General features: G+C 45.1%; 5 protein-coding genes, 1 non-coding gene and 1 pseudogene across 11 annotated transcripts; 5 read left to right on the plus strand and 2 right to left on the minus strand.

The window, feature by feature from the left end:
• Positions 1-10,075: 10,075 nt before the first annotated feature.
• Positions 10,076-135,084, plus strand: GAB2 (GRB2 associated binding protein 2). Its single transcript, XM_063305937.1, has 10 exons — positions 10,076-10,547; positions 81,403-81,703; positions 122,271-122,511; positions 123,294-123,877; positions 126,179-126,273; positions 127,075-127,357; positions 129,173-129,263; positions 130,992-131,094; positions 132,151-132,276; positions 134,886-135,084. Exons 1-10 carry the CDS (start codon positions 10,461-10,463, stop codon positions 135,027-135,029), a joined length of 2,055 nt encoding a protein of 684 aa, XP_063162007.1. The 5' UTR covers positions 10,076-10,460; the 3' UTR covers positions 135,030-135,084.
• A 13,477-nt stretch (positions 135,085-148,561) lies between these two features.
• On the minus strand, positions 148,562-175,909 carry USP35 (ubiquitin specific peptidase 35). 3 transcript variants are annotated; one of them, XM_063305939.1, is made up of 11 exons: positions 175,804-175,909; positions 164,971-165,717; positions 162,110-162,242; positions 159,953-160,082; positions 157,594-157,695; positions 156,466-156,624; positions 156,011-156,204; positions 153,584-153,677; positions 151,335-151,441; positions 149,730-150,939; positions 148,562-149,566 (listed from the first exon to the last, which is right to left on the minus strand). In XM_063305939.1, exons 2-11 carry the CDS (start codon positions 165,689-165,691, stop codon positions 149,396-149,398), a joined length of 3,021 nt encoding a protein of 1,006 aa, XP_063162009.1. In that variant the 5' UTR covers positions 165,692-165,717; positions 175,804-175,909; the 3' UTR covers positions 148,562-149,395. The 3 variants fall into 3 exon arrangements, with proteins under 3 accessions (XP_063162009.1, XP_063162008.1, XP_063162010.1); XM_063305938.1 differs by having other exon boundaries at positions 148,562-149,634; XM_063305940.1 differs by lacking the exon at positions 148,562-149,566 and having other exon boundaries at positions 149,729-149,853; positions 149,956-150,939.
• A 1,064-nt stretch (positions 175,910-176,973) lies between these two features.
• KCTD21 (potassium channel tetramerization domain containing 21) lies at positions 176,974-188,427 on the plus strand. The gene is made up of 3 exons (XM_063305942.1): positions 176,974-177,072; positions 178,424-178,510; positions 187,037-188,427. Exon 3 carries the CDS (start codon positions 187,056-187,058, stop codon positions 187,836-187,838), a length of 783 nt encoding a protein of 260 aa, XP_063162012.1. The 5' UTR covers positions 176,974-177,072; positions 178,424-178,510; positions 187,037-187,055; the 3' UTR covers positions 187,839-188,427.
• A 3,729-nt stretch (positions 188,428-192,156) lies between these two features.
• ALG8 (ALG8 alpha-1,3-glucosyltransferase) lies at positions 192,157-213,139 on the plus strand. 3 transcript variants are annotated; one of them, XM_063305943.1, is made up of 13 exons: positions 192,157-192,285; positions 194,347-194,425; positions 198,210-198,403; positions 200,679-200,788; positions 201,010-201,077; positions 202,629-202,755; positions 203,794-203,897; positions 205,073-205,193; positions 207,896-208,035; positions 209,423-209,562; positions 210,249-210,346; positions 211,366-211,438; positions 212,251-213,139. In XM_063305943.1, exons 1-13 carry the CDS (start codon positions 192,191-192,193, stop codon positions 212,477-212,479), a joined length of 1,578 nt encoding a protein of 525 aa, XP_063162013.1. In that variant the 5' UTR covers positions 192,157-192,190; the 3' UTR covers positions 212,480-213,139. The 3 variants fall into 3 exon arrangements, with proteins under 3 accessions (XP_063162013.1, XP_063162014.1, XP_063162015.1); XM_063305944.1 differs by having other exon boundaries at positions 192,172-192,285; positions 194,358-194,425; XM_063305945.1 differs by lacking the exons at positions 192,157-192,285; positions 194,347-194,425 and having other exon boundaries at positions 198,256-198,407.
• LOC134499418 (small Cajal body-specific RNA 3) lies at positions 195,384-195,520 on the plus strand. Its single transcript, XR_010068139.1, has one exon. It is a non-coding gene; the product is annotated as a small Cajal body-specific RNA 3 (non-coding RNA).
• Positions 213,140-220,504: 7,365 nt separating the features above from the next.
• On the plus strand, positions 220,505-223,207 carry NDUFC2 (NADH:ubiquinone oxidoreductase subunit C2). 2 transcript variants are annotated; one of them, XM_063305964.1, is made up of 3 exons: positions 220,505-220,711; positions 222,024-222,167; positions 223,002-223,207. In XM_063305964.1, the coding sequence occupies exons 1-3, from the start codon at positions 220,564-220,566 to the stop codon at positions 223,004-223,006; spliced, it is 297 nt and encodes a 98-aa protein (XP_063162034.1). In that variant the 5' UTR covers positions 220,505-220,563; the 3' UTR covers positions 223,007-223,207. The 2 variants fall into 2 exon arrangements, with proteins under 2 accessions (XP_063162034.1, XP_063162033.1); XM_063305963.1 differs by having other exon boundaries at positions 220,516-220,711; positions 223,023-223,207.
• A 23,101-nt stretch (positions 223,208-246,308) lies between these two features.
• Positions 246,309-246,913, minus strand: LOC134498411 (thyroid hormone-inducible hepatic protein-like; annotated as a pseudogene).
• Between the last annotated feature and the right edge of the window lie 19,564 nt (positions 246,914-266,477).

Consider the following 266,477-nt stretch of genomic DNA (forward strand, 5'->3'; position numbering starts at 1 on the left):
TCAAGATGATGGTACCAAGAACAGCCTCCCTTGCCCCTTGGCTGCTTGCAGTTTGCTCCAACAGATGGCTGCACATAGCTGTCCTTGGCTGATCTTGAAAAGGCTGAAAAGGTTTGGAACTGGTTCTACATGGATAGGAGACAACCAGGAAATCCTCTAGCTACAGTCTAGACTGGGAAGTTGAGAAGAACCTGGGAGGAGCCCATGGCAAGCCACTTCCTTATTGATGCCTAGAAAATTACATGTTCACCCAGAGTTGAGCTTGGCTCAAGGGAGACTAATTAAATTGTAAAGCTGAATGTTGTGTGAATCCAGCATGTTGTGAGATTATAGTGTGTGATCCAGGCTGTTATATCAAGCCATAATATGCTTTCCTTGTCTGGGTATAGTGTGATCTAGGAATACAGTATTTGCATGTTGTTAAACCAGTTTAGGGTTAAGACTGTTGTTAACCTAGTTTATAAGTAGCTCTTCTGGATGTGGCTCTCAATTCATGGTGGGTGGGTAAGCTTGAGTTACAACCCAACAGCCCTGTCCAGAGGCATAAATAAGGAGATGTGGTCTGGAATAGAGACTTGGCAAAAGATTCAGTAAACCTAGAAGAGGCCCAAATCTGATTTTTTTTTCCAATAATATAGAGCTTCTTTATAAGGGGTATAAAATTGATGTGATGGTTGTGTGGATCATTGTTTGTAATACAGTAGTAATAAAGTAAAGTAGATGTGGTGGAGTAAATCAGAAGCAGGCAACTACTGTTGAATTACAGCTCCTAGCATACCTCTCCATTGGCTTTATTGAGTGAGGCTTCTAGAAAACGTAGCTCACCAAATCTGGAATGTGATAGGTCAGTGTTTCTCAACCATGGCAACTTTAAGACATGCAGACCTCAACTCCCAGAATTCCCCAGCCAGTGTGCAGGCTGGGGAATTTTGGGAGTTGAAGTCCACAGTTGAGAAACACTGCCATAGGTGGTCTATGAGTGAGTTTCTGTACTCCAAAAATCAACTGCTTCTCTATATGCAGTGTTAAAAAGATCTGTCCCATCAAAGCCAGTCATGGGATGTTAAGCTTGTGCTCAGTAGAATTTAGAAATGGATCCCTTTGACCCAAGGAAGCCCAGAAATATGGAAAAACACCCCCCATTCGTTTGTCTTTACCATATTATGCCAACTGAGCCCTGGAATTCATTGCAAGCTTTTTAATGCTACATGTGCAAAGGCACACTGCAATTGCCCCATAAGAGGGGAAAATACTCTTAAGTATGCTCAGAGGTACTTTGCTGGGCTATATACAGAACACGTTGGAGGTTGCTGATCACAGGCAGATACACCGCGTAATAATACATACATAGGTAAAGGTAAAGGTTTCCCTTGACGTAAAGTCCAGTCGAGTCCGACTCTAGGGGGCGGTGCTCATCTCCGTTTCAAAGCCTTGGAGCCGGCGTTGTCCATAGGACACTTCCGGGTCATGTGGCCAGCATGACTCACGGAACGCCGTTACCTTCCCGCCGAAGCGGTACCTATTGATCTACTCACATTTGCATGTTTTCGAACTGCTAGGTGAGCAGGAGCTGGGATTAACAACGGGAGCTCACCCCGCCGCGCGGTTTTGAACCGCCGACCTTCCGATCGGCAGTTCAGCGGTTTAACCTGCAGCCCCACCGCGTCCCTAATACATACATAGACTGTCCCAATTTTCCAACCAAAACTTGAGGACTCAGGATAGCTGGGAGCTTTCAAATATATTACAGGACAACTCTTGAGTTTCCAATCATTAGTTTTGCTGACTGAGAATTCTGAGTGGACGTTACTTCATCAAGAAAGCTAACTTTGAGCTTCCCCATTATTTCAAATCTAGTTGTCCCCAAAATGTCACAGAGAAGAAATGACTAAATGGAGACAAATCAGAAGTTCATGCATAACCATATGCATGAACTAGGAGTAATTCTCAATGAATATGATGAGATGCAATGCAGGCTTGTGCTGTGAAGAAAACCAGCATGCGTTACTGAATACACTCAAATATAATTCTTGAGGGAGACTTTCGGCCCTGTCTGCTTTTGAGGCAGTGGTACCTGGCATGTCACTAAGATGGATTGATTGGTTATGTGCCATCAAGTCATTGTTGACTCTTAGCAACCACATTGCCAGGATGATCTGTCCCCAACCTGTCCTTCAGATCTTCCAACAGGGCATCCATTGCCACTGTAACCAAGTCCCTCCACCTTGCTGCTGGTCCTCCCCTTCTTCTCTTTCCTCCCACCTTTCCCAGGACCAGAGCCTTCTCCAGAGAGCTGGGTCTTCACATCGTGTGTCTGAACTACTGTAGAATAATTTGAGCCTGGTCATTTGTGCCTCAAGGGAGAACTCTTGAGTTGATTTGTTCATTGATCCATTGGCTTGTTTTCTTGGCTGTCTGTGGTCTTCTCAAAGGCCAGATCTTAGCATGTGCACCTTTGCTGTCTATAGCAGTACGGCTCTTCAAAACCCAAGAGAGGTTTCAAAGCAGGAAATAAAAATGAGATTAGGGACATCAGTGAAAAACTAAGGAATTTAGTGTTCTGTAGAGAATCAGTTTAATTTTTGTCCTGTCTTCAGACAAATTGGTAAAGGTATGCCTCAAGATTTTCAATCTAATTGGGAATTTTTAAAAAAAGTAGTATAGTTTATAGCGTATAATATAGCTGCTGGAAGGAAGAAGAGAGCAGTGTTTTTCAACCGTGGCCATTTCAAGATGTGTGGGATCCCGGAATTCCCCAGCCAGCACTGGCTTAGAGTGGTATCTGCATTTAACGTTCTGCTGTAGTTTCTCTGATGTTTGATTCTCCTAGAAAAGAAGCTTCTGCCATCCTTCCTGGTTCTCTGGAGCATTTGGGGGGAATCTCTTTCCAAGATGTTTTCAAGCTTACTTTAACCTGGAGATGAGAGAAGGTGCTACTGTTGACGCTCTTTCCTGATGTAAACCTTTCCATTGCTCTGAAGCTTTCCTTCCCCTATTTCTGACCCAGCTGAAAGAGTAATAGGAGCAGCTAAATTCCCTTGGGATTTATTAGCAGCATGAGACCAGGGGAGGCTGGAGAGAAACTTGGGTGATGAAGAACCAGACGTTCACATGTAGAGAGTTATTGGCAGTTGGATAGTATCCAAATTTAGATGATGATGATGATCATCATCATCATCATCATCATCATTACCAACACCTTGGCCTCAGGTGGGTGCCATAAAGCTACACTCTGGGTGAGAATTTCTCTGCAGTTCTCTTCTAAATAATTTTTGGGGAAGAAGGAACTGGGAGCTGTTCTCTGCAACTGGGAACTGTTCTCTGCACAGCACGGATTCTGTCTCGGCTCAGTTGCCTGTGTGCACCGATACCAAAAGAACGACATCATCTCATGATGCCATTGTGGGTGGTGGTGCTTGACTCATGGGTGACACAACACCTGTGAGCAGATGAGGGCTTATTTTTCTCAGCCAGCAGCCAGGGACGTTAAGGAACTCTGATGTTGCTTCACCATCTCCCTTTCCTCCTTTGCATTAGGAAGGTGAGGCCAGGCAATGTTCGTGAGACTTTTCAAGTAGGAGGGGATTTTGGCAAGCGAGGGATCGTATGTAACAGTATAGTCAAGGAGAGAGGAAAACCTCCACGCTTTTGTAATGAGGTGGTGCCTGGCAATGCCTGTAAACATTTGGGTAATACCTCCATTCATTCTTTCCTGATGAGGAAAAATGCTGCTAAGGTCACTGTCATTTCCAAGGCATGTTTTTCTGCCTTTGTTGTGAGAGGACGTGGGGGGGGTGTGAGAGAGAGGGGGGGGATTCCCAATTTCATGCAAAAAGTTGTTAGAGGTCTTATATTCCACTCCCCACATTTTCCCCAAGAGCATAACTGGGCCAAAGTCCCCCCAGGGAGCTTTTGTAGACAAGGAGGGACTAGAATCTGTGTCTCCTTATTCCTGGTCCAGCAACTTCTCCACCAGACCACACTGGCTCATGGGCTGAGAGGGAGAGGCTGGCCCAAAGTCCTCCAAGAAGCTTCCATGGCTGAGTGGGGACTAGAATCTGTGTCTCCTTATTCCTGGTCCAGCATCTTCTCCACCAGACCACACTGGCTCATGGGCTGAGAGGGAGAGGCTGGCCCAAAGTCCTCCAAGAGCTTCCATGGTTGAAGGGGATCTAGAATTTGGGTCTTCCCACTCCTAGTCCAGCACCTTCACTAGCTCTTGAGCTGGGAAAGAGGGACTGGCCCAGAGCCTCCGTGATTGAGAGGGGACTAGACTCTGGCTCTTCCTATTCCTGGTCCAACACCTTGGAACTACTACATCACACTGGCTCTCTGAACCTGTCCTACAAAGCTAAGCAGGATGGGCCTGCTTAGTATTGGAAGGACACCACCAGGAAGCAGTGAGGCAAGACTGAGGAGTCAGAAAATGGCAATGGCAGTGGAAAACCCGCATCTGAGGTGTTGCCAAGAAAACAGTATAGATGTATCTGTTACCTTGCTGCCTGCTGCTGAGAACAAGATGTCTTGTCTTTAGCTCTACAGATCTTGCTGCCTAGGGTGGAAATGTTCTTAAATAATTGGGAAGAAAAGAAGTGGAGTGCAATTCAGTCATTATAATTTAATAATTCAGAATGGTTATTTATTGATGAGATGGCGCTAAATCTTAGTGCGGCTGTTGAGTGCTGTTGCATCGAAATGGCTTTAGGCAAGAAATGAGCTACCATACCTGGCCTGCAAAGATCTAGATCGCCACTAGAGGGCAGCAAAAGGTGAGTAGCTTCTGTATATCTCTGCTGCTCTCTAGTGGCAATCTAGATCTTTGCATGCCAGGCACAATTGCTCTCTGCAAGAATGAATTGTTTGTCCAACTAGGCCAGCAGCCTTTTCTAAGGAAGTTGGCCTGTGGGATGATTCCATCACCTTTCTGACCTGGAAGCCTGAGGCACTGAGAAGGAAGCTGAAGGTTCTGCAAAATATGTGTCACCTCAAAGAATGATGGCTGTGGCTGCCAAAACTTCTCCAAAATTGGCTCTCGGGGTACAAGGTTTTCATGCAACAGAAAAGGAACATTATCAGATTGTGTTACCTGCATTTTATTTAATTTAAATTTAAATGACATTGAGTCAGGGTTCGGACCTGGTCCCGCCAACTTTTTAGGGTGAAGCCGTAAGCCATAGACCTAGTATGGAGGAAAAAGGTTGACCAGCTTTGTTCTCTTGCCTTGTAGACAACTGTTCTTTTGTTGATTAATTTTTTTTTCAAGGTACTCAAGCCACGCTGCTTGTTTCCTTGCTTCCACTGACCGCAGACGTGGGAGAACAAACGTTCATTATAATTGAAAAAGCAGTAACTTTTTTTCAGAACCTCTGAAAAGTACTGTCTTTTATTTTGTGGTTTAGACAAACCAACCTTGTAAGGTAGGCACGTGCTGATATTTCCTCTTCTGCCTTCCCTGCTTTGCACATCCAGGTTTGGGATCAAGGGAAAGGCGCTTCCCTGTGGTGCCTAATTTGCTCTGGATTTGCACAAAGAGCCTCTTCAGCCTCATGCATTGGAATTATGGACATAGCTTTGATTTTACTGGTACAGACAGACAGACAGGCAGATAAGACTCTGTTGCAGCTACCCCAAACCAGATACCTCCAGATGTGTTGGATTACAAGCTCCATTGCTCTCAGTCAACCGGATGGGAATTTCAGCTCAAGATACTTAGATAATTTCAGATTTCAAAAAGCTCTTATTCATCCCATCTTCCCCTAAATATCTCAGGATGGTCTAAATCAGCGTTTCTCAAACTTGACAACTTTAAGACGTGTGGACTTCAACTCCCAGCTGGCTGGGGAATTCTGGGAGTCGAAGTCCACATATCTCAAAGTTGCCAAGTTTGAGAAACATTGGTCTAATTTTTTTTTCCTTCCTCACTCCCTCAAGTTATTCTCCCAATAACCCCATAAGGTAGTTAAGCTGACAGATGATGAGTAGTAAACTTAATGCTTCCTAGGAATCCAAACCAGATTTCCTTGGTTCTTGGAAATCTAGTTTACAAACAATTGTTGCAAATGGTTCAGCTAAGATGATGGAAGAACTCTGACCCAAGTTAACTGTTTGCTGTAATCTATGCTGAAAGATGTGCACAAAACACGCATGAGCCTTCGTTACAAAATGCGCAGTAGGCCAACAGGCTGATCCAACCTTTCCCCAACATGGGCCCCCCAGATCTCTTTAAACCCAACACAAATTGGCAAATTGGGGACAGTGTTTAGAATTAGCGTTCTGCCGCTATATTGATATCCATAGGAGAATACAGGTAGTCCTCGTTTAGCAACCACAATAGGGTCTGGCAACTTGGTTGTTAAGCAAAGTGGTCACTAAGTGAAACCGCAACTCTGCTTATCCTACTTCAGCCTTCCTTTGCTTTGCAGACCTGAGAAGGTTATAATGCGAGGATTGGTTGTAAAGTTACTTTTTCATCACCGTTGTAACTGTGAGTAGTCACTAAACAAGGCAGTCGCTTAACGAGGACTACCTGGGTAGTCCCAAGGTTAAGAATGCCAGTTTACGGATGACCCGTAGTTAAGAGCGGAGCCTACTGTAGCAAAATTCAAGTTAAATACACAATGATTTGCGTTTAATACACAATGGTTTGAGTTAATTACACAATACTACTTATACAGTATTATACAATAATACTGTTCCAGCGTGTACCCATATTAGTTAGACCTTTACAAAAGCTGCCCGAAGTGGGCAGGAATGCCCTAGCGGTACACAGACACTCCGAGTGCATGACCGTGTCTACCTCCATACCAAATGTCTGGGTGCCTGTGTGATTTCTTGATAATTAAGAAATCCTGCAGCTGACTCCAGTTCAGGAAGTGACACTGTGGGGATAGAGAAGCTGGGGGTAAGAGACAGCATTTGAACTTCTTTGCCAGACGCCGTGAGTTGTAATTTGTGGCAGGGAGTGCAGTGGGAAAGCACTTGGAACCGGGTTTCTCAACCTTAGCAAATTTAAGACGTGGACTTCAACTCCCATGCTGGCTAGGGAATTCTGGGAGTTGAAGTCCACATGAAGTTGCCAAGTTTGAGAAACACTGACTTGGAAGAATGACCCCTAATTTAGCACCCTGCCCCCAGCCACCCCCTCCTGTTCTGTGTTAGCAGCCATGATCAGCAAGAAGCGCAGGTAATTCCTCAATGGGTCAGTGATGGAAAAACTGCCCTCCCACGCCTCTGTCTTGTCCTCGTATTTTATTTTACAAGTTTTTGAATTGTTTTTTAAAAAATAATTGTATTGCACTGTTAGAAATAGTGAAAACAACACACAGAAACAAAGGAAAGGCAATAATCGACACCCTTCCAACCAACTGATTAGCTATTAAAACAAAGGGAAGATTAAGAAATGGAATAAATGAGGGGAAAAAACCCTTAAAAATTAACATACCCACTTGCTATAAATCACCTAAATATATCACACGTTCGTTGAATCATTTAAGAACCTATCGAATCATGCGTAGACATTTATCTCCGCTTCCTTTCTTCCATGCCAAAAGGAGATGTTGGCTACTGTAACAAGCTCTACATGAGGCTGCCCTTGAAGAGTATCCAGAAGCTTCAGTTGGTTCAAAATGCAGCAGCCCACGTGGTTTTGTGCAAGTCCAGATTTGCACATGTGTCACCTCTCCTATGGGAGTTGCGTTGGTTGCCAGTTTGCTTCTGGGTCCAATTCAAGGTGCTGGTTATCACCCTTAAAGCCCTATATGGCTGTGGGCCTGGTTATTTCAAGGACTGCCTTTCCCCAGTTACATCTGCCTGACCCACCAGATCAGGGAGGTGGGGTATATTACAGGTCCCCCCCATTAAGGAGGTCCATCTAGTGGGACCAAGAAGAAGGGCCTTCTCCGTGGTGGCTCCCTCCCCATGGAGCATCATCCCCACAGAGGTAAGACCGGCCCCCACCGTAATACTCTTCCGAAAGGCCCCGAAGACGTGGTTTTGCCAGCGGGCCTGGGGATCCCAGGTTGATGGGGAGCCCATCAAGTGGTTTGTGTGAATTGAATTGTTGCTGCCAGGGGGTGGGGAGTGTCGTGGGTTTTGCTTTTGAGGTTTTTACTTTTGTAAGCTGCCTGCATCACCATGAGGGAGTTGGGCGGCCATATCAATCAAATAAATAAATCTATGCCCTGTTATTGTAAGGTGTTGTCATAATGATCAGTCAGGCTGGACTTGCGATTAAAGGTGTTTTGGGTCTACCCTCTGTCATGGAAGCTGCCTGGGTGACTTGGGGCCACTCTCTTGAAACCCAACCTTCAGTCTAAAGCAGGGTTTCTCAACCTTAGCAACTTTAAGACAGGTGGACTTCAACTCCCAGAATCCTCCAGAATTCTGGGAGTTGAAGTCCACCTGTCTTTAAGTTGCCAAGGTTGAGAAACACTGGTCTAAAGTAATGCCATTGTGGAGAAAATCCAGTTAAGGGCACAGTAAGTCCCAACAAATATGTGATTTGTTCAGTAGGTCTGTATAGAAAAGGCACTGGAAGTAGTTTGGAGAAAATCTATTGTCTCCAGTGCTTCTAGGCCTAAGCAACTGGGAACCTTTAGCAGCGCTTGGTAAAACTACCTAGCTAAGCAGGATCAGCTCTGGTTACTGTTTGGATGAGAGACCACCAGCAGCAAAAGCTGGGTTAGGAAAAAGAAGGTTGCTTGTTTTGCCAGGAAAATGATGCAAATGTAGTCGGCAAGTTTCAAGCCTGATGCAAAGGCGTGCTGGTTACTATTTTGGGTTGGCTCTTGGTCATTTGAGCACGGGCACCTTGTTTGTTTGAAAAGTGCCATTTTTGGACTAGACAGCTGCTCTCAAGTTTCGCTGGGGATTTTAATTGCCATGGGTTTCTTTTTAAATACATTTATGCATAGCCTTTTTCTGCAGCCTTGAGAGAAAAGATTAAGGTTTCTGAAGACATCAGTGGGTGGCCCTTCCTCCAAATTTAATCCTGGAAACTAGGATTTCTGTTCCTCCCCCTCTCAATCCATTTTGTCCTTTAATTCCCCCATAAAATGAGAAATCATAAAGCTGTGGAAGTGAGGACGTTTTGCTGGTGGGCTGCAAACACTGGGCTCACCCACTCCGGGGTCTGCAAGGCTGTATGTGTGGTGGCCCCTTTCTGCCTTTGCCTGCCTGCCCACCATTCAATTTTGGCCACCTATTTTCTCTCTCCCTCTCAATTTATCTGAGAGAGCCAGGTTGTGTGGTGTCCTGGTTAAGGCACCAGGCTAGAAACCGGGAGACCGTGAGTTCTAGTCCCACCTTAGACACAAAGCCTGCTGTGTAACCTTGGGCCAGTCACTTTCTCAGCCCTAAAAAGGAGGCAATGGCAAACCACTTCTGAAAAACCTTGCCAAGAAACCTGCAGGGACTTCTCCAGGCAGACTCTGAGAATTGGACACGATTGACCGGAGTATCTATCTTATCGATCTCCTGCCCAACCCCAACTGACTGCAGTTTTTAATGGGGTGGGGGTGGGGTGCATCCCTGAACCCAAATGACTCAGCTAACCTTCCGAGACTCTCGGAGCCAGGGGTTTATACTAGGGTCCCCCCAAGGCTTAAACCCTCCCCTGAAGCGACCGGCCCCATGGCTGCGGGCTCCGAACCCCATCCTCGAAGTCACCCTCTTCCAGCGCCGCAGGTTGGCTCGGCGCACACGCGTGCAGAATCCCCCCCCCCAAGCGAATTTCGGGTGCGTTCCTCCAACCCGGTTGTGTGAACTCGGCCGAGCGCGACGCCAGAAGGAGGCACTAGCCCAGCCCACACCGAAGGAGAGCCGCCTCGGGCCCCGGGGGGGCGGGTACGGGGGGAAGGGTCCGGATTTTGCGGGGGGGCCCCCCGGCAAGGCGGGACTGCGGCGGGCGGGCGAGCGAGCGAGGCCGCCGGAGGAGTCCGCCGCCCGCCCCAAACAATGCCTCCGGCCAGCCAGCTCGCCGCCTCCCTGCAAGTCAGCGGGGAGGCGTGGTGTGGCCGGGCGGGGTGGCGGGGGGGGGGCGCCGGAGGAGCCCGCGCGCCGGCGGCGTCTCGCTTCCCGGGGAAGTGCGCGGCCGAGCCGAGTTGGCGGAGCGATCCGGCCGCGCTCCCCCTGGCCGGAGGACAGCAGGAGGAGGAGGAGGGAGCGCGCCCTCGCCGGGGCTGGGAGACCACCGCGGCCGGCCAGCCAGCCGGTGGAGCGGCCGGCGGGAAGCCCGGAGGAGGATGGAGGCGGCGGCGCCCCGGGCAGGCGGACGGCCGGGCGCGGGCGATGGAGAGCGGCGCTGACTGCGGAGGTCGCCTCGGGAGCGGAGCGCGGCGAAGACTGGCCCCCTCGGCGGCGCGCAGCCCCCAGTCCCGGGCGAGCTCGGATGCGGCTCCGGGTGGCCGGCCCCCGCGCAGCGAACCCCCACGGCTGGCCGGCCCACGGCGGCCGCCCCCAGGATGAGCGGCGGCGGCGGCGGCGGCGGCGAAGTGGTCTGCTCCGGCTGGCTCCGCAAATCGCCGCCGGAGAAGAAGTTGAGGCGCTACGTAAGTCCGAGGGCTGGTCCGGGCGCAGGAGCGGGGGCTTTCGGCGGGGAGCGGCGCCCCCCCAGTCTCGGCCCCCGCTGGGCTCGCGCCCCCCCGCCCGGCTTGCCCCGAGTTCCCGGGCGGGGGTCGGAAGCGATCCGGGAAACGGCAGGCGGGCGGGCGGCTGGCTGCCCCGCCGCCTCGATCCACCTGCCCGCTCCTTCCCGGCTGTGCTTAGCCCCGCCGGCTGCAGCCGAGGGCGAGAAGGGAGGCCGGGCTGGCCCCCTTCCCTCCGCCGGCCCTTCGCCGGCGCGACCCCCGGCCAGCCCAGCCTCCCCACCCCCGGTCGGCCGCGGTTCTTCGCCGACTGGGCTCGGCCCGGCCCGGCCCGGAAGGGCCCCGAGGCAGGTCCGGGCTGGGGGCGAGCAGAGCAGGTGCGGCCGCGCGGGCTGCCCTGCGGGGGATGGGGCGGCTGCCGGCGCGGGTCCGGGGCTGCGATCGCTTCTCTCCCTCCCCCCCGCGGCTTGTTCTCCGGTTCGTCCCGGGCGGTGGCGGAAAGGCTCAGCCCCGCCGCGGACCCCGCGCCCCCCCCGCGTCTGGCCGTCTGGATGAGCGGGGGGGGGCGTCCCTTTCAGCGGACCTGGTTTGCTCCTCCGTCGCAAAGAGGCGCGGATCCGGATCGGGCGGCGCGGGAGCCCGGCGCTGGCCGAGAGGAGGACGCCTGCCTCGGGGGTTGCTGCCGTCCGCTAGCCCCGCGGGCTGGGCTGGGCTGGGCTGGCCGGGTGCCCCTCCCCGCCCGGGGCTGGGGAAGGGTGGCGGCGGCGGCGGCGGCGACTCGCGCCCCTTCCCGGCCCCGCCGGAGCGACTCCGGCGCGGCAGGTCGGGCAGCGGGGCGGAGCCGCGCGGGGCGGCGGTGCAGACGGCCGCCGCCCGCGTCCTGGGCGGAGCGGGGCTCTCCCCTTCCCGCGGCGGGGTGCGCCCGGCGGCGGCTGCAGGTGGCGGCGGCGGCCGGGTCGGGCCGCTGTCCCCTGCCTGCCGCCGCCTGCCCCCTAGCGGCGCCGGTGGGCGGGCGGCCGCTCGGCCCCGCCGCGGCGACCGCTGACCTTTCGGGAGACCGGGGCGGGGTTCCCACGACCTCGCGGGTCGTCCGGCCGGGAAGGGCCGTGCGGCGGCTGGGCTGGGCTGGGCTGGGCTGGGCTGGGCCGGGCCGGCCGCTTCCACCCTTGGGTCGGCTTAGCCTGAGCGGCGCGAACCCGGAAAGGCGGTTAGTTAACTGGCTAAGCGGGTTCGGCGTGTGGTGCACCTGCGCTGGGGAGAGGCCCTGGGGCGGAACGCGCCTCCCTGGGACCGCCTCCTGATGGGGAAGCGGGTTGCCTGCCGAAGTTATTGTTGAACTGCGGGATTTGGCTGCCGAGAGCGAAAAGCATCAGATGGATCCTGGACGTGGAGATCCGCCCTCCCAGTTTCGCCGACCTGTAGAGCAGTGGTTCTCCACCTCGGGGAGTTTAAGCCAGCAGAGCTGGGAGTTCTGGGAATTGAAGTCCACACATCTTAAACTCCCCGAGGTGAAGAACCACTGCTATAGAGGAATGGGATGGGGGGGGTCAAAAAAGCCCAAGAGCCCCAGCCTGCCATCAAAGCCCTGCACCCTTTTTTATGTGCATTGCAGGGTGCAAGGCTTTGATTAAACAGTTGTGGCTACCATTTTGACCGTTTTGACTTCCTTTGCATTTTCACTTCCTGCTCCTTTGGTCAAATCAAAGTATAAATGCTGTTGAGTCTCTAACTCAGAAAGCAACATCCATAAAATTCCATTGCTGTTGGCTCAAAAGTGGGGGGTGGACAGGTTTTTATATTGTGGATTTTAATTTTCTAAGCTGCCGGGAGTCACTGTGTGTGAGTTGGGCGGCCATATAAATTTGTCTAATAAATAAATAAAAGTAAGTGATAAAAAAATGACATCTCTTTGGAGCTGAGCTTGGAGACTAAAGCGTGTGGTTTACTTGACAAGAGTAGGAATGATTTCTCATGATTGGGGATGAGTTTTTTTTTTCCCAAGTTCCCAGTCTACCCCACAACCAACCCTGGCATTTCCTGGTGGTCTCATCTCCTTTCTGCTGAGAGAGGTACCTTACCTTTAAGCGAGGCACCAGCTGGGCAATCCTTCTAACTCAACATGCTTCCCTAGAGAAGACTTCTATAAAGTAGTGGGGGCTTGGCCAGGAACACTTGTCCTCCAGAAATTTTGTACGACACCTCCCCTTCTCTCTGGCCATTGGCTATGCTGGCTGTGGCCGATGGGAGCTGAAGTCCAACATTTCTGGAAGGCACCCTGCCTAAACCTTGATCTGTGCAAAAGCATAAAGCCATGTCTTAGGGGCTCACCTAAGTGTGTGTGGCATCTGTTTTCTTTTGAGCAACTGTGTGAAGGAGTCTGTGCCCATATCTGTAGCTTGTCTGCAGGAAAATTTGAGCGGGGCCTCTATTTCCAACCCCTGGCCACTAAGCAGAAATTCAACAGGTAAAGTTTGCTCCATAATGGAACAGTCATTGTCACTGCTGATTACTTGGCTGGATCTGTCTTTGGGTGGGACGTGCTCCAAACGGATCCAGAATGACAGGGATTTGAGAGAAGAAAGGACTGAATTTCAGATGCAATGGCATGTACTGTAATAAAAACTCAGCATAATTGCAAAAGGTGTGACAGGCATGTGTCTTACCAGTAACAGGTTGTTTGGGGGTCCAGCCACATTCTGCAAAATATTAACCAGTTCGTGTGTTGCTGTGCAAAATGTATCTGTGTTGGGTTCACGTTCCCCTTCTTGTTATAAAAAATCCAAGGAGCTCTGCCAAGTCTCTGTTGTAGAACCCCTAATATTAGAGATAACAAGTCCAGAAACATTTGTTTGTTTGTTTTTCAAACTTCATCACTGCCCATCTCACTCAAAGTGTAACTCTGGGCGGCTTACAATAAAACTACAACTAAATACAAATTAAAATACAATAAAAGCAGTATTTCTTAAATGTAAATATAAAATATAAAATCCAAGATGGAGATATTAAAAGTTCTTAATTTAAATTCATGTAATTCACAGGGGCCTCTTTAGGGCTCTAACCACCCCCAGGATTGATTTATGTGAATAACAATCCTATGCAGGTCGGTTCGGACAAACACCCCATTGCGTTCAGTGGGACGCATCATCGTCCGCAGTTTTTGCAGCCCAAATGAGGTATTATGAATCAGCAAACCCTGACTTTGGTCTGGCAAGTTTCTCCTGCCAGGGGTGAAGTGATGGATGTGGCTTGGCTGCTATTAGTCAGAATGCGTGGACGTTGGGACTGTGCGTTCCTAATGCAGGGAGAATCCAGATTTGATGCTCAGCGGCTCTGAAATATCCTTGTTCAATTATAATGAACTTTAAGTAAGAGCCGGGTGGAGGGCTGGGGTAACCTCCTTGCAACGAAATGAGAAGGTTGATATGTTGGCATACAAAATTCAGCACCATGTGAAGAAAGCAGAAAGGGAAATATTTTTCCGCCTTACTGCAAGAATGTCCTCCTTGGCTTTCTTCTGGGTGCGCCAGAAACATCTTGGGAGCCACTTAGGACCTGCTGAACACTTTTTGTCTTTGAAACCAGGCGAATAGGACATCATAGCGTGTCGGCTGACCTTGCTGCAGCTGATGTGCTGTAGTCACAATGCTTGGATCCAAAGCTGGCAGCATTTGAATATTGCTTCTCCTTGAGCCGGTGAACAAATGTTATTTTCCCGCTGCTGGAGAGCAGTCTTGGGTATAAACAGCGGAGGGGGGGAAATTAAATGTCTTGGCTCTAGCAATAGCCTTGCAAACTGTTCAGCGAGGGCTGACCAGACAGGCTGGAATCTAGCAGAATTTTGTGGGCTGGGGAGAGAGCAGCTGCGTCTGGCCTGCGGATGATAATGATGGTCATGATGATGATTTATTTTTATGGACCACCCAGGCCTTAAAGACCCTTGGCCATCTATAGATAAGATACATAAGAAATACAGGGAACTAGAAGTATGCAAATAAAAAGTCTAAAAACTAATGGAAAAGAGAGGATAAAGATAAATGAAACCAAATCGTAACCAAACCAAGATGGGGTCAAATGGAAAATTTCTGTTTTATGCAGCTTCCAGAAGGCAGTGGGGGTGTGGCTGGGTGGGAGACAACTGGATGTCTGCTGGGAATGCCATTCCAAAGAATCGGCGCAGCTTCTGACATTTTATCATGCTTGGTGAATGTGTAAAAAAGCTAGGAAATTTTGGATGCAAATACATGCACTGATTCAGAGGATTTTAAAGATGAGTATACAGTCGAGACCAGAGGTCTTTCTTTTGGGATTGATGGACAAACAGTTGGAAAAATGTCATGGAACTTTATTTTTGTACATGGTAACTACAGTGAGATTGTTGCATGCGCAAAGATGGAAATATTCGGCATTGCCCGCAATGGAGGAATGGTTGGTGAAGATGATGGAACTTGCTGAGATGGCCCAATTGACTTCTTTGATTTGAGAAAAGACAATATCTACGTTTATTACTGACTGGAAACCCCTTACGGACTTTTTGCAGAAAACAAAAAAAAGTGAACTTATGGTTTACGGTTTGGATGATTAGACAGGATAAATTATAGCAAGAAGGGAATCAAATCGTAACCTTAGAGTAAGAGGTAAATTTATAATTGTACTTATAACTGGTATAAAGAAGATCAGAAGCCACTTCTTTGTATCTTTTTTTTTTTTAATTCAAGCAAAAAAAGTTTGTTTTTTTTCTTTTTTAGGCAAAAAAAGTCCATAAGGGTTTTCCAGTCACCAATAAATGTAGATATTGTCTTTCCTCTAATCAAACAAGTCAGTTTATTAATTTATTTAATTGAGCATATAAATAAATCACTTTTGATGGATTGCCATCAGGTTGGTACCAGCGCTTTCCGGCCACAGAGATTGATTTTCTCCAGGAACGATAGCTTGAATATAAATATATCTTTCCTTTTTTTTTATTTTTCAGATAGTAAAGGTGGTTGGGCTGGGAGCCCATCCAGCTGAGCATTGCCAGCTGTAACGATAGTAGCTCGATAGAGGGCTGCCTGAATTTTAGGCACTGGGTGCACGAAATAGGAGACCTCAGTGGTCCTTTTCTCCAAATGGGTATGTAAGGATTTGGACAGTGGGGCAGAAGAGCCCTCGGGTACTCCAAGATGAGAAAGATACTTGGAGGGGCAAGAGGGCATGGACCCCTTATTTGGGGCAGCACCGCCTCTTTGGCAAAAGTAGGACCATGTGAACGGCTGGACCATAACTGCGGTCTTACAGCAAGCATCGCCAGGGAACGCCGGTTGTGTAATTGCAGAGTTCCCAATCTTGACATTTGGGATCTCCAGCCTTTTCAAGCTAACGAGCACATTAGAAGGGTGAGAGTCTGTTGCGGGGGCTTCCACAAAATGGCTGCGGTGGGGGCCTGTCGGTTCAAATGGTGGTGATGGTCGCTTGGCTTGGCCAGAAAACAGAGGTGCTGCCCTATCCTCTTCTTTAACCCCAGATGCCCTTACTCTGACCATCGTCCAAGATCCGTGGACTCACATCCTAGCAAAGCACTGATTTATGGTCACCTCAGCTTCTATCTCTAAGAATTCCTCAAGGCAATTTCTAAGCCCCAGAAACGGTCTTGCCGATATAAACAAGGCTGGGAGGGTGCCATCTGCTCCTCTAATTTTGTTTAAAATTAAGATAATCTTCGAAGCATTTAAAAAGCCAATCTGCGAAGGAGTCTGGTAACTATCAAAGGATGTGTCTGTGGCACGTTCGGGCCCAAAAGAGACTCAGGCTCAAAGGATATTCCAGGGTAATATAAAAGGATGGATGTGTCATGTTGTAGTAATCCATAGCAAACAAGAAAAGCAGCTGAAAATAGTCGGCTTGTCAGTGACTTAATATGGAGGCCTGTTTTATCTTGCATGTAGCTGTGGCAGATTGAGCACTATATTTGTCACAATTATCCCTTAAGACACTTAACTCTTCCCCAGTCTGTTTACATTTTGTTAAGCACATCACACCCACGAGGAGCATTGCTTGTCGTACTGATTGAGTCCCAAGCTGATATGGTTTGGCATAAAAAATAAAGGTCTTGAATTGACCTTTGCTCTGGACAACTTCATGGGCATCTCCTTGTAGTTTTCTTAACAGCAATAGCGTTTGCTGTCAAATTCTTTCAGAATGGCTTTTTTTCCCATCTAGAATTGGGGTTTCCTTGTGGCCCCCTTTCCAAGGACTAACCAGGAAGAGCGAGCACAGTTCGAAAACGATTGGGAAGAAGTGCTTTGGACAGCCTACAAGGACAGCACCTCTGCTCTCATTAAAGACGTCATTGCATTAAGTGTGGGGTTAACCTGAATGAGTGCAGGTCTGCCACACTTAACTCCCAATTTTTTTGATCCACGCATAGCCCTGCTAACTAGGTACAGGTAGTCCCTGACTTACAACCGTCCATTTAACGATGGTTTGAAGTTACGATGGCCTCGGGAAAAGTGCTTTACGACCTACACTTGCACTTAACGACCGTCGCACCACCCCCACAGTCACATGGTTGCAATTCAGGCGCTTGGCAACTGGCTTGCATTTACGACTGGTTGCAGCATCCTGCAGTCACATGATTGTGATTTGTGACCTTTTTTGCCAGTTTCCGGCAAAAAACGTCCATTGGGGAAGCTGGATTCACTTAACAACCACCGTAAAAATGGTTATAAAATTGGGTCCCGTCACATGTGACTTGACTTATGACCACAACAACTTATGATGGAAATTCCGGTCCCAACTGTGGTCTTAAGTCGAGGACTACCTGTACAACGTTGCTGAGCTGTTTCATTCACATCAGCCTGTAGTCGGTCTTGCAACCATACAAAGTGACTTGCCATCACCTTTTTCCAAGATTATTTTTTTCCAACCTCTACCATCTTGAGTTTTTCTGGCAGTTTTCCATCCAAATACTAACCAGGTTTCATCCTGCTTAGTTTTTCTGAGAGAAGACCTTACTTTCTCTGCCACTGACTAAGCACCTACAGATTTCAGCTCCCATTTTCCAGATTTTCCTTTAGGCTCATTAGCTCCTTGGGGGCAAAACAGGATTGTCATAGCTTTGGAAAGAGAAGCATTTCAAGAGGGGGTGAAATTTGTTCCACCTTACGAGCATCTTGCATTAAAGTTAAACATCCAGTGGGGGTGGTAAGCATTGATTTATTTTTGAATGGGCCATTAAGTAACATGAAAAGGTGCGCTGATCCTTTAAATTAGATTTAGACTTCTTTTTTATCCCACCTTTATTACTTTTATAAGTAACTCAAGGTGGCGAACATACCTAATGCTCTTTCCTCCTCCTATTTTCCCCACAACAACAACCCTGTGAGGTGAGTTGGGCTGAGAGGGAGGGACTGGCCCAAAGTCACCCAGCCTTTCCTTTTGCTGTGCGTGTGGCCGGGGTCCCATATTGCACTGGACTGCAATGTGGTTATTTGGCTTTAGTGCAGAATGGGCTTAGGGTTTGTAAGTCACAATTTATGGCTTAGCATGATAGGCAAGAGGTTAGTGGGGAAGGTGATGAACTAGCAATCAGGAGACCATGATTTCTAGCCCTGCAAGCTGGTGGGGGACCGTGGGCCAGTCCCTCTTTCTCAGCCCAGGAAGAACATTTTCAGGAATGCTGCCAAGAAGACTGCATGGGGATCCCTGTGTAGCCCCCAAGAGCTGAGACTAACTCCAAAAGCATTTTAAAATAAAAACTTGAGTTCAGATAAGTTGTGGTTTGTTTAATTCAACAAACCCTGCCTGGGTGTCCTATCCAAATGGTTGAAAAGTCCAAAGTATAAAAAGACTTCCTGTTCAGTTGGGAGGTGAGCTGGAATTCATCAGATGGAGAGAAATCAGCCTGAAGGAAGAGATCCGTTGATGAATGAATGGATCCACCGGTAGTGAATTGTGGGAAGAGAGGCTGGTAGCAGCTTTTCCAACGAACAAAGTTATTAAAAGGCAGAAGCTTTCGTGAGCCGCTGATCAGTTCATCAGACGCCTGGGGTGGCCAGTGCATCTGATGCATGTCTGCTGCATTTGATGCATCTGATGAAGTCAGTTGCAGCTCAACCCAGCTTCTGCCTTTTAATAAAATTGGGTGGTCAGAAAAGTTGCTGCCAGTCTCCTGATTTCTTGCATAATGGAGGCACTGAATACATGAAGTGACCTTAATTTTCAAGCATGAATAAAATTAAAGAAGTGCTATTCTTATCCAGATGTCTCTAGATCAGTGTTTCTCAACCTTGGCAGCTTGAAGAAGCATGGACTTCAACTCCCAGAATTCTCTAGCCAGCCATCCTGGCTAGGGAATTCTGGGAGTTGAAGTCCATGCATCTTTAAGTTGCCATGGTTGAGAAACACTGATCTAGATCTATCTGTCATCCATCCATCCATCCATCCAGGCAAATTACTTTTCTCCTCCTGTTCTTTAGTTGCAGGAATTTTTGCAGAAAAAAATTTTCCTTCCTCCTTTACCTCTTGCCACACACCCCTTCTCTTTTATCCTTCGATCTCTCCACCCTTACCGCCTTCTCCCTCCTTTTGATCAAGCGCTCTTGCCCCAAAGGTGTGGCAGTCTGCAACCACAACAAACTAAAACATGTTATGAGTGTGTTTGGATACCGTTCTCATTAGTGCTTGTTGTTTAATGCCTCATGAGTAGTTTTGAAAATGGGAAGGGCTGATCCCTAAAAAGGAGTGGCGGGGGGGATCAATTAGCAACTGGAAACCAGAAAGGCAGGCTTGCTTTTCCAATCGGTGTTCAAAACGTGAGTTTTGTGTATGCACCCGTGCTTTTGCAGTCATGGTTGGAAGAGGTTTGTGTGTTTTACAGACACTGAAGGGGTGGTCATACTTTAGAATGGGCCTCATCAAGCAGAGGGTCTAGGATAACAGGTTACAGAAAGGGAGAAAGGCGGGGGGGAAATGGCTTTGCTTCCTCTAGGATTGTATTTTTCAAATTTTAGTCCTTCTCCAGGGCTGGAAAATAAGGGTGGAAGAACTCAAACGGGCCTTGCAGGATTGGACCAAATTTGACAGCCTATCGTAGTGTTTCTCAACCTTGGCAACTTAAAGATGGGTGGACTTCAGCTCCCAGAATTCCTCAGCCAGCATGCTGGCCAGGGAATTCTGGGAGCTGAAGTCCACCCATCTTCAAGCTGCCAAGGTTGAGAAACGCTGGCCTGTTGAATTCCCCCAACCTTTCTTAGAGAAGTTAACCAACTGCATCTGTAACCAGTTGGCCTATCCCAGCTGTGTGCTCTTTCCAACTGTGTGAGCTTTGGAGCACTTTTGATTTTTATTTATTAGGGAGGCATGCAGGCTGTTGTGTAAAATTGCATGATGGTGCAAGTGTCTGAAATGTTCCGCCTTTCAAAAAGATGATCATCCTCCAGATATGTGGATTTCAACACCCGCCAGATACGTGGATTTCTAAACATCTGGAAGGTCATTTTGGGGAAGAATGATCTAATGTTATCTCAAGGATGTGGCAAATCCCCTCTTCTCAAGCTTTGCTTAGAGCCAGGGGTGAGGACCAGTTAGTTTGCCATGCATCTTGGGGTAAAGACAACTAATTTGGAGTATTTCAGGAAAGGATCTATTACAGGCATTGTCTGTTCTCCTGATACGTTCAACCCAAAGGGGGTTATATTCTATAAGTGAATATGGGATTGATTTGATCTGGATGTTTGCTTAAAACTTTGCTAAGGCTTCAAGGAAGATTAATATTATCTGCTGGTAGACAGGCTCTAAATGTTTTAAATAAATTTTTAAAAAAGAAAGAAAACGTTGGAACACCTCCAATCCCCAGTTACCTTTCCCTGTTTGTCGAAACAGCTTGATTGACTGCTGTGTAAATATTTTGCCAAAGATAGATAGGGTTATGGGGAGGAAAAAGGCTTTCTTTTGGCTACCACCCAAGGTAAAAGTGTCAGATATTTGCATGAGTGGGTTTTCTAGCCTAAGCAGCTCACATGGCAGAATCTGTTTTAATGTTTTGGAATCTGAAAGAGACATTTGGTTGGGCATGAGACCACAATATTTAAATTTCCCTAGTTGTATCTTTTCCTGCTTAGCTTAGTAACCCATTTGCAGAGACCAATAGTAAATATTTAGCTAAAGACATGGAGGAGTAACAGTTGTCCCCACTTGTGCAGGTCACAACTCCTGGAGAGGATATGCGTGTTGCAAATTGCTCAAAGTGAAAGAACGTTACAAAAATAAGTGCAAGTTAGCAGCCAAAAACACAAACCAAGAATCGAAAAATCTTGGTTTAAATCTCACTGTGGCCATGAAATGTTGAAGGCCTCAGCCAAACTATTATCTCACAGTTTTGGTGCTGCAGGATGGGAGAAGAAGTTGTCTGGCCAGCTTCGTTGAATGATCTAAAGATGTTTGATTAAAGAAAGCATGTAAATCTTTTTGAACATTGGAAAGCTGTTCAGTGAGTAACAACGACAACAATGTTGTGGGGGTAAGCTGAGGCCAGGGTTCCAGCTTTTTTGGCATCCAAAAGCACATGTCTCTTTTTTTAGAAAGCGTGGTTGCACATCCTGACAAAATGGTTGCTGTGGTTGGTCTTCACCCCATAGAAAGTCATCCCATGTTAGGTCTGAGGTGAAAGGCACGCTTCTCTGAACCCACAGTTTTCTGCTTTACCCCATGTCCAATTTCAAAGAAAGGTAGGCTAGTTTTCCAAAAGTGTTCAGTTGTTTGTTTGTTTGCAAAAATAGGAAGATTTTCCCCAAAGCAGAGACAAAAACTGCTTGCTTTGCATTGGCAAGATACAAACATCATGTTGCCTCTCTTTAGATTGCCACCCATGGGCGCACAGCTATGCATTTTGTACAGCCATCAGACACACAGACCCTCCTTCCCACACACCCTAACCCCAGAGTCTACAAACCAAGATTTCAGAGCTGCTGGCTTCGCCAACACCTGAGCCATTACCACGTGTACCTTTTACAACGTGTAAGTGAAGCCGCAAGGTCATATTAGGGAATACACAGAAAGTAATCCGAGAAGCTACATGCAGTGGATTTCATTTAATTACATTTGAGTGAAATTCAGTCCAATTTAATTTTTGCCCTGGCCTCGCGTACATCTTTGTTCACCGTTTTTCAAAAGTGGCCGTCGGTTCACGGCGTAAAGAAAAAGCGTGGCCCTCCGCTTGGAAGAAACGGCTCCATCCAGACCTCTCTCAGTGGCAAAACAGCCCATGTGAGCTAGAGGATCCTAAGAATTGCAACTTATAAACACATCTGGCGGAGCACCAGGTTGGGAAAGCTGTTAATAACTAAATGCTGTGGATTGGCAAGGTCTGTATGTCCATTCCAGATGTTTTGCCAGGTGCACAGTTTAACTCCAGGGCCGTAGCTGCAACCCACAGGTCACTTGTGAAAGAACTCGAGTGGGAGTATTTAGCACTGGAGGGAAAAAAAAAAAAAGGATGATGTGCTGCAGCTGTTAATCCTGACATCACATCCTGGATCCTTGACCTGTGAAACAATGTGCTTTTTGATTTCAATATCAATCTGTGCTCTTCCCATCGGCAATTCAAATCCAATGCTCTGTGCAGTAGGCAGAGGAACCAGGGAGGGACAGGAGAGGGGGGAGAAGCTGAAAAAGCTGTAGCATAATCAAACAGAGGATGCAGAAAACCATGTTTTCCCTGCTGACTTCCTGCAGATTGGGGTGCTTTTTAGGAGCATAATGTTAAGTTGCTGCCAAGAAGCTGTTCAGAAACATGTTTTGGAAGAAAGCAGGAACATAGGAAAATGTCAGTTATGCCTCAACTGATTCCTATTGTATCCCATCATGAAAGATAAATTTTAGATTTTTTTTTCCTTTTTAAATGTGCATTATGTGGGAAAAGGCCCCAGGAAAACTGGAACCTTGGGAATTTTTAAAATCCACATGATGTTTCTTAGGAGATCACTCCCCCAGAGTGAGATTATTATGCCTGCTGGGAGAAAGGAGTGCAGATCTTAGAAATCAGGGTTACAATAGATACTCTTGATGCCCACAAACACCACAGCGCCTACCCTGCTGTACAGTTAATTATACAATTGAAATTCTGTGATACAGGGCACATAGTATCTTTGGGAAATGGGGAAGCTTTTAATCAAGAAAGGAATAAAATCCAGATTGTCCTCCTGTTCTTGTTGTTGTTGCTTTACAATATGAAACCTTATTGGCTGTCCCTGGCTCATAAACTGGCTTTAGCCAGAATAGCTTAAAGGTGTAAAATTCTGCATCCCTGGACAGACCAGTGTTCACACAGAGACAAGCCATAAATGCTTGTGCAGAAGGTTTGGCTCTACAGTTTTATGGGCCTCGGGTACAATCAGATTGATGGCATTAACTTTGGATTCTGTTTCTGAAAAGGCACAGGATTGCAAATCTGTCTCTCTGCGACCGCTGAGAAGCAGTGTGTAAAAATGTGGCAGCTTTAAAGCAGGCAGAAAGGTGCGGTGTTTGCCTTTGCACGTGTTCTGCCTCACTTTGGGAGATCAAAACTGTAGATGCGCGTAGCCCTTGGGGAAGCCAGCCCAAGATAAAGTCTTCTCAGTAGGGCGTCTCATTTTTGGAATCTTCTCCCAAAAGTCCATTTTCTTTGTTGGTTTGTTTTGTGAATTGGCTGGTTTCAATCCACTTTTCATTATACTGCTTTTGTTACATGGCAGTGCCTCACAGGTGCCCAGAAATGTTTTAATGCTACTCTTCGTGGGTTTTATGTTTTTAATTTTTAAAAAATGCCTTTCTATTTCGCCTCATGCATTGAAGACACAGGTTGTTTTAGAGCTGCAGTACTGCGGGAAGAGTAAAGGTGGACAAAAATCTCTAGTATTCCCCAAAGTCTGTTTGCAAATATGCACGTCTGTACTGTATGCGTAACTGCACCGTTATTTTTCAGATGCTGAATTCTGCAACCAGATCTATTGAGGGATTTGTGCTGCTGTAAGTCTAGCTGCCCGTTTGCACACTGGGTTAGGGGAAGGACAGACTGCTTGTCCTTAAATGTCCTTATAGGACAGGAGGACCGCAAAGGAAGATAAATCATAGATGGTTGGTGCTGAGCGTGGCCCGCCAAGAGTATGCATCCCGGGGCCCACAGCTGGGTGATCTATTGCAGGGGGCTGAAAATCAAATGTGTTTGATGGCGTTGGGCGTGCCAGCGAAGCACATCTTAATGAGCCTTGGTGCAGCGGGCTGCATCAGATCACCTTGTGGCTCAAGAGCAAGATTTTCGCGGAGCTGGGTAGCAATTTTGGCTGCTCTTGAAATTAATAGATTTTGACCTTGGCTCCAGGGTAGGAAGCTGGTTTGACTGCGGAAGGTGCAGGCCAGCCCTGTTCGGATTGTGGAGAACTACTTGCATTCCATGCAGGCTTGATACTGGAACAGAGAATATCTTCCTCAGTCAACACCTGATCGGTCTCTCTCATTGAACCAGATCCCCATTTTAACTTCTGACAAGCTTCAGTTCCCACCCTGCATGCCTTCAGGTGGGTTGAAATCTCTGGGAACTCTGCAGTATTTCTGAATATCTGGAGGGGACTAGGTTGGTGGATCCTGGGGCTGCAGGTCACCATGTGAAAGGGATTAATTTTGCTGGTATCTAAAGAAGCAGCATGGCGGTGGCAAACCAATAATCAAGAATCTGGGTTTTTTAAAGAGTAAACCTCATGGAATGCCATTCCACCCTAGATATCTGAAAGAGAGGGAAATAGATAATTATCCCCTAAGCAGGGTTTTGCAAAGGGTCACAATAAGCAGGTAGTTACCACTGTCTTCACCTCCTACATTTCATTCCCCCCCCCCCACACTCCAGTGCCTCCTTTCTCCTTCTTGCACCACCTGAGACGCATGGAAATGGATTCCTCTTTCAGAATAACATGTCATCATTTGATGGAATGGGCATATATCCAGGAAAGCGTATCATAGCCTGTCAACTTTCTCTAGGCTGACGCAGAGGATCAAAAAGGGGGTTGGCAGTCATGTGGAAAACTTGCCCAGTTTGCAGCGTGATTCTACCCAGCAATGGCAGCTGGTTTTCTTGGAGAACTAATTGGTAAGGAAGCCGTAGAACCATCCGGCATCTGAACTGTGTAGCAAGAAACCTTATTTGGAAAGAAAAAAATGGCAGTTCCTGGGGCTGCTTCATAGCCCTGAAAGCTTTGATAACCTCAAAACAATGCACGGATTATTTGCTCTCCCTTGCATAAGATGCTGGAGCAGCAGTGGTCATTTTACTTTTTAATCTATTTATTCTTCTTCTTACGAGCCTCCCTCCCCCACCAAGGAACATCCACTCTGCACTCAGCAGCATCTCAGGCAAATCAATAAAAGGCTTTTGGGCTGGTTGCTTGGGAAGAAGGGAGGGGAGGGGCGCCCTGCATTTTCTAAGCTTGCTTTTAATCTGCCTCCCAAGAGTTTTTCAGAGGTGCATTTTGGAACTGCCCCCTGTAAACCTTAGTGTCGCTCCCAAGCCCCCTTCAGAAATTGCTACCACCTTGCAGGGTTTAAGAACAGAAAAAGAATTCAGTAGGGGAGGAATATTCATGCGTGCCCTGTTCGGTTGATGTCATTAAATGTCATTTAATTGCAAAAGAAACCAAATTGGGTTTTCCCCACTCACAACCTTGCCCTGGCTCTGCCCCTCTGTGGTTTGGGGGGCTGCCACTCAAAGCCAAATGTAGCATCAGCCTTAAAAAATTGGGCATCCCTTATATAGGGCCACCGAAAGCACCTTGAACCCTGTTCATTGAGCAAACTACGCCTTAGCTGTTGAGGCAAAGGAACCAAGGATGTGCTAAGGGTGCACAGCTTGTTGCAATTTTGCCCCAAGTGGTGTGTTTTCCTCCATCAGGTTATTAGTGATTAGCTAACCCTTTATAGCCAGCCTTTCTCAACATTTTGACCCTGGAGGAACCCTTGAAATATTTTTCAGGCCTCAGGGAACCCCCGCACATTCAGGCTCAAATATAGGCTGGAAGTTGCAAAATTATTACAGTCATTTCATGGGTAGGCCTGTATGTATGCATTCACAGTGTTCTTAAACTAAAAATAAAGAATGACACTTTTTTCTTTCATGTGAAGTTGCTGGAATTTGAAATAATTTTTTCAATAAATGCTGGGTGGGAGGATTCTGGGAGTTGAAGTCCACCCATCTTAAAGGGGCTGATGTTGAGAAACACTGGGATAGATTATAGAAAGAAGAGAGTCACGTTGTAACTATAGAGTGAGAGGTAAATTTATAATTGTGCTTATAACTGCTGTAAAGAAGATCGGAAGCCACTTCTTTGTAACTTTTTTCTTTTCTATTTTTCTTTCTTTCCTTTCTTGCAGCTTTCTCTTCGATTTCTTTCTTCTCTGTTTTCTAACTTTGTTGTTGTTTATTCGTTTAGTCGCTTCCGACTCTTCGTGACTTCATGGACCAGCCCACGCCAGAGCTTCCTGTCGGTCGTCAACACCCCCAGCTCCCCCAGGGACGAGTCCGTCACCTCTAGAATATCATCCATCCACCTTGCCCTTGGTCGGCCCCTCTTCCTTTTGCCCTCCACTCTCCCTAGCATCAGCATCTTCTCCAGGGTGTCCTGTCTTCTCATTATGTGGCCAAAGTATTTCAGTTTTGCCTTTAATATCATTCCCTCAAGTGAGCAGTCTGGCTTTATTTCCTGGAGGATGGACTGGTTTGATCTTCTTGCAGTCCAAGGCACTCTCAGAATTTTCCTCCAACACCACAGTTCCAAAGCATCGATCTTCCTTCGCTCAGCCTTCCTTATGGTCCAGCTCTCGCAGCCATATGTTACTACGGGGAACACCGTTGCTTTAACTATGCGGCCCTTTGTTGTCAGTGTGAGGTCTCTGCTCTTAACTATTTTATCGAGATTTGTCATTGCTCTTCTCCCAAGGATTAAGCGTCTTCTGATTTCCTGACTGCAGTCAGCACCTGCAGTAATCTTTGCACCTAGAAATACAAAGTCTTTCACTGCCTCTACATTTTCTCCCTCTATCTGCCAGTTATCAGTCAAGCTGGTTGCCATAATTTGGTTTTTTTGAGGTTTAGCTGCAAGCCAGCTTTTGCACTTTCTTCTTTCACCTTCATCATAAGGCTCCTCAGTTCCTCTTCGCTTTCAGCCATCAAAGTGGTATCATCTGCATATCTGAGATTGTTAATGTTTCTTCCAGCGATTTTAACTCCAGCCTTGGATTCCTCAAGCCCAGCATGTCGCATGATGTGTTCTGCGTACAAGTTGAATAGGTAGGGTGAGAGTATACAGCCCTGCCGTACTCCTTTCCCAATCTTAAACCAGTCCGTTGTTCCGTGGTCTGTTCTTACTGTTGCTACTTGGTTGTTATACAGATTCTTCAGGAGGCAGACAAGATGACTTGGTATCCCCATACCACTAAGAACTTGCCACAATTTGTTATGGTCCACACAGTCAAAGGCTTTAGAATAGTCAATAAAACAGAAACAGATGTTTTTCTGAAACTCCCTGGCTTTTTCCATTATCCAGCGGATATTGGCAATTTGGTCCCTAGTTCCTCTGCCTTTTCTAAACCCAGCTTGTACTTCTGGCAATTCTCGCTCCATGAATTGCTAAAGCCGTCTCTTAGGTTGTTGGAAGAGAGAGTTTGTTATGCAGAGTGAGTTGTCTTGGCAAAATTCTATCAGCCTGCGTCCTGCTTCGTTTTGTTCTCCCAGGCCATGCTTACCTGTAATTCCAGGTGTCATTTGACTGCCCACCTTAGCATTCCAGTCTCCTGTGATGAAAATAACATCTCTTTTAGGCGTGTTGTCCAGTAGGTGCTGCAGATCCTCATAGAACTGCTCTACTTCAGCTTCTTCAGCATCTGTGGTTGGGGCGTATATTTGGATCACTGTGATGTTAGATGGCTTGCCCTGAATTCGAATTGAGATAGTTCTATCGTTTTTTGGATTGTATCCAAGCACTGCTTTAGCCACTTTACTATTAATTATGAAGGCTACTCCATTTCTTCTGTGGTCCTCTTGTCCACAGTAGTAGATCTGGTGGTCATTTGATGTGAAGTGGCGCATTCCAGTCCATTTCAGTTCACTGACGCCCAGAATGTCTATCTTTAATCTTGACATCTCACCAATAACCACATCCAATTTGCCCTGGCTCATAGATCTTACATTCCAGGTTCCAATGGTGTGTTGATCCTTAGAACATCGGATTCGCCGTTCACCACCAGCACCGTCGGCCGCTAGCCGTCCTTTCGGCTTTGAGCTAGCTGCGTCATCACGTCTGGGGCTAGTTGAGCTCATCCTCTGTTCCTCCCCAGTAGCATTTTGACCATCTTCCGACCTGGGGGTCTCATCTTCCGACGGTATACCGACATATCTCTGGTTGTACTGATCCATTTAGTTTTCACGGCAAGAATACTGGGGTGGGTTGCCATTACCTTCCCCAGGGATTGCATTTAGTCTGACCTCTCTGTCATGACCTTCCCGTCTTGGGTGGCCCTTCACGGTTTAGCTCATGGCATCATTGAGGTGCTCAAGCTCCAGCACCACGACAAGGTAACGATCCTTTGCTGAAGTTTCTAACTTTATATTAGTTTTTATCTTTAAAAATGTATGTATGTATGTACAAGCTCTGGCATGGGCTGGTCCATGAAGTCATGAAGAGTCGGAAGCGACTAGACTAGACAAATAAACAACAACAAAACATATACATATATAAGATTATTGGGGATTAGCTCTTTCCTCAAGCAGACAGGTGGGCGAAATGTGATTGCAACTTGAAGGGAGATTTGCAATTGCTTTGGATGCTCTAACATTAGTGGTCTCTGGAGTCCTTTGGTGCTCTCTGAGCCTGGTTGTTTTCTTGCAGATGTTTCATTGCCAGATTAGGCAGCATCTTCATTGCGAAAGATGAAAGAAAGTTTCATACTGAAGATATTGCCTAGTCTGGCAATGAATGTCTGCAAGAAAACAACGAGGCTCAGAGAGAACCAAGGACTCCACAGTTCAACCCTGAGCTACAGAGATTCTCTTCGATTGGTATTAGTGGTCTCTGTTTTTATGTATGTATAAAGGTGACTTCCAAGTCAGTCTTGATCCCTGGTGATGCCTGGACAAGTCCCTGCCATTTTCTCAGCACCTTTTTTGGAAGTGGTTAGTGCTTCCTGGGCTGAGCAAGAGGAACCGGCCCAACATCACCCAGATGGCTTCATGCCCAAGGCAGGACTGGAATCAATGATCTCCCAGTTTCTAGCCTGGTGCTTTAACCACTATACCAAAGTGCTTCTTCCAGGTGCTATTATCTGCTGAAAATATGGGTGTAGATCTGTGTGCATGTGCATGTATAAGTATATAATATAAATAATAAATTTGTGGCTTTGAGTCTGTCTTGACTTCTGAAGACTTCCTGGACAGAGCATTTTGGGAAGTGGTTGGTTCTTCCTGGGCTGAGAGAGGGGGGGACCGTCCCAAATTCCCCCAGCTGGCTTTGTACCCAAGGCAGGACTAGAACTCACCATCTCCTGGTTTTTAGCGTGGTGCCCTTAACCACTGCACCGAACTGTCTCTGGTGCCTGTATACTTGTATGTCTACTGCTCCCTGGTTCAGCCTTCCCCAGGCGAGGTATGGGCAAGTTAATAGGAAAATATTTGCTTAAGATGGAAAATGGGAAGATTGCCACTGAATGTCACGCATAAATATCAAAGCTGTGCTAGTTGCTCCTTCCAAAGTCACCAAAGTCGCTCCTTCGACACTCGCCTCTTAGCGGCCTCAGGAGTGACCTCTCGTATTCTTTCCCAGAGCTATAAATACCACTTCCTAGGATGACTGAAAAGCATAAACACCGGTGTTTCTTGCAAGGCCTTTCCTTGGGAGATCTTTCCTGAGTGTCTGTTTTGTCTCACCAAGCCTGCGGGTGATGCAAACTAAAAGGCATCTGTTGTTGCTGCGTGTTTCGGCCTTTCGGAAACGGTCACTGGAAAGGAAGGAATCAATTTGAGAAGGAGTAAATGGTGTAACAGCACAGCATACCGCCTGGCCTGGCCTTCCCTGCCAGCTCTATCTCCATAAGGGGAAATGGATAAAGCAATTGGGATTCAGAGTGATTTTAATCTACTTTCTTTCTCTAAATCCAGCTCAGAGCAGTTAGGAACATGTGTGTACCACGGAAGGATAGGCTACTTAGCCCCAATTAAGGATGCCTACAATGCGGTTTAATGCAATTTTGATAATGTGCTTTGAATAAAACCACATGTCTCTCTTTATGAGCCCATGCCAAGAGAATGGATGTGACTTGTGACTGATGCATGGAAGGGTTCCAGGCGTTGCCGCCAACATGCCCATTTGGGGAGGGAGAAAACAGAAAACTTTTCTCCTCCCCTCTCAAGGTCTTTGTTCCAGTGGGTTCAACCACCCCAGAAAACAATGGTACACAATACAACAATTGCATAGACTTATTGAATCACAGCTTGTCCTTTTAAGGCATGTCTCAGTTCCAGCACAGCTTAGCAGAGGTTCACATCAGCACCATTTTTCCCAGCTTAATATAAGGAGGGAGGTTATCTAAACCAGTAATAAATTAATCATTAATTTATCTAATAAACTAATGCATTAGTAATAAATTAATAATAAACAATCGGATAGTTCAGAAAAGTTACCTTGAAGCTCTGGAAAGATTTCCCAGTGTAGAAAAAGATAAAGAGTCCATTAGCACCTTTTCAGACTAACACATTTAAATCGTCACAGTGCCTTTTATTAAATGAATTTTTTTTTAAAATTTGAAAAAGTGCTAACAGACATCGGATTTTGGGTTACTGCAGACTCATGCGCAGTGACCCCTGTGTAGAAAAGGTAGTAAGAGAAGTAGCAGGGGAAAAATAGCAATTAAAATAGTAAGTTATAAAATAGAGAAGCATTTATGTTCTACATGCGAAGTTATGCAGAGAAAGGTGCACCAAATTCCTTTTCATCTCCTATTTTATAGGAGATGGTGTCCATCAATCTTGGCATGGAATATTGTTTCGGTTTAAGAACAAACTAGGGAAGGGTCTCTTCCTTCTTAGTCAAGGAAGTTGACCGAGTCAACTTGGCTAGCTTTTGATATTTTTATTCATCAGTCATCCTTTGATCTTCACTTGGTCTTTGGCACACAACTGTTTTAGTCCACCTAGCATGCGACTGGATTCCCTCTCTCTCTCTCATTTGTCCCCGCCCATCTCCTCCCATCGGGGGACTCTGGGCGGTTTGCAATAATCAATTAAAACAACAGTCATAAAATATATAGTATAAAATTACAATAATAAATAATATAAATAAGAGTAAAGATAAAAAGTCCAAGTGGTGAAAGAATCTAAAACAGTCCAAGTGTGGGAGGAGTGGTCTATAGCAGCCATCCCCACGTAGATCTGTTCCCCTCTCCACCCCAAGCGAGGCGGCAGAACCAGGTCTTCAGATTCCTCCAAAAGGCCAGGATTGACGGGGCCAATCACCTCCGGGGGCAGCATGTTTCACAGGGCGGGAGCTACTGCAGAGAAGGCCCGCCTCCTGGACCCCGCCAAATGAAGTTGTCTTAGAGACGGGGTCTGCAACATGCCCTCTCTGCACGATCGGGTGGGACGGGCTGATGTAATGGGGAAGAGGTGGTCCCTCGGGTAGCCTGGCCCCATGCCATGTAGGGCTTTAAAGGTGGTAACCAACACCTTGAATTGGACCTAGAAGCAAATTGGGACCCAGTGCAGCTCGCACAGCAAAGTTGTTATATGCGCCCTTCTAGGGGCACCAAAGTTAGCCCGCATGGCTGCATTCTGGACCAGCTGTAGCTTCTGGATACTCTTCAAGGGTAGCCTCATGTAGATTGCAATAGTTTATATGGGAGATAACAAGGGCATGAGTGACCGAAGGGCTTCCTAATCCAGGAAGGGGCATAAATGGCACACAACACAAAGTTGCGCAAAGGCCCTCCTGGCCACGGCTGCCACCTGCTCTTTGAGCAGGAGCCATGAGTCCAGGAGGACCCCCAGATTACGCACCGGGTCTGTCTGGGGCAGTGCGACCCCATCCAGAACTAAAGATGACAAAGTCCCGGATACGGAGGAACCATTAACCCACAGCCACTCCGTCTTACCAGGGTTCAGCTGAAGCCTGTTGTTCCCCATCCAGGCCCCCACAGCCTCCAGGCACCTGGAGAGGGCAGTCACAGCATCACTTACCTCACCTGGGATGGAGATATACAGTTGAGTATCATCAGCATACTGATGATACCTCATCCCATGGTGACGGATGATCTCACCCAGCAGTTTCATGTAGATGTTGAATAGGAGAGGAGAGGAGAGAGGACCGAGCCCTGTGGCACCCCACAAAGAAGGGGCCGTGGGGCCAATCTCTCCCCCCCATCACCACCGACTGGGACTGGCCCTGGAGGAAGGAGGTGAACCAGCGCAGAACCACGCCACCCACTCCCAACTCCCTGAGCCCCCCCAAAAGGATACCATGGTCGATGATATCGAAAGCCGCTGAGAAGTCCAAGAGAGCCAGGATGGATGCACTACCCCCATCCCGCTCCCGCCAGAGATCATCCATAAGTGCAACCAATGAAGTTTCTGTCCCATAACCGGGCCTGAAACCTGATTTTCATGCACCTGTGTGCTCAGATGGATTGTATGGACTCAGACCAAATACCCATCATACAGTTCATTAAGCTCAGTACAGTATCCATCACAATCACTAGAAAAAGTTTACTTGCTGGGCAAGCCTGTAGGAGGTTAGACCCCTCGCTTCATCACCCTTCCCATCATTTATCTTTATTTGTTACGCTTAATTGATTTTATTGTAATTTCTTTGATTGTTGTGAGCCACCCAGAGCTATTGAGTCAGGTGACACACCAGTTTCATAAATAATAATAGTTGTTGTTGTTACTACTACGTTAGGTTTCTCTTTGGAGTCCTTGGTGCTCTCTGAGCTTGGTTGTTGGCTTGCAGACGTGTCATTATCTGACTCGGTAACATCATCAGCGCGAGGGAGGGTGGGCTTTGCTCCCTGCTTATATCCAGCAGCTTGCCCTGCCAGTGTTGGTGGGGTGTGGTTTTCTCCTAGGTAGTTCCGTGATTAGGGTATGGTTTTCTGCCTGATTGTCTGGTGTTAATCCCTGCTTATCTGGGTGCAGGCTTCTGAAGAGGATGCGTTCTGGCCTTTTTGTTTCCTTCTTAACTTTTTTATTATCTCTTTTGAATGGGGTGTAAATGTGGTTTATCTCTATGGGTCTATTGATGGCTGACTTGTCCAAATGCCAAGCTTCCAGGAATTCCCTAGTGTTTTTTGGATTTAGCTTGGTCTAGGATGCTCACATGTGGGACGCGGTGGCGCTGCGGGTTAAACCGCTGCGCTGCTGAGCTTGCCGATCGGAAGGTTGGCGGTTCGAATCCGCGCGACGGGGTGAGCTCCCGTTGCTAGTCCCAGCTCCTGCTCACCTAGCAGTTCGAAAACATGCAAATGTGAGTAGATCAATAGGTACCGCTTCGGCGGGAAGGTGACGGCGTTCCGTGTAGCCATGCCGGCCACATGACCACGGACGGGTCTACGGACAACGCCGGCTCTAACGGCTTAGAAACGGAGATGAGCACCGCCCCCTAGAGTCGGACACGACTGGACTTTACGTCAAGGGAAACCTTTACCTTTACCTTTACTAGGATGCTCACAGTTTCCCAGTTGAAACTGTAGTTGAGTCTGTCCATGTGTTGTGAAATTAAGGAGTTCTCATCGTGTCTTCTGACTGCTAGTTGATGTTCATGGATGCGGTCTGCTGGTCTTACGCTGTAGGTCATGGAGAAAATCAATCTGTGTGCTTGATAAGACTTGATACCAACTTAATGGCATGTAATCAGTGGTAGATACAGTAGGCAGCTCACCAGGGCAAAGCATAGGGATCACTCAATGGCTGTAGCAAAGGGTTTTCACAAGTACCCCACGCCCGTTACTGAGCATTAGGGATGTGCAAAGGTTGTCCTCCTGGAGCAGAATGTCCCAAGAAATTCTAGAAGATCCATTCCTGTTGGCCGATGTTGAATCTCTTCCTGGACCATGCATTCCAGGAACATATCAGCAATTTCTAGAAATTAATCCTGTGACGCAGAACCAGTTTGTGGGGTTCCAGATAAATTTGACACATCCCTCCTGGGCACAGTTGAAGTGTTGGCATGGCTAACCATGGTTGATCTCAGTAAAAATACAGTAAGCAGCGTAAGCCTGGTTACTCCTTGGAAAGAAGACCACCTGAATCCTCAGGTCCATCGGAAAACACCCCAGAAGGCAATGACAAGCCCCTTTTTTCACATTGCCAAGAGAACTACCAAGATGGGCCCAAGAAGTCATCAAGAGCCATGCACAATGTAACAATATTTACCATTTGTATAGAACCGTGAAGCCTTAAATGGTTTAGAACCCAAGGGGTGGACTCAGTTACAGTGGTGATGTGGCAGTGTTGGAAGACCTGAAGGACAAGGCTAGGGGAAGATCACCATGGAGAAAATCTATCTATGTGGTCACTAAGAGTTGACACCAACATGATGGCATCTAATCAAGCAATCAGTCAGTGCAAAGACCCAGGCCTCTGGAGAAGTCTATAAGGCTGGGAAAGGTGGAAGGAAAGAGGAGGAGGAGGATAGACTCAGCTACAGTGGTGGTGGGACACCACTGGAAGACCTGAAAGACCAGGTTAGGGACACATAGTCATGGAGAAAATCTGTGTGGTTACTAAGAGTCAACACCGAATGGATGGCACATAATCAATCTAAAATATTAAGGCTTCATCAGCAGGAGAGGGACTTGCAGGGAGCCCCATAATTAAAGATTGATTTTGGCTGCTGCTGCTGCTCTCTGGGGATGGAATACCTTTGGCACTCAATCCTCTCCTTTTTTCGAAGAGCTGCTGAGAAACCGTTTTTCCAACCCGGCCTTTAATTGTTAATTCATGCTGCCACTTTAAAGGACATCCGTTAGAAATGTTCACGGGGTGGTGCATTGCAGAGTTTTTATCATTAGCTGCCTTGAGTATGCAGATGGACTAGAAAGGTGACCTACAGATCAAAAGCAAGTCCTGTTGTATGGTTTAAGGCAGTGTTTCTCAAGCTTGGCAACTTGGAGATGTCTGGACTTCAACTCCCAGAATTCCCCAGCCAGCAGAATTCTGGGACTTGAAGTCCAGACATCTTCAAGTTGCCAAGCTTGAGAAACACTGGTTTAAGGAAATACGGAAACTGCCAAGAGTCTACACTAGTGTTTCTCAACCTTGCACCTTTCAGATGTGTGAACTTCAACTCCCAGAATCCCCCAGCCAGCAGGGTTATGCAGGAGAGCACTCCTTGCCACATCACCCAGGACAATTTACGACACCCTTTGGCTAGAAGGCAACTAATGAGGTTGCATCTCACCACCCTTCTCAGTCCCTCCCCCCCCCCCGTTCTTTTTTACCACCTTCGATTTGCATAATCTCCAACTCTCCTAAACCCCCAAAGAAGCAACATTTGGCTGCAAACATTCAGCGTTAGAACCTTTTAAAAATGCCTTTAAAAACAGCCCATGTGGAGCTGAAAGGCTTTCTTGGAAAGACAGCTGATGCCCAGAAATTGGCATTTGCTCTGCAGCTTCCTGTTAACGTTTTAACTTGTTGCAATTCACTCTCCCCGGAGCTGCCCTTGAAAAGCATCCAGAAGCTTCAACTGGTCCAGCGTACAGCTGTTTGAGTGGAGATGGGAGTTGCAACATTCCCCCACGCTAACACCCGTCTTTTGAAAGCTGTCCTGGATGCAGGTTGGCTTCCAGGTGCAATTTTTTTGCAAAGATACGGTGAGTGATTTCCAGTTTGGTTTGCCCCCAGCCCACTCCTAGTCCACCCCTTTATCCAGATCACAACAAGTGCACACGCTGTTCAGTTCAGCGTGCCAAAACAGAGCTTGATGTTTATCTATTAAACCTCAAAAAACATTAAAAAGATTAACTGGCAAAAACAGGAGGAAAAGCCAGCAAAAATAGGGAAAGAGAGAGAAACGTGAACTACAGGCAAGAATTTACGTTATTTAATAAATTTCTAGCTCTAATCTATCAGAAGACACAGAACTTCCCAGAGCCACTGAAAGCTGTCCTGTGGGTTAGCATGGAGAGTGTTTATATGTAGAACTGCAGCACAACAGAGATGAGAGAGCCAGCACCTTGAATTGGACCCGGAAGCGAATCAGCAACCAGGGCAACCAAATAGCGGTTTTTGGGGTCTCAACCACGGTTACACAAAAACTAGACTTAGAAGAGGGGAGGGGAGGGGAGGAGAGGATTGGAGAGACCTGTGAATTGGTGTGATGCTTTGGATCTGAAGGCAAATGCATGTTTCAAAGAACTCCTGAAATGGGTGCTTCAACCCTACAGCTCAGGAGATTAAGCCTGAGTTTGAAGGACCAATGTTCTAATTTTGTCAACGTCCCCTTTGTCCTCTCTGCCCCCCCCCCCAATCTCTCTTTTTCCTCTCTCTCACGCACAGAAAATCCCCCTGTTTGTTCTGTAGCCCTGTCAGAGGAAACATGGATGAATTTATGGGGATTTCCTCCTGTAACAGGCTGGGGGGAGGGGATTCCCCTGAACCAGCCCAGTTCCTCATCTGAAATCTTAGATGAAAGAAAGGCAAGAGGGGCAGGTTAGCAACATCTGCTCGGAAGGTGGGAGCAGGAGATGCATCTCAGCATGCTGTATCCTCCCCCACCCCCGTGAATCTTCCAAAGCATCATAACCAACCTCCTCCCCCATGAAAGGTTTACAGCATAGCTCCAAGCTGGTGGAGAAAATTAAAAGGGGACACAAAGGGGCATTTCTGATAGACCACCCAAAAACCCCACTGGAGAAGAAAAGCACTCCAGAGGAACCAACACTGCTACAGTGGAGAAGATGGAATGGTCTGATAGGGGAAAGTTGCTGACTTCCCAATGTAGCTAACAACCCTGGGATCTCCTGGTGGTCTCCTGTCCCAAGTACTAACCAGGTCCAACCCTTCTTTGCTCTTTTAAGATCAGGCAAGGTTGCCTAGATGCTGCCAATGAGCACCGTATGTCATTGCAGGCTTTCTGTCTATGGGTAAAGGGAAAAACGATAGCTAAAAATAAGTAATCAAGCCCACCGCAATTACATTTAGCTTTAATTACCTGTAAAACATATGTCTGTCTCTGCAATTTAAAACATCACTGAATGTCAGTATGCAAAAGACAGGAGAAAAGTCAACCCTTAACAGCTAGGCGATGAATAAAATTGAGGTTTTAGAAGCAACTCATGTTGTAGGTTTAGGTCCTGATGCTCAAAACGTAGGCAGAGTTTGCTCCTCTAAGTAATATTAGGATCAAAAAATACCTGTACAGAATTGATCTATTATAATGTAATCTAAAAACCATGCATTTAGTTCAAAGAACTTGCTGCAATGGAGTATGACCCATCTGATGGACAACACATGGGTCAGGTTAAATAGCTCTTGTAGGTCCAGTGAAATTACTTTATAGCAGTGTTTCTTACCCCTGGGAACTTTAAGATGTGTGGACATGCTGGCTGGGGAATTCTGGGAGTTGAAGTCCACACATCTTAGAGTGGCTAAGGTTGAAAGACACTGGGGTAGTGGTAAAAGTATCAAACGAGGAGCTGAGGGACCCAGCTTCAGGTCCCTCCTATGCTGTGGAAACTCGCTTGATGACTTTGGGCCTCTCTCCCCCCACTCTCAAATCAATCTAGCCTACTTCACAGGGTTGTGGTTGTGGAAAAGTGGAAGGAGGGGGCATTATGTGTGCCTGGAGCTCCTGAAGGAAAGGCAGGAGATTTATCTAAGAAATAGAGAGCCAGTGTGGGGAGCGATGGACGGGTTGGCCTGGCACCAAGGAGACGGGTTCAAGTTCCCATTCAGCCATGCAGGCGAGAGGCCTGGATGACTTTGGACCAGCTGCATTCTCTGCACCTAACCCCCCTCACAGGTTCATTGGGGGGAAATTCTGTTCTTAACTCAGTTACTGGGAATTCCTCCACAAATCATTGCTAAACCTGCCCACCTGACCTTGGCCACAGTGTTTGCAGCTTTCTAGGAATGAGGATTTATTCCCCAATCAGCCCCGTCTTGCCTTTTTCCACAAGGACAAAAAGCTCCCGTTGACGGTTGTCTCTAACAACACTTTCAACTCTTCGACGTAGCGCTCCATTTAGCCCGACGGGGGAGAAAGAAGCCATGAGGTCCAGCTGCAGGACGGATCGATGCAATGCACTTAAACCAGCACAATGGGGACGTCCCCTCCGCGATAGGATTAAACACCTGTAGCGAACCGGAACTCCTGGTACTTTTGACATTTACTCCACTCCTGGAGTCCCTGCGCTCAGTTCTGTAATGCCCATGGCACGCTCTCCGTTGCTGTCCTTTCACTTACTCATTTACAGTTCTCATAGGCCATCCGTTCCTTTTTTTCAAATAGTAATTTTATTAAGGATTACAATTCAAAAGATAAAAACTAATGCAAACTAAGAAAAAGAAAAGAAAAAGAAAAAATAGAAAGTGCAGAAGAAAAAGAAGGAGAAGAGGAGGAGGAGGAAAGGAAAGGAAAGGAAAGGAAAGGAGAGTTCTAAAATAGGCCATCAGTGGCAAACACAGGCAGTTTGCAAACAAAATTCATAAGAACAGGAAACATTAAAATATCGCCCCCCGAGTTCTCCTTCTTCTTCTGAAATATGAATACATCCTGATGCCTGAACCAAGCCTTTATATGCTACCCCACAACAGGTTCAGAAATCCAGTTCACAAACCGTAAAGGGTAAGATTCCTTGTTTACCCGACCGTACTTTGGCCATTCAGGCAGATTCTCTTTTGGTGTCCCTCAAAGTCCCTCGAACGTTCTCACCAAAGGTGCAATTAACAACAACAAATGTTGAATTTTGTTCTAGGTGAAATGGTGGTGGCAACTTTAATGCACCATATTGACATTTTTTAAAAATGATTTTTACTGAAACTTTTAAAAAGAAGATAAAAACTAATGCAAACTGATATAAAGGAAGGAAGGAAATAAAGGAAGGAGGGAAACACCATATTGAAATTTTTCACCCCTCCGAACTTGGCGACTCGGTCTGGCCATGTGGAAAGGCAGGACCCGCTCCCCTTTTTGCCCCCCCAAAACACCCCATTTATTTCCATTTAATTTTAACCTCCTCAGCCAGCAAAGTTGAAGTTGGTTTGGCGTGCAGGAAAAAAAAACCCTTCCAGGCATGGTTCCATTTATTGGAGGAGCTTTCTAATTAAATAATGACCTCGGGGAGATGCAAAAAGAGAGAGAAAGCAGCTGAAACGGAGAACGTGTCAGGTCTCATTCACAAGCTTTGAGTTCCTTGGGGAGAAATCAGAGTCAATTAGCTAATTGGTTTTGGGAGGTGGCCTGGCCGTGATTTGGAGAGGAAATGTCTCTTTTACTGTGTGCCGTGAAGGGTGTGCTCAGACAATTTGCACTTGTGACAGCTGAAAGCCCCCTCCGCCTGCCCCGTTTAAACTTTAATGCTTAACGTCTGTAATAATTGCAGATGAGAAATCCATTGTGGCAAAGGAGGGAAAGTTAGGAAAATGTCAGGAAAACTCTCAAATGGTGTCAGACACAAAATATTTATCAATTAGCCACCTCCTATTGCCACCTACATGCTGGACGCTTTCAATGGCAAGTTTTCTTAGGTACTTTGCATCTATGCTTGTTTAATTTGTTATGCTTGATGTCTTCTTGCAGTGGGTGGGGGGAGGGGAAATGGAGCCTTTATGCATCATAGCAGATTGCCATGTATGCAACATAATATATATGCTGTATATATAATTATGCAAAGACCCAGCTCTCTGGAGAAGGCTGTAATGCTGGGAAAGGTGGAAGGAAAGGAAAGATGACAAGCAACAAGGTGGAGGGACGTAGTTACAGTGGCGATGGGTGCTCTGTTGAAAGACCAGGTTAGAGACAGATCATCCTGGAAAAAAATCTATGTGGTCTCTAAGAGTCGACACAGACTTGATGGCATGTAATCAATCAATCAATCACAGCGTCTGGACTCAACTTAAACTTTCCTGGTTGGAATCCTTGGGCCAATGAAAGGAAACAGAGTACAGAATTACATTGCAAGAGATTTTAAAATGATGTCCTCTGTGCACTGGCAGTGGTCGTCTCTTGGCTTGAGGTGAGGTGTCAGCAACGTGGTGATGACACCTAGTTATTCATTGCCACCTTGGGCCAAGCTGGTGGTGCGGTGGAGACCCTGAAGATTAAAAACAAGCTTAGATTAAACCTGTCCAAGACAGAGTTGTTGTTTGTCAATAAACAACCTGGAACCCTGGTAATATTGATCCTGGTAGGTCATGCTGGATGGGGTCATGCTCCCAGTGAAAGAAGTGGTCCATGACTTGGGGGTCCTTCTGGACTCCTGGATCTTATTCAAGCAGCAAGTAGAAGCTGTGGCCAGGGAGACCTTCACCTGTTCAGGCTGGTGCACCAGTCATAACTCTACTACCAACTGGGACTGATGCCCTGATCAGCACTTGCTTGGACAACTGTAACATGGTCTATCTGGGGTGGACTTAGGAGACAACCTGGAAGTTGCTGGTGCCAAATGCAACAGTAGAGTTGCTGGAGGACATCCCTACCAGCATACAATAATTATACTAGTAGCCAGTGGTCTTCTGGGCCCAGTCAAAATACCAGTCACCCATATTGAAATTGTCCACCCAGCCTGGTCACTGAGGACCTCCTGAGAGTCCCCTTTCCCTGCAAGAGATATAGAGTGTAGACCAGAAGACAGTTTTTCCATCATAGGCCCTACTTTATGAAGTTTTGTCCCTCTGCTTTTTTTTTCAGCAAAGTTTTATTCATTGTCCCTTCAGCCCAGGCTGACTGGGAGCACTCTTTTTGGATAATGCAGTGAGCTTCTTTTGATATGTATGTTGTATGTTTTTATTTCTTATGTTCTTTGCTGTCCAGAGTCTATCAAGATTGGCTGTATGTTTTCTTAAATAAATTCATAAAATCATAAAGTAAAACTGCCTGATATCAAAAGGCACATATTATTTGTGTGTTTTTTAAAGGCTGCCTTTATCTAAAAAAAAAAAAAAGATAATTATTAGAAACACAGAATGGAATTCTCTTAAATTTCTCCCCCATCACTCTTTCCATCTCTATCTGTAGATATAATAGTGATGCTTTAGAGCTTCCTGGATCTGATGAAATGTGTTGTGACCCCAAAGCCTATGTCAGAATAAATTTGTTAGTCTTCTAAACTGCTGTAAAAGCCTTCATTCTCTTAACTCGCCTGTTCTCTGTGTGAAAGTTAAGATGTGTCTAGCCCAGTGTTTCTCAACCTCAGCAACTTTAAGATGTCTGGACTTCAACTCCCAGAATCCCCCAGCCAGCATGTTGGCTAGGGGAATTTTGGGAGTTGAAGTCCGCACAATTTAATGTTGCTGAGGTTGAGCAACATTGACCTAAAGCACAGGGGGAAACAATCCATGAATAAACTGAGCTGGCTGGGGAATTCTGGTAGTTGAAGTCCAGACATCTTAAAGTTGCTGAGGTTGAGAAACACTGGTCCAGATGATTTGTAGAAAGAAGAAAACATTTCAAACCTAGGCTATATTTTGGGGGTGAGATATGAGTGATAACTAATCACTATCGCCAGCCACACAGACTTCAGTCTTTTACCCTTCAAATATATATGACTGTAATTTCCACCTGGGCCAGGATGGGTCATGGAGTCCAACCTGTATGTGAACAAGTTTGGATTATACCTTCCATATATAACGCAAGAGTAGAATCAGTGGTACCTCCTCCTTCCCTCCTCCCCATCTCTTGCCTCCGCCAGGAAACGTAACACTTTCGTTCTATGGGGGAGGAAGCAGTTCCTCTTCCCATCAGGATGTTCACCTTTTAAAGCAGCTGTAAAGTTGTGTGTGGTTGTGTGTATGTGTGGTTCCCCCCTCTCCCCACTCAAGCTGTTGCAAGGGGAAAACAAGTGGCAAGCCATAGTATTCTTTTCTGCACCAAGCCACGTGTTGCGTGTTTTTCACTTTTCCCTTATGCACCGGATAAAAATCAGCAGCGCAGTCAATTTATTCTTATGTGGCTGACGTTCACGTGGCTTTTAAGTTAGAAGAACCACTAAAGTATCAGTTTTATCCCTTTTTCTACTGTTAAGCCTCATATTACACTCCATAGTGGTTTTTTCCCCTCCCACTTCAGCTATATTAAAAAAAAAATACAGGCACCCACTGTTAAGCCCAGCTTACTCCTGAATGACATGCCACGTTCGTGGCAGAGAAATGGAAGTGGTCTGCCATTAAAACATAAAGTGAATTGTTGGATTTGGGGGGGGGGGGCACATGAGTTTGGAGGTGCAATGTGGGCCTGGAGCTGTACCGGTAGTCCTGCTTAACAACCACAATTGGGACTGGAATTTCAGATGCTAACAGAAGTGGTCATTAAGTGAATCTGACCCAATTTTATGTCCTTTTTTCCAGTGGTCATTAAGCAAACCCCATGGTTATTAAGTGAATCACGCAGTTCCCCATTGATTTTGCTTGCCAGAAGCTGGCTGGGAAGGTTGAAAATGGTGATTTATTTATCTATCTATCTATCTATCAAATTTGTCACCACCCATCTCCTCCCTCCAAAGGGACCCACGTGGCCATGGGACGCTGTGGCAATAAATGCGAACTGGTTGCTAAGTGCCCAAATTATGATCACGTGACTGGGGGGACATTGCAAAGGTTGTGTGAGGACCGGTCATAAGTCGATTTTTTCAGCACCGTCTTAAGTCCAAACTGTCACTAAACGAATGGTTGTTAAATGGGGACTACTGTAGGTTGCGATCTCTAGCTCTGAAAGTATATTTTTTAAAAGTGTCAGGCTGTACCCCAATCCGGAATTAGCCCCAAGGTGAATTCACAAGAAAACCAAGAACTTCAGATAAATCAAGTTTTACTCAAGAAAGGAAAAAAGCTGTCCTGAAGAATGTTAGCAGCTGCTGTGATTCAAGCACATCCCTTAATATAGAAATAACGTTCAACCCCTTCTGCATGTATTTTTATTTCCCACCTGCCATAACAGACTCCTTGTCTCCTCCTTTTGAGTGGGCTGCCCAAACTCCATCTGTCTTTCATATTTGTGACACTCAGATTTGCTACCGTTCGTTTTGACCATGCGAGAACAAACCTTCAAAAAAGGGTTTGGTTTTGCCCTCGGGCGCAATGCAAGGGAGGCAATATTGCACAAAGCGCCAAACAAGAGTAAGAAGGAATCAGTTCCCAAAATTAAGAGCAGGAAATGAGAAACAGAGAAAAGGAAAGGAGATTAGAATGATTTTACACCAGCATCTTCCACTATAGGTAGTTCTCGCTTAACAACCGCAACTGGGACTGGAATTTTGGTTGCTAAGCAAAGCAGTCATTAAGCAAATCCAATCCGATTTTACGGCCTTTTTTTTTTTTTTTTTGTGGTGGTGGTGAAGCAGATCACGCAGTTCCCCATTGATTTTGCTTGCCAGAAGCTGGCCGAGAAGGTTGAAAATGGCAATCATGCGACAATGGGATGCTGCAATGGTCATAAATGCGAACCAGTTGCCAAGCGCCCACATTTTTATCACATGACAGCAGGGACGCTGCGATGGTCGTAAGTGTGAGGACCAGTCGTAAGTCGCTTTTTCCAGCACTATCGTAAGTCCGAACTGTCACTAAACAGATGGTTGTTAAATGAGGACTACCTGTATATCTTTCTATCTATGCCAAATATCCTGGCTTCCACTGGGCCCTTATGCTAATTCACTCCTTGATTTTTGTTTTTAAACTGTTTTTTTTAGGGACATCATCAGTTCTGCTCAGCCACAACTTTCTCAACTCTTCTCTTCCTCTGGATGAGTTCATTCTGTATATTTATTTGGTGCTTCGGTTGTTCTTCAATCTCTCCGTGTGACCCGATCCCTCAATGAACATAAGTTGTGCTGTGTTAGTCTGTGGTGAGCAAAAATCAGAAAGAATCTAGTGGAACCTTTTAAGACCAACAATTTTATTTTAAGGCATGAGCTTTCATGAGATGCAGCTTAAAGTAAAATTGTCGGTCTTAAAAAGTGCCACCAGATTCTCTGATTTCTTTCACTGATAACTCCCTTCAGTTGTGTTCATTCAGCACCCATTCATTCTGACACACACATTTTTAAGCACTTTATTCCCACTGCATTCGACTCACTTTTTCTTCTTACAGACCCAATTCTTATATAACAAAGTGAGCAGGAACATGGTGTTACACTCAGTCAATTGTGTCTTTTTTTCTTTTTTTTTTTACAACTGTCCATTCCTCAGAACAGATGCCAAATTTCCCACGGTGGTTCTACCAGAATGTGCATGCCTTTAAATTTCTCCATCCACTTTCCCATCTTTAGTAAATATTCTACCAGGGTACACAAATGTCAGATTTTCCTTATTTTCCCTGCTCTCTGTTGCGCTGTTGATAATAATCACAGGATTCCTAGTTTAAAAAAAATTATACCAAATTAACACAGCCATCCGATGGGTTCTCAAGTAAAAAGAGGAACAACAAATGATTTGTTTCTCTGGCTTTTCCAATTTGTAGCAACGTCATAAGGCTTTTTCATACTTGGGCAAAATGTTTTCCTCTCTGGTCTAGCCCTTGACCGGGATGCTGTTTGTAGGCTTTAAGGCAGAAAAATTTATTTTCCAAGGCTGGGTATCTCCTCCTCTTGAGTACAAGATAGCAAAGATTACATTTTCAGCCACAGTGCAGAAATCGGAAAACCTGATATCAGCTGAATGTTTTCTCTTGACAAATGATAAAGGGGAGATTGGATCATTGTTTTCAAGCATCTGCAATACTGTCATGTGGATGGAGAGGATGTGAAAGCAGGAATTTGGACTAGGTGATATTTGAGAACCCTTCCAGCTTGAAGATGCTGTAGTTTGTGTTGTGTTGTGCTGATAGAAGGCATGGGTTTGGTGTCTCTCCCATCATAACAAGGATATGAGGATGGAGAGAGACTGATCTTTGTTTGGACTTTAGTGGTGGTAAATGAGTCCAGTTAAAACCCCCAGTTCTAGCATAATTGCTTGTTTCATGATGTCAGATGTAGTTGTCAATTAAGCACTGACAATCAGGAACTTGGGGAGGGGAATCAAAAGAATCAAGATGGTGTCCACAACTGTGTGATTAAAACCCCGCCCCTTCTTAATGTGCACATTAAAAGGGGCAGGGTGTCAATCGCACAACACTGACTGCCATCTTGCCTTATTTTGACCCCCACCCCAACAAAATCCCTGCCAACTATTGTTTCTGAGATGTGAAGAAGAACACAAGAATCTTCCAGAATAGATACTGGTCTTAGCTGAACAAGGCATGTGATAAGACTGTTCATCCTTGACCCAGCCTTCCCTTGATACACTTTTAACTCCCTGGAAGTGAGTTTAAAAATCTGAGCATTTGCTTGCGCCTCTCCGGAGGCACAAATGAAATTTGCTGACCTTTGTTTCATTAAAAAAAAGAGGGAGAGAAAATGCAAACCAGGAGTCTGGAAGAAGGAAAACCTATGGTTTAAATGGAAAGCGGTTCTCCCATGTCAGTATTAAATGGCATGAAATCAGATTTGATCGATGATGGAGATGGATTAAGTGAAGAAAGACAAACCTGGTTCCTAAGTGTGATGGTATGTGGGAAAGACCTTGGGAGACAGGACGAAGAGATGCTACCTAGAGAATGGTCAGATAAGAGACAGCTGAGCCCGTAGCTGGATAGTGGGTGAGGCAAGAGGCTCAGAAGGGACCCTCCCTAGTTTCTTGGGCTGTAAAGGAGACAGTGGGAGAACTGTACTTTCAGACTTGCAGGATTGATGTCAGCCTTACCAGGTAGACCAGACAGGAAACACATCCAGATAAGCTAATTCTACTTTATTGTAAAGCTAAACTAACAGAATCTTGCCTAGTCTAAAAGCACAATTCCCCCACCATCTCCTTTACAGCTCAAAAACTAGGGAGGGTCCCTTCTGAGCCTCCTGTCCATCCCACTATCCAGCTGCGGGCTATGCTGTCCTATATCTGACCATTCTCTAGGTAGCGTCTCTTTACTCCGTCTCCCAAGGTCTTTCCCACATACCATCACACTTAGGAACCAGGTTTGTCTTTCTTCACCTCAATCCATCTCCATCATCTATGTCACATACCATTACACCAAGTCTTTGTAACTGAATTGAACAACTTTCCAAAGAACGATGGGGGACAAGACAAATCGGAGTTCTCCAGAGAATTCCCTTCATCAGCCAAAGGCCATTAGATTTAAACCCATACAAAACTCTCTTTAGATCTAGCTGTGGTTTACTTAGCTGAAGTTTCATTCCAACTTCAAGCTTTGGTTTATGAAGATGGCTTGCTCCAAGAAACCATAGTTACCCTAGCTTGTACAGTTGGTTGGGGGTTATTTATCCCAAGGTTTGTGAATCATGATTTAAGGCTTAGTATTGTGTGTGAACCAGGGCCCTACATATTCTTAAACCATGGTTTATCGCAGTGCATGATCACCTGAGTTTTTAAATTAATATTCCTGCTACTGTGATCGTTGGGGTTAAAATGCAAAGATAGTTTTAATTTAGGAGTAGATGTTATCTTAAAGGCTTCCTGAAGCCCTTCCCAATGCTTTATAGGTACAGCCCTCAGAGCTGTTCTAATATTCGCCTTCAAAGTGTAATGTTCAGCTTTTTAAAATGATGTAGTGATTAGATTAGATTAGATTAAATATGGTATTAACTATTAAATTAGATCATATTAACAGTTAGAGCTGTATAGTGTTTTCTTTTCATCTTTAAAAGGTGCTTTGGAACCTGACTGGAACATCCTTTTGCAACTCATTAAAGCAGCTTTTCCTTTGGATTAACGATCAAATCCCAGTCCTAAAAACTATTAATTTCTGGTGATAAATGTAAATTTAATTTTGGGGCTTGGTTCTTCTCATTCCTTTGTTCTGGCTGCAATATTTTTTGCACTGCTAAAACTTGGTGTACCAGTACATGCATTGCCTGCCTACCCCCCAAAAGATAATCCAGCCTTGTTTAAATGATTAAACTCAAAAGCGTGGGTCTTAATGCTCTAAATAGACAAAGAAAGAATGGATCTGAATGCTCCCATTCTACTCCTAAAACCAGTCTGGGGGCTGAGAGAAGAGGCTACAAACCATAAATCGGAAATTAATAGAATTATTCCTGAACCAGGCCATGGCATTTACAAGTTTTAAAAGCTACAGGTCCCTATCAGAACTTGTAGAGAAAATTAAAGCCATGTTGGGGGGGAGGTGGCTGTTTTCAAATTGCTTTATATTTGTTGCAGCTAAATAGAAAACATGCAGGACATTCTCTAGCATAATGAAGTGTTTCTTAGGGTGGCTTAATAAATTTGATGTATAGGCTCTTAAAACGCTGAGATGTGAGTTCAGAGCAAAAGCTGTTTATTAGAGCTCCCTTCCCTGCAGTTTAATTAAGACAAATTTGCAGAAGGGGAACTGGAGGGTTGCTGCGATCCAAGGATTTACCTGCTAATCTTGCAGAAAAAGTTTGCAAAATACCAAAACAAAACCAGGAGGAGATTTATGCCTTGAAAGCTTCGTAATGTTGCAGTTAAGGTTGACACCCCTGCAGTTTTACTTTTAGTAAATCCTGTTGGAGACAGTGGGGTTTACTTTTAAAGAGAAGGCACCGTGGAATTGGACTGCATAGCGCAGAGGCTGAAGAAGATCTGGGAAGATCCGGGTGGCGTAGTGGGCTAAGAAACCACTCCTGGTTCCCATTCTTCCTTAGCAGGCAAGCCGGCTGGATGACTTGGGGCCAGTCATTTTCTCTCAAAACAACCACCTTGCAGGGATGTTGTTGGGGAAAATAGAAGGAGGGAACATTATGTAAGCTGGGATATAAATCAATTATAAATTCAATTCCTGGCATCTTGATTTAAAAGAATAGAACAGACCAGGCTCAGCTGTTCTTGTCTGAGCTCAGAAGCTAAGCAGGGTCAAACTTGGTTAATATGTGGATGGGAAGCCACCAAGAAATCCCAGGTTTGTAGGCCAGGCTGGAAAGCCAAGAAACGTCTGCAGTAGCAAACTCCTTTAATATTACTATAAAATAAAGAAGCACATTCCGGTATACATGTCCCCAGCTCAACTCAAGGCCACTTTTATCTTTAGCAGATGCTGGGGTAAATATCCACCTCCAATGCAGGAAATTTGCTGTTGGTGCTGCTAGGTAAATCAAGGCGAAGTGAGCAAATAATCAGAGCTTGGGGTGTGTAGGTTAATTTTTGCAGCTTTCAGGATAAATCCTCATAAGCTCTCGGCATTCACCTTCTGATAGCTTCAAATTCTCTCAGCTGTTAAATAGGACAGCCGATACTAAATTCGATGCAGGCCCTTTCATAAATCCAGTGAAATGCTAATGATGAAGTATTAAATAGAATTGGTGACTAATGCAGGTAAAAAATAGTGTGCAGGGAATATAGTACTTTAGGAAGTTGTAAGTTTTATTTCCTGCAGCCGGGGGTTCACAAAGTCAAGAGGGTGACTGTAAGCAAAGCCACTATTTTGACCTTTTTTTTTGCACACCAACCCACCCACACAACACTTCTGTTCCTCATATGCCTGGAGTATAAACAATCACAGTAAATTTGTTAGTCTTTAAGACATTTCTCCTGCAAAAGACGAATGAATTTTCCCTCTGGATCTAGACAAGGGTGAATTTGTAGGAGTTCCAGTTTTTCACTGGAAGAATGCTATGCCATAAGTACTTAGCTTAAGAATATTCTTAATTAGACTTCTCCTGCAGACCATTGTCTGGAGTATACTCCATTCTGCTTCAAGTAGAAAAGTGGGACAAACATATGGTGTTATGTGGGAACTGTAACCATGGAACAGCATGGAGGGAACTCAGTCTACATCAGAATTTCTTCAGCAACTTTAAGATGTGTGGACTTCAATTCCCAGAATTCCCCAGCCAGCAAAATGCTGGCTGGGGAATTCTAGGAGCTGAAGTCCAAACATCTTAAAGTTGCTAAGGTTGAGAAACACTGGTCTACGTCAGTGTTTTCACAGGCCAGTGTTTATTTCTTCAAAATGCTTTCCAGATTAACAATGAGGGTTTTTTTTCCTATCTCCTTTTTTGTAGCATGTTATATTTATCCATTTTTTTTTTTTTGGTAGAAAGCGTGCACTCACCCTGTCCAATTATAGATCAACTCAATCTGCTGACAAACCATATCCAAACACATTCAGCAGTTGAGCTGGAAGAAAACCAAAAAGCATTAAGATTGTGAGAAGAAAGCCTGGTCTTTTTTTTCCCCTTTGTTTCTTTTTATTTATTGAATACAAAAACAAACAGAAACAAATAGAGTTATGAAGAAAGAGAGAAAAAAAAACCCAAAAACATACAGGGCATATATTCGCACCTACCTGTGTGTATATAAAAATTCTACATAAGCATTATAACCAGTAGCTGTATTTCATTGTAATCATTCATACGGAAGTACGTTGATAATTGACTCATTTGTAGGTTGCTAATAACATCAACTCTGTGGTGCATGGAGTAATGGAGTCCATATATTTATCTTTCCACACTGAAGAATATGTCTTTTGGCAGTAAGTGGCACATGGAAAATCCACTTTCTTTATCCAGATGTCAATTTCCAGGCGTTAGGTGTATAGTTCAAAAGAATAAGAACACCTGAGAATATTAGCCCTTGTCTCAGAATTAATACATATGATCACTTCCTCTCCAAATGAACCATTGTAGGATTATAGGATACTCTGTGTGTGTGTGTGTGTGTGTAGCATGTCTACCTCTTTTCATCACAGCCTCCCCAATACTTCCAGATCCCCCTCTCCCTGTCTTTGATTATGTGCCATCAAGTCATTGTTGACTCCTACTGATCATATAGATCAAATCAAATCTTTATTACAGTCATAGACCAACATAAACCACCTAGATAGATTTCCTCCATGATGATCTGTCCCCACCCTGGTCCTTCAGCTCTTCCAGTGGTGCACTCATCACCACTATGACTGAGTCCCTCCACTTTGCTGCTTGTTGTCCCCTTCTTCTCTTTCCTTCCACCTTTCCCCCCCTTGATCTCCTTTAATTGGTATTTGGAGGCATGCTGCCCACAACCTGGAGATCATGTGGAGTCTTCAAGTCTAATCATTCACAAAAGGTTGTCCTTCCTGAGTGTAAAGCCAAGCAATTCAGTGGTCATCGCCACCTGTTGTGGGAAAGAAGTCCACAGGTCCATTTTGTGGTGCCTGGAGAACTTTTTTTGGTTTATCTATCCTAAATCTCCTTCTAATCGTCATCATGGGATGACCCAGGTGATAGTGTTTGGAAAAAGGAGGAAATGCTATCCATTTTCTCCATGTTGGGCATAATTGTATACGCCTCGATCATATCCCTATTCAATTGCCTTTTGCCAAAGCTAGAGTATTCCAGAATCTAACTTTTTCTCACAAGGAAGATGGTTACCAGCGAGCTTCTGAGTGAAATTCAAGGTCCTTCATGGCACAGGGCCTGGTTCCTTGAGGGACTGCTTCTCTCATAATTTTGGCCAGCTCCTTAAGGTCTGACAGGGTGGGCACGATTCAGGTCCCACCCGGTAAGCAGTGTCATCTGATGGGACCTAGGCAGTTCATGTTCTCTGTTGTAGGACCTGTTCTTGGAGTAGCATCCCTGCCAAGGTGTGTGTGTGTGTGGCTCATTTGGCACACCACCCAACTCATAACAACTCTGTGCAGCTTGGAAACCAATTAAGAACAATCATAAAAATGTAATGCGTCTCAGCACAAAACAAATCGGCAGCTGAGGACAGCAGTGGATTTATAATTATGCCCTCTAGACATGGACTCACGCTGGCCTTGTGCCCAAGAGAACGGCCAGCTCTTCAGAGACTTACAAAAGGACAGTAGGACGGGGGCATCCGAATCTCAGGGGGCAAACTGTCCCCCAGAACTGGTTCAGATTGCCCTGACCCTGCCAACTTTTAAATGATTTCTCAAGACCTGTTTCCCCACCACCACCACCAAATCTGGGATAGATTAGGATGTGTCCATCTGGTGTGCAGAGTTGGTTCTGGTTAGAGTATTGAATGTCTGCTCCTCCCTGTAATATTTGCTCTTATGTTACTTTTTGCTTTAATTTTAAATGTGGGGCTTGTTTTTGAATGTGTACACCGTCGGAGTCAGTGTTGAGCAGGGTGGCATTATAAATCTAAATTATAAATAAAATAAATAAGCCTGGTGAATTGCAGATGTGTTGAGAACTCTACTCACTTGGCCTCCAGATGTGCTGGGGCTTCAAATAAGAGAATTTCTAGGCATGATTTGAAATTTTCTGGATTATAGATCCAACAATTCTGGAAGGCATCCATCAGATTGGAGGGAAGATTGGTATTTCCAGCAGTTTCTTCTCTGAACTTAATTTCGGTTCTGGGATGTGGAGGATGGCCTCCAGATTTTGCTCAGATATGAGCTCAACAATGCTAAGTTAGGACTTGTTTTAACTGTAGTTTGTTGAACAAGCTATAATGGCCATCAGTTATGGTTTAGGAACTCTCACTGGCTTCATGGTACATGCTCTAGCAAAACATGGGCTGCTGGGTTTTGACATCACATGTTATGTGAACCTAACCATTCTTGCTTGAAAACTATGGTCATGTGAACATAGCCACTTGTAGCTTAGCCAACAAACCATGGCTTAAATCTTGCATCAAACCATGGCGTAAGAGTGCCTTAATAGCCTCCTAATTCTGCCACATCCCCATGATGTTGCCTCCATCTTGTCCTCAGTTCTTGACTGAGGATGGCTTAAGTAGTTGTTCAGGGTTTAAGTAGATTAAGTAGCTGTTCCAGATAATACTTTTCCCTTAAGCCAGCAATAACCCAGAGCAGTTTCAAGGTGTGTAAAATCAGACACAGTTCACTGCCTACCCTGCACTATCCTGATTGGCTAATGACATTCAGAAAGGGAGACTGCATGAGAACCAGAGGTTTAACCAATCACTTTGCTTAACACGCCCTGCGCACATGAAATCAGGACGCTGCAATTCAGCAACAAGCCAGAACAAAAACTGATGCAGGATATGGATAGCAACAGGAACAATCAGTTCAAGGATGGGTGGGTTGCCCTTAGGTTTACAAGTGGGAGAAGGACATTCGTGTGACACGTGGATCCTTGGATTCTGACTCTTGGCTTTTTAAGATTTTTAACTTCCTGGGAGTCGGTTGATGAGAACATAGGTAGTTTAATGTGGCATGGCTACAGTCACTGTGCCATGAATGTGGATCTATTTGCCGACATCCACAACATCTGGAAATTATGGAGCCTTTCACCTACCTTCAGCGATGGGTATAGAGGATACTTAATGTTACTTTAAAAAATAAACACCTTTTCAGCTTGTGCAGATGATTTTCTGAACATTCCCTGCAGCATTGTTTTATTTTATATTTTTTATTTTTGAAATAACTTTATTAGGTTTTTTTAAAAATAAAGAGATCAAATCTAACAAGTACTAACAACTAAGATAGAGAATAGAAGAGTGAAAAAAGTAAAGAATGAAAAAGAAAACCAAGTCAAAAGTGCAGAAAGAAAAAGAAATACAAAAAGGAACGACTTCTGACTTTAGGTTTCTTCCCATAATTATTTGGACTGAATGCTCTTTCCCATCCAGGAGAGTGGGAGGTGGGAAAAAATAATTCAACATCCTCAGACAGTTTTAATTAAATGGGTCTCCTTTCAGCATGCAGACTCCTGTAAGGTTTTTTTTAAAACTTGTTTTGTTTTTTCTTCTGTGTACAGAGTTATATTTAAAAATAAATAAATAAACGCTGTTGGGAAGGATTCTGTCCACCCCCATCATATTTATTTTGGCCAGCAGTGGCATTCCATATTTCTTGAAAAGTCCCATAAACCTTAAAAATCCAGCAAAAACATAGTAGTTGCTAAGTTACCATTTGGGCTGCCTGTAGTTTTCTTCCTTGAGTGAAGAGACTGTTCAAGATCACAGAGAATACATTCAAGGTCATTTAAGATTAAGTAGCCCTGAACTTCCTTTTACTTTATTATTGTCTCACTCCAAAGATAGAGTGTTAAGCTCTTTTTTTTCCTGCTTCCAGACTAAAAAAAATTAAGTCTCCTTTAAGTCAAGCTCAACTCGCAGTTTTCTTAGCCATTATGCAAATGTGGTTTGCCCCTGCTGTTTTCTGATTGTTTTTCAGCTTTTCAGTTTAGCTCACATCTGTAGGATTTCCTGGTTGTCTCCTATCCAAGTGCTAATCAAATCCAAACCTACTTCCAAGCCCAGAGTTCTTCGGGTCTTGTAAACCTATTGTGGGTGAGAAGGTTGTTATGTGGGCCTGAGGCATTGAACTTTTTCATTTTACACAGGGAGGCTGGATAATGAATCCATCCACTGTCTGGGTTTGCACTATAGATTGGGCGAGGAATAAACCCGAGACCGTCTGCTGGCAAGCTCTCTTCTGTTGTGCAGGATGACCTTCAGTAGGGCCTTGTTGGTCATCCAGGTTGAACAGGCAGAATCTAGATACCCAGACCCCAAAACATATACAACTGGGACCAGAATTTTGGTTGCTAAGCGATACAGTCATTAAGCGAATCTGACCTAAGTTTACAACCATTTTTGCAGTGGTCGTTAAGTGAGCCATGTGGTCATTAAGTGAATCACACAGTTCCCCATTGATTTTGCTTGCCAGATGCTGGCCAGGAAGATTGAAAATGGCAATCACATGACCACGGGGTGCTGCGATGTTCATAAATGCAAGGATGGGCCCCAAGTCATTTTTTTCAACGCTGTCTTAAGTCCGAGCTGTCGCTAAATGAATGGTCGTTAAGCGAAGACTGCCTGTAAGGCTTAGCAGGCAGCAACCAACCCCCTGAATTGTGCTCAGAAACATACCAGTGGCTTCTGAAGCTCCCACAGCAACAGCGCAATGGTGCAAAACAGACTTCCCAGTAGGCATGCAAGTTGCATTTTAGACTAGATGAAGTTTCTGGGTAGTCTTCAAGGGCAGTCCCATGCGAAGAGAATTAGAGAAATCCCTTCCCCTTAGTAAAAAATAATTTAAAAATCAGATTTGGGTGCTGCCCTGGGGCGCTTTGCCCAGACTCCCCCCCCCACCGCATCTAACACAACACAGCCAAAGTTGTTGATTTTAATTGATCTGTACGGCTACCCAACGCACCATAGCAACTCTGGGCAGCTAACAGCACATAAAAACCACCAACAGACCAACATCGAACAACAATAAACAAATTATACTCAGTAATAAATCCACAGTATATATACCCAAATGGTTGCCTTGGGCAATATCCCAAGAGCAATGAAAATCACATTTCATGGGATCAAACTAACCCCTTGAAACCCTGCCCCCACCATCCCATTCCCAGGAAGACAACCAGGCCTTTGATGCCTTCCAAAAAGCTTTTCAACAAGAGTTCGTTTTTTCACAACTCCAAATACAACAGGTAGAAGCCAGGATGTGGCATGACAATTACGTGCCTACAAAGCAACATATGCAATGCAGGGGAAACCAAGCAAGCTGGCCCCAGATCTTTGTTGAGATGATGGCTTGTCTGAAATGGGTCGCCCTAAATTGAATGAATGGTCCTTGATTTTGTGATGATGAAACTGGACCATTATGTGGGAACAACAGCCTGTTGTAAATTTGTACCAAATAAGGCCCGTTTCCTGGTATATTGTGGGTGCAAGTTGAACAAATATAATTATTAATCCTCGACTGATTTGCTTCTGTTCTTCTTGAGGCCAAATATTCAATTTCATCATAAGAAACAGCAATATTTATAACCTGAGAGGGCTCAGGGTATTTGCAGTCTAAGCCAGAGTTCTTTTCAAACCCGCAAACTATTAATACGCTGGCAGCAAACTGCAAATGTCAGAATGTAGACTTTTTCTTTCCACAAACCCAGGGGGATAATATTATGGTTAGGTGATTTGGCGGGGAGGGAAAAAGAACTTGCCAAGCAAAGGTGGAAGAGTCAGGCAAAAAACTTCGTGAAGGCAGGATGAGAAATTGGGGTATTTCTGCAAATCAGGGTGAATCAGGTCTAAAGTAGCCCACTGCAGATGGTCAGATTCAATACATCGGATTGGCTTCTGAGAGTAGGGCTGGTATTCATCAGGTATACCCCTCCCAGGCAAAAATAAAAGACATAAACCTAAATTTAACTAAGAGCAGTTTTGCATCACATTTTGTCTGTGGTTTCATATCTGTTTACCCGTGGTTTATTCAATGGATCCAATATTCTAGGCTCACCCAGGATGCCAGCCTGTACATTTTTATTTATTTATATGCCACTCAGTCCATCAAGGCTGAAGCAGCTTACAGAGGGGAATTAACATTGAAATTTTAGAAATCATAAATCGTAACAGAAACAAAATTACAGCCCCCAAACTGCTGCGACATGAAGATCCATAGCAGGAGGGTAGCCCTCTTTAACTGTCTATTCCAAAGATTGCTGTAAGTCAATGTTTCTCAGCCATGGCAACTTGAAGATGTGTGGACTTCAATTCCCAGAATTCCCCAGCCAGCATGGCTGGCTGGGGAATTCTGGGAGTTGAAGTCCACTCATCTTCAAGTTGCCACGGTTGAGAAACACTTGTAAGTGGTTTGTGATTCTCTGCAACTTAGTTGGCAATATGAGACTTAATTGTGGTGCAACACAAGAATGACAATCAGTTTTAACCTGTTACTGAATATGAAGCAAAAATCCCATTCACGATTTAGTAGTGAAGTTGTGATTGATCCTGTAGGGAGAAAGAATCTGGATTATTCTTTGTTACAGGCTCTTTGGGAGCAATTCCCTGATTTACCATCACAGAGCAGATAGAATTATTTTTGCTGGTAGTCTCAAAGTTTCACAGAGCTACCTACCATGTACCAGAGGAACAAATTATTGATTGCTGAAACCTATCAGCTATCCTAACTGCCAGTGCCAGCTCCTAGACACCGTTCCCAGCCTTTTTTCATTTTGCCAGATGTATGGTGCCCATTTCACACAGTAATGCTTTCTGTGGAAGTAGTTTTGGCTTTTTTTTTTAAAATGCCACCAAGATTCGAAGCTCCTTAGGAGAATTAGCTGAAGGACTTGCTGCAGGTAGAGGCTGCACAGAATATACAAAAATAGAATCAGTCTCTCTCTGGTGGTAGCATCCAAAATCAATATTGAATAATGACCAGGCACTGATCTAATCTGCAGCAGGAAAATCTGCCAGGGCTGCTTTAGCCCTCTCATTGTTTGGATGTGTTTTGTTTTGTTTTTTTTAAATTTGGGTTTAGGAGCAAATAAATAAATACATTTATTAACATATTACATCAGCTCTCTTCAGTCATCGTTGGGATGTATTTTTTGGTTTGTGTTAGGAGCAAATAAATTAATACACTTACATATTGCACCAGTTTATTCTTGTCAGTCGTGATTTGGATGTATTTCTTGATTTGGTTTAGGAGCAAATAACTAAAGATGCTTATTAACTTATCACAGCAGCTCACATCACTCATTGTTTGGATGTATTTTTTGGTTTAAATTTGGGAGCAAACGGACAAATACATTTACATATTGTAGTAGTTGGCTGTTGTCACTCACTGAGCTCTGGTAGGAAAGATGGGATACAAATATTACAAAAAAATAAAGACCCCCCCATCTTTAGAGTTAACCAACCTTAGCACATTGTGTGAAGGCAGGGGCTGAACCTGCATCTGACTTGGTTAAGTATGTTGTGTGTGTGTGTGTGTGTGTTTTTTTAATCATATGGCACAGCAGTTCAGTGTTCATGCTGCTTTTTCTTGCTGGGAAATCCTCATGAGGTCCAGCAGCCAGATGTGTAGACTATTTAGCCGTGATGAGTCACGTTGCCCGGGGTGCACTTAGCAGGGCTAATTCCAAACCATGTTTAATGTATCCTGCAAATGAAATGACTGTCGAGGGCTTGTGTATGTTGACACACCCCGACATGTGGGGTGTCCTGAGCCCTTAGAGCGGGTCTGATGTGTAAAAAATGCATTTGTATTGAAAAATGGTCCTCTTCTGCAAATGTTCCTGCAGATGTTTTCAAACATTTCTCTTTCTCTCCCATTCTTTGAAGCGGGAAGAAAAGACACAGAAAGGGACATTTGCAAGGAGAGCTGGAACATTTAGGAATGAACAATTGCCATTTTCTTGATTCCTGATCCTTATTTGTCAATACAGCTAGTCCTTGACTTACGACCACAATTGGGATTGGAATTTTGGTTGCTAAGTGATGCAGTCATTAAGTGAGGCATCACATGACCGTGCCCAATTTTATGACCTCTTTGTCATGGTTGTTAAGTGAATCATGTGGCTATTAAGCAAATCTGGCTTCCCCCATTGATTTTGCATGTTGAAAGCCAGCTGGGAAGGTCACAAATGATCACGTGACCCCAGTATGCTGCAACTGTCTAAGCACATGCTGGTTGCCAAGTGCCTGAATTTTGGTCATGTGACTGCTGGGATGCTGCGATGGTTGTAAGTGCGAGAACCGGTCACAAGTCATAGCGCTGTTGTAACTTTGAACGGTTGCTAAACGAATGGCCGTAATTCAAGGACTAACTGTAATACTCCCTGCTATGTTTGGTTTAATGAGCAAAATAATGGTATGGAAAGAATCTTGCCGTGTTATGTAGCCCTTCTGTCATGTTAATGAACTTTAGGATTTTAGACATTTGTTTTTCAGCTTCTTAGATTCCGCTTTGCAGAAGTGTTTTTTCTGGGAGGTGTGACCTCAAAGAGGACGGATATGAGATCATCACTGTATCTCTCCCTGCCAGACCAGATTTGTTCATGGCGGTGTTAATTTTCCTCTCCTAGTTCCAGGGGGGTGCAGCGCTAAAGCTGTTTTCCACCCAAGGAAGTGATAGCTAATGCTCTTAGACTTTGCTGTGGGACAACATAATCCACCCAAGAATGCACTGCTTTTTATACATTTGCCTGGAGATGGTGATGATGATGATGATGATTTGTGTTTCCCTAGTCCCCTTGTGCTAAATTCCCTCTCCAGTTTATAGTTCACAATCCAGAGTTCAACTTTTCTTAACTTTCTAGACCTTATGATTTTGAACCAGATCTTGAGGACAGAGCTTCCTAGTCTTTACACTTGCTTCTCTCTGACCGGTCACTCCTTCGTTGTGTATTAATGAAAACGTCCAAGTGATGGGACCTGGAGGAACCAGAAAAATGCCTGGAATATGGAAGTAACAAAATCATTTATGTGCTGTTTGTTTGTTGACTTTTCCTGTGGTGTGGCATGTTATGTGAAGCCAACTGGGATAATTTATTCCAGTGACAAAACTTTGCAGTAGTTTGCAGGTGAAGAATGCTTGATGCCGCTTGCTACAACTCCGTTGAAAATTACAATGCTATAAGAGATTCAGGGGGCACTTTGAGAGAGTCATATCCAAGGCGAACCCTAACTCCAGGGTTGCTGATTATACAACCCTGCCTTAAACCACATATTGCTGGGCAAATAGTCCACATTTCTTATTCATCAACATGCTTTTAGTTAGTTTGTTAGATTTCATCAAATCAGGCTCAGCTCCTGTATGGACTGAAGTCCAGTATCTCAACATGTCTCCAGTGATAATCTATTTCAAGTTCTCAAGTGATCTTCCCTGATATGGTCCATCCACCTTATCCATTGCTTTCCCTTTCATCTTTGTTCAACCTTCAAGCTCAGATGTGTTCCTCACAACCATCTCAAATTCAAAATTTGAAGGCATCTATCTTCTTTCTCTCTTTTTCTGTGTCCAGCTTTTATAGCCATGCATTACTACTGGAAGGACTTAGTCTTATCTATGTTTGAGTAAAACGTGGCCTCTTCCTTCATGATCTTGGCTAACTTTGTCATTGACTTCCTCTTTAGCATTAACCTTCTCTACCTCTTCAGAATACTGTCCATCTTTATCTATTCTTGATCCCAAGAAAGCAAAATTATCATGGTTACCATAGTCACAATCAACAGCACCTTTGTCAGTTAGCCCCCAACTTGTGTTCTCCACATATGCTGGGACTCCCTAAATTTTCAGCCACTACTGTCTGTGCTGGCTGAGGATTATGGGAGTTGGTCCGACAGGCGGGAAGGGCAGTGAGTTAGGGACGGAAGCCCTTGGACATGTTTTAAGCCTTAGTCTGTTGCTTAATACACTTCAAAATGGATTTAGAACCCATGTTGGTATTTGATACTGAAACTTTTGTGGATAGGAGTCATGAGAATAATGGGGATCAGAGAATCATAGAATTGTGGGCTGAACAGCTCCACAAAGATCATTTAGACCAACTTTCTGCAACCTTGGTTCCACCTTTGAGAGGTAACTGTGCAACCTGTTCTTAAAAACTTCCAGGGATGGGGAACTTAAAACCTCTGTAGGCAGATTGATCCTCTGTTGGAGAGATCTTTTGTTGTTGTTTATTCGTTTAGTCGCTTCCGATTCTTCATGACTTCATGGACCAGCCCATGCCAGAGCTTCCTGTCGGTCGTCAACACCCCCAGCTCCCCCAGGGACGAGTCCGTCACCTCTAGGATATCATCCATCCATCTTGCCCTTGGTCGGCCCCTCTTCCTTTTGCCCTCCACTCTCCCTACCATCAGCATCTTCTCCAGGGTGTCCTGTCTTCTCATGATGTGGCCAAAGTATTTCAGTTTGGCCTTTCATATCATTCCCTCCAGTGAGCAGTCTGGCTTTATTTCCTGGAGGATGGACTGGTTGGATCTTCTTGCAGTCCAAGGCACTCTCAGGATTCTCCTCCAACACCACAGTTCAAAAGCATCGATCTTCCTTCGCTCAGCCTTCCTTATGGTCCAGCTCTCGCAGCCATATGTTACTACAGGGAACACCATTGCTTTAGCTATGCGGGCCTTTGTTGTCAGTGTGAGGTCTCTGCTCTTAACTATTTTATCGAGATTGGTCATTGCTCTTCTCCCAAGGATTAAGCGTCTTCTGATTTCCTGACTGCAGTCAGCATCTGCAGTAATCTTACTGCAGAGAGATCTTACCAACAACTTTTTCCTTATATTTAAGTAACATCTCAGTGAATGCAACTTGTACCTGTAAATTTCCACTTCTGTGGCCGTGGAAAATAGTTCCCAAGCATCTTGACCACACAGAGACATTTATCCAGACCTTTCTATGCTAGACTTTTCTATGCCACAGCCATTTGCGTTAAAGCTGGTTTGGTAGCTGGACGATATTGCAGTAGACAAATCACAGCCTTATCCAGGATCCCCATTTTTCCTCTTCCTCTCAAATTGCTTTTCCTCCCCAACTGATGCTCGCCACAGTCTTCTCTTCATTCTTCGAGGGTTCTCCGCAGTTATTGGTAACCCCCTCGTATGCTTGAAGAGGGCCATAGGACCTCCATAACGGTCTCTCCTTGCAAAGTAAGTTCTATTTCTCTAGGATCGAACATTAGGGTCTGTGATAAGCCATCTCCTGCTGCTTTCTCCGTACTTAATTGTTGTCTCCAAACAGATTTCAACATCATTCTCCCTCCCCATCCCCAGCCAGCCGATGGATTTCCCCATGATGTGTTTCTTCCAACATCAGCAGCTCCCTTGCAGTTGTGCTTCTTGGAAACTTGCTGTAGCCGTTCCCCGTTCTGACAGTTGGCTGGATATCTTGATTTCCCACTCCCCTGTGTTAATCTCCTGCTAGCACCTCATCTCCTCGGAGAGTGTACGTTCCCCCCCACCCCCGTTTTTTTCCTGCAGAAAACACCCCAGCCAATGATGTCACCAGCCCTTGAATTTTTTCCATCTTGCAGCTTGGCCAGCGACTGATTTCTGTACAATCCTCACAAGGCCCGTCTGGCGAAACATTACGTCCTCCGTAGCCTAGATGGGAAAACACTGGCGGCCGACCAGGCCCAGATTCAAAGATCTCTGCGTGCGTAACCAGAGTTTATCCTGACCTTTGCGGACCAAGCTGGGATGCTTGTATACCAGATGGCCAAGTTTGGAACTGAAGACTGGTACTTAGACATGGTCTGAAAAATAGAAGCTTCTCTCTGAAAGGAAATCCAGAGCAGGATTAGTGCAAAAGAAAGGAGGAGAATTTAGTGGGCTTTGCTGGTCTGGGTGGTTGTAAAATGAAGTTCAGACAGAGGCTGTGTTCCCAAAATTTGCTTAGATAGGTCAGGGAAAGACTTAGAGCACTGTTTCCCAACCTTGGCAGCTTGAAGATGTGTGGACTTCAACTCCCAGAAGTTGAAGACTTCTGTGAGTTGAAGTCCACACATCTTCAAGCTGCCAAGATTAAGAAACACTGATCCAGGGACTGTATTAGCACAAGAGGCTAAATTTTATTATTGTTAACATTGTTTTTTGATGTTAACAATAATTTGTGGCTTAGCATGCATTGTTCTCCTAGTTCATTGGTCGAATGATGGTTCTGTCTCCAATGCAAGTCCAGAAAATGGGATTAATTTAGAAACCAGGTTAAATTAATTTAGAAACCAGGTACTGCATGAATGTGGCCATTGTGTATTCATCTAAGGCAGGAATGGACAACCTGAATTCTAATTTTATAAGTAGAGGCCATGAATTCAGAAAGAGATGGCTTGACTCAGACAGACCAGTGAGGTCGATTGGATTCCCAGAACAATTTGATAATTTGATTCCCAGAATATTTTTCTTTAAAAAAGCCCAAGCAGAAGATGGCAAAAAAAAAAAAGTTGCATTAATTATTTCTTGTTGGCAAAAAAAAAGAGCAACAGGTTGCAGTGGGTCTGTTCTTGGTAGGCAGTTGGCAATTACCAGCAGAAAACAAGCCAGCTAAGCTGACTGGCCTTTTTTTGCTGGCAAGCAGAAAATAAGATGTGCTTTCACAGCATCGGAGCATGTGTGGTGATATCACCCTATAAGCCCTGCCCTGCAGTGACACCACAAAGCAGGTAGGTAACCAAGAGGCTTAGGTGGTGATGTCACAGCAGGATGGCATTGGCCATACCATCTCCCATTTTTCTGCAGACTCTCCTGGCTCCACCAGTTTATAGCATTGGTCCCATCCACCACTTGCACCAGCCTGTGTCCCTTTGACATATAGCATAACCCCAAGAGGTTACAGATAGCCCTCAACTTACGATCATTCATTTAACGACAGTCCAAAGTTACAATGGCCACAAAATGGTGCTTTACAGCCTGTAAAACACTTCTGAGTGTCGCAAAACATCACACCACCACCGCCCATGGACACATGATCACATTTCAGGCGCTTGGCAACTGGCTTGCATTTACAATGGTTGCAGTGTCCCGTGGTCACATGATTGCATTTTGCGACCTTTTTTTGCTGTTTTCTGGCTAAAAACACCCACTGGGAAAGCTGGATTTGCTTAACAACTGCTGTAAAAATGGTCGTAAAATTGGATCTGGTCATGTGGTGACTTGACTTATGACTGCAATGACTTACAATGGAAATTCCAGTCCCAGTTGTGGTCCTAAGTTGTGGACTACCTGTATTCCTATAGGAATGCGACCCTCAAGTGAACAGAAATTGCTTTCTCTTTTAAAAGGGCCATTGTTTCCATTTCATAGCCCTCATTTAAATATTCAGAGCAATATGAGTTAACATATTTAACACTGAACAACAGATAGAAAGAGGAGGAACATAGGGACATATTTTGGGAATATGGGAGACACCCCATTAATTCCAATGTCAGCAGGGATTCACATTTTGGACTGGGACCGAGTCCTGCTCAGACATGGGCTTCACTGCCCCTGTTCACATGATGTTCTTCACTGCATCAAGAGTGGAAGGCCACTGTGATATGTGAACCCTCTTCAGTAACTCAGTTACTTAACCTTGACGGCTGTTCCACAGAAGGCTAGTTTCAGGCCTAAATTAATCCGCCATAAATTAATCCACTGTGGTCAATTGTGTCATGCCAACTTAACTGCCCATTTCTGCTTGTGAAGTAGAGAGGCCTTGTAAAAACAGCCATCCACTAATTTCTTCCTTCTGCAATCCCACAGAAGAGCAAGAGGCAGAAAAGGTTGGGGAGGTGCATAAGATTCTGGCCACAACCCCAAATGCACTTACTGTCCCCTTTTTAGGAGAGATGGGCGGTGATAGAAATTTGATAAATAAACAAACAAACAAACAAACAAATTTGCAAGACTCTGTCAATGTAGCTTTACAATAAAGTAGAATTAGCTTATCTGATCATGTTTCCTGTCTGGTCTACCTGATAAGGCTGACATCAAACTTGCAAGTCTGAAAGTCCAGTTCTCCACCCCTTCTCCTTTGCAGCCCGAGAACTTAGGGAGGGTCCCTTCTGAGCTCTTCCCCCACCCACTATCCAGCTGCAGGCTAAGCCCTCTCTTATCTGACCACCTCACAGGACTAATGGCCACAACCTGAGATTCCAGACCTGTGTGTTGTCCTCAGAGGTTTCAGAGGAAGCATCCACAGCACCCTGAAAAGTTGCAGGTGAATTGAAGTTCTGCAAAAGAGGCAATGAAATCCACGTGACCGAGTCCATGCACGTTAACTGGACTGAGTCATTGATGGGGCAGTCTATAACTATGGCAAATCAAAAAGTGAGATGAGATTCAGCGGCTTGTAATTCAGCCGCTGATGGTCTTGGGTTGTATGAATCTGGCCATCTCATTCATCCTTCAGACGATTTTTGGTTTGGCCACCTCCCATGATCCTGCTGTCTTTTGTTCACATCAGTTTAGGGTTCCATGTGTCATGGACACCCCACTATGGATTAGTTGTCCTAATTGTCAGTTGAAGTCCACACATCCAAAGTTGCCAAGTTTGAAAAAAGCTGAATTAAGGCATCTTTCCAACAGAATGAACCAAATTCATTATCTCCATCTCAAAACCTTCTTTTCCCTCCCATCTTTTCATTTGGACCCTTTCCATGTCCAGAGTTATTGCTCAGAAGGTCATGTTTACATATCTTGGTATTTTGCTTTCCCCTATTTATTGTTTTCCTCCTTCCCCCCCACCCCCCCTTCCCACTCCCGATGAACCCATTGATCCCTTCCTCCCCTGCCTTGCATAATCGCATAAATATTTAAGAAGCAAAAGCCAGCTCTCACCTTCATGCATTATTCAGCAGAACATCCTTGCTCTTTAATGCGCCAAAGGCAAGTGGCCAGCTACGTTAGAAGGCGCCCCTTTTGCTGACACCATGGAGCGCAGGGTCAGATGTGCCAAAGAAAAGAGGAAGGGAGAGCATTTGTCCAAGGGGCAAATCTGAAAAGCCATCACCCCATCCGTCAGCCATTCGAGGTAATCCAGACAAGAAACTATAACCATAAGTACTAATGCTACCTTTATTGTGAGGTTACCTTAACAGCATCTTGCAAGTCTGAAAGTACAATTGCCCCCCCATCTCCTTTACAGCCTGAGAAACTAGGGAGGGTCCCTTCTGGGCCTCTTGCCCCACCCATTATGCAGCTGCGGGCTAAGCCGCCTCTTATCTAACCATTCCATAGTCAGCATCTCTGGGCCCAGTCCCCCAAGGCCTTTCCCACATACCATCACTCCCTCTGAGATGCTTCCCATGCCCCCATTCCCTCTGTGGGCTGAGAGGTCTTATCTGACTATTGCTTTGGGCATGCTGTTCCTCCTCCTGTCTCTCAAGGATATTCCCACAGACCATTTAAAAAAGAGCCTTTTTTTTTAAATAATTGAGTTTCAGCAAAGTCATGGAGGCATGCAATGGAAAACGTTGCATTGGGGCCATCATTAGGTGGAAGCAGGAAAAACCCTTTGACACAGCAAGGTAATCTTTGCCATGTTCTATCTAGTCCTTCAGATAACTCTCATGGGAACATGATTTTGGATCTCACTTCCTGACTTCCCATGGCACCTCAACATCCCTGCGCTTTGCTTGAGGAGAGAGGTGCATCCTGTGAAAAATGGCATGCAGTACAAAGAAAGCGAGAAGCGTTGATTGTGGCTAAGAACATGGCAGAAAAAGATGTTGCCAGAACATCATGAGGAATGCTGCCATCTCCTCACTCACACCCATCTACTGAGCATATGTTGGAAGATCGGCAGCCAGCGCACGTAGAATTCATATGTGGAGAACTAATGCATGAATGGAAGAGTCTGCACCCTTAATCTAGGTTTAGCATCATGAGTCTGTGCCCAGCTATCCAAGGACTTAAAGTTCTGAGGCACAGTCAACCCTTGATTTTACAGATCTAAATTCACTGGGCTTCAGATGCCATGGACTAAGTCCGAGTTTGGATCTTGCCTCAACAATGGACAAAGTCCGCTGTTTGGTGGATCATTCTGGACAAGATTCCTACAGTCTGTATCCACTATGGACATTTTCTGCATGCAGAAAATTCCATTGGCTCTTTATTGGAGATTCAGCTCTAATGGACATTGTCACTGGAGATGGTTTTGTTGTTGTTTATTCGTTTAGTCGCTTCCGACTCTTCGTGACTTCATGGACCAGCCCACGCCAGAGCTTCCTGTCGGTCGTCAACACCCCCAGCTCCCCCAGGGACGAGTCCGTCACCTCTAGAATATCATCCATCCATCTTGCCCTTGGTCGGCCCCTCTTCCTTTTGCCTTCCACTCTCCCTAGCATCAGCATCTTCTCCAGGGTACTGGAGATGGTACGGAATCTAAAACTGGTACGAAATGTGGCAGTCAGACTATCGATAGGACATCAGGACAACTACTGGCAACTATTGATAGGACAACTATTGATAGGACATCATAGCCAATGTAGACTAACATTGATTTTACAGTGGCTTCTGAGCCAGATTCAGAGTGCCAGTTTATGCTGAAAGCCCTAGCATAAAGCATGGCACCAGGATACATCAGGCACCACCTTGTGAAACTTGGATCTGCCTGCCTCACCTGAACATCTGGAAACTGGCTGGATGCAGTTCCCCCCTCCCCTCTCCCATTGCGATATGCATGGGCTTGTACATTGTGCCTGTATATTTCATAGGCAGCAGACTTTCTCAGTCCCCATGCAGTATGCTTCCCAAGGTATATTGGCTTCACCCCTTCTTGATTTTAGCCCCTTTAAAGTATAACGCATTTGACTTCTGGGGTGTGGGGGAAGAATGGTTTATGTTTTGGATTTTTAATTTCCCCGCCAGTGAAACTGATTTTGGGGTTTTGGCTCAGCCTGCTTTTTTGAGTGCAACCTTAGACAAGCTTTGGCCCCAGAATTTCCACTATTTCTGGCTGAGAATGATTATGCAACTTATTGGAAGGGAGATGAATTGAGAAGCCTCAGCTAGGCTTTAAGGCAAGCCTAAACACCCCCTGGCCCCCAGATGTTTTGCAACTGTAATTCCCATCAGCCAGTGTCATTATCAGCAGTGGTCAGGGGCAATGGAAGATCTGATCAAACAATATAAGAAGGATTAGAGTTTGCCTGTCACTACTATGAAGTTACTAAAGAGCATAATGCATCTGATTTATTTATGGGATGGCTGTGCTGCATTTAATTCGAGAGCTCAAGCATGTCTTCCTGTTTTCCTCCAAACCGTGTAAGGAAGATTGGGCTGAGACCAGTCCAGCTGAGTCCATCCTGGGTCTCCCCACTCCTGGTCCAGCACCTTCACCACTACCCTACATTTGCTTTGGGGATGAGTGGGAGGGACTGGCCCCAAATCCCCCCACCCCGCAGCAAGCTGAAGAAGGACTAAAATCTGGGTTTCCCAGGGCCAGACCAACCAGCCCCTTTGCCACCACGTCATTTACTTCTGATAGATGAGAGTGTTCTTTGTATATAGAAAGCTTGCATGCTGGTTCCATTTTCCTAGCACTTATTTCTACAGGCTACTTCTTTTATCTCCAAGAATCCTGGAGCACAAGGGATCATCAGGCACAAGTTTCCAGCCCCTTTCCTCCAAAACAGCATAGCCTGCGAAATAGCATCCGTTACTTCATTCTTCAGATCATGTGCTCCAGCTTTGAAGCAGAGAGAACAAGCCAAGCTGGTGTGGAGTTCTTGCAAACCGGTGACGTCCTCGCCCATGTGGGCCTCTTATCTTATGCATGTGGTTATGACTACAATCACTTGACTTCCATATGTTCTCCTTCCTTTTTTTTTTTTAAAAACCAGGCACTCTTCGTAATCTTTTTAATCACCTTCTTTTCTGTTCACCTCATCAAGTTCCCTTTAATGTAGAACTCTCGGCAGCCGCAGTCACAAGGAAGCTGAACATTTTTTTCACAGAAGGACTTTCAAAGCAGAAGAGTTCCACTCTGTCCCTGTATCATGGTGGAGCATTAAAACTTCCAGTCTGGCAGATAACTCCCAGAGCGGAGAATTGAAATGGTGCCCTTCTGAGGTTATGTCACTGGGCTTTCTCTGAAGGATTTGAATTGGGCATTCAGCCTCCACGGATGGTCTTCTCTTCTTGTCTGGCCTGTTTTGCATATCATTTGCAGAGATCAACAGAATCAGGCTTCCATTCGTACCTTCCTGGACCACCGTTTGGAATTTGAACTGTAGTTTTTCAGGTTTCTCAGGCGAGCAGGTACATCCCAAAATGAGGATGCAATTTTTCCCCCATTTTTAAGAACTAGAACATTGGTTGCATGACCTGCTCTTCTCTGCCCCCATTCTGCTATACTTGATCAGCTCTGGCCTATTTATTTATTTCTAAATTTTTATATATTGCCCTTCCAAACCATGCTTTCCCATTATGGCTTAGGAGACATTTTTTAACAAGAGGGAACGTAAGGGCGAGCATTGAAAAGCATGCTCAGCTCTGTGACCAGATGAGAGGGGGACTTAGCATGGAGCAATCAGCAGCATTCTGAGCCACAAGCCAATTTCCTGTCTCCTAGGGATGCATTGCAGGAATTTCTCTCTCTTTCTCTCTCACCAGCATTTTGCCACATCAGGCCCATTTTCAAACTCAATCTTTCTTGTACTAGCATCTTCCCCCATGCTGTTCAATTTGTAGAGAGTTTCTCATGCTGATCAACAGTCCCAAGCCTCTTTCCATCGTTTCTTTGCAATATTCCACTGGGTGTTTGTTGTTTCTGAATAAAAATAGGTGACGGGTAACAGTCATAATTCTAAGCCACGACAGCACAGAAATTGTGTCAGTTTTAAGCTCCGTTGCAATATAAGGGTTAACGCTAAAAGATCCCCACCCTACTGAAAATGTGAGAACATCTCCAAGACTACGTTAATAATCACAAACACCCCTTCCCAAAATGTGGCATTCAGTCTCACTGTGGATGGAGATGGAAGGCTGATTCACTATCACTAACAAGATGGGAAGTATCAGATAGGACTCCATTTGTGGGGGGGCTGTAAAGCTTCCCTGTCTAGGTTAATAATCACAGTCTATTCAGCTGGGAAGCTTAGCTTGAAAGCGTCATTTTGTTCTACCAGATCTGGTTCTCAGTCCAATTTAAAATATTTACAAGGTCTGTCCCACCATTTGGTGAGCAGTGGTCAAGCAGACAGTGTGTTAAGGCCCACTCCTTACCAATCCATTGTTCGGAATAGCTAATTTATTGCACTTCCAGTACATGGATCTTTTGAGCATCTTGGTGCTGTCTATAATGGTATGTGGGAATGATCTTGGGAGACATGTGGAAGAACTGCAGACTAGACAAAGGTGGATAAGAGGCAGCTTAGCCCGCAGAAGGAATGGGGGTATGGCAAACATCTCAGAAGGGATGCTTCCTAGTTTCTGGGGCTGTAGAAGAGATGGGGGAGAAGTGTACCTTGAGATGTGCAAGATTGATGTCAGCCTTGTGAGGTAATCCAGAAGTACCAGCTCTAACTTTATTGTAAGGTTACATTAACAGAATCTTGAAAGTCTGAAAATACATCTCTCCCCTGTTGCCTTAACAGCCCAAGAAACTAGGGAGGGTCCCTTCTAAGACATTTGCCACGTGCCCATTCCTTCTGCAGGCTCAGCTGCCTCTTATCCGCCATTGTCTTACCTGTGACTCTTCCTCTTGTCTCCCAGGGTCATTCCCACATACCATTGCACTGTCTGGGCTACTCTAGAGTGACAGATAGCACAGCCATCCTCAAGTTGACTGCAGAGAGGAAAGATCTGGTGGAGAAGGAATGTTCGTATTGTCTTCCTCTTCCAGTGGCGATCCCACATCTGTTTAGGACAGATGTTCTTGCCACTGCTGAACATTTTAGATAGGCTTGACAGGATTTTTAAAGTTAGTCACCCCCCCAGCCACCTTCTGCAAATTCTCCTTTCCATTTTATGCCAGCAGGAGAGCAGTAAAAAAGATTATTGGTCATTGAACAAGATGAGTCCTCTCCTTTCCATCTCTTGAACTGGCTCATGTGCATCGCTGCCACCATGCTTCCCATGTGCCACAGTTCTGGGGTGTGGCTATCACATCCAGCTTGGTTGGAAGCAAACAAATCCACCTGCAGGGTAAAATATAACGTTGGATAAAAAGGGGCTTTGGCTGTGTAAACAGATGTTCAGTAGGAAGCAAATGTATTTACTTTGCATTAGAAGGATAGGCGGAGCATGGCTGACGATGCTCCTTCAAGCAAGAAATTGCTGGTTCTTTGCAAGCTGTGTGAAGTTCTGTATGATTTTTAGAGCTGGAGGAGGCTCAGCGGAGGGTTAAAATTAAAATGATGCAGAAGCTTCTTTGGTGTAGGGAAAAGAGGCACCATAAAGGTTGGCACACTCATAAAAATGTGTACAGCTTTCAAGGTGGTTCCAAAGGATTCTTTTGTCACACCAGGGCATGTCAAACTGTGGAAGGAGGGAGAGATGGCTGCTCATCTGGAGGGCTTTGAAAGAGGGTTTGATCAATTCATGGCAAAGAACTTCTGGTCTTAATAGTTGTTGCGCTAAATGTTGGAGACTCTCAATCCGTTGCTGGTAAATATAGGTGAAGGTGTGCAGTTGTGCCTGTGTTATCCTTTGCTTGCATTTCTGGGTCCCCTGATAGGTTGTATTTCCCAGCTACCCCATCTAGCTGGGGGAGATTGGCCTAGGCTTGTGAGAAACTCCATCTGACTTCTATTTTTATTTACAGTGTCAATAAACCTTGGCATGTGTTCTTAGACACATATATCCATACAGACTTGTGCTAGTTGACCAAAAAGCTGCTGTGATGGCTCCAGCCTGTCATGAAACACTCATTTAGCCCCTAGGGATCTTCCCCACCCATTGTGGGGAAGGTGAGCATACACCCAGATCAAGCAGTGGAATGGAGCTACCCAGCATTTTGATTTTCCAAGAATATTTCTGAGACTTAGGTTCATGGTCTCTTTAGGGCCAAAACATAATTATCCATGGGGAGGGGGGCAAGAGTGAGGAAGGAGCTACACGCACCACATAAGGCTGTGCAAATGATGTGATGCAATGCAAATCAAGATGCAATTAATTCAATAGTGTAATTTGTGCAATGACAACAGGACACCCGGGGAGTCACTGTGATGTCATTGTGGTCCTATATTATGGATCTCTCTGGCTACAGTGCCCATACGTCCTTTATTACAAAGGACAGTCCTTTATTTCTGAAAGCTATCCTTAGACTGATTTCTTTTTCAAAAAGTCCCTTTTGCCATTTCTTTTGGTCATTCCACTTTTACCGTACAAAGGGTACCACTTGATGCACAGTCTTTCCCATTCATGTGAAAAATATGGAAATTGAATTGCCTTTTAGAAATAAATTTACATCTACTGTTTGATTTTAGATATTTTTATAAGAATAGGCATTCTGGTAAAGTTTTTCTGGGTTTTGCTCTTGAATTTTCCTTTACGAAGCAAAGTTACCAACATAAACAGCTAACCAGTTTTATTCTTAGGAACCTCTTTCAGATTTGCCCCTTCTTTTAGTCTGTCCTTTATTTTTTCCAAGAAAATATGGCCCAACAATGCTCTTGAAAATAAAGTTGCTAAAGATTGGCATTTTGCTTGCCACCATGCCAACTTCCTTAAAATAAATGAATGAATGAATGAATGAATGAATGAATGAATGAATGAATGAATGAATGAATGAACCAGGTCTCTTAAGCAGCCTAGGTGGGTGCTAAAAGATGGTTTGCCTATTATTGGAAACCAAATTACTGCTAATATGCCATTGTGGAAAAATATCTAAAATGCATTTTCACAAGGGCACCGTATTTCGCTAGGGAGAAACGTGTCCGAAAAGGACATTGAATTCCCGTTCACTTGGAGATCAGAGAACAATAAAGTCTACTCCACTTTTATGCCCTCCCCCGTCCATGTCATTCTCTGTCAAGAAAGACAGAGCTTCATTTTTTTCCAGCAAAATGGCTGTATGTCTAAATTTGGCTCTTCTATTAGAAGACATGTCAAAGGGGAAATTGCATTTGCTCCCTCCTAAATTGAAGTCGGCAATCCAGCTTGTGTTTTGTTTTTCCTTGCGGAACGAATGGCTGCTAAGATCGGATCTGTAGTTAATCTATCGGCGAATGCACAGCTGGACGGATGTTCAGCGTAAAGTTAATTAGGTTGCAAATCTTGGCGTGACAAGGCAAAAGGAAGTTTCAGGAAAACTGCATCGAAGAGGAAATGTGTCCTTCTCTTTTTTTGTGTTGGAATCACCTTACTTCCATTCTTTTAAAGCTGCCCTCCTAAGCATATTTGGTAGGATGAAAGCTCCATGAAAGCTGATTTATTTCCACATAGGTATACAGAATTTAGAGATGCGATCTCTGGTTCTTGTCATTCCCAACTAGTTTCTAGTTGCAAGATCAGATCAAATTGTTCTTACCCCAAATTGTTCTTGAAGGGTGTCAGCCAAGAATGTTGGATCATCTCATCTGTGGCTTGTCTTCAGCATTGGCAGTTGTAGTTGGGGGTAAACTGCTTTGGAACATGGAGGCTTTCATAAAAGGAAGCATAGCTGAGTTTTATCAAAAACTGCCCTTCCACAAACTGCTCCTTCATCAGTGTATGTTGCAGAAATTTGCAGTCTCATGTGAAAAGACCAGGCTCTTATGCTTGTCCTGAATTTGTGCACAGAAATGTGGCTGGATTCACACAACATACTTACACTGGTTTGTTGATGTATTAATTTTCTGGGTTTGCACAGTACCTTGAACCATAAACAGCCCAAATGCACTGGGTTTGGACTAGATAGTAAACTAGAAACAATCTAACCAAGTTTAACAATAACTAAGTTTCATATGTTCAACAAATGCAGCTGTTACGTCTTTACCTGATCTGGTTAATAAGCATGTTGTATGAACACAGCTAATGAGCAGAAGAATTTTCCCCTGCCTCATGTAATGCTGAAAATCAGGGTTTTGACAGGAAGCTGATTAAAAGGGTAAGGAAATATTTCCTTGTATAAAGCACGGTTGAATTATGGAAGTCAATGCTACATGACATTTTGGTGACCTTTAACTTGGAGGGTTTGAAAGGATGTTTAGACAAATTTAAGGAGGAAAAGTCCTGAAAACTCTAATTTTTTTTGGTCTGGTGAGCACATTTGGAACTTGAATGATGTAGTGGTAGCTGTTCTCAAAAAATTCCTGCCTCATATTTGTAGTCAAGCTCATAGCATCATGTACCAGAATGCAAAGTGTTGATATTGGTTTGTACCATGCCTCCATAAAATGTGGTTTTAGGACTCTTATATTTTGCAAATGATTTGCATAAGGGTTGCACAAATTTGGAGGGCCACCAGATAGCAGCAAAGAGATATGTGTAACCTTTTGCTGCCATCTACTGGTCATTTAAAGCCAGTTTGGTGTAGCGGTTAAGGCATCAGGCTAGAAACCGGGAGACCTGAGTTCTAGTCCTGCTTAGGCACAAAGCCGGTTGGGTGACCTTGGGCCAGTCACTCTTCCTCAGCCCTAGGAAGCAGGCAAGGCAAGCCACTACTGAAATCTTGCCAAGAAAACTTCAGGGACTAGTCCAGGCAGTTGTCAGGAGTGAAGACTGACTCGAAGCCATTATATAGAGTGGTATATAATTATGGCAACTCAGATCTGGTAGCTGTGGCTTTAGATCTTGCACAAACCGGGCGCCTCTCATTAAAACACCTCTGTCCTTTTTCAGGCTTCTGGGTGACGATGCAGCGACTTCAAGAGTTGCGTTAACTGTACCGAGCTGAATCTTTAAGAATGGCCACATAGATTTGGAATTGCAGACAGCCCTGCTTGCTGTCAGCCCAGCTTAACTTTTCTTCGTTCTTTTACTTTTCCAAGTAGAGAGGCCAACTTCCAAAGAAACTGGATTGTAGCCACCAGCTATTTTTAGTTTCTCAAAATGCCTTTGGGGGTTAGATGGGGTCTAGAGGCATTCTTGTAAATAAAGATGATACTTGACAATAGCTCTATTCTTTTTGGCAGATTTGTTTCCTGTTTCCCCCCCCACCAATTTTAGAAGGTTATTGATATTAAAATACAGTGCAAGATATGTGTGGTATATTGCTGCCCCTGGCCAAAACTGCACATCCCTTCATCCCTCCCCCCCCCCATGTACCTGCACACAGACACGTAGACCCATCTCAGAGTAAGTCAGCACGAGGAATCGGGTATTGCTGCCAGCGTATTAACTAGTTTAGGAATAGAGTGGGTATTGAGAGCTAACCCAGCATATATCTAGCTGGACGTGGCCTTAATTCAGATCAGGCTGTGCGCTATTGCAATTCCTGGCTCAGTGCATCTGGACTGTCTCCCCTCTCCAACAGCTGTGCATAGAAAAGCTGCATGCTGTGTCACACACACAGGGAAAAAGAAGTCACACCAGCTTGCAAAAAAGCAAATGCAGTGTCAGGCTTGGCCATGCTTTGAAGAAGCACTTGATGAATGGTTTGAGCCCCAGTTAACTTGCTGGTTGTTTGCCAAGCAGTCCAGCTTGCCATCCCCAACCTTCCTTCCTTCCTTCCTTCCTCCCTCCCCCTCCCTCTTTCCCTCCCTCTGTCCTTCCTTCTTTCCCCTCCCTCCCTTCCTTCCCCCTCCCTTCCACCCTCCTCTCTCCCTCCCTCCTTCCCCCTCCCTTCCTCCCTTCCTCCCTCCCTCCTTCGCCCTTCGCCCTTGCTTGCTTGCAAGAACAAAGCCTTTAAATTAATTGAAACTTACTGATGTTGCAAAACGGTGACCCAGGCAATGTCCTCCTTGGGTGACCTGTGCGCAGCCCTCAAAGCCAATTAGTTTGTTTTTCTAGTCTCCAAGGGCTGAAGGGCCTGCTAAACTGGAAAATCCAAAACACATTAAAGAAGATGACAATGGCCCACATCATCCATGCTGGTGCCAAGAAAATTGTTAGGTGTTTCTGTGAAGTCACCAGCGGTTGCATTGACCTGAAGGTGGCTTCTAGCCATCCTGTTAAGGACCAGAGGCCTTGGCTTATCACACACATGTTTGGTTTAGCCACATGGAGGCATCTCCAGAGGGGAGGTGTTAAAAAAAAAAATCAAGATGACAGCTGAAAAATCAAGATGAAAGCCACCTTTTTGAAGCCCTGCCCCCTTTTAATGTAGGCAAAAACGGGTGGAGCTTCTAACACACGGTTGCAGCCAATATCTTGACTTTTTTGACCCCCCAGGAATTCCCCTGGGCCAAGGCCTTTTTAAATCCCCTTTACTTTTTGTAACATTAACTGAGCCCTTCCTCTGTATGCTTTTGCACAGCTATGTTTGTGTGTGTGTGGTTTTGATTTTGTTGAATTTCTCTTCCAGGCCCTCTGTTTCTGTTCATGCTAGGACAGTGTTTCCCAACTTCGTTTTTTCGATTTGTTCTTCTTTTATTAACTGAGTTCACAAACTGAACAAAAAGAAAGAAAATGGAGTAATCAGTACAGTACACCAAGTTATAAAAATAAGGAGAACAGCCTAAAGAAACCTTTAAAAAGAATATATGCAGGGCATATTTTCTCAGACATGTATACATACTGTATGTAAAGATTCTACATAAGCATTTCCCAACTGGCCTGGAAGAGAAGTGAAACAGCAGCAGCAGCAGCAATAAAAGCAACAATAAGTATAATATCCTATTTAATCCCCTTTATATATGCTGTGAGATATTATACTGTTACCCCTATTACGATTTTCTCCAAAGTCTTAGCACAACACAACATCTTCTGGTGGCACATTTGTTCCATGTACCCATGTGGATTAGCTCTTTGCACGCTTAGCATCTGGAGTCCAAACCTGGATAAGTGGTTTCCTCTGGCCTGCTCCAGAGAGAATGGCTGGGTTCACAAAGCACACCAAACACCTTCCGAGTCTAGTGTGTTGTGTGAATCCAGTCCAGGGGGTCAGCTTGTGGCTCTGTATGTCACACAATTCAGAAAACTGTTTGAATTAGCTAAACCATTAATAAATAAACCAAGGATAACAGTGTTTAGTGTATGCTAAAAATGGCTAGCTTACATTTGGTTCACAAAAAATTTCATTGGTGATATAACTGTCATATAAAAGAAAAAAATGGAAGCCACTGAAGTTTCACAAATAAAGTTGGCCAGTCCAGGACAGAAATCTCAAAAGGCAAACCTGCTTTAAGCCTTTTAGTCATTGTATTTCTTCCTCTGTTCCAGGCATAAGGAAACATTGTTTTCATTGGCATTGCTAACACAGATGCTGGCTGGGTGTTTTAAGCATTATATTCCCAACACTGGAAGCTCCATTTTTGGAAGGGATGGCCCAGGTCAGCATTTCTCCATGTGGTGTCCTGGGTGGGTTGGATGATAACCCCCATTATCCCTGGACTTATGCCTTGCTCTGTCTTCCTCAAAGCTCTGATAGAAACCAGAAAAATCATATTTCTTAATTCATTCTGGACTCAGAAGTCAAGGAGAATTTACACCTTGCTCTGTCTTCTTCAAAGCTCTGGTAGAAACAAGAAAAATTGTATTTCTTAATTCTTTCTGGACTCAGAGGTCAAAGAGAATTTATGTCTTGCTCTGTCTTCTTCAAAGCTCTGGTAGAAACCAGCAAAATCATATTTCTTCATTCATTCTGGACTCGGAGGTCAAGGAGAATTTATGCCTTCCTCTGTCTTCTTCAAAGCTGTGGTAGAAACCAGCAAATCATATTTCTTATTTCTTAACTTTGTGGTTTCTTAGGGCAAAGAGATGGCTTGGTCCATTCAGGGTGGGATTACTCTCCAGAAAATAAATCCTACCCCTTCCCTTCATGGAAGATTTCTCAGTCCTGGCTCCATCAGTTAATGCAGGGGTGAGCAATTCTCATAATGTAAAAGCTCCCCCAACACTGTTGCATTTTGTGCCTCTGAAAAAATTAACAATTTTGGTGGCCTGTTTGGTTAAAATTAGAGGTTGGATGGATAAGCATGAGGTCTCCCACTTTCCACCTTTAATTTTCCCCTGGACACTGATTTGGGTCTGCTTTTCAGATATTACCTGCTTATTTTATAGCAGTGTTTCTCAACCTTGGCAACTTGAAGATGTGTGGCTGGCTGGGGAATTCTGGGAGTTGAAGTCCACACATCTTCAAGTTGCCAAGGTTGAGAAACACTGTTTTAGAGCATGGCCATTGCACAATTATTTAAGCACTGTTTGATCCCTACTTGAATTGTCCTTTAGGGGATGCCTTTAACTAAGTGTTGTTATTAAGGATTGTTGAGAAGCACTTTGGAATCCATGGGAAGAGAAATGTAGCACACAAATCTTGCAAACGGATTGGAAGACACGTAAATGGAAGTGCACGAGAAATGCTTGGAAGCGAGGGGGTGGCAGGGAACCAAGGCAAGTGTTTAAACCCATCCGTACCAGACAAGCTGATCTTTGGGGTTAGAGACCCTCCAAGTTACATGTCTGGCCCCAGATGGAGGAAGATTCCCAAATGGGCTGCCTTGATCGCCTGAAGAAGAGGCAGGGTTAAAAATTTAATAAATAGAAAGGAAGACAGTTATGTGCTCAAGAAGTGCACAGATCCCATCCACACTTCTGTGACAGCCCATGATTAAAGACTAGGGTTCTTTCATGCTTTTAAAATTCTAACTCCAGTCCCTGCTGTCTCTTTCTGGCAGCCAAGCTGAGATGGATTTGACACGTACATGTGCTTCTTGGCAGAGAGGTGCACAATCCGAAGAGCAGACCTTAAAGCCAGCATCCCACGGCTTGCTCTTTCCCACATACAGAACAGATGCTTGCTCAAGATAGGAAGATAGTGAGGGCTGCAGGACATTGGGAGGGTTGCAAATGGCTTACATGGAGCAAAACTAGAAAGTTTGGAAAGGTCCCCAGCTGTTGGCATCTGGGCTGGCAAAGTTGCCCTTGACAAAGTCTTGGCGCATGGCAACTTTGAGCCACCTCTAGGGCCTGTGCCGCAGTGTCTTTTCCACCCACCCCTTGCCAAGTAACTTGGAGGCAACGTTTAAATTTTCCGCAGTGCTGTGGATCAATGATGATCAAGGGCAATGAGGGAAATTTGAAGAGGAAACTCACATTCAAATTTCACAGAAAGATTCAGGAGACAATGCCAAGGCCCCTTTGAGCCGGCTCCAACAGGGGTAGAGCATCAGTGTTTATTTGCTAAATTATAGCAAGGAGGGATGTGATAATGAATGGCTTGGCAGGAGGGCTAAGATGCTTGATAAAAGGAAGTGTTTCTTCAGCCCTGCATAATTAAACTTCGGAATTGGCTGGCATCAAACGCAATGGCCGCCAATTTAAGACGGTTTTTAAAGGGAACTGGACAGATTCAAGGAGGGTCAGTCTCCCAGTTGCCTCTAATCATGATGGCCATTTATTATCTTTGGAATCACAGGCAATATTCCTTAAATGTGAACTGTCAATAAGAAATAGTGGAAGAGAAAGATAGTTCTTTATCCATGCTTGGGATTTCTTGAACGCAGCCACTGGGTGATACAGAGTGCTGGATCGAATCATCGCTTAGCTTAATCCATCAGCCCCTTTTTTCTCAAGAACATGCTGGCTGAATCCTGAGATGGTGAAAGAAACTTGAATCACTTCTGACTGCAGATAGATGCCTTTTCTAAATTACTCCTTGGCATAAACACTGTCTTGCTAGGGTTTTGTTTTAATATTTAGCACAACTTTTAAAAAATCTCGCATCACTTCTTCCTTATTGGTGTGGTTTTCTACCTGCAGGATAATAGGAGGAATGTTGTGTTAGTCTATGGTGGCAAAAAATTGGGTCTGGTAGCACCTTTTCCGGCTAACAAATCTAACTAATCCCTCACTTGGGGTGTTAACAGTGGGAGTGTCCATTTGGACCCCATAGAACTCTTGGAAGTTAAGTTTCTAGTCCATGTGGTTTGCGAAGTATGTGAAGTATGTCTGGGATATGGTCAAAAGTCATCTTAGAGTTCTGTAATCTGGTGGATGTTTAAAAGTTGCAGAACTGAACTCTGTAATTGGTCTCTTCACTTTAGAATCTACTTCTCCATTTCTACAAGCGCTCCAAAGCGTGTTTACTTAATATGTTCCACCTGCCCCTTTAATTCCCACTATATCAACATTAGTATAGTCTGCCTTGACCAACTTGGAAAGCAGTTGTAGAATACAAACATGCTAAATAAATGTTTCTCCAGACTGAGCTTTGGCAAACCTGCTTACTCAGCCCTTTGTCATCTAGGATCAGAGCGTACTGACTATACTCATAAATCACAGTTCTGCATTCATTGCCCATTCAAGGTTATTTCCAGTAAGTTCAAGATCTTTCCAAGAGATTTTGTTCAGGCAGGCAGAAAATTATCTATGAATATGATGCAAGACTTGTTTGTGGCAATAAGGCTTTTTGTAGAAAAGAATTGCTTAGTGAACTGGGCCCCGGGTTTCAGATCTTCTCATCTCCCATTTTGTCACCCTTCCTAAAAGCCAAAATATCATGATCAACAGGGCTTATTATCTTGCAGAAATCTAACAGAAGAGAAGGACAAATCCATAACTCCAACTAGCATAAACTAGAGCGGTACTTTGAATTTTTCAGAAGTGCTTCAGATCTTGTGTGAGCACGGCACCTCCCAGCTATTTCTGAAAGCAACCATTTTATGTTAATTTTTAGCTTTCCTTGCAAGTCTAAAAAAAGATGGGGCTGCTTTAATGAGTCAGCTCATGAAAACAGCTATTTCTGAAAGCAGCTATGTCTTTTATTTTATTTTATTTTAGCTTTCCCTGTGAGTCTAAAAAAAGATGGGGCTGTTTTCATGAGTTGACTCATTAAATCAGCCCCATCTCTTTGTTTAAGCTCATGATGTGGAAGTCTGAAAAAAAGATGGGTCTGTATTAATTAATAGCAAGTCCAAAGTGCCTTTTCTGAATCATTTCCAGGCACGCACAGCTCTCCTATAAACCCATAATGTGTTTTGACAATTCACGCTTTATTAGGAAACACAAATGAATTAACATGCATCTCTTGACACATTTTAGCCAACAGGCTTCGAAACAAGTCCTCTGGATGTTTATCTCCTGCTGTGATTTATTTGTCTCTGAAATTGCAATTGATGAGGCTGTTTTATCCTCTCCTCTGCTGAAGAACAAATGACACAGACTGTGTTGATTTGTCACCTGTATTTCTTGGATTTGCAATGATATGTTGAACTTCGGAATTAGCCACTGGAGAAGAACACTAATGACAGGAGGAAGCATCTGCTCTCCCCACTTCCCCCTTCTCATTTAGTGAAAGAGATTCTGCTTTTGAGATCGCTCTCCATGGAGAAGAAAAAGTGGGAGAAAATTTGTGTGTAGCACTCTGGCCCTGTTTGTTAGTTGATTTATTGATTTATGAGGTTTATAAGCCACCCCAATCTGTATGTGCCTCTGGGCAGCATCCGGAATATGACAATTAAAAACAAAACAAAACAAAAAGCGACATCATCCAAAAAGAAAGCCCAGAAAAAAAATTTCCACCATCATTTGACACACCAACATTGGACACACAACATCAAAGCGCAAAGTGGCGTACAGGTAGTCCTCACTTAATGACCACAATCGGGGCCAGAATTTTGGTTGCAAAGCACCCAATTTTATTTTATTTTTTTTACAGCAGTTGTTAAGCGAATCACCACAGGCATTAAACAAATCATGTGGTCATCAAGCTAATCACACAGTCCCCATTGATTTTGCTTGCCAGTAGCCAGCGGGGAAGGTCAAAAATGGCAATCAAGGTACCACTGGTTACCAAGCACCCAAATTGTGATCATGTGACTGTGGGGATGCTATGATGGTCGTAAGTGTGAGGACCGGCCATAAGTCAGTTTTTCTGACACCATTGTAAGTCTGAATTGTCACCATCTGAACCAAATGAATGGTTGTTAAGTGAGGACTACCTGTGTTGACAATGTTGGAGGCAAAGACAAGCTTAAAAAAGGAGAGGGGTTCCATCCCACTTTATAAGCTTATGCAAATGAGAGGGGATGGGATTGGGCACAGCTGTCAGAGGTTTCATTGGATGCTGACAATAGCAATATAGTGCACCATGTATCAGTGATGCTGTTAGGGCGTAACTATGAGAGAATGGAGCAGGACTACAAATATAATGAGGCTTTTAAAACAGCAAAGAGGCAGGATTCCATGAACATAGCTTTCTTTCTTACAGAGTTACTTTCTTCGGCCTTGCTCCCTTCCCAGTATCTTTTCCCTGTTTATCATCATTCCTTGGCCTTCTAAATGTTTTTATGGCACAGCTACAGTTTTAGTTTCCTGGGAAAGTGCACTTGTGAAGGGGGCAGTTGCCTAATTTGATGCCATGTAGCTGGGCCAGTAGTTTGTCTTCCCTGGGAAGATGTATTTGGGTTAGGGGTCTTAGCTGGGCCCCTAAAATGCATCCCACAAGGGGTCTGTCGCCCACTCAGACCCAAGGCCTGGAGAGAGCTGGATTTTAAAGGTTTGTTCAAATATGGCCAGGGTGGGGGCCATACGAGTCTCGGGGGTTGCTGTCAGAGGGTTGATGCAGTGATGGAGAAGCCCTGCTTCCTGGGTCCCACCAGGTGACATCGTTTAATTGATGGGACCCAGAACATGCCGAGCCTTTCAGATCATATTTTGGGTGGCCAAGTCAATACGTGAATTTCCTTGTTCAGTGATCTGCAGCCTCTCTGACTTCCCAGGCTACGGTTAAAGTAACTTTTTTCATTGGGCTTTTTTTTGATGGCAAAGCTTGGACATCCAGGTCATCTTAGCAGGGTGCAAAGATGTGACACATAAAATGACACAAACAGATGCATGCAGTGGTGTTCATGGGGGGTTCAAAACAGGCAAGATGCCAGTGGAGGTGGCAGCAGGATGGATCAGTGTGTGTGGATCAGTCTCTCATGTGCACACAAAGGAGTGGGGTTACACTGCTATGACTGCCCTCTTGCCTGTTTTGACCGACCCCCTCTTCCTCTGGACGCCACTGGGGACTTGCTCTGCCTCCTCCAACAATAACACAAGGTCGGTGGCATTGCTGAGAGAAATTTGAAAGGAGTTCTCAAGCATCCTACACATAAGAGGAGAGTTGGGCACCAGCCATAACAAACTTGCTTGCTCTGAACAGAGAAGATCCCCAGTTTGTTTGTTTGTTTATTGACTTGACTAAACTTTGATTTGACTTAGATATGGTTGGCTTTTATGTCCAACTCTGTTCAAATTCAGTCCTTAAAGGCTGCAATCAAGAAGATTTGGGCATTCTGGCAATTCTAGCCTAAGTAACTGATGGCCAGCAAGCTAAGGTAGTCACTGATCTCAGCTAAGAAGGGCCATTTGGACCAGACTAAGGCGGCGTCTTCGGTTTCTAAGAATTAAAACGATTTCTTTCTCCGTGTCCTCTAGGCATGGAAGAAACGATGGTTTATCCTTCGCAGTGGCCGGATGAGTGGAGATCCAGATGTCTTAGAATACTACAAAAACAATCACTCCAAGAAGCCTCTGCGGGTGATCAACCTCAACTTTTGTGAACAAGTGGACGCTGGCTTGACCTTCAACAAGAAGGAGCTTCAGGATAGTTACGTCTTCGATATCAAGACCAGTGAAAGGACCTTCTACCTTGTTGCTGAAACAGAGGAGGACATGAACAAATGGGTGCGCAGTATTTGTCAAATCTGTGGGTTCAACCAGTCTGAAGACCACTCAGGTAAGGTCCAAGTTTCACACTAGGGGCATACAAAAATTTGGAGCAGAGAAGGGCGACAGATTAGGAAGCAGATTACAGAGGGAAGAAGGTTGTCCGTCAGAGTGAAAAATTAGAAATGCTTCTTCTGAGATGCGAAGGTTCTCAAGAAAAGATTGGACAACCATTTTCAAAGATGGTATGAGGATTCCTGCCTTGGGCTTGGACAGGGGGTTGGACTAGAAGACCTCCAAGGTCCCTTCCAACCCTGTGATTCTGTGATTCTGATTCAGAATGTGGTGTGTTTCAGCATGTTTGGATGGTCTTCTGCAGAAACAGGCAGCTTTCTTTGCACTGTGGGCTGTAGCACACTTCCCCAACCCACTATCAGAATGAAATGTTTAGTCCAGATGTTGGGGCCTTGGACAGTTTTAAAGGTGGGGATGAGAATAAAAGTCCTTTGGAGAGCAAACGGCTTCAATTCTTACATTTGCAAACTTGCTCAAAGAACCAAAACCACATGATACAAATTCCACCATTTTGCTACTGAATTTTAACTACACAATTCACACTTTTTCTAGTTTTGGGACACAGGGGCAGGAGATGGGGTGAGATTGTCTCCCAGAGGCCTCCTGTTCCTATGCTTACTCTATGTTTGTTTCCTTGTCCTTCTACCCCTCGCCTCAATTCCACTATTGAAATTTGGTCATTTTGCCTCCAAATTCTAGCAGGGCAATCTCAGAACATGGCAGAGATGCTGATGCAATGCTTTATGTGACCACTCCTGGTACCTGATCCTCAGATTTCCTTACTAAACATCCATAATTTTTCTCCTTATGGAAAGATACTCATAGAAATATTATTTGTGTTAATTTGTTCCAAGGGTTTAGTCAGGGAAATGGAGGTGAAGACAAAGATTAGCACACTCCAGATGGGCTAGTGTACAATCCCTATCATCATCAGGTGTGTTTGATTATAACTTCAACTTGGACTATAATTATAACTATAAGCTACAATGACCTGAGACAATTGTGCCCTTGAAACAGGAGCAACTGTGATCCAAACTATTGAGGGAAGTGTTTCTCAACCTTGGCAACTTTAAGATGTGTGGAGATAACTCCCAGAATTCTCCAGCCAGCGTCTTAAAGCTGCCAAGTTTGAGAAACACTGATTTAGAGGGCCCCAAACTGGTTGTTCGAGACCAGCGTTTCTCAACCTTAGCAACTTTAAGCTGTGTGGACTTCAGCTTCCAGAATTCTGGGAGTTGAAGTCCACACAGCTTAAAGTTGCTAAGGTTGAGAAACACTGCTTTGGTCTGTAAATGCTGTAGTATTTCAAATTTGTTCCAAGTTAATCTTCAGGATATACTAAGTTTCATGTATAATAAAGTGGGCAACATGTTGTATGTGGAGCTGCGTGTGAAACAAGTTTGAAAACTAGTATTAGTGCAAATCATAGTTGCCTGATATGTAACTAGTTGACTGGAGTCTGCAGTCTGGAGTGAAAAATGAGTATCTTCATGGCTTCTGGTTGGTTTCTAAGTCCAGTTCAAAGTGCTGGTTTTGACCTTGAAAGCCCGACACTGGAGTTGATGATCACATTTAATGTTTCATTATGGTCAAGAATCACAGGGGATTTTAAAGTAAAGTAGGACAAGCTTGGACTGGGGACACGGTGGTGCTGTAGGTCAGGGACGCGGTGGCGCTGCGGGTTAAACCGCTGAGCTGCTGAGCTTGCCGATCAGAAGGTCGGCGGTTCGAATCCACGTGACGGGGTGAGCTCCCGTTGCTAGTCCCGGCTCCTGCCAACCTAGCAGTTCGAAAACATGCCAATGTGAGTAGATTAATAGGTACCGCTTAGTCATGCCAGCCACATGACCACGGAACGGTCTACGGACAAACGCCGGCTCTTCGGCTTTGAAACGGAGATGAGCACCACCCCCTAGAGTCGGACACCACTGGACTTAATGTCAAGGGAAACCTTTACCTTTACCTAGGACAAGCTTGGATTTTTTGATTTTCTTTCATATGTTTTTAGGGAAAGTGTGGATTATTCTCTAAAGTATGTTGAGCCCATTTTAGGGTTTACACATAGGTATCAGCAGCAAACCAAGATAATATATAAATAATGACACACACCATGTACTGTCATGACAGACCCCACCTGTGTGCACTGGCATCCCCACATTTGATGCAAGTATGTCAGTTATGGGTTTTGCATCATAGTATCATGATGCATTTTTCAGTGCTCCCTTCTGCTATCGGCACTTGTGGATTTACGCTCTACAGTATTTTGTTTCCATAATCCATATGGAAATGTATTCATATCATATACCATATACCGTATATTCCAATAACATTTCTTTCTGCAGTATGCAGCATTTTTGCGTGAATGTTGGGTTCACCTAAATGTTGGCTTGGGAATGGATGAAACTTTTTTATGGTTGACAACCAGCAACATTACTCATAAGATCAATAGAAAATAAAAGCAGTGATTGATTGATTGATTGATTGATTCATTCATTCATTCATTCATTCATTCAGTGCCATCAAGTCAGTGTTGACTTTTACAACCACATAAATAGATTTTCTTCAGGATGATCGACAGGCCTTTTGGGTCTTCCAATGGTGCACTATTCATTGTAATCAAATCCATTTACCTAGCTGCTGGTCATCCTCTTCTTCTCTTTCTTTTTACCTTTCCCAACATCAGAGCCTTCTTCAGAGATCTGGGTCTTCACATAATATGTCTGAAGTTGGATCTATTGAGCCTGGTCATTTGTGCCTCAAGTGAGAACTCTGGGTTGATTCGTTTAATGATCCACCTGTTTGTTTTCTTGGTTCACCACAATATTCTCAGGAGACTTCTCAAACACCAAAGTTCAAAAGTATCAATACTCTTTCTATCCTGCTTCTTCAAAATCCAACATTCACTCCCATAGAATGTCACAGGGAAAATCATTGCCTGCATGACTCTGATCTTTGTAGGCTTAGACACATCCCAGCATCTGAATAACTTTTCCAAGGCCTTCATTGCTATTTTACCAACTACTAGTCTGTGGTGTGTTTCTTAACTCTTTGTTCCTTTACTGTTGATTGATTATGATTACGTGCCATCCAGTCTGTTCTGGGTAACCATATAGATAGACTCCTCCAGAATGATCTGTCCCCAGTCTGGCCTGTTAGGACTTCTAAATGAGCATCGATTGTCCCTGGAATCAAACCCATCCACCTTATGGCTAGTTAACCTCTTCTTCTGTTTCCTTCTACCTTCCCAGCATTATGGACTTCTCAAGACAGCTAGATATTTGCCTAATGTCCAAAGCATGAGAATTATACAAATACAGGTAATCCTCAACTTACAACCACAATTGGGACCAACTCTAACCGCCCAGAGTCACCTGAAGTGAGAAGGGCAGTGACGAAATTTGAAATATAAATAAATAAAATAAAATAAACTTCCATCGTAAGTCATTGCGGTTGTACATCAAGTCACCACATGACTGGACCTGATTTTATGACAATTTTTACGACAATTGTTAAGCAAATCACGGGTTGTTAAGCAAATCACCATGGTCAGTAAGCAAATACAGCTTCCCCAATGGGTGTTTTTTGGAAGAAAATGGCAAAACACTACGCAAAGCACAATCATGTGACTGCAGGATGCTGCAACTGGTTGTAAATGCAAGCCAGTTGCTAAGCGCCCAAAATGTGATCATGTGACCACAGTGGGCTGCAATGTTTTGTAACACCCAGAAGTGCTTTACAGACCGTAAAGCACCCATTCCGAGGCTGCCATAACTTTGAACCATTGTTAAACGAACTGTCATAGGTCGAGGACTACCTGTAACATATCATATGTAACCAAATTCAATAATTTTATAGTAATATAAATAGGAATGTAATTCTTCTCTCATGTTGGGCTTTCCAACGTGCTGCTGCCTAAAATTTTGGTTGGGTGGTTTCTGATAGTAGAAAGAAGATATAACAACAGCCTGGATGAATTGATTTTTAAAAATGAAATTATATTACTGTTCCTGGCCACCTCATCCTAGCAGTGTGCTAAGACATGACTAGCTGTTCTCAAATACACCTGAACTGTTTGATTGTGTCCATTCCTGATAGGGATTCTTATAGAAATGCCCTCCAGCAAGGCAGGGGGTGGTATAATTAAAATGTGCCTGAGAGAAAGCTCTGAGAAAGCTCAGTAATTTCAAGATAGTGAGATAGTTAGCCAGCTCCAAGCTAATATTCCACCTCCAGGTCATTTGGAAACTAGATTTAAATCACTTTGCAATTCTCTATCTATGATTCATTGTTTCTCTGACTTGTTCATATTTCATTGTTAGCAGGAGTTCAGATGAAAAAATTGCTTTGGACCATTTTTTTGCCTGGCTTTGACTTTAATTCTAAAGAATTTTGACTATCTTGGTAAGGAAACATGGATGTTAAATTGCTGGAAATTAAAATTATTATGGATATGTTACTGCTTAATTCTCATCACTTGCTGTGCTAAGAGGAAGCTAAAATCAATCAATCTGTCTATCAAAATTACCGATCAATCTTTATTTCAGTTGTAGGCTGGTATGAAATACATAAAATTACAACCGTTCCAGGAATACGTGTGGTGTTTAGATTAATGTATTAATAACAAAGTTATATGGATTATTAACATGGAATTGTAAAACTTACAACACTGAAATCTAGCTGTAAGATGTGTACTTGCTATTGATATTAAACCTGCCGAGACTAAGATGTGGTGGTTCAGTATAAACGATATTGTAAAACAAAACAGCTTAATTAAATGAAATAAAGCAAAAATAGACAAAAAGAGTCAGCAAATCAAACCATCTAGGCTGTATCGTCAGCTTCTCACAGATTTCGTAATTTAAGAAATTCATTGGTTCCATAAGTGGGATACAGGAATAAAAATAACAAAATTATAGGGATTACTAACCCAGAACTGTAAAACATTAACATTAAGATCTAACTGTAAGAATAGTTAGGCTACAAAGACTAAGATGTGGTAATACAACAGAGAAGATAAAACAAAGTAGCATAAAATAAATAAAAACAAAAAATTGTCTAAAAGTAATCAGCAGATCAGACAATCTACATGTAGTCTTCACTTAACAACCATTTGTTTAATGACAGTTCAGATTTACGATGGTGCTGGGAAAAAATTACTTACAACCGGTCCTCACACTTACGACCATCACAGCATATTTCTCCCTGGTCACATGGTCTCAGTTTGGGCACTTGGCAACTGGTTTGCATTTATGACTGTCGCAGCGTCCCATGGTCACATGATCATCATTTTTTACCTTCCTGGCCAGCTTCTGGCAAGCAAAATCAATGGGGAACTGCGTGATTCGCTTAACGACCACATGGTTTGCTTAACACCTGCAGTGATTTGCTTAACAGTCACTGCAAAAAAGGTCATAACATCGGGTCGGATTTGCTTAATGACCACTTTGCTTAGCAACTGAAATTCTGGTCCCAATGGTGGTCATTAAGCTGACATTGCTAAGATAGATCTTTGATCTGATTTGAAGAGATATCTTCCCACTCTTGTTACTGGCCAAGGTGGTCGCATCCTGTGATGCACACTAGGATGGTGTGAGGTCATGCTCTGTGTTTGATTTGCAACACCCTTGCCAAAAGAGTGTCTACCCTGGGTGGGGCCGTCATTTCTTAAGAATCCCGCTGCTCATGTTTTCCCATTCCTAGCTGGCAAGCATCCAGCTGAAGTTCCTGGTCTGTTTTGCTAAACCATACTTCACGATGCCGCAAGGGTTGGCTTTAGTACTCTTTCTTGGATCTGATGTGGAATCCAGCCCTACCCATTCCAAGTTATGTTTAAAATAAATACTTCCCAGGGCACAAGTGCATTGTTCGGAATGCTGGAGCAGAAATGACCTTTGAGTCAAATGTTGGAAACATTTCGGCACTGCCATGGTTACTTCCATCATCAGATCTTAAAAAAAAAATCAAAATGTGAACTGCACAGTTGGGGGGGAAGGGAAAGCTCTCTTTGCAGTGGTAATGCTTGTCCGATTCTTCTTCCTAACCTATAAAAGTCCCTTGCTTTCCAACACTCATCTTTTAAACATTTAGGATCTGCAGGACACTTGAGTGTGAAGAGGTAAGAATTCATTTGCCCTCAAAGGAAGGTCCTCCCTTATCTTTAATTGGCTTCAGAGAATGTTTGGGATGTAACGTAGTGTTTTTATGCACCTTAAAGAGCTGAATACCAAAGCGCAGGTAGGATCGAAAAGTTTAGGTTGAGCATAAGATATCACATAGAGCACTGAGACAATCAGTCCTATTAATTTAAGGTTTTGGAGGATTCCGTTTCAAAAGGGGATCTTCTGCTGGCTTCTTAAATAGGTGCAGCTTTTAGTGTCAGGAAAGGTCTTCTGAAAGTAAGCTGGACTCTCATTCCTTATGCAGAATGGATTTGGGGTGAAGAAAGGAGGCCTGGAAAGATGAGTGTGTCTGGAAGAGAACCAAACAAAGTGTGTGTGGGTGTGTGCATGGGCACATGGGTGGCTGAGTGACACACTGTTCTGATCCTGGGGCACAGTGAGCTTTAGTAGGAACACAGCAGCCTTCAGAAGCAAAGGTTAGTGCTGTTCTACCACAGAAACTGCTCTGATGATTGTTGAGTGGCTACACAAGTTAACTTTTAACTCCTGGAGATTCCCTTGACTCTTCTGAGAAAGAACAACGGGGTGGAGGGGTGGGTGGAGGCCACACTTACTTTCAGACAGGGGTTATTAAGCTTTCTTTGAAGGCTTAAAACATGAACGTGGGAAAACCGGAGTAGATGGACACCTTTGCTTCAATGCTGGAGGCAAGATTCAAGGAAGACAGAGTCATGTATGGAAATCTAGAGGTGACCTTGGGGAAGGTATGAGTCAGCAGTTGAGAAGGCCCTTAGAGCAGCATCCACACAATCCAGAAATTAAAGCAAGCAGGAGGAAGAAACGCAGAATAATCCTGCTTTGATTTAGTTTAGTATAAGATGGGAAATTTGGAGAGTCTGGTGTCAGCCCTTTGAAGTATGCCAGGTCAAGGAACTGGCATCATAGGGACTCCAGGAAAGCTGCATTATTGTTCTAGGGTATAGTAACAGAATCTTGAAAACCTTCAAAACATTTTTTTCACATTGAAAAGGCAAAGGCCAAAGCCATGAACCACCTCATATGTTTTTGAAAATCACTGGATTTTTGGAAGGGAAGATGTGCATGTTTGCCAAAATTTGTTCCTGCTCATATTGTCCCACCATGGACCTTCTGGACTCTTCCCGACTAGATCCGGTCAAATTTCCTCACACTCCTAATGACAATAGTTCTAGAGTTAGGTGCTGATGCAGAGCGTTGATGTGATACCAGCTTGAAATGGCAGATCCTCGCCGAAGCCTCCATCACGGGCAGAGAGCATTAGCATCCCCTGTGGCATTTGCTTGCAACAGTTTGCCGAAGCCTCCCGCCTTTACAGGCCGGAAAGCATTACATCTTGCAGCAGACCCCAAGTGCTTCCTTGCCATTGTGCTCAACACACTCCGGTTTCCCTTCCTGGCTCAGCCTCCTTGCAGCTTCATGCCTTCTCAGAGTAAATTGTCACAGGGCCCAGGCAGGGGGGACGAGCAGGGGAGGGGAGGGAAAAGATCAGACAATGAACCTAACTTTGAGGCTGGTTCTTTGCCAAGGCTGATTTGGATGGCTCTGGGCATGGGCTTTGAAAGAAGAACCACAACATCCCAGCTGAAGCCAAATAAATGTGAAAAGATGGGCGTGGGATTTTAAGGAGCAGAGCAAGGGGCGGATCTGTGGGGATCTGCAGCTGGAAAGTGCAAATTCACTTTGCCCCACATTTATTCATTAGTGACATTTATGACAAAAGCAAACAGCAACAAAAAATTCTCCCACTGCATCACCAGGCTAGGAAGCTGGGTTCTCCACAGCGTGGGAGGTCAAGATGGCCACAGTGCCAATTGGGATGGAAGGCTCACCCCCTTTTATATAAAAGAGGGGGGAGAGTGTGGGTGCCATCTTTTTGGACTCCCCCTCCCCATGGACCTCCCTGCCAGGAAATATTTGATTGCTTGAATTCTGGCCTGTCTGCCTGCCTGTCACAGAATCGTGAAGGACGCAGAAGAGACATTCACACACAGCCCTGCTTATGGGTGGGGGCGGTAACCCTGTCCTAGTGCTAAAATAAGTAGACTTGAGCTTGTGCATTTCATTATCAAGAATGTGGACTGGAGAATGTCGGGCTGGTGGGTTACATCTGCATTTCTTCTTTTCCTTCCCCTCGTGCGTTGCTATGAATTTTCAGTTTAGATGGCCAAACTGGGCTTTCTTAGCCAACTTCCAGCTGTGTCTGTCTCCATTCAGTGAACATTATTTTGCTTCTAAAGACAAGGACAGGACAGGATGATTTTTTCCCCCTGATGTTCTCTGAGATGCATAGCTCATTAGCAGTTGGGAATCTGTATCAGTGTTTCTCAACCTCAACAATTTTAAGATGTGTGGACTTCAACTCCCAGAATTCCCTAGCCAGCATGCTTAAAGTTGAGAAACACTAATCTATATCTTGCAGTCCTATTGACGCTTATGCTACAGCAGGGTTAGAATTGCATTCTAGGTAACATCCTAGCAGAGCTGACCCTTTCCACATGCATTGGACTGTAATTTGCATCATCAGCAAACCACATATGTTTATGGAGTTGAATTCTGGGAGTTGAAGTCCACAGATCTAACCCACTTAGTTCAGCTTTGGTCCACTGGAAGTCTACAATCCTGGACTTCAAGGGTGATGATTGCCTTACCCACAACCTGTATTTCAGGCCTGCTTGCAAGGATGCAAGAGATAGTGAACAACCCTCCATATTAGTAGCCATGAAGAATCTGATCTTCTGTGAACCTGGCCAGATCATCAGGAACTTCTACACTACAGACCAGTGAAGTTGATTGACATAACTTGATTCCCAGATTTAAAAAAAAAAAAAAAGTCCAAGGCAAGGGCAGAAAAAAGTAAAATCAGTGGTGAAAGAACCAGCCTTTTCACAGTTATTTGGCTTCAGCTGGGATGTTGTGGTTCTTCGTTCAAAGCCCATGCCCAGAGCCATCCAAATCAGCCTTGGCAAAGAACCAGCACAATAAATGGTGCTTTAACTCTCCCTTGCTTGCAAAAAACAGACCATCAACACTAGGACCTTACCTGTTGCTAGCAGAAAACAAGTTGGCTGGACTGCTGTCCTGTTTTTTGCTGGCAAGCAAGGAATGAGAAGTGCTTTGACAGCCTCTGAGCATCTGCAGTGATGTCACCCCACAAGTGATGGCATCATGAAGCAGGCAGGTAAAGAGGAGAGGTCTGTGCAGTGAAGTCACTGAGGTGTGGGACTTGCTATAACTGTCTCGCTTTATTGCAGACACCTTGCTGAACCTTGGGAAACATCCACATTGGCTGTCCTGACCACAGCTATTCCAGTTTAACTATATGCTGTGCAGTATTTCAATCTCCTGCCTATAGTCTGAAAGGATGATCTTGAGTTGTAACTTGAAGAGAGAGGGTGCAAAGATCTCTCTCTCTACTTTATGCATGGTTTTCTGTCCTACACCTCTATCATACCCCCCATTTTCTTCCTTCCTTCCAAGCTAGAAAGCCCCAGTTGCTTAATGCTGCATCAGACGGTTTACCAATCCACAGTCCAGAGCAGCAAGGCTGGCTGGGGAATTCTGGGAGTTGAAGTCCACACATCTTAAACTTGCCAGGGTTGAGAAACACTGGTCCAGAAGGTTGAAATTATGTTTTCCAATCAGGAATGTAATAGCACTTCTAACCAGATTGTGGGATTCCTGAACTCTGTATCATGCCAACCACTGTGCAAAATAGGATGCAGTCACTCCATGGGCAATGTTTTAATCTTTCATACCTTTGACCTGAGGTTTCCTGAGACTCAAGCAGAAAGTTATTTTAAGAATCCTGTGCTGTCTGGCTTTCACTTTTAAAGCATAAACAATTTCAAGAGAAGGAATGCATTTGAGACAAAGCACTTACTAATGCATGATTGACCGTGCCCTGTTCTTCTCAGTTATTTCTGTCAAAGTGCAGGCTAAAAACATGGTGATTTCTCCTGTAACCACCTCTGAGTACATTCTACATCTAGCAGGTTTATGGCAATCTCTATGGAGGGCAAAATCCATTTTTTTGTCTCCATCATGTATAGTTCAAGTGCATATTATTTCTCAATGAGAGGATTCTAGTTTAGATATAATTTTATTTACCTTTATATGATACTAGACAACCCATGACCCATTGGGTCATCATTTCAGAGGTATTACCTTACCTGAACAGAGAAAGAGAATGATCACGGATGGGCAAAAAAGCAATGGGAGTAGGAGTAACTTCCAACTTCCTTCCGGCTTCCCCATAGACTTTCCTTGTCGGAAGCTGGCAGGGAGCATTGGAACTTACTTCGTCAAATTTCAATCCCGCAGGAGTGATGGGTCCCAGATTTTGGATGCATTTTGTAAGTTAGCCCATCTGAGGTACCTTGGCTCAAAAATTGTTGCCCTGTGATGCACTGTTTCACCCAATTGAAGGTTACAAACAGACAAGCAGACACAAGGGTTTTAGTAGTATGTAGATATTCTGCTTTAGATATAAAATAAGTAGCAGGCTAGAAACCAGGAGGCTGTGAGTTCTAGTTCCACCTTAGACATGAAAGCCAGCTGGGTGACTTTGGGCCAGTCCCTCTCTCTCAGCCCAAGAGCCAATCAGGCATGGTAAGAGAGTTCTAGTCCCACCTTAGGCCTGAAGCCAGCTGGGTGCCCTTGGGCCAGTCCCTCCCTCTCAGCCCAAGAGCCAATCAGGCGTGGTAGGAGAGTTCTAGTCCCGCCTTAGGCATGAAAGCCGGCTGGGTGACCTTGGGCCAGTCCCTCCCTCTCAGCCCAACTCACCTCACAGGGTTGTTGTTGTGGGGAAAATAGGAGGAGGAAGGAGCATTAGGTATGTTCCCCACCTTGAGTTATTTATAAAAATAATAAAGGCAGGATAAAAAAATTTAAAAAATAATATTCTGGTTCATATAGCACTCATACCCCAGTGTTCTGTCAGAGAATTAAGGGAAGACTGAGGGCAAAAGGAAGAACCTCTGAGATCATCTTGACAAATCTCATAAGGTTTAGGCATCTCATAGCCCGCCCACGTGCCTCCCAACAGTGCCAGGGGGAAGGTAACAAAGTTGTTCGGCCGTGGTCAGGCCCCACTCAAGCCCTGGGTCTGGCTCCAGGACCCACATGTAAAGAAGAATTCAGGGAAACCAGAAGAGATTCAGAGGAGGGCAGTGAGGATGATGGGGACTGGAAATTAAGTCCTAAGAAGAGAGACTAAGGGAACTTGGAACACTGAGCCTTAGAGACTGAAATTGATGGGAAATATGATGACGCTCTTCAGATATTGGATGGTATATGGAAGAAGGTCAAGACCTGTTCTCTTTCGTTCCAGAACACAGGGCGTGGAGGAATGGATTTCAGTTACCATTGGTGGTCTTCTTACCAATAATTAACCAGGCTGAACCCTGTTTAGTTTTTTCAAGTTCACTCAAAGTCAAAGGCCAATTTCAACCTCATATTAGGGGGAAAGCTTCCTATTAAGCCATCTGGTTCTTCTTCATCACGTGTCTTCAAGCAGAGGCTGGATAAACAGTTTGTCAGGGATGTTTTAATTCAGGATCCTGTACCGAGCAGAGAACTTGCTCTCAGTGAGCTCAGTCCACTGGTCACGGTACACCAGGATGTTGCTTTGAGTTCTGGACACCACTTCGTAGGAAGGACAGATCGGATCATGTCCAGAGGACAGCAAACAAAATGATCAGGGGTCTGGAATGAAAAACTTAGGAAGAACAAATCGTTGGAGGCTGTGGGAATATTTAACCTGGAGAAGATTGCAGGGAGACTTGATAGCTGTCTTTAGGTATCTGAATGGCTGTCATGTAGAAGATGGGGCACAATTGCTTAGAGTTGCTCTTCAAAGCTGGAGAAGAAACAAGGGGTTTAAATTACAAGGGAGTAGATTTTGGTTGGACATCAGGAAGAATTTCATAATGGTAAGAGCTATTCAATGGTCCAACAGAGTGTCTCAGGAGGTAATGGATTATCTTTTGCTGGAGATTTTCAAGCCAGACCCTCTCTTAAGGCTGTTGTAGTAGTAGATTCCTGCACTGGGCAGAGGGCAGAATAGATGATTCCCCAAGTTCCTCCGCAATCTCGACATTCCCTCATTCTATGAATGTCTGCTACCACTTCTAAGATTTTTTTTTTTACTAGAAATCTGCAGATAACAAAAGATAGCATCGTTGGCTTCCACCTCATGTTATCTAGACCACCAATGACGGAGGACTTTTACCACCCTTTTACAAGGGACTTGGGTTGGACCTCTTTCTCATTCCATCAATCAAACCATTAGAAATCAAGATGCCTTAAAAAAATTCAATGAGATTCTAGGTTTGGGGGATCTAGCTAGAACTTGAAGGTCCACCATCTTGGCCTGAGCGGGTGGTTTGATTCATGAACACAGTACTAGAATGAAGTACATCTGAGCTCTCTTACTGGGGCTGATGCTGGCTTGCGCACCCCTTTATTTTTAACTGAAAAGTTTGCTTGGGTCAAATTTGCATGCGTTCTAGTGACTTGGATATGTCCATGTTGTTTTCTTGGTAATAACTGAGTCACTGTTTTCCATTCCCTTCTTCCACTCCTAGTCTAGCCTACAGTCTTGGACTCTCTGGTGGTCTTCTTACCAATAATTAACCAGGCTGAACCCTGTTTAGTTTTTTCAAGTTCACTCAAAGTCAGCTAGCTACTGCTTGATCTCTGATAGCCTGCCCCATTTTGTTATTTATTTATTTATTATTCATATTTCTATTACCACCCATCTCCCCCACAAAGAGGGGGACTCTTTTAAGCCACAATCTCTTTTTTTGCATCAAGAAGGGGCACTCACCAGTCCTTTTTATATAGCAAATACTTTCCATCGCAAAGGAGAGTAATGCTTAATTGGAGTGGCAATATTGTACATAATATTGGAAAGTCACTTGTATCCTGGGCCCAGTAGTGGAATGAAGCAAGGGGATTTACTCGGGGTGGTTCATCAGAAAATAGAAAGTCATTGGAGTATATCCCGTAAAACATCAACAAATAAAAGATTAAGCAGGAAGCCAGCATCAGCTGCCAATCTGCATGGCAACTTGCCTGAAATAGATTACAGCCCTGTTCCCGTCACATGTTTGAGGGCTTCCCAGTACCTTCATTTGGCTGTGATGGTCAAGAGGAGATTGACCAGATGTGTATTTGGTCTGATCCAGGAAGCAGTTTCGTATGTTAATGTGTCGGGGCTGAGGAGACCCAGGTTCAAGTCTGCTTGAGCACAGCGTGGTCATGGGGACTTGACGTTTTCCAAGCCCAAACCTACTTCGCAGGTTTGTTGTTACAAGAGGCGGTGGTGGTAGGGATAGCTATGAACCTAATGTAGAAAAAAAATAATATAGCTGGGTGCTGCACCCTAATATATAATGGTGGTGGGCAAGTTTGGGCACCCAACAATCACATGTGGTGAGAAGGAGATGGTTGCAGAAGGAGAAGGTTGCAGCCCATACGTGACTCACAGTATGGTTAGACACACAGGCAGAGGAAGAAGAGAGATGTATGCATAGAAGAAAGGTAGAGATGCTCTTGAATATGATGATGATGATGATGATGATGATGATGATGATGATGATGATTTAATTGTATGGCATAGCAGTTCAGTGTTCATGCTGCTTTTACTTGCTGGGAAATCCTTATGAAGTCCAGCAGCCGGGTGTGTAGACTATTTAGCTGTGACAAGTCATGTTGCCCGGGGTGCACCATGAGGAGGCTAGTCTACATTGCACCGAGTTTGGCTGAGAGAGAGGGACTGGCCCAAGGTCACCCAGCCAGCTTTCACGCCTAAGGCGGGACTAGAACTCTCCTACTGAGCCTGACTGGCTCTTGGGCTGAGAGAGAGGGACTGGCCCAAGGTCACCCAGCCGGCTTTCATGCCTAAGGCAGGACTAGAACTCACAGACTCCTGGTTTCTAGCCCAGCACCTTAACCACTAGACCAAACTGGCTCTATTATTATTATTATTATTATTATTATTATTATTATTATTATTATTTTCCCAATCTTGTCTATGGCTCTGGATTTCCAAGTTCTAACTCAGCTTGACCCTGCTTAGCTTCTGAGCTCATATTTACCTGAAAGAAAGAATAATACATTCCCGAAATAATTTTCTTTAATAATGAGAGGTCATCTTAGGTCACCTGAGAATACAATAATGGCTGCAGAGCAATTATTTTGCTGTTGACTGTTCCCTTTGGGTGGTGTGGGGATCACTTTAAAATGAGGATAATCTTCCTTTTGGGTAAAAAACAGTAATGGAGCGAGGGGTATGCAAGTGCTTCCCACCTCCCAAGAGAAACAGGCAGCGATGTGGAGGTTTAAATCTTTTTTCCCTGAGCGTGGTGGATTTTTCTAAAGCTGGGGTTGCCCCAGTGTGAACCCAGCTTTCAGGGTCTCTTCCTGTTGATTAATCCTTTCCAGAAGCCTGAAAGACAGGTGCCTTGTGAGCTCAGAGGAGTACAATATTGTCTGCATGGAGGGTGCAGCGGAATAATTTTTCTCTACCTTCCTCCCTGTTGGTAGTGGCAGGAAATATTTTCGGTGTGCAGCTGTCCAGATGTGTTTGACATGGTGAGAAAAACAACTGAGGGAGTGTGCCTGAGCAGAGGAGGAGTTGAGGAGAGGAACAGCTCATCTAACTGAATTTTCTCGTGATCTTCCAAAGCAGTAGAAAAGATTGTGCAACTTTGCAAAGATTTTCTTTGGCTCATTTGCCCAGGCTAACTTGCATGGAAGATAGAAGTTTTCTCTGCTAGGAAATTCACCACCGGTGATGGACTTAGTAATCCTGCTGGTTCTCAGGAAGGAGGGAGCAAATAAAGAACTGAAGTTTGGCTGGATTGATTCTTCGTCATTCTTGGGCTGGGCTGACCCCACCCAACAAGAGCATTGCCTGAAAGAGGAGAGGTTGACCCATAACATTATTTTCCAATGACTTCCTTTCTCCCCAAGTAGTTTGGGGAGCACAGGGAGGTCTTCATTTCCATGATTTCAAGCTCCCGCTCTTTCAAACTCTCCTCTTTGCAGGGATCAGCTGCTTTGAACACTGAGAAGGTCAAAAGCACCAGCCAAGGTGCAGGGATGGCCAGGGAAAGGATGGAGACAGGCACAGGTCAAGCTCAGAACTCCAGAGAGGAACATCTTGGAGAAGCAGCAGCTTCAAAGTCTGCATGGATGACTAACAAGGGCAAATTTACGGGTTTTGCATTTTTATCAGGCTTGGCCAGTCCAGATTTCTCACTGCTTGCCATTCATAAGGAGCAATGAGGTAAACAGCCCTTCAGCCTCCTGGGTTAACAGGATGTTCTGCAGTTGGAGTATGCATAGATCTTGGCTGTTCACCAGGAATGATCCTAATCTAGGATCTGGCCACTTTCAGCCTCAGCCTGATCTTGTTTGATGGCATGTGGCATCACTCAAGGGCACACTCTTGCATGAATATACATGAGCTTGGATGAATGCCTGAATATCTTGCTCCCCCCAAACCTGAACATCTTGTTCCCCCCCCCCCAGTCTCCTGGAATCTTGCAAGATGATGATGACTTGCAGGTCAAGTGGCCTCTTTGGTGGGTGTCCAGCCCCCAACATTGCTGATCCACAGTTTCTCCCTTGAGGGTTCTTAATTCAGAGTTTTTCAGATATCCAGCTGGAGGCAGAATTGTTGGCCAGCTGAAAGTCCCCAAACCAGGCCATAATTCCTACTCCCTTTCCCTGGATGTGTTCAGGCAAAACCTAGACAGCCCTCTGTCAAGGATTTTCAAATTTGGATTCCTGCACTGAGCAGGGATTTGCACTCAGTGACGGATCCGTGGCCCCCTTTGAATTCAGGATTCTGTAATTCAGCAAATCAGCGCAGTCATGCTAGATGTTGTCCAAGAAGCCCGTGCTGCGTTTCTGGAATCCCTCTTTTTATCTTCTTTTTATTTTATCTATTTTATTTGAACTGGTGAAAAATGGTTGGTGGGGGAACATAGGGATTTAAAAGTGTTTCTTGCATGCATTGCCAGAAAGAGAGAATCCAAATAGGGCCCGTTTCTGCTCCAAAGGGGAGGAATAGTACTGTGATTTGGCCTTTTCAGAAGACAGAGGGTGATGTCCTTTCATCCGCCTTACTAAAAGCTTCCCGCAGAAACAATCTAAGGGGGAAGGCTCGCATTTATAAATCAAGTGAAAGCATTCCATGGCTGTGTTCCTTTTATCGCAGTCCAGATTGCATCTTTGGCCAAAGTTTGAGTTGCAGCTTTCTGTCAGACCGATACAGATGTTTTTGTACCGACTGAGTTCCACCCCTACCCCCCCCTCCAGTAATTGCAAACAGAGCTAAGATTCCATCTGGAGATGTTTTCTCCTGAAAGGGACTTTCCCTCTCGCAGTAAAAGCTGCACTAAAACCGCCATTTGTAAGAGTGAATTGCAGATTTATCCAGCTGGTGTTCTGCTCCCTTAACCTATAAAATGAAGCTTTCTCATTTTTACCATTGTGCTTGGGGTAAAGGCAGGAGTTAGATCAGAAGCACCCACAGGGCGGTTGTACAAAAGGGCCAGAGATTCCATCAGGACGCCACAGACACCATCTTGACTTTTTTGACACATGCACCCCCTCCATGGACTCTGGTGGGTTATATTTATACAGTACCCAGCGTCTCTCCCATTATTTTCTTCCTGAAATTAACAAACAAAAATAAAAATGAGACGACAATGATGTTAAAAGAAAAAAGAGGATGTAATAATGATGGCAATGAATTAAAACTTCTTAAAAAGGAAGTTGAAAGAGATCTATGTAATATTAATATACAACTGGCCTGGTTCTTTCACACGTTATTAAATCTGGACCATAGAAAACATATCAGTCTGTCTTCTCATTTCTGCAATAGAAAGATTCTTTCAAAAACTGACAACCCATCTCATGAAGCCTCCTTTTGACATCCAGCGTGTTGATTTCTTTCCACCAGCACAGGATGATTCTCTCAAAAAAGTTGATGCCTGTTAATCAAATGTGTTAGTTGGAAAGGCACAACAGAGCAAAGCTGGAAAATGGGGAACAAAAACTAATGAAATCCCAGAATATTATAGGGGTGAAAGTGTGCCTAATTTGTGTAATTGACTTGTAATTGAAAAGCCAGGCAGTTCATCATTACCAGGTTGTTGATTTTGGTGTGAACCTTGCAGAAATGTGTGGGGGTGTTACATCTTCTCAGCATGGCACCTGTCTCACCTGTCGTGATGCTATTTTCCTTCAAGAATCTGTCAGGGTCCCCACCCCACCCCACTGCTGCTGTCATAGATCCTTTAAGCTGCTGTGGCTTGCATGTGCCAAGAGGAGCATGTTTCAAAATTGTGGCACTATTGCTTTTTCTTCTGGGATGCTGCTGTGGGAAAGTGTGAACTATTTATATAAGCAGGCTCAATCAATCTGGGAATTTTCCATATCTGTTTTGCAGATTGCCCACCTTGCCCAAGAGTGCCTTTGTTTGTTTGTGCATCAGCCACTTTCCTCTAAATCAGTGTTTTCCAAACTTGGGAACTTTAAGACGTGTGGACCAACTCCCAGAATTCCCCAGCCAGCATGGCTGGCTGGGGAATTCTGGGAGTTGAAGTCCACACGTCTTAAAGTTCCCAAGTTTGGAAAACACTGTTCTAAATGAACAGGGTGGGGGTGTGCCTTTAAAAGAAGTAGAGCAAGTTTGTTCTGCTCCAAGCAGTTTTTCAGCACATCTGTCCCCTGAACAGTATACTCATAAAGAGTTTTCTTTAAGCCAGTAAAAAAGGATTGGGACTTTGAGAACTATATCAGTCACAGATCCTTACTTTCTTAAATTAAATCTGTTGCTTTGACTCCCTTCAGCAGCTGCAGATCCCTTCCACATTTTCCACTAATTTGCGCAATTTTTAAGATCAGAGCAGAGACACAAATCATCTTCTTGACTTAACGCCAACTGCTGAGTTTACGTCCTTTTTTAATGTAACGCCTGCATCTCACCACTGAGCTGTGGACTTTCCCTTACATAGAATGACAAGGGCATCAGATGATGGAATCACTGCAGCATGTTTGGGTTTGTTGAGCTTTGATATCACCCACCGGCACAAATTCCTTTGGAATTCAGGTAGTCCTCGCTTAACGACCATTCATTTAGTGACAGTTCAGACTTACGACAGTGCTGGGAAAACTGCCTTGTGATCGGTCCTCACACTTAGGGCTGTCACAGTGTCCCTGCAGTCACATGATCACAATTTGGGCGCTTGGCAACTGGTTCACATTTACTACTGTTGCAGCGTCCTGCGGTCATATGATCTCCATTTTTGACCTTCCCAGCCAGCTTCCGGCAAGCAGAATCATTGGGGAACTGCATGATTTGCTTAATGACCACGTGGTTAGCTTAATGACTGCCATGATTTGCTCAATGACTGCTGCAAAAAAGTTATAAAATCGGGTCAGATTCGTTTAATGACCACTTAACTTAGCAACCAAAATTCCCATCCCAATTGTGGTTGTTAAGTGAGGACTTCCTGTAGTTGCTTAGAACAGCAAGTTTCAACAAGTGTAGCTTTCAGGACACAAACACCTGAATTCTCTATTCTTCATAATTATTAAAAGTGTAGAACATCTTCTCCAGCTGGAGGTTCTTCATATGTGGACATCAGTGTCCCTAATTCTTAATCAAAGATGTTAGTTTGTTGTGCTTGAGTACTGCCAAACCTGTCACTCATAGCAGTTTGCAATAAGATGTTGAAGATCAGCATATCTGTAAAAGACCAGGCTGTAGAAGACTGATGTAAATATTTGGTCTTCTGCAGTTGACCATTGTAGTCAACAGTCATGATCACCAATGTTGGCCTTTTCCACTCTGATACCAAACGCTGTGCAAAAAAAATTTCTTGAATGGTTTCCATTGATCTCTTTCAGTGTGATGAAAAACAGTTTGCTTTAAAAGCGCATTTCAAAAGAGAAGAGAATTGTGGGGAATTATTCCTGGGTAGTGTGATCTTCTTGCACTTCTTTAGGGCTGTGCATGCAAGACTGCCTGTGCACAAGAGGACAGCAAGAACAAAGCCCTTATCTGCTATTTGTGAAAACAGTGCGTCTTTTTTCAGACATTTATGCAAGCCTGAAAGGCTGTTTTAAGGAGTCATCTTATGGAAGTTAATGCAACCCAGCTTTATTTTAGCTAGGCTCATTCAGGAGCTGAAATGTTTTTTCCTGAATTATTTTTGAAGAGTGCATGCCCCTATTACAGGTAGTCCTCACTTAATGACCACAATTAGGATCAGAATTTTGGTCATTAAGCGAACCTGACCCGATTTTACGACTGTTTCTGCAGTGGTCATTAAGCAAACCACCATGGTTGTTAAGCAAATCATGTGGTCGTTAAATGAATCATGCAGTTCCCCATTGATTTTGCTTTCCAGAAGCTGCCAGGAAGGTAGAAAATGACGATCATGTAACCATGGGACGCTGTGACGATCATAAATGTGAACTGGTTGCCAAGCGCCCAAATCGTGTTCATGTGACTGCAGGGAGGCTGTGACTGTCATAAGTGTGCAGACCGGTTGTAAGTCGATTTTTCCAGCACAGTCATAAGTCCAAACCATCACTAAACAAATAGTTGTTAAGTGAGGACTACCTGTAGTCAGTCACAAGCTAAGAGATCGATGTGTTTATGGGAATAACTTTTCTTTCATTGCCACATTTCTCTCTCCAGAAATTTGCAGATTCCCCAGTTTCCAACCCTTAAATTCCAAGGACAGCCATCCTGCAGAAACTTCTTCCCTCTGGAGCTCTTTCAGATTGAAAAGCCACACAAAAAATCCCAGTGGTACCCCCCTCTTCGGCCACCACAGGCTCAAAAATACCACCTAGAGAAATTCAAAAGAAATTCTCAAGCACCCTGAGAATAAGGTCGAAAACCAGAAACCTCTTTCGCAAGGGAAGGGAAGGACGTTTTCAATAAAGAGACGGCTGTCCTGCATTAACTTATTTATGTGAAATGGCACAGGCAAGCGAGTGCTCTTCCACTGAGCCACGCTGGTGTCCTGCACAGAGAGCTCATGACGCAAGTTGTTCGTGTTCAGATTGTGATCGGGGGAAAGATAGGGCTGGCACTTGCGATGAAAACAACAATGGCTCACATTTTGCAGCACTGCCCAATGTGCCTTGTTCATTTGTTCATTTGGGTGAGGTGTCCTAGAGGTGCTCAAAACCTCTTCTTGTTTCCCAGAGTCCATAGCTGTCTCCAGGTTTTGGGGTGAGAAATTGGTATTCCTCAGACAGTTTGTGAAGTGGGAAAGGGGGTTCACTGCGGAGAAGTGACCACGTTCAGCCACCAAGCTACAAGGTCTTTTTTATCTTGAAATGCCCTTCAAGCTCATAAACTAATACCAGTGCTGTCTGAAAGAAATCAGTCCTGCAACAAGGGATAGAAACAATTGAAATATTTCTTTGCCCTTTTCCTGAAGATCGTCAAAGTCAAGAAAATGTTATCTCCCAGTCTAATCCAAGATATATAGCTGGCAGAGGTATTAATTAAAGCAAAGAAATGGTTATGTTGGACGGAGGCATTTAATCATCATCAGCTTCCCTGCTGTGTGCTTTGTCGTTAAGCAAAGATTATCTTTTGATTAACAAGGGTGGCAACCTTGCCTCCTCTTGCTAGTCTGTTTTCTTCTGAGTCAGCCTGGCAAAATTTCCTTGGCTGTTGTTAGGGCAAGAATGAGGCTTTTGAGACTTTCACAATACTCAGAAAGCTCCATGGGATCAGACCTGGTTAATAATTGGGATGGGAGACCTCTAGGAGATCTCTAGGCAATAGACTAGCCTGGGAAGTTGAAAAACATCCTGGAATATGACTGACATATGACAGTCATAGGATGGTGGCCATATTAAAAAAAATTGAATAAATAAAATAAATTCTGTTTGTTGTCAAGAAACTCCAGGAGGATGGCCATATAGCCATAAGACGTTGAGCTTGACTTAAAGGAGGCTTAATCTTAAATCACATCATTCACCATTGCTGGGAGCTGCAGTTACCAGCAAACAGAGAGATGCAAGCTTCCTGCCCCAGTCTTAGGGTCAAGCTAGATATAAAGGGAGGAGGGCCGAGTGGTTCTGCGATTTGGATCGATCCCACAGTGCAACAGGAAGTGTGTGCAAGCATTTATCACTGTTTTAAATCTAAGTCTCTCCCTTCCCCAAAATTGCTGCAAGCCACAGAGGAAGGAACTTGCTACTGAAGGATTTTTCAACATCATAATTTATTCCAGCCTTTGCTAACAGGGTGACATCCAGGCATCTGAATTTTATCTCATTAGCCCTATTCAGCAGTACCATGCTGGCTGAGGTTTATGAAAATTGTAGTCCAGCCAGTTGGGAAGTGGACTGGGAAAGGCTAACTTTGGGGACTTAGGTTAGGCTGTGTGGAGATATGCATGTCTAAATGACCTGCCATGTATCAAACATTTGGTTTGCAAATGATTCCGGTGCAGATTAACAAAAAAGACATCATCTGCTCATGCAACATTCTCTGCATGAAGCTACACATTCGTTGTGGGTATGTTGAACTTCCATAATTTTAATTAATTGCTACTGAAGAAATTTTTTACAGAATGAAAACAATACAAATTTAAAAAAAAGGAAAGTAAAGAAAAGAAAAGTGATAAGTGAATAAGGAAGATGAGAGAAAGAGAAAGAGAGAGAGAAAAATAAATAAATGAACGGCTTCTATCTTCTTTACAGCAGTTATAAACGCATTTATATTTTATCCTCTCTCTGTAAGATTACATCATAGCTCCCTTCTTTCCATATTCCACCCTTTCTAATCACCTGACCCATAAATCACATTCATTTTTTTCCATTTTCAGCAAACAGTCCATAAAGGGTTTCCAGCTGTTGTCTTTTCCCTGATCAAGCAAATCAATTTTGCCATTTCTGCAAATTCTGTCATCTTCACTAACCATTCCTCCCTTGTGGGTCTGTTGAACTTCCATATTTATGTGTCTTTCCAAATACACATGCCCACGCTCACATACACATAGGTGATGATGTACGTAGTCATATATGTAATGTATTCTTCCCTAAAATGTAACTTTCCCAAATTTCTTGGCCTTTTTCTCTTTTTACATCCAACTTCTTGTAAATGCTTCATTTGCTCCTGGATGGGGTTCCTGGAGACTTTTCAACCAAGTGTTTCTTACAACGGTTGGGCCAAATTTCCACTTTCTTTGCACTGTTTCTTTTTCCCACCAGATTTCCAGCATCGCATTGTCAGCTCAGCTGCTTGATGCTGCGTGCACGGGCCAGCAGAAATGGCAGGCTAAGGGGCATCATCAAATAATGGCATAGGGCCTTGCGACTTGAGAGACCGCCCATCTCCCATAGTATCTGCCAGTCCAATTCAATCTGGCAGGGTTGGCACACTGGGTTCCTTTGATTAATCCATACCATCTATCAGGATCCTGGAAGTGGGCCTCCTCCATCACACCACCTCTCCTCCAGGATGAGGTTGCCCCCCAAGAGCCAAACGGTCCCCTTCTTGCTGGTGTTTCAAAGGGTCTTGAAGACCTCACCCAAACCTTTGGTGAGGGTAAGCAAACCCCCCTTGGATCATGTGTTTTTTTATTCCTATCCTTTTTTTCTTTTCTTTACATCCTTGCCATCTTTTAGTCATTATTTTTGTCTGTTAATAGTACTTGTTCTCGTTTCTAATGTTTTGATTTGTGAACTGCCCAGAGTTGTGGGGAGTTGGGCGGCATGTCAATTTTAAGTAAATAATTTTTGCCGCTGCTGGTAGAGCAAAAACAACATTGCTGGCTGGGGAATTCTGGGAGTTGAAGTCCACACATCTTCAGGTGGCCAAGGTTGAGAAATGCTGCGGTATCTGTAGGAATGAAATATATATCACCTTATTTAACTAGGTTATCTAGAAACCTGGAGCCTCTCAGCCCAAATCAACATCTGGCTCGCCAGCTGAAAAATAACACTCATCGCATCCTGCATTGATAGCTTTGCTTTAAGGACTGTAATGAAAACAGGTGAACCCTACAACAAAGCTGGACAAATAGTAGGAACACTATCAAGGAAACTGGCCCTCAGTAGTAGGCAATCTTTAGGCCTTGACAGTGCATAATTAATAAACTTAACCCAAATGAAGTAAAAATCATCTTCTGGTTTTTAAGCAATGGCCTTAAGAATGCTAGTTTGGACAATGATGGTAGACATGTGTTTATAAAAGGGGAATTATAAAGGGGGGATCTAATTATAGGATTATTATATTGCCCCGATCACAATCAATCAGAATTTATGCCATTAGCATGGCAAAAACTAAACTCATTACAATCAGGAAATGTGATTATAGGGGGAGATTTCAACCAAATTCTGCCTAATGAATTTGACTAATCTTCTCAAAGGGAATGGGGGAAATATATTAAAAAAAATAAATCCCAGACTGTGCTTACTTGGAAGATAGATGGCAATCTAAACATCCAAATGAGAGGGATTATCCATTTCATTCCAACAAACATAAATGCAGAGGGATTTTAATGGGGTTGGGGGAGATTTTTGATATGGCAGCTGTCTGAAAAGCATACACTACCTCATTGCATCCTCGGTTAAAACACACACGGTTTCCACAAATGTCTTAATTCAACTCTGCAGGGGCATCTGCAGGAAGGGGGTCAAAAAAGGCAAGATGGCAGCCACCACCAGAGCCCTACCCTATTTTACATTTGTTGCAACATGTACAGAAGTGAATTGGAGATACCACCATTGGTGCTAAGCTTCCTAAATTCATAATTCCTTGCCAGACCGATTTATAGGGAAAGTGGCCAGATGGTTGAACCAAAGTTTTATATCCCCTCTGTATGACCAGACATCTCAAACCCCAAAAGACTTTGGATCGGTCCCTGGAACCCCTTCAGAAATTGTTAATATTTTTTTTAATGTGACGCAAGGGGGGAAATATGAAATATGTTATCTGTATGCTCTGCATTTCATTGCAGTTAAAATTCCACCATAAACAAAGTCAAAGGAAGCTCACCTTTTGCCCTGAGTTCAGCCATTTTGATATATTTGTTTGCTTGTTTATTTTTCAAAGAAAAGAACAATATAAAAGCATATTTTAAAAAATCACATAAAAATATACATAAAACTCACAGCCCTTTTCTGCTGTGGCACCTTCTCTTCTGTTTAACATCTCCATGAAGCCTCTGGATGGGGTTATCCCACAGCATGGGGCAAGGTGTCGTCAGTATGCTGACAATATGCATCCCCTACTCGTAAAAAAATGATTGCAGTTACAATAAACCGAAATATAGTATACAGGTAGTCCTTGACTTACAGCCATTCATTTACCGACTATTCAAAGTTACAATGGAGCTGGGAAAAGTGATTTATGACTGGTCCTCGCACTTACAGCCATTGCGGTGTCCCTGTCATGTGATCAAAATTGAGGGGCTTGGCAGTTGGCATGTATTTATGACAGTTGCAGTGTCCCAAGGTCACATGATCGCCATTTGCAACCTTCCCAGCCGGCTTCCAACAAGCAAAGTTAAAGAGGGAAGCTGGGTTCACTTAATTACCATGTGATTCACTTAACGACCATGGCAAAGGTGTCAGAGTGCTAGAAAGCGTTTGGCCCGTGAGATCAGAAAAATCACACACCAGGCATTTCTATAAAAATAAATGTATTTACAGAAAGCACAAAAACATATTTTCAAGCTGTGCATTCACACGCGCTCAGAGAGGACTGGGAGGAGGCTGTGCTGGAAAGCTACAAAAGTGAAACAGAAACTAACAAGCCCAGGCAAGCTGCCATCCAAGCAATTTCCTTATTTGGTCATGCCTTTTCACACCCAAACTGAGGACAATTAAGTTTGACCTCTTCACCCTGCCAATACTTAAGAAAGTACTCAATTACCATGGTAACCTAGTGGCTTGATCCATGCAAAAAAACAAAGAAATGCCAACAAAAGGGGGCATGACTCACTTAACAACCACATCACTTAGCAACGGGAGTTCCAGTCCCAATTGTGGTCGTAAGTCAAGGACTACCTGTGCTTGGAGGTCAGGTTTGTCTGACTGACTCCCTTTTCCTTAATGGTCCTCATCATTTCTCTTCCATAGCTCAGATATTCTCCTTTGTGTGTTCTTTTTTTCTCTTCAGAAAAGCCTCCTTGTGTTATCTCCCTCCTCCCATCATTAAGTCTTATTTACTTATTGTAGGGGGAGTCAACAGACACTCAGACCCAAATCCTGTTCAAATAGTTTCAAGCAGAGAGGCTCAGTCTGAGGCTGGAAGGCTTCACGGGGTCTTCAGAGACCTGCAGACATTTCTTACAAGCTTGCAACTTCTCGTGTGTCAAAAATGTGTCCTTGGTTCAGTGTTCTTCCTCCCGGAAGAAAAGACACTCAGATTTCTCTCGGGGCCCGGGGGGCTTCCCAGCTCAGGGCTTGGGAGCCAGGCTGGACTGGCGGGGGAGGTCCTGCACTAGGAGCAGGGAGACCCAACTCTCGTCCCTTCAAGCTGCCGAAGCTCCCTTGGACAGTCCCTCTCTCTCTGCCCAGCCTACTTCACAGGGTTGTTGTTGGACTTGGACTAGGGAGACCCAGGTTCCAGTTCCCCCTCAGCTACAAAAGCTCTCCAGGAGACTGGACCAGTCCCTCTCTGCCTGCCCAGCCTACTTCACAGGGTTGTTGTGGGGGGAAATAGGAGGAAGTGCTCTGTATACCACCTTGAGCTTCTGAATCAAGGTTTCACACCGTTGTTGTGTAGCACATCTTTTGTGATACCTCCGTGTCTTTCTACCCTTCTCTCCATTCTGGGCAGGAGGGCAATTGCATTAGCAAAGAGGGGTGCGGTGAAGTGCGCTGAGGTTATTAAACTTCCCCTCCAGCATGCACAAGGGGGGGATTGCTAACCATTGAGTGTCTCTGCCCATTTTCAGATTAGGACTCCAAGGCCACCTGGTATGTCTCGTTCTGTCTCTTCCACCATACTTGGGACTTCAGAGCAATACTCCCTTCTCCTTGCTGAAAGCACAGGCTGGTACAGAATCCAAGGTGTGTGTTTTTCCTAGTGGGTCGATCTGAGATTTCTGTGAAAGTTGCCAACTGATCAATTTCCCCGGGCTTCCATTATGCTCACACTTGGTCTGGCTGCTTCAGCCTTACAGACCAAGCATTTCATCTTGGTCGTTTGTTAACGTCTCTCTTCCTGAAGAGCAGAATTGGGCAGGGAATGGTGTTCCCTGTGACCCCCTATGGAGCAGAAGTTGGACTTTGAAGAAGCAGGAGTGGAACAGCGTTGACGCTTTTGAACTTTGGGGTTGGAGAAGACTCCTGAGAATATTGTGGACAGCCAAGAAAGAAACCAATGGATCATCAAACAAATCAACCCAGAGTTCTCACTCGAGGCACAAATGGCCAGGCTCAAATTATCCTACTTCGGACACATGATGTGAAGACGCAGCTCTCTGGAGAAGGCTCTGATGCTGGGAAAGATGGAAGGAAAGAGAAGAAGAGGAGGACGAGCAGCAAGGTGGAGGGACTCAGTTACAGTGGTGATGAGTGCACCATTAGAAGACCTGAAGGACCAGCTTTGGGACAGATCCTCCTGGAGAAGGTCTAGCAATGTGGTTCCTAAGACTCAACAACCTGGTGGCATATAAGCCATCTCTGCTCATAATATGTTAATTTCTTATTTGGTCTTATTGGCTTATACAGTTTAACTGCTTTTTTTTTTTTGGACTTCAACCTTAAATAAGTAAGGAAATCAATCGCCTGCTGCTCCTAAGGGGAAGGGATCCATTTTCTTTCATGACGAGAGCCAGGTTCCCATCAAGAAGAAATGGAGCATCAAGTTTCCGGCTGTATCCTGTTACAGCTGCAGTGTTAACAGCATGCCATCATCCCTTAGGAACAAAAACGGCTTAACCGAGGTTTAATGTGCCCCCTTTGTGCGATTTCTCTTGGCATTTGTTCTTGGGAAGATCGCATGATGGAAACATTGGAAAATATTCAGAAGGCAGAATGGCATTTGAACGAATGGCGTGGAAAGAGAGGAAAGATACACTCGAGACCAGGTCAGTTCCTGGTTGGCACCACTCACAGCCTTCTTGTGAACAGTCCTGAAAAGGTTCCTTCTGGGATGGTGGTTCAACTTCCCAACTCTTCCCTATAGCTCCGATATTTCCTGGTGGTCTCCCATCCCAGAGAGAAATAAACTAGCCTTTAGTCCCGAGATTTCCTGGTGGTCTCCCATCCCAGTATTAACCCTATTTAGCATTTTGGAACCAGCCAAGGTGAGCTACATGCTGAAGTTGTTGTGACTATATTTTATTAAAAGTAAAAACCACCCCCCTTGAGTTGAGGTTGACCTCTGGTGACTTCAAGGACAGTTTTCTAGGCAACAACATGGAAATAGTTTGCCACTGCAACTTCCTAGTCTAGGCTACACACCTAAGATTTTCTGGTGGTCTCCCATCCAATATACAGACAGAGTGTCCTAACTTAGAGCAAAGAACCACGCTGAGACAGTGACTTGGTCTCTAGTGTTTATTGAACTGCTCTTTTTGTTTATTCGTTTAGTCGCTTCCGACTCTTCGTGACTTCATGGACCAGCCCACGCCAGAGCTTCCTGTCGGTCGTCAACACACCCAGCTCCCCCAGGGACGAGTCCGTCACCTCTAGAATATCATCCATCCATCTTGCCCTTGGTCGGCCCCTCTTCCTTTTGCCTTCCACTCTCCCTAGCATCAGCATCTTCTCCAGGGTGTCCTGTCTTCTCATTATGTGGCCAAAGTATTTCAGTTTTGCCTTTAATATCATTCCCTCAAGTGAGCAGTCTGGCTTTATTTCCTGGAGGATGGACTGGTTGGATCTTCTTGCAGTCCAAGGCACTCTCAGAATTTTCCTCCAACACCACAGTTCAAAAGCATCGATCTTCCTTCGCTCAGCCTTCCTTATGGTCCAGCTCTCGCAGCCATATGTTACTACAGGGAACACCATTGCTTTAACTATGCGGGCCTTTGTTGTCAGTGTGATGTCTCTGCTCTTAACTATTTTATCGAGATTTGTCATTGCTCTTCTTCCAAGGATTAAGCGTCTTCTGATTTCCTGACTGCAGTCAGCATCTGCAGTAATCTTTGCACCTAGGAATACAAAGTCTTTCACTGCTTCTACATTTTCTCCCTCTATTTGCCAGTTATCAATCAAGCTGGTTGCCATAATCTTGGTTTTTTTGAGGTTTAGCTGCAAACCAGCTTTTGCACTTTCTTCTTTCACCTTCATCATAAGGCTCCTCAGTTCCTCTTCACTTTCAGCCATCAAAGTGGTATCATCTGCATATCTGAGATTGTTAATGTTTCTTCCAAAGATTTTAACTCCAGCCTTGGATTCCTCAAGGCCAGCTTGTCGCATGATGTGTTCTGCGTACAAGTTGAATAGGTAGGGTGAGAGTATACAGCCCTGCCGTACTCCTTTCCCAATCTTAAACCAGTCTGTTGTTCCGTGGTCTGTTCTTACTGTTGCTACTTGGTCGTTATACAGATTCTTCAGGAGGCAGACAAGATGACTTGGTATCCCCATACCACTAAGAACTTGCCACAATTTGTTATGGTCCACACAGTCAAAGGCTTTAGAATAGTCAATAAAACAGAAATAGATGTTTTTCTGAAACTCTCTGGCTTTTTCCATTATCCAGCGGATATTGGCAATTTGGTCTCTAGTTCCTCTGCCTTTTCTAAACCCAGCTTGTACGTCTGGCAATTCTCGCTCCATGAACTGCTGAAGTCTACCTTGCAGGATCTTGAGCATTACCTTACTGGCATGTGAAATGAGTGCCACTGTTCGATAGTTTGAACATTCTTTAGTGTTTCCCTTTTTTGGTATGGGGATATAAATTGATTTTTTTCCAGTCTGATGGCCATTCTTGTGTTTTCCAAATTTGCTGGCATATAGCATGCATTACCTTGACAGCATCATCTTGCAAGATTTTGAACAGTTCAGCTGGGATGCCGTCGTCTCCTGTTGCCTTGTTATTAGCAATGCTTCTTAAGGCCCACTCAACCTCACTCTTCAGGATGTCTGGCTCTAGCTCACCGACCACACTGTCAAAGCTATCCCCGATATTGTTATCCTTCCTATACAGGTTTTCTGTATATTCTTGCCACCTTTTCTTGATCTCTTCTTCTTCTGTTAGGTCCTTGCCATCTTTGTTTTTGATCATACCCATTTTGGCCTGGAATTTACCTCCAATGTTTCTAATTTTCTGGAAGAGGTCTCTTGTCCTTCCTATTCTATTGTCTTCTTCCACTTCCGCGCATTGCTTGTTTAAAAATAATTCCTTATCTCTTCTGGCTAACCTCTGGAATTTTGCATTTAATTGGGCATATCTCCCCCTATCACTGTTGCCTTTTGCTTTCCTTCTTTCTTGGGCTACTTCTAGTGTCTCAGCAGACAGCCATTTTGCCTTCTTGGTTTTCTCTTTCTTTGGGATGTATTTTGTTGCTGCCTCCTGAACAATGCTGCCAACTTCTGTCCAGAGTTCTTCCGGGACCCTATCTACTAAGTCCAGTCCCTGAAATCTATTCTTCACCTCCACTGCATATTCCTTAGGAATATTAGTGAGCTCATATCTAGCTGATCTGTGGGTCTTCCCTAAACTCTTTAGTCTGATCCTAAATTGTGCAAGAAGAAGTTCGTGATCTGAACTACAGTCAGCTCCAGGCCTTGTTTTTACCGACTGTACAGATGTCCGCCACCTTTGGCTGCAAAGGATGTAATCAATCTGATTTCGGTGTTGTCCATCTGGTGAAGTCCATGTATAAAGCCGTCTCTTAGGTTGTTGGAAGAGAGTGTTTGTTATGCAGAGTGAATTGTCTTGGCAAAATTCTATCAGCCTGTGTCCTGCTTCGTTTTGTTCTCCCAGGCCATACTTACCTGTAATTCGAGGTGTCATTTGACTGCCCACCTTAGCATTCCAGTCTCCCGTGATGAAAATAACATCTCTTTTAGGCGTGTTGTCCAGTAGGTGCTGCAGATCCTCATAGAACTGCTCTACTTCAGCTTCTTCAGCATTTGTGGTTGGGGCGTATATTTGGATCACTGTGATGTTAGATGGCTTGCCCTGAATTCGAATTGAGATCATTCTATCATTTTTTGGGTTGTATCCAAGCACTGCTTTAGCCACTTTACTATTAATTATGAAGGCTACTCCATTTCTTCTGTGGTCCTCTTGTCCGCAGTAGTAGATCTGGTGGTCATTTGATGTGAAGTGGCCCATTCCAGTCCATTTCAGTTCACTGACGCCCAGAATGTCTATCTTTAATCTTGACATCTCACCAATAACCACATCCAATTTGCCCTGGCTCATAGATCTTACATTCCAGGTTCCAATGGTGTGTTGATCCTTAGAACATCGGATTCGCCGTTCACCACCAGCACCGTCGGCCGCTAGCCGTCCTTTCGGCTTTGAGCTAGCTGCGTCATCACGTCTGGGGCTAGTTGAGCTCATCCTCTGTTCCTCCCCAGTAGCATTTTGACCATCTTCCGACCTGGGGGTCTCACCTTCCGATGGTATACCGACATATCTCTGGTTGTACTGATCCATTTAGTTTTCACGGCAAGAATACTGGGGTGGGTTGCCATTACCTTCCCCAGGGATCGCATTTAGTCTGACCTCTCTGTCATGACCTTCCCGTCTTGGGTGGCCCTTCACGGTTTAGCTCATGGCATCATTGAGGTGCCCACACCCCAAACTCAAGGTGGGTCTTCTCTGAGTTTCTTTGAAGGAAAATTCAAAGCCTCTAAACTACGCATGCATTTTTCCCCCTGGAGGGGGGCCCACTCCTGCTCACCATCAGTACTCATGACACAGAGATTTCCTGGCAGTCTCCCATGCAGTAGATAGGCAGACTATCCTACAGGTTTGAGATTTCTTGGTGGTCTCCCATCCAGTAGGTAGTTGATAGATAGATCTTGCATAAAGCATTGATTTGGTGACCTATCTTTCCTTTTGTCCTCAAAACCCAGCCTCTCTGGACCAATTGATCATTTTTAGCTGCAGATCTAAAGTTAAACAGGGTACTAGAGATCTGAACTGACTCTCCTCAGTCTGCCACTTGACACTCTGTGGTAGGATTTGGGTAGATTGCAAGAGTCATCTGCTTCATTTAGTCCATGTATCCAGCTGCAACAAATCCTAGCGATTGTAATGGAAATACATTTTTAATTCCACGCCCTCCATTGTTCTCTCTTTATGGCAATTCCTCCCCGTAATCATATTCTAGATCAGTGTTTCTCAACCTCAGCAACTTGAAGATGTGTGGACTTCAACTCCCAGAATTCCCCAGCCAGCATGGCTGGCTGGGGAATTCTGGGAGTTGAAGTCCACACATCTTCAAGTTGCTGAGGTTGAGCAATATTGTGTTTTCCTTCTTAGCTACTGAGTGTGTCATATACCTGCTGCTGAACTGTATCTTCCTTGAATTGGCCCCATCTTTTTCACAAGATATTCCTGTTCATGGCAATTGCCCCATCTAGTGACAGCTTCCTCCTTAAGATGACTATGCATTATCAGAAGAAATCCTTTCTTTCTCCTTTGTTCTAATGACAGTTTATTTCCTTGGTGCAACAATCATAGAATTGGTTTACATTCTGGATGGATGCATTTTTTTTCTCAGCAATTAAGCGCACCTCTTTAAAATAAGCTCATCGCTGGATTAGATTAACAGATCCTTTGCGCAATTTGTCTCTCCCAGAAAACCTTAGTTGTCATAAGAGGTAGCCGGACCATCAGCAGAATTATATTGTTGCTGTTATAATAATATGTCTGGTTTTGTTCCAGAGTTAAAGGAATGTTTTCCCTCTTAAGCAGGCAGCCAACAAGCCACAACAATCGGACATGGTTCACTGACAGTCAGTGTCTAGGCCAGGTGACCCCTAGGGGTGAGATACTCTGTTAACTATCTGACCACTTTAGGCTGGTATAGCCATCTCCTCTCCCATCTTGTCCCTGGACAGTGTCCTTCATTTTTCCTTTCCAAATCTAGTACTTTCTGACCAGGTTCTTCTCCAGACCCACCAGATCTCCAATCTGACCTCTGATTCGGAGATTTAGATCCAAATAGCAGCCAGCTCATTCATGACTGGCGTACAACTTGGGGATCATCTTGAACTCACAGCTCCTGCTCAGAGCGGATGCAGCTGTGGCCAGGAGGGCCTTCGCACAGATTCATCTCGTGGCCAGGAGGGCCTTCGTACTGATTCATCTCGTGGCCAGGAGGGCCTTCGCACAGATTCAACTCATGGCCCGGAGGGCCTTCGCACAGATTCAACTCATGGCCCAGAGGGCCTTCGCACAGATTCACCTCGTGGCCAGGAGGGCCTTCGCACAGATTCACCTCGTGGCTGAGATTCATGCCCATTCCTAGATCAGAAGGCCCTTGAGCTGTTCATTCATGCCCTAGTCAGACTGTTGCAATGTGCTGTACATGAGGCTGCCCTTGAAGATTGCTTAGGAGCTGCAGCTCGTCCAGTGATGGAGATGGCTGTGAGTCACTGCTCTGGTTCCCCATGGGCTTCTGGATGCAATTCAAGTGCCAGTTACGGTTTATATGGCCCTTCATGGCATAGAACATGGTACTCAAGGGGCTGTCTGTCTTCCATAGTTTCTGCCCTTCCAGTAAGATTGAGCAGAGTGGGTGTCCTCCAGATCCCTTTCATTAAACCATTTCAGCTCTGGGTAGCTGGACCTGAGAATAGAGCAGTGTAGCTAAATGTTGTGCATAGGGTCAGGCAGTGAACAGGAAATTTCAGCCACTGTTTGAATTATTTATTTATTCATTCATCTATTATTGAATTTATATCTCATCTTTCCGTTTATACTAACTTCCAACCCCCAAGATGGCTTACAACAATTTTTTAAAAATACAGAGTATATGTCCTTACTCATGACAGTATAAATCTTAACTTTAAAAAAACACAGAACAATACAATTATAGTCAAACCAAAAGTTAAAACTAGAAATAAAGATCAGTATAGTTTCAGGCTGATCTTGTTTAGGTCTCATCCTGTGATGAAGGCAAGACAAGGTATCTTTACTGCATCAAATGAGGTACATACGTAATTTAAAAAATGTGAAAGGTCCTTTTTTAAAGGAAGAGGGTTAAATTACTCCAGTAATCAGAGGGAATTGCTGCAAAAACAAAGGAGATATGCAAAGGCTCCTTGCAAAACAATTAGAATTTTTGCAGAGGGAGGAAGAAAACAGATCTAAAAAGAGGTTTTAGAATGTCGGGTTTTCAGTGTAGGTCAGTGCCAAACATCAGTGCAGATGCAGGCAGGCATCCTTTATTATGCCAAACCAAGGTTCATTAAATTTACTTACTTACATATTTATTTAGCAAATTATAAGGCCGCCCAACTCACACACGGTGACTCTGAGCGGCTTACAGAATTAAAAACCATAAAAACACACAACAGACACTGCAGTTGGCTGGCTTCATATATAAATAATACTGATCTACAAACTGTAGCTTATGAAACACAGTGCCTAATTGGCCCAACAAGCAAACAAACCACATAATGGTTTAGTGCAATGTCCCAGTGGTTTGACCCCCACCACCACTGTCAAGGTCACAATAGACCTTGAGTTGCGCATGTGCATCTTTCCCTGCAGCCAGCTTTGAATTCCTACGCAGCTAATTTGCACTTAAAGATCTGTGGACAACGTTAAGATGTCTGGACTTCAACTCCCAGAATTCCCCTGCCAGCACATGTGGACTTCAGTTCCCAGAATTGGAACTTTTGGAACCCTAGGTAAAGGTAAAGGTTTCCCTTGACATTAAGTCCAGTCGGGTCCAACTCTAGGGGGCGGCGCTCATCTCTGTTTCAAAGCCGAAGAGCCGGCGTTTGTCCAAAGACACTTCCGTGGCCGTGTGGCCGGCATGACTAAACGGAACGCTGTTACCTGCCCGCTGAAGCGGTACCTATTGATCTACTCACATTGGCATGTTTTCGAACTGCTAGGTTGGCAGGAGCTGGGACTAGCAACAGGAGCTCACCCCGCCACGCGGATTTAAACCGCTGACCTTCCAATCGGCAAGCTCAGCAGCTCAGCAGTTTAACCCGCAGCGCCACCGGGTCCCTTTGGAACCCTAGTCTGTTCAATTGATTCATAGCTTGTTTTCCCCTGTGCTTTAGATCAGTGTTTCTCAACCTCTGCAATATTAAGATGCATGGACTTCAACTCCCAGAATTCCCCCAGCCAGCACAATTCTGGGAATTGAAGTCCACGCAACTTAAAGTTGCTGAGACTGAGAAACACTGAACTAGTGTATTTACAGATGGATTTACTGCTCCACTTGTTTCAGCCAATTTGCCCAAAATTTTGGTGCCTATTTTCTCTGTCTTGAGATTCCCTGCAGATCCTATGGTGCAACTTGCCCCCGCATTAACCATTCAATTTTTATAAAGGCTTTTTAAATACCATGCTGTTTTCTCTTTCTGCATTCACTGAAGTTTTGTCATCCAAGGAAAATACTGACTGGGCCTTTTTGAGACTAACAACAAGAACAACATGTGTTTCCCACACTTCAGAAAGAAGTGTGTAAATGCTGATCACAGATAATTCCTCATCTTTATTTGCTCCATTTCAAGAATCCATTTAATACCCTTTTAAATTCATTGCTGTTCCTGTTTTCAAGTATTTGCATGTGACCTGAATGTTTTCTCATCCTGAAAGCTTGAAACCCAATCTCCTGAGTTGAATCAGCCTTGCATTGCTTTGAGATTTTCTTCTTTTTAAAAATTTGTTGCATTAAATGCATTGAACATCTTATCTCTCTGGACCCACCAGGAAAGCAGATAAACTTACAACAACCAAACCATTTCCACTATTATGCAGTAATCAGTTTGTTCTCTGTTGGAATTAATTTACACAATCCCCAAATTTGTCCAGGCAAGATTAGCAGTAATATTTTATCAGGAAAAGAAATCGGTGCTCTCTCATCCAAGTATCATCCGATTTAACCCTGTTTAGATCTTTGAAAACAGTTGGCTAGGTGCTTCCCCCTAGCTGCACAAGCGGAGAAAAAACAGGATTTAAATGTGCTAAATAAATATTTTTTCCTATATAATTGGTGTCTAGGATTAGAGCCTTAGAGAACCATATTTGAGTTTTCCAAATCACTTTGCATCTGTTGAAATCTCATGTGCAAAAACATATTAAAATTAGAAAAATAGACATCTATCCATTGCATATGGGTTAATAAAAGCTTTATCATAACAATAATAAACATAGGAATGAAATGAGGCTAGTCAGAGTCTTACAGCATAATGTATTTTGTTTAGTTTCCTGAGAGCATAGATTTGAGGCCCCTGTGTGCCCTCACTCCTTATAATGAGCTATGGAAACAGATTATTTTTCCCCTTCATCTCCCACTGACATCATAAAAGGTGATGTTAAATATTGATTGGAGGTGCAGCTAGGCAGAAATTAGTCAGCAAGGTTTATTAATATCCCTTTATCTTAATAGAAATTGGGAGGCGTGGATTCCAGGAAATGTGGTTGACATCAATATTTGCATCATGGCACAACCCCAGATGCTGTTGAATCATGTCACTTCATGGAAGGGGCCCGCTTTTATCTAACACGATCTCCATGCTGTGCTGACAGCATCTCTCTGGCAGATTTCCTTATCTCCTGCTGACTAATGCTTCTTTAATTGGAGAAGCCAACAATTGGTGGGGGGAGAGTCATGTTCTCTAAAGAGACAGTCCCACCCTGTGACTTACGATCCTTCATTAAAGTCACTGTAATTATGATCCATCTTCTGGGCAAATGCAGCTTCTGCATGCTGCTGAGCACACTGCATTTCCAAGTTTTGCTACTATCAGTTTTTTCCAGGGCGGGGTGGGGGGGGAAGGAATGCATGCTACTTAGAGAAGCTGGAAAATCAAGCTGAGTTTTCTCTTTGGGGTATGACAGCAACCAGGTAGGTTTCCCAGATAATAATCCAGTTGGAATTGATTAGAGAAGCACAACGGGACAAAAGGATGGAGGAAGAAGATGGGGTACCCTTGATCTCGGTTTCCCCAAGAGATTGATAAATATGAAAGGATCGATTTCTTTTGTTTAAGCCTGGATCAAATGTGGAAGAACGATGGTTTAAACCAGGCACATCCATGGGTGGAACATTGGGACCTAAGTTGAATCGTCAGCTGCAGGCCTTGTGCTAATACTAGTGTTCTTCCTCCTCTTCAAATAACACAAGCATGAGAGTTAATTAGCAACAGAGTGCTCTAACCACATAGTGACTCCTAGTTAAGATGTTATCGATTTTTCCATGATGCTGGCATTCTTTTTCAGGGCCAGCCCTATTGTTAAGTACAGGGAGACCCAAGATACAAGGGCTAGGGAAAGGAAGAGGAAAAACAACTATGCACAAAGGACACAGTGTAGAGCACTGTTTCTCAACCTTGGTAATTTTAAGGTGTGTGGACTTCAACAACCAGAATTCCCCAGCCAGCCATGCTGGCTGGGGAATTCTGGGAGTTGAAGTCCACACACCTTAAAATTACCAAGGTTGAGAAACAGTGCTGTAGAGGGAGGCAGAGGTAGGAAAGCAATTCAAAAGTTGTTAACAGATTAAGGAGGCAGTAAATGAAATCTCAGCCCTGGGAAAGAACAGACTCAGATTAACCCTGCCTTGGTTCTGCATGTTATATGAGAGGAAGAGGGGAACTCTGGTAGACTTCCAAGATTCTGTTATTATTGATCGATTATGTACCATCAAGTCATTCGTTTACTCCTAGGGACCACGTAGATAGATCTCCATGATGATCCGTCCCTAACATGGCCCTTCGGGTCTTCCAACAGTGCCCCCATCACCACTGTAACTGAGCCCCTCCCCCTTGCTGCTGGTTGTCCTCTTCTCTCTCCTTCCACCTTTCTCAGCATCAGAACCTTCTCCAGGGAGCTGGGTCTTTGCATCATGTGTCCAAAGTAGAATAATTTGAGCCTGGTCATTGGTGCCTCAAGGGAGAACTCTGGCTTGATTTGTTCAGTGATCTGTTGGTTTGTCTTCTTGGCTGTTCATGATTTTCTCCGAAGTCTTCTCCAACCCCAAAGTTCAAAAGCGTCAATACTCTTCCTATCCTGCTTCTGCTATAGAGTTCCAACAGGCTGACACAAAACTGGTTGCTTAACACACTTTCTTCTTTGCCTTCCATAAGCTAGCCTGCTGCTCTCAAGGGGTTGAAGGACATTGTCCCATGCCCACAATGAAGATTCAATGGTCAGTTGTGTATGAGACAGTGAGAAAGTGAAAGAAAGAGAGAATATTTTCTTTATTTCAACCTGTAAATATCCTTGGCTAATTTGCTTCTTTCATTGCACTCTTGCATCTGGCAATTGCTGAAATAATGGAGGCATTGATTAAATGACCAAGTTTGGACTCCAGGGTGGTTGAGCTTCAAAATCCAAGTAGACTTGTTTTGAATTGAATGCAGTTTCAATCATCTTTCACATAAACATTACCATAATGATTTTGACGATCATCTCTTTAACTTGCTGACATATCTGGGTGGAAAAGATGTAAGGCAAAAATGTAGGATGGGGGATAACTAACTTGGCAATAGTCCATGTGAAAGAGACTGCAAATTAAACATGAGCCAGAAGTGTGATGCAGCTGCTAAAAAGGCCAATACTGTCTGAGGCGCATTAACAGCAGCACTGAGTCCAGATCACCGGAAGTCATATTTCCAATTTACCATGCTCTGGCCAGACCCATTAGGAGTCCATTCTAGGACCACCGTTCCAAAAGGCAGTGACAAATTGAAGCAAATTCAAAGGAGGGTTAACAAGTTGGTGATGGGTCTGGAAAACAAGACCAATAAGGAACAAATTAGAGTCTGGATATGTTCAGCCTGAGCCAGTTTGGTGTCGTGATTAAGGCACCAGGCTGGAAACCGGGAGGCTGTGAGTTCTAGTCTCACCTTAGGCACAAAGCCAGCTCGGTGACCTTGGGCCAGTCACTTTCTCTCAACCCTAGGAAGGAGGCAATGGCACACCACTTCTGAAAAAATCTTGCCAAGAAAACTGCAGGGACTTGTCCAGGCGGTCTCCGAGAATTGGACATGATTGAACGGTTTAAAAAAAAATGTTTGGTCTACAGTAGAGATGACTGGGGGAGATATGATAACAGCCTTCAGATATCTGAAGGGTTCATAAAAGAGAGAGTGGATTTATTTGTTGTTGCCCCAGAGGGCAGGGCCAGAACAAATGGTTAAAATGTCAAGGAAGCAAGTTCAGACTAGATGCCAGCAGGAATTTCCTGATATACAAGCTGTCAGCCAGTGGAACAGGTTGCCTCATGAAATGATAAATTCCCAGTCACTGGAAGTCTTCAGGGGCTGGACCGTCCTTCGTTGCCAATGCTTTAGTGGATCTTGCCCTGACCCAGGCAGGGGGTTGGTTTAGATGACTTCTAAACTCTTCCAGCTCTCTAATTCTGTGATACAGCACACTGTTTTCACAATACGTCCATCGAGTATAAATATATAATGTGATGCACAGTTTATTGGAATATTTCCCAAAGTGCCTAAACCAAGTTGTTTATGCCAGGAATCCTGGATTTCTCGGTGTCTGCCCCAACCCAATTGTGTAATATCACTTACACAAACAACACACCCAAACTTACACACACACTCTACTTTTCTCTCTTGCCAGTCTCTCTAGCTGAGGTTGTCATTATACCCATTTGCCGAACCAAATAAAACATGCAAGAGAAATGCAGGCAGTGAAAGTCTTTCTATTCGGCCCATCTGTGGCAGCCAAAACAGAGAAACGGTGTCATGTTGCCAACCTGTGCAGTCCCATCAGTTGGCAGTCTGGATGGATGCCATGTGGGAATGGAACAGCCTTATAGCACTTCCCCGATTTTTAAGAGGTCAAAGGGCCATTTTGCCTCACCGTGGCATGGTGTGGCCATTTCTGATTTGATCCTTTCATGTTTGCATTTTAAAAAAACACTAATCACCCAAAGTCAGCAATCCTGACCCCCAGTTTCAGGGACAGGATCTCAGAGTGCTTTGGGGATCCCACAGAGGGGTCTTGGGAATGCCTTGCGCTCCCTGCCCTATGGATCTGCCACAACCTTTGGATGCATCTCTGCCCTCTTCTCTTGGCAGTCTTCATTCCCAAATGGGGAGGATGGCTTTGCAGAAGGAGGTTGACTGGCATCCCAGGGGACAATCAAGCACTAAAACAAAGCATCTGAACAAGAAGAGTTTCCAGAGCAGTTCCCACCCCATTCCACAATCCGAACCTGGTGTCCACACCTTGCCTTGTTCTGAGGAGACTTCAGGGTGAAAAATGGGATGGGGAAGAAACTACTCCTGAAAGTTACATGTTGATTCAGTGCCTCTTTCTGAGAAGTCCTCAAAGTGAGACATCTGCAACAGGTGAGGGCCTGATCTTCCACCTGAGACAGAAGAGTGACTTCGTTAGAGGTGTCATCTGTCAGAGATGGTTTAGTGGATCTTGAACTTGAGGAGGAGGTTGGACGAAATAACGTTCCTATGAATGGATGGTTCTAAGAGGTCCACCACTGAGAAAGAGGGGAACTTTCGTTTCTTCACCACCCCTGCTTTCCATGGTCATCTCAGTTCATTGTGTGATGTTGGACCAACCAGGACACCCATCTGGAACACAGGCAAGACTCAGCCATTGCCGACAGCATTTTGTGGAAACCCTTTCACTCTGGACATCTCCTAGGAGTTCCTAGAAAGGAATTACAGGTAGTCCTCGCTTGATGACAACAACTGGGACTGGAATTTTGGTTGCTAAGCAATACAGTCGTTAAGTGAATCTGACCTGATTTTACGACCATTTTTGCAACAGTTGTTAAGCAAATCACTGTGGTCTAAATGAACCACATGGTCTTTAAACGAATCACACAGTTCCCCATTGATTTTGCTTTCCAGAAGCCAGCCGGGAAGGTTGAAAATGGTGATCATGCGACCGCGAGATGCTGCAATGGTCGTAAATGCGAATCAGTTGCCAAGCACCTGAATTGCAATCACATGACTCTGGGAATGCTGCAATGGTCGTATGTGTGAGGACTGGTTGTAAGTCGGGTTTTAGCACCATCATAAGTCCAAACCATAGCTAAAGGAATGGTCATTAAGCGAGATACCTGTATCACTTTCTAAAGAAGTTTTAGAAGTTACTTTTTTAGCAAGAAGCCTGTGGTTCAGTTCCTTTCCTTGAAAGCAGAGGTAGAAAAGATTCACTTACAGGCAACATTTTTAGGAATCAAGAACCTTGCCCTGTTAATTGTAATAATGATGGCAGCATTGTCCTTCTCTGTTATTTTTCCTCCTGGGCAGATTCATTACGAAACATTCCTCTTGTGAGTCATGGTCCACGCTCATCCCCCGCTGAGTTCAGTGGCTCCAACCAACGGTTGTTGCGAGAACGAAAGACATCTGCTCCGTCGCACTCAAGCCAACCCACCCTCTTCACTTTTGAGTCGCCTTCTAATCATATCCGGACCACACTTTCCACTAGTGCTCCTCAAGACTATCTCTTCCTACACCAGTGCATGAGTCAGAAATCAGAAAACACTAGGTAACTCTTGGTTTACCAAACGATGGGTATCTTCATAAGCCTTCTTTCTAATCTACTTGCTTACTTGGTTGTTAGTTTAATTTAAAACTTCAGGGATTGCTCTTCCAGTGCATTTGCATTGCTCGGGGTGAATTAGAAAAGTAAAAGCAGTAAAAATCAAACAATGGTAGTAACAGTGGCATGGAAACAAAAACAAGCTCAACAAGTAAACCAATGTTTTACTTGGAAGTTCACTGCATTCGACCTCTTTTGAAAGTCCAGCTGTTGCTGCTGCAAATTATCTTAAAGTCTTAGAGTGGGCTTACAGTTTAAAAGATGGGACACAAAAGAAAAAAAGGACGAGGAAAAAGGAAGAGGGGTGAAAACACAAGACACTTGGTCACCAGTTCTTAAAGATGCAAATTTCTAGCATGGACCAATTGGTTTTGGTCAGTGAAAGTTCTTTGAGGTTGAGTTTGCACAACTCAGCCAGCGTGAGTTAACAAAACACAACAGCTGTGTTGGTGTAACATGCTAGACCGACACAGATCAACCCTGTTATGACTTAGCATTATGGCCTGGTGGACACTAGGCACTCATACAACAAGTGGTTCTGACCGTGCATTGAACCACCAAGTACCCAGCCCACTTTCAGCCTCGTCTAGCACGTCCTATAAACTCTTCACTCAGCTCCACTGGGGAAACAGACCATCACATAAAACCTGGGTTGTTCTGGGTTATCCAGACCTCTTCCAGTGCTGATCAGTGAAGTAATCCTTCTTTCTCCTCTTGTTTTGTTGCAGGAGTGCAAGTTTCTCTCAAGCTACCAGGTTCTTCATGAGAAGCGACCCGTCGGTTCAGAAACTGTCGCAGGAGAATGGGCACTGCGTCAACGGGGTGGGCGGGCAAGTCCATGGCTTCTACAGTCTGCCCAAGCCAAGCCGGCACAACTCGGAGCTCAGGGACAGCGCCTATGACTTGCCACGAAGTTTTGGGTGCTATGCCCACACCAAGTCGAGCCTCACCGGCTCAGAAACGTCAGATAGTGAGGAGGTCTACACCTTCAAGACCCCCAACAGCACCCTTTGCAAAGACTTTGGGGAGCTTTCCACAGACTCCTACGACATTCCCGGTACCCCTTTGTCAATTTATCAGATCCCAAGGACCTTCACGCTGGACAAAAACCACAATGCCTTGACGGTGGCTTCTGGGGACACGGCAGCGACTCCCCCACCCAGACCTCCCAAACCAGGGCAGGCAGAATCCCGCTGGGGTAGCCCCCAACAACGCCTGATGGACAGCGAAGGCCTGAGCATGAGTCCAGTGGTCACTACCATTCCCAGAAGGAACACGCTGCCGGCAGTGGAGAACTGCCGGTTACACCGAGGTAGATCTGGTGCCCAAAGGATACATAGGATCACACATGCACTGTCTGAGCAGAGACGGTGAAGCTTCCACCAGACCATCTGGAAGCATGATCCACTGTTTCCTAAATACTTCATTAGTGCCATATTCTGCAAACAGCCCCAGACATACATGCACACAGTCCCATGCACACAATATACCTACCAAAAAGGAAGACAAGGATAGAGAAAGTGAGGGGGCCCTTCTCCCCGAATAGTCAAGTGGATGAAGGGGAGTTAGGAGAGTCCAAAAAATCTTTTAGGGCAAAGCTCAGCTTTTCAATTGCATATATTATACTGAACACAGGTTGTGATGTCTGTGCTGATTCTCACAACAGGCTTTCACAGTTTGCTCTGGCCTCCTGTCTTTCCCTCTTGTTTGGATGTTTCAGTTCCTTTCTCAACAAAATTGACCCTTATTCTTTAGAGACTTATTAGTATCAGCCATGCAATCATGATAGACAGATGCTTCCTTTAGTTTGTTTCCATATATTGGCTCTAAATGGTGCCAGCTGATACAGTCCATAGTCTGTATTCTGTGTTGTTGTTATGATTTTCCTCCTCCACTTCCTCCTCCCTCTCTTCTCCCCCCTTCCCCTTTTCTGGTCAGCTAGTAATAGAAGGATACACAGAGATCATGGTAGGACTCACAGAGAATAGAATAGGAGACCTGTAGAAAATGGAATAAAGTATGTGGAGAATGCAAGTATACATAATATACATTACATAGCAGAAAGGGCACTGGAGTACAATTACTAGCTATTGGGAGGTGTCAGCCTAAAGCAGGAGAAGGGAACCTTTTGGGGACTTGGAGCATATTGGAATTTGGGGAGCGTGTGGTTGACCCGCTCCCGAAACGAAGAGAGATTGGGCAATCAGTAAATATTCTTTGACCAGAAGGGTTCTCCAGGATGTTACCTCCCATTGCAGGGGCTTATTTGTAAGGATGAAAAACATAGTTGCAGATAACCATGCTGCTAGAGGCTGAGCCATCTTCCCATTTATTTATTTTTAATTAAAGGAATCTTTAAAGAAACAGGAGGAACAGGGAGTCTTCTGGGCACAAGGTAGGTGTTGGGAGCACATTGGTACCTGCGAGGACCACCTTGCCTCCTCCAGGGTCAAGGAACACCTGTTTAAGAAGGTGTTCCCACGGGAGCTTCCAGCAGTGTTTCCAAATGTCCTGGGATTATAAATCTCAGAATTTCCCGAAAAATGCTATAGGAGAACTTCTGAGTTACTTTGAAGAGGAGACCAGCACGCATTCATTGAAGCATTAATTGGTGCATGGATCAAAGGGAGACCCCAAAGAGGCAAGGGGTTACAGTCCTTCTTTATAGACTTCGGCAAATGAGAGTAAGTCTGGGATTGGGTGCAACAGCAAGGTATTTGGGTATCAGCCATAGCGAAGTATTTGATTAGATATAACACATCCTGCATCTGGTGAGATCAGTGAGGAAATCAGGTTGTAAGTTTTGAGATAATTGGGCAGGACTACAAAGTCAGTAAGGCCTTTGAGAGAACAGAGAGGTGATATTCCATAATCTCTTTCTAGGGAGTGAGTTTTGCCTGCTTTCTCAGAGCTCTGTTCGCCTTCCAGTATCTCATTCCAGCTTATCATCCTTCCTTGTCCTTCTAAATGTTTACAGGTAGTCCTCACTTAATGACCACAATTGAGACCAGAATTTCAGTTGCTAAGGGAATCTGACCCAATTTTACAACCTTTTTGTGGCGGCCTTTAAGCGAATCACCGGGGTCATTAAGCAAACCACGTGGTTGTTAAGCAAATCACATGGTTCCCCATTGACTTTGCTTGCCAGAAGCTGGCCGGGAAGGTTGAAAATGGTGATCATGTGACCATGGGATGCTGCTATGGTCATAAATGCGAACTGGTTGCCAAGTGCCCAAATCGTGATCACGTGATCATGGGGATGCTGTGACATTAGTAAGTGTGAGCACCAGTTGTAAGTCGTTTTTTTCAGCACTGTCGTAAGTCTGAACCATCACTAAACGAATAGTCATTAAGTGAGGACTACCTGTAATGGTGGAACTGACAGTTGAGTTGAGTTGGGAAAATGTATTTCACAAAGGGAGTAATTGTACTTGCCTAAAGCTGCTGTTTTGTTTTCCTTGGGAAGATGTATTTGGCTACGGGGCTTTTTCCCAGAACTCCCCTTAGGCACAGCCCCAATCTGTGTGAAGAATGGGGATGTGGCGTTAGAGAAACATCTCAGTTGACTTGCTCTTCTGTTGCTTCATGTTAATTTTCACGCCTTTGATTCCAGCTTCTTCCTGTGAAACCTACGAATATCCCCAGCCCAGCAGCGGTGGCACAGTGCCGTCAGCAGAGTCTGCAAACGTCGGGCCCAGTTCGTATCTGGTGAGCTTTGTGGGGGTTGAGGAAACATCTCAAGTTGCCTTTTAATCTCCCGGAAACCTGTTTGGAGGATCGCACACTGCTCTAAAGCGTTTGTCTTAATTTGGTCTTGATGACACAGCACTGCAGGTGGAGCTGACCAAGGCAGAATCCAATGGAGAAATTATTTCCACTATTGTCCACTGTAGTGCCAAGCAATGTAGATCAATGCTGCCTGGGAGAAGTGGAATATCTTTGGCTGGTGATGAAAAAAGATCAGTATTAGTGGTGGGTGGATTTTCCTGGAGAAGGCATTACATAAGCGGGGCCTCTTAACCAGGAAGGCCTTGGTAGCCCCTTGCCTCAATTTGATGAAGGCATCTAGAGAATGATCTCCAGAGCTTCATAGGTGGGAAGCATTTCTTAGATATTCTGACTCTGCATGGTTCAGAGTATAAAAGTTCCTCATGAACGTCCTAATTTGGCAGCAGAATGAGCTGCCAGCTGATACAGCTGATGAAACATGAGGGTCGCGTAACCAGATATATCATTCCTTCAGGAATAGGTGGCATACAATTAAAGTAAATAAATAAATATTGGCTCATACATGCTAGCAACCTCTTGAATTCTCTTTCCCTCTGTTTGTGCTGAGATTGTCCATGTCTTTCCCCAATACTTTCCAAGGTGTTGTCTCGAGTCTTAAGGACTAGAAACTTATTTTAAAGAAGCAAAGCTGAAATTCAGGCTGACACGACTCTGGAGGCCTAGAAATGGATCATTTTTCCTACGTCCGTACTCTGACTTAACTTTTGCTTTCTGTCCCAGCAAAACAAAACTGTGGTGGCTCGCTCCCATAGCGTGGACTCCGAGGACAACTACGTCCCTATGAATCCAGGTTCTTCCCTCCTGCAGAACATGGAGCGGCCTAATGACAGCTCCCAACACCTTTACATCCCAATGAGTCCCGGGCCACACCACCTTGACTTAATGGGACACTCTTCGTCCACCTTCCCAGCTCAGAAAGGTAGCAGCAGCTCACAGCCGTTGAGGCGGACGAGTGAAATCCAGCCCCCACCCGTCAACCGCAACCTTAAACCAGATCGAAAAGGTGAAGACTTGCAACAAGTGTGGAGTGGCCCCAGGCAACTCTTTCTGATTGATTGATTGATTCTTTGGGAGAGAAGCAGGAGCCAGGAGGGGTGGAGTTATGATGCAAAAGGGGTGGGGCTGCATCCTGTTCTTGGCTTAGGCCTCTCAGAGCTGTGTTGGAAATCCAGCCAAGCAATAGGCAGCAGCAGAGAGAGCTCTCTGCCATCTACAGTCCACTCCATTTTTGCAGCTTAAAAATCTCAGAAGTCTTGTGGATGAAATGAAACTCTTTTGGTTTCAGGGGGCAAACAGGGAATTTTCTTTTGATTTTTAATAGAAGAGAATCTCTGTAGCTCAGGGTTGAACTGTGGTGTCCTTGGTGCTCTCTGAGCTTGGCTGTTGGCTTGCAGATGTTTCATTACCCAACTAGGGAACATCATCAGCATGAGGGAGGGCAGAGTCTGCTCCCTGTTTACATACAGCAGCTTGCCCTGCCAGTGTTGGTGGGGTGTGGTTTTCCCCTTGGTAGTTCCTTGATGATGGTGTCGTCTACGTGCCTCACTACCTACTTTCAGTGTGATGGGCAAATATACCAACAAATCAGAGGAACACCCATGGGATCACCATTCTCAGGTCTTGTAGCAGAGACAGTAATTCAGCGTCTAGACACGATAGCACTCCCACAGATACAACCCAAAGTATGGATCCAGTATGTAGAAACATCTCAGAAACAACCAGAAGACTGTTACAACCACACAGCAGCACTGTAGCACACAAACCAACTAAAGCTCTCCAAAACATCTTAAGTAAGCCAAAAGACCCAGTAGCCCCAGAAGGAAAAAACAGGAGTCCTCTACAACATGCAGTGTAAGGACTGTGACAGCCGCTGTGTAGGACAGGCAGACGGAAAACTAGCAGAGCACATCCACAAACACCAACTGGCAGTCAGAAGACACGATGAAAACTCCTTAATCTCACCACACATGGACAGACTCAGCCACAGTTTCAGCTGGGAAACGGTGAGCATCCTGGACCAAGCTAAATCCAAAAACGCCAGGGAATTTTTTTTTTTTTTACAGTTTTTATCCTGCCTTTATTATTTTTATAAATAACTCAAGGCAGGGAACATACCTAAATACTCCTTCCTTCTCTTTGCCCCACAACAACCCTGTGATGTGAGTTAGGATGGGAGAGAGGGACTGGCCCAAGGTCATTCCTGGAAGCCTGGCATTGAGACAAATCAGCCATCAATAGACACATAGAGATAAACCACATTTACTCACCGTTCAAAAGAGACAATAAAAAAGCTAAGAAGGAAACAAAAAGACCAGAACACATCCTCTCCAGCATCTAACATCCAAATAAGTAGGGATTAACACCGGACAGACAAACAATCAAGCAGAGAACAATACCCTAATTGAGGAACTACCAAGGAGAAAACCACACCCCACCAACACTGGCAGGGCAAGCTGCTGTATATAAACAGGGAGAAATTTCCACTCTCACTCATACTGATGACGTTACCTAATTGGGTAATGAAACGTCTGCAAGCAAACAGCCAAGCTCAGAGAGCACCAAGGACTCCACACTTTGGATTTTTAAAATGAAATTAAATATTTTTAGATGTTCCTTGAGGTTTTTGCATGTTTGCTGCCCCACGGTGGGCAAAAGTTTCCAAGTCACCAAAAGGAATGTGGAGACCCAATGCAAACCACAGGTTACCTCAAAGTTTTGTTCCATTTGATGCTTGTGGGATATCCTGTGGTTTTAATTATTTCGGCTCAAGGGACCATTAAGCAGCTGCTCAGGCCTAACTCTGATCTTTCTCCCCCAGCAAAACCAACCCCACTTGACCTGAGGGGCAATTCAGTCATCGATGAACTTCCCTTTAAATCACCGGTCACAAAATCGTGGTCTAGGCCTGGGTGAGTATAATCCTGGATTGTTTGCTAAATATCTGCCATAGTTTGCCACAAGGCAGGCTGGGTTTTCACCTGTGAGTAGCCGGGAAATTAGAGCGTAATTATTCCCTAGTAGAATGACAGGGGCAAAGAATGTGGTTGGCTTCAACGAGAAACTGCATAAAAATATGAAGGATAGTGATGTAAACTGTAACCCCACAGAGAATGGTTTGCAGTTGTCTAGAGCAGGGTTTCTCAGCCTTGGCCACCTGAAGATGCGTGGACTTCAACTCCCAGAATTCCCCAGCCAGCACTTCAGTTGTGGGAGTTGAAGTCCACACATCTTCAGGTGGCCAAGGCTGAGAAACCCTGCTCTAGACACCTTGATGGCAAAGTTCTGGGTTGCCTGACTTGGCTTCAGATGAGAGGCATTATGCAGATCTTTAGACCTACAGTCTAAATATTTAGGATTTTTTTTTCATAGGGCTGTGTACTGCTTTGGACTCCAAAGGTGCTTCGGATGGTGTGATGTCTGCAGGGGGCTTAAGTCTGCACCTCCTTAAATGCGGTGAATCTTTTCCTGGAATTGTGCGGCAGCAGTGGAGAGCGGCTGCATGATGCTGGGAAGAGAGACAGATGTTTAAGAAGTATAGCCAGGGCCCCGGGTCTGCCAGATTCTCCAAAGCACACGTGGGTCAAAGCGTGGCACAGCTCTTCCCTCTTCATGCTGAAGTGGCCGCTGACCCTTCTCGTACAGAGCATCCCTCCCCTGGGGCTGAGCAACCCATCCGTCTGCAGCTGAATCGAGTTGCCTGTTGGGCTGCAGAGAATTTGTCATGCCCTAATTCAGATTGTAATTCATTGTCTGCAAAGATAAAGAGCGGGTTTGTGCCTTGGTGAAACCACAGTTGTTGAATCAGCCACTGTCCACCAGCTCACACATCATCCTAAGTTAGGAGTTTGCAAAGCACAGGGACTGAGTTCACCCATCACCCTAAGGCAGGCCCATGCCACCCCCATTTATAGCTCTGTGTAAAATTGGAAGCCAGCTGTAGCTCTAAAAGGGGCAAGGCCTTATCCAAAGAAACAATTTCCACTAGTGCTTGATTCTGAAACACTTACTCAGGATGCCACTTTCCCTTAGCACACTGTCAGCCTTTGCTCTTTGTAGTTGGGCATTTTGCATGCCACTATGTGCTTATAGGTAGTCCTCGCTTAACAACCATTTGTTTAGTGATGGTTGAGACTTATGACGGTACTGAAAAATCCAACTTATGACCTCACACTTACAACTGTTGCAGTGTCCCCATGGTCACGTGATCACGATTTGGGCAGTTGGCAGCCGGTTCGCATTTATGACCGTCGCAGCATCCCATGTTCATGTGATCACCATTTTTTACCTTCTCAGCAAGCTTCTGGCAAGCAAAATCACTGGGGAACCCCATGCTTCACTTAACAACCACATGATTTGCTTAATGCCCATGATGATTTGCTTAACAACTGCCACAAAAAGGTCATAAAATTGGGCCAGATTCGCTTAATGACCACTTTGCTTAGCAACCAAAATTCTGGTCATTAAGCGAGGACTCCTGTACTTGATTATCTGAATGACGAGGTCAGACCTGCATCCTGTATTCTTCACAGTATTCCCTTACCTTGATAGTCTCCCTGTGGCTCCAAGCTTGGCAGATAGGATTCTGAAAGCCCTCTTGTGACTTGCTGTAACCATTCCTCTGGTTGCTCTCATTTCAGCCAGACCTTCAACTCCAACTTTTCTCAATATTGTCGTCCCACCTCTACCCAGAGCATCACCAGCACCGACTCAGGAGATAGTGAAGAAAATTATGTGGCCATGGTAAGTCTTTGCAGAAGCTTCCCTCTATTTTGGTTTCTCTCCCACACCTATGCGTCTTTCAGGCATTGAGGTCATCTCTTCGGTCATGGCTAACATGGGTTCTTTTGAGAACAAGCCGTGGCTTGCTGGATTGGACCTCTGGCCCATCTTGTCCAGCAGTCTGTTCTCCCACCAACGGCCCAAGGCAGCCAGGTGGCCTTCAGGGGCAGCCCATATCAAGGCTAAGAGCCACGGATCCCCAGGAATTCCATGAATTTGTCCAACCCGTTTCTGAAGATGGCCAAGCCAGTAGCCAGCAGCTGTCCTAACAGCCAGGAACCACGCTGAGACGAGGAGCAGGTCTCTAGTGTTTATTGCTGCTACGTAAGACAGAAAATCCTAACAAACTGAAGAAGCGTGGGAAAACCAGACAGATAAACCCCAAAAGTCAAGGCGGGTCTGATCTGTGTCTCTTTGAATGGCTGCTTCACTCCTCAGTACTACGCATGCGTTTTCCCCCCTGGATAGGGGCCCCCTCCTGCTCGCCATCAGTACTCATGACAGCAGCACCTCTCATGGCAGTGGCCTTAACGTGCCTTTTTAACTTTATGAACGGCAAAGTTCTGTCTGTTTTGTTATTGCCACCCCTAGCTTTAGAAAGGGCAAAAGATGGATAAAATCAGACTGATGGAGAAATTTAGTAGTCATGTGATCACGATTTGGGTGCTTGGCAACTGGTTCGCATTTATGACCAGCACAGCACCCTGTGGTCACGTGATTGCCATTTTCGACCTTCCCAGCCTGCTTCTGGCAAGCAAAATCAATGGGGAACTGCGTGATTTGCTCAACAACTATGGATTTGCTTAACAACACCAGTGATCCGCTTAATGACCACTGCAAAAAAGGTCGTAAAATCGGGTCAGATTCACTTAATGATCACTTTGCTTAGCAACTGAAATTCCGTTCTCAGTTTTGGTCATTAAGTGAGTACCTTTATGCAGATTTGGACTGGTGATTTGAATGGGTCTTTCCTTGTTGCTTTACTGATTGCATCCCAATCCATTGCTCCAATCGTAGCAAAACCCAGTTTCTGCGTCTCCCGTTCCCAGTGGGAAAAGTAGTCCGGCGCTGAAGAAGAGCACAGCAAGTGTTGACTACCTGGCCCTGGACTTCCAGCCAAGCTCACCTGGCCCTCACCGAAAGGTACAATCCGGTTCCGAAATCTTTGCGATAATCCCATGGGGATTATTGCTGGAATTCTTACCCAGGAATTCCAGTCCTGGAATTCTTCTTTGAAACATAAACCCATGCACGTCCACAGGTGCATGCTTTTCTGAAAGTAGGTGGAAGGAGGGCGAATCAGGAGCTCCTCAATTACTACTAACAGAGGAAACAACAAATTAACCATAGTTTATTGAATAGCCCCATCACTGACTTTGGTTTTCACACATGGCGCAAAGCAATCAAGTGTGATTTACAGGGTACAGTGGCTTTGCTTGCACAGCATGATGCTGAAGACCCAGAGCTTAAGCGCACTCTGGTCTGCTGTGTTGGTTTCCGCCTCCCACACTATCGGACGAAGGAGTTGAGATCTTCTAGAAAGTGTTCTTCTCCAGCACCGTCACCTGCTTGGCTTCTGAAGGGAAGCAGAGCTGAGAAAGTTCCCTAGGCACAAAACCGCAGAGAGAAAGCAGCTAAGAATCGCTTTCCCCTCCATCGGTTGGTTGATAGTCCCTGAATTTTGCAAAACGACCGGATCATTTGATGAGGGCAGGGTTGTGAGCTGTCAGTTCGAGGCCAGAATAAGCTTGATGCATCATGCTGAGTCCCTTACTCTAAACCCAGAGAAGCATGGCCCATTTGGAGAGGGGGATACAGGAGTTTAAAGGGTAGAAGTCCTTGAATTGGCTTTTTTGCTCCTTAACCCTCACTGAAAACACTCCAAAGCGCACACACTTTTTGTACCCGTAGGGTAGGAGGAATTCCCACCACACAGACAAGTGCTAGAAATAGGACGTGTTGCTGGGGGGGCAGTTGAGAATACCAAATGGCATCCAATACAGGTAGTCCTCACTTGATGACCGTTCACTTAATGATGGTTTGGAGATACGATGGGGCTAAAAAAGTTACTTACAACCCATCCTTGAAGTTATGACTGTTGCACCACCCCCCATGGTCACATGATCGTGATTTGGGCACTTGGTCGCATTTACGACCGTTTGCAGTGTCCTACGGTCATGTGATCGCAATTTGCAACCTTCCCAGCCAGTTTCTGACCCAAAAAATCAATTGTTTCCAATTGATTTGCTTTATGACCATTGTGATTCACTTTAAGACCACATGACTCACTTTACAACCACCACAAAAATGGTCATAAAATTGAGTTTGGTCCCATGATGCCTTGCTTAATGACCGTATCACTTAGCCACCAAAATTCTGGTCCCTATTGTGGTCATTAAGTGAGGACTACCTGTAGGTGGGTTTATACACCTTAACCCATGATAAGTTGAGCTATGGCTTACTCAGTTTTCTAGGTTGATATCACACCCCAAACCATAGGCAAACCATGTTGGCACAGTACAGCAGGCTAAAGTGCAGTTGGATGGAAACAAAGCCAGTTTGAGTTACAGGATAGTAAAGTAAAGCCACGTCTAACTGGAAGGATAAAAGGTAGGGAGCCAGGGCAATTTTAAGACTGAGATCCCTTCCTAAGGATCAAGCACATTTGCTCTCATAAAAAAGTGGGATAAAAATAATGTTGCTGTTATTGTTGTTATTAATTTATTTTTACTATTAATTTATTTTCTTTATTAAGTTCTTATTTCTTATTATTAATTTCTTATTAGTTTATTTTTCTTATTAAGTTATTATTTTTCTTATTATTCTCCCTTCCCTAACGCCCCAAAATAAAGCCTTGAAGGGAACAGGTGATCTGGCCTATGAAGCTAAGAGGTTGCCAATAAAGCAACATGCTTTATTTTCTCTTTTGTGCCTGACATTGCCCTGCAGAAGCTTCTGCCTGGGATCTTTTATTTTTTTAATATTTTTTTTATTAAGTAAATACAAAAAACGAAGAAAAAGAAAGCCCCAAATTATAAAAGAAGGGGGGGAAAGCCTGAAAAAAGGAAGCAAAAATATGCAAACTGTATATGCAGACATGCATATATTGATAAGTTGAAATCATGATTCATTATGGTCTTCTCTGGTTGATCTATATTAATCAAATCTTCAAACCGCTAAATTGTTGGAGCCATGTATTTGCCTTTCCAGCCCTGAACAATAAGTCTTTTGATTACGCATTTGTTTTCTCTGTCCAAACGTCAGAGATAAATCTCGGGTTGAGTTAATACATGTAATTGCTTCTTACTGGAATGGAATATGTTTAAATAAAGTGTTTGTTTCCCTGCATCTCCAACAACGTAAACTCAATGGTCATTTCTGAAATATTCTTTCTTGTTGAAAAGGATGTGTCAAAATGTTTCTGGTTTTTTAACCTCTCATTTTTTTATAGGTTAAATAAAACATTCAGGCAAAAACAAAAAGGAAATCTATCGCGAGGGTTGAATCTGATACTTTACACCAGTGTTTTTCAAACTTGGCCACTTTAAGATGGGTGGACTTCAACTTCCAGAATTCCCCAGCCAGCCGGGTAGGGAATTCTGGGAGTTGAAGTCCACCCATCTTAAAGTGGCCAAGTTTGAAAAACACTGCTTTACATTGAAAAGCAAACCACGCAAAATCTGGAGCTTTCTCCCATCTCTCAGTTTGCTAACCAAGTCCCTTCTCTCCCGTCCTCTCCTTTCTGCGGACAGCCCTCCACATCATCCGTCACCTCTGATGAGAAAGTCGATTATGTGCAGGTGGACAAGGAGAAGACTCAGGCTTTGCAGAGCACCATGCAGGAGTGGACCGACGTCCGGCAGTCGTCTGAGCCCAGCAAGACGGTGAAGCAGTAGCCAAGCTGGGGCGTGGTGGAGAAGAAGCAAGGCTCTGGAAGGGCAAGAAGGCAGTAAATTTGTCTGCCCAGCTGGACTTTCTCTTGGTCTTCTTCGTGGGCTACTCCGGATAGGCAAACAGTCTGCTTTTGAAAGCAAGGTGCTTCGATGGAAGATTTGGCTGGAACCCTGTGTCAACCCCCGAAGGCAATTCTCTGTTAGGGGTTAGCTGCTGGCTCTATTATTGGAGGAATTCAGTGAAGGAACACTGGCTTTTTCATCAACCTACACTAGGCTGACCATATTTCCTTGAGACAAAAACGGGACATTGGGATGGCCAAATGGGGCAGGGCTGGGCAACGGGCTGGAGCAGCAGGCAGGAACTTCTCCAGTTTTCTCAGGCTGGGAATCTTTGGATTCCTTCATTTGCAAGAGGCAAGGCTGGGCTGGAGAGTCTAGTGAACGGTTGCCCCTGACAAGCCGTTCCTCCTCTGGCTGTGCTTTTACGTTCTTTTCTTCCTGCCGTTTCAAGGCAGGAGCCAATCGGCTCGCCTTTTGATCACCGCCTATCATCTGATCCTGTTATTTCCTTTTTAGGTTTCCCACCGGGTTGAGCTCTGCGGCTTTTTTCTCACCATTTCTGCTGAGCTCCCCCTCCTTCCACTCAAAGTCAGACTGCCTTCTGACAGGTTCGCGGGAACTTTCGAATTTTTAAGTAAGGTTTTTAAGAAAACAGGACAAAATGGATATTTATATTAAAACGACGGGACAGTCTGGAAATGTTAAAAAAACGGGACTGTCCCATTCAAAATGGGGCGTATGGTCAGCCTAACCTACACCTCTCCAGATCTACTTTCTACCTGCAGATCTCTATTTTAGCACCAAGCACCTTCTCTTTCCCAGTTTCCTGCCACCTGTTGGAATTTTAAGCCTAAGTTTTGCCTCCCCCTTCTGCCTCCAGGTCTTTTAGAGAAGATGATGATGGTGGGTGATGATGATGTTGACAATAATAATAACAATAATAATAATAACAATGGCCAGCTACTCATCCTGTGTTTGATTTTCAGTGATCTCTTTACGAAGCTGCATTGCTTCCCAAAAGGGGAAGAAATTTCCAAGCAATGCCTCCTTTCTGCTTTTTATGTAAATTGCCATCATTCGAATCCCTAAAGTACGTAGTTGCCCTTCAGGGGACTAGCATGTAGGGAAACTATCGTTGTTCATTGTATAAATCAGCTTTTTGAAATGCATTATTCTCGAACTGAAATTAATTCCTCTACTGCCTCCCTCCCACCCAACAAGAAAAAATCTTCATGATTCTCCATTGGGAATTTTAAGATTGAAGCCTCTCTGGATGTTTTCTCAATTGTTTCCTATGATCGCCTCTTTGTGGAATGTGATATCGGTGTCTGAGATCTTACAATATTTGAATCTGCGTTGGGCAGTCTTTGGTACCTGGTGTGTGGTGTGTATGGTAGAAGGACAGCATTTGATGTTGGACCCTTATAGTGAAAGGCCTTATAAAAAGCCTTGGCGTTTAAAAATCCATCCACTCTGGGCTTGTTTCAAGCAGTATTCGATGCCTGGCTATATGTCTCTCAAGCGCTCCCAATTTGAAGCAAAACTTCTTTTTCAAAATGCAGAATTGAATTTGGAGTGTCACAGTTTAAAAGGCCAAACTGGAAAACCTGGCTAATGCTTGTGTATTTATGGAGGCGTACCTCCAGAAGGATATTTCATATTGCCTCTGGCCCAGGTATTGAGATGAGATCTAGAGCAACACTTGGAATGAATCCGTTTCACCCAGTTCCAACGAAGGGGCCCCGTTAGTCTGTGGATCCTTTCCATAATAATCTAGTTTTTAATTGCAGTGCTATTTTTATGTGGGTAACATACGCCCCTGTGAAAAGCAGAGCTTTAAGTACATGTGAATGAATCGCCTTGGTCTCTTTAGTGTGTTCCCACCTGGCCAGGTGAGCAGGATGATGGATTGCTCTCTGCTAGAGAGAGGAGGCCATCTGGGTTTCATGAAAATCACAATGGTTGTGCGAAAGCCCCCAGGATATCATGGCATTAGCACCGAGGACAAGCAGAACAGACAGTCAAAAAACTGTTGCAAGCAGGTTTTGCAGTGGTCCACCTGTGATTCCAAGGAACCTCCATCATAAAATTGGTGGAGAATTCTAGCATCTTGGTTCTACAGTCAGTTCATCCTTCCCCACATAATGAGCCAAAGGCAGGGGGCCGGAAAAGGAGGTTGCCGAGGGCTAGGATCCCTTGGAGAGTTGCTGGGACAGACCCTGCTGAAAAGTGATTAGCCCTCCTTGGCTAGACACTTCAGATGGTGGAGAAGGGGCAAGAGTTGTCTTCACACAACACACTTACCTGGGTCAGGTAAAGATGTAGCAGATGCACTCATGTATTATGCTAAAACGGGGTTAGTGTTTGCCTAGTTACGGTTTTCTCTTATAGTTTAGGACAGTGTTTCTCAACCTTGGCCATTTTAAGATGTGTGGACTTCAACTCCCAGAATTCCCCAGCCAGCATGGCTGGCTGGAGAATTCTGGGAATTGAAGTCCACACATTTTCAAGTGGCCAAGGCTGAGAAACACTGGTTTAGGATACTGTGAATTAGCCTACTAGGGTAGTTTCTGGTTCAGTGTGATTTGTGAACTAGAAAATGGTTCAGTGCTGAAATTAGGTTGAGTGGGTTGTGTGCATGCAACCACAGGCACAGGGCTGAGGTTGAGGGGAAAGAGACATAGCCCTGAACAACAAACTTCTAATTCTGCTATTTTACAATATAGATGAACAGTGCCTTTGTGTGCAGCTCAGATCCATTTTGAATTTCGCCTTCAGCTCTGTCACCAGCCCCAACCTAACGAAGATTGTCGTTGTCTCTTCCATAGGCTAAGCCCACTGGACTCTAAGCCCAGCACTGATTGGCAGCTCCTCTCATGGGAAGGGGTGTGCATGGCTCCTAAAAGCCTTGATGAGCCCCCCCCAGGGCTTCTCCAAAAACCTTCCCTTGTACTGTGGATTTAGCTATATGGGGAGCAATTACATCAGCTGCATTCAGTTGCACTTAATGCATACGTTGCATTGGCTGCATAAAATCACACTTTAAAAATCAGTGGGTTGTTTTATCCCTCTTGGACACCCTGAATATTCCTGGCATCCCTTTTGGGCCAAATTTGCCTCTTGACCAAACACTTGCTTTTCTTTGTAAGAGGAGAGCTGTGTTAGTCTGTGGTGGCCAAAAATCAGGAGCTCACGAATGCCGATGCCTTTTAATAAAATGTGTTGGTCAGAAAAGGTGTGCCAGATGCCTTCTAGCTCTGCCTTCCTGTTCAAGGTTTTTTCCCCAGCACTTTTTCTCCAGTTCACCTGGTCCTTGTATTGAAACTGGGTAGATTTTGGCAGGAAATCACTGCTCCTCCCTCTAAAACAGTGTTTGTCAACCTCAGCAACTTTAAGATGTGTGGACTACAACTCCCAGAATTCCCCAGCCAGCAAAGTTGAAGTCCACACATTTTAAAGTTGTTGAGATTGAGAAATGCTGCTCTAATATATAACCAACCTACTCCTTCCAAGATCTTTGCTGTCCCTCTGTGCTTATTCCTTAGCCAGAAAGGTTGCATAAGTTAATTATTGAATGCCATGCCTTTGCATCAGACAGTAGAGCAGGAAGAATCAAGTAACTTGGCATTTGCTTATTGGTAAGATTAAGACCTGTTTGGGGGAAGGAGGCAGGGAGGGAGAATGAGTGTGCTGTTGTCATTTGCAGCCTCTTAGCTACAGGTAGTCCTCGACTTACAGCCACTATTGGTCTGGAACTTCCATCGCTAAGTGAAGCAGTCATTAAGTGAGTCATGCCCAATTTTACAACCCTTTCGCTGCAAATCACCAGGGTCTTTAAGTGAATTGGCTTTCCCCATTAACTTGGCTTGTTGGAAGCTGGCTGGGAAGGTCACAAATGGCAATCATGTGACCCTGGGATGCCACAACTGCCATAAATACATGCCAGTTGCCAAGCACCTGAATTTTGATCATGTGACCAGAGGGACACTGCGACAGTCGTAAGTGCGAGGACCAGTCGTAAGTCACTTTTCCCAGTGCTGCCGTAACTTTGAACAGTTGCTAAACAAATGGTTGTAAGTCAAGGACTGCCTGTACTTTCCTGCACTGGAGATCTGTTGACCATCTCATTTTGCCTTGCTCTTCGGAGCCAGTTTGTTCAAAAGGACAAAAGTCCTTTTTGCTTTATAAGTCCCAAGGACAAAAGTTAGCTCATAAAGCCACACCATGTCTTACTGCTGTGTCTGGTGGCAAATGGTACAATCCTAAACAGCCTATGCATGTTTACTCCAAGGTGCTTTCCCCCCACAGAAGTGAGTTTAGGACTTCTGCTTGAATTTCTTTCTTCTCAAGTGCCTGTGGTTTCTCCTCCGCTCTCTTTGCAGCCTTTTGAGTTCAGGTTTTCCTGGGTTACCAATGAAAACCAACTGTGCCAGGTTCACACAACATGCTAAGCTAAAACGTGGTTGGCTGCTTCCTGGCTCAGTCTGGTTTATAGTTCTGTGAATTGGGCAAACTCAGACAATGGGATTAATTCGCTTAACACCGTTCAGCTAACCACGGTTTGCTGGGTTATTCAAACCCAGCCCATATGACGTAATTTGTGCACTGATCTTGTGACTGTTAAAACAACTGTACCTGGACAAACAAAGTATTTGTTTTGAAGCCAGCAGTTTCTTTTTAAGCCTGCATAGCTCTCTCTTCAGCATGTATAGGTAGAGGGCAGATTTCTTAAGATTCGGCGTATTAAAATGTAAGACTTGTGCGGAGTTAGAGTGGGATGTTTTTAGTTCAGCGTTTGATTTCCAGTTTCAGATAATGAAGTGTCTCTCACTCAGTAAAGGTTCTGTTTAGAAATATGGGTGATTTCTCTTTTGGAATCCGCCCTTCTGATCCTCATTCATTTCCAAACATGTGATATAAATTGTGTCTTGAAGGTTGGGGATGTTTTTTCAGCCAGGGGGAAAAAACCCAGAGAAATCTTCAGTACTGAAAATACTTAGAAGCTGACTTGCTAAAGGTTCAAATTTTCCCCTAAGTCAGCCTATCCCTAACCAGAGATTCTCAAACATTGCAGTGCCATGACCCATAAAATGAAAAATAAACTTAAGTGAACTTTCCCATGTATAAAACTAATGAATTGATTGGGGTTAGGGTTGAGCAAGAAATAAATATACCAATTTTAATAATTAAGTTTTATGATACCAAATAAAAAAAGAAGAGGACCTTAAAGTCCAGCTTGACTCCTGGCAACATCATGGATACGTTCATTTCCTAGTGGTCTCCCATCCAGGCCTGACTTTGCTTAGCTTCTGAGCCCACACAAAGTCAGCTAGGCCCCACCATCTGCTAAGGCTCTGATAGAACTGTACAACTATATCAAATAGACCTTTTCATTGGAATTCCACAATAATACAATCAACTTTTAAACCATATTTTTTCAATGGGAAGGACGAACTTGCTTTTGCATAATTTCAGTAATCTGTGTTTTATTTTTGAGGGAGTCCCTCTGATTTCTCATTCCACATTTATTTTGGACCAATATTTATTCTTTCTTGCAGCCACGGCAGACCATCCGGTGTTGGCTTGTCCAGACAAAAGCAAAGCCGGGCACCCAAAAAGGAGACTCACTCTAGTCTTTGCTCCGATGAGCAAGTCTGCATAAAATGGGAGCAAATGTTGGGAGGGATCCAGCTTTGTGTATTCAAGCCCCCTGCAAATTTGCAGACTGACCTCAAATTTGTTTGGGGTTCACCCACCCCTAATGCGAAGGTAAGCCAGAAGCGCCCTACCTACTTCCTGACTATAGAGCCGAAGTAGTTGAATGCATGGGATGTTAAAAAAAACGAAGCTGAGGACAAAGCACAGTTAGGGCCTACAACAAAATGCCACAATGTTGACTGATCTAATTTAAGATACCCCTTTGTTCCCCGCTCCTCTCCCATTTTTAATTTTATTTTTCCTTCCAATAGTCTCTGCATTCAGTGGGCATTTCTCATTCTGCTGTTTGGTGCTCTTCCGGCCTTTTTCTCATCCTATCGCAGATCTTAAAGCTTCCCTCGCCTGTTCTTGTGGGTGCATGAATGATGCTGTTTTGGATAGCTGCTTGCAGGTTTCTAACTTTAGGAAAGTACATTTCATCACATTTTTCATTTTCTGCACCTGGTGCAAGCTGCATATGTACGGTCTAGAAATAAAGGCTGGTTGGAAATATAGGCGGCATGCCATCAGCGTGTCAAGAACGCAAGCCTGGTAGACAGCGAAGTTCCTTTTTGGTAACAATACCATGACAGGTCTTTCTCTGTTCTGCTCAATCCATGAGTGGGATGAATCGTCTTTATCTGATCTCTCAGACTCAAGACAGCGAGCTGCTCTCTGTGCCATGCCCTCATACTGACTTAAATCAGTAGATATTCCTGTGGTTCTACTTACTACTAAACCATTACAGGGTGTATAACTGGTTTTGTTCTCTTGGGACTTCTCAGGTACTCTCAGCCATTACGGATAGTATTAGATCTGATGTGGTTCAAACCAGTAAGGATGAAGCTGGTTGTACTCTGCCTCCTGGTAGTCAAATCATGGTGTAAAACCACGGGAACCTGCTCTGCCAATTCTGCTCAATTCTCCATCTTGATCTCTATCTATTCATTCGACTCCAGTTCCTTCTCCTTCTCTGTGCAGCCAATCTGACGTTCTTCGATTCTACTCATTTAGTTTCCTGGAGATTAAATTTATGTCATGCTCATGTTGGTTGGAGGCGAGGCCGCTTTTATGACAGTTTCTTCCCTCACCAGAGTTGTGAGGATTGCGTTAGCTGGATTGTTAATGCCCAGCACGAATATTGCATCCCAGAACCATTAATTAAAAAAAAGAAAGAAACACAGGTGCTTCATCCTGCTGGACCAAGCCCTGCGAAAAGCACTAGGCAAAATGGTGGAAAATTGGGTGAATTATAACATACCCACTCCAAATTTGATCCATGATGTTCCACAATCTTATGGAAGGTATGGGGATTTTCAACTCTTTGGTGGACCATAATTCTACCCTGCTGGAAAATGAATGAACCAGCATGCAAAAAAATAAGAAGAAATGTAAACCAACTCTCACTATATGGATAGTATGACTCTAGAGGGAGTCACACAGTTTTAAATAGCCAGCTACATCACAGAACTATAATTAAAATGTATACAGAAGGATCGATGATTCTCTTTTGGAAAACATTTGAAGGGCACATCTAAAGATCAAGAAATGATCACTAGTGACCATAATTTTTGCAGCCTTCACTTAGAATACTATATTAAAGGGAGACCAGCATTTTTTCTTTAAACCCTTAGTTCATTCTTTGTACCAACAGAAGAGAATCTCTGTAGCTCAGGACTGAACTGTGGAGTCCTCGGTGCCCTCTGAGCTTGGCTGTTGGCTTGCAGATGTTTCATGACCCGACTAGGGACCATCATCAGTGCAACCAAACCACCAGGCTCAGACAGCACCAAGGACTCCACAGTTCATCCTGTGTGCCTGGATATTAATTTGGTCATAGTTATCCTTTCCCACTTGCAAGTTGATGCAGTACAGCTTTGATGGAAGCTTAGCATTTTGAGTCTCTTGAAGCACCAGAGATGTCTGGGATTGCCTGTCAGCCCTTTGAGGTAGACCAGACTCGGACACCAAGGTCATGAACTAAAACTTTTTTTATTATAGGGTTACAATAATGGAATCTTGCAATTCTGGATGTGCCTCTCCCCTTCCTGCCTTTATGTTTAAGAGAACTAGGAAGGGTGACATCTGAGTCACTTTCTCAAATTACCTTTCTGCGCTGGACTCAGATTTCTCTTATCTGACTGTTGCCTTGTCTGAAGCTCTTCTTCCTCAAGATTATTTTCACAGCCCATTACAATGCCTTTGTTTGAGCTGCCTCTCCCACGTTGCCCTAGCTGCTTGAGAAAGGCAGGTTGATGTGACCTCTTCCACTCACACAATCATTGCAGGAGGAAAGCCAGAAAAACCAGCTCCTGTGCTGTGCTCCATGAGTGGCGTACAAATGAGACTACTGTACCTTCCCTAATGTCAGAACATGATTGCAAGCAATTTCAGTTTATTAGGCTCAAAGATCAGCCAAAAATAATACTATTTATAATGGGATACACATTAAAACATAACATATTCCCCATCACCATGAGGACAAGTTAAAACTCTAACGTCTTACTGCGTAACTGGTACACAAGGTAGCAACATTTCACAACCTAAAGCCTTATTGCATTGTTCATATCAGCCAGCAGCAGAGAAACAGAAGGAAGTAGATCTGCCAGGATAATGTACGAGAATTGGCTTAATGAAAAAAGGAATGGTTGCATACGGACTCCACCAAGTGTATGACTGCAAGCATAGAGGCTTCTAAGCCGTCCCAATTGTAATGTGCTAGCCGTGGGAACTGTTACCTTAATGGTGCATTTGCTGTAAACCAGACCTTTGCAGCTGCTAATGAAGAGTAAATCCTTTAACGGTACCTAGCCATGCAGTTGATCTCACTTACCTGATCTTGCTGGATCTCAAAACAAGCTAAGCAGGGTCAGGCCTGGGGAAACCCCAAGGAAACCCCAGGGCTGTAGAAGTTAAAAAAATCTCAGAAAATGGCTGTGGCAAAACTTTTTTGTATTCTTGCTAAGTCCATGAAACACCACATGTAGAATTTGATGGGAGGGAACATTTGGCCTAGAGCAGATGGCACCTAGCTGCTTTGGAGGGATCTTGAAAAACCGAAGTAGGGTCAGACCTGTTAAGTATTGGGGTGAGAGACCACAAAGATACCCCAGAGCTGTTGAAAAGACACGGCTGCATCCACATTGTTGCCAAGAGTCCAGCTCAACTCCAAGAATTTGTTACTTTTTTAGTAACACAAGATCCCCCTCTTGCATGATTACTGTGGGTGGACTTGGAGAAAACTGGCACTGGGCTCAAGTCTTTAGGTTGCGTTCACACAATACACTAAGCCAGTATGCTGAACTCTGGTTTGCTAAGTAAACTGCAACTTTCTAAGTTCACACAACACAGTAAGCCTTTGGTCAGCAAACCACTGTATGGCTTGTATGAACCCAGGCTGAGAATCTATGGATGTACATAAAATGGGCCCAAATTGACATACAAGATGATAGTTTTAGGATCCCAAAGCACAGTATGGTGTTTGATGTCTCTCCCAAGGGTTTACAGGAATGTTGGGAGGAAAAGAAAATACCCATAGAACAAGCAAAAGATACCCATAATAGGTTGGTTGACTACATCTTGAAGAAATTTCGTTCGGTGTGCTCTTAAAAAACAGCTGGATGGGTGACCATTTCTGAGTTAAGTCCATTACCTAAAATATCTAACTGTATCACCCTAGTGCTTTCACATCACTTTTCATCCTTGGGTCGTACCAGGGCCACAGGACCTTTCAACCCCAATGGCCAAGGTGGATGGTATTCCCCATAATTCCCCCTCATACTCTGCTATCTCATGGCCTGTTAAGACAGCAGGTGGCAGAGGTGGCATGGCTGCCCCGTTCATCCCAGCCACAGAAGTCCAAGTTTGAGGACCACCATGCTGCAGGTTCTCAGAGGTGGAGATGCCTGCAGGGGGCCAGAGAAGCTGGTAGGATGCCTCAGTTGACATGTCCTCTAGAGACCCCATCAGCTGAGCATCCAGAGCCAAACCTACCCATTTGGAAGACCTGCTCAGTGACCATATCTTCCTGATCTTCCACATCATGGGCATCAGAGGACCAGATTATTTGCAGTACCACCTTCTCCCAAAGGTATCCACCTGTCCCACATGCTCCAACAAGGAGGGCACCCTCTAGGTCCCTTCTTTGAAATAAGGTTACCTTGTGGGACCCAGGAAGCAAGCCTTCTTGGTGGTGGCCCCTGCCCTTGGACAGAATCTCCTCCCAAACCAAACATATGATTGGCCCTAACGCTTCAGGCCTTTAGAAAGGCAGTTAAGACCTGGCTTTGTTATTTTTCTTTCAAATTTTTGTTTAATGATTATGTACACCTCCCAGAGTCACGTTGTTTGAGTTGGGTGGCCATCTGAATGCATAATACAGGTAGTCCGCATTAAGCAACCAATCCTTGCATTTACGACCTTCGCAGGTCTGTAGAGCAAAGGAAAGTTGAAGTAAGATCTTAAGCACAGTCATGGATCCAGTTAGCAACTGCTTTGCTTAATGACCAAGTTTCCAGTCCCAGTGGTGCTCACTAAACAAGGACTACCTGTACAGTAGTTAATTGGGTAATTGGGACTGGAAATTCCATCACCAAGCAATGTGGTCATGAAGCACGATGTCATGTGACCACGCTGCTTAGTGACAGTTCCAGTTGCCATTGTTAAGTGTACCCCTCATGGTCATTAAGCAAGGATGTTACATGGTTGCCATTTGTGACCTCCTACCGGCTTCCCCATTGACTTTGCTTGCAGGAAACCGTCAGGGAAAGTCACCCAGATTGCGATCACTTGACTGCGGGGACGCTGCAACAGCCACAACTACAAGGACCATTCATAAGTCCCACTTGTCCAGTGCCACTGTAACTTTCACAGTCACTGAATGAGTGGTTGTTAAGCGAGGACTACCTGTATATGTATTCCAAAATCTACTTTCCAAGTACCAGCATTTAGGGAGTGTATGAGCTACAGTGTTCAATGCAAGGCATTGCTTCACATTCAGCGTACCAAGAAGATTGGTGAAACCAAACAAGATTATCTGTTCCTAAATGATGATATGATTTATCCAGCATCTGCACAGACTGACAGAGTATGGTTTTTTTCTGAAGGCAGGGATCAGACACCAAGGGTTCATGTAATGGGAGAATTCTAACACGTGTCAGATTCGTGTAACTATTTAGGTATTACAAGAGATTTTTGACTGGGAGTCGTTAATGGTGTTTTGTCAAAGAAACAGTGACATTTATGACCTTGCTGTGAATGGTTGGAAGGGGGGTGGGTTGGTTTTTTTGGTTTTTCCCTTGGGGAGGATGGGAAGTGGGCGATGTTTATTTCATTAAAAAAATCCTCTTTTTAAAAATTATATATATATATATATATAAATATATGTACAGTATGTTTTTGTCTTGTATTCGTATTTGGGCTGGATATTCCTTCTTTTTTAGCCACTGTGGATTCCATTTCCTTAAATTATTAATTTATTCTTTGTGAGCTGCAGTTAAAAAAAAGAAGAAAACAATTGTCCTGTAAAACTGAACTTGCGCTTAACTTAGTTAATGCTTTAAATAAACAAGTTGCTGTTAATGTGATATATGGCTAAAAGGAATGCACTTATTTCTCTGTTATGAATTGGCACAATTAGGAGCAAACGGCTCCAGAATGTGTTAGTAATAATTCTTGGTAAGCAATTATGCAGCGTATAATTTTGCATATGAATACGGAGATATTATGAGCACTTTCTAACGAAGCAGGTGGTGGAAAATTATCTGCTTGGGCTTATGTTCTTAGAGAAAGGAGGCCAAGGGGTTGATGAAAGGCCAGCTTTTTGAGCACTGCCCTGCACCCCAGCTCCCAATTTCATATAGCCTCTAGTAGTCCTTTTGGTCTGTTGTCCCCTTGCTCTAACACCCAAAATGTGCCTGGTTCATATCTCAAGTTGAAGCACACTCTCTCCTAACCTGGCATTCTTCAAATATGTTAGACTATTATTGTAATTTGGACCTCATCTTTCCATCCCCAGATCACCTTAGGTGGTTGGTAGTTGGTCATAAAACACAGTCTTCTTCCCTTGAGATCAACTCCTGGTGACCGCATGAACATGCTTTGTCTGCATTCTTCTGAGATTCTTACATTCTTCTTAAAATTTGGGGAACTCCTGTCCAAGGTAAGGAAAAGCCACCCTCAGGGTTCAAACAGTGCCTCCACTCGGCATTTAGGAAACACCCAGAGCTGAAGGGTCATGGCCCCAGAACCCCCTTATTCAATGCTTGTGTGAAGCTGTTCTAGCAAAACCTGAATTACTTGCATGGAATTCCAACATACAATCTTCAAACAGAGAGCTCCTGCAAATCACAAACCCCAGTCTTCTGCAACATGATGTAATGGTATGTGGGAATGACCTTGGGAGACAGGACAACGAGATGCAACCAAGGAAGAGTCAGATAAAAGGCAGTTTAGCCTGCAACAGGAATGTGGATGGGGCAAGAGGCTCAGAAGAGACCCTCCCTAGTTTTTGGGCTGTAAAGGGGACAGGGGAGAGAAATACTTTCAGTCTTGCAAGGCTCTGTTAATGTAACCTTACAGTAAAGTAGAATTAGCTCATCTGGTCGTGTTTCCAGCCTGGTCTACCTCGTAAGGTTAACCCATGTGCAGGATCCTCACATGGTAAGAGGAGAGGACTAATAAACCAGAGAAACTGGGTTGGCCTTCATTGCCCCATGGCTCTTGCAACACATTTCTGAAGCACACATCTCCCCACCAGGAGTTCCTCCTCCTAGCTGTTCTGTGACTCAATCTGGATCTGTAACACGCGCTCCAACCAGCAGGCTCTCAGGAGTCTCACATTTCTGGATCACGGCCAACCTGCCACCAAGGTAGCAGGATCTTCTTCTTACAAGTTGCGTCTTCTCAAGGGGGGTGAACTTTGCTCAGATTCCTAAACAACCAAACAATTGCCAGAGGAGTCCTGCTTCTTACACAAAATAAACCAACAGGCGCATGGGTCTTTCACCCACAAAGGCACACACACTCCATTGTGCAGAAGGTTTAATCTATTAGCCAGTCAGTAAATCAAGATTTAGATGGTCTAGGAACTAAGACGAATAGTAGGGATTTCCCAGAGCAAGGTAGGAGGAGGGAAGATAAGAAAATCCGTGAATGTTTTAAACAGTATGTATCAGTCTTCCTCCATCTGGACCATTCAGATGCATTTGACTGCAACTACGTAATGTCCACCGCATGAATTAGGGAAAATGAAGTCCCAACAGTTCATGTCACTTCACTTCACAAGTTTGTGTGTTCACACTTCTTTTAATATGTTAGATTAACCTTCAGAGACAACACAGTTTACTCACACTGTTATGGGAAAAACAGCCCTTCCCACAGCATTTCCATCTCAGCAACGCACTTCCTTAAATTACAATGACCAGATCTGAGCTCCAAAACTCCAAACAACTGCTTGAAGGTTTTTCTTGGTGCCATCTATGGATGGGCTGGATTTTTTGCAGCCCACCTCTGGTCACCCTACTCGAAAGCAAAGTCATGAAAATTCAGCTCTATGTTGAACCATGCCTGGCGTTGTCCGGTGGAGTAAGTTTCTCTTTGGACGTAGCTGCTACAAAGAGGCATCGCTTGCGCCTCCTGGTAGCCGTGGGCTCTGCAGGAGAGGGGCTGTATTAGTATCCTAACGGGTGACAAAGTCAGGTTAGATATTTGAGGAAGGTTTATCTCATCCAAGTTCTTTGACATTCAGTTCAAAGGAGAAGCAGAGACCCATCATGGAGGTTTATCGTTTTACTATTAAACATGGAGCACTTAAGTACCCATGACTGCCCACAGTGATTAAATAAGCAAACCTCCAGATTGCCTTATCTCAAACATCCTGTTTGTAAAGGAATTTAGAGATGAGCTTGGGGAAAGGATGTGAGAGCTGTTAAGAGCAGGCTTGGAGAAGTGATTACATAGCCCAGAGATAGAAGGAAGTGTGAGAAAGAAACTCAAAACAGCTTTGTTTGGTATAAGGTGGAACAGAGTGACAGGCTTTCGAGGTTTTGTTATTATACCTGCAACAACAGCATTCCTGGAATCCTTGCTGAGCCTCTTCCTTGACCAAGCCTACCTCAAAGGGCGGACACTATTTCCCTTCGAATATCCTTGGAAAACAATTATGCTAGTCACCAAAAATATTTCTCTTCTCTCTCAACTTTGCTTTGAAAAGGCAGACATTTCCTTGTGTCGCACATTAAGCTTTGTGTCCGGAGATACACTCCCTGAATAGACAAAGAACTTACCCACTAAAGAGGTCACAAGGAATATTTCCCACCCTTCCAATGAGGACAGCCCATAGAGAGGGGCAATTTGGTAGGCTACAGAAGTTGAACATGTGGCACCTTCTTCCCGCTCTTTCCAGGAAGTGCAATTCTGTGAGGGATTGAGAGCCTGACCACAATTGCTCCAGAAAACAGCATTTTCATAGTTTTAGGGAAGAACAGAATATGATCATTCTCCCTCGCTCATCTTGGACTGCTTAGTCAGACTTCCGAGGCCAAAAGGTCAAGGGTAGGGAGTTCGTACGTGATGGTTGCAGGATTGACCATTTGTTTTGGGCACAGGAGCTAAAAGACCAGTCCATGGAAAGACCCCGATCCTCCTCCACTGGAGTCATGGCCACAACCTCCGGAGGCACCTTCATCGTCGTCATCTCTATCAAGGTCTTTCCACCAAACAGAAGATTTAGGCAAGGCTGAAATGTAAGCGTTCCTATTCCGGGCTTCTTTTTCTTGTTCCTGTGAATCCAAAGAGAGACACACCCACGCAAAAACCACACACAGATACACACACACACAAAACCCAGCTCAAGCAAGCACATAAATCTCAAGTTAGTGAAACAGAAAAAACTAACGGGGGGAATAAAAAAGGAAATGAATAAATGGTGGGAGACAATGTTACCTGCAAGAATAAGATATTATCCTTTGCAATTGCGTCCATCAGGCTTTTATCTGGAGAATGTAAGGCTCCGTTTGTCCAGCCAGACTCCACGCCAGCTCCTTTTGAGGCCTGACTTGCTCTCTGTCTGTAGAACAGTAGATAAGCAGTGTCTTTAGGCAAGAAGGAGGTCACATTACTTACAGATTCAAAAGAAGAGAAGAAGACCCTGGTGTCATTAAAAATGTACCACTGGATCTCAACATCAGAAGACTTTGCTGAAGCCACATTCCAAGTGGTGTCCTTACAAAGGCTCTCTGTGGCCGGGTCCTCGCATTCCCTGGCATAGCAGTAGTAATGGCCACTTTCTGAGGAGACACCAGAATGGACCACCACACTGCAGAGATCATATACCACAGAAGCAAACTCCTTGCATGACGAAGTCCATCCAGGTGTCCTCGCTGGATCAGAGGACATGAGGACCGGCAGCTTCAGCATCAATGGGACTGAGACATTGTCAAGGATCTTCTTCCTTCTCATAGTTCCAAGGTCAAAGGAGAACCTCAACAGGGTGAGGATGAGGTAGTGAGGCCCCTCAGTCAGTTCGGTCAGCTTCTCAGCATCTTGAAGGGACGCACAGTTCTCACAGTGATACCTGTTCTCTGCTGTGAGCATTTCAGGAGATAAGAAATAATTTATCAAGTCAGGGACAGATCTGGAGGCCTGAGAGCCAGAAACCTGCTTCTGTAAAGCCAGGTCAAATTCTTTGTTGGGCTTCACTTCAACAGCATCTTGCTCAGACCTCAAGGGGAGAGAGGCCTCTTCATTTTTTGGCCCAACCATTTCAATGGGTAAACCTTTGGAAAGATTCTCCCCAAGGGCCCACAGCTTCCCTGATCTATTTGGCAAATCCTTCAGCCTGCTTTGGGTATGGATCCTCAACTGAGAGACCTCTGGGCACGTTTCTTCTACAGACCCAATAAATGCACTGCTAACAAGTCCAGCCCTGTGGTCATCAGCTGGCGGAAAAGCCAAGGAGAGGTCTGTGAAGGCTTCTTCTCTGGAGGAGACTTGTAGGCACTTCAGGCAACGGATCTTTGTCTTAATTTTGCCACCAAACATTTTTTCAACAAGGGTCTTGTTTGCAGAGTGCTGCCGATCCGCAGGAGACCCCAAGGAACATGCCTTGAGTTTCTGGCAAATCCTTCTACCTGTCCTCTCTTCTTCATGAAGCCTTTTGGAAGAACGAAAAAGGAAAGAGACACTAAAGGACAGAAATCCTTCTTAACAAAGTTTCATTAGAATCATAGAGCGGGAGGAGAACATCTGGATTTTAATTACAATGATGGAATCTAACCCTCTGTTTATTGCAGAATCCAAATTCACGCACCCCCAACTGAATGGTCCTGAAGACCAATCCAACTCTCCTGAATTTGGAAGCCAGCACACTTAATTAATTAATTAATTGACTGTTGATTCAAATGTATTTTAGCGGCCCACTCCCATAGGCTCTAAATTTATTATAGCTGCCAACACTCCCGTGTTCTCTACAGAGCCCTTTCAGCACAGCCTTGGACAGCTTAAGCAACCCAAGTAACCCTTTCCCGAACCATCCACAATCCACTTTACCGATCAAGCAGGTATTTCAGGTATTCGGAGCAATCCTGCTGGGCGCCTTGGGTGAACCAGGGTGGCCACGAAGCCAAAAGGAAGTTTTCGGGGGAAATGGCAGGCCGCTTGCAGAGGTATGAAAAAAGGGAAGAAAGCAGAGGGAGGCCATCAAAGGAATGAAGGCATTTCGGGAGCTGCAGGTCCGGTATCAGGCTGACCCATTTTACCTGGGCCTTTTTTATTCAGGTTACTGGAACTGCTTGTTCCTTCGTTTTGGGCCTGCTACATTTATATATTAGTTTATCTGAACTTTGTAAGCGGCTTTGAGTGAGTTTCTATGGTATTTCCTCAAAATCTGTAGGTGGATAAACATCCATCCCTAGTTCATATTGACATGAACTTTTTTTTAACTTTGAAGGTTTAAGCGATCTAAATCATCAGAGTGTTAATCATCTCTAGTCAACACTGCATGAATTCCACTGTACTCAAATAATACAAGTAGTCCTCCTTAACAATCATTTGTTTAGTGATGGTTTGGACTTACAACGGTATTGAAGAAAATGACTTACGACCGGTTCTCACATTTATGAGCATCGCAGTGTTCCCGTGGTCACGTAATCATGATTTGGGCGCTTGGCAACCAGTTTACATTTATGACCATCACAGCATCCCATGGTCACGAGATCACCATTTTCGACCTTCCTGGCTGGCTTCTGGCAAGCAAAATCAATAGGGAACTGCGTGATTTGCTTAATGACCATGTAGTTTGCTTAATACCTGCAGTGGTTCACTTAACAACCACCACCAAAAAGGTTGTAAAATTGGGTTGGATTTGCTTAATGACCACTCCACTTAGCAACCAATATTCTGGTCCCAACTGTGGTCATTAAGCGAGGACTACCTGTATAATGTACTACTTGTGTTTTATGAAATACAATAAAACAATATTTAAAATAACATTGGTCTCCCCACCCACCCCAATTAGCTTTAGTTTCTTCTGAATGGAGGGTAGTGTTAGTGTTATTCCTAAACCCCGCATTTTAGATCTATCTTTGGTTTCTAGGCCAACCCTTTGGCTGCCCTAGAACAGTCTTCTGAACCCAGTCAGTGAACCCAGCAGTCGCATTCACACAACCTGCTAAATTTGGCTACCATTAATTTGGGTTAGGGCCTTTTGTCACTTGGCACGTTGGGTGAACTCATCCTGTTTGGTTGATTCATGGTTCCGATGTATTGCACAAACCCAAAAAATGGGCTAATGCAGCCACCAGGTTAAGAATATTGTGTGAACGCAATCATTGCCTATCTAGGAGACTAACATTTTAATTGCCAAGATTAGGATGACAGTTAGCATTAGGTTAAGAGAGAATTTGGACATAGTGAATGGAATCAGATAATGTGGCTTAATGGTTACCGTACTGGATTCACACCCACTGGATTAGCCATTATCTCTCATAGGATTGTTGTGATATTGAGGGGCAAGGAGTAAATGTACATCAGGAGAAAAAAAACATAAAAAATTGCACCCAAATACAGGTAGTCCTTGTTTAGTGACCACAATTGGGACTGGCAACTTGGTCATTAAGCAGTCGCTCAGTGAAACTGCCACCATGCTTACAATCTTCCTTCAGCTATCCTTTGCTTTACAGACATGTGAAGGTCATAAATGTGAGGATTGGTTGTGAAGTTCCTTTTTCATCACTGTCGTAACTGCGAATAATTGCTAAACGAGGCTGTCACTAAACGAGGATGACCTGTCAAAAGAATATTGTCCCCACCCTCAAAGCAAGAATCCTCTCACTTATATGCAGCAGTTTCCTTGCTCCAAACTTGCTTGGCAGCAAATCACAGTTTGTTGTTTTGTCTAAAACTCCAACTATGGTTTCAGTCCATCTCAAACTGGGGAACAAGGGCTTCTGGGCTTTGTGGCATGTTGAAATGGGAAGGAATGCCACACCTGAACCATGAAATCCTCACTTCATCTCCTGTTGGGGATTTTGATAAGCGCCTTCTTGCAGCTTCCCCGTCTTTATTTAATTTATTTATTTAAAAGGTGGGCCTAATCACCCACCTTAGGTAGCAAAAAATAATAATAAAAATAATAAGCAACATAAAAATCAGCCCCCTTCACGGCACCCCAATCTTACTCATGGCACCCAAAATGTAGGGAAAATGCTCCAATCCCTCGCACATGACTAAGACAAGCAGGGAGCTTAGAGCCCGCAAAGGCACTATCCTACCACTAGGAAGATGTTCAACAGAATTACCTGGCTGTGTTCGAGAAAGGCGAAGAGCCACTGTAGTTTTGCCATTAGAGGCTGGGAGTTGTTCTCGGCTAAATTCAGCACTGACCGCCTGAAGCTGGAAAGGAAAAAGTGAAAAAGGGGAAGCCATGTGTCAGTTAATCCAACCAGTTAAGGACCGATCCAGTGCCATGTGAATGCAACCCGTAGGCACATAATCACCCTTCCCTTAAATATCACCCAGAACTTTGCAGTCATAAATAATAGGTCTGTGATGGGTGCCAATACAGGCTATTATATGGTAACCCACAATCCTCATTAAGCCTCCAATGATCTCGGTTAAAATACAAGATGTACTGGACAGAAGTGATTTTGCCCCAAAGAATTACACGTAGTTCTGCTCTTCAGCTTTGTTAAACCCCAGTATGGTACAGAAAGTTTTGGCTTTGTTCGTTGCAAAATGCCAAGCACAGCTCTGCTTTCCACTTTGACTTCCTTACATTTTGTAAGGATGGGCCTGCTTTGATTAGAACTTTTAACAAGGATATTTCTGCCTACGCTATTGGTTAGGGAACGTCTGCCTGTAACGGGTCAATTAGTAAGTGATTCTGCCTCCTGATCCTGAGACAGAAGTTTTCAGATCCTTGGGAGCAAAATGCTATCATGCTTCCCAGCCCCTTACACAGCTATATGGTTTCTCTGGGTTTGCTTGCCCTGCTGGCTCATATTTTAATTGTAGCTGAAGGACTTCATATAAAAGCCTTGAGAATGTATGATACAATTTGCAGTCTGTTCCACCTTCCAAACCTACCTGACCCACGTGGCCAGAAGCACGCCCTGTCGGACTTAAAAAACAACCACGCAGAAGAACATTTGCGGGATGTTCTTCTGCACCACAGCACCAAATCCTATTACCCAGCCAGAAGAAACCATGTCAGCTTTAGGAAGTTCTGGCCAGACTTCCAACCCCTGCCAAGGAAAACAGAGGCCCTCTCTGCACCAGAAGTAGGGGGGAGAAGAGAAGCAGGGGAGGAACACCTTCTTTGGATCCTACTGATCTTCTGCTTTCAAATCTCGCTCCTTGGAATTGGAGTGTTGTCCCCAGCATCTCTCACCCCACTTCTTCTTCTGCCAAAAGGCGAATGGTCACGGAAAGCAATGAACAAGGACTGGGGATGTGGGGGGGAACATCCCACAGCAGCCTCAGGTGACCACTAGAAGCAAGGCAGGTCCTGCTCCTAAACTGACCTTGAAATTATTTGCTGCAGAGTAAATGACTGCATGGCTTGGGCCAGAGGCAGTGGGTGCACCCCATCGTTTTTTAGGGTTTGAGTGGTTTAAATTCTCAAGATGTTTTCGTCGCTTTTTGGGTTCTTGTTTGATTATTTACTTGTGTTTGTTTTGGGGGTGGTTTAACTGTGGGTGCCCATATGTGAGATGGGTGGCTATGCAACTTGACCAAATTTGTGTAGCCTATGCAAATTGAACAAATAAATATCAATAAATAAATACATTTTTGCAGTGGGGAGAAGCGAGGGGCGGAGGCTGCCTTTGGGATGGTTCTGAGTTGGGCTGAGGATGGTGCCCATTTGCATCCTCAAGAAACGGTTAATGGTGGGAAGGGAAAATGGCGTTGATGAGCTGAAAAGACAATCCACTTGCTCCATGTCTCATTGTATTCTGTATTATTTGTTTGGTTCATATTTTATTTCTTGGCTAGCTGATTTTGACTAGCTTTACTGAAGATGACTAAATGGTCATACAGGTAGTCCTCACTTAACAACCATCCATTTAGCAATAGTTCAGATTTATGACATCACTGAAAAAACTGACTTGTGACTGGTCCTTGCACTTATGACCGTTGCAATGTCCCAGTGGTTACATGATTGTGATTCAGGCACTTGGCAACCAGTTTGCATTTACAACCATTGCAGCATCCCATGGTCACGTCATCATCATTTTCGACCTTCCCAGCCTGCTTCCAGCAAGCAAAATCAAGGGGAACCATGTGATTCCCTTAACAACCATGTGGTTTGCTTAACGACCACCACTCAAAAGGTTGTAAAATTGGGGCAGTTTCGCTTAATGACCACATCACTTACCAGCTGAAATTTCAGTCCCAGTTGTGGTTGTTAAGCAAGGACTACCTGTAACATCCTGGAATTTGACTCAAAGCTCCTCAAGAAAATAAGATGGAATGGGAATGGGAAAAGAAACTATCAAAAGGGTGTCTTCATGCCTAAGGTGAGCAAGACATGCAGAGGAGCTCTCTCTTAATCTTAGTGTTTGGATTTTCTTCTTTCTCCCTATCAACTCATGAAGGAGGGAACGGGTCACCCCGAGCTAAAGGTAGGTGAGGAGAAAGGGTATCTTGACCCTAATGCTACAAGGTGAGCAGTTTGCTCACCACAATCAGAAGACCGGAGGAAGAAGCAGGAGAAGGGTACCTACTCTGAGGCCATGAAGAGAGCTTGGAGGACACTGTTCATGTAGCAGGTATTCCCAAGGTTAATTAATCCAATCTTCCCAGTTTCAGATTTGGAAGCTAAGCGAGGATAGAAGTTAGCCAACTCATTTTTCTGGGAGGTCCAAGCGTTCTGCCCCAGCAGGTGCTTAATGCGGTCTTCGTTGGGAATCGGGAGAGCCTTCCAAGAATAGGACAACCAGGGGGAAAAAAAAGAGAATTAGCAGACCACCACGCTCCATGGCCATTTTATGGGACTGATGTGCAGCTTGCATTATGTTGACGAATGCTGTAAACCTGGAGCTCTGTTGCCCGTTGGTTGGCCCTCCAAGGCAGTCCAGACCAGAAGCCCAGCCAGGCTTTCTTACCAGGTTCTTGATTTCAACTCACCGCATTTTATTCCTTCCTCTCTAACTCTTGGCCGTAAGTAAGGAGCACTTACTTTTATCACTTCCACCAGAGGTTCATAGAGATCTGGGAATCCGGAGAAGCAGAAGAACATGCAGTGGATGAGTTCAGCCAGCTGCTCCAAGCACCGCGATGCCGAATTGGAGTTTTCCTTTTGAAGGGCAGCGACCACTCTGGGAATATGCGGAAGAAGCTGTTACGGGAAAGAAAATATTGGGAGAAATTGAGGAATGGAATTTGCACCTGAGGAGGGTGAGCAACAAGGAAAACCCCAGACCGGATCTAGATAGCAGCTCCCAGATATCAAAACTGTCATGCAGCAGGTCAGAGAAGCAATCCATTTGTCTGGGAGGAGAGCTGCCAAAGGTATAAACAGCCATGCACTCCACACACAGAGTGAGCTTTCGGTTGAGGTGACACGGAAAGGAATGTGTGACCGATGCTGCTGGAAAGGATTAGGAGGAATGCTGTAAGGCAGTGTTCCCCAACCTTGGCAACTTTAAGCTGGCTGGGGAATTCTGGGAGTTGAAGTCCACCCATCTTAAAGTTGCCAAGGTTGGGGAACACTGCTGTAAGGGACCTCATTTTGAGAGATGTCACCGTGTGTGTGTGTTACCATCAGATTTCAGCCCTTGCAAACCTGGCCATCCCCAGGACATGTCATTTGTGCATATTTATTTATTTATTTATTTATTTATTCATTTATTCATTCATTCATTCATTCATTCATTCATTCATTCATTCATTCATGTATATTTATTCATTCATTCATTTGTGCATGTTTATTCATACATGCATGCTCAGGATCCTTAAACATGGCTTAATTTTGTTCTCTTCCCTCTTTGAGTCATTTCGGGAATCAGCCCTGCTGGGTTTTCCCTCTCCCCAACGGTCACCTGGCAGCCGTTCCACCGACTTATGGCAGGAGACATGAAAAGAAGTATCTGCAGCTTTTCTTGTCCACCGGGCTCCCCTTTTCCTTTTATGACATGACTCTGCCTAAGGGTGAGGGCTTTTTACCCCTAGTGCTGTAAGTTGCACAATGAGTCTTAATAGTTGAAGCACAGAGATGTAAATGCAATAAATATCTTTACAAGCTGACCAACAGCCAGAGACTCAAAGCAATGGATGATTCATCAGAACAAGAATTTATTTCCTTTACCAGGTGAAATGCTTCGTGGGAGTGCTGGAAGCTGAGCAACATGTAACGCAGAATAGAGAGAGCTCCTTCTCTTAGAATAGGGTAGAGCAGCTTGGAAAACACCTAAAGAAACAGCAAAATAAAGATAAGGGGAGGTTGATTAGCAGACTCAGGATGGCAAATGGATGAGCACAATAGAAGAGAATCTCGGTAGCTTGGGTTGAACTGTGGAGTCCTTGGTGCTCTCTGAGCTTGGCTGCTGGCTTGCAGATGTTTCATTACCCAACTAGGTATCATCATCAGCGCGAGGGAGGGTGGGCTTTGCTCCCTGCTTATATACAGCAGCTTGCCCTGCCCATGTTGGTGGGTGTGCTGTTTCCTCCTTGGTGGTTCCTCGATTAGGTGGTTCCTTGTAACAGCCACGGCGTAGGCAAGCAGAAGACCAGCAGAGCGCATCCACAAACACCATCTAGCAGCCAGAAGACATGATGGAAACTCCCTAATCTCACCACACATGGACAGACTCAGCCATACTTTCAACTGGGGAACTGTGACCATCCTGGACCACGCTAAATCCAAAAACGCCAGGGAATTCCTGGAAGCCTGGCACTCAGACACACCAGCCATCAACAGACAGAGGTAAACCACATTGACACGCCATTCAAAAGAGACAATAAAAAAGCTAAGAAGGAAACAAAAAGACCAGAACACATCCTCTCCAGCAATCAACACCCAGATAAGCAAAGATTAATACCAGGATTTATACCAGATGAACAATCAAGGGGTAAACAACAGTTTAATCAAGGAACTCCCAAGGAGAGAAAAACACCCCCACCAGCACCGGCAGGGCAAGATACTGGATATAAGCAGAAGAGCAACCCCCACTTCCTTCAAGCACCAAAATGTCTGCAAGAAAACAACCAAACAAGCAGAGAGCACCAAGGATTCCACATGAGCACAATTCCCACAGCCCTACCTCTGGCCAGGTCAAAGATGCTGTGCAAGGCTTGGACTGGGGTCTGGAGGATGTAAGGCCTGAAAGCCGGCTGGGTGACTTTGGGCGAGTCCCTCTCTCTCAGCCCAACCCACCTCTCAGAGTTGTTGTTGTGGGGAAAATAGGAGGCAGGACCATTAAGTATGTACACTTCCTTGAGCTGACCAACAATAAAGACAGGATAAAACTCTAATTATGAATAAACTAATAGTGCTGCTTATTTTTTAAAAGAATCTCAAAGTGGTTAACAATGCAACTGATCCGTTTATACCATAATTTGCAACAATTAAGGAACAACGTATATATGGGATAAAATAGAACAGAACAGTGTTTCTCAACCTTGGCCATCTTAAGATAGGTGGACTTCAATTCCCAGAACTCCCTAGCCAGCATATGTGCTGGCTGGAGAATTCTGGGAGTTGAAATCCACCCATCTTAAGATGGCCAAGGTTGAGCAACACTGGAATACAAAATAAAATACGGAATACAATAACAAAGCAGGAGCCAAGCAAAAGCTGGCTGGACAAGTTAAAAAAATTGCAGCAGCATTATTAGTGTCACTCAGTGGATCCCAAGCACTCACTGTTTGGTGGGACTCCTGCAAAAGACTCAGTGGAGTTTGGCCTGAATCAGCAAGAAAAAGTTTGATATTCGTAACCTGAGGTGGGGAAATGGGTGGCTCTGCCAACTGTTTGGGATTCTCATTTATATCAGTGGCCAATGATGAGGCAAATGAAGGGCTTTTCATCCATTTTCGAGAGGGGTCTGCTTGTGCGTTATCCATGAAGAAATCCTAGGATGTATTTCAGATCCTGCAGTTAAAAATATCTTAATAGACTGGAAGATCTACCACAAAACAACAAGCTAGAAATGACCAGAATTGGCACACCCCTAGTCTAAGGTAGGCTAAGGAGTATCAGCCTCATGGGGTAAACCAGACTGGAATCACAACCAGATGAGCTAATTCTACTTTATTGTAAAGCTACACGGACAGAATCTTGCAAGTCTGAAAGTACAGTTCTTCCCCCCACCCCGTCTCCTTTGCAGCCTGAGAAACTAGGGAGGGTCCCTTCTGAGCCCCTTGCCCCACCCATTATCCATTTGTGGGCTATGCTGCCTCTTCTCTGACCATTCCCTTGGCAGTGTCTCTTGGCCCAGTCTCCAAAGGCCTTTCCCACATACCATTACACTAAGCCTAAGCCATGATGGCCTTGTTCTAAATTGCAATTACACCCTAAAAACAGTACCGTGCACCAAGCATTGTTACAGAGACATGGACCAGAAACCAAATTGTGGTTGACTGATTTGTCATTGATCTCCCTCCCTGCCAGGGATAGCATAAAGGTATTTTCTGCAAGGAGATCCCATATGAAGGAGCAAACCAACTCGCTCAATTTTGGACAGTGTGACTTCCATCAAGATGCTGAATTTCTTCACTGCTGCCAAATCCTTCAGCAAGGCTATGATCCATTTGTCTAGGTTCTTCCCCAGTGGCCATGAGACCCATTCAATCATCCTGCACCGAGAAAGATGAAGAGACAGAGTGGGATTAGTGAAAATAGTGCAAGACAGGTCCAGGGCTACAGATTCAGAAACGGAGCTGCTTCTAAGATCCTGAAGAATGGTGGGAACTGAGAAGACTTCCTACCTAATAGTTATGTGGTTTGGAGGAGGAAGTAGAGGAGGAGGAGGAGGATTATTAAAAAAATAAGTAACAACACTTCTGCTCTTTTGCTTTTAGGGTTCCAGGAACAGTACTGACCCAGCTTTGGAAGTCAGTAACCCCATTCTAAAGCAGGGGTAATAGATATGAATCTATCATTGGGTTTTAGGTGATCTGCTCTAGCAGATGGGAAGGGTCGAAACCAGTGTTTTTCAAACTTGGCAATTTTAAGATGTGTGGACTTCAACTCCCAGAATTCTCCAGCCAGCATGTTGGGATATGGATGGGTTTATGTGGTTGCCCTGCAGGACTTTTAAGCAGGCCAAGACACAAGAAAACAAAGCATTAAGTCAACCTTCCTTAACCTTTAGCTCTCCAAATGCCGCAGTGGCTGCGGACTGTGAGCTTTGAAGCCCAACACATCTGGTGGGCTCCAAACTGGGAAAGACTTTATTAATTAATCTGTGATATAGGTCTGGAGAAAATGAGTTCTTCCTTTCTGAAAGTAGCACTAAGAACACTAAGAGCATTAAGATCAGGGATAAATGATTCCATCTGTTTTTAATCCAGGTTGTTTCTGCTCTATCCTGTGTGGCAGTCATTTGTTTATGCTTTTTTAAAAAATTGCATTTAAATTCACATTTAATTAGTTATTTGTTTGTAAATGTATTTTTATCTCAAACTATGCATTTCTAAATATATTTTGACATTTTTGTGTGTGTTTGTGTATCAGAACATCTGGACACCTCTTTTATATCGTTAGCATATACTGTCCTGAATTGTTGGACTAGGTGGTATAAAAATTTGTGCAATATTTTTTTTTTAAAAAAAGCTCTGTTCTAGTTTGCATAGTACTTTGGGAGGGGCAGAAGGATTCATGCCAGAATTTGCAAAGATGCAATTCCTGAAGCATCTGTAATTCAAGGCTTTGCATTGCAAGCATAGGATTTATTGTTTGTTTATTTATTTTATGTATTATTCACATTTCTATCACCGCCCATCTCCCCCTAAAAGGGGAGCAGGGAGGAAGAATGAGCAATACCCAGCTCCATTCTTATCACAACATCTCCCTTTCAAGATATCTACAAGATGCCAGCAGGCTAACAGCTACTCCCATCATTTGCAAAAGGCTAAATCAGAATTCTCCAAAGTGGTCAGTATTGACTTCCAAGAGTTGATGGGACTATCCAAGGGGTTAATGTTGTTGTTGTTGTTGTTCGTAGTACTATTAGTTAAAGCAAGAGCCAGTTTAGTGTAGTGGTGAAGGCGCTGGGCTGGAAACCAGGAGACTGTGAGTTCTAGTCCTGCCTTGGGCACAAAGCCAGCTGGGTGACCTTTGGCCAGTCCCTCTCTCTCAGCCCTAGGAAAGAGGCAATGGCAAACCACTTCCAAAAAACCTTGCCAAGAAAACTGCAGGGACATGTCCAGGCAGTGTCTGAAAATCAGACATGATTGAATGGATTAAAAAAATTGTTAAAGTAGTATTTATTAAATTATTTTCATATAATAAATGTTTGGGAATTGACTAACAATCTGAAACTTCAGGGAGGGGGTCGATGAGCTGAAGAGTTTGGGGACTCCTGGGCTAAACAGATGCTTCTAGGATAGACACCAAATGCTTGTTTCAGGAATAAACTGTCTGAATGCGATTCTTTGTGCCTGGCACCACAGAAGAAGTCTAATGCAAAGGTCTTGTTAATATGTCCAAAATGTGTTTTTTTTTTAATCTCCATTTCATTTTGGAAGACACACACACAATTCTTACTCACAAAACAGTTAAACAAACCTCTCACCCATCCCAGTTCTTAGCATTAGGGGGGAAAGCTTATATTTAAAAATCCCAAAATTCTCCAGGGCTGGCACGTTCCATTTTTCTTTACCTTCCTATCGCTGTCATCATCTGAAGATCAGTTATGCTGTCATCATTGGTGAGATTTCTTAGGGTGCTGTCCATGAGTTCTAGAGGAACGTACTGGACCACACTGGCTAAGGCAATAGATGGATCCTGGTCTTCTGCAAACAATTAACAGGAGCATGCAAACTATTTTAAAGTTGAAACTTCCTGAACCCCAAGAACAGCATCCTGTCCTTGGGGTTTCACCCATCAATAATAATTAAGACACAGGCAAGCCAAAAATTATACCTTAAGAAAATTTAAGTGACCGACAGAGTGGCTGTATAATCCATTAGTCAAGCCTACAAGGCAACAAATGAATAGGGCCGTTTTTTAGGAGAGATGCTTTGGAATGCGTATGAACAGGCACTAACCAGCTTTCTGGGCCTCATTAAACCTGCCTCCTCTTTTTCAAAGATTGTGTGGCTGCTATGGAGCTTCTGGGAAGAAAAGCAGCTGCTTTAATGAGCTGCAGTTGCACATGCTGTCCAGCACACTGAAAACACTTCTTTCCATAGTGTTTCTAAAGCATTGGTCATTCCTAATAACTAATAATGGCACCCAGAATCACTTGTTGAGATGGGTGGCTGTCTAAATTGATTAAATAAATAAACGAATCAAATAATTAAAATAGCAATATAAGAAACACTGCGGAAAGGGAAGCAATGCAGATTAAAGCGATTAAGGATATTGATTATTTGAGATACACACATTTAAGTTTTATTACATAGGGCTATGACAACAACTTTGTGGAGCAGCTGGGTCTTGAGGAAAGCAAATTCTGCTAGTAAGTATACAGGACTGGAGCCAAAATGGAGCCATTGCAAAATGAAAAGGTGTATCTTAATGTATGGGGGAACAGCAAGTTTTGTAACAATGCAGGACATCATTAAAAACTCATGTTTGATAAGGCAGTCCAACGAAAAACAGCCCCAGAAGGATTGATAATCAGCAGTTAAGGAATGTTGAATGTTAGTTAAAATAGAAAAACACATGAAGGGGGGATTGAAAGGAAAATCTTGAAAAAAAGGAAGGAAGAGTGTGAAAAGGGGCTACCAGTCTCTTTCTGATTTTTGATTATTTTTTATTTATTTATTTATTATTCAAATTTTATTACCGCCCATCATAGACTAATACAGCCCTCCTTCTACAATGTCTGTTAGGAGAGGAGAATTCCTTGCAAAATTTTAGCGATATACATAGTGTATATTTTAGGATGGGAAGGGAGGGAGTGGGTGGAAAATGCTAAATACTCTTCTCAGCCCTGGAAGAAAAGTCAGGATAACATCTAAATCTAAATCTATCTAAAGTTACACTTCTAATATTCTATCACCCTCCACAGAACTAATCCACAGGACTACTGTTGGCCCCACTAGGTAGACCAGACCAAGAATCAACTCCACAGGAAAGCTAAAACCAGTTTTATTGAGATTGGCTCTAATAACAGAACATTGCAAGTCTGATTGTGCTGAACCTCCTCCCCCTTCTTATACACCTGTGAATTAGGGAGGTGTCTGTCTGAGTCTCTTCCTAATATTATCTATCTGTTGTGAACTTAAGATATGTTTCACCCCTTGTCACTTTGGTTAACGAAGCTGGCATAACTCCATCCAGGTCATCTCCCTTGCTCCCTACAACTACTGTCAGATAGGAACAGGCTTGATTCCCAATGCTGAAGACCTCAGTGATGGGGGGAATTAACCACTAGAATGTCACCAGTTTGTCCTGGACTAACACCAGCAAAACTTGAGCTCATAAATTCACCAGGTCACAACTTACCCTATCTCTCTGGGTCATTATGAGGTGATGTAATGGTCTATGAGAATGTCCTTGAGAGACAGGAGCAGCAGACTAGGCAATGGTCAGATAAGAGGCAGCTGAGCCCACAGAAGCAATGGGGACGTGGCAAACATCTCAGAAGGGACCCTCCTTTGTTTCTTGGACTGTAAAGGTGAGGGGGGAGAGATGTACTTCAGACTTACAAGGTTCTGTTAATGTAACAGAAAGGCACTGTTAGTATTCATGGTTGGAATTTCTTGTCTGGACCACCTCACAGGGCTGACATCAATCTTGCAAGTTTGTTTGCCACATCCCCATTGCTTCTGTGGGCTAGGCTGCCTCTTATCTGACCATTGCCTAGTCTGCTGCTCTTTTTCTTCCTCCTGTCTCTCAAGGACATTCTCACGGGCCATTACAGGTTATCACGAGAATGTACACAGCCCAGAACTGTTTCAAGGAAGAATGGGAAAAGAGAGGGAGAGATGAAAATGGAGCCTTCTTCCACTGAAGTAAACAGCTCAATTTGGGAGAATACTATAAACTCTTCTTATTGTCCATTCTAAGTGGCCCACCCTCCTTCAATAGAGCCAAAGCAGGCACCTTTGTGCAGAGTATGCCCGAAAACAGAGCACATAGGATTGCAGAGGAGCATTCTGCCAGCTGAAGGGCGCCCTGGACTTTGCATGAGACACTGAAGCCCCTTTTTCAAAGTGGGTGGGTCCAGGCTCGTTTTGAGAAGGGGGTCTGAAGTTTTAAAGGGTTAAAGTTGCCTTCAGCAGCTACACATCTTTAGACACGCATTACACCACTTAACTCCCACAAGGCACAAGGTATGGTAAATGTTGGGTTCTACCACCTCTGGATGGGGAGTCACCCAAAAAATGTGAGCAGAACTACACCACACTTTTTGCACCCCTAAAGTAACTTCGACAATGCTTCACAATATATGAACTGCCCTGAACATAGAGAAAGACCCAATCAGCATCACCAGTTACTACACTGGGCCTTTGCTAGCCATGCAACAGAACACTGTTTCAAATCAATGTATAAAAAGACACCCATCCGTACCTACTGCTGAAATGATGGTGAAGAGTTCCTTCAAAGAGGGGAGAATGGATGCCAATTGAGTCTTCCAGATTTTCTGCAGCAAAAGGCTGACTTGGATCACCTGGTCCAAGAAGTCCATGATGCATTCTTCTCTTCCTGAAGTGGTGTGGAACTGTCCAATGCATCGGACCAGCTGCTGGCAGAAAAGGATCTGGCGTTTGCCAGTGGGTATGCACAGAGGGTACTGGATTAAGAGCCTACTGATCTTCACACATTGCTTCAGGCCTGGCCTTTCACAGATTTTCCGTAGGACTTCGGTTCTCAACAGACTGAAGATGTCATTGGCCGATGGGCCATCCATCACAAAGGGCAGTCCAAGATGGATGTAATCAAACATATACAGGCTTCTTTTGCCAAGGGGTCCATAGCCTTCCTGGAGGAGGCTTAAGAGGAACTGAGCATTGAAGAATTCCTCAAAAGCCTCCTGGTGATAAAGGCCACAGACCTCCAGAATCTCTTTGCCAACTGACCGCTTGAACTTAGTGTCACCCAGGAGAAAGAGCTTGGTAGAAAGTTCCAGCATTGACCAACACTGCTCACTGTCCATGGTCCTCTTTAAAGCCTCTATGATACGCCTCACCAGCCCTTGCTTCATGTGATCGGGGTATGAAGATACCAGGATAGCTTCAAGAATTTTATCCATGTTGTCTTCTTGGAAGTTCTCAAAGCAGCTCAGACGCATTCAGTCCACTAGCATTCACCTTCTCCCTGGAATGGAGATTTTGGATTATGTGTCACCAGGTTATGAATGAAAAAGGACTTAACTAAGAAATAGTGGGGCCCCAAGTATTCCAAGTATTTTTGGAGGGCCTGTGAGCCATGGCTATACACAGCTATTACACAAAAAAAAAAGTCAAATCTGGTCAAGTAGGCTACTTTGCAAATAAAGAATCTGTTGTTCTTATGGTCTAAGAATTCATATGGTCTCATGGACTCAGAGATATTCTTGGAAATAGGTCCTGCTTAAAGCTAGCACTTTCTTTTGAAGCATGTCATCTTCTCTCTCTCTCTCTCTCTCTCTCTTTCTCTCCCCCCCCCCACACACAGAGTAAAAATGACATGCTCCAAAAGACACACACATACATTTGTGTGTGTGTGTGTGTTCAGGAGGAGAGGAGAAGGTATTTGCATCATCACGCGGCATTTCTTGTCTAGCTGTGCCAAAGTTTACTGGCACCCTCTGGCCAGAAATGGAGAGCTTGCCCTTTCCAATTCAATTATACAAAAAGGGTACGCATGGGGACTCTTCCGCTAATTAACAGAAAGAGGCAGGTAATTAAGCTACTGAAAAAACCCTTGCATTCCCCCAGAACGGGTCAGAATAATGCTCTCTCAGCCAAGTAGCTTTTATGCTATGTGCAAAACAGCAAAGCTATCCTTTCTTGCAGGATGAACAAACATCCCCAAAATAGGCTTGGGTACATTTCTAGCACTGCAGGCCAGAAATCTCCATTGTATCCTAAAATTCTGACTATGTAAAGAAACTTTCTGGAGCTTCTTGCTGTCTATCCCCATTTTCCTGTCTTATTCTCCCCATTCCCGTCCTGGTAATATATCCGAGTATTTCCCTTCTCCAGCAAGAAGGGGATCAAAACAACCAAGCAAGCATTTTTGTTTTATTTTTATTGTTTTTCCATTTTTAAGGTTACGGGCACTTTTATTTTCTACTCAGAGGATGCCGTTCTGCTAAATAAGCCAACAAAAGCACATTTTATTAAAAGCACAGTAATAATGTTCTTCTGTTTTTTTAAAATTTTTGTTTTCTACTTTGTCCTTTTTGTACTTAGATGGGGTGTGGGTTTTGAAGTTTTGTGTAATAGTTGAAAAATATGCCATAAGATAAATAAATAAATATATAATATGCTGATAAAAGCATTATTGGGGAGAAATTAACTCTGAGTTCCTTCCTTGGGCCTCCATATCTTTAAAAAGGCTACAGAACAGGCGAAAATAACCCAGTCTTCTCTGAAATTCTCTTCTTTCCTTTTCTACCCAGGGTCAAGCTCTTGACAGCTAACTCAGCTGCGATTCCCACAGGGTCTTCTTTAACAGGATTTATTGAAATGGAAGGGACAGGGATTACAAAGTCTTCAGCAACTGAACTATTTCCAATTTATCTCACAAGACACTAGGGCCAGGAGTCTTTCTATTTTTTTTTTCTTGTGAACCAGTGAGGAAGCAATCTTTTTCACAGATTATGGAGGGGGCAGCTGGTATTTGTCTACACAACCATCTCCTGAATCCTTGACTGGACTCTGAACTGATTCTTACGTTCACACTACTCCACAACAAGGAATTCCCAATGATGAACCCCTGCCCACTTCAGCAACTCTATTTTCTCCCTTACAGGATTTAAACTGATAGTCTGAGAAAGAAATCAGAAGAACCAACTTCTGCTAATAGAGCTTGAAGAAACAAAAGTGAAGATGAATCAAGATGACTTGCAATGTTGGTGGCGTGTTCGTATTCCCGCCTGAAATCAGTCTGGCATCTATTTATTCTGGGGCTCAGAAAAAAAAAACAGACTGTCGTAGCAAGAGATTTTTCTTCTGCTGGTAAGATTTATTAGATCAAACAGAGGAAACACTGCAACAGGAGCTGACAGAAGAAGCATCTTTCCATAAAATGACAGTGACAACCAGAAGCAGGAGACACGGAAGATATGCTGCATCGCTGGAAGACAGAAGGTTTTCATGCCCCAAGGAGAAACAAGCTCTGAAACATCACAGATCTTTGCAATGAATAAGGAAGTGGGGATATTGTTTGCAGGGGCCTATGAAACCATTCAATAAAACTCAGGGAGAACATTGACTCTTAATGTTCACAGCCCTCATGGTGCATACATTCATGCTCACGAGTAAGAAAAATAAATGCGATTTTAAATGCTCAGTTCAGGAAGGCAAATACAATTTAATAGGCATGATGGGGACATGGTGGGAGGGCTACCATGATTGGAGAAGAGATGTTGAAGACTCTAATTTGTTCAAAAGAACCGGAATCGAATGAAAGGAGGAGGAATTGCAATGTGTAATAAATGTATATACACCATTATTATTATTACTATTATTATATTTTATCCCGGTTTTATTTTTAGCTAGCTTTATTTCTAGCTCAGAAATCCAGGTGAATGAATTCAAGGGAGCAGCTGGGTTCAAATAAGGGGAAGAATTAACAACAGCAATACAATGGCTGGTCTCTATGACTGTCCATATAGGCAAGGAGAAGATGCTGATTAAGCTTTCTGAAGACTACTGAAGTCCTGTCGAAGAGACATGAGGTAGTAATAACGGGAGACATTAATTAACTGACATCCGTTCAATGATAAACTCTATCAACCATGCTCCTTTTTTAAAAAATCCCTCACTCGTCTGGCTAGGAACGTCTCCTTCAGAGGTTAGAATAAAAGACAGGATCAGCAAGCCGTGAGTAACCAACAGGGAAGATTTAATCAAGGAAGCTGAAGTTTGTGGGCACCGGGGGAACGCAACCAGGAATCCTTAAATACTGTACATGGAATACTAAGGCTGAGTACAGGTAAGCACGTATGGTTGAATGTTTAAAAAGCAGATGATTTAATAAATTCAAATCAATGGTAAGTAGGGTTTCCAGGGCAAGAGAAGGTCATCAGAGAAGCGGCTGCCAGTGAGTGAGAGTTCCTTTCAAAACATGGAAGAATAAATGCGAATGTGCAATATTAGTTGAGTACGCTACAATCCAATGCAATCAAAATATTTCTGGATGGTGGAAATGCTTTTTTTTTTTTGCTTACATATTCAATGTTCTCTCTGGGGAAGGGAAATGGTTTTCTCTGTCTCCTTTTACCTCCCTGAAGGCCTGAGTGGCCTAAAAAAAGGATCCACCAGCAAAAAGTTCCCCTGACCTTGTTGTCTTTCATTCCTACTCTATCAGCCCAAAGAACAGCATCACTGTATTTTTGCACCGTCAAAAGGACATCCATAACTCACTAGGAAATTGAAGGCCTCGGGAACTTTCTGATGCTGAAATACTTGAAGCATGCAAATTCCCAAAAGGTTAGCCTACATGGAAAGATCAGTCTGTAATGTCTTTTTTATGGCTCTTGGTTTTCTTAAGTAGGAAAAATCCAGTGCTTGCTCTTAGAAACCACAATCTGCCGTTTAGTCATTCCCTGAAGAATGCCAGATATTCTGATTAGACTCTGAAAAGTTTTTCCCCCCTGCTTTCTGCTTACCACCTATCAGAGGAAAGTGGTTTCTGGTGATTTTCTCCCACCTTTCCCTTTCCATTGGAATGATTTGCAAACCACTTTTGGGGAAATTGACAGGGGCCAGTTAGCCTTCTCCTGCCATCAGTCTGCCAATCTAATGAAGGGTCCAGAGGCAGGGCTGAATCACAGGTGGGTAAACTCCAGGCTTGCAGAATCTATCCTATAGTTTGTTTGTTTGTTTATTTATTTCTCAAATTTTTGCTACCATCCATCTCCCCCCCCCCCCCGAGAGGGACTCTGAGCAGTTTACAAGTTAATCAATTAAACATTAAAAACAGTAATCATAAATAATACATAAAATATAGTACAATGCAATAGAAAATAGAAAATAAAAATCCAGATGGCTATAAAAGATTGTAAATACGCAGGGAGCGCCCTAAGGTGCCAGCCATTCCCAGGAATGACTCCCCCCTCCCCACCCCAAGCAAGGTGGCATCTTACAGTTGGTCCACCACCACCACCCCCGTGGAATTCAGGGATCCACCAATCAAAGCTGGGTGCAAAAGACACAAATTTCGCAGCCTAGGAATTTAATGTAATTGTAATGGAGCCACTCTGGGGCAGTGGTTCAGGCGCTGGATTAGAAACCAGGAGACTGGGAGATCTAGGCATAGAAGCCAGCTGGGTGACTTCCTTCTCAGCTCCAGAGCCAGACTGGGGTGGTGGGGAAGATGCTGGAGTGGGGAGTCCCAGGTTCTGCTCTGTCCTCAGCCCCAGAAGTTCCCTGGGGGACTTTGAGACAGTCATTTCCTCCAATCCACCTGCCAGGGTTGTTGTTGTGGGGAAAACAGGAGGCGGGAGCCTCCTGCCTTGAGTTATATACATCTATAAATACAGGATATGTGCAGGATTTTTTTTTAATCCGTTCAGTCGTGTCCAATTCTCAGAGACTGCCTGGACAAGTCCCTGCAGTTTTCTTGGCCAGGTTTTTCAGAAATAGTTTGCCATTGCCTCTTTCCTGAGAGAGAGTGACTGGCCCAAGGTCACCCAGCTGGCTTCATTCCCAAGGTGGGACTAGAGCTCCCGGTCTCCTGGTTTCTAGCCTGATGCCTTAACCACAGACTTCTTCTCTCATGTGCAGGATATACATCTATAAATTCATACATAATTGAATATAACTGGGAAGCTTGGTTCACATATATTCCTAAGAAATACCATCTGTGGGCACATTGAGAACATATTGTAGGCACTCTTCTGTCAGTTCACAAAAAGGTCACCCATGGGAACAGGACAAGCACTTGCCACCCTTTCTAGTCATACCTCCTGTGGGACGCACCTTCTGCTTAACTCAGTGTTTGAGACAGTTCCCAAAAGAGTCCTCAGCTCTTTTTTCCTCTAAGAAAGCTAATGGGGTCCACTGGGAATGCAAAGATATTCTTGGAAATAAAGATGATGCCTCACTCTGGATAGATTGTGCCTTTATTTTTAGCACGCTTTATTCAATCACTCGGGGTGTGCAAAAGGCCGAGCTATACTTTAGGACTAGGTGGATGAGTGGGAGACAAGGTCGTGCAAACTCTATTTCTGCTTTGCAAAATTAAATGAAAAACTTTGCAAGATTGAGTTTCCATTCATCTTAGTTTGCTGTCACGTAATAATTAGATGCTGTAATTTACACAAAGGGATTAAGTATATTTTTGTTATCTATTCTTAAAGCCTGCTGAAGACTCAAATTAGAATGCGGCCACCTTTAGACAGTGAATGTATCTGCAAAATGCAAGGACATATAAAATATGACATGCAGTATTATGCATTTCTTTAAAACTGAGTTTGGACACAGCAATTAGGTGGAGTGTTCCTGCTGCAGAAAAAAGGTATTAATTTGAAGCAAAACAGAACATCGTCAGACTAAAATCCATTTTATGCCCTAAAACTTATGCGTATTTATTCCAGAGGAAATTGTACTGTATCAGATGATCAGCTCCGTGCTGATGGAAAAGTTTCCCTCTGTCTCACTGTCTCAAAAGCCATAGTTTGTTTCTGCCAGAAAATGGCATATGTGTGAAAAGGAGTAAATATGGAACCCTTTGCAAGGTTGAAATAAAGGAATTTATAGCAATTAGTGATTGGAAGAATACATCACACAAATAGTCATTATAGAGGGCAAGCCATGGTTTATGGCACAACATGTGGTTCCAGATAACTGTGATTTATTGATTTATTAGATTTATATCCTGGCCTTATTTTGTGCAACTCAACGAGGCTTAGATAATGCTCCCTCCTCCTGTTTTCCCCACAACAACCCTGTGAGTGGGTTTGAGCTGAGAGAGTACAACTGTTTTATCAACAGTTATTAAACAAACCATAATTTAACGTAATGTGTGAAATAAACTATGATTTTGTGGACCCTCTAACAAATGGAAATGAATACCATAGTAAAAGAACTTTCTTGCATAAAGTTTGGAGTCAGAATTCAGGCTAACCTACCTCACAAGGTTGTTATTCTGGGAGAAAATCAGGGGAGGAGTGCAAAAAGTTGCAATATAAATTAATAAATAAATAAATTTCAGAAACCTTGGCACATTTCCAGGACAATGGACTCCCAACAGCAGACCTTGTGTGAGAAGGGCAGCCATATAAATTGGATGGATGGATGGATGGATGGATGGATGGATGGATGGATAGATAGATAGATAGATAGATAGATAGATAGATAGATAGATAGATAGATAGATAGATAGATAGATATCTTTGGACATCATTGAAGGGAGTCACCTGACAGCACTTCAAGGTAGGCTTGAAGGTCAAGAAACCGAAGACCCCCACAGGGATTCCAGGAATGCTATTTTATTGTAGCAGGGTAGATTGACAGAACCTCGAAAACTTGCTCAAAACTTTCCCTACTCCTTGTTAAGTTTAGCAAAGCCATGGCGGGGCTGCGCTGAGCCTCTTTCTCACAATTTCTTCCTTCCCAGGGCTGAGCAACCCCTCCGTTTCAAGGCCAAGCTAAACTCTTGTACTATCAACTAAGGCGGTGTTTCTCAACCTTGGCAACTTTAAGATGTGTGGACTTCAGCTCCCAGAATTCCCCAGCTGAAACACTGAACTGTGGTATGGGGTGCAAGGCAACCACAACGATCTGGGTTTTCCGTTTTAGAGGTGCACTAAACTCTTCAAAGCTTTTCTTCTCCTTTTGAATTCAGCAGAAAATTGGCAGGCACCATACCACCTTTGTTGTGTGCTTCGGGGTCAGATGTGGGCAGTGTGATCCTCGCAACAGTGGCTGTTTTATCCACAAGTGCCTCCCCCGCAGTGATAAAGCCTAGAGAGCATGAATCTGTGGGCCTTCTCAGATAAGAGAAATATGCCAAGCTTCTGTGCAAGTAAATACTTAATGGAAGCTATTCCAGAATTAAACAGTAAACCAAAATCTCTGAATCTGCAAGGTATTTCTTTCCTTCATTTTCAGCTAGCTGTTCACCAGAACAGCATCTTTAAAGATAGAACCAAAGAAAGACATCCTGTTTTAGTATATGTGTTCTAAAAAGCTAATCACATTAATTACATCAGTGCTTTTATTTTCTTGGCTGTTTTGTTAAAAAGGAAAGCAAAGTACCTCTTATTTAAAATAAGTTCAGGGACCTCAAGATATTGCACCATTTGCAGCAAACGCCTTCTCTTTTAAAATGAAGGACTAGTTCTTTTAATTATAAAGAAAGTTGTGTTCTGCCAATTGCTTGTGAAATTAAATAACTAAGGGCACTTTCACATGAGGACTTTGAACCACTGACTGGCTCTGTACCTGCCTGATTACATGCCATCAGCTCAAAATTCAAAGTGGCAAATATCACCAGCATTAAATGGCTGTGAAAAACAGAAATGCAATTTTAGGCACTATCAAAAGAAGTAGAATTTGGTCTACTTTATTCTGCCTTGGTCAAACCTACTCAAAATCTGTGCCAAGTCCCAGCTACCACTGGGAGGGAGGGAGGGAAAGAAAAATTGAGAAAAAATAACTAAGGGGAAAATATGATACCATTCTTAAAATACTCAAAAGGATGATAAATAGAATTAAACCTGTTCTCTCTCATTCCTGTGTGCGGGACCCAGAATAATGGATTCAGGTTATAGGAAGGCAGATTTTTACTGAATTTTTGACATCTCCTAACAGAGCACTTTGACCATGAGATCAATTATTCTCCAGCTTTCAGCAAAGGTTGGAAATCCATCATTTTGGAATGTTTAACCTGAATGCCTAAAGCAAGCAGGGATTCTTCTCAATAGCCTAAATACCATCCTCCGACGGTGATTCTGTGACAGCAGTGGGAAATTCTGGATTTGTAGGATACTCTGGAAGGAGGCCATGCCAAACAACTTCCATACTGTTGCCAAGAAAATACTGCATTTTGCAAAATACTGTCCCGTGCTTAACTTCTCCCCGCAGCAAAATCAATGCAGGGCCAGTGCGGGGGTGAGTGGGTGGGGGAATTAATATTTTTTAAACATTTCTTTTTGGCATAAAGCGCAGGGAGGAGAACATTTTGCTCGACTAGGATTTCCACAAGCTGAAGATTTGGAGCAGAGGCTGAACTGATTTTTGCGTTGTTTTACTGAATTATGAAACTTTGAATTATGAGCAGGATGGAGCATCAGTAGAGATCTCTGTCTCTTTCCTGCGCCTCCACCCCTACCCCCCAAGGCCTGCAGGCACAAAAAGATTCAGCTGGTGGGCTCTAAAATGGAAAGACTGAGGAGTGGAATTGATGTGGTGTGGAAATACCGTAATTCACAGTCTGTGCTGGTGGAAACAAAATCTAGACAGCAAGACAGTTAACAAGCATCTTCTCTTGAAAGAACCTCAGCTAAGGAGAATATTACAGCATGATCTACTCACAATGACGCAGCAGTTATCTGCCTACCCCCCATCGACTGACTGAAAGTCACTCAGGTCAGATCAGTAAATCATTCAGAGTTACAGCAAGCAGCTTCCTCAGCAGCCAAACACTTTGCTGGGTTTTTATCATAATCCTGCAGGCTTTAATGGATAACGTGCCTGGGGAGAAACCAGGATCTTCTCCTTTACTTAGTCACAACACTCACTGTGTGGGCTAGTTGTTCTGATGAAAATAGATGACGATGAGATGGAGGGGAAGAGAGAAAGAATTGGGAAAAAAAGAATCCATCTTTGCCAGAGTACGGAAGATACAGACTTACTATTAAGATTGGATTTCTTTTCCCTATAAAAATTCAGGAGGGGTCTGGTAGCGCCTTTTCTGACTAGCTTTTGTGAGCTTATGCCTTTCCATCAAATGTGTTAGTGGGAAAAGGCGCTACCAGACACACACACAGACAGACACACACACACACGATTTTTTGCCATCATAGACTAACATAGCAAAGCATCAAGTTCTTCCTGTAAATCACCTTTTGGGGGGCCAAAGATTTGTTCTGAGTTAAGAAAAAAAGAACATAAGCTGTTCTCTGATTGATCAGACCCTGGCCCATCTTGTCCAGCAGCCTTTTCTCCCAGTGGGCCACCAACTGCCCAAGGAAGCCCACCCGTCTCCCAGGAGATGGCCTTCAGAGGCAGCCCCACTCCCATCAAGGCTAAGATCCATGAGCTGAACCCAACCCTTTTTTGAAGCCAGCCAAGTCGGTAGCCACCCCCACATCTCATGGCAGTGAATTCCAAAGTACAGTTTCTCACTGTGTAAAAAAACCAGATCAGGAACCCTCTTTCATGTCATTGGCCACTCCCTACAAACAGATTAATTTACCTGGCTAAACCCTTACAATACATAGGCACTAATAGTATCCTTGTTTTCTGAAATAACCCAGTATTCTAAGGTGGCTCGTCCATAATTAGCCACAAACCAACCACACGGGCTGAATGTGCGTAGACAGAATGTAATAGATCTTAATTTGGAGCAGTTTAGTTTTGCATAACTTCTTTCCAGCATAGACAATGGGTAACCTGCAGCTGTGGGGGACTGTGAATCGAAATAAGTAATCCAGCCAGCAAATCAATATGGACTTTGGGGTTCTTCCCCTTGAAAGAGGAAAAGTCATCTTCCAGGGGAAAAAAAGATTCCTGAGCATGTGCAGAAGGCATCTCACTCAGCTGAGAGCAAAAAGAGAGGAAAAGTTCTGCAGGTTGGCTCAGAGTTTCAAATAATTCGGAACTATATTATTGGAGAGCAGGCAGTCCAAAAATATACCAGGAGAGAAATGTTTCTTTCCCCCTTGTCTACATCTGATATTGAGTAGCAACACAGCAGCAGGCAGCAGGGAGCTGATCTTGGCATCCTGAAAGAGCTGAGCAGGTTCAGATTTGGGTCCTACCTGGATGGGAGACCACTGGGAAATCTTGGGGTTGTAGGCTAGAATTGGAAAAATCTGCCAGAACAGGGCAAAACACTTCGGCATAAACCTGGCAGCGTCATCAGGAGCTGAGCTCAACGGCAGGCAGTCTTCACTGGCTCCCTCTCTTTTTGTCGGTAGTACTCAGAGATACACTGCTTCTGAACAGGGAGGTTCAATTCAGGGAATAAGAACAACCGGGGATCCCTCGCCTAGTCCGCCTTAAACCCGGCGAATCGGTCCCTTACCTGGGCGTGAGCGCTCCACCCCCTCGAGCACGGTGGGACCGACTCCTGAGCAAGCGCGCGTCGGGACGCTCCTGCGCTGGGCGCCCCCGGGGCGATCCCTTGCTCCATCTTGGAAAAAGGGGGGAAAGAGAGGGGGAGAAAGGGAGATCTCCCCTCTTCCTCCTCTCCGGCTGCTGGCGCAGCAGACCGCGCCTTCGCAGGGGAGCGCCCCTTCTCGCCCCAAGCCCGCCTGCGACGCCGGCTTTGCTCCTCCTCCGTTGCCAACCCGCGGCGGCGGCGGCGGCGGCGGCAGATCTTCGCGGCTGGCGCAGCTCAAGAGTGCCAGGAGCTGCGGCAGCCGACGCCGGACCGCAGGGAAAACCTCCTGCGCCTTTGGAACTAGGCTGTTCGCCGTGCTGGTCTGCCTGCCGACCGACCGACCGACCGACCTTCTTTCTCATTTCTCTTCTCTTCTCTCTCACAGGCACATCTATCTACAGTACCCTCGTTTCTTATCTGTCTATCTGACTATCCATCCATCATCTATCTACCCACCACTCTATCTCAAAAATCTATCCCTGTATCTCTCCCTCCCTCCCTCCCTCCACTCAATACCTATCCATCCATCCATCCCAGCCATCATCTATCTACCCACCATCTCTCTCTCCCTCTCAAAATCTATCCTTTTATCTATCCCTCCCTCCCTCCCCTGAATATCTCTATCCATTTATCCATCCATCTATCCATTCATTATCTATCTATCTATCCATCTGTCCATCTCCACTCAATGTCATCTATCTACCCACCATTTCTCTCTCTCAAAATCTTTAATTTTGTCCATCCATCCATCCATCCATCCATCCATCATCTCTAAGTCTATCCTTTCATCTATCCATCCATCCATCTCTCTGTCCACTCAACATCCATCCATCCATCCATCCATCCATCCATCATCTATCTACCCACCATCTCTCTCTCTCTCTGTCTCCCAAAATCTCTCTATCCATCTCTCGCTCTCTCTCCTGTATAGCAGTTCCAGGGCTGCGTCCCCTTTAACACCAGCTGATCGCTTGCGAGCTTTCCCCCAGAGCCCCCCGGGCGCGGCGGGCCGGAGAAACGCCGGAGAACTCCATTTCCCGTGAAGCATTGCGGCCGGCCGGCTCTTCCCTCCCCCTCCTCCCTCTAGCTCAATCGGGCTTCCCCTTCGCCCGCTCGCCTTCACCTTTTCCCACCGCGCTCGCTTTCCTCCTGCGCCGGAGTGACGGCGGATTGACAGACAGGGGAGAAAAGGTAGGCGTTGCCCCGGAGCCGGCCGTGCTAAAAGGGGGGCGGAGGCTTGCGGTCCTCCAATGAATGGGAGGCTGGCTGATCTCCCGCAGGACCTCAAGCGCTGGGCCCTCGCAGGATGAGTCTCCCACCTCTCCCCTCCCGGGAGTTTCACCGTCATTAGAGTCTTGGGGATGCAACGAAGAAGAAAACTAAACTGATGCAACCTAAATCCGTGGGATAAAAGTGCCCATCATCCACCCCACCCCACCCATTGGCCTTAGACAAACATGCGTTTTCCTGCTTGCTTCTTGGGGTGGGTAAATGCAGCCTATGCAAGGATTATTTGGGCAAAGAGAAGGCATAATGGCATCAAGTAACTTCCATGCAAGAGCCTAATTCGGTCCACTGTAAGGGCAAGACAAAGAGCTGCCTCGAAAAAGAAATATCGATTTGTGTGAAATCGCCCAAATGATGAGGTTCCCTCAAAAAGAAAGAGGAACAGGCCGGGGCTATCAGTTCTACAGATGCCAAAACATTGGATGCTTCTTGGGATAAACCAGTGTTTCTCAACCTTGGCAACTTTAACATGGGTGGACTTCAACTCCCAGAATTCCTTCTTTCTGTAACCTATTCTTTCTAACCATCCAAACCATAAATCACAAAATCACTTTCTTTTCTTATGCAGAAAGTCCAAAAGGGGTTTCCAGTCATTGATGAATGTCAATAATGACCTTTTTCTAATCAAATTTGTCCAATGAGATATAGACAGTATCTCAAGGTGGTTGAAATTAAACCCATTCATCATTATTCCGGGAAGGTTTCTGTACACAGAATCATTTATATATTAAGCTTTTGAACACAAGCAGGTTGCTTATTATATTACTCTTCTACAGAAAAGGATGGTATTCTAGAGGTGACGGACTCGTCCCTGGGGGAGCTGGGGGTGTTGACGACCGACAGGAGGCTCTGGCGTGGGCTGGTCCACGAAGCCACGAAGAGTCGGAAGCGACTGAACGAATAAACAACAACAAAACAGAAAAGGAACCCCATAAGGTCCACCCTAAAAGCCAACTGCACCCACAAATGTGATGTGGCCCCACCTACTTCAGCTGCAGTGTACAGACGATTCTGGTTCAATTCCTGATCTTCCTTTTTCTTTCTTTCTTTCTTTTTATGGGCAAATACTTGTCTAAGGTGTGGTTTCCCTAAATGGCAACCGACAGATGGGTGGACTTCAACTTCCAGAATTCTCCACAATGCCCAAGGAATTCTGGGAATTGAAGTCCACCAGTTTGGGGATAGAGGTTGAAGGAAAACAGCTCTAAGAATCCTGCTTTCAGACAATAATGATTTTTGTCTACCACTTTCACAGGTTCTTGGAAATCCAGATGATGGCCCCACCTAAGCAGCTTGCGACATCTTTTATACAATCCCTGATCCTTTGAAAGAAGACCGTTTGGTAAGGCTTGTGGGAAGCTACATGAAATAAAAACCTTGCAGGCCCATGCAGGTTTATTAGGAGAAAGTGCCAGTGAATGTGGTAGGACTTCACAGTAAATTTCAGTATGAATTTAGTGAAGCAATAAGGGTTACGGTGCGCCAAGAAACATAGGCAGACCTAATGCAGCCACATGCTTTTATTCTACAGCAGTGTTTTTCAGATTTGGTAACTTGAAGATGTGTGGACTTCAACTCCCAGCATTCCAGCTTGCTGGGGAATTCTGGGAGTTGAAGTCCACACATCTTCAAGTTACCAAGCTTGAAAAACGCTGGTGTAGACTGAAGCACGAGTTAGGTGGGCAACATACAAGTTTAATAAATTATTATTATTATTATCTCATGTATTAAGGCAGAGCTGTTCCTTAAAAGCACCGACCTATCTTCTATGATTTTATTGATAAAAGTTTGAGATTAGTTGAGGGCAACCCCCTCGTCTCTAAGGCTCAGGGTCAGTTACGAATTAAAAACATAGAGCTCATTAGAGCTCAGCCTTGATACTTCCTTCAAAGGAGATAGATGCACATGTACATGTCCTGTTTTTCATTTACACGAAAAAGGCACACCATCTTAGTATTTGCTGTCTACTATCAGAAGCCAGGTTTGCACTGTAACTGATTTGTTAGTTTCAATATGCTGCAAGACTTGGGGGGGGGGTCCTCTTTTCAAAGAAGATACAGTACCTGCCAGAACAACACCAAATGCATAAAGTTACTTGGAATAGAACTCAGTCTTCTTCCTGAAAGTTGGCAGCCTCATTGTGTAAGTGGGTGGGCGGGTGGGTGGGCGTGCCAAAGTTTGTACTGATGTCTCAGAGCTTTAATTATCCAACCGCCAAATAGAAAGGTTTTTAGGGTGTCAGCCATTCCGACTGGCAGGCATTTCAAAGTGGCTGGATTTTTGTAATCTTATTAGAAACCCTGGGTCTTCTTCCCTCTTTGCTTGGTCAACGGCCTCTGTGTCTCAGGATCCGGCGATTTCCACTCCAAGGGTTAAACTCAGGGACCCTGGGTTGCAGAATACATTCTCTTAGTCTAGCTTTTGGTATAGCCACCCAACTGTGATGGAGGATGTAAGAATCCAGCTGGACTGGAACTAAAGTTGTTCCTTGTTCAGTCCTCTTCTTTGGGAGCAAAACACCTGTAGCCCTCTTGGTATTGTTGAACTGAAATCCCTATCAGCTTTTATTAAAATAGCCAAGGGTTAACGATGTGCTGGCTTAGCTACATCTGGAGGGCCACATTTCCCATCCCTGGTTTAGTCTAAAATTTTCCCATCCCCTGTTACTGGAGCCTTTTGTTAACTAAATGTCAGGCTTCTCCCCAACCAATACTGAATCGATAAGCTTCTTCAGATGTGATTCTAGGACACAGCTATTAATAGGCCACTATATTATATTACAAGAACTAGAAATACTGTTAATGAAGAAACCCAGCATCTGCAGTGAGAAAGATACAAGCCACATATTGCAGAATTGAAGTTTAAATCTTTCTCCCTCGACCCCCATCCCTTGCAGTGCAATGGGCTGAGAGATTCTCACTTTTGGACTGGAGGAACGGAGGACACCTCTGTACTATTATTGCAACAGACCAGTTTGGTCATAAGATACTTACTTTTGATCTTACCTCCCCAGATGCCAGGAAATCAGCCTATGACTTTTACATACAAACCATGTCCTTTTTAAAATAATAATAATAATAATAATAATAATTATTATTATTATTATTATTATTATTAAGCTAAAATTTGTCCCCTAATTTTCTGGTGGCCAGACTCTGCCTCCCTACTTTTAATTTTTAGAGCTAGGTTTATTAAAGACAAATATATTGGCTGTTAGGAATCACTTGTTGGCAAGAAATGTAAAAGATCCGTTAAAATCAAAGCAAATTAGCATGTGCTAAAAATTCATACTCTTGAAAGCTTCAATTTAGCCACCAATGTCCCATCCAGATTACTTTTGTTTCATCTTCTGTCCCCAGAACAGAGCTGATGGGTACCAGTGTACTCATGGACATCTTGGCACTGGCCAGGCTCCATGTTCCATCTGACATTTTTTTCTGCATTCTCTACCTAGGCCAGAGGCAATATTAGAATGACATCTGTAAAGACATTTTAGATGGAAACAGACATGGAAAAACAAGGAAAGTCTTCCAAAAAATTGCCAAGTTCAAAAGGAGGTTCCAACCTCAAATTAGTATGTTAAAGGATGCCAACAGACAGATAGTGATTACAAGAAGATCAAACAAAGTTGGAAGGTGTGTACAAATCTGTAAAGGTTCTAACCAAGCTGTGCCAGCTGGAGAATTACACAGTGGCCAACAGATTGGAAGAGGTCAATCTACATTCCAATACCAAAGGAAGGAAACTTAATAGAGTGTACAAGCTATATTGCACAATATCCTTAATTTCACATGCTAACAAAATAATGCTTAGGGCCATCCAACACAGATTATTATTACTATTATTATTTATTAAATTTATATCACTGCCCATCTCCCCCAGTGGGGGACTCTGGGCGGTTTACAATAAAATAACACTAAAAACATAACCACCTAAATTACCATTAAAATATAAATAAAAATGAATGAAAAATCCAAGTGGAGATGGAACACAATCACTAAGAGGTGCTATACCGCCAGCCATCCCCAGGTGGAGCTATCTCTCTCCCCCTCCCAAGCAAGGTGGCAGAACCAGGTCTTCAGTTTCTTCCGGAAGTCCGAGAGTGAGGAAACCCGTCTCAACTCCGGGGGCAAGATGTTCCAAAGGGCGGGTGCCACTGCAGAGAAGGCTCGCCTCCTGGACCCCGCTAGATGAAATTCCTTTGCTGATGGGGTCCGTAGCACGCCCTCCCTGCCTGACCGGGTGGGACGGGTCGATGTTATGGGGACGAGACGGTCCCTCAGGTACCCTGGTCCCATGCCATGTAGGGCTTTAAAGGTGATAACCAACACCTTGAATTGGACCCAGAAGCAAACTGGTACCCAATGCAGCTCGCATAACGGTGGTGTCACATGGGCTGATTTTACAGCACTGGTAACTGTCCACGTAGCTGCATTCTGGACCAGCTGAAGCTTCCGAATGCTCTTCAAGGGTAGCCCTGTGTAGAGTGCATTGCAGTAGTCTATATGGGAGATGACAAGGGCACGAGTGACTGTTCGGAGGGCATCTCGGTCCAGGAATGGGCCTAGCTGGCACACCACCTGGAGATGTGCAAAGGCCCTCCTGGCCGCAACTGCAACCTGCTCTTCGAGCAGGAGTCGCGAGTCCAGGAGGACCCCCAGGTTCCGCACTGGTTCCGAATGGGGAAGTGCCACCCCATCCAGAACCAAAGAAGACAACTTCCTGGAACCCGCGGGGCCATCAATCCACAGCCACTCTGTCTTACCAGGGTTCAGTTGAAGCCTGTTGTTCCCCATCCAGGCCCCCACAGCCCCCAGGCACCTGGAAAGGGTGGAGACCGCATCACTTACTTCACCCAGGATGGAGATATATAACTGGGTATCATCGGCATACTGATGATACCTCATCCCGTGGTGACGGATGATCTCACCCAGCGGTTTCATGTAGGTGCTAAATAGGAGAGGAGAGAGAACCGAACCCTGCGGCACCCCACAATGGAGGGGTCGAGGGCCGGATCTCTCCTCTCCTATCACCACCAATTGGGAACGGCCCTGGAGGAAGGAGGTGAACCTGCGCAGAACTAAGCCGCCCACCCCCAACCCCCTGAGCTGCCCCAGAAGGATACCATGGTCGATGGTATCGAAAGCCGCTGAGAGGTCCAAGAGAGCCAGGAGGGATGCACTCCCTCCATCCTGCTCCCGCCAGAGATCATCCATAAGTGCAACCAATGCGGTCTCCGTCCCATATCCTGGCCTGCAACCTGACTGAAAGGGGTCCAGATAATCTGTTTCCTCCAAAATTATCTGGAGCTGCAACGCAACCACTTTCTCAACCATCTTTCCCAAGAAGGGAAGGTGGGAGACAGGGTGAAAATTGCCCAGTATAGTAGGGTCCAAGGATGGCTTCTTGAGGAGGGGGTATACCAGCGCCTCCTTAAAGGCAGCCAGAAATACCCCCTCCTCAAGGATGCATTAACCATCGCCTGGACCCAACCACAAGTCACTTCCCGGGCTGATTTTATCAGCCAGAAGGGCATGGGTCAAGCTGACATGTGGTTGCATTCACAGTCCGGAGAATCCTGTCCACTTCCTCAGGCCCAACAGGATCAAACCGTTCCCAGATAACAGGGTAAGTACATTCCCCTGGCATCTCCCCAGACTCCGCTTCACGCTTAAAGTCCAACTTAGAATGGATCTGAGCGATTTTATCCTGCAGATGCTGTGAAAACTCTTCCGAACGGCCCTGTAGGTGGGTCCCTGGATCTACCTGACCCAGAAGAGATCAAGTGATCTTGAACAGGGCTGTCGGACGGCATTCTGCGGATGCAATAAGAGTGGAGAAATACTCATGTTTTGCCGCTCTTACTGCCACAAGGTAGGCCTTAATAGCAGCTCTAGCTTGTATTCGGTCAGATTCAGTCTTCGTCTTCCTCCAGCGACGCTCCAGACGTCTCTTAACCCTCTTCAAAACCCTCAACCCCTCCGTAAACCACAGGGAGTGACGGGTCAAACGAGGCAAGAGAGGTCGCACAGGCGTGATCCTGTCCAAGGCCCTGGCCGCGGCCCTATTCCAGGCCATGGCTAGGACCTCCGCTGGACCGTGCAGCAGGCCCTCGGGAATAACCCCCAGCTCCCTCTGAAACCCTACTGGGTCCATCAGTCGCCAGGGGTGGACCAATCGAAAGGGTCCAGCCTCCCTGCGGAGCGGGATGGCACAATAGAATCTCAGGGTCACCAGGGTGTGGTCTGACCATGACAATGGGGACAGATCTAGCTCTCCCCTCAGATCACATTGCCACTGCTCCAACAAGAAAACCAAGTCTGGGGTGAGACCACTGTCTCGAGTTGGGTCCCGAATAATCTGGGACAGGCCCATGGCTGCCATGGTAGCCACGAACTCCCGGGCCATCTCCGAGCCATGCCCCAGGGACAGCAGATTGAAGTCCCCCAGAACCATAAGCCTGGGGAACCCCACTGCCAACCCCGAGACGGCCTCCAGCAGCTCAGGCAGGGAGGTTGCTACGCAGCAGGGAGGCTGGTACAGCAGCAACATTTCCTACTGTTCTCAGGAGCCCAGCTTGAAAAACAGGGTCTCACAAGGCCGGATGCTCTCTTTTTGTATATTCAACCTATATGCAGAATATATACTGAAGGAAGCTGGACTGGAAGAAGATGAGTGTGGTTTTAAAATTGGTGAAAGAAATATCAATAATCTGCACTCTGCTGATGATGCTACTCTGATAGTTGAAAATGCAATGGATCTACAAGCTCTAATAATAAAAGTCCAGGAGCCCAGGGACTAAGATTAAATATAAAGAAGACCAAACTAATGACAATAGGTACAGCAAACAGTCTTAGAAATGACAGTGAAGATACTGAAGTGGTAGGTAGCTTATACTTTTTAGGATCAGCTATCAACAGTAAAGGAACCAACAGTCAAGAAATACACTCCAGACTTGATGGTACATCAACATTATCACTCTTAGAAAATAAAAAAATATATTAGTGGATGCATCCCACTATCCTGCTTAGAAAGGTGTCCACCTACCCAGAAAAAAGGAAGAAGCATGCAGGGAGGTGGTTGAACAAATGGTTTATGAGATGCTTATACCCACCATGACAGCCTTTTTATGAGAGTGGCCATGAGGCTCTTAAAAACTCCCAGTGTGACCACAGAACTGAAAAGTAGGCAAGGTGTTGGAATAAGGACAACTATTTTGAACGTTAATGGCTTCCACCAAGGAGTACTGGTAAAGCATAGTTTTGGGACAATGATACCAAACCACAGCAAATCCCTGGCTACCATGCTACACAAATAAACAAGCAAAAGCAGGTTTATGATTGTGACAAGGTTCGTGCAACACACTAATCCATAATAAGGTTTATGTGCTTTGGGCTAAGCATGCTGTGTAAACACAACCCTTTGGTTTGTAAATCATTTCGTGTGACTTACGGCGCTGCGTGTACCCAGCCAAGTATAGTTGAAGCAAACCATGTCTTAATATAAGGTGCAAAACCAAAAAACTGCCTAACACTGAGTTAGACCCTTGATCCTTTTTGCTCACTGCTCTCTATTATGACAGGCAGTGGTTCCCTAGGTTTCAGGCAGAAATCAGGGATTGAATCTGATTCTGAACTGAGTGATGGCTGTTTCATAATATGCTTCTTGGTAATATAAACATACCCACGGCATAAAATCTGTTCCTCCAGTTTAACTGTGGCTGGTGTTGAACACACACAAAACCAGTTTCAGACCACTTATAGAGTGACTCATTTTTTCCGCATTTTTTTAAAAAGCAAAGAAGACTTTGGCTTTTGGATGTTTTAAGTGTCTGATGTTTAAACTGATAAATTTTTAACCTCAGATTGAGGATTAAAGGCAGTGGAAGAAAACATTAAAAAAATGTAGGAGGGAACAAAAGGAACATTTGAGGAGTTCCTTGCTTCAGAGCCGGGGACATCAGCCCAGATCAAAAGCTCGGAGCAGATGGATGTTATTCTATTTATGTATAACATTCATTATCCAGTTTTTATTGTTAATATAATGACCCCAACGCAAGGGTACAGAGCAGGATTAAATCGACCATGGCCTTTTAAAAGCTGGACACAAAAATAATAGCAGCCAAGATTCAATTTAAAACCTCAGTGAAAGAATACATTTTCAGCTGCTGCTGAAAATGTACGCAGCTTGGCGCCAACCATAACAAGGAGCAATTTCACAACTGGGGCGCCTACAGAAAGAAGGCACTCAGTCTCGGCTCACTGCGTAGGACCTCACTGCAAAGCTTGCCCTGTTTCTGGCAGGGCATCTCTGGCAGTTTTGAATGATCGGACTAATATATATAAGAAGGGTTTTGAGTGTTAGCACAACCTGCTTGAATTTGCAAACTGACAGCCCTCAGAATGGGGTTCCTGCACAGTTTTGAGGCCAACTTAACATTAAATGTGTCACCATAATCCAGTTTTGAGATGAACAGCAGATAGTCCATGCTGCATGACCTCTGCTGTCCTGAATCAGCGCCGAGTTTTAAAGAGGCATTTGTTGCTATGACAGTGATAGGTCTAAAAATAGCCCAGTTTATGCATTTGCTCCTGAATTGCCAGACATGAAATTTCTGGAGGTGCTGGATCTCCAACACAGGAACTATCTATCCACACCACCGTTGCCTTGTCAGGATTTATCCAGCCCGCTGCTGCATCCAGACTGGTTAATCCCAGTCGTGGGACGAACACACTATGCTAAGAAATACAGTTTCAGAAGTCAGGGGGGACACAGAGGAGAAGAAAATTCAAATGACAAAAAGGATTCCATGATGTCACAACACACCACCCTGCAATTTATATACTTGCGTCCAGTGTCACAGTGCAAGTTCGTAAGGGTGAGGTTTGCGTTGTGATGTCACCAGGTACGTGTATGTCATCATCATTCCATCATCATGAGTAGCTGTAGGTGCCTATGGATGGCTTGGCTGATTCAGGTTTAAGGAACTGCACGAAGCTCTGCAATTCTTGTTGTGGTTAATAAACCATTGCTGATGGCTTAGTGGGTTGCATATACTTTCCTACCCCAGTTGATAATCCAGTTCTTTTAATGACACTTTCCAAAAGCTTCATACTGATGCTAAACAGTGTTGAGGACATGCTGGATCATTGAAAGGTCAATGGTTAACATGCAAACATTGTACATAGATGTCTTTCCACACAAAGGAGCGAGTTTCTCACTTATGAGCCACTACCCTGAACTTTTAAGACACTGGCTAAAGCCTTTATGTTATGGTTCTGCAGTAGCTATATAAGTGAACATACTGTTTCATTTTGCACTGTGATAAGACAAACTGAATCTAGTAACTTTCCACTGGCTTAAGTACTAAAGGTGTAGAAGCTTAGCTCGGAAGTTTTGTATCTGTGGGCAAGCTGCACAGTGCTTTGCAGGCCACAGCAAGCAACTTGGATTGTATTTATTTATCTGCCCTTTATTTTTAACCCACTGCAAAGCAAAGACCCTGGGTGGCGTGCCACAAGAAACAGGAAAGATAACATCTGCATAAATAACAGATGAGCACCCAAGACAATCAACTAGGATTGAAAGCACAGTGGAAGAAAGATCTTTTGAAAGCTTTACCAAATGCCAAGGAGGAGGGTGTTGCACAGGACTTGGGGGGAAGTGAAGATACTTCATTTTACAAAAATAAATACTTAATAGGCTTGTAATTTTGAATACGTTTTCCATAAGTACAGAATAAAGCTTTCCAGCTGCCACAGAGTTTGCAAAAGGAATGTTAGAACTTCAATGCATTCAGGGCTTTTCTCTCCCCTCAAAAATTTAATTCATATATTATAATTTGGTCCTTGTTCTTTTTTTCTCTCAGGTTTGCTCCATTTCCAGTCATGTCAGAACCTATAACACTAAATGTTGGTGGGAAGCTGTACACGACTTCCCTCTCCACTTTGACCAGCTTTCCAGACTCCATGCTGGGTGCCATGTTCAGTGGGAAGATGCCAACCAAGAGAGACAGCCAAGGCAACTGCTTCATTGACAGAGATGGCAAAGTTTTCCGCTACATCCTCAACTTCTTGAGAACATCTCATCTGGACCTTCCCGAGGACTTCCAAGAAATGGGCTTGCTTCGACGAGAAGCAGATTTTTACCAGGTCCAACCACTGATTGCAGCCTTACAAGAGAAGGAAGTAGAGCTTTCTAAAGCAGAGAAGAATGCTATGCTCAATATCAGTTTGGATCAGAGGACACAGACGGTTCATTTTACTGTCCGGGAAGCTCCCCAGATCTATAGCTTGTCCTCTTCTAACATGGAAGTGTTCAGTGCCCATATATTCAGCACTTCCAGTTTGTTCCTCAAACTTCTAGGTTCCAAACTTTACTACTGTTTCAATGGCAACTTGGCATCCATCTCTAGTTATTTACAAGACCCCTATCATGTGACCTTGGATTGGGTGGCCAGTGTGGAAGGCCTGCCAGAAGAAGAGTACACAAGGCAGAACTTAAAGAGATTGTGGGTCCTGCCAACAAAGAAGCAAATTAATAGTTTCCAGGTCTTTGTGGAGGAGGTACTGAAAATTGCCATGAGTGATGGCTTTTGTGTTGACTCCTCTCACCCACACACCTCAGATTTCATGAATAATAAGATCATCCGGCTCATTCGCTACAGATAGGCGTAGCTCCCTTGGCAGCAGGTCCTCTATAATTGTAACATTGCCTTGGTGTTGTATCGTGTCACAAGCTACAGGCTGGAGTTGACTTCACAAATCATGTGCTAATCCAAACCCTGAGTTCTAACTGAAGGAGGTTAGTTTTCACTTAAAAGACTAACCCATATGTACTAAAACTAGAAACAGGAGTGTGGTGCATTGGTATGTAGGCTGCATGAAAATTATGTAAGCTGCTTGCTCCATATAAATTGGTTGCTCTACTTCAAGGGACACAATTAGAAAACCAACTCATTCTCGTATGGCCATGTTAGCTTTCACAATAGAAGTGTGCAAAATGTTTTGAATTCAGAATGTTTCGAGCTTAGAACAGGTTTATTTCTGTATTATTTATTAAACACATCTATATGGCCACCTGTCTACCAGAAGGAACTCTGGGTGGCAAATGAGTTCATAATACAATTTAAATTAAAAACTATTTCGGTGAAGAAACAGCATTGAGGCACAGTAGTTATTCCAAACTAAGTTTTTTATGCTCAGAGGATGGGTCAAGCTGGAGACAACTTTGATTACCTCTGATAAGTATTCTAAGTTGGAATAGTCTGTACTCTGGCTGACCATGATGAGCACATTCTAGGCAAACGTCACCTGTTTTCACATCCAGTGCTGTGGTGCCTTGTGGGGAAAGGCAGGGATTAGGACAGCAAGGGAAAAAGAAGGGGAAATAAGTGATGGTATTTCTAATTATAAAGTAGCCTGAGGCTTGAATGAAACTGTCCATTCGTGCTCTGGGGAGAGAGAGAAAAATATACAGTATAGCAATATTGAATGATTTACTCAGAGAAGTTGAAAAACTTCCATTTCTCTCTCATAACAACAGCCTTACTTTAACTTTGCTGCCTCAGTTTCGCCATTGGAAAGGGAGAACTGGGGCAGCCTTAACTTAGTAGAAAGAATGCTTTGTGAGACTAAAACCATCTTTTTGAATAAAAATGACTTGAAGTGAGCAGGGCATGATAACCCCTGGAGATGGTTCCCTTCTCATTTATAGTATATAAGCACAGAGACAGAAATTTTCCAGAGCAGCTCCTGCCTTTGTTGTTGTCTGCTTGCTTTTAAAGGTGAAGGGCTGCTAATCGCCTTCAGAAGAAACTAAGACACAAGCCTAGAGTAGTTCAGACTCTTGCTGATCTGCTGGAAGGCCAAAATGTGGCCTGGCTTCACAGTCCAGCAAGGCAATCCCTCAGGAGGCAACCCCCCAGATTAGAAACAAAAAAGGTCATGCCAAAATCCCATCCATTCTCTGGCATTCCCATGCCAGAAGGTATTCTTCAATTTGGGCAGCTGTACACAAAGCATCCTCAAAACCATGAAGATGCCAGTGATTTATTTTTTTTTTAGTTTGGGAGGGCTACCTGGGATCTGCAAAGGTTGGCTATCTCTTACCAATCTTGGTTGTTGCAGTTTACTAGTAGCTGTGGTTGAACACCATGGCTGAATACAAGGATGGGCAACCTGCAGGGTGTTTTTTTTAAGTGTGTTATTTACATTTATTTGTGTAATTAACCAATCCTCCCCAAAACAGACTGAAGCTTTCAACTCCACCTATTCCAGTAATGTTACTACCATTGATGTGGTTCTTGGAGGTGAAAAATCAGAGTCATAACACATGCAGCCCCTGAAGAAGAGAATGTTCTCCAGCATGGGTTTATGTTTGAACCTAGCCATGATCAAGATCCTGGAGAAACATTGCATGTGACTGGTTGGGTGTCCTCAGCTTGGTGGATCAAAGGTAACGATAGAGATAACCTCAGATTGAAATCTGAAGCTGCATCCCTGTTGGATCTCGGCAACAGTGTGGAATTTCCCATTGTTTTGCTGTGGGAGTTCTTGTCAGCTTCCCACTCCAGCCAATAGCCTGGAATTCCCAGGTGGTCCCCTGTCCAATTACTAAGCAAGGTAACCCTGCTAAGGTTTGAGATCAGCAAAGGTCAGAACAGTGTTTCTCAACCTTGGCAACTTGAAGATGGGTAGACTTCAACTCCCCCAGCCAGCATTCTGGGAGTTGAAGTCCACCCATCTTCAAGTTGCCAAGGTTGAGAAACACTGAGTTAGATGATGCTACCTGCAGAGGTAGCAGTTCAGAAGACCTGCTTTTTAATTCTTTTCTGCTAATGAGATAGCTGTTTTTTGGTGTGGCAACACCACCATCCTATTGCTCCATTGGTGAAGCCTATATTTATTTATGCCTGTAAGTTAACCATAAAAAGTGAAATGCGATGGTAGCAATGGCAGTAAACTAAATTATTTTCTGACTAAAGATACAGCATCCTTCATTTATTCATCCTCAGGGAGGCTGGGCCAGCTATGTTCTTGCATTTTTTTTTCTTGGATATTGTGGAAGTTTGAAGCACTTTCTTAGAAACCTCAGATGTTGCAGTCCAGTTGTAATAATTCTCGTTCTCAATCATTCAACTCATTCTCCATTGGGAAGAGTCCAAAACACACTTCTTCTTTTTTTTTTTGGTGCCTTCAAGTCAGTTTTGACTTCTGGCGACTGCCTGGACAAGTCCCTGCAGTTTTCTTAGCAAGATTTTGGAAGTGGTTTGCCATTGCCTGCTTCCTGGGGCTGAGAGGGATTGACTGGCCCAAGGTCACCCAGCTGGCTTTGTGCCTAAGGTGGAATAGAACTCACAGGCTCTTGGTTTCTTGCCCGTTGCCTTAACCACTTGACCATTCTGGCTCTCTAAGAATGATTACCCATGGAAATTTCCTTACAGCTGTGGGATTTGCACATGCCAAGTGGTGATCTTCCAATACTCAAATGTGTTGCTGGTTTTCAGCAAGGTAAAGATGCCCTCAAGTTGAGTTTGGCTCCTGGCGAGGGCACTGTGGAGTCTTCCAGGCAGTGTTATAGAAATGCTTTGATACTGATTTCTTCCAGGATGGCTTCTGATTCTCAGGATTCACCAACAGCCCTGAAATTCCCAGGGCTTAGCTACCAAAAGAGGTGAATTAATTCTTGCTTCTTTTCAGGGGATGCTGACGTACACAACTGTTCTTGGGAGTTCATTGCTCTGTTTTGGCTTTCATCCTATGCCAATACTTGGGAAATCCCCCTTTTCACACACACAAATAGGCTTAATTTTCCACGGCAGCATCCCTGCTCCTATATACTTCTAGGTAGCATCCTAGGAGCATCCTAGGAGCATCTACATACTTCTCATACTCCTATACATGAAAGGTCCCCTGTGCAAGCACCGAGTCATGCCTGACCCTTTGGGGGGGGACCACTTTTGCGACGTCTTCTTGGCAGACTATAGAGCGGGGTGCTTTGCCATGGCCTCCCCCAGTCCTAATTACCTTTCCCCCAGCAAGCTGGGTCCTCATTTCACTGACCTCGGAAGGATGGAAGGCTGAGTCGACCTGAGCCGGCTACCTGAGAGAGAATCCAGCTTCCACTGGGATCAAACTTGGGTTGTGGGGAAGAGTTTCGGTTGCAATACTGCCGCCTACCCCTCTCCGCCACACGAGGCTGTTACTCCTATATATATACATACACTCATTTGTTTGTTTGTTTATTATATTTTTATACTGCCCATCTCAAAATGACTCTGGGTGTAGACAGGCAGACAGACAGGACCAGAAACATTACGGGAAATAGATTGTGCCTAAGAGTGGTACTTTGCTTTGCAGAATGCCAGATTTCCATTAAAAATGTTTAAAATTATAAGAAATCAGGTGGGCCAATGAGCCAGCTGCCAGGGTATCAGCTTTATTGCAAGTCCAGTTTGATAGAGAGACTCCTTTTCCAGCAACTGATGATGATGTGTCTTGACCAGGTTTTTTTCAAGCTTGGCTGGCTGGGGAATTCTGGGAGTTGAAGCCCACACAACTTAAAAGTGGCCAAGCTTGAAAAACACCGCTTTTCCCATCAGTTCCAGTGAGATGCTCTCTCAAACGAGGCTCCCGTTGGGGGATAAATTCTATTGAGTTCAACGTGGCTTACTTTTGAGTCGCGGTATGACGCTGCAACTAAACATGCAGCAGGGTGGAAGTCCATGTCTGCAGTCTTTCGTACGTTTCCAATATTAAGATCACTGAATCAACGCGGCTCTTTGTTTCTGCTAAATATCTCCAAGCTCTATTAACTATCTCCGTCTATTATTTATGAATGAACACGTACAACACCCAAGCCAGCGCGCAGGCGCGAGGCTTTACCTCCCAGCGCCTGCGCAGACGCTCGGACGTCAAGGACGATTAAAAAAAGAAAAAAACAGCGGGAGGCAATCGGTTACCTTGTGGCGCATGCGCAGTAGCTCCCCTTCCGTCTGGCTGCGGGAGAGGAGCGGCGTATCATGGCGGCGCGCGGAGTCTGGTCTGGAGGAAGGGGCCCGTTTCTGGCTTTGGCCTTCGGGGTTACGTTGCTGAAAGTCCTTCTCATTCCGACGTAGTAAGACATCCGGATTCGTTACTTGTCCTTAGGCTGATTAAAAGGGGCGTGGAGGGACGGGGAAGGTTCAGCCGCCGCCATTGTAGATTCGGCTGTTCCCAAGAGAGTTTCCCCCGCCCTTCTCTGATCGTGCCCTTGTGGCTGTTCCCGGAGGGTCACCCCTCCCTCGGTGCTCTTCTTAGCCACGCTTCCAAGTCCTGTTGGTCGGTACGAGCCGTGGTGGCTGGGGATGATGTGGGTTGTAGTGTAAGAGGGTGTCTGTTGGGAAACATTTTCTCGAGGTTTCTCTTGGAATTTTAACTGTTAGTCCTATTCTCTACAATTAACCTGGTTAGTGAATGAACCCAAGTTTGCACATTGACCCATAAACTTAAAAAGTGGATGATTATATATTATGGGTTGTTTATTGTATATTGTATGCTGCTCTTGCTTTGGCTTGCAGGCTTTTACCCTGCTTTGAGTCACTTTGATTGAAGCAGTTTATAAATCCATAAATTAAAAAGTCGAGCTTGGCCTATTGTTTTCGTACATAATTTTAATTAAGGGCTTTTACATGGATGAAATACAGAAATATATAAAGAAAAGAGAGAAAAAGAAAAAATGGGGAAAACAATACAGTTAAAGAAAAACAAATGTGGCTTCTACCCTTCTTTACAGCAGTTACAAGCTAATTTTCCCTTCTCCTTCCTTAACATTACCGTAATCCCTTCAGCCCCTTATTCATCCTTTTTCATGTCATCAAAACCAGGAATCACCATTTCACTTCTTTCCATTTTCAACAAAAAGTCCATAAAAGGTTTCCAGATAATAAGTACTTTTATAAAAAAGTGCTTATTATCCTGACCAAGCAGGTCAGCTTTGCCATCTCTGCTCGCTCTACCATCTTTACAACCCGTTCCTCCATTGTGGATATTTCAACAGTTCTCCATCTTTGTGCATATAATAACCCTGCTATAGTTATATATAAAATCAGGCTTCCGGAAGTCCGGCTTGGCCTGTTGTTGAAGTGGAACTGCTAGGTGAAATTCAGTGCCTGCCTTCCCCCTGGTAGCAAACCATAAAACATGCATATGAAACATTCATTCATTTGCAGCCGTTTGAAAGTGTGAAAATTGTGCTACTGTATGTTATTTTTCATTTATATTCCATCTGGTTCTTTAAAACCTTGGCCTGCTTTTTTATTTTGGAGATTGGCCAAATTCTGCTTCTTGTTTTACCCCAAGCCAGATGTTAGTTTCTATTCTGTAAGTGCATGGGGAGTTTTTGTGCAAAGAGAGGAAGGTGTGTCCTGTTTCAGATTCTCTGCAAGGGACCCAGGTAATATTCTAGGCAACAGGTCAAATAAGCTGTGGTGATGCCACATTAATGAGTGTAATTGGGAATTTCGTGCAGGAAGCGCACTAGTTTAGACCAGTGTTTCTCAAACTTGGCAGCTTTTAAGATGTGTGGACTTCAACTCCCAGGATTGCCCAGCCAGCCAGCAAGGCTGGCTGGGGAATTCTGGGAGTTGAAATCCACACATCTTAAAATTGCCAAGTTTGAGAAACACTGGTTTAGGCCAAGCCCTGTCTGTTCTGAAAACAGTATAGAAAACTGCACTGCAGCAATTGTGGTAAGTATCCATTATGTTCAATAATGCAGGAGAAGCGGTTTGGTCAACAGATGGAAGGAATTTGAAGAAATTGCCAAGTTTGCAAGTCTGTCTGTCTGTCTGTCTTATTTATTTGTCAAATTTATATAGCTGCTTATCTCACGGGAAGTGACTCTGGGTGGCGTACAATAATCATATTAGCTTTTGCTGCCTGCATTGCTGTGGATTTGCCTGTTATCCTATAGCAGTTGAAGAAGGGTTCTCAGCTTAGGCCAATGAATTGCGAAACGGTGCCCAGGCAGAGCCTTTTCTTAGAATTGAGCATCAGTTCCACTTTTAGGGTTTCTTGTCTGGCAGGTCCAAAGATGGGAAGAGGCAGTGGCAAGAGAATAATTCAATACATTGATCGTGAGATAACTCTGGAGGGTGGAAAAACCTCTATCTGGATACTAACCATTAACTCCTCGTAGTCATTCCACAGATTTCGAAGTGCACAGGAACTGGCTTGCAGTTACCCACAGCCTACCAGTCTCTCAATGGTATTACGAGGTGAGTGTCTGACGCTTCATTGCATGGAAGGTCCCTGGGTTCTTAGAACAGTGAGGTCTAGTGCCCTGCGTAGGTGAGCCAAGCGCTGTGCCTTTTAAAAGGATGGGTTCTCCACACCTGGTCCCTGACTTCCCACTTCCCCCACACATGGATGTCCAGCACGGGTTGTGTAAGGATCTTCTGGGGATTTCTTTTGCTGCACGATCTAGCGAACCCTAAGTCTCTGTGAAATACCATTAAATTTGCAAGCAAATTGTTTGAAATCTCCACGGATTCCGTTGCTCTTTTCCATCCTCCTCCCCATGATGTTGTTACCAAAAGTTAACCTTCCCTTTCTCAGTGTAAACGTGCAGCTGTTGGAACGGGATTGGAGCAGAAATGGATCTGTGCCTGTAGTTCAGCGTTGCACTAATCTAGCTTTAATCCAGGGCAGCTCCCTCCAGGTTCCTGCTTTAATCCATGGCAAAACTGCCATTTCAGAGTTAGCAGGGGGAGATGAGGTGAGTTAGGAGCTAGGCTCATTACATGCTTACAGGTAGTCCTTGATTTACGAACACGGCTGGGACTGGAACATCTGTTGCTAAGCAAGGTGGTCGTTAAGTGGGTCACCACAGTCATTAAGACCACATCACATGGTTAAGCGAATCCAGCTTCTCCCATTGACTTTGCTTGTCAGAAGCCAGCTGGGAACGTCGCAAATGGTGATCCCATGACCCTGGGACGCCGCAACTGTCGTAAATACATGCTGTTTACCAAGCGCTTGAATTTTGATCACGTGACTGCAGGGATGTGGCAACAGTCTTAAGCATGAGGATCAGTTGTAGGCCACTTTTTTCAGCACTGTCATAACTTCAAACGGTCACTAAACAAGTGGCCATAAGTCGAGGACTGCCTGTACTTGGTCTACCCAGAGAGGTTGCTTAATCAGAAAGTCTGCTTTTAAGATCAGCTTGTTGTCATTGGAAGCTGAATGAACCTCCAGAGCAGGCAAATGCAGTCTCTTTTGCCTGTGCCATCAGTCTTCCTAGAGTAAAGTGAAGGTCTCTGTCTGGGTTAGCCAAGCCAACTGATCCAGATCGTTCCCCTTTGCACATGCAAGTAGAGCAACAGCAGAACAGAGACTGACTGCAGTGGTTTGGTGTAAGTCCAGTCTCCAGCTTTGAAAGAGCAAAATGGGACGTTTGAAACAGATTCTGGGAATTCTTTTGAAAGGAGCCAGCTTACTGTCCTTTTAAAAGCTGGGAAAAGTGGATTTTTTTAGCTTTGAAGGGGAAGCACCAGGCACACTTCCCCTGCACATTACTAAGAAAAGCATGACTGGAGGCAGTTCTTTTCCAAAGGGTGTGTGGGTGTGCAATGGGGGGGAGGGGCAGGAATAAATGTTGCCCCTAGATTTTGGGTGGGCCGTTGGGGCAGCATTCCAAAAAGTAGCAGATGAGGCTATGGCCTAAACTAAAGATGATTGTATTTCGTATTCCTTTATTTTAAAATAAATAATGTGACACTTCTCTGATGGTATCTTTAATTGAGTTCAAAAAGGTTGCCTTGGCCACCAGATCCAACTGCTGTTGTGGTTTTCAAGCAATTTTCTTAGCTCCAAGCCATTTCTCTTTCCATTTATACTAGGAGTTCAGATCCATCATTCTGCATCAGGAGAAGCTAACTCTCTGGTGTGCACAAGTTATGCTTGCCAAGAGTGCTATTACAGGTAGTCCTCGCTTAACAACCCCAATTGGGCCCAAAAGTTTGGTTGCTAAGCACAGCAGTCATTAAGCAAATCTGACCCGACCGTACAACCTTTTTTGCTGTGGTCGTTAATCAAATCACTGCAGGTGTTAAGCTAACCATGTGGTCGTTAAGTGAATCACACAGTTCCCCGTTGATTTTGCTTGCTGGAAACCAGCTGGAAAGGTCGAAAATGGCGATCACGTGACCACGGGACGCTGTGACAGTCATAAATGTGAACCGGTTGCCAAGCACCCAAATCGTGATCACGTGACTGCAGGGATGCTGCAGTGGTCATAAGGGTGAGGATCGGTCATAAGTTGTTTTTCTCAGCAGTGCCATTATGTGTGAACCGTCACTAAATGAATGGTTGTTAAGTGAGGACTACCTGTAAAACTTGATTAATTTTCCTGTTTTTTGCCTAATTCTGCCAGTTAAGACATTTAATTCATATCTGCCTTTTGGGGTATGAGTTTTCAGTGTCCTCTGGCTACAGCCTTCACCTGTCCTAGCCACCAGGGTTAGAAAGTTTGTGCAAATGCTGAATCTCTTACAGAACTACATTCCGAGCCTGCCTCAGATGTCCATGTTTTTGTAGTGTGTTCTTAGAATTCACCCAGCTAGGTCTTAAAACAGAGTGATAACCACAGTATATATATTCTTTTAGTGTACTCTTTATTATTTATAGCTTTTCTTTTTCCTTATTTTAGCTGCACCAACTAAATATTTGTAGAGTTCAGCAGGGTCGTGTTTTGCCTAGAAACGGGACATGAAATGCCTTATAGTACTTTAAGGTGTTGATGATGTGTCAGAATACATCGGCTATATGATACTTTAGACCGGCTGCTCATTCGAATTTTCTTAGTTATCCACCCATATGTGAATGCTTGCCCACTTTTTCCCTCCCTTTCTTACTGCATTTACGTATTTATTGAATTTAGATAGCTGCCCATCTCACATACATGGCTGGGCCGCTCACCCATTTAAAATTAGCAAAAACTACCACCAAGACAATTACAGCAAAAACCATTAAAAACTACTAAAGCAATTAAAAGCGATAAACGTAAAACACAGGAGAGTGCAATCAGAACATCACACACCATGCAGCCATTTCACAGGCTTCGTATCTCCACGGGATCCCCAGGCCTGATGGCAAAGCACTTCTTCAGGGTCTTCCAAAAGGCCAGTAGAGTCGGGCTCAATCTAACCACAAGGGGGATGATGTTCCAGAGGCCGGCTGCCACCGCAGAGAGGGGTCTCCTCCTGGGTCCCATCAGATGAAACTCCTTAGTAGATGGGTCCTGTAACATGTTCCTTCTGCCAGATCTAGGAAGAGGCAGTCCCTGAAATAACCCAGCCCCATGCCGTGAAGGGCGTTAAAGGTCATAACCATCACCTTGAACTGGACCCAAAAACAAACTGGCAGCCAGTGAGGCTCATGGAGCAGAGGTATAACATGTACCGTTCTAGGGGTGCACTTAAACTGTCCGCACCACCATATTTTGCACCAGTTGAAGCTTCTGGATATTCCAAGGGCAGCCCCATGTAGACTGCATTACAGTAGTCCATTTGGGAGGAGACCTGGATTTCCTATAATCTCTTAAATGTGCATTTGTACCAGCATGATTTTTTCTCCTTTTTTCCTTGGAATTGTACTTAATAAATAAAAGGATGTCCATTCCAGAAGGTCAAGGCCTATTCTTTCTCATTCCAGGACACAGGATAACAGATCCAAGTTATAGGAAGCCAAATTTGAATTGAAGGTTAGAGGGGGAAAACCTCTTAGCAGTGAGAGCGATTTGAGAGCAGAGCCAGTCATCCTGAGAGATGCTGGACTCTCCTTTGTTGGATTTATTCATCTGCAAGCTAGACAGCCATCTGCTGGAAATGTGGAATTGGACTCTTGCACTAAGCTGGGGCTTTAAGTTGATGACTTAAATGACCCTGCCAAGCTCTATGATTTGGTGACCTGGAGAGGATCCTCAGTTTGAATGTTAGAATCAACTTGTGCCGCTTTCATGTAGATTCTTGTTCCTTATTTTTTTTTTTTTAATTTCAGGCAACTTCTGAGTGGACCTTAGATTACCCTCCGTTTTTTGCCTGGTTCGAATACATGCTTTCACACATTGCTAAGTACTTCGACAAAGAGATGCTGTCCATTCAAAACCTCGACTACTCCAGCCATATGACCGTTCTTTTCCAAAGACTTTCAGTCATCACCACAGACACTCTCTACATCTATGCTGTGTACCAGTAGGTGGTTGTGTCTTTATTTTTTATTTATTTAATTTTTAAATTTATTATTAAATTTATACACCGCCCATCTCACCATAAAAGTGACTCTGGGCGGCTTACAAATAAAAGCTTTAAAACCATTATAAAAATAGAAAAAGTACAAAAAAACAGAAAATAAAAGAGGGAAACTTCTTGGTGCACTCTGGGGTATGGAGGAAAAAGAAGGTGACCTTTCTGAATGCTTTTGGTATTCTGGTCTCTACCTGCTTTTTCCTGGGACTAGCAACCGGAGCTCACCCCGTCACGCGGATTCGAACCGCCGACCTTCCTATCGGCAAGCTCAGCAGCTCAGCGGTTTAACCCGCAGCGCCACCGCGTCCCTTCATGTACAGGTAGTCCTCGCTTGACTACCACAATTGGGACCAGAATTTCAGTTGCTAAGCAAAGTGGTCTTTAAGTGATTTAACAACCTTTTTGGTGGCAGTCGTTAAGCGAATGACTGTTGGTGTTAAGTGAACCATGTGGGCGTTAAATGAACCACGTGTTTCCCATTGATTTTGCTTGTCGGAAGCCGGCCAGGAAGGTAAAAAATGGCAATCACATGACCACAGGATGCTGCAATGGTAATAAATGCGAACTGGTTGCCAAGCTCCCAAATTGTGATTGCAAGGACACTCCAGTGGTCGTAAATGTGAGGACAGGTCATAAATCGTTTTTTTTCCAGCACTGTCATAAGTCTGAACTGTCACTAAACGAATGGTTGTTAAGTGAGGACTACCTGTACATCTGACAATGAAGCCAGCTGTCTACTGCCGCTTGCTGGGCAGTATTAGTAAAAACACCACAAAGGAATTTACCCTGTGTAAAGATAGATTTGCTGGGAAATCATTTAAATTGAGGGCATGACATAATATCACATGAATACCTGTCTGTCTGAGAGCTTATGAAGAGGAAGGTGGACTGTTGGTACCATTCTAAAGATAGACTTGAGGAATTGATGAATGCCAGATCAGAATGCCTGGGTGCTTTAGAGTTGATTAACCTTTTTTCAGAGGATCACCATTTATAACAGACTTGGTAGCTCTCGAAATGATGTGGCAAAGGGGGGTTGCTGTTTTCAGTCACCGTGGCAGATGCCAGGGCTGGCTGAGAGAGGCGATCAGATCACCTCTTCCCTGGGGGTTGGGGGGCAGCCAAGCCAAAGAAGAGTAACTGGCCTGCTGTGCCTAGCAGAATTCCCAAGTGCGGTCACTGATATCTCAGGCCGAGGGCTGGGGAATACTTCTTATAGGCATTCCTGGTGCTCTCTGAGCTTCATTGTTTGCTTGCAGGCATTTCATTACCCAACTAGGGAACATAGTCAGCACAAGTGAATGTGGGGTTATGCCTCTTATTGAAGCTGTCAGCTAATGCTTTCAAATACGTTTTTGTACAGGTAGTCCTCCCTCAACTACAACAATAGGGACCAGAAAACTGGTTGTTAAGCGGTGCGGTCATTAAGTGAGTCAACCATGTGACCAGACCCGATTTTACAACCATTTTTACAATGGCCATTAAGTGAATTCAGCTTCCTCAATGGACGTTTTTTGTCAGAAACCGGCAAAAAAAGGTTGCAGATGGCAATCGTGAGCGCAGGACACTGCAACTGATCGTAAATGCGAGCCGGCTACCAAGTGCCCGAATTGCGATCACGTGACTGCAGGGTGGTGCGACATTTTGCAACATAAGTGTGAGCACAGGTCATAAAGCCCTTTTTCTGAAGCCGTCATAACTTCAGACCATTGTTAAACAAACTGTCGTTAAGCAAGGGCTATCTGTAGCTTATTCATCCTGTTTCATATAAAATACTTGGCCTAAACGTCGTATTGATATTGCCACCAGCAGTATTGGGGGAATCAGTACAGAAGCTTGTTCGGTGTTTAGAAAACAAAAACAAGTAAACTTTAGGATTGCAGAAGATGCCCTGTCCAGAATGGGCTCAGAGGGCATCTTGTGTTGGGGAGGATGAGTTGCCAGCAACATACCTACACCCTGCTTGCTCCTCCGTTCAGCCATTGGGCAGGAATCTTCGTATTTTGCTTCTGAGGAGCAGGGAGTGAGAAAAGCCAGGCATCGCTGTGGCTGGAAATAATGGCCTATCCTAAATTTGTAGATTTCTAGCTTTTCCTCTTACAAACAGCATTATTTTTAAATTGCTGCTTGGGAAGGCAGAGGGAAGGTGGGTGTTTTTGCTTGATAAACTGTACGTGCCCCGTAAGATGCATGTGTCTGAGATTGTGCGTCTTCATTACAGATGCTGCAGTTGCGTAAATGGGAAGCGAGGCGGAAAAGACCCACTAGAAAACCCTCTGTTTGTTCTTTCAGCTCTTCTGTTATGGAATTTTGGTCTCTTAATTGTGGACCGTATCCTTGCGGTCTGCTTGTTTCAGCAGATGCGGATCCGTGCCTCCATCACATATGAGAGTAGGGCAAAAAACAACTTCTGCGTGGGTTAGATCTACTGAATCTGTTAGTGGTTAGATTTTTAAATCTAGCCAAGGTTGTAGCAAAGGACTAACTTTGAAATGCCTCTTTGCTTAGAGCAATTTTTCTGAAGTAAGTAGGCTTCCTTAAATCGATCTCAGATATCCACTTCCAATACAACGGTTTCCTGTTCGGACTCCTGCTGCTTTCTATTGCACGGTTATTCCAGGTAACGTATAGCCTATTTTTTATTTTTTTTTAAAGTGGGGTGGGCTAGGCAATAAAACGAAAATTTACCCAGCTGGTCTTGGTGGGATCTGTTTCACTGAGGGAGGTGGGGAGTGTTGGTCTTTCAATTAGCAAGTAGTTCAGTGAATGCCATAGAAAAGTTTTTTTAAATAGCACTCTAATCTTAGATTGAGCCAGTTTGGTGTATTGGCTAAAGGCACAAGGCTAAAAACTAGGTGAGTTCTAGTCCTGCCTTAGGCACAAAGCCAGCTGGGTGGCCTTGGGCCAGTCCCTCTCTCTCAGCCCCAGGAAGAAAGCAAGGGGAAACCAGTTGCAAAAATGCTGCCTGTAAAGCAGGGACCTGTCCAGGCAGCTACCGGGAGTCAAGACTGATTTGAAGACCCCAAATACAGGTAGCCCTCGACTTACGACCATTCATTTAACGGCAGTTCTAAATTATGACGGCCTTGGGAAAAGTATTTTACAACCTGTACTCGCACTTATGGCCATTGCATCACCCCCGTGGTCATGCGATAGCAATTTGTGGCCTTTTTTTGCCAGTTTCCGGCAAAAAACATCTGTTGGAGAAGCTGGATTCGCTTAACAAGCACAGTGATTTGCTTAATGACCCATGATTCGCTTAATGGCTGCAGTGATTTGCTTAACGGCCACCGTAAAAATGGTCATAAAATCGGGTCCGATCGTGTGGTGACTTGACTTACGACCGCAACGACTTACGACAGAATTTCTGGTCCCAATTGTGGTCATAAGTTGAGGATTACCTGTAAAACAAAACCTTAAGGTAATGTGGATTGCTGATTTTAATTATTTGTAATATATATGGAATTATACTGTGGATATTTGACATCTCTGTGCACTGCAGAGAGTTGCATATTAGTGGTAGTATAAAAATTGAATACAGCGAATGAATAAATCAATCAGCATTAACAGGGAAGGCGCAGGAGAGCTTAGCTTTTATTCCTGAGCCTTCCAGCTAATAGGAGGCCTAGGAAAGATGCTTATGAGAACCAGGAAAGTTTTAGCGAGTCAGAGGAGACAGGCGTGCTCCAGAGTCACATCCCGTTCATAGGGTTCTTTCCCTGTTCCTGCACATTGTTAGCCAACGTGAGTCAAACCTCACCTTTGTGTCCCTTGCATGCTGGCGTCAGGAATCTTTGCGGTCTGGCAGTCTTGTGAGACGGAGCAGGAGTGCATATTTCCCCTCTCCCCATATCCTGTGATGTTAACTTGTATGGAAACAGATCTCACAAAGTAGTGGTGGTGGTTTCCGGTTGTTTAATGGGGAGGCACGTGGTGTCCTTTTGGGAAATAACATTTTAACTATTCAAATAAATGTTAATATTTTTATTACGATGGACCAGGAAAGATTTCCTGAGTCTTGCAAAGCATCTGCTTTGTTGTCTTGCTAAACTTCTGCTTTGTTACCCAAAGCCCCAACTCTTGGGCAACATGCTTTGATAAAGGCAATTGATGTTTGTTTACTTTAACTAATTTCTTGGCTCTTCTCATCCCCGTCCCCACTTCTTTCCAGAAAAGACACTTAGAAGGAGCTTTTCTCTTTGCTGTCCTCTTGCATTTCAAGCACATCTACCTCTATGTAGCCCCATCCTACGGCATGTATCTACTCCGATCCTACTGCTTCACCGCCAGTAATCCAGGCATGTTGCTGATGATTTCATACCTTGAAGGCAGAGGGGTTGGGTTCTAGTAGTCAGGAAGCGTGTGTGTGTTTTCCTAAAAGGGGGAGAATACTGTGCCAACTCCTGTTTGGGTCAAGAGTTAGATCATCAGCCATCATTCCTAACTGATGTGATTTGTAGCCCTTTCCAGCATTGGGCCCATTCAGACGTGGTGAACTACAATTCCTAGAATTTCTAGTTGATGTGATGGTTGAGTTGGCAGTGTGAAAATCTGAGGAACCTGCGATTCAGGGCGTCTGGAAGGCACCGTTGCTATATTTTATCAGGCAACGGTTAGCTCAGGGCTCAGTAGAACAGCCTTCAATGTCCCTTGGATTTGGCTGGGTTAAGATCTGTTTTTCATGGACAGGCAGCAGTGGCAGGCTAGTTAGTTCCTTCCTTGCAGATAAACCACTTTTCATGAAAAATAACAGGCTATACTAGTGTTTCACCAACTCCGGTTAATGAATACCAGGCAGCGAGTATTGTCAGTGTGGGCACCATATGAAGTGTTTCAGTCATCTAAGTCTTAAGTTTATCAGTTCATGAGTACTCGTGATATACTTTCATGTAGATGGAGGCTTCTGTTTTTTAGACAGACCAGTGGGGGTCACACAGCTTCCCTGTTTCTCCTTGGCCTCATTTGGAAAAGCAGTTTCATGCATTCAGTCTCAAGTAGATGCTCCAAATCTCTGTGGAGCAGAGAGTGGAGAAGCAGCATTTCTCAGCAGAGAACTGGCCATGGTGCTGAGCATTCCTGTCCTATTTGCCAGGAACTCCCATCAGGCAATATGGGGCTTTAAGAGAGCGTCATAACAGAAGACAGAAAGGTTTCTGCCTTCGAGCAGTAACTATCTGTTCACAGTAGGAAAAATGATCTGGGTAGGATTTGATTGTGAAAAAATTGGCATACCTTAACTGTGGTTTCCCAGAATATGAGGTCTAGTTAGAAAGGTGGTCTGATCTAGCAGGTTTGAAATAATCTATCATCATCATTCTAACTCTAATTTTCTCTAGATGGACCTCTCCGATGGCGCAGTTTCAGCTTTCGCCGCTTAATCGCCCTGGGATTAATCGTCTGCCTTGTTTCTGCGGTTTCTCTGGGACCATTTCTGGCTTGGGTAAGGAACCCACGTCCTTTTCCGAAAGACATTTTTAAGAAGCTTCCTCGAGCGACGGCTTCCTCAGTAACAGCTCTAATCACTTAGCAAAATAAATGATTGAGCAATGCTAACAACCAGTTTGGCTTTCGCTGTGATGGGGCCCCTCTGATGGAATACGATGCCACAGGCCCCCATCTTGATCGTTGCTTAGGAAGGAGAGGGGGAAAACATTGTGTCTCCCCAAGCTTTATGACCTTACTGTTCCACCTTTTGTTTTTTATAGCCATTACCCTTTATTGTTGTACCTTGGAAGCAGCAGAGCTGTTAAAGGGCTACGCGGCGTATAAATTTTATTAAAAAAATAATTAACTATCTGTGTACTTTCAGGTTGATGTAAATGGCATACAGTTGTTACAAATAAGTAATTGAGTATCTGTTAGATATAAAAGGTGTATACAGTTCGTAAATAACCTAAGTGTATGTATCTATTTAGATATGTGGTATATAATGTATCTATATGTGCCATGTATGTGCATGTGTGTATGCACGTATGTGCACACATACACTTACATATGTACAAGTCAGATTTAGAGCTGGGGAATATCAAGTGGAAATCTTAATTTAGAGGGTGCTGTTTAGTTGTGGGCCGTCTACTTACTTACTTACTTACTGGTTTATTGATTATTCTTGGAGTTGGGAGCTGCTTTCCCATCCAGACTTCCACAAAATAATCAGCTTTGGTCCCAAGGCTGGGGGTCAATGTATTTTTGGGACCCTTGTTATTGGTGTTTAAAAACTTTAAGATGGTTTTAATCCAGGCTGCCTGTGTGGTTTTATGTTGGCAATTGTTTTTACTGCTTTTTGGGTTTATACACTGCCCAGAGTCCGTCAGAGTTGAATGGGTATAATAAATTTGAATAAATAAATAAATATAAATAGAGTTAGCTTACAAAACCAACGTAGCAATATTCCTAATATAACACGGTTAAAATGTCATAAGTGTCAGTTGGTTTCTTGGTCTCAATCAGGGTTTTTCAAACTTGGCAACTTTAAGATGTGTGGACTTCAGCTCAACATACTGATTGGAGAATTCTGGAACTTGGAAGTCCATGGATCTTAAAGTTGCCAAGTTTGAAAGACACTGGTCTAAATGAAACCTCCTTGAAGATTAATATTATTTTTCTCCCATTTAGGGCCAGCTTCCTCAAGTTTTCTCTCGCCTCTTCCCTTTCAAACGGGGCCTCTGCCATGCATACTGGGCCCCAAACATTTGGGCGGTGTATAACTCCATTGACAAAATTCTGTCAGTCCTTGGTAGGTACCTTAACCCTTCTGTCTGTCCGTCTGTCCATTTTATTCAACTTGGACGTCACCTGACTTCAGTCGATTCTGGATGATTCACAGCATAAAAACCAACAGCAGTATACAATCCAGATAAAATAGACAATAAACAGGATGGCAAGTCAGGCTAACAGCAAGCTCCGTCCATCCTACAGGGGGTCCAACCACCCTAGCCGAAGGCATCGGAGAACAGCCAGGTCTTCTGCAATGCCAATAGGGTGGGAGCCACCCAGATTTCAGGGGGGACCTCATACCAGAGAAGGTGCACTTCCAGGGTCCGACAAGGTGACCCTGCTTAAGTATGGGGCCCTTTAGGGCTAGATATAATGCTCTTCTGTTTATGTTTTAGAAGAGAAATATCGTGAAGTTCCCCTGGACCAGAGAACCTGTCCATGTTCTCTGAAACAATATGTCACGTTATATTATACTGGCCTTTCTATAAGGACATGCATTTAAAATACATGAGTTCCCTACTGCAGGATTACCTGAGGAGATTGAATGATTTCTTTTTTAATCATTCTGCTTCTTTGGGATGTAAAGTATCTTGTAACTCTCAGGATGTAGCTGCTGTGAAGATGTGAGAGCAGATCATTCAGTGTGATGCTTGGAGTGGGACGAGCTCTCCTTACTAGAGTTTAATAGTGTTTTACAGATTTGTGCTTGATCTTCAATCATAAATAAAGATGCATGTTTTTAACCCTCCGTGCATTTGTTGCAAAATGTTGCTGCTTCCGAGCAACAGAATAAAACAGCTGTTGCCCAGATAGCTTTTCTTCCATTCTTCCTTTTTACAAAAACCTGCATAAAAATATATGACCATTCACTTTGGGATGGTTTGAAATGGGGAACAGGAGGTAAGGGCTTTAAATAAATTAAATGAACAGAACAGTGGTTTTGTTACATCAAGTGGCCCCCTTTTCAGATCCTGTATCTCAGGGATGTGCAACTTGGCATAGGCAGGACAAAGCTTTTCACCAGCTCTGCTTTTCATGTCAGTCTTAAAGGTAGAAAGATGAAGAAGTGGATGCAATTAATAAAAATGAAATAAATGATGTGTGTAGTCCTTGGTGCTCTCTGAGCTTGGCTGTTTGCGTGCAGACATCTCATGGCCCGACCAGGGAACATCCTCAGTGCGAGGGAGGGTGGGGATTCCTCCCTGCCTATATCCAGTAGCTTGCCCTGCCAGTGTTGGTGGGGTGTGGTTTTCTCCTCTGTGGTTCCTCTATTAGGGTATTGTTTTCTGCTTGATTGTTCGTCTGGTGTAAATAAATGATTTACACTTAATACAGACATTCTGAATGTATTTAGTAATCTTCCCTATTTTGCCCAGGAAAGTAGGGTGCTGGCAGTTCTTGCACTCAGAGGGGTTAGACTGCATGACTAAGGTGACTTCCAGCCCTGTGATTCTGTGATGGCAATTTTAGAGGGATTTTCTAGAGTAGAGTATATCTAGGTCTCTGTCTTGCTTCTGTTTAACATCAGAGGCGAGTGAAATTTCAGGATGTGGGGCAACAGATTGCAGCTTCAAGACTATTTTTACATTTGGGCCAAATGGGATTAGTAACAGTGGCAGATGGGTCTCCGCTCTTTATGCAGAGATGTGCAGCTTCCATCGGCTTGAGGGCCTCACCAGGCATTGCTCCACGTGTCAAGAGCTCCGCTGCAAAAGTGGATGGAATCTGGAGCATTTTCAGAGGGTGTTTTAAGGGTTAAAGCGGCTTTTCAAAAGCCTTTGCAAGATTTTAAGGTGAACGTTGTGGCTCTTCAAATTCATTGAAGCTCTCTGAAATAAACCACCCACCCCCAATTCTAATTTTGGGCGTCATCCTCTTTGTACAGTCTTGGGGGAGGCACAGAAAGGATACTGATGGCCCAGAAATGGTCCACAGCTAGGACTTTTATTGCAAATTTTATTTTCCTTTTCCTTTTCCTTTTACCTTTACCTTTACCTTTACCTTTACCTTTACCTTACTCTACTCTACTCTACTCTATTTTATTTTATGTTATTTGTTTTATTTTATTATTGGAACTCCAATGGACTCTTCTCTTTCCCTTTTGCATTACATTCGTAAATTCTTAGTATAATTACTTCCTTCTTCCAGTTTTCTTCCACTTAGCTCTTAAACAGCTTTTATTATCCAGGTGTCCTCCAGGTGTTTTTGGTCATTCCTTGTAGGCCCAGTGAGGCATTCTGGCTGGGCATGATGGGAAGTGTAGTCTACCAAGTTTGGGACGGCAGCCTTGGCTTCCTTAAATTGAAGCAGAGAATAAGAGAAGTAAAACAATGTTAATCCCCCTCAGGCTGGTTCAGAGGATTTGATTTAAGCCATCTTTCTGCAGTGTTTGATTTGTTTGTGGACATTTTTTTTTCTGGTTTTTACTCGCAAACTGCCCAGAGTCATGGGGAGTTGGGCAGAATATAATTTTAATTAGGAGGAAGAGGAAGACTCCTTTGAGTAATTGCCAGAGGCAAAGTTAATGCAAAGCCCTTTCCATCAGGGCTTGTTAATTTAAAACTCTCCGAAACTTGAGGCTTCAGCCCTGTGCTGCTTGTTTTGCAGATAGATAGTGTAGAAAGAAGGGTTGATCCTGGCTTTCAAGCAAATATATTTCAGACATTTGTGGGTATGACGGTGCATCTAGGCTCATTAACACATTTCCTATTGACTTGCCAGGACTGAAGTATCAATTCCTTGACCCTGCAAAGATGCCTAAGGCAGCCATGACTGGAGGGCTGGTCCAGGAATTTCAACACAGCGTCCTTCCTTCTGTGACCCCACTGGCAACCTTACTCTGTACTGCTATCTCAGTGCTGGTAAATACAAACCACTGTGACCTCTCTATTCTGCTATATTTTTATTTGCTCTGGCCACATCCGTTGAATTTCAGAACATCCCAATCCCTGTCAGTCTACAATATCCTTAAAAATAGCTGACTCTGCTCTTAAACACTTAACAGAACCCTGCCATGCAGCAATTCACAAGGTGAAGCTTTTACTGGGCAAGAGATAGTCATGGGTTAAAAAAAACCCTCAAGTTCTAAATATTACTGTTCCTGATTCTTACAGATGCATAAAATGTTAAATTGGAAGGTCCTTTTTTCACTACGAAGCTAATGCAGATTGATCTGATGCCAAGAATTGGGAGGGCTAAAACAGTGGATCCAGTCTTGGAAAATCTCTAGGCACAGTTAGATTTTCTTCTTCTCAGGTTGTTGAGCTTATATTTCAAATCTTCTTCCTGAATTTCAGAAAGATGGCTTTGCAGGCCAGCATGTATGATCGTTTTGGATAGTTAGTGATATGGACTGCTCAGTCTTACATTGCCGGTGGGGTCTCATTTTAATGAGAATGCTTTCCAGGTGGAAAGCTAGTGAGCAGGATTGATGCCTTTTTCTATGATTGGGGTTTTTAAAAATATATACAAAGCAGCAGCATTCAAAAATGCCACTTCCTGTGCAACTGCAATTCTGCAACTGATTTTGTTACCACATAGAACAAGTGAACGGTGCCTAAAAGGGTCTGTCTAGTGGGTTCTGGTCCATTCATTTTACAGAATAATAGATTTCCTTCAATAGGACGTAGAGATGGCCTCTGCTTTAGACATTAGGCAGAGTGAAAGGAGATAAGTGATCCTACCTGTGATGGCCGAATGGGTGGTAAATGATGGGAAAGGGTTCTTGCTTACAATCAATAATGAAAATTTCCTGGAAACACTTTGCTGGCCATTAGAAATACATCTTTTGGTCTGCTCCAGCAGGAGCTGTTAGTGTGGTTCTTACAAACTCAGTCCAGGATCTGATCTGGCATGAATCTTCATCCCCAACATCAGACCTAGCTTAATATTTTGAGTAATATTTCTCATTTAATTGTTACTTTTCATATCTCTGTCTTCTTTTTGCCCTCTCTTCAAGAGTAGTTGTGGTGCTATTCATGGATTCCGCTAGTTAAATTAAGAGCAGGTGACTCACTCCGTGACTCAGGAAATATGCCAGAAATCTCCCAGAATTCCTTGGGTGGGATCCGTGCCAGGAAAAGCCTGTAGAGGAAAGGCAGCAGCTAATCTTCTGTGGTGGCCTAAAGCCATCCAAAGCTTGACAGCACCTTGTCTAGTGCATGACAGAAAAGGGAGGCCTCCATTGATTGATGACTTGCTTGCTGGCAGAAGACCCACTGAAGCTCTGTTTCTACCTGTTATTTCTAGCCTTCTGTTTTCTGTCTTTGGTTTAAACCCCAAGGGCCCAGAGGATTCCTGAGGTGCTTGGTTCTCTGTGCGCTAAGCTCCTTTCTGTTTGGTTGGCACGTCCACGAGAAAGCAATTCTCCTCGCCATTCTCCCTCTGAGGTAAGAGAGTGGTCATTGCACAGCAGAGCTGCCTAACCAAGGAAAAACCTTGTGGGGGTGGGGGAGGCTATTGAAGGCCAGGTTGGGCCTGATCATAAATACTAACCACAAGCGATGCATCCGAAGGGTGGAGTTGGGCATTGTTTCAGCAGTCCTGAGAATCCAGGCGTCCCTCTGGCGGCAGCACTTTCTTCACAGGCTGAGGGACATTGGCTTGAAGACCAGGAAAATCTCTGCTAGAACAGCCCCAAAACTGGTCAAAACTGTAAAGCAGTTGGTGAAGAAACTGAAGCTGGAAGAAGGTGGGATTTTTTCAGCAAGGCAACAATCCAGAACACACCTCCAAATCAATCCCAAAGTACTTACAGGAAAGAAAAAGGTTTTGCAATTGCTTTTGCAGTCCCCGGATTTGAATCTGACTGAAAAGCTGGGGTGTTGCTCCTAATTTGTTTGTCGACGCTTAATTTGGAATTTGCAGCATGGATACCAAAAAATGAGAACAGCAAGGGAGACACCAGGACAGCAAGAAATCTTTAGAGCGGTGTTTCTCAATCTGGGCAACTTTAAGATGTGTGGACTTCAACTCCCAGAACTGAATGATGGCGGCAGTTTTGAGACAGGGTCTGGAAAAGGCAGAATCCGCTCATTAAAGAGTCCTCTCTCAGTTTTGTTTGTTCTGTTCTCAGCTTGCTGTCCGTGGAGAGGTCAAGGGATGCTGGTATTTACCTAATCCTGTCCACCACAGGGCACTTTTCTCTCTTCCCACTGCTGTTCACCGCACCAGGTATGTTTTGCTTCTCATCATTTGCTGAAAAAAGGAATTTGCTTTGATACTGTTTAGTCTCCCGAAGCAAAATATCTGAAAGAAGATGGCTGGACTACAGCAGTGGCAAATTGTTTATATTTATTTGTTGTTCGATACACATCCTGCTTTATTTGATCCAACTCCAGGTGCCATACATAATGCTCCCACTCCTGTTTCCCCCCAACAGTAACCCTGTGAGGTGGATTAGACTGAGATGGAGGGACTGGCCCAAAGTCACCCAGCTGGTCTTCATTCCTAAGGGAGACCTAGAACTCACAGTCTCGTGGTTTCTAGGCCAGCACCTTCACCACTACACCAGACTGGCTCCAAGTGATGCCCCACTATCACAGGCTTGGTAGTGCTTGGATCAAGTCTACATTTCCATGTGGAAGTGGATGAGTTACTATCCTGGACAAAATCCCACGGCATTGATTTAAGCAGGAACTTGCAGGGGCTGTACCAATTTTGTCTGGGCTATGGTGCCACTCCAGTCTTCTCCCAGTGCACGCAGGGCACAAGGTTGGTGTGAGACAGGATATGTAAAAGGGAATACAGGTAGTCCTTGACTTACAACCACAATTGGGACCAGAACTTCCATTGCTAAGCGAGGCGGTTGTTAAGTGAGTCACATCTGATTTTACGATCTTTTTGCCACGGTAGTGAAGTGAATCACGTGGTGGTTCAGCTGATCTGGCTTCCCCCAGTAACTTTATTTGGGAAGGCTGGGAAAGTCACAAACAGCAATCAGGTGACCCCTAGGATGCTGCAACCATTGTAAGTACGAGCTGGTTGCCAAGTGCCTGAATTTTGATCATGTAGCTGCAGGGATGCTGCAACGGTCATAAGTGCGAGGACCAGTCGCAACTAATTTTTTTAGTGCTGTTATAGCTTCGAGCGGTCATTAAATGAATGGTTGTAAGTCGAAGACTACCTGCACTTTTTCCCACAATACATCTTTCATGGAATTTGCTGCTACAAAATCTTTTTGTTTGTTTCAGAACTGCCTATTAAAATACTGCTGATGCTCCTCTTTTCGGTGTACAGTTTCTCCTCGCTGAGGGCCCTGTTTAGGTAAGAACTAAATAATTTTATAGGTAAAGAGAAAAATCTTCCCCAGGGCCAAGCGATCAGGTTCTGCGCACCATCCAATCCTATGGATGCTTAAGCGATAGGATGTGGCTGGGTCAGATGGTTTTGTTGATAGTTTGATCCTCTGCCGCTCTACTTCAAGGAAAAAGCACTGGGTATTCAGTAGGATTGATTTTCTAGTTGAGGATTGTGGCTTGGGTGGGCTGCAAGAAGCCAGAATGCAACCCAAAGCTTGTTTACTCAGCAGCAGGTCCTGCTGGATTCATTTGGCTTCGCTCAGAGATAAGGTTGCAGGTAGTTGTGGTGTGGATTAAGGTTTATATTGGTCATTAGCTGGATGTTTTGCGCTGAATGTTCTGAAATATTCCAGAGGACATGGTGTGAATGTCACGGGATGGAAAGTAAGGGCTGGTTATGAAAAGTGCAGATCAAACAAGGAAATCAAGGAGAGTTGCTAATTTTATTTGGCAAAGACTAAATTTGTAAAGGTATTCCAGGATGAAGGAAATCTCGAGATTTCAGCAAGCGAGCTGGGATGTGCCAAGAAACCCTGCCATCTGCAGCTCAAGATGCTAGCCAGACTAAGCAAGGAGAAGGTTCCTGTGCGTTGATGAGCTACGATCAAACCCTCATTATCGGGTTGTTCTGTGGGGAGACTGCTTTGGGACCTTGCGCATGCTGGCTGGGGAATTCTGGGGGTTGAAATCCACACCTCTTAAAGTGGCCAAAGTTGAGAAACAGTGTGATAGACTATGAAGGAATCTTATTAAAATCCTTTTCTCTTGTCTCCATAGGAAAGAGCCTCTGCTGAACTGGCTGGAAGCAGTCTACCTCATTGGGCTAATCCCCGTAGAAATTGTCTGTGAAATAGTGTTTCCTTTTACCTCCTGGGCACAAAAACTGCCTTTTCTCCCTTTATTGCTCACCTCGGTCTATTGTGCTTTAGGCATCATTTATGCCTGGCTCAAACTATATATCTCAGCCTTCACGGGACCATTGGAAGTCAAACAAAAAGAAGAATAATGATGTTTACAGGGGGCTCCAAGGCGACAAGGATCATTCCAGAAAGTTCACAATGGCTAAACGGCGACTGCTGCTGAAATTGAACATCGTGTCCAGTTCCAGAACGGCTCCCTCGTTCTTGAAAGACTTGGGAACCTGAAAATCATCAAGAAGCTGGGCTATTTCCAGAGTGAGAAAGGATGGAATTTACTTTATCAAACAACTTTTAATGGTAAACAAAATGGGACTGAGGTTTTTTTTAAAACCAGTTTGACCCAAATGAAATACTGGTTTTTTCACCGTTGGTATAGCAGGAAAAATCAACATTTTTGCTTTATTTTTCTTTAAGAAATTCTGCCTCCAAAGGCCATAGGAATGTGCTGATACATATCCAGAGGGAGCGGGGACAATATAATTGTGTCCATTTGGAGGGTTCGAGGAGATAATTTTTTAAAACTTAAATAGGCACATTCGATCTAACGGAAGCTTAATATATATTTTCCTAATTTTGATTTAAAATGAAAACAGATTTGCAAATTTCAGGGGAGGGCTTTGGACACACACACACAAAGGAGAGAGACTGGGTACCCCAACTCTGTATTATAGGATCACTGATCTCTAGAAAAAGTTCAATTGCTATCATCCATGGTGAAAAATGTGAATAAAGAATTCATTTTTTTATCTGTTTCCTTGTATAGAATTTATAACGGTAGATGTGTCTTACAAGCAAAACTATCTAATTAGACCAATTCAGGGAAGATCTTTCAGTGCTTTTAGCTAGAAAAGCTTATAAATTCTCATTCACAGACAGCAAGAAACTAAATAGCTATTGCTGGAAAAAGGATTTGGATGCGGTTTACCAAAGAAAGTTGTCAGATTGTTTAAGGATGTTTCATGTTTGGCTAGATAAAATCTGTTGGAGATATGGATCATCAAACCTGTTTCTAACTTGGAGGTGGCATTATCAAGCCTTGGGACTGTTATATACAATGAACGCAAGGTGGATGGATTCAACTGGAGCAGTGACAGGTGCACCGTTGGAAGACGTAGGACCAAACTGGGGACAGATCCTCCTGGAGAAACTCTATGTAGTAGCTAATAGTTGGCACTAACTCGATGGCATGTAATCAAATTACACAATATATGTGAACGTGGTTGGGTTTGAGGCAGATGAGATCTGCTCAGGGCTCTGTCTTAAAGCTGGCCCTGTTTCTACGGAGCCCATAAGGTGGATGAGGCCAAGGGCTGGACTTAGTCTTTGAGTGGTGTGCTTGGAGTTTTGAAGTTAAATATAGTAACTTCTGATATATTTGCTCTTGCCTTTTTCCTAGGGTTTAGAGAGAGTGACTGGCCCAAAGTCCCTCAGCTGGCTTTGTCCCTAAACCAGGACTAGACCTTGTGGTCTTCAGTATCTCGCCCAGTGCTTTTAACTACTACACCAAACTGGCTCTACTAGGTGCTACTGTGTGCTGAAAATGTGGGTGTAGATGTGTGTGTATATGCATATAATACAAAAATAAACGTGACTTTGAGTCAGTCTTGACTGATGGTGACTGGGCAAATCCAGTTTTCTAGGCAGTGTTTTTGAACCTGGTTTGCCCTGGCCGCCTTCCTGGGCTGAGAGAAGGGGACTAGTCCAAAGTTATCCAGCTGGATTTGTGCCCAAGGCGGGACTATAATTTACAGTCTCCCAGTTTCCAGCCCGGCGCATTTAACCACGACACCAAACTGGCTTTCCTGATTTATTTACTGATTGTATTTATCAGATTTATGGTTCACAGTAGAAGAGAATATTTGTAGCTCGGGGTTGAACTGTGGAGTCCTTGGTGCTCTCTGAGCTTGGTTGTTGGCTTGCAGACGTTTCATTGCCCAACTAGGCAACAACTTCAGTGTTCATCGTCACAATCATTTATTTGTTCCTTTGCAAACTTTATCCAACCACCTTTCTTTCATCCATGCATTGCATTTCTTTATTCGTTAGCAATCTTTACCCAGCTGTCTGGCAGGATATAGAGTGAAGAACCACGCTGGGACAAGATTAGATCTCTAGTGTTTATTGCTCTGCTCTATTAGACAGAATCCTGCTAAACTGAACAGAACTAGTCAATTCTACTAGAAAAACTCCAGAACACTAAGGCAGTCCTTTTCTGATTTTCTTGGCTGGGAGCCTGAGGGATTCCGCACTGTGCGTGCACTTTCCCCCCTGGGAAGAGCCCCCACCTTCTTCTCCAGCCACCTCCATAACATCGCCTTTCTTTCATCCGTGCATTGCATTTCTTTATTTGTAGGCTGACCATATTTCTCTGAGACAAAAACGGGACATTGGGATGGCAAAAATGGGATGGGGTTAAACTTATGTGATATTCTGTATTCATGAAAAAGTAAGACGATAAAGTTTTAAAAGAGTTTTTAAGATCCATTTGCTGGCCCTTCAACAGATTACTATATATATAAATATATTTTTGTTTCCATTAAAATGAAAAAGTCGTATTATATGAACTTACTGAACTAACAATTATTCTTCAGTGACAACTCATACAAAAATTTAGGTAGACGTAGAGGGGGACTATTTCACCACGGTCGTACCATGAATATTTCTCTGATGAAGTAGTCTTACGCAGCAAATTTCGGTCTTTCAATACCTCATCATAAAACTTCTCACGCTCCAGGACACCATTTTGTTTTACAACTAACATAGTCCTCATTGTCTCAACACTTGATCTAGATTTCTCCTTTGACCACATACTGTTCATAACAGAAAATACTCTCTCGACAGGTGCGGTACTTCCTGGAAGACAAAGAAACTCCACAATATTACAAAAGTCTTGAAAGCCTAGGCGTTTTTCGCTCATTTCAGAAAAAATCTTTACCCGTCTATCAGATACAGAAATGTTTTCTTTATTCCATGTATCCAACTGCCTCACAACTGTAGATTTTATGAGGGTCCACTGATCGAATATACAAGTTCCTTCTGTGTCTGTGTGTGTGATGAATTCCTCATTCGGGCTGTGCTGTATTTCTTTCAGGTGTCGTCTTTAGTAGCACCCACTTGAATTTCTCTGTGTTTCTACTGCACTTCCACTTGTTGATATATTCTAAGCTGGTTTCATAGAAATTCTCGACTACCTCAAGAAACTTAGCCTCATTAATTTCTCCTGAATCTACTAACATTTTCAGTTGTTTTTTGACATCAGTAGTTACAAACACTTCACTTTTTCTGGATTCTAATTTGTTTACAAGATTTTCAGTGTTTACAGCTACTTCTGTAGCTGAAATATTATCTTTTTCAATTAAACTAATGTATGTTTGAAACATAGACACTTGATCTCTTGCAAATGACAACCACAATTTCAAACAGGGATCTTCAAACCATTTTCGCAACGTAACAGGGCCTTTTTCTTGAGAAAGAAAATAACTAAGCCCATCAAACATGCTTAAAATTCTGTCAATTGATGGACCCAAGGACAAAAATCTTGTATTTCCACGCTCTAACAATTTAGTGTAATTGTTTCCTGCAAAGTCACAAAAGTTTTTCAGTTCTTCAACTCTGTGTATAGTTGGAAGTATTTGTATGCTTTCACTGCAAAACATTCAGTATCAATTGGTAAACAGTCGGCAGCACACTAGAGACAATTGTGTACAATGTGTGCCTCACAACCAATACCGATAATTGGCCTCTTCAGTTTCAAGCTTTTGCCACACATTATTTTTGCCAAGTCTTTTGCAACCATCAAAGTTGGTGTTCGTGTTAACTGCACACACAGCAACAATTTTGTTTTGTAAAGCAAATTTGTCAATTACTTCCTTCAACATAGCACACTGTAGATCGGATGTTTCACCAGGTAAGGAAACAAAAGTCTACAATTTTGTCTTGAACACCACAATTTGACAAAAAGTACCGCACAACGATTGGAGAAGTTTGATGTCTTTTTTGTCTGATGCATCTAAACTGACTGTAATGCTTTTTGTTTTATTCAAATCCTCTATTACTTTGCCCAGTATGTATGGGGATAAAACGTTGATAATTACTGCTTCTGATTTGGTACACGCTGAGGAAAATTTGGTTCATAAATTTTCTTTACCAATGTTGACAAGCAATCATTTGTGCGAAAATTTTGGCCATGACGCACAGTACAATAAGCAAAAACTGAAGCCAGAGTCATTTCAGCATCCTTACGTTTCTGGCTACGTAGATGTTGGTTGATGTCACTTCTACCGCCATGAGCAGTGGAAAAATGGGTATTACAATGTTGGCATATCACTTTTGTTCCATCACTGCACAGTTTGTCCACTTTAATAAATTTGAATTCCTTCTGGAGATCGTCATTAAAACTGCAGTTTCACCTCTTCGGCATTGCAAGGTGTAGACTTTAAGCTATAAAAATATGAAGTTTAAGCTATAGACTTTAAACTATAAAAAACAGTTTAAAGTCTATAGCTTAAAAATACAGAGTTTAAAACAGCAGTGTATTACTTCCCATTTTCCATTGAATATTTCAGAACAGAACTTTATTTTGTTCAGTAATGCATGAAGGGCTGAACAGCTCACAGATCTCTTCTGGGCATTTCTTCAGGCTCAAGGGGCCATCGGGATAAATCAGCAGGCCCACTACAGGTATAAAGAAATGTATCGGCATCAGTATCTCTTTCGGGGCTCTCTATAGGTTGCAAACTTAAATGCATCAAGACTTTTTATCAAAAGCAGTGCGGAGTTCCTAAAAAGGTTAAGAAATCATGTACTTATCTAGAAACCATCTCACAGAAAAGTAGAATTCTGGGGTCTTCACAGATGTCATCAGTCAGTGATATATATCTGTTGAAAATAAAATGTACGCAGAGCACATTGCCGATTATATTTTTTAACAACGTTTCTTTACCATCCTAACTGGCACCTTGAAAGAAAACAATTTGACTGGAAAGTTGTCCTAAAAAAAAGTGATTTTTCTTGAATTACCTTTCTTGAATTACTTACCTTAAAGCTTACACTCCACTTTCCCTCTCAGCTTCTTGATTGCAGTTTCCTGCTTGACCAAGATGCTGCTCTCCCTCACGGCTTGCTGCGGTGTCACCGAAGTGCTCCCGCCACCGAAACCTGTCCAATCACCAGTGACAGGTTCGCGGGAACTTTCAAATTTTTAAGTTACGGTTTTTTAAAAAAGGGACAAAATTGACATATCAAAACGACAGGATGGTCCGAAAATGTGAAAAAAACGGTACTGTCCCGTTTTAAACGGTATGTACGGTCAGGCTATTTATTTGCAACCTTTATCCAACCGCCTTCTTTCATCCATGCATTGCCATTTAATTATTTATGTGGAAACTTTATCCAAGCTCCTTTTTTTATCAAGGCACTGCATTAATTTATTTGCAACCTTTAACCAGCCCCCGCTTCCCCCCGTCCGCCTTTGCAAAGGTTAAGCCACCGCTTGCAACGCTCCCCGCAAGGCGGCGCCAGCGACGCCTCCCGCCTCCCCCGGGCGCGGGGCGCGGGGCGGGGCCAGCCCGGGAGCCCCGCAGGGGGGGAGGGTGCGCATTTTTTCAAAAATATTGTCCTTTCCTGGTCCTCTGGCACTATGCCCATCCTTCATGATTTCTCACAGAAAGGGTCCTGAAAAGACATCAGCAGTCTCCTTCAAGACTTTCAGCTGCAATTGGTCTGATCCTGGAGACATAAACTCATACACGGTAAACATATGCTCCCTAAACATCTCTCTACACACCCTGAGGTGCCATTTCCTTCCTTTGTCAATCTTTCCGCTTAGGTCCAATTGAACACAGTGCCTCTTTGAGCAGAAGATAAAAGAAATGGAGAGCTGAGGACCTCTGCCTTCTCCCATGATCTGTTGCTCACCCACCACCTTCTTCTAGCAGCAGGCCCACCTGTTTCCTTTCTTTACACTGAACCAGCCAAAAATCCATCTTCCCCTGCAAGCCTGAGTTCTTTAGGTGCTTCAGCCTTTCTGCCTAGACTTCTGAAGACACCAGCTATGTGCTGGTTCGACCCCTCGGGGATTATACCCACGTTCCATTACCTAGACATTTTTAACTCATAGCTCAGTCAAAAGTTCCATATGCATCCACCATGGTTTGCTAGGCTACCTCCCTCCTCTCCCCATCTTTAATTCCAGTCAGAACTGTATATCAAGTATCTTATTTTTGAGAAGTTCCCAATTCACCAGTGCTCTCCTGCCCTGGGTTGCCGTTTGGGAAGAGATTCCAGACAGAGAAGAGGAGACTGATGCAGAAAGGGAGGGATGCAAACAGATTTGTTACGTCTTGGTTTTTCATCCTCACCGTGGATTAAATAATACCTGATGGAGCTAAGAATAGCTGGCTGACTAGATCTGGACTGCAAAACTCCTGATGACTCCTAGATAGCAGTAGAAGGCAAGAATTGCCTCTATCTCCTCAATGCCATCTAGTGGCGATCAAGGTTTCTGCAGCCAGATATGGTAGCATTAAAATGAGGGAAAGAGTTGGCAGTGCATGACTTCCTCCCTCTTTCCTACCACCGTTGGTGCATTATTCCCTTGGCCCTGCAAGGCTGTTTCAGACTCTGGACTGAACGGCCTGATGCAATCTCCACTCCCATTACTTCACTTTGGTTTGCATGCAGCCAGCTCTGCTGCATCATGCAGATTCTCGTCATCCTGCTAAATCAGGCCCTGGATTCCTGCCCCCAACCTTGCCCAGATGGGATGGTCCTGGCTCAGCCCAGGCAGGAACACCGTAAGAGAGTAAACTTAGCCACCTTTCACTGGCGTGGCTGTTGCAACACAGGTTAGTGCCCCTTTCGGAAAGAGATTGAGCTGCAAAATCCAGCCTGAGCGACCTTGATTCCTGGTTAAAATGGGATGCATGGAAAATAATGGGGTGTCAGGCCTTAGCACTGTGAAAACCCTACAGTTTGGTCTTTCTACTTTTCCTTAGAAGGGGAAAGTAGCTTGTCAATTTGACCTCTTTTAAAAAGGGGACTTGACCCGTTTCCAGGGGTTTCTACAAGATGTGGTCAAAATAGTCAAGGTGGCAGTCATGATGGTGGGATCAATGGTCCACCTGCACTTTGCTAAATGAACCCTGAGTCTACCAGCTTCACACATTCAGACAACCTCCTTTCAAATCTGGGTGGGCATCCCTGGCCGTCCTATCCAGACCCCTTTTTCCTCCTTTTCCACACCCCACCAGATGTGACGGGACCACAGTTCCCACATCCCCAGTGGAGAAGGATGCTGAGTACGAAGGGCAGGGCCACCTCCCTGGGAATTCATTCACACAGTTTACAGGTAGTCTTCACTTAATGACCATTTAATTAGTGACAGTTCAGACTCACGATAGTGTTGGAAAAAACCAACTTACAACCAGTGCTCACACTCAAGACTGTCACAGCGTCCCAATGGTCATGTGATCATGATTTGGGCTCTTGGCAACCAGTTCTCATTTATGACTGTTGCAGCATCCTGTGTGGTCAGGTGATCATCATTTTCTACCTTCCCTGATGGCTTCTGACAAGCAAAATCAACGGGGAACCATGTGATTCACTTAACAACCACATGGTTCACTTAATGGCTGCTGCAAAAAAGGTTGTAAAATTGGGTCAGCTTTGCTTAATGACTGCTTCAATTAGCAACCAAAATTCTGGTCCTTAAGGAAGGACTACCTTCAGATGGTCCAATCTGCCGACTCTGAGTGGAGTACCTCTCCCCGAATATGTAGGTTAGGATTGAAAATCAAGAAGTGCATACATGAGCATGCATTGCCATTTAATTATTTATGTGGAAACTCCAATCCAAGCTCCTTTTTTCATCCAGGCATTGCATTCATTTATTTACAACCTTTGACCAGCCCCCGCTTCCCCCCGTCCGCCTTAGCAAAGGTTAAGCCACCGCTTGCAACGCTCCCCGCAAGGCGGTGCCAGCGACGCGTCCCGCCTCCCCGCCAATCCCGGGGGCGGGGCGGGGCGGGGCGAGCCCGGGAGCCCCGCCCCCTGCGCGAGGCAGGGAGGGAGGGCATGGCCGGAACCGCCGGCGGCGGAACGTTCCTCGCGCGCGCGCGCAGCGCGGGGAAGGCGTTACGGGTAGGACCCTCCGCCGCCCTCGCCGCCCGCCATGCAGCTCCGCTTCTCCGTCCCGGACGCGGCGCTGGCGCTGCCGCCGCCGCCGCTGCTCAGCTTCCCCTCCGTCTGGACGGCGGGCTGCTTCTGGATCAGCGCCCTGCTGGACAACGGCGTCAACCGCAGGCCCGTCCTGCGCGCCGGTCAGTCGCCCGCCCCGGCTTTCCCGGTGGCCTCCCGTCCCGGGGCAGCGGCGGGGCGGCCGGGGGCTCGCCTTGGGCGGGCTGGGGGGCCGCAAGCGAGGGGTCGCCTGGTGTCTCAGTTGGCCCTGACTCGGCGGCTAACAATCGCGCAGAGCGGACAGAGGCATAACACCAGAAGGGAACAAGCGCATGCCCATAATCCACAGCCGAGGTAGAACCGAAAGAAGCCGCAACCGTCAGGCTCGGGTGGATCCCGGGTGATCCCCAGGGATGATGCTCCCTTCGCGTTCAGGGCCGGGGTGGATCCAGTGGAGGGCTTAGTTGCTTATCCGACTGTATCTCGCCTCTCTGTGTTGGGTCGAGGCGCGCAACTGACGCTCCCCGCATTTTCCCCACCACAAGAACCCTGGGAGGTGGGTCGGGCGGAGAGAGAGGGACCAGCCAAGGTCACCCAAGGTCACCTCAAACAGGCTCTATTAGCTTAGACCAAGCCCAGTCCAATAGCAGCAACAACAACAATAACGATCAAAAGGTGGATAGAAATGCCAAATCCAGTCTAAACATCTGGCTGACTGTGCGACCAACTATAATTTATATGCAAACAGTTGGGAATTCCTGGAAGCTTGGCCTTCAGACAGATCAGCCATCAGGAGGCACGGAGAGACAAACCACAGTTACTCACCAATCAAAAGAGACGATAAAAAAGCTAGGAAGGGAACAAAAAGACTAGAGTACGTCCCTTCCAGCAGCCGACACTTGGAGAAGCAAGGATCAGCACCAAACAATCAGGCGGAAAACAATCCGCAATCAAGGAACCGCCAAGGAGAAAACCACACACCCCCAACACTGGCAGGGCAAGCTGCTGTAACAGCCAGGCTCAGAGAGCACCAAGGGCTCCACTGATCCCTTTTTAAAAGTATTATTTGCTTGTAAAGAGAGTCTGGGCTGGGAACCGAATCCTGGATGAGCCACAGCAGCCTTAATGTGGGGAGATGCATTTGGGGTGGGGTTGGAGGGGATGGTCAGCCAGTATCCAGGGATGCTCTGCCAGGAGGGAGCTGAGGAAGGGGTGGATCTGCTGTGGGGTGAGGAGAGGAGGAAGGGGGTCTGTGGGGAACTCTGGGAGAAGGAACACAACAGATTTAGCTATTTCAGTCCACGTGGAGCTCAGCGCCTCTTCTTCACTCCTGTGTCCGTAGGCATCGTCCTATTGACAGCCACATAGGCATCTCCTGTACACCATTTGAAGTGCCACTCGCGGATTTAGGGACAGGGTGTTAGACTTGTCCTTTGCTCTCCTGATCTTTTCCAGGTCTCCATCGTCAGGTCCTGATGATCACTCTGGGTTTTTGTTTGGGCTACTACGTGAAGAGGTTCTCCAATTACTATTATGCTGAGAGGGACAGGGAGCTTTTCAGCTACATAAAGCAACATCCCGAGGACTTTGTGGAAAAAGGTACTTTGATGGGAAAGGCTTTCAAGATGCTCCAACGCTTAACGTGTGGGGCCGGCTCCCACTGGAGAACGGAAAGCGGCCGCTTTCTAAGGCAGGTGGTGGGACCCTCAGCTGTTCTTCCTGAGTTGCCCACGGTATGGATGAGATACAGACCCCCAAATGGTTCCTCAAGGGAGTTGAGACCAACCCTTCACATATCTACAAAAACGCCCTGGGTGACAGCTGCAGCCAGGGGGGTCGGTGACGAGTATGCTGGAAGTTTTAGTTCAGCAACAGCTGGATTGCTGTTAGCTGTCAAGAGTCAGGAGTGTATGAGTTGGAGAGAGAATTTTATCTCAGGGATCAAAATCTGAGAATTCGGCAGGGGGAGGTTTGCACCGTTGGCTGAGCCTTGAGTCTTGGCGACTACATGGACGGGTTCATGCGCTTTTTCTTGGCAACGTCTTTGGAAGTGGCTTGTCCTTCCTAGGGCTGAGTGAGAGGGATGGCCCAAGGTCGCCCAGCTGGTTTTGTGCCTAAGGCAGGACTAGAACTCACCGTCTCCTGGCTTCTAGTCCAGTGCCTGAACCACTGCACCAAAGTGGGTCTCAGCAGACCAGGCCGCTTGATGTTTGCCAGAAGCTCTTAACAGTGGCACAAACCTGTGGGGCTAAGGAGTCATGCTTTTTCCCGGTAAAGTGAAATTGGACTTTGAGTTGACCGTAGTCCTCCTTAACAGAACAGACATGCTTTAGAATCTCTTGAAGCAAGTGCTAAATGAGAGAGGCAACCCCAAAGATGCAGGAAGTTGGTGCTTCTCCTTGTTCACGGTTCATGAATAAGCTTTATCAGCAGGATAATTTCCTGTTTTGGTAGAACCAAGAAAGGTGGGCGATATTCTGGAAGACTTCACCCCAATTCGCTGAAGACTGCAAGCAGATCCGGCCATCTTTGGTGTGTCTTTCGCGACACCCCGCTCTTGCGCATGGAAGCCCTTGGGGTCAAATAGCCGGCTGACCAATGTGGATCGTATCCTTTCTAATTAAAGCTATATGAAGGTGCAGCCTGCCTTTTTCCTCTTGGAGTACGCCCGGAAACGTCCAGGAGATCTTGCGTGAATAATGTTCACAATTTACCGCTGCAGAAAGTGGGGATCTGTGGGCGTTACCTCAGCCCTGAGTTGCGCTAAATGATTTCCCTCAGCGGTCACTGATCATGAGGAGACTCGAATGACTGAATAACAGCTCCTGTGGCCCAAAGGGTTGGGAAGAGGTTGTAGAGCAGAGGGGGGCCATTGTGGTAGCCCGGCCCCCCCAAACGGCTCCTGTAATCGCTCAGCTATTTTAAGGTGTGCCAGTATCCAGTCTGCAAAGGCAGCTCTGCGTCTGTCTGTGGGACCAGCGTGTAGAAAGCTGTGTTCTTTCGGCAGGTCAGAATGAACTTCCTAAATCGAGGGGTCTGTCTGTGACTTGGCACAGCCCTGCAGTGGTTTGGCTTGGTTTGGGGGTCAGCCCCCTTAGTGTCTACGAACGAAGCTCTGAATCCTGGCAGCGCTTTCCCACGCGTTGGAAGCCAAAGAGCGCAATTAAAAACGCAGCAGTTTTGCAAGGCCTAGAGTAGCGAAGAAACACCCCAAAGGCCGGGGGACTGCCAGCTACACACAAAATCGGATCTTCTGCCCCTCCAATATCGTGACGTGACCCTGCCCTCGTTGCGTGACAGCCCCACCCCCCTTCTTCTTGCCCCCCCCCCCGAGGAATGCTGCTGCTGGCCAACAAAGGGCTGCTGTCTCAGTCTCAAATATTCAGAGCGGGGGCTGCTGAGAGGGAGCAGAGTTTCCTAGCTGCTTCTGGGGCTGAGCTGCCTGTTCAAACAGAGCTGCCTCTGAGCTGCCTGGGGTGGGAGAAGGCAGGGCAGCGTGGCCCAAAGGGATTCAAACCGGTCTCCCCCTCTCCCCCTCACTCCATCCTCCCTTCCCAGAGTGGGGGGGGGGCAGGGGGCAGGGGTTGGACTAGGAGAGGGGAGCTTGAGGTTGGAGTCCTCCCTCACCAGGTGACTTGGGGTCCCCCTCAGCCCTGCCTTCCTCACAAGGTGGTTGTGTGGAAAACCCCTGTGTTGTGCTGTGTAGGCCACGTCTAGCTAGGAAAGTTTCAGAATGGCATAGAAATGCACAGGAGCTCATGGATATCAGCTGGTAACCACTGAACACAAACACAAAAGCTACGGCGTTCATCTTCTTTGTTGAAGCCAACCAGTTATGAGGAATTCACACAAGGCGTGCGTGATACCTGGGAGTGTTCCTCCTAAGGGGAGCATCATCTTATAAAACAACCTTAACTTAAACTCATCACACGCGCTCGGTGTTTTTCTCCATTTCTCCTTTGTTTCAACCAATGGTGCGAAATGTGGAAGTCCCTCTTGTCTGTGGTCTTCAGAGGTGTCCTGACTGAAGCCCTCGGATCTCAGCTGCCTATCCACCGATAATCCCTTACCCGTTAGATGTGGTTGCTGCGGTCCAGGGTGACTGGGGGTGGGGCCAGGGGGTGGGATGCAAGCCCCGCCCCTTTTGCATGTGCGTTGTGATGTCGCAGAGCTTGCAGCACAACGGCACAAGGGCGCTTTTGTCGTTTTGACAGAAAGAAGCTCCCGCAGATTCCCAGACTTCGATCATTAGGACTCACAGCTCAATGCGTCTGGAGGAAGCCAGATTGGGGAAGTGTGCCCCAATGGGTGGAACCGTTCCTCTGTTTGCTGACTGCAAGGCCCATAAGGCACCGTGGCAAAAAGGCACCCCGCCCCACGGACCACGAGGCAAGGTCAGAATTGGGAAACGGATCCTTGAAGCAATAGGCTGATGACTTCTGGCCAGCTTCTGCCTTACAGTAGACGGTGAAATCGTTCTAAAGAAATAGAATGGGTTGGAATGGCTCCAGAGAGGAGTGAAATTATCTATTTTTGGAAACTGGACTGCAACGGATGGCCTTTGGGCCAGAACGTCGCCTGCTGAGAAGGGTCTGGCCTTGCATGGAGAGAGATCTCTGGCCCTGAGCAGACGGGCCAGAGGTTCTCTGATGCTGAGGAGCTCTAAGAGCGAAATAGGGCAAAGATGCCCAGTCAAAGCCAGGGTGGTCTTTTTTTCCTTTGGTCTTATGAATTCAGTATGGTTTGCCTATCGCTGGGTGGCTGCAGAAGGATTAACTGGTGAAACTGCAACCGGGAGCCAGTGTGGGGTGCTGGTTTAGGAGCTGGGCTGACAGCCGGGAGACCGTCTGGCCACCTTCAGGTGTCACGGCAATTCCCTGGGGGCTTTGGGCCGGTCCCACCTCTCTGCCCTGGACCGGGGTATAATTGAGCACCTTCCTCATCAAAGGCCATAACATTCAAGGACCCTTGGCCACAGCTGGTGATAACAATGGGCACAGGTGGCTGATGCCATGAAGTCACCCAGGGTTAAACTTGAGGAAGGCTTAACATCATAGTGTTTCTTTGGGAGTAAGCTAATAATGCCTGTGAACCGACAAAGGCGTTGCCTTGGGAGATACGGACGGCAAACAGTTTTGAGCGCCTTGTTGCTTGAAGAGAAATTGCAAGTTTCAAGAGCTGAGGCCAGCATTGATACAAGCCCAGCAGTTGGTTTTTACGTGCTGATTGCTGGCCGGGGGTAAAGTTTTGCACAGTGCAGGCTCCACTGTGGCTGGCGTTGCTTGATGGCCATTTCAACTGCAGCAGGGTGCCTGTGAAATCACAAGGCCTGGGGTGCTGATGACTGGAAAGCAACATAACCCACGCAATCGGCTTCTGAGCAAAGGAGCTGGAAGCAGGGCCAGTAATGGTGCATTTCATCACCAAGGGGATGTAGGAGATGGCCCTAGATTCCAGATTTCCATCTCAAGTTGCTGCTGCTGGGTGAGGCGGGCGAAGAAGATCCTCCTGTGCAGATGGGGCTAGAAACGTTACAGGCCGAAAGCCTTGAGCGCTGAACGCCCCCCCCCCCCGCCCCAAACGGCAAGCGGGAGTTCACACAAGATTGGAAAGGGAGAGGGTTCCGTCCGAGAGTTTCAGAGGACAGCTGAACGAGGACTGTCAACTTCCGTGCATCGCCAGACCTGCAACGCGCAGGCTCTCGGAACGTCCTCTTCCAGGAGGGCGAGATGTGGGCAGAGCCGAACCCTCGGGGTGGCTGGAGGGTCATCCTGGCCACAGCCACGCATGCCTCGCCGGTGGCGACCTGAGTCTTAAAGCGGCGGCCCGGGGTGCAGAGCAACTCCCCGGAGGGAAGCATTCAGGCCAGAGGTCACCGCGGGGCTGTCAACCTGGGCCACTTTAAGACGGGGGGACTTCATGGCTGGCTGGGCAATTCTGGGAGTCAGTTCACCCGTCTAAAAGTGGCCCGGGTTGAGAAACGCGGAGACGAGGAACGTGAGACTCGCTAGCAGGAGCTTTCCAGCTCGCGTATAGCCCCCGTGCCACCTGAGTTCGCTCTCGACCATACCATGTATCCGCTGCGCGGCTCCCTACCGTATGGGATGGAGCCTTTCGAGGGGCAGTCGGCCAAGCAAGCCGATTCCGCCTGCTGAGCGGGCTGAGCACTACAGCGCCCATCAAGCGCCGCGCCGCGCAGCCTCAGAGGGAGAAAACACCACAAAGGCGAGGACGGAAGGAGCCTTCTTCTCTGAGGAGCGGGCGAGACCTTGGACCGCCCGCCTCAGCCCAAGCGGTGGGGTCGGGTGGCACTCGGAGAGTTAGCGGTGGGACACTCGTTGATACCATGCACATTCTTTTAATCGCTCCCATTAGACCTGGAGCCCCAAAAGCAAGCTTGCAAAAGAACCAGAGCTTCCAGTCAGCTTGCCTGCCAGCCACTCTCTGTGGCATCTGGATGGTCTGAAGCGTTGCGGCAGCAGGAAGGGGGAGAGTGGCGTCTGAAACTGTTCAGAATTAAAACTTCCGTGCGCTCTGCAGGAGTAAGACGCGAGTGGAAGCTTTGTCTTCCCCTCCGAGCGCTACGAGAGCGGAAGATGTGACAGGCGACTTGCCTAGCACCTTCTCTCTGGGACAGTCGTGCTCCAGTTTGGACAAGTTGAGACGGATCTGCCATTCCTGAACGGTGAATCCTGGTGGGGTGAAATTATGCTTCCCAGCCTTTGATCCAACACGTGGCGACCGTGGTGTAAAATCACCCTGCAGTAAATCCTCTGTTTGGACCTCTTCTTTCTACACGGGGAGCGCACGTGGAGTATGTTTATTCTACATCCTAGTCTAGGTCGTGTCAGGCTTTGTTAACTCTTGACCAAAAAAGAGTGCTTTCTTTAGGTCTTGGGAGTCTGACTGGGTGATCACCTTCCTCTCTGGGTGAAAAAGACCTTCAGTTTCCCTACCGATTAAATCTTGCCTTGGGCCTCTGCCATTCCCTTCCGAGGTGAGAAGGGGAAGGATCTGAAAAGGCGAAGCAATGGCTGGGTTTGTTTTTATGAAGAGGGCGGGCAATAATTTGCTGCCTGCAGCGGCTAAAACAGCAGCGGTAGACACCGCTACGATCCCCCCAAAGGGGGCGTGGCACGCATTGCCTCGTACGGGGTTCACGCCCCAAAGCTTAAAACGTGAAGAGGGGGACTCCCGAAGAGCGGAGAAGAGGCCCCGGGAAGCCGTGTTTGGGAGGTCGGTGCCGGAAGAAAAGCGGGCGGGCGGGCGGGCGGCCGGGCGGGCTTCCCCCGCTCAGGAGGAAAAAGCGCGCTTGGCCTTCGGCGGCGGCGGCGAGGGCCAAAACTCCTCCAGCGCGTTTCGTGATTCCGCTCCTCCCCCCTCCCTCCGCAGGTTCTGAGAGGGAGAGAGGGAGGGAGGGAGAGAGGGAGGGAGGGAGAGAGAGAGGCGCGCGCGGGGACGCCAGGGAGGGGCTGGCGCGTTGCCATGGCAGCCCGCGGCGGGGTCCCGGATGCAGGTCTTGCGTCGTCGCCTTCTTAAGGCTTCCCGGCGGCCGGCTGTCAGCGGAGGGGTCGGTGTAGCGTAGCGGGGCCGGGCTCGTTCTGCGCGGTGGCGCAGGACGAAGGCAAGCGCACCGCGATCGAGCCCCGGGCGCTCCCTCCTCAGGGCAGCCGTGCGAGGCACGGCTGCGGATGATGGCCTGTGGAGTTAACAGGGAGTTGTAGCTCCCTGAGTCTTTTTCTGAGCCCACCTCGCTGGGTTGTTGTGATGGGAGCCTTGAGCTGCTGCAGAAAAGCGGGGATCCCAAGGAAAAAGGATTAATTTAGGATGGCCCTTTATAGAGCAGCCCATCTTGTGGTTGCACTTCTGGCTAGGAAAAGTGCGAGAAAAACCAAATCAGAATAAGAATAATAACAACTATTATTACGATTATTACACTACTTCTTCTTCTTCGCTCCCGTGACTTACATGAACTTAAATTAAGAACTTTTTAATATCTCCCTCCTGGATTGTATATTTATTTTTATATTTCAGTATACTGTTTTTATTGTATTTTAACCTGTGTTTATCTTCGTTTTATGTGCTCCTTGAGCGAGATGGGCAGTGACAAAATTGGAAATAGAAATAAATCAATAAAATGATAATGATAATAATACTAATAATTCATGGCCTCTGTGACTTACATGAATTTAAACGAAGAAAATTTTAATATCCCCATCTTGGACGTTATATTTATATTTAAGGATTCTGTTTCTATTGTATTTTAACCTTCATTTATGTAGTTAGTTAGTTTCCCTTCCGCCGTTATTATTTTTATACCTAAGTCAAGGTGGCAAAGGTACCTAATACTCCTTCCTCCTCCTGTTTTCCCCACAACCACAACCCTGGGGGGTGAGTTTGGCTGAGAGAGAGTGACTGGCCCAGTCACGATTGATTGATTGATTGATTGATTGATTAAAGGCTGCCCCATGGGGCAGTCTGAGCCGATCTTGTCATGATTGTGATGAGAAAACTGTCCTCCCGAGGTGGCCCGCCCAGGCCCTGGCCAAAGCCACAGCCCCGCAGGGAACTCAGCCCATGGGAGCAGGAAAGGCAAACAGCAGGGGGCCTGAGCACACAGCGCCTCCTCTCTGCGGCCCGGGGGAATTACACCTCGCTCAGGTTCCAGGGAGGCGGGAACACCGTAGCACAGCAACAGCCAAGCTCCAGCGTATAACTGGCTGGCGGGGAAATCCACAGGGTGGCCTTCCAACCAGCGTGCGCTGTACCTGCTCCTGGGAAAGAAACCCACCTCTGTTCCAGCCACTGCCTGGGTCTTTCCATTCCCGGCTCGGGACGACCCCTCGGTAAGTTCTCCTTCCAACGCTTGTATGAAACAAGATTGGTAACGGTTCGGGTGCTATGGGAAACGCCAGGATCTCTCTTCTGCTAGATTGGTAAAAGGCAAACGCTGTGCGCTCCGAGAACTGTAAAACGTAAGCTTTAGTTTTAATCGCAGTCTTCGTAACGTAGAAGGCGGCGGGATAAATCCTAGACCAATGCTGTCCAAGGTGGATCGTCTTGGTAATTTGAAGTTATCTCCGGAATGGCCGGCAATATCAACGCAGCTGCTGGACCGCCACAGTCACCCCCTTGTGGTTGGGGCCGAGCCGTTGAACGCATCCGCTTTGGGGCACCGTAGGCGGGACTTGATGGGGCGGGATTCCTTTTATCGTCTCATTTTGTGGGCTGAACACAAGGGATAAACGCTCTTGCGGTCTCGTGCTTCTTTATGCTAAACTCGTGTATTCCGAGCTGTGTTCGAAACAGACCCATATAGTAAAACCCCAAATAACCTCAGAGTTATTCCGAGCTGCTGTGTCTGAGAAAGCTCCCTCCTGGAGAAATCAGCCCGTTTTCGCCCGCCGCTCCCCGAAAATTGACCGAATATTGGCACCTCTCCACAAACGTGGATTTAATCCGTCTGTCCCCATTGGAGCCCGGTTCTGGGAGTGGCAATTCTGGCCTATCGGGAGGAATGCCAGGTTAGGACAAGGCTGATCCAAGCCGTGCGCAAGTATTTCACGAGCGTTGTTTTGGCTCCAAGTGTGGAGGAGACGGGAGAGCACGCGCTAGCCCGCTACGAAGCAGAGCTTCCCTTAGACGGCGGACTGCCTTCAGGGGGCGTTTGTAATGCGTTCCTCGGAAGGCACTTAAAATCTCCTTGTGCCTTCCTGGTCAACTTGGATGAATGGATACCGCGAGAAACAAGACGGGATGCGCTTCGTCTTTGACCTCGGTGTTTCTCCACCTCAGCAACTTGAAGATGGGGGGACTTCAACTCCCTGGATTCTCCAGCCAGCCGTTCCCCATGCTGGCTGGGCAATGCTGGGAGTTGAAGTCCCCCCATCTTAAGGTTGCTGAGGTGGAGAAACGCTCGTTGATACCATGCACATTCTTTTAATCGCTCCCATTAGACCTGGAGCCCCAAAAGCAAGCTTGCAAAAGAACCAGAGCTTCCAGTCAGCTTGCCTGCCAGCCACTCTCTGTGGCATCTGGATGGTCTGAAGCGTTGCGGCAGCAGGAAGGGGGAGAGTGGCGTCTGAAACTGTTCAGAATTAAAACTTCCGTGCGCTCTGCAGGAGTAAGACGCGAGTGGAAGCTTTGTCTTCCCCTCCGAGCGCTACGAGAGCGGAAGATGTGACAGGCGACTTGCCTAGCACCTTCTCTCTGGGACAGTCGTGCTCCAGTTTGGACAAGTTGAGACGGATCTGCCATTCCTGAACGGTGAATCCTGGTGGGGTGAAATTATGCTTCCCAGCCTTTGATCCAACACGTGGCGACCGTGGTGTAAAATCACCCTGCAGTAAATCCTCTGTTTGGACCTCTTCTTTCTACACGTGGAGCGCACGTGGAGTATGTTTATTCTACATCCTAGTCTAGGTCGTGTCAGGCTTTGTTAACTCTTGACCAAAAAAGAGTGCTTTCTTTAGGTCTTGGGAGTCTGACTGGGTGATCACCTTCCTCTCTGGGTGAAAAAGACCTTCAGTTTCCCTACCGATTAAATCTTGCCTTGGGCCTCTGCCATTCCCTTCCGAGGTGACAAGGGGAAGGATCTGAAAAGGCGAAGCAATGGCTGGGTTTGTTTTTATGAAGAGGGCGGGCAATAATTTGCTGCCTGCAGCGGCTAAAACAGCAGCGGTAGACACCGCTACGATCCCCCCAAAGGGGGCGTGGCACGCATTGCCTCGTACGGGGTTCCCGCCCCAAAGCTTAAAACGTGAAGAGGGGGACTCCCGAAGAGCGGAGAAGAGGCCCCGGGAAGCCGTGTTTGGGAGGTCGGTGCCGGAAGAAAAGCGGGCGGGCGGGCGGGCGGGCGGCCGGGCGGGCTTCCCCCGCTCAGGAGGAAAAAGCGCGCTTGGCCTTCGGCGGCGGCGGCGAGGGCCAAAACTCCTCCAGCGCGTTTCGTGATTCCGCTCCTCCCCCCTCCCTCCGCAGGTTCTGAGAGGGAGAGCGGGAGGGAGGGAGGGAGGGAGGGAGGGAGGGAGGGAGAGAGAGAGGCGCGCGCGGGGACGCCAGGGAGGGGCTGGCGCGTTGCCATGGCAGCCCGCGGCGGGGTCCCGGATGCAGGTCTTGCGTCGTCGCCTTCTTAAGGCTTCCCGGCGGCCGGCTGTCAGCGGAGGGGTCGGTGTAGCGTAGCGGGGCCGGGCTCGTTCTGCGCGGTGGCGCAGGACGAAGGCAAGCGCACCGCGATCGAGCCCCGGGCGCTCCCTCCTCAGGGCAGCCGTGCGAGGCACGGCTGCGGATGATGGCCTGTGGAGTTAACAGGGAGTTGTAGCTCCCTGAGTCTTTTTCTGAGCCCACCTCGCTGGGTTGTTGTGATGGGAGCCTTGAGCTGCTGCAGAAAAGCGGGGATCCCAAGGAAAAAGGATTAATTTAGGATGGCCCTTTATAGAGCAGCCCATCTTGTGGTTGCACTTCTGGCTAGGAAAAGTGCGAGAAAAACCAAATCAGAATAAGAATAATAACAACTATTATTACGATTATTACACTACTTCTTCTTCTTCGCTCCCGTGACTTACATGAACTTAAATTAAGAACTTTTTAATATCTCCCTCCTGGATTGTATATTTATTTTTATATTTCAGTATACTGTTTTTATTGTATTTTAACCTGTGTTTATCTTCGTTTTATGTGCTCCTTGAGCGAGATGGGCAGTGACAAAATTGGAAATAGAAATAAATCAATAAAATGATAATGATAATAATACTAATAATTCATGGCCTCTGTGACTTACATGAATTTAAACGAAGAAAATTTTAATATCCCCATCTTGGACGTTATATTTATATTTAAGGATTCTGTTTCTATTGTATTTTAACCTTCATTTATGTAGTTAGTTAGTTTCCCTTCCGCCGTTATTATTTTTATACCTAAGTCAAGGTGGCAAAGGTACCTAATACTCCTTCCTCCTCCTGTTTTCCCCACAACCACAACCCTGGGGGGTGAGTTTGGCTGAGAGAGAGTGACTGGCCCAGTCACGATTGATTGATTGATTGATTGATTGATTAAAGGCTGCCCCATGGGGCAGTCTGAGCCGATCTTGTCATGATTGTGATGAGAAAACTGTCCTCCCGAGGTGGCCCGCCCAGGCCCTGGCCAAAGCCACAGCCCCGCAGGGAACTCAGCCCATGGGAGCAGGAAAGGCAAACAGCAGGGGGCCTGAGCACACAGCGCCTCCTCTCTGCGGCCCGGGGGAATTACACCTCGCTCAGGTTCCAGGGAGGCGGGAACACCGTAGCACAGCAACAGCCAAGCTCCAGCGTATAACTGGCTGGCGGGGAAATCCACAGGGTGGCCTTCCAACCAGCGTGCGCTGTACCTGCTCCTGGGAAAGAAACCCACCTCTGTTCCAGCCACTGCCTGGGTCTTTCCATTCCCGGCTCGGGACGACCCCTCGGTAAGTTCTCCTTCCAACGCTTGTATGAAACAAGATTGGTAACGGTTCGGGTGCTATGGGAAACGCCAGGATCTCTCTTCTGCTAGATTGGTAAAAGGCAAACGCTGTGCGCTCCGAGAACTGTAAAACGTAAGCTTTAGTTTTAATCGCAGTCTTCGTAACGTAGAAGGCGGCGGGATAAATCCTAGACCAATGCTGTCCAAGGTGGATCGTCTTGGTAATTTGAAGTTATCTCCGGAATGGCCGGCAATATCAACGCAGCTGCTGGACCGCCACAGTCACCCCCTTGTGGTTGGGGCCGAGCCGTTGAACGCATCCGCTTTGGGGCACCGTAGGCGGGACTTGATGGGGCGGGATTCCTTTTATCGTCTCATTTTGTGGGCTGAACACAAGGGATAAACGCTCTTGCGGTCTCGTGCTTCTTTATGCTAAACTCGTGTATTCCGAGCTGTGTTCGAAACAGACCCATATAGTAAAACCCCAAATAACCTCAGAGTTATTCCGAGCTGCTGTGTCTGAGAAAGCTCCCTCCTGGAGAAATCAGCCCGTTTTCGCCCGCCGCTCCCCGAAAATTGACCGAATATTGGCACCTCTCCACAAACGTGGATTTAATCCGTCTGTCCCCATTGGAGCCCGGTTCTGGGAGTGGCAATTCTGGCCTATCGGGAGGAATGCCAGGTTAGGACAAGGCTGATCCAAGCCGTGCGCAAGTATTTCACGAGCGTTGTTTTGGCTCCAAGTGTGGAGGAGACGGGAGAGCACGCGCTAGCCCGCTACGAAGCAGAGCTTCCCTTAGACGGCGGACTGCCTTCAGGGGGCGTTTGTAATGCGTTCCTCGGAAGGCACTTAAAATCTCCTTGTGCCTTCCTGGTCAACTTGGATGAATGGATACCGCGAGAAACAAGACGGGATGCGCTTCGTCTTTGACCTCGGTGTTTCTCCACCTCAGCAACTTGAAGATGGGGGGACTTCAACTCCCTGGATTCTCCAGCCAGCCGTTCCCCATGCTGGCTGGGCAATGCTGGGAGTTGAAGTCCCCCCATCTTAAGGTTGCTGAGGTGGAGAAACGCTCGTTGATACCATGCACATTCTTTTAATCGCTCCCATTAGACCTGGAGCCCCAAAAGCAAGCTTGCAAAAGAACCAGAGCTTCCAGTCAGCTTGCCTGCCAGCCACTCTCTGTGGCATCTGGATGGTCTGAAGCGTTGCGGCAGCAGGAAGGGGGAGAGTGGCGTCTGAAACTGTTCAGAATTAAAACTTCCGTGCGCTCTGCAGGAGTAAGACGCGAGTGGAAGCTTTGTCTTCCCCTCCGAGCGCTACGAGAGCGGAAGATGTGACAGGCGACTTGCCTAGCACCTTCTCTCTGGGACAGTCGTGCTCCAGTTTGGACAAGTTGAGACGGATCTGCCATTCCTGAACGGTGAATCCTGGTGGGGTGAAATTATGCTTCCCAGCCTTTGATCCAACACGTGGCGACCGTGGTGTAAAATCACCCTGCAGTAAATCCTCTGTTTGGACCTCTTCTTTCTACACGTGGAGCGCACGTGGAGTATGTTTATTCTACATCCTAGTCTAGGTCGTGTCAGGCTTTGTTAACTCTTGACCAAAAAAGAGTGCTTTCTTTAGGTCTTGGGAGTCTGACTGGGTGATCACCTTCCTCTCTGGGTGAAAAAGACCTTCAGTTTCCCTACCGATTAAATCTTGCCTTGGGCCTCTGCCATTCCCTTCCGAGGTGACAAGGGGAAGGATCTGAAAAGGCGAAGCAATGGCTGGGTTTGTTTTTATGAAGAGGGCGGGCAATAATTTGCTGCCTGCAGCGGCTAAAACAGCAGCGGTAGACACCGCTACGATCCCCCCAAAGGGGGCGTGGCACGCATTGCCTCGTACGGGGTTCCCGCCCCAAAGCTTAAAACGTGAAGAGGGGGACTCCCGAAGAGCGGAGAAGAGGCCCCGGGAAGCCGTGTTTGGGAGGTCGGTGCCGGAAGAAAAGCGGGCGGGCGGGCGGGCGGGCGGCCGGGCGGGCTTCCCCCGCTCAGGAGGAAAAAGCGCGCTTGGCCTTCGGCGGCGGCGGCGAGGGCCAAAACTCCTCCAGCGCGTTTCGTGATTCCGCTCCTCCCCCCTCCCTCCGCAGGTTCTGAGAGGGAGAGCGGGAGGGAGGGAGGGAGGGAGGGAGGGAGGGAGGGAGAGAGAGAGGCGCGCGCGGGGACGCCAGGGAGGGGCTGGCGCGTTGCCATGGCAGCCCGCGGCGGGGTCCCGGATGCAGGTCTTGCGTCGTCGCCTTCTTAAGGCTTCCCGGCGGCCGGCTGTCAGCGGAGGGGTCGGTGTAGCGTAGCGGGGCCGGGCTCGTTCTGCGCGGTGGCGCAGGACGAAGGCAAGCGCACCGCGATCGAGCCCCGGGCGCTCCCTCCTCAGGGCAGCCGTGCGAGGCACGGCTGCGGATGATGGCCTGTGGAGTTAACAGGGAGTTGTAGCTCCCTGAGTCTTTTTCTGAGCCCACCTCGCTGGGTTGTTGTGATGGGAGCCTTGAGCTGCTGCAGAAAAGCGGGGATCCCAAGGAAAAAGGATTAATTTAGGATGGCCCTTTATAGAGCAGCCCATCTTGTGGTTGCACTTCTGGCTAGGAAAAGTGCGAGAAAAACCAAATCAGAATAAGAATAATAACAACTATTATTACGATTATTACACTACTTCTTCTTCTTCGCTCCCGTGACTTACATGAACTTAAATTAAGAACTTTTTAATATCTCCCTCCTGGATTGTATATTTATTTTTATATTTCAGTATACTGTTTTTATTGTATTTTAACCTGTGTTTATCTTCGTTTTATGTGCTCCTTGAGCGAGATGGGCAGTGACAAAATTGGAAATAGAAATAAATCAATAAAATGATAATGATAATAATACTAATAATTCATGGCCTCTGTGACTTACATGAATTTAAACGAAGAAAATTTTAATATCCCCATCTTGGACGTTATATTTATATTTAAGGATTCTGTTTCTATTGTATTTTAACCTTCATTTATGTAGTTAGTTAGTTTCCCTTCCGCCGTTATTATTTTTATACCTAAGTCAAGGTGGCAAAGGTACCTAATACTCCTTCCTCCTCCTGTTTTCCCCACAACCACAACCCTGGGGGGTGAGTTTGGCTGAGAGAGAGTGACTGGCCCAGTCACGATTGATTGATTGATTGATTGATTGATTAAAGGCTGCCCCATGGGGCAGTCTGAGCCGATCTTGTCATGATTGTGATGAGAAAACTGTCCTCCCGAGGTGGCCCGCCCAGGCCCTGGCCAAAGCCACAGCCCCGCAGGGAACTCAGCCCATGGGAGCAGGAAAGGCAAACAGCAGGGGGCCTGAGCACACAGCGCCTCCTCTCTGCGGCCCGGGGGAATTACACCTCGCTCAGGTTCCAGGGAGGCGGGAACACCGTAGCACAGCAACAGCCAAGCTCCAGCGTATAACTGGCTGGCGGGGAAATCCACAGGGTGGCCTTCCAACCAGCGTGCGCTGTACCTGCTCCTGGGAAAGAAACCCACCTCTGTTCCAGCCACTGCCTGGGTCTTTCCATTCCCGGCTCGGGACGACCCCTCGGTAAGTTCTCCTTCCAACGCTTGTATGAAACAAGATTGGTAACGGTTCGGGTGCTATGGGAAACGCCAGGATCTCTCTTCTGCTAGATTGGTAAAAGGCAAACGCAGTGCGCTCCGAGAACTGTAAAACGTAAGCTTTAGTTTTAATCGCAGTGAGTGAGATGGGCAGTGAGTTTGTCTTCCCTTCCGTGCGCTTTCAATGTCACCCAGCTGGTTTGTGCCTAAGGCAGGACTAGAACTCACCGTCTCCTGGCTTCTAGTCCAGTGCCTGAACTGCTGCACCAAAGTGGGTCTCAGCAGACCAGGCCACTTAATGTTTGTCAGAAGCTCTTAACAGTGGTACAAACCTGTGGGGCTAAGGAGTCCTGCTTTTCCACGGTAAAGTGAAATTGGACTTTGAGTTGACCGTAGACCTCCTTAACAAACAGAAACGCTTTAGAATCTCTTGAAGCAAGTGCTAAATGAGAGAGGCAACCCCAAAGATGCAGGAAGTTGGTGCTTCTCCTTGTTCACGGTTCATGAATAAGCTTTATCAGCAGGATAATTTCCTGTTTGGTAGAACCAAGAAAGGTGGGCGATATTCTGGAAGACTTCACCCCAATTCGCTGAAGACTGCAAGCAGATCCGGCCTTCTTTGCTGTGTCGTTCTCGACACCCCGCTCTTGCGCATGGAAGCCCTTGGGGTCAAATAGCCGGCTGACCAATGTGGATCGTATCCTTTCTAATTAAAGCTATATGACGGTGCAGCCTGCCTTTTTGCTCTTCGTGTACGCCCGGAAACCTCCAGGAGATCTTGCGTGAATAATGTTCACAATTTACCGCTGCAGAAAGTGGGGATCTGTGGGCGTTACCTCAGCCCCGAGTTGCGCTAAATGATTTCCCTCAGCGGTCACTGATCATGAGGAGACTCGAATGACTGAATAACAGCTCCTGTGGCCCAGAGGGTTGGGAAGAGGTTGTAGAGCAGAGGGGGGGCCATTTTGGTAGCCCGGCCCCCCCAAACGGCTCCTGTAATCTCTCAGCTATTTTAAGGTGTGCCAGTATCCAGTCTGCAAAGGCGGCTCTGCGTCTGTCTGTGGGACCAGCGTGTAGAAAGCTGTGTTCTTTCGGCAGGTCAGAATGAACTTCCTAAATCGAGGGGTCTGTCTGTGACTTGGCACAGCCCTGCAGTGGTTTGGCTTGGTTTGGGGGTCAGCCCCCTTAGTGTCTACGAACGAAGCTCTGAATCCTGGCAGCGCTTTCCCACGCATTGGAAGCCAAAGAGCGCAATTAAAAACGCAGCAGTTTTGCAAGGCCTAGAGTAGCGAAGAAACACCCCAAAGGCCGGGGGACTGCCAGCTACGCACAAAATCGGATCTTCTGCCCCTCGAATATCGTGACGTGACCCTGCCCTCGTTGCGTGACAGTCCCACCCCCCTTCTTCTTGCCCCCCCCCCCAGAGGAATGCTGCTGCTGGCCAACAAAGGGCTGCTGTCTCAGTCTCAAATATTCAGAGCGGGGGCTGCTGAGAGGGAGCAGAGTTTCCTAGCTGCTTCTGGGGCTGAGCTGCCTGTTCAAACAGAGCTGCCTCTGAGCTGCCTGGGGTGGGAGAAGGCAGGGCAGCGTGGCCCAAAGGGATTCAAACTGCTCTCCCCCTCTCCCCCTCACTCCATCCTCCCTTCCCAGAGTGGGGGGGGCAGGGGGCAGGGGTTGGACTAGGAGAGGGGAGCTTGAGGTTGGAGTCCTCCCTCACCAGGTGACTTGGGGTCCCCCTCAGCCCTGCCTTCCTCACAAGGTGGTTGTGTGGAAAACCCCTGTGTTGTGCTGTGTAGGCCACGTCTAGCTCGGAAAGTTTCAGAATGGCATAGAAATGCACAGGAGCTCATGGATATCAGCTGGTAACCACTGAACACAAACACAAAAGCTACGGCGTTCATCTTCTTTGTTGAAGCCAACCAGTTATGAGGAATTCACACAAGGCGTGCGTGATACCTGGGAGTGTTCCTCCTAAGGGGAGCATCACCTTATAAAACAACCTTAACTTAAACTCATCACACGCGCTCGGTGTTTTTCTCCATTTCTCCTTTGTTTCAACCAATGGTGCGAAATGCGGAAGTCCCTCTTGTCTGTGGTCTTCAGAGGTGTCCTGACTGAAGCCCTCGGATCTCAGCTGCCTATCCACCGATAATCCCTTACCCGTTAGACGTGGTTGCTGCGGTCCAGGGTGACTGGGGGTGGGGCCAGGGGGTGGGATGCAAGCCCCGTCCCTTTTGCATGTGCATTGTGATGGCGCAGAGGTTGCAGCACAATGGCACAAGGGCGCTTTTGTCGTTTTGACAGAAAGAAGCTCCCGCAGATTCCCAGGCTTCGATCATTAGGACTCACAGCTCAATGCGTCTGGAGGAAGCCAGATTGGGGAAGTGTGCCCCAATGGGTGGAACCGTTCCTCTGTTTGCTGACTGCAAGGCCCATAAGGCACCGTGGCAAAAATGCACTCCGCCCCACGGACCACGAGGCAAGGTCAGAATTGGGAAACGGATCCTTGAAGCAATAGGCTGATGACTTCTGGCCAGCTTCCGCCTTACAGTAGACGGTGAAATCGTTCTGAAGAAAGAGAATGGGTTGGAATGGCTCCAGAGAGGAGTGAAATTATCTATTTTTGGAAACTGGACTGCAACGGATGGCCTTTGGGCCAGAACGTCGCCTGCTGAGAAGGGTCTGGCCTTGCATGGAGAGAGATCTCTGGCCCTGAGCAGACGGGCCAGAGGTTCTCTGATGCTGAGGAGCTCTAAGAGCGAAATAGGGCAAAGATGCCCAGTCAAAGCCAGGGTGGTCTTTTTTTCCTTTGGTCTTATGAATTCAGTATGGTTTGCCTATCGCTGGGTGGCCGCAGAAGGATTAACTGGTGAAACTGCAACCGGGAGCCAGTGTGGGGTGCCGGTTTAGGAGCTGGGCTGGCAGCCGGGAGACCGTCTGGCCCCCTTCAGGCATCACAGCATCTCCCTGGGGGCTTTGGGCCAGTCCCACCTCTCTGCCCTGGACTGGTGTGGGGTGGTGGGGAGGGGACTGGACGGGAGGGGGAGACCCACATCTTGCTCAACCAAGAGGGGAGATGCGAATCCTCGAAAACGCTGACCCTTCGGGTGACTCACAGCAATGGCTCCCTCCCCTGGTGGAGGCCCTAGTCTAGGGGGAGCAATTGCCTGCGATGCAGGTGGTGTTGCAGATGTTGCGGGCCCTTCCTCGCCCCCTGACAAATGCTTCTAGAAACGGATCAGGGGTCTCAGCGCTGCCAGGAACACAGCCTGCAGCCCTTTTTCTTGCTCCCATTCCCAAGCCCTTCCTGGAGCAAATCCACCAGGTCATCCGGGACAATCTGAATCCACTTCGGTTGCGGGCAGAGGCCAGGCCTGCCACCCTCGGTCCCTGCCTGGTGATTCCAAGGTCTACGGGCTGGGCTGTCCTGCTGGGCTGGGGCATGTGGGGCAGTGGTCAGAAAGGTCAAGATGGCGGCTGTGAGCTGTGTTCCAAAGAAGGGAAGTGGCATTGTTACCGCAGATGTTAATTGAAGAGATGTGTAATATATCCATTTTTGAAAAGGCATTTTCTTTCTCCACAAATAAAGAAAATGATGTAATGTGTTTCCCTTCCCACAGATTTTCATGATATTTTCCAATGCTAGAGATTCTTTCTTTCTAATAGGCAATTTCCCTATTTTCCTCAATTCTTGTTATACAAAGGATATGCCTTGATCATCACAATTTTGTTTTTTCTGTTTTGCTTGCTCTCCTTTGTTACGAACCACCCTTTGGAATCTGCACTGTGGGTTTAAAAATGGGATAGAGGGGGCTTTGACTGCACGGTCACAGTCGCCATCTTGACTTTTTTGACCTCCCCATGGAAACTTTTGTGCTATGCCCAAAAGCCAACTCTCCCCCACCTCTGGCTGTCCGTGGCGAGGCAGGGTGAGAGAGCGGGAGAGGAGAGAAGGCTTCTACCTTGCAGCCAGTTCTCAGTCCTGCAGAGTGACCATTGGATGGGGGACCTACAAGAGACCCTCTCCCCTTCTCCCCACCCACCACTCCTGACTGAGAAGGGGAAGGTTTTTCTGCTCTCCTGCCAGTGTGGTCAGAGGGAGAGAAGCTGGGGAAGCTGTGAGCCATTGGCAAAGCAGAAGCCCAGAGCCAATCTGGGCACGGGGGTGGGGGGTTCCCCTCCATTTGGCCGAGGAAAACTGCTTTTTTGGGCTGCGCTGCAGGAGACCCCTCCCAAGCGGTAGAAGGAGAGGAGACCTGCAGCAAAGCAGGAAGGGCTCAGTACATGTTTCTTAATAAATGTCCCGTGAGGCTTGGGTATAAATAAAAATAAAGTTAATTTATTGGCAATAAAACACACATTCATAAATAACTGCTACAGTTAAAAACACTATTACAAATATAAGGAGCTTAATTGTCCCTTCAGTTAAACCTGCATTAGGGCATCAGGAGCCTCTGAATTTCAGGCCTAGCCATAAATTATAACACAGTAAAACTCCAATTCAGTGCTTGAAGAATGCAGGTATCCTCGCTGTCATCCATCTCCCCCATCCAGCTGGGAAGAATTTCTCCAGCAGCTTCAACCGTTTTCCTGAGGAAGGACGTCAGATTTATTCTGGGAAGGAAACATAATTGGGAAAGCTAGAAAGTGTCTCAGCTGTCCTGGCCTGGTTCCAGCACATGCTGGCACTCAGAGGGGAAGGTCCAGGGGTTGTGGGAACATCCTAACCCAGTTAATGGACCTTGACAACTAATCCGAGGGATGATGGTTGTGGCCCCAGAATGGAAGAAGGGGTAGAAAGGGATGGGAGGGGTGAATTCCTGCCTGGAAGCTGTCTGGTGAGGTTGCCCCGAGGATGGTATCCTGGATCTTTAGGTTGTCTTCACCCCATGGTAGTGGGGAACCCACAAAGCTTCCACCTTCCTGTGCAACACAATGGCTGTGTTCCCTTCATGGGCTGGGCCCAAAAAATTAAAGTACACAACAGCTTAATGCAGGGTTTCTCAACCTCGGGACCTTTAAGATGTGTGGACTTCAACTCCCAAAATTCCCCAGCCAGCGCATGATGGCTGGGGAATTCTGGGAGCTGAAGTCCACACGTCTTAAAGGTCCCGAGGTTGAGAAACATTGGCTTAATGCGATGGTCCAGATAATGACTTTGCAACATTAAGCCCACCTGCAAACCATTTATTCCCTAGTCTAGCATGTTATGTGAACACAGCCTTGCTGTGCATTTGAGTGATGGTAATTGCAATTCCCAGACATGCAGATGGACATTTCTAACTGTCTGCGCTTTATTTGCTGGAATCTCTCCCTCCTTTGTGTCTTCCACTTTGGATTTCTGATAGCAAATTTCAGATGATTGCCCTGGAAAGGAAATTAGCGCAAAGGAGGAATTCAGGGCCAGGGCTCTGTTGAGGTTTTCCTATTAACGATTAAGACTGCTATTGTATCTAATCATTTTGGCCGGGTGAAGAGGTTGTATTTGATTGTCTCCTCTCACGTGCTTCATGCAAATTGCCTGGGGGGAGGAAACCTGCCCGGACTTGATCTTACTTCCTCTTTTTTCTCTCTGCAAGCCAGGTAGCTCTCAATGAGAGCTGAGTCCTTTAAATATGTTTTGCTTTTGTTTTGCTTTCTGTAAATAAATTATTTTTATAGAAATGCTTGGTGTGTGACTTTTCTGATCTCTCCTGGGCTAAAGGCTTTCCCAGCATTCTGCCAACAGGTTATGTGCCCAGTGAGCAGCCCAGTAAGCCCAGTAAAACCCAGAGAGAAAAGAGAGATCAGCTCCACACCTCATGCAGAATTTAAAGGCAGGTAGCAAAGACCTGTGAAGATTTTCTTTGGAGCCACCTGGAGATTTTCCAGCAACTGCCGGTCTACAGGACAAAGAAGCTAGCTGAGGTGACTTGCAAAAGAAGGAAGAAGCCATGGCTACCTCCCAGCCCTCAGCGATGCCTCTGGAGTGCCTATCAGAGACCAACTATTTGAATTGGGCCCTGAAGATGGAGATGTATCTTCGCAGAGAGAATCTTTGGCTGCCAATTGGTGAGCAACCCCCCAAAATCCCAGTGCTGAATGGCTGAGACAGGATGAGTGGGCTAGAGCCACCATTATCTTGGGAGTTGAGGACAATCAGCTAGTCCACGTGCGAGGCATGCAGCCTGCAAAGCAACTTTGGGATGCTTTGAGAGACTTATATGTAAAGGCAACAGCAGGGAGTAAAGTTACCCTGACAAAAAAGCTGTATAGAGCCTACCTTGCAGAAGGAGAAAGCCTTCCTGAGCACCTGCATTTTATTCAGCAGCTGTTTGTTGAGTTGCAGGAGAGAGGAATGGAATTTACACCTCTCACAAAATCATACATCCTCCTGTCCTCACTGAATGAAACGTGGGACACGCTGATTTGTACCCTGGAGGCTATGCCTGAAACAGACCTCACCCCATCGTATGTTACACAGCGCTTACTCGCTGAATGGGAGAAGAGAGAGGAAAGATTCCCCCCCATCTCTTCTGGAAAGCTGCAACACCAGAAAACAAGGGAAAAGAAGGGAAAGGAACCTGAGGCCACAGTGCTAACCAGCCAGCGATGCTTCACTTGTGGTTCAGCTGGACATTTGCAAAGAGACTGTGCCTTGAGACCCAAGAGTAGAAAGACAGAGAAGAAGAACACAAGGGCAACACAGAAGAAGGCTCTTCAGACAACCCAGATTGCACAGGTTGCTGAGAAGGGTAATTCTGATGTATGGGTGTTAGATTCTGGGGCCAATTGTCATTTATATAATTGTAAAAGCTCTTTTGTGTCACTGTCTAAAACTGAAAGACAAAGTGTATCTTTGGCTGATGGGTCTGTAACCAAAATTATGGGACAAGGTGACTTGTATTTATCCTGCTTAGGAGAAACTGTAAAAGGTGTGTTGTATGTGCCAAATTTACAATCAAACCTTTTATCTGTGGCACAATTGGCTGCAACAGGGTATATCATAACATTTAAGAAAAATGGTTGTGAGATACGTAAAAATGGGAAATTGTGTGCTACTGGTATGTTAAAAGACTCCTTGTACATTGTGCAAAATGCAAGGAAGCCAAGCTGCAAGGCTGCAGTTGGCAACACGCCATATCATGACCAATGTGTACACCTGATGCACAGGAGATTTGGTCATGCTAATTTCAAGTATATAGCACAAATGCCACAGCTGTGTGCTGACCTAAAGATAAAACCCTGTGACAAATACTTAGACTGTGTAGTTTGCAAAGAATGCAAAACACTAAAAGCTCCTGTGAGTAAGCACAGTGACAGAGTTACAACTAGACCTTTGGAAATTGTACACTCTGACATTATTGGTCCTTTTGCTCCAAGTCTTGGACAAGCAAGGTATGCAATGACCATCATTGATGATTTCTCAAGATACACATTTATCTACATCTTAAAACATAAAGATGAGGCATTTGAGAAATTTAAAAGTTTTGTGACATGGGCAAATGGAAAATTCCCTAGGCCTGTATCTGCACTCCAATGTGATAGAGGAGGAGAATACCTTTCTCACAAATTCAGAAGGTTCCTAGTGGAAAAGGGGATAGAACAAATTCTTTCTAACCCTTACACCCCTCAGCAAAATGGTGTTGCTGAAAGAAAGGGCAGAACCTTGCAAAATGCGATGGAATGCATGATTAAAGATTCACAATTATCTTTTAATTATTGGGCAGAGGCCTTATCTACTGCCTGTTATGTACAAAACAGATTGTATAACTCTGTGATTCAGGACACTCCATTCCATTTGTTTTATGGTGTGAAACCAAAGGTAAACCTCTTAAGAGTGTTTGGTAGCACTGCATGGGTTCACATTCCAAAACAGCAGAGAAGGAAAGGAGGCCCCACAACAAAGAAAGCCATCTTTGTTGGCTATGAACAAAGCCAGAGGAGCTACAGGTTCATAATGGGAGAGAAATTAATAATTAGCAAAAGCACTTCTTTTGCTGAACAAAACTGGGGGAGATTAAATTCTAGCTCTCCAGTTGAACTGACCACCACAAGAGAACAGCAAGGACTTGCTGATGGTGATCTTTTGCCTGATGAGGACATTAAACCAGAAAAGCAAACTGAAGATCTGTCTGATGAGACAGATGCTTCTCAGGAAAGTGATAGGAGTCAAAATTTAAGCCCTGTATTACCTCGCAGATCTCAGAGGAGTAATAAAGGCGTTCCTCCATCACGTTTTCAGGCTGAAACAGTAAAGGCTTTTCACATATTCACAGAACCTGAGTCTTTAGAACAAGTGAATGCTTTACCACCTGAGATTGCACAAAATTGGCATTCTGCCATGCAACAGGAATTAGCATCCTTGAAAGAAAATAAAACATGGAAACTGGTAAATCTACCTCCCAATGAACGCTGTCTGGGTTGTAGGTGGGTTTTCAAACTAAAAAGGGATGCTGATGGCAAAATCCAAAAATATAAAGCAAGGTTGGTTGCAAAAGGGTTCACTCAAAGGAAAGATTTAGACTTTGACAAGACTTTTGCACCAGTTACTAAAGGTGAATCAATTAGATTACTGTTAAAAGTTGCTGCACTCAAGGGAATGTCAGTTAACCACTATGACATTCAGACTGCATTTCTCTATGTGATTTAGACCACAAATTATACATGCAGCAACCCCCTGGCTATGAAAAAGGGGAGAATCTAGTCTGTGAACTGCAGAAGTCAGTCTATGGGTTAAAACAAGCTGCTAGATCCTGGAACCAAAAATTAGATGAAAAACTGCAGAGTTTTGGTTTTGAAAAAGGAAAAGCAGATCCCTGTGTATATATGAAGAAGGACAAACAAGGCTGTATGTATCTGTGCATTTATGTTGATGATTTGCTGCTGTTCACATCAACAGAAAAACAAAGGCTTGATTTTGAAGCCTGCATGAAAAGCCATTTCACATTAAAAAGCCTTGGAATTATAACAACCTAGGTTTGGAAAAACACAGGAAGAAGAATGGTAGCTTTCTGTTAAACCAAAGGGGAGATAATGGTAAAGTAATGTGAATGGAAAGACATATAAAGTTGTCAGAGAAGATTGGTTTGCATCTTAATCTATAGTGTAAAAAGGGGAGTGTTGAGGTTTTCCTACTAACGATTAAGACTGCTATTGTATCTAATCATTTTGGCCGGGTGAAGAGGTTGTATTTGATTGTCTCCTCTCACGTGCTTCATGCAAATTGCCTGGGGGGAGGAAATCTGCCCGGATTTGTTCTTTCTTACTCTTTTTTCTCTCTGCCGGCATGTAGCAAGCCAGGTAGCTCTCAATGAGAGCTAAGTCCTTTAAATATGTTTTGCTTTTGTTTTGCTTTCTGTAAATAAATTATTTTTATAGAAATGCTTGGTGTGTGACTTTTCTGATCTCTCTTGGGCTAAAGGCTTTCCCAGCATTCTGCCAACAGGCTCAGGAGAGGTTTAAAAGCAGGTCTTCTGGGCTCATCTGATCCCAGTCTGATGGAGGGGTCAAAAAAGTCAAGATGGCAGCCACCACCATGCAATCAAAGTCCTTAAAGAAGGACGGGATGGTTCCCCCCTCCCAAGGAAACAGCTGGAGGCTGCTTTTGTAAGTCAAAGCTTTCAAAGTCAACGCTTACAAAACCTTTCCTAAAGGTTTGTAGCCGAGATGGCCCTTGAGAATGGCTTACCTTGACAGCTTCGGGCTTGAAACGTCACCACTGAAGGAGAATTTCACTCTTGTTGATCTGCCGCAGGATTTCATTTATTTAGAGGTCACATTATTCACCACTCTGGTCAGCCACTGGAGGACCTGATGCAGGGCAGCCATGTGGTAAGAAAAGAGACTGCAGATCAGTGCCATCTTTGGTACCTGGGTCTTTCTGGGAAGGGGTGAAGCTGGCCTGCTGGTCATCAAGAGGTATCAGGCTGCCCTCCACCAGGAACCTGATGGACTTCAGCTGGACATGATATTCATAGAGATCTGTCACTGTCTGAATGGCCCCCAGAGCCATCCTGCTCTTCCAAGGAGACCCTGCGGAGGAGGCTGGGGAACATCACCATCTGCTCCATCTTGTGGATGGCAGGGAAGTACTTTGCAATGGCTGCAGAAGACAGACTTTCTGGGAGGTGGAAGTCAGCTGGCATGTTGAAGTCTCCACCGAGTTGGGAGAGTGGCCGGGAGCAAATGGTGGTCATGCCTTCCAGGTCGTTGGTGGCAATTTATGAGCAAGACTGGTGGGGTATCAGCCCCGACCAGCGTGATCGGGACGGGTTCCATCAAAGGGCACTCCTCGTTTCCCAGCAAATCAGATCCTTTCGTCACACACACCTTTCTCTGAAGCTGGAAAGTGGCTTTATTTACACATTCCAACGCTCTAAAGTTGGACTTCATCCAGTAATTTGACCCTAGCTGATTCCTGGGTCATACTGATCAATAACAGCCACCTGAGTCATGCCGGGCAGCTCAGCTGGTGCAGAAGAATTGCTTCCAAGTGGTGCTATCTAAGTTCTTTCTCCCCAGAGTTTGAGAATCCCTAGAGAACAAGAAGAGTCTAATTTCCTACATGGAGTAAAGCCTCCTATTAAAGGCTGGACAACCTTGGATGTTTCCAGAGGTGCTGGGGGGTGGTTTCCAAAAAATCAAGATGGTGCCCATGGCCATGCATAAGAAGGGACAGGCTCTGATCACATGATTGCAGCTACCATCTTGCTTTTTCTGACCCACTCCATATACATTACTGCAGGAATATTTTTTCCCCAATGGAAAGTTATATGCACCAGCCCTTTCTCTCTCTATAACTCCCTGATGTCTTCAGTGTCATTGAATACTGCAGAAATGTTCAGTTGTAAAAAGAAAAATAACACTGAGGCAGCTTCTGATCTATGCAATATGTTCACACAATACACAGAACCTTGTTACAGAACTTCAGACGAGCGCATTGTATGAACCCAGTCAAGATGAGTAGCACGTGTGTAGTGTGTTGTGGGAACTTAAACATTGGCTTAATTGGCTTAACCAGGGTTCAGTTAACCATGGGTAAGGAATTGATGTGATTGAGTTAAATCTGGGGCAGGAAATGTGAAGCTTAAAGGGACCACTGTGCACACACACATGCTTTTCTTGACACTTGCCTTTTTTTGTTTGGTTTTAGATTCTTCCAAGCAGAGATAAGTGTAATCTTGCCCAAAGGGGCATCAGAAGAGTCAAGATGGCACTCAAAAACCACACAATCAAAGGCTAACCCTCTTTTTTATCTACAACCACATGGAAAGGGGGTGGGGCTTCAACCACAGGTTGCAACTGCCATCTTGACTTTTTTAACCCCCATGCACTCCTCCAACATCATGGATGTCCTGCTTGCAGACCTATCTCATCCCCAAATGGTAAGAAAGACCCTTAACAGTTACAGTGTCCACAACAATTAGGAATACTGTGGATTAAAGTGATAACTAATCAGAGTGAAAACAAGGCAATGGTAAATTATGATCATCATAATGAAAAATAACTCATAACAAAATCAAATATAACAATATATCAATGTAAATAATTTAAAGGGAAATCAATTCAAGATGGCAAGGTCAAACTCCAGCCAAAGACCTTTCAGAAAAGTCCCATCTCCAGCAGTTGTTGGAATGTTAGACAAGATGGAGGAAATCCTAATTCTGACAACTGCAGTTTCCAGGCAATCTTCAAAAGCAGCCCAAGTAGCGTGCACTGCAGTAGTCTAGTCAAGAAGTGATGCGGGCCTCAGTCATTGCTGTGAGGTCCTTCTGATCCAGGCAGTACCAGCTGAAGCTGGGCAAAAGCTCTCCTGGCCATGGTTTCCACCTGCCCAGTAGTCTGAGTCCAGGAGAACTTCCAAGTTTCAGACCTGTTCCTTTATGATGGGATGCTTAATAGACCTTGAGAACATAGAAGAGGCAGCAAGACAGTTATGGTAGGGAACAGGGACACTACAGAAAAGATGTTTGAGTCCAGGGAGAGGGGAAATGTGAGGAAGAAATTCAGAGTAACTCTGCCTTAATTACTCTAGGTATAAGTTGATCTGAAGAATTACTTTAGCAGGCTTTCAAGGGTCTGTATCTTACCTACCAGCAATAAAGATATTTTCAGAAATCCAAGTGGTGCATGTTGCCTGAGTTTGCCAGCATTGCACAGCCTGACATCCTTCAGAGTCAGTGTCCCTCATCAAAAGACAACAACGGAGCCGAGAGAATCTTGAAGGACAAACAGTAATGCCATCTTGCATAGGTTCAGTTTCATCATATTTCATCCCATCCAGGTCCCTACAGCCTCCGGACATGGCGACAAGGCTACCACCTTCCATTGCAATGCCGATACAGCCCAGGGTGGTGATGCATAGTTGGTTATCACCAGTATTGACGATACTCCACTTTGACCCAATGGATGACTTCTCTGAGTGGCTTCCTATAGATGTTAAGGAATGGAGAGAAAGGACCAACCCCTGGGGGTGCCCCACCTTTCTTCTCCAATCACCATTGCCTGGAACTGCCTCCTAAGGTAGCAGTAGGACCATAGTAAGACAGTACTCTCCATTCCAAACCCCCTCAAACCATCCAGAAGGACACCATGATTAATGCTATTAAAAGCTGATGAGAGGGTGCACTACTCCCATCTAGGTCCAACAGATATTCAGTGTGACCAGTGCTGTTGCCACTCCATGTCCTTGCTTGGCTCCTGACTGAAAAGAGTCCAGCTAATCTGTTTCCTTTAGGGCACTCTGGAGTTGAATTCTCACCACCCTCTCAACAATCTCCTCCCAAAGTCACTCACAGTAAACTGATGGCTTTAATAAAAGTGTAGTTGGATCTTCTCCAATTATTGGTGTGAGTTTTTGCACCACAGTTCAGTAGAGGGAGGACACCATGTTGGAGAAAACTGAAGCACTGCAGAGTGCATCAAGGTCAAAGCATGGATGCTCAGCTGTCAGAGATGTTCTGGTGGATCCTGCACTGAGCAGCAGGTTGGGCTAGATCAGTGTTTCTCAATCTCAGCAACTTTAAGATGTGTGAACTTCAATTCTGGGCCTTCAACCCATGCTGGCTGGGGAATTCTGGGAGTTGGTCCACACAGCTTAAAGATGCCTCAGAAGTGTGCCTTTTCTGTTGCAGCCCCTGCCCTATGGAGCACCCCCCACCCCATATTGTTTGTATAGAGCAGTGTGGACTTCAACACCCAGAATTTCCCAGCTAGCCTTGCTGGCTGGGGAATTCTGGGAGATGAAGTCCACACAGCTTAAAGTTGCCAAGGTTGAGAAACGCTGGTATAAATTGTTATATCCTTGGGTTGTAAACTGCCCAGAGTTTGGTTTTAAGATCAGCAGTGATACAAATGCCTTAAATTAAATAACCCCCCCCAAACAATATGCAACATAATCGCAATCTTTATCATCCTGCACCCTAAGCAACTGAGCTTTCTTTCTTTCTTTCTCTCTCTCTGTGGGCCATTCTTTGATTGACAGATCAAAACCTGCCCCAAGTTAGAGATGAGTTGCATGGCAAAAAGGTGGAACTTTGGTTTCTGAGTGGGCTTAAATGTTTACAGATGTTGCAAATTAGCAGATGGACAAAAAGGGGGAAGTCAGAAACTTAATGGCTTTTTTTTTTTTACCTTTTTACTCTTTTTTTTACTTTACCTTCTTTTTTTCTTAATTATTTTTTAGCATTTTAATTTTGTTAAACTTGGTTTGTCCATTTTTTCCCTTTCATTAACATGTATAACACACACACACACACACACAAATATATATATATACCAAGTAACAATACAATGGAGATTTCAATATCAAGTCATTTAGCTTAAGACTGAAATCTTTATTATATAACAAATTCCCTGGTGTAAGTCACAGCCTGTCCTTCTTTCATCCCTACCTTTCCAATGTTACATTTAACTTTGAATGAAAAAAACAAATAATCATAACCCCCGTAACCTTGACATCCTGAATTGTAGTCAATTCTGATTGAATATATACTTTCCTCTTTTTCTTCTTTATTTCCAACACTCCAAGGTATCTAAACAACAGAATGTGAAGAATTAAATTATCCTATATAAACATCATTGTATTGAAATAACATAATATATGAAGATTTATAATAACACAATAAAAAGGAAAAAAGAAAAGGGAGACGTGGTGAGGTTGTGTTGCCTTACCATCGACCAACTGAGTCAGGCTGAGCCCTCAGCTCGATGCTGATGAAACCATTTGGGGACAAGACCCTTCTTCAAAAATGGAGAAATCCCTGGAGGGTGGAATCTGACTCAAGAAGAGGGAAAGCTGGCTGCCCTCTGTTTGTTTTGCTCATTCGCTGTGGCTGTGTCACTGTGCTAATATTGCACAGCCGTGTCACTGTACTAATATTGCGCGGCCCTAAGCTTTGGAAACCCTTATCACAAGTCATGAAGTTCTGGGCTGCCCAAGGCTGGAAAAGTTGAACGTGTTCCTGAGTCTGAAGCAATCCAGAGTGGATTCGCTTTCCTCCAATGGCTTCTCTTCTGCCTGCCCCTTCGTTCCCCAAACTCACTGACCAGGTCCACCCCTCCTGCCAAGCGACAATATGGTCAGTTTGATTTAGTTTGAACCATCTGTGGCCCCACTTACTGGTGTTAGTCAATGCTAGTGTATGGCCTAGACACGGTGGGCAACGTCTTCAATTTTTTTTCCAGGAGGAAATTTCTTTGGAGGGGCACAGGGACAGCCCCCTCCGTGAAAATAGAGGCTGACATCTTTTCCCCATCTTCTCTCCTGGGCAAGAGAAAGCTTTTGATCTTTTGGAAAGGGAGTGAAATTAAAGGTGGGATTTGCATGAAATTAGCTCATGGGCATCCATGGGCATCCATGGGGGAGGAGCAAGCCAGGGTGATGCAAGCAACATTGTGGTGTGGTGGTGCAGGCCCCGCCCCTTTTCTAAGCACATGGCAATGTTGCACACATGCTGCAAAGGACAGGTTGTGGTGCAGCACTCCAAGGCTGCCTTCACCAGTAGCAACTGCCTTTGGATACCACTGTGGGGTCCTTAGGCTCACTGGTTTCTTACTCCTGGCTTAACATGCTTTGTGAGTCTAGTCCCTGGGACTTACTTGGAAACCATGGTTAAACAATCAGCCATTCAGATAGAAAAAGGAAGTGAAGAAGAAGATTGCTGGAACAATCCTTTGCAGCAGGGAAAACACGGCCTTCTGCATGGTGTATCCAGGGATATTAAGAGCTTCCACATGGCCACATCAGCATTCCTTTTCTAGCCAGGGTTCCAGAACACCACACTGTTCATGGTCTGATGCCTGCAGACATTTGTTTCTCCTTTCCTGTATCATATGGGTCCCATCATCCTATTTATGGGACTCAGAGCTTCATCACTTCCAAATGGATATCATCTAAATTAAAACCAAAGTTAATTGGTTTGTTCATGAGGGAAAAAAAATCCAAAATTCAGAATTGGAAATTGGGAAATATTTGTATTAAGGCCTGTTAATTGCTACAAAACAGCGTGCAAACTTTCAAGTTATTTTCATCAAGTTTTGTTGTTTATTCGTTTAGTCGCTTCCAACTCTTCGTGACTTCGTGGACCAGCCCACGCCAGAGCTTCCTGTCAGTCAACACCCCCAGCTCCCCCAGGGACGAGTCCGTCACCTCTTGAATATCATCCATCCACCTTGCCCTTGGTCGGCCCCTCTTCCTTTTGCCTTCCACTCTCCCTAGCATCAACATCTTCTCCAGGGTGTCCTGTCTTCTCATTATGTGGCCAAAGTATTTCAGTTTGGCCTTTCATATCATTCCCTCAAGTGAGCAGTCTGGCTTTATTTCCTGGAGGATGGACTGGTTGGATCTTCTTGCAGTCCAAGGCACTCTCAGGATTCTCCTCCAACACCACAGTTCAAAAGCATCGATCTTCCTTCGCTCAGCCTTCCTTATGGTCCAGCTCTCGCAGCCATATGTTACTACGGGGAACACCATTGCTTTAACTATGTGGACCTTTGTTGTCAGTGTGAGGTCTCTGCTCTTAACTATTTTATTGAGATTTGTCATTGCTCTTCTCCCAAGGATTAAGTGTCTTCTGATTTCCTGACTGCAGTCAGCATCTGCAGTAATCTTCGCACCTAGGAATACAAAGTCTTTCACTGCTTCTACATTTTCTCCCTCTATTTGCCAGTTATCAATCCAGCTGGTTGCCATAATCTTGGTTTTTTTGAGGTTTAGCTGCAAGCCAGCTTTTGCACTTTCTTCTTTCACCTTCATCATAAGGTTCCTCAGTTCCTCTTCACTTTCAGCCATCAAAGTGGTATCATCTGCATATCTGAGATTGTTCATGTTTCTTCCAGCGATTTTAACTCCAGCCTTGGATTCCTCAAGCCCAGCATGTTGCATGATGTGTTCTGCGTACAAGTTGAATAGATAGGGTGAGAGTATACAGCCCTGCCGTACCCCTTTCCCAATCTTAAACCAGTCCGTTGTTCCGTGGTCTGTTCTTACTGTTGCTGCTTGGTCATTATACAGATTCTTCAGGAGGCAGACAAGATGACTTGGTATTCCCATACCACTAAGAACTTGCCACAATTTGTTATGGTCCACACAGTCAAAGGCTTTAGAATAGTCAATAAAACAGAAATAGATGTTTTTCTGAAACTCCCTGGCCTTTTCCATTATCCATCGGATATTGGCAATTTGGTCCCTAGTTCCTCTGCCTTTTCTAAACCCAGCTTGTCCATCTGGCAATTCTCGCTCCATGAATTGATGAAGTCTACCTTGCAGGATCTTGAGCATTGCCTTACTGGCATGTGAAATGAGTGCCACTGTTTGATAGTTTGAACATTCTTTAGTGTTCCCCTTTTTTGGTATGGGGAGATAAGTTGATTTTTTCCAATCTGATGCCCATTCTTATGTTTTCCAAATTTGCTGGCATATAGCATGCATTACCTTGACAGCATCATCTCGCAAGATTTTGAACAGTTCAGCTGGGATGCCGTCGTCTCCTGCTGCGTTGTTATTAGCAATGCTTCTTAAGGCCCATTCAACCTCACTCTTCAGGATGTCTGGCTCTAGCTCATTGACCACACCGTCAAAGCTATCCCCGATATTGTTATCCTTCCTATACAGGTCTTCTGTATATTCTTGCCACTTTTTCTTGATCTCTTCTTCTTCTGTTAGGTCCTTGCCATCTTTGTTTTTGATCATACCCATTTTTGCCTGGAATTTACCTCCGATGTTTCTAATTTTCTGGAAGAGGTCTCTTGTCCTTCCTATTCTATTGTCTTCTTCCACGCATTGCTTGTTTAAAAATAATTCCTTATCTCTTCTGGCTAACCTCTGGAATTTTGCATTTAATTGGGCATATCTCCCCCTATCACTGTTGCCTTTTGCTTTCCTTCTTTCTTGGGCTACTTCTAGTGTCTCAGCAGACAGCCATTTTGCCTTCTTGGTTTTCTCTTTCTTTGGGATGTATTTTGTTGCCGCCTCCTGAACAATGTTGCGGACCTCTGTCCATAGTCCTTCTGGGACCCTATCTACTAAGTCCAGTCCCTTAAATCGATTCTTCACCTCCACTGCATGTTCCTTAGGAATATTAGTGAGCTCATATCTAGCTGATCTGTGGGTCTTCCCTAATCTCTTGAGTCTGATCCCAAGTTGTGGAAGAAGAAGTTCGTGATCTGAACTACAGTCAGCTCCAGGTCTTGTTTTTACCGACTGTACAGATGTCCGCCACCTTTGGCTGCAAAGGATGTAGTCAATCTGGTTTCGGTGTTGTCCATCTGGTGAAGTCCATGTATAAAGCCGTCTCTTAGGTTGTTGGAAGAGAGTGTTTGTTATGCCGAGTGAGTTGTCTTGGCAAAATTCTATCAGCCTATGTCCTGCTTCGTTTTGTTCTCCCAGGCCATGCTTACCTGTAATTCCAGGTGTCATTTGACTGCCCACCTTAGCATTCCAGTCTCCCGTGATGAAAATAACATTTCTTTTAGGCATGTTGTCCAGTAGGTGCTGCAGATCCTCATAGAACTGCTCTACTTCAGCTTCTTCGGCATCTGTGGTTGGGGCGTATATTTGGATCACTGTGATGTTAGATGGGTTGCCCTGAATTCGAATTGAGATCATTCTATCGTTTTTTGGATTGTATCCAAGCACTGCTTTAGCCACTTTACTATTAATTATGAAGGCTACTCCATTTCTTCTGTGGTCCTCTTGTCCACAGTAGTAGATCTGGTGGTCATTTGATGTGAAGTGGCCCATCCCAGTCCATTTCAGTTCACTAACGCCCAAAATGTCTATCTTTAATCTTGACATCTCACCAATAACCCCATCCAATTTGCCCTGGCTCATAGATCTTACATTCCAGGTTCCAATGGTGTGTTGATCCTTTGAACATCGGATTCGCCTTTCACCACCAGCACCGTCGGCCGCTAGCCGTCCTTTCGGCTTTGAGCTAGCTGTGTCATCACGTCTGGGGCTAGTTGAACTCATCCTCTGTTCCTCCCCAGTAGCATTTTGACCATCTTCCGACCTGGGGGTCTCATCTTCCGATGGTATACTGACATATCTCTGCTGTACTGATCCATTGAGTTTTCACGGCAAGAATACTGGGGTGGGTTGCCATTACCTTCCCCAGGGATTGCATTTAGTCTGACCTCTCTGTCATGACCTTCCCGTCTTGGGTGGCCCTTCACGGTTTAGCTCATGGCATCATTGAGGTGCTCAAGCTCCAGCACCACGACAAGGTAACGATCCTTTGCTGAAGTTCATCAAGTTAGGTGGTAAAAATTTATAGAGGCTGAGAGAAGGAGAAATGTCCATACTTTAGCCCAGGCCAATTTTTTAGTCATGAATTTTGCCATTTCAAGGTTCTTGCATCAAGACAAACCTTGCTTTGCTTAACCACAGTTTATTGAATAAACATCTAGCTGGTTTCCCACAACATACAGAGTCCTAGATCATGGCTTATGAGCCATAGTGGTTGGTTTCACACAATTTAACAGCCAGGAAAGCTTAGCTGATATGAATCCCATCAAGAAGATGGAGATTGCGCAAACTGAATGCATTTATTGTAGAATCAGAATTGAAGAGGACCATTTAAGCCGTTTCAACTATTGGATTATAGCACCCTTGACAGACATAGGAATCCATGGAGGGCAAAGAGGAGAAGTGATGAAATGTGTGTTGCGATATCACAATGCAAACTCCAATCGTCAAATATCTGCAGGCAGTGTCACAACACAGGTATGAAAGCATGGAGTTTGCATCAGGGTGTCCTGATGCATGTTTTTCTCATTTAGGTGTTATTGTCGTTAGGAAGAGATATCTATGACAACAGATGGGTCCATGCAAGATGCAGATTACAGCACGCCTGACAGATAATGGCTAGCTTCTGCTTGGAAATATTCAGTGAAGCCTACCACCTACATGGGGAATAAGTTCCACCCTTGACCTGTTTTATTTGTTAGAAACTGTCTTCTGATTATTTGGAATTATTCCACACTGTACGTTCTGAAAAGAGAGAACAGATCCTTCACTTTTTCCTGTGTGGTGATGGAGTTTTTAAATGTTAATAAAAGAACTCCAAGCAGCTAACAGCAATCTTGCAGAGTAGAAGTGTGAACCAAAAAAGGAAGTTGCATATTAAGCTTAATTACGTTCAGAAATAAATTCAGTCTTCACACTGTAGTTAGACAAAGAAAGTAGAGATAGCTTACTTTATTCAGTAGATCTGGATACAGGTAGATTCATAGAAAGCACTTAATCATCACTGGTTCTTTTGTAGACACTTTTTATGTGGAATAGAAAGTCTGGATGCAAGTGAGATGGTAGGGGGAGGGCTGCATTCCTGCAGCAGCTCCAACTTGCACATCTGCCAGAAGGGTAATGGAGACTGTTAATCCCCCAAGCCCAAGGAGGAGGAGGAAGAGGAAATCAGGTGACCCATGTGACATCTCACAAACACAACAGAGATGCGATTTGCTAGAGTGACCCCCCTTATGCTTATGAGACAATGCTGAGTTGATCCCTGATAATCCCAACATGTGGCATGCTTTCAGGTATTTGAGGAATGCTAAGATTTCAACCAGGGGTCTCCTATATAATGACTTGAGTCCTACAGTTCGGAAGAGCTGGTGTCTGTTGTTCCCATGGCTTCTCTAGTATCTGCAGTAAATATGTCTTATCAAGAGCAGTGCTCATGATCCTCCTAGCTGGAGTCACAGTGTGGGTGAAGCTTGATAGCAACAAAACAAAGCCAACTGTGCATTAGATTTATTGGCCATTTGATTTATAATCTGGTTAAACATGTATGACCACTGCCACAATTAATGGTAAGTGATGCGGGTGAGCAATCCCATCAAATACTTCAGAGCAAAGACTCAGTGGCTGATCCTCACACACCCACACCCATCTTTGGCTAAGTATTTATTTTCAAATATACGTATATTGAGCTTAATGTTCAGATGACTCTCCTGGCAGGAGAAGACCCAACTGGAAACAAGCCATGGAAGAAAACCTCAGTGCTTCGCCTTTGTTCAAGTAGAATGGTCGCTGATGGAGATACAACCAAGCAATATACTGGTGTAGGCTTTCACAGACAGTGTCTGTTGGGCTTCAGGGTTTAGTGCCCAGGGTCTAGAGAACAGATTTCCTGACATCTGAAGATGCCAGCCAAGGTTCTCTAGACCATGGTCACTAAACCCTGAAGCTCAACACTGCCCAATAAAAACAGGCCTAATAATAATCCAAGGTTGCCTATTTTGGGTGGCTGGTGGGATTTTTAGAAATTTGAGAACATGTCATGGGCATGTTTGCCAGGCTCCTTTTTTGCACAGGATTAGCGCTCCTTTGAAGGAGCACTACACCTGTGTTCAAAAATAGCCTGACAGATCAAAGGTATGGAGGAGAAGTTACATTGCCCAAGAGCATCCCATCTGACCCAGATCTGCTGCAAAATCATGGTTTTGCTTGGGGAAATGTTATTCACCTCTAGTTAGGTGAAACTAAAAGGAAGCGATAGAAATGGAAGAGGAGAAAAGGTTAAATGAGATGGGGTGGCAGGGAGGGACCTCAGCAATTTTCTTTTCTGATAATGGATGAGCTGGACTCCCTGGCAGCCATTTTGTAAGAGTGCCCATGTCATGCTCTGAAAATTCCAACTGTGACCCCTGAGCCAAAAAAATTGGGGGTCTCTAGCTTCAGGAATTTTATGGGTGATGCCCATAAAAACAGGCAAAGCTTCAAGCATTCCACTGTGGCTGCCATCTTGGCTTTCTTGGCCATATCCTATGGGTACCCCTGACCACTGACTTTTCTTCTGGGCAAGTGGACACACCTCTGAAGAAAGCATTGGATTGTAGCTCTTCCCACCCCCGTTTTTCTTTTCTAAAGTGAGTTTGGGGTACATGTGCTGCAAATAAAGATGATACAAGAACAGGGTATTCTAACAACATGACATATTTCCATCTTTTGTTTCAATTATAAGAGTAACTAAATCAAAGCAGGTGGGGTATGAACCTAGAAGTTGCTAAGGGAGATCTCTGTGGCCATATTGATGTCATAAGTATCTCACTGGGCATCCAGGAAAGAGACTAATCAAACCTGAGTCTGCAGTCCCAGTCTCTGCTAAATATCTACAAACATTATCATTCTTTATAAGGCTGTCTCTTCCAAACATTGCTCTTTCTCTGATTCTTCTTAAACTGGGAGGTGGGGGGCTATTAAAGCCACAAAATAGGGGCCAGGATCCATTTCCAGCTTGCCAACCACAGGTTACCCAATCCTGCTATAATGAATGTTTGGAAGAAATCAAGATTGAAGGAAGGACCAGAATCAAACATATATTATTGTATTGACTTGTGTCTTGTCTCTCGCGGTGATTGAATAACCCTTATGCAAACAGTGGGTGCTCGGGTCTCATGGTCCTCAGCCAATGGTGAGATGAACCGGTTTCACAAATGGGACAAATGATGAAATTTCTTCCTGGCACTCTGCACAGCCTTGTCTTGGTTCCTTGTCAGCCAAAAGCTATTGGGAGATATCCATGCTGTACCAGGCTTGATGACTCAATGTAGCGCTCTCCCCCCCGTGTTCTTGGGCCAACTGTCTAAACACGACAAGGTCAAGGAATAATACTGTACAAGCAAGAGTTTGGAAATTACTCCAGACTGTAAATAAAATCACGTTAGTAATCACAACAAGTCACTCCCTCAATCTTGAAATTCCCTGGACTTGGCATTGGGTAGCCAATGGCATAAAACCACCCCAATCATTTTTGGTGACAGAGGCCAGGATTTGGACATTGGTATATAAATTGACACCTTCCAGGTCAAGAGCCAGGGATCCTCACAGCCACCCTAGCTTGAAGGAGAAGAAGGTTCATTCCCTGAGAATCCAGCCATGGAGAATCACTACGGAGAGAGAATCCCCATGCAAAGATACTTCTCTGCTGTCCGTAACATGGAGCAAACAGTGATGTTTCCCAGCCTTCTCCAAGGGGTGTTGTTGGAAGATCAGGATGGTATACTTGAAGACAACACTGATAAGAAATGCTCCGGCGACAGAGATCTGTACGAACACTACACCCTTCTGAAATCCATCAAGTCAATGGTGGAGAGTGGCCTACCTCCTCTTAATGACAAGGATCTCAGCTCCAGGGAAGAAGAAGCCAGAGAGAAGACAGATCTTGAAGGACTCTGTCAGTATCACATTTCTGGCTTGTATCATGTCCTCACCCGACTGACAAGTAGAGCCAACACAGTGACTTCTAAGTACAATGAGATTCTGGGGCAGATCAATCGGAATGAAATTTCTTTCCGTTGGTAAAATAGCACCAAAGGGTGAGTTATCTTTGTATGTCAGATGTCTGCTTTAGTTCTCCTGTTTGCATCTTCTGCCCTTCTAAAACTTTCTCCATTGGAACTACAGCACGACTGAAAAACTATTTGGTATACTCCATTAATATTGTAATTCTTGCTAACAAGATCAAAGAGACTTCCTTCCTTCCTTCCTACCTACCTACCTACCTACCTACCTACCTTACCTACAGTATTTACTGTATAAAGAAAGATTTAACTGACATCGTCTTTCCATCTTAATTCCAGATAAGGCTCAATCAAGGGTAAATTTTCAAACCTTCACAGGTCCTCAAAAACTGTCTCTATATTGCTGTTACTTTTCAAATCGCAGGTATTAGTGTTTGAATTCTGAGTATTGTCAGAACACTTATTCTTTGGAGATTCCGGAACAAATGTTTTTGCTTCGACTTGGCTACACCATCCAGTGTTTACAGATGAGGCTCCAGACCAGTTCCCCCCAGGATGATGTCCTCTTTATATGTTAGGCTACAGTTCCATAATTCTCATCAGGCACGAGTAGGGGTTCAAAAAATTCAAGATGGTGGCCATAACCACACAAAGCCAACATCTTGACTTTTTTGACCCCCTAGCCCCTGTAGATGCCCCTCAGCACAGAACATCTGATGAGTCCCAAATTAGAAGGGGATGGGACACCCTAATGCATTTCTGGGGATGAGTTTGGAGAAACCTTGGCTTAAATTGGGCCTCAAGCCTCCTTATTAACATCTTGTATGCTACCTATTTTTCAGGGCAAGCTGTACTTCGCAACATGGATGTGTTTGTACAATTTAGGGTCCTCAGTCTGGGAAGAAGATCTTGGATGCAGCATCCCTGAGAGAGATTTATCTGGTGATTGTGGAACATTATACTTGAATCATTCCAGCACTGATATTTGTGAACGGAGTTTTCTATGCCTGGTTCTGCTAAATCTAGGCTTTTTGTGTTATTGCTTTTTAATATTTGAAATGGTTTGCTGCTTAAAAAAATAAATGATTGCATTTCCTGCGGTACAAGGCTGCTTTTCATTTAGAACATGGTTCTTCTGGTAGTGTGGACCTGAGTAGCTGCTGTGTCCAAAGTCCTTCCTATCCCTGATGATTGAGAATTGAACGGGAGAAAGAGCACCCAAGCATGTAATTCTTTAATTACTATTATTGATTTGGGGTTTTTTTTGGTATATCCCACTTTTCCTCCAAGACCACAAGGGGGCTTCTGTGAGGATCCCCCTTCAATTTATCCCCCCCCCCACAACAGCAGCCCTGTAGGGTAGATCGGGTGGGGAGAGAGAATGATTGGGCCCAAATCTCCTACTGAGTTTTTATGATCAAAAGTGAACAAACTCTGAGCCTAATTCAGCATCTTAGCCAACATGCCCCATTGGCTCTCTTAGGTTCCCAGCAGAGCCCAGAATGAAAGGACAACTTCATTGTGGGGAATACGTTGAGGATTTGGGGAACATGTAGGTGCTGTCACTCAATGCCTCTGAGTCAGTGCTGACTCCTGGCAACTGCCTGGACAGGTCCCTGCAAGATTTCTTGGCAAGATTTCAGAAGTGGTTTGCCATTGCCTCCTTCCCAGGGCTGAGAGAGAAGGACTGGCTCAAAGTCTCCCAGCCGGCTTTGTGCCTAAGGCAGGACTAGAACTCACTGTCTCCCAGTTTCTAGCCTGATGCCTTCACGACGACACCAGACTGGCTCTCTCCAAGATTGATATATGGGGTGCAAAACTGCTTATGACCACTAGATGGCAGCAAAGAGGATTTTGCCACCCCCTAGCAGCTATCTGGATATGTGTAGCCCAGACTTTGCAGTTCTGGGGTCACCTGTGGACAAAATGCCTGTCAAGCTGAGCATGACCGCTCACAAAACACCCAATATCAGAAAGTGAATTGTGAGGCCTCCCCCATCGCCCCAGTTTATCTTATGACCCACCTCCAAACAAACCTTGGGGCTACAGCTACCCACCATTTTTTCCCCCCATGATTGCTTAAGGAACCAACATGGCAGTGTTTCTCAGTCTTGGCAACTTTCTGGCTGGGGAATTCTGGGAGTTGAAGTCCACACATCTTAAAGTTGCCAAGGTTGAGAAACACTGCAGTATGGTATCTAGAGGCATTTAAGGAAAACAAAACCTGGCCCATTGCTTTTCAATTAACCAGCTTCCTATGTACTTTCAGTTTATATTTACAAGAAACTAAGTATTTTAGAAAGCTGGGTGCTAACACAAACATCCCATGGTCACCACACTTCTTTCTCATCTTGGAGCGTTCAGCTAAAGGTTGGGCTTCAGGACCGCCATTTGGACTTTTCTCAATGCTGCAGACTGTCGCTTGGTGAGAAAGCAAGAGGGCTGTGAAGTGCTGGTGGCGCCACCAGAAGATTGGTGAGAAGGACTTGGACAGTGGTGCGCGCCCCTTTCTCTTAAGTGTGCACAGCACACAGAACTCTGTATGGCTTTATATTTTCATGTAATGGTTCATTATGTAGTGCAGAATTAAGCAACCATTTATATTAGTCACTAAAGGGTTATACTTGGGTGATACTTTGTTTTGCCCTGTCCTTGGTGAGACACACTTGCAGAGTAGGATGATCTCTGTCATCTTCAGTCCAACTGACCTCGAGAAACCGGTACTCCTTAACTCTGAGACGATCCCATCGCCACTTGGTACAAAGTCTCCTTGGCCTTGATGGTCTCATTCTTGGTGGGAGGGCAAAACATTCCAAGGTAAGATAGACTTGTCCTCCCTGTCCTTGGTAAAATCCAGCGAAATGTGCTTAATGATGGTTCAGAGCCTATATAAGCTAGTCAAAACCTCCATGGGATGGAACTTCAAAGCAGACTTAACCAGGAAGTTGATGCATATCTGCTGGCTTTGAAGGGGTCCACCTGCAATCATCTCTCTGGGGTTTCTGATTGGCAGAAGGACGTAAGATCCTTCCTTGTTTGTCTTGTCATATTCCAGCATTCTTGAATATTATTTGATTGCTGCCTTGTGTTATGTTATAGTCTTCATTATGCATGGATATCAATCAATCAATTAATTAATTAATTAAATTTATATCACCGCCCATCTCCCCCAATGGGGGACTTCATGATTGCTGTCTCATGTTATTATTTGGCTCTCTTTACTGGCTTGGAATAAAGCCTTACGCACCCAAATTACACAGTTATTGCTTCCAAATCCTAAACAACTTGTGACCCAACCCTGCTGGGCTGGGAAGAGAGCAATCCAGGCCCCTGCAAATAAGACCTGGTGTAGTCCTTTCCTACGATAGGAGCCAATCTCCCGAGAGCTTCTTGAAAGCTGAGACTTTTCTGCCAGTAAAACAAGCTCTGGGATTTGCTTGGCTGGATATTTTGGGGTTGAGCCACCAAAGAAGCTGAAGGACAGCTTTGTCTGCAAGGGGATGCTCGATCTGTGGCGTCCGCAAGGGGGGATTCAAAAGGGCCAGGTGGCAGACGGAGCAGCGTGTCACAAGCCCTGCCCCCTTGTACGGGCATTGTGATGCACCTACGATAGGGACAAGGGGGAGGCAAAGCTTTCTCCCTTGGTCCTGATTCACAGGTAATGTAACCAACAGCTGAAGGGCGCTTTGAAGTCTGATTGATCTGTAGCTACAGGAGGGTCTCTTAAGGAAGACAAACATTTGCAAGCAAGCAAGAGGTTTATCGAGTTGGTTACATCAGCTTCCTGTGAACCTTGTCAGGAACAAACAATGGTTGATGGTTTCTAACTGGTTTCTTTCTCTAGAAATTGCACAAAGAGGCCTGGTTTCTAATTCTTGGATAGCCTGGGCTCCTAATAACTTCTTTCTCCTGCCAGTTATCTGTTGTAGGCAGCTTCTCTGCTATTGTAGTAAGATTACTCTATTTGGGACCCAAAATATGGGGTTACCTCTACTGAGTTACCTTACCTACTGTTTACTGATTTCAGGGGCCTGCAGAGGCCTGCATCACAACATCCTGTTCACCATTGCACAGATTTTGACACAAATGCCCGCAGACACCTACGTGCTCAACCCCAGCTAAGGAACTTGTCTTGTCCCCTTTTTAGAAAAAGCATGTTCTTCACTCCTTTTCCGATCAGTAAAATGAACGGCACAGATGCACGTAAAAAAGGGGCAGAGTTTGTCACACGGTGGTGGACACCTGCCTGATTTTTTGACTCCCCTGTGCACACCACTGTCATGTACGTCCCTTATTACGTTCACTAAAGAGACACTGAAAAATGGACTAGTTTCTTTTTAACCAGGTGAAAGTGACAAGGGTTCTGCTATTCTACTTTCTCTAAGGGACAGGAAAAAGGGTCCAATTGCAGTGTTTTCACAGTGCTAAGGCCTGACGCCCCATCATTTTCCACACATCCCATTTTAATCAGGAATCAAGGTATCTCAGGGGGGATTTTGCAGCTCAATCTCTTTCCGAAAGGGGCACTAACCTGTGTTGCAACAGCCACGCCAGTGAAAGGTGGCTAAGTTTACTCTCTTACGGTGTTCCTGCCTGGGCCGAGCCAGGACCATCCCATCTGGGCAAGGTTGGGGGCAGGAATCCAGGGCCTGATTTAGCAGGATGACGAGAATCTGCATGATGCAGCAGAGCTGGCTGCATGCAAACCAAAGTGAAGTAATGGGAGTGGAGATTGCATCAGGCCGTTCAGTCCAGAGTCTGAAACAGCCTTGCAGGGCCAAGGGAATAACGCACCAACGGTGGTAGGAAAGAGGGAGGAGGTCATGCACTGCCAACTCTTTCCCTCATTTTAATGCTACCATATCTGGCTGCAGAAACCTCAATCACCACTAGGTGGCATCAAGGAGATAGAGGCAATTCTTGCCTTCTACTGCTATCTAGGAGTCATCAGGAGTTTTGCAGTCCAGATCTAGTCAGCCAGCTATTCTTAGCTCCATCAGGTATTATTTAATCCATGGGTGAGGATGAAAAACCAAGACGTAACAAATCTGTTTGCATCCCTCCCTTTCTGCATCAGTCTCCTCTTCTCTGTCTGGAATCTCTTCCCAAACGGCAACCCAGGGCAGGAGAGCACTGGTGAATTGGGAGCTTCTCAAAAATAAGATACTTGATATACAGTTCTGACTGGAATTAAAGATGGGGAGAGGAGGGAGGTAGCCTAGCAAACCATGGTGGATGCATATGGAACTTTTGACTGAGCTATGAGTTAAAAATGTCTAGGTAATGGAACGTGGGTATAATCCCCGAGGGGTCGAACCAGCACATAGCTGGTGTCTTCAGAAGTCTAGGCAGAAAGGCTGAAGCACCTAAAGAACTCAGGCTTGCAGGGGAAGATGGATTTTTGGCTGGTTCAGTGTAAAGAAAGGAAACAGGTGGGCCTGCTGCTAGAAGAAGGTGGTGGGTGAGCAACAGATCATGGGAGAGGGCAGAGGTGTTGACAGCCCTGCAACGTCTGCAACATCTCCTGCATCGCAGGCAGTTGCTCCTTCTAGACTAGGGCCTCCATCAGGGGAGGGAGCCATTCCTGAGTCACCCGAAGGGTCAGCGTTTTCGAGGATTCGCATCTCCCCTCTTGGTTGAGCAAGATGTGGGTCTCCCCCTCCCATCCAGTCCCCTCCCCACCACCCCACACCGGTCCAGGGTGGAGAGGAGGGACTGGCCCAAAGCCCCCAGGGAGATGCTGTGATGCCTGAAGGGGGCCAGATGGTCTCCCGGCTGCCAGCCCAGCTCCTAAACTGGTACCCCACACTGGCTCCCGGTTGCAGTTTCACCAGTTAATCCTTCTGCAGCCACCCAGCGATAGGCAAACCATACTGAATTCATAAGACCAAAGGAAAAAAAGACCACCCTGGCTTTGACTGGGCATCTTTGCCCTATTTCGCTCTTAGAGCTCCTCAGCATCAGAGAACCTCTGGCCCATCTGCTCAGGGCCAGAGATCTCTCTCCATGCAAGGCCAGACCCTTCTCAGCAGGCGACGTTCTGGCCCAAAGGCCATCCGTTGCAGTCCAGTTTCCAAAAATAGATAATTTCACTCCTCTCTGGAGCCATTCCAACCCATTCTCTTTCTTCAGAACGATTTCACCGTCTACTGTAAGGCGGAAGCTGGCCAGAAGTCATCAGCCTATTGCTTCAAGGATCCGTTTCCCAATTCTGACCTTGCCTCGTGGTCCGTGGGGCGGAGTGCATTTTTGCCACGGTGCCTTACGGGCCTTGCAGTCAGCAAACAGAGGAACGGTTCCACCCATTGGGGCACACTTCCCCAATCTGGCTTCCTCCAGACGCATTGAGCTGTGAGTCCTAATGATCGAAGCCTGGGAATCTGCGGGAGCTTCTTTCTGTCAAAACGACAAAAGCGCCCTTGTGCCGTTGTGCTGCAAGCTCTGCGACATCACAACGCACATGCAGAAGGGGCGGGGCTTGCATCCCACCCCCTGGCCCCACCCCCAGTCACCCTGGACCGCAGCAACCACATCTAACGGGTAAGGGATTATCGGTGGATAGGCAGCTGAGATCCGAGGGCTTCAGTCAGGACACCTCTGAAGACCACAGACAAGAGGGACTTCCACATTTCGCACCATTGGTTGAAACAAAGGAGAATGGAGAAAAACACCGAGCGCATGTGATGAGTTTAAGTTAAGGTTGTTTTATAAGGTGATGCTCCCCTTAGGAGGAACACTCCCAGGTATCACGCACGCCTTGTGTGAATTCCTCATAACTGGTTGGCTTCAACAAAGAAGATGAACGCCGTAGCTTTTGTGTTTGTGTTCAGTGGTTACCAGCTGATATCCATGAGCTCCTGTGCATTTCTATGCCATTCTGAAACTTTCCGAGCTAGACGTGGCCTACACAGCACAACACAGGGGTTTTCCACACAACCACCTTGTGAGGAAGGCAGGGCTGAGGGGGACCCCAAGTCACCTGGTGAGGGAGGACTCCAACCTCAAGCTCCCCTCTCCTAGTCCAACCCCTCCCCTAGAACTCTCCCCCCCGCCCCCTGCCCCCCCCACTCTGGGAAGGGAGGATGGAGTGAGGGGGAGAGGGGGAGACCGGTTTGAATCCCTTTGGGCCACGCTG

Source organism: Candoia aspera, chromosome 5, assembly GCF_035149785.1.
Source record: "Candoia aspera isolate rCanAsp1 chromosome 5, rCanAsp1.hap2, whole genome shotgun sequence".
NCBI lineage: Eukaryota > Metazoa > Chordata > Lepidosauria > Squamata > Boidae > Candoia > Candoia aspera.

Bases quoted from the DNA above. Each gene is read 5' to 3' on its own strand.
- GAB2 (XM_063305937.1), top strand. From the start codon at position 10,461: ATGAGCGGCGGCGGCGGCGGCGGCGGCGAAGTGGTCTGCTCCGGCTGG. The intron at 127,358-129,172 runs GTGAAGACTTGC...TTTCTCCCCCAG, and splicing joins CCTTAAACCAGATCGAAAAG to CAAAACCAACCCCACTTGAC. The intron at 132,277-134,885 runs GTACAATCCGGT...TTCTGCGGACAG, and splicing joins CACCTGGCCCTCACCGAAAG to CCCTCCACATCATCCGTCAC.
- USP35 (XM_063305938.1), bottom strand. From the start codon at position 165,691: ATGCGTCTGAGCTGCTTTGAGAACTTCCAAGAAGACAACATGGATAAA. The intron at 162,243-164,970 runs GTACGGATGGGT...AATTGTTTGCAG, and splicing joins CACCATCATTTCAGCAGTAG to AAGACCAGGATCCATCTATT. The intron at 157,696-159,952 runs GTTGGTTTGCTC...CTGTTTCTTTAG, and splicing joins CACTGTCCAAAATTGAGCGA to GTGTTTTCCAAGCTGCTCTA.
- KCTD21 (XM_063305942.1), top strand. From the start codon at position 187,056: ATGTCAGAACCTATAACACTAAATGTTGGTGGGAAGCTGTACACGACT.
- ALG8 (XM_063305943.1), top strand. From the start codon at position 192,191: ATGGCGGCGCGCGGAGTCTGGTCTGGAGGAAGGGGCCCGTTTCTGGCT. The intron at 198,404-200,678 runs GTAGGTGGTTGT...TCTTCATTACAG, and splicing joins TACATCTATGCTGTGTACCA to ATGCTGCAGTTGCGTAAATG. The intron at 209,563-210,248 runs GTAAGAGAGTGG...TTCTGTTCTCAG, and splicing joins CTCGCCATTCTCCCTCTGAG to CTTGCTGTCCGTGGAGAGGT.
- NDUFC2 (XM_063305963.1), top strand. From the start codon at position 220,564: ATGCAGCTCCGCTTCTCCGTCCCGGACGCGGCGCTGGCGCTGCCGCCG. The intron at 220,712-222,023 runs GTCAGTCGCCCG...GATCTTTTCCAG, and splicing joins CAGGCCCGTCCTGCGCGCCG to GTCTCCATCGTCAGGTCCTG. The intron at 222,168-223,022 runs GTACTTTGATGG...CTGTTTTGGTAG, and splicing joins CGAGGACTTTGTGGAAAAAG to AACCAAGAAAGGTGGGCGAT.